This window comes from Chiroxiphia lanceolata, chromosome 6 (assembly GCF_009829145.1).
Source record: "Chiroxiphia lanceolata isolate bChiLan1 chromosome 6, bChiLan1.pri, whole genome shotgun sequence".
NCBI classification, from domain to species: Eukaryota; Metazoa; Chordata; class Aves; order Passeriformes; family Pipridae; genus Chiroxiphia; species Chiroxiphia lanceolata.
Window position 1 is genome coordinate 12,979,056 of NC_045642.1, and position 288,358 is coordinate 13,267,413.

The 288,358-nt window shown below is 37.9% G+C and overlaps 3 protein-coding genes across 6 annotated transcripts in view; 2 read left to right on the forward strand and 1 right to left on the reverse strand.

Annotated features, from left to right (window-relative positions):
- Positions 1-4,573, reverse strand: part of LOC116788047 (vitamin D 25-hydroxylase) — an 8,879-nt gene extending 4,306 nt beyond the window's left edge. Inside the window, exons 1-3 of the mRNA XM_032690356.1 lie at positions 4,325-4,573; positions 1,790-1,931; positions 867-1,499 (exon numbers count right to left, since the gene is read on the reverse strand). Coding sequence (XP_032546247.1) covers positions 867-1,499; positions 1,790-1,931; positions 4,325-4,573 — 1,024 coding nt within the window. The remainder of the gene's footprint in view (positions 1-866; positions 1,500-1,789; positions 1,932-4,324) is intronic.
- Positions 4,574-14,578: 10,005 nt separating this feature from the next.
- On the forward strand, positions 14,579-19,959 carry CALCB (calcitonin related polypeptide beta). 3 transcript variants are annotated; one of them, XM_032691054.1, is made up of 5 exons: positions 14,579-14,684; positions 15,692-15,787; positions 16,104-16,235; positions 18,986-19,173; positions 19,495-19,959. In XM_032691054.1, exons 2-4 carry the CDS (start codon positions 15,702-15,704, stop codon positions 19,146-19,148), a joined length of 381 nt encoding a protein of 126 aa, XP_032546945.1. In that variant the 5' UTR covers positions 14,579-14,684; positions 15,692-15,701; the 3' UTR covers positions 19,149-19,173; positions 19,495-19,959. The 3 variants fall into 3 exon arrangements, with proteins under 3 accessions (XP_032546945.1, XP_032546946.1, XP_032546944.1); XM_032691055.1 differs by having other exon boundaries at positions 18,989-19,173; XM_032691053.1 differs by lacking the exons at positions 18,986-19,173; positions 19,495-19,959 and adding an exon at positions 17,051-17,586.
- An 18,940-nt stretch (positions 19,960-38,899) lies between these two features.
- On the forward strand, positions 38,900-175,202 carry INSC (INSC spindle orientation adaptor protein). Of its 2 annotated transcripts, none has more exons than XM_032691019.1 (13): positions 38,900-39,093; positions 81,875-81,968; positions 112,916-113,261; positions 113,736-113,788; positions 115,186-115,309; positions 117,809-117,922; positions 123,108-123,233; positions 153,588-153,759; positions 155,939-156,117; positions 166,835-166,901; positions 169,744-169,899; positions 170,505-170,581; positions 172,517-175,202. In XM_032691019.1, the coding sequence occupies exons 2-13, from the start codon at positions 81,916-81,918 to the stop codon at positions 172,643-172,645; spliced, it is 1,596 nt and encodes a 531-aa protein (XP_032546910.1). In that variant the 5' UTR covers positions 38,900-39,093; positions 81,875-81,915; the 3' UTR covers positions 172,646-175,202. The 2 variants fall into 2 exon arrangements, with proteins under 2 accessions (XP_032546910.1, XP_032546911.1); XM_032691020.1 differs by lacking the exon at positions 38,900-39,093 and adding an exon at positions 45,536-45,598.
- The last annotated feature ends 113,156 nt before the right edge of the window (positions 175,203-288,358 follow it).

Genomic DNA, 288,358 nt, shown 5'->3' on the forward strand with positions numbered 1-288,358 from the left:
CAGAACTTGAGAGCTCAAAAGCCTTAGAGCTACAGGTAGTGCTACTGTCCCCACTCTGAAATGATGACAAAATTGATGTTAGAGCAATGATTTTTGGTCAAAGTATCAGCAGTAACTGTCCAAGTTATCTTGGCTGCTCTTCCTCCAAATATTGGAAGTCCCTAATTGAACCAAGCACTGCTAAGGTTTTGACAGGAAAAGTGGAGGCAGGGAAACTAGAGACATGACTGTTCAATTCTAAAATCCAAACTTCTGCACAAAATGTTTGGGCTGACAGTCAGACACCTATTGCTGTCTTACTTCAGAGTGAATGTAACACATCTTCTTTGTTTTTAAATGCCATTTCTGTTCTTTCAGAAGTATGACTATGAATGTCTATAACATGTAAATGTATTGTGAACTGAGCACTTAAGATAAAAAGAAATAGTACCTAAACTAACTACAACCTGATTTACATTTTTGCTGATGTTTGTATATTTTTAATTTAGTTTATTACTTTCATATTTAATTGCATTTTCTTATTATTTATTAACAGCATAGGTTAGTATATCTGCCAACAACAGACCATGCATCACAACACTAAATTTAAATATATTGGAAATACTTAAAAATATTAAAGCTTCATAAAAATGTATTCACAAAATAATATGTTAAAATTTTGCCATGACACTTGACTTTTGATATCCTCTTCATCTGCATATAAAACAAACTTTTCACCTCTGTCCATAGTATGTTTGGTAAATGACAGAATAATATACATAAACCTTCTTTTTGGTTATGACTATGGATCATGCATGACTTTGAAAAAGCATTTTAAATTTGCAATAGGAAAGGGTATCAGTTCCTCAAAATGTCGAATTTCTTACCTTGTATGTTTGGATAAAGAGCCATAAATAACACTGCCCATCTTAAAACATTTGTTGTGGTTTCAGTTCCAGCTATGATGAGTTCTCCAACAGAGAAAATTAAATTTTCTCTTGAGTATGTAGATTCTGGATCATTTTCATTGCAATCCATCTCATCTAAATATGCATCTACAAAATGTCGAGGTGATTGAGGCTTCCTATTTTCAGAGACACGTTCAATGAGATCATGAAGAAAGTCATAAACTTCAGCTGCATTTCTAAACAGCTGCTGGTGTTTCCCAAATGGCAAGATACCAATCCAAGGAAAAGCATTATATAAAAATACAGAAGCACTAGCAGCTAATTCAATGTTTTCACTAAAAATCTCAATCATGTGCTGAAATTCAGTATCTTCGTAAGTAAAACGTTCTCCAAAAATAATCAAATTAGTAATGTTTGAAACAGCATTTGTTATCAAGTGCTTAAGATCAAACGGTCTGCCTTTGTATGTATCAATGGCATCAAGAAAAAACACAGATTCTTCTGAAATTTTGTGTTCAAAGGACCTTTGACCATATCCAAAAGTTCGAAAGGTATTTACAGCTAATTTGCGATGTTCTGTCCATCCTCTGCCATATTTACTGTTCAGTAAGCCTGAAAAAATATTTTGACACGTATTTTATGCAACGCTTAATTTTTTTTCCCCCCATAAGATAATAAAATCATTTAACAAGACAAAAAGAGAGACAAAAAAATTTCAGACATCTTTCTATGGAACATAGTCCAAGACTGACAATCCTTTCCAAACAAGACTGTTTAAGAAGCATCAAGTATTTTATGACAGGAGACTAAGCAGAGAAAATGGCTAAAGCCAATGTTTCGTGTGATTATGTCCATCTATTGGACAAAAATTACATTGTTATACAGAAGACATTAGCACTCACCTCCCATGTTTGTCAGCTTCTTAAACAAGGGAAGAGATGGCCTATCTGCAAAGATTTCACTTTGATGAACGAGGCATTCTTTCACTGCATCATAGCCGTTCAGTACAACAGCAGATATACCTCCGAGGTCAAGACTGAAGATCTTTGGGGGGAAAAAAAAATAAAAATTGTAAACCGCTATTACAACCAAATCCTAAGAACAAATAATGAGAACAAGCAAAGAAAAGGTGAAACAACACTAAACGATGGAAAATACTTGAATAACTTTCAGTAGGGCATACAGGTAACCAGAGGTGGTACAGTTGTGGCATTACAGTAGAGTCTGTTGTGAGATAACTTGCTCTGTCAAAAGATAAAGCAAATTATCTCACACTGCATTCTGTGCTTTGCTGTGCACCAAAGCAACCAGCTCTCCGAAGTAGGGACTGGGATACTTTCACAGTCATCAAGAAAATGTGAATTTGGTACAACAATGCATATTTTTCAGAAAAAAAAGTACTTTCTCCTAGTATTAGTAGATATAAGTAGGTATTAGTAGAAGTATATATTTATCTAATAATATTATGTTATATACTTTATATATAAAACTTTTTAGTAAGCACTGGAAATAAAATACATGTATTGTCTACTTTCTTAATTTGCTGAGACTATTTCCACAGGAGGGAGAAAAGCTATATTATTGTATCTGCTTCTCTTCCCTGCCTGAGTCAAGGTAAATTCCAACAGCTTAATTCGGTTAAGGGCAGTAGGGCTGAAATTCCTATCACAGACTCCCAACATGTCACTTAATAATGGCAGACACAGAAGTGGTGTCAGTTGTGAGAACTACCAGGCTGCTCTCAGTCCTTTCTGCATCTGAACCCGGACACCAGTTTACTTTGCACAGGCTCCCAAAGAACCAGCAGTGAGAGCCATGAGGAGAGCCAACAACTGACAGCACAGGCCCATCTCCTGTTTCCACAAGTGGTTATCATTAGATGCTTTGGAAAAAGATGCAATACAGCCTGCAGAAGGTATAAACTTCTGCAGGATAAACAAAATTAAAATCTTAACCTAAGTTTTAAAAATTGTAACCGACGCTAAACTCAAGATTGAAATCTTATATCCCTTTCCATAATTTCCTTAGCGTTATAAATCTGTGTTTTTACCTATACAAATCTCTGTGTTTTTCTTCATCTCAAAGCTGTTGACCTCCACAATAAGAAATTATATTAGTCTAATTACACATTCTGTGACAACTGGGTTGTCACCAAAAGGGTTGTCAGGCACTGGAACAGGCTGCTCAGGAAAGTGGTGGAGTCACAATCCATAGAGGTATTTAAAAGCTGTGTAGATGTGGCACTTGGGGTCATAGTTTAGAGGTGGACTTCATGCAAGATTAATGAATCAATGATCATAAGGATCTTTTCCAACCTAAATGATTCTAGAGTCTGTGACTATTTTATTTTAGCAAACTTGACATTTTTACTGTTATAATGGCTCTTCTTTTCTATGTGCCAAGAACACATTCCCAATAGATTTCTGTATACCATTTGTGAGTTTTGTATACTTTGATATAGCTCATTTATCTTTATTCCTTTGTCATACATAATTTAAAAAAAAATTCTCTTATTGTATTTTTTCAGAGCACCCCAAATAGGCCATTTTCAAGTTCCTCAAAATTCTTCAGGATCTTTTCTGACAGTGACTAGAACTACATACAGCACTCCAGGCAAGTAGAAAGCTTACTTTATTTGATGACGCGTTTTCCTTCCTATTTCCATTCTGCTTGTCCTAATATTTTGCTTGAAACACATTTACTTTTTTTTTTCTTCCTACTGCCAAAACACATGCCTGCTTTTCCCCTCTAGATCTAGTCTGGAGTTAAATTTTATGATGCTTGTAAGAATACACTGCTGATGAAAAGAAAAACCTGATCTGTAAGAAAGTACAAAAAGAAAACAAATCCATTCTTACATAGTAACACTAAGGGACTGTAAGTATCCCAAATACACCACTGAAGGTACATTGAAAGTACACTGGAAGTACTTCGAAGAATGATGTTTTCAGTGAAAATGTTGCCTTATCCCAGTGCCTGCTCTTTCAGTGTTGAAATTTTGTTAATTTTAAGCCCAGGACTTGTGGATATGAAACAAGGGAGTTATTGCCATTTACAGGACACCAGTTTAAGCATTGCACCCCCCCCCAAAAAAAGAGAACTAAGAGCAGGAGCCTAAGGAGGGAGCTGCGGCGTGAGAGATAGGTGGAAATCCTTCCCGTTTGCCGCGGGCCTGTCCCCGCTCCCACGGGACGGGTCCCGATCCCGTTCCCGGCTCCCGTTGCCCGGCGGGGCGCTCCGCCCCCCGCGTCGCTGCCTCCGCCCCGGGGACACCGGCACCGGGAGTCGCTCGGGGCCGCTCCGGGACAGCTCCGGGGCACGTCCCTCCCGGCTGCTCCTCCCCGGGTTCCGCCGCCGGCAGCGAAGCCCGCCCCGCCCCATCCCGCCCCTCTCCCGCTCCGGGGGCCCCGAGGAGGAGGCGGCGGGAGCGGCGGTACCTGCCCGTGGATCTGGCTCTGCCGCCGCATGTAGACGTGCGGCTGCTCCGCGCCCAGCGCGGGGATGTTGCCGAGGAGCGGCAGCCCCGCGGGGCCGGGGGGGAAGCCGGGCGGCCGCCGCTGCTTCAGCAGCTGCCGCACCACCAGCGTGAGCAGCAGCGCCAGCGCCGCCGCCAGCGGCAGGAGCCAGGAGCCGCTGCCCGCTGCTGAGCCCGGGCGGTGCCCCGGGTCCGCCGCCGCCGCCCGCATCGGCCCGAGCCACCGCTTCCTCCTGCACCGCCCCCGGCCCCGCGCATTGGCCCGCGGGGGCTCCGCCCGCCACGTCAGGCGGGTTCTGCTTTTTTTTTTTTTTTTTTTGCTAACTTCTCCTTTTTCTTTTCTTTTTTTTTTTTTTTTTTTTTTTTTTTTTCCTGGAATAATAATATTCAGAGTTGGTCCCTTCGGGTTTATGGAGTGTTGAAACCCACCGCTGGCTGACTGTGCGCTCTACACGCTGACCCTCTTGGCAACCGAGAAAAGTAACCGGCAATTCCTCGCTCCTCGTTAAAGTCTCTGTGGAATCTAAAATCCCCAGTTTTGAGATGTCTTTTCCCAGAGCCCCTTCGGGTCTGTGGAGCCTTGAGACAATAAATTCCTCTGTAATTCCCACTGGCAGATCTTTACCTTGCAGATTTCTTACAGTAGGTGGGTGGGTGGCAACTCCACGTGTCGTGCCTGTGGTTCCCTTTGCTGTGCAGCCTGTCCGCGGGTCACTGGCCCAGCCGCCAGCGGTGCCGGAGAGCTGCAGCGGGAAAGGGGCTGGTGTGCCTGTGCTCACAGGCAGCTGAGCACGGAGGGGAATGTCCCCAGTCTGTGTGACCGAGCCGCAAGGAGATCACATACTTAACGCGTAAAGGGTTATTGTTATTCAGTGGGATGATCCCTCAGCAAAAGGGCACGAGTTGCAGAAGAGACCGAGATCTGCTACCACAGAGCTCAGAAGGCAATTCTGCTGTGCCATGTGGCATTCCTGCTAAAACACTTCCTAAACAAACCCAGATTTGTTTCCACTTGCACTGGTTTGGCTATTCCATTACTACCGTTTTACAAGCAATTTTAGGCATAGCAGAAGCATTCCTGGTCTGTTAAAATTTCTGTCACATTTTTCTAACTTGAGATGTCTTTTTTGTTGAATTCAGCTTAATATCTCTATATAGATTCTTAAGAACATTAATAAGATCTAAACTGATAAAGAATTTATCAGTTATGGAACCTGGCAGTGGTTACATCCTTTACGATCTAACCATCGAATGCCTAACTAACTCTCAGTGAGTTTCTGTGATAGGACATTCTGCTTCAAACGTTGTGGTACTGACCTGAGAGCACATGGAACAAAAGCAAATGTTGCACAGAAGGCAGGTGGCCAACAACTCAAATGCAGTAAAGGACGTTTCTTTGGGAGTACAGAGAGGAGGTAAGAGCTGTGTGTACAACAGGGGAACAGGGATGGAAGCTGGAAAGTGACAAAGTGTAGCTCTTTGGCTGGAAAACCATCTGCAAGGGATCTGTCAGGCTTCATGGCAATCAAAGTGGCCATCCGGGTGCTTGCTGGATACATCACGGAGCTATGGAGTGTAGAAAGAGAAGAGGATTCAGAGAATGTATTTGCTCACATTAGCCCAGGTTGGGCAGGTTGAGAAGGACGGACAGATGTCCCATGTTACAGTAACTTTTAATGAAGGCAAGTGCAATGATGCTGTCCTGGTTTTCCTCAGCTGGATTTGATGCCTGTGTGTTGTCATGCCCCGAAGGCTGGTTGGGCTGGTTGGCTGCACCAGGGTCTGTGCCAGTTTCCATGGGTCAATAGAGAAAGAAACTCTGATTTTCAGGTGAGAAAGACTAATTCACAACGTACAGACAATTATACAGAATTAGCTTGCAAGATGAAATTGCAGTTGATTATAGTGAGCGTAGAAACATTAATATGCCACATACATTGTGCAGTTTATATGGTGAAAGGTGTGGTGTACATGCATATGGTTGTTATGGCAGTCTCAGTTAGTAGGATGTAAACCATTATGTACCTAAACTTCCGTCTTTGCAAAAAAAGAGCTTGGTACTTTTGTCCCCTCATCCTCCCTTGATAAGATGACACTTGAATAGTTCTTAAAGTATCTGAGAAAACATAGAAAGAGGTACTATTGCTTTGGTTGATTTTTACTGCCTGTCTTCAATGTTCTGTTATTTCAGTGCGTAATACCCGATCTTTTAGATGATCGTGATTTCCACTGCATCTGTAGAAGAAAAGAAAGGAAAGGTGATTGGCAGTTTTGGCAGCAAGCATTTTGTAGGGGAAACCAGGAAAAAAGACCCAAGAAGGGGGGGGGGGGGGGAGATACAGAAGGAAAGTTGAAATATTTGACTAAAAAGGAAGGAATAGACTTGCGTGGGGGAAAAAAGGCAACAATATTTGGCAATTAAGCAGAGGAGAGAACAGTCAAAACTGACTTTACCATGGTTTTGAGCCTTGGTGACAGAGAAGAGACGGTGATGTTATCCAATGTAACAGAGGAAGGGAAAGTGAAGAGCATGACTGCAGAACAATAAAATCTATTTTGGTCAAGCCAAATGCTAAAAGGTGGTGAAGCAACCCAGACTAAAGATCCGAGAACCTCTAAAGGATGCATGATTAAATGGAGGTAAAAGGATCATCATGGACAAATATGACTGAAAGTTGTCAAAAGTAAGTGATAAATAAACCCTTGTGGACAGATGAAATCACTTAAGAATGCAGGTTTAGGGATGCAAGACTCCAGTGGCTGTCCAAGGGCAGGATTCCTTGCCAGTTTCTGATTGATCTTTTTTTTTTTTCTTTCATTCATTCATTCCTTCAGAAGTGTGTGGGCAGCTTGTGCTGAATTGCTTCTTTGGGAACGTTTTACTCATCTTAATCATGGATGATCAAATGAGCAAACTCATAGGATGAATAAAGGTTTTTTTATTTCAATTATAAAAATGATGGCTGAGTAAAGAAACCCATTAAAGCATGTATCTTTATTAAATTCTAAAACATTGTAGTCATCAAGTTTTACAATTACTTTGCATTGGAAATTCTGTAAGTAGAAGTTGGAGACAATTAAGTAACAGGAAATGATTGTGTTCCTGTCCTCTCAAGAAAAGCAGAAAACAATTGTTTGGCTTCTTACTCTTTGGCTACACATATATAGCTTTGACTTTTGAAGAAAAATACTGACAGGTGTGGCTGTTCTTTCAGTAACAATATGAAGATCCTGATGATTATTACACTTGGGAGAAAAATTAAGTGGTTTCCAAGTTCCATTAAATACCTCACAAACTTATATTTAGCTACAATTTGAAACAGTCTTCAGATATTTTTATTCTTCAGTGTTGACACTGTTGCTGCACTTCTAGAAAACAAGGTAAACCTTTATCAGGTAAAAGCGTTTCCATTCCTATATTAACGTCTCTTGTGCAGTGAAATCATGACAATCTTTATAAAATGTTATACAGGAAAACAACTTCTCTATAGCCATAACAGTAAAGATTTTACTCCTTTCTTTTGAGGGTAAGTACAAAGAGATCTGTACAAATGCATCTAAAACAGGCATGCTTCTCATGGAAGAAATTAATTTCGTAAGCCCCCATGACGAAGTCATGTGCAGATGTTATCTATTATGCTCACAAAGCTCTTTTTAACCCATGTCATCATGCTGAATGATCACCTTATATGTTACAATTACCTCCTGAGTTAAGCCTATAATGACGTTGGTGCTTTCCAGATTTGCTAAAACAGAAAAACACATCTAATGTTTTCCCTTGTGAATTTTTTCCTTCATCACAGTCCTACTATGCCTAAACATTTTATGTCTGTCAGGAAGGCTCATAAGGCTATGAGACTGGCTTAAAGACTGTAACTTCAAAAATAGTTTTGGCATGTTTTATTTTCTGGTTCTTTCACAGTATACTTAGGTCAATTCTATGCATAAATTTAGAAATTTTTCTTTTTAATTGATAGTTTCATGTAACTATTGGTTCCCAGAAACTCTGCTTTAAGTAGATTAGCAAATATTATGTTGTAATAACCTTTGTCTTCACGTGGTATTTACCAGCACTGAGAGAAATCTTTTTAAGTCCCAAATTTAGCTGAAGGCACAGGTCTTGCACAGGTTCCTTTTTTAAATTAAACAGCCAACTGAGGAACAAGTGCACCCAGTCCTGCTCACATGAAGGGCTGTACTGGAAACATCAGGATGTGTAGCTGAAGTACCTAACAGTGCCAGGACAACTGTGTGGTTCTGGAACAGACTGAGGAAAATATGTTTACACACATACACACACAATGGCTTCATCAGACCTCAGTACTGCAAGACAAAGAATGAAATGATGACACAAGATCTTCCACTCTTATATCCTGTAAAGAATAAACAGGGATTAACTTGAGGATTTAAGACGCAGTTTCTCACCATACTTTTGCTGACATGCTCTGATGATATATAAGATAGTAGTGTAGTTGTGCAAGCAATCAAATCAAAGTTTTATAACTCTACTATTGCTTAACAAGGTTAGGTTTCTGTTTTGAGGCTGTTTGTTCAACTCTGATTTTCCCTGCAGAGTGCATAAAACTGAAGTGGAAATAGGTGTTGATTTTGAAATATTTTTGGAGTGAGCTTTTCCTCTGTAGTTCCTCGATACTATCCCGGTAATGCTGCAAGTCTGACCCTGGCTGTGTTTGGTGAGCTGCTAGGGGTTCTCCTTGTCAGCCCACTGGAAGTGCAGCCTGGAACAGAACTGAGTCTGGCTGGAGCATGGATGAGTTTTGCCAGTTGTCAGAGGGTGGGAGCATCTTGCCAGGTGTCATGAGAGAGGGTTGGAGCCTCTGTGAACCTGCTCCAAAACTGAGCTGTGGCAACGCAGGACAGAGGATGACGCAGCCATAGCCAGCTTCCTTGTGGTCTGCCCCTTCTGCCTCACCAAGCAAACTTCAGCACAGGACAATGTGGCCCAGTCGGTTTTAAAAGATTTTTTTCATACTGGATTTTGAATATATAGAGGGAAATTGCTGCAAAACCTACAGAACTTTTTTTTTTTTTTGCAAGGTAGGAATGTTTCAATGAGATTAAACCAATGCCACAGTGATCTTCTGTTTAAAATGTCTTTCATAAATCAGTCTGGAAGCTTTTCTGAGGCATTTCTGAGGAAAATTTTCTTCTAGAGTGATTAATAGATTTTTCAGTAATTAGCTCAACAGCAGTTCCATGTTCTCAAAAGTAGGCACTGAAGCAGACCAAATTCAGATTTAATGTCCATTAAAATGGAAACACTTTAGTGTTGGGTTTTATATCAGTATTCTAGTTCTCAGGAAAGTACTTTTATAAAAAAGAATATTTCATTTTTGGGCCAAATTCAAACCTAACTACAAGATGGATAGGTAAAATATTATTTGTGTGGATAAGCTTGATGTGAGCTTATGCTAAATCTGAAGACAGCTTTTCAGAGACTATGAGAACAGAATTAAGCAAAGAATTCAAACGATTAGGGATGCAAGCTTTGCAAAAGCAACTGCCTACAAAAGTTTGGATGATCAGTAGTGTTATATTTCAGAATTTATGCCAGTCTCTAGTTGTTAAAATTACAGTATCACAGAATTTGGAGGTGAAAGATATGAAGAGAGCACACGTTGCCAATTATGGTCCTTCCCCAGAGCATCTCACCTGTATGTGTCTTTCCCAAGAGATGTTAGAGTAACATGCCATAAAACTCTCCACTGAAAGACATGCCATAACTACAATGCAGCCTATTCTTGCATGCCATTATTCTCAGTTGTAGAAAGTACTTTTAATATGTGGTATCTTCTTTGTTACCTTTTAAGACTATATATATATATATATAAATACAGAACCAGATTGTTATTGCTTCATGGCAAGTATTTATATTTTTGTTATTACATTTCTCTGTAGTCTTTCCTTCTGTTTCCCCAGTCTTTGAGTTTGTTTCTCTAAATCATGTTATAGGATCTCTGATAATTTTTAGTGGCATTTTTCTGGACTCTCTCCAAATTGCCCAAGACTTTTGAGGTATGGCATGCTGTCCCAATTGGAGTACACTAGCAGATCTAGATCTTATCAGCAACAAGAAGAGTGTCAGGATTACCCCCATGAGCCTTAAAAAAGATATTCCTTCTAACATACAGCTTGCATTTACAGCAGCACAATGTTGTTAACTCTGGCTTAGCTTATTTAATTTTCTGCAGAACAGGTTGCAACGAAGTGTTAGAATGGTAGCTGAGCAGGGCTCACTTTGCCCCATGGGGCTTATAGAGTCTTCTTAGGTGGCAGTGTTTGCTGACAGTTCATGGAGACAGAATCCTGAATTAGAAAGACCAGGCATCCACCAGAAACTCAAATAAATAACTCCCCAGCTTCTCTTTGTAAAGAAAGACCATGTGATTCTTAAAGATGGCTTTATCATGAATTATCCCTATCTACAAAAGCTTAATTAGGTGCTATGAAGCACTAACTTAGAGCAGAAACCTGAATCATGCTCACCTCCCTTGTGAAGAACTTACTGTGTCTGTGGATTGTGGCATCATCAGTCTACCCTCTCCTTTCTGTAAAGTCTGTTTTTCTCTGCTATGAACTATTATTGGGAATGGAGATTTTATCTCTGCAGCTCGCAGTCTTGTCTTTCTTGAAGAATTGTATTTTATTATTGAACAAAAATTGCAACATAATAGATAAATGTGTTATTTTTTTAACAGCATGTCAGCTGGTAATACTTAAAAACTTCACTGCAGTGTCTGTGGCTTGTTGACATAATGGCAATATTTACAGTAGATGAAATGGCCACATTTTCAAATGCATTGGTTGAATTATAGCAAAGAGTATAATATTGTAAGAAGTTGCATCTAGTGTAGAGAAAGTCACTTTAAAATAACCCAGGTTTTTCTTATTGTCTACAAATTTAAACAAATTTATTTGAAAAAGAAATTCCTTTTACTTGGAGCTGTGGGTTGCATTAGATAATCTGATTTCTTAAAATAATAAAAAAATCCAGTAATTCTGTAGCTTTTCATTTCATCTGTTTTGAACTTATACCCATTGATTATTTTACCTGACACATTATCAGGCACTGAAGAAAGCAGAACAAGTTCTTCGGAACAGATTGTTTCAGTAAATGTCTTGCTTTCCTAGTGCAATACTGCAAAATTACCCCTCTCTGCTAGTTTTTCCATGAATACTTAACCTCTAGTTTTGGATTTATCAAGCAACAGCAGACCATTATTCTGTGAAAATCCTGTATCTTTTTTACAGCTTCAAATACACAAACTCATCAACTCCCCTTCTTCTCCGTCTTACATATAAGAGAAGAGAGATTTGCAAAAAGCAAATCTATCTGGGGAGACCAGATGACATATAGCTGTGGGGGAAAAAAAGGATAAGCGTTCCAGCTGGGAGTCCCTCCATTAGCGCTGGCAAGGAGCAGCCAAAGTGCTTGCCAACATCCAAGTGCTACATCATCTATACGTGCACAAAAGTAGATCTATTGGCATTCGTACCTGTTGGTTTAAATTTACGTTTCTTCCTGTGAAAGCTTAAAGTAGAAATGTTGGCACCTGAAATCCTGTAATCACTTCACCCTACAGGCTCCAGCCTGGGACGGAGTTGCACTGGCAAAAGAAGGACTTCAACTGACTGGAATCAACCATAAAAAAAATTTAGCTTTTTCCTCCCTGAAGAAGGAAACTGAAATATGCTATTACACCAGAATGGTCTGGTTTGTTTTTTTTTTTTAACTTTAAAACGAGAATATTCTATATGGAGAAGGGGTACATAATTCCGCAAAGGAAATGTGAACGATTAACTGTTAACATGGGAAGAGAAAAGGAACAGTGGAATTGAGGAGAGAGAGAGACAATAACTGTCAGGCTGGAAGCCCAATCATTTAAATTCCTACACTTTATTTCTGCTGGTGTAACTATAAATCACATTAAAACGGCAAAAGAGATGCCGAGCCGTTTCTTTAGGTGCTGTTTAATGCTCGCAAATGCAACTTCAGAAAAAAATACTTTGAAATCAGAACGGGAGTCCTGAAATCGGAAGAGATTTAAAAATCAAATACTTAAACTCCTTCTCCCTGGGGATTCCCGTGATGAGCATACGTGCGAGGGAGCTGCCCTTTAAAACGAACTTTCAAATTTGGCTGTGCCGGGGGGAGGAGGAAGCCTTCCAGAGATCATCCCTCTGTGAGGGCTGCAGCTACGAAGACGTGTTAGGAAAAAAAAAAAAAACCAACAAACAACAAAAAACCCTAAACCAAAAACCAAGAAAAGTGGTTTGAGTTGTCGTCTGGAAAAAAAAAAAAAAACAGAACCAAGACCTCAAAAAACTAAAGGGCTTTGCAATCGTCGTTCTGCAAAACGAGGGCGTGGAAGCGGCGCAGCGCCCGCCGGTGGCCACCCCCGCGCTGGGAGGGGAGGGAGCAGGGGCGGCCAAGGGGGGCTGGCACCCCAAAGGCTGACAGCGAGGTAAAGAACAAACCCTCACCTCACGGACAGCGACCCGCCTGTGGTTTTCTGTATGTCAGTGTTTCTCTCTAAACTTCCCAGCTAAAATCGCATCAACAAAACATCACCCGCCCCGCGGCTCTCCCCAGATTTTTCCGGTGAAACACCCGGCTCCAGCCGCCGGGAGTGACCCGTGTCATCGGCTTCTGCAGGACCATAAACGAGGAGCCGCCGGGATGTCCCCAGCAAAGCTCCCCGTCCATTTTGACAGTGAAACGAGCGATCCAGCCGCGCTGGGCACCCGCCCCCGGCGCGGCCGCGCTCTGTGCGCGGGGCTTCGCTCGCCACCGTGTCACTGCGGGCGACAGCGGCACAGGCGTCACCCACCGAAGCCGCCGGCGGTGTCCACAGCCGCCGGGAGCCAGGAAGCACCAAGGCAATGCAGGGGACTGAGGGCAGGGGCGGGGACGGGCGTGGCCGCGCCGCGCCCCGGGTCCCAGGGACTGGCCGCGCCCCCCGCCCGCCTCCTCCGGCCGCGGTCCCTGTGCGCCCCCCGCCCGACCCATCGCCCGCTGCCGGCGACTGCCGGTGCCGTCGTCCTCTGCAAACGCCCAGCGACTTCGGGCGGGCAGGAAAGGCGCTCTCGGGGGACGGTGGGAGCACTCTCCGCGCCCAGGCGCTGCCGAGCATCCCTCCCGGCCCTTTTCTCCCCCTCCCAAACGGTGTTCTCCCACCCCCGTGCCGCGTCTCCCCGTGGCCGCCCCCGCCGGGCCGGTACTTGCTGCGCCTGGGCAAACACAGCACCCGGGCAAACATCCTGCGAAGGCAGGTGCAGTGCCGCCCGCCGTGACAGAGGGTCCTCGGCGGGTGATGCATGGGCAGCGCGCAGCTGCCCGGTAATCCCCGCCGGCGGGGATCAGCGCCGTGCAGCGCGGGGGCCATTATCCCTTGCCAGGTGCCTCTTCCGTGCACGGAAAGGCGCTGCACCTGTCCCTAAAGTTGTGTGATGGAGATGGTGACGACGATGATGATGGTTTCCTTTAGGACTGCGGAGTTACTAGGCGGACCCGTTCCGGGGTGGGGGGCGGTGTGTGCGCCCGGCAGGGCACGGCACGGAGCGCCGCTCGCTGCCGCCGCGGGGCTGCTCGCAGGTGCCAAGCGTCCGTCGCTCCGGTGAGGAGCGGCGGGCATCGGCCACCAGCACCCCCTCCTCTGCCGGGGCATCGAGGGTTCCCTGGGGTGCACGCTTCGTGCGGGGATCAGCGCTGGGGAGGCGGCGGCCGCGAGCACCGCGTACCCCAGTGCACATCTCGCCTGTCCCCGCCAGCGCGGGGCCCCCGCCCGCCCTTACGTCGCTGCTGTCGGGGCACCCGGGCTCCCCGCTGGAGCCGCGGCGGCTGCCCGGGGTGGGGGGAGCGGGAATTCCCGGGGAGGGAGCGGCCCCGCTCTGCAATGCGGTCCCGCTGCTGCAGAGGTCGCCACGCGTGAGCGCTCCCGCGGGGGAACGGCAGGAACGGTCCCCCCGGCGCTCTCTCCCTCCCTCTCTCGCTCCCTCCCTCCCTCCGCAGTGCCCGCCGGTGCCTCGCCCGCCCCGCGTCCGATTTTTGTGAATGGGACGCGCGGGGAGCGGGCCATGACGTCACCGCCGAGCCGGGCCCTGGCGCCCAATGGCGGAGCGGGGCCCGTCGCGCGGCCGCGGCGGTGATTGGCTGGCGGGCGCGCGCGGACGCCCACGCAGGCGGCGGCGGCGGCAGGTATAAAGGGGAGCCGGCGGCGGTGCGTGACAGCGCGGAGCAGCGGCGACACCCGCACCGGCAGCACCCTCCTCTTCCTCCTTCGCCTCCAGCCGCACCGCCGGTAAGCTCCGCGCCGGCTCCCGGTCCGGCTCCCTGCGCGGGGCGGGTCGCGGCAGCCCTGTTTCTCTCCCGGGGTGCGGGGCCGCGATGCCTCCGTTCATGTACTTGTGCCAAGGCAGGTGGGAGGCAGCTGTTCCGCGGTCTCTCACTTCCTTTTACCGCACCGACACGGCGTGGAGCGTACGGCCGGGACCGGCGCTCCCCGCAAAGCGGTGCGGCTGCCTGTCACAGAGCCGTAGGGAAGCGGGGCGTCCTTTGGAAGGTGTCTCGTCGTTCCCGTGAGCCCCGTCGAGTATTGGGAGCTGGCAGAAATGAAGATGATGTTCTAGTTAGGATGTGCTCCTTTGAGTCCAGGGAACCGCTACTGTGAGAAAGAGATGTACATCTCAAAGCAGCTGTATTCAATTACAGATTTTTTTTTTTTTACAGGTTTTGTTCTTATGACTGATTTTTAACTTATCCTTTTTCTGGTTTCAGAGTAGAAATATTTATTAAAATTAAACTACTTAGTTCTTATAGTGTAATCTGGAGTATTAGTGTGCTGTTTGCCAAGAAGCAAGTATCTTCAGGTAAAGTGCTAACAGGGGCACTTCATTCTTAAAAATGTTAAGCACTAAACATTTTTTTTTCCCTTGTGACTTGTATCCCATAGCTATCTGTTCATGTTGGACACACTGTCTATGACATTGTGTGCAGTAGTTGGAGGAATGTCTTTTCCATCAGTTTGGGGGGGAAGTGCATTAAGCTGAATGCAAACAGCTGTACAAAACTGCAGGTCTGAAAAACCACATTTTTCTGTCCTATAATAGTGCTAAGCTATCTTAAAATTTTGAGAAAACCAAAGCACAATAACAATAATCAAAATAAAAGGAAAGGTAACATAAAAAAAAATATAAGCTGTTAGTATTTGCGCTACTTGTGGCTAAGAATCAATGACCTCTTTAGTGGAACTTGCAGGATTGAGAGGGTTGGAAAACAGCCATTGCTTGATGTACCTCTTTGTTGTAGAGAGGAAATCATGGTTATGCTGAAGATTTCATCTTTCCTTGCTGTTTATGCCTTGGTTGTGTGCCAGATGGACAGCTTCCAGGCAGCCCCAGTCAGGTAAGAAGCTGGTCCTGTTGCTGAGTGCTATGTCTGAATGGTATGAAAACAATATTCTTTAGAGGTCTAGGAGGGAAAGAGACTATAGTGAATGAGAGAGGTGGCTGCTTTTTATGCTGTGTTTGACATTGTGGCTTTTTGATTACATCTATAAAATGCCTAACGCTGCGCGTGAGGGTGGCTTGCACATTCACATCGGTGAACGACATTGTCAATGACATGCAGCAAAACGCATGTCAGACCCCTCTCTCTCCTGCCTGTGGCTTTCTGCAGCAGCCTGGGTTTTATTCACCCTGTTGTGCTTGCCTCTGCTCAGACCTGGCTTGGAGTCCATAACGGATCGAGTGACGCTCAGTGATTACGAAGCTCGGAGGTTATTAAATGCGCTGGTGAAAGAGTTCATACAGATGACAGCAGAAGAGCTGGAGCAAGCCTCTGAGGGGAACAGGTAAGGACTGCAGTCCTGGGCAGAAGAAAGGCAATGGGGCAATATTATGTGTTTGAAATTTAGCAAAAGCCATCCTAGCAGATGCTTTGCAGGTTCAAGATTTTTTTGTTTTCTGGGGGTTATGGCTCACTGTGGTCAGCTAACTGGTAAAGGATGATACTGCAGAGACATCCTAATACCGGTGTTGGACAATGTCTTTTATCTAGTTAACCTACTTCTATCTGTCTTTTACATCTGAAAGTGGAGGGCGATTTGATCTTGAATGAGTAGGTTGTGTAAAAATATGGCATCAAAAGGTATGTCTTCTAGTGGAGAGTTAGGGGTGATTCAGTCACTCTTGGATTCTCTGTCATGAAGGTGCATGCTGTTGTAAGGCATGGAAAGTCCCTGGCAGAGGGGATGTGTTCCTCCTAATGCACGCAGCATCACTCTCCCTTAGACCAAAGGCATGCAAGAGCATTTGCATTATCCTAACAGGATTTGCATTGCAATGCATGGTGATGTATGAGAGACTGAGCAGCATGCTGGAAGATGTGGGAAGTTAAGCTTCCTGACCTCTGACTATGAGCATTCAAAAGGCTAATGAACTTGCTTGTCAACAAAGTTGGATTCATTGAAAAATAGTATTTTCCTTCTGACTGCTTTTGTATGAACTTGCCTTGCATGGAATGTGATGCAGAGGGTTTGGATTTATTTTGAATTAATTTTTAAGTTAACTAACTGTAGATTTTTTTTTCCTAGGGAAGAATGGCATGAATGTGCATGTTTGAGGTTACTCTTCCTTTGGCATGTCTTTATTTTTTTCCCCCCTGCAGCCTGGATAGACCCATTTCCAAACGCTGTGCCAGTCTGAGTACTTGTGTGCTGGGCAAACTGTCTCAAGAATTGCACAAATTGCAAACTTACCCTCGCACTGACGTCGGGGCTGGAACTCCTGGCAAGAAACGAAATGTGCTGAGTGACCTGGAACATGAACGCTATACAAACTATGGGGAACCCCTAGGAAACAACTAGACATGCTTATTTCTCCCCCTCTCCCTTTTTTTAACTTGATGCATGTGGATCTAACTTTGATTGCTAACTTTGCTATGTTCTTTTGATTCTGTTTTCGACAGAGAATGTTTGAGATGGACCTAATGTTAGGAAGACAGAGAATATAACATGCATACCAAGCTAGGGAATAAAATAAATAAAAATGATCAGCACTACCTTGACATTTCAAATGATTTTCTTAGACACTGATTAAAAAAATTTTAAACAAGGCTCTTCATTTCTGGCTGCTAAATGTAAAAGTAGATTCTTTCTTTCGTGCTTGCCCATGCACTTGTTCAATAAACCTATTTTTCTATAAGGATTAGATCTGCTTGGTTTAATAACTTGTTTTAGAATGTGAGATTTCTAGATAAGGCTAGAAAAATTTTGTAACTTGTCTTAATGTTCAAGAGAGGCAATGATAGTAATTTCTAGAAAAACTGAAAGAGAACTTAGAAGTCAAAGTTATACGTATACATTGATATGTAGTGCTGGAATCAGATGTGCATACAATCCTCTCGGTAAAGAACCTGAGAAGCAAAGAATTCAGGGAAGGCTCATGCATATTCATTCAAACAAACTAGAAATGTAATCCTGTTTAAAACTGGGTACCGAACACGTCCAGGTAAGAATTTTGTGTTCTTTTTCTTTTTTCTTATTTTACAATAGGTCTTTGCACTAGTATATTTAAGACTTGTGTACCTTTAAAATATTTATATTAATTCACCTACATTATATTATCTTGAATTAAGGATTGAATTAGTTCTGTTGCATTACTGCATCTATCTATCTTCTAATTCAAAAAATTGGCATTGGTGTTACAAACATTCTTCATTGTTAACATTAATAAACTGTCTTGTGATGGTTATCTGGCAAAAATCCCTCCTACTGCAAGAAAAAGTCAATGCTTTAGTAGAAAATTCTTCAAGCAAGGACTGTGTGAATGAATATACCTTATAGTTCCCATCTAGCAAAACTGTTAGCTGCAGGCTGAACTCTGAGCACAGAACTAATACTGTTGAGGTCTGTGGCCTATTCCCATGGTGAAGTGCTGTAGCAGACAAAGGTCTAATTGCAGGAAAGAGAGGTTTCCCTCATTCCCATTAAGTACCTGGAAGCAGTATTTTTATGTGGTTCAGCCTCTGAAAGCAGCTGGTCAGCTGCTGTGCACATACAGCCCTATGAGAGTCACTGACAAAGCTCCCGCAGTCATCAATGATGCTGGAATTCCATGTGCTTTCTGGGTGTTATGGAGCACAGGTGTTGAAGTGAGAAGTGAAAGATCAGTGTCTGCTTCTGCCCTGCAGCAGCACCACAACCAAAATGCAGATCTGAGCTTTTGGATGAAGCAGAAACTGGTTAAACACTCTAGACCTGGACCTCCGTGGCACCTCTCAGTGGTCATGCCTAGCTGGAGGCAGGCAATAGCTCAGGTGTTGCTGAAAATGTCGGCTGGCTTAGTCTCCAGTCCAACTGTCCAGGAAAGGCAGGGCTTGGCCACCTTTTGTAAAGTAAGCTTGACATTTAGAAAACTGTAAAGATGCATCTTTTAGCACTTGTAAGCTGTGCACACAGAAGGTGACAAATGCTCGCTGCACAGCAAGCCTGCTTTTTCTGCTACGGAAGAACCTTTCCTAGTCATAGCGTCCTTTACTGATGTTCTGTTGCGTGCAGGGTGTGTGCTGTGGGAACTAACTCTTCCTTTTCCTTCTGAAAAGCAGTGTAACAGCACAGAAGCGGGCGTGCAACACGGCGACCTGCGTGACCCACCGCCTGGCAGACTTCCTGAGCAGGTCAGGGGGAGTGGGCAAGAACAACTTCGTACCAACCAACGTGGGATCCAAGGCCTTTGGCAGGCGAAGAAGAAGCGTTCAGATATAAAAAGCTGTGTGATAATGTGAACATGGTAAATGCATTGCAATAGTCAGAATCCCACGGTGCAGGCAGCCTGTGCCATTACTGAAGTTTCAGTTTTGCTGCACGAGTAACAGACCTACAGTGGTAACCTCTGAGAAAGCAGGGCAAGTAACGGTATAAAGAAAAAATGTTACAAATAGAACAAAGGCATGTTTGGACTGTGAAGAAGAGCTTTTGTAGATGTCCTGCTTGGATAACTATCTTCACAGAACATTAACCAAACACAACAATGTGGTTGAAATTATTTGCTTATTTTACCAGTAACGTTTCATTATCAACATATCAGTAACTCTGGTTTTCTCTCTTTCAGATTGCAATGAGACTGAAAACTCGACTTTAATTTCTAATGGAAGCAGCTCTTCTCCATAAACCAAGACAGCCAAAAAGAAGATTAATTTTTCATCCTAATATTGAAAATGTTTTATTTAATACAAATGAAAACACTTCTGTTATGTATAGTACAAGAGAATCTAGTTATTAAAGTTAAATTATTGTATATTCTTTTTATATGCAACTCTATTTCAAATAAAATGTGACAGCATCTATTATTTATTTATCTTCCAGCTTATGTGATCCATGCTACTTATCCTGGCCCTACTGCCAAATCTCGGGGATTATACTAAACTGCTGCCTGGCAAGGCATGTGTATTATACAGTGTGCTGTGCCTTGATGTAAAACAACTAACCTGATTGTACAGTATGTTTAAAAAAAAAAATCACTTCAATATTGTATTATTTGTGAATTTACGCAAAATTAAAAAAGGTATTTTAGATACACTTGGATTGAGAAACTGATTTTTCATTTGGATCCACTTATGGAAACATTTGGCTCTAAGCCAACATCACTGCAAATCAGCTAGCCCATTGATCTGTTCCAGCATTATTAACTATACTACTAGAATTTAAGTCAAAAGTTCAGAACGGGAAGAATAGCTGCTTTTTATATATATTAAAAAGCCCCCGCAAACAATCAAAAGACACGACTCAGTAAGGCTTCTGCTATAAAAATAAAAAGAAGCCACAGTTACATTTAGTAAAACCATGGAGACAAATTTCATCATATGTGGTTTAAGACTAAATATTTTTATACAGGATGTAGTTCAGATGTAATGGCCTAAGATACTCTGGAGATTTTTGTGTAAGGTCAAAAAAGTGAATTAGAAAGGAAAAGAAGCTACGGAAATGTACATTTCTTTGAAGCAATGCTGAGACAGAGTCTATTTAGGGATCAGGGATAAATAATTAGAGTGAGTGGAGAAGAGGGTAGCTGGAAGCGTTCCATGGACTTCTAAGTAGTGCTGCCAACTTCCTTCTTAAAGCTGCTGCTGTTTCACTTTAGTAGCTGAGTCAGATATTTGTTTAGATTTGTTTCGTGCTTTACAGCCTGACCCTAAAATCTGCTTCATCAGTTCAGATGACTTCCAGAATGAGTAAAGGAAGGGACCACAGTGGATCATCTGGTCCAACCTGCCTGCTCAGGCAGGGTCGTCCTAGAGCACATTGTACAGGATTGCGGCCTGGTGGTTCTTGAATACATCCAGTGAGGAAGACGACTCCACCTTGCTGTGCAAAGTAGAGGTTAAGGCTCTCACAATATCTCTGTCTGTCTCTGCTGCAGGTGTAATAGCAAAAGAGAAGCTTGGTCAGCCCGATGTAGGCCTTCCAGTGACGACGTTTCTATACCGTGCTCATTCGTGGCTATGATTTTACTCCTCTGGGAACCCTTCAGCCCTGGTAAGTCAGAGTACAAAGTGGATCTTGTGGGAGACATAAGCTAGTTTATAGGGAAAAGTTCCAGTGCCTAAATGGGCAAAGAAGGGATGTTCAGGCTTGGCTTTCAAATTCGTTGTCCAGAGGTAGTCTAGTGCTTTTTTTTTTTTTTTTTTCATTTTTTCCTGAAGTATCTGAGTTTGGCCGTAACTGGGTGTCTTATACCTGCATGGTCAACCACCACACTATCTTTGTGCAAGGATCTGGTTGGGTTAGACCAAACTGCCAGTTTTGGAGCCTGTAAGTATTCTCTACCATGTTTCAGGTATTTTTCCCCATTTTTCTTTACATGAAGTGGGAGGTCATATGCTGGGGCCACCTGGCTACATCAGCAACACCAACATGTTTTCCTGTCACTGCAGATCCTCTGGGCACAGGTGGGCAGTGTGTGTCTTTTGTTCCCTATCACAGCACATAAGAGCTTAATCTTCTCCAAGATAAAACACTAAGCACAGTTATTGGGATGAATATATGTAATTTAGTGATTCATATTCAATAAGAAGCCAGGCAGCATTCCTAGACCCCTGCTGGCTTCAAAGTCTAAATGCAGTTTATTTTTTCCATTTACAGCCATTCTCTACTGAGAGACACCTGAGACTGCTTTGTGTAATTGAATGGCATCTGCAGTGTCCATCTAGTCTGAAAACTGTTAGTCCTTCTTTTCACTTTAATGAAGTTATATGTTTTTTCTGTCAGACAGAGGGATTTTCTCAGGCTAACATTGTACACCAAAACACAAAGCTTACATGTAAAACATTATAGTAACCTTAGTGCTGGTTTTTACATTGTCCTGGTTGTAGAAATATCAGATGGAACTTTTGATACATGTTTTTTGTTTAGATTGTTGTTTTCTTTTTCCTTAGGAAGAAATAGCTACTTTCCTGTCTCAAGATCTATTCCTGTTATATTTTCTGTCTCTTTTCTCATTAGAATGTCTGTACAGAAGTTCAGTACACCTACCTATACATACGCCTACAAAGGACAGAGTGCCAAATCACAATGGAAGCAAAGGTGAATATGAAAAAAATTGAGGACCCTTACATCCTTTTCCATGATGTGAAGGGATAGAAACCCTTCACCAGGAAACTGAGTTGCTCATTGCTGCTTTCAGAAGAAGCAGGTTGTTGTTGAAACGAGAGAAGTAGAGATGTAAAAACTAATTTTTTAAAAAATTTTTTTTATTATTTTTATTTTAAGGCAGAAGACATGGTAGAAGCAATTGCAGAGATGCTAGAGGGTTGTCAATCACTTCAACTGACTGCGAACAAGTGGAAGGAATTGTTTCCATTTTTAAAAAGTACTGTTCTGGGTAATATTACCCAAAATTATCAGCTCCTAAATAAACCCTAAACTTCTACCCCAGGAGAAAATCTAGTTTGGAATTAGCATTTAATAAGGGAAAGTATGGTTTCTAATGTCCTTATCTTTCCATTTCAATTACATTGCCACTCTAAGCATGCTTAAAGCAGGTGGAAAATACAGTGTTGGTGCAATATCTGTGAGTGGCATCAAACCCAAGTTACTTGGTATTCAGTCAGCAAAGACACTACAGATCGGTCACTCATGAGTGTTTGTATTCTTGTTTATGAGGCAGTATCATCATGACTATAGTTTTGTTCTGATGTCTTCAGATATTTGTCTGTGTGTTTTCTTCAACCACTAGGGTTTTTTTTTTTTTAATCCATGTGCAAATGAAGGTTTTGAGAGAGTACTTTTCAAGTAAACGGAAAAGCGGAAGAAATTTCCAAGAAATAAATATCTGAGGATAGTTTATTGTAGATTGTATTCATGTAGCTGTAGAGTTTTTTAATTTGCAGACTGTTTTCTAGTGTTTTGGTTTTCTGGTACAAATATGGGCACATGCACCACATAGGTCCAGGAAAGGTTATGAATTTTGCCCAGTTCTCTGCTCTGAGCTGATGGCAGGTAAAAAAGCACCATCTTGTGCCAAGTGACAGTGAGAGGAGGGCATCCAGGGATCGTTCAGATGCTTTTGCCTTGCTGGTGGGTGCAGCTTCCAGCTGGACATGAGCAGGGGCAGCCACTTGGGATGATGACACAAGGCAAACTCACCTGCTTGCCTGCTGTTGTCATGAGCCCCCAGATCTGCTGTGGAGGGCTGTGGCACCACATGGGGCATCAGGCAGCCATGGGCCAGCTGGTGCCATGCCAGGTGATGGATAACAGGAACTAATATCAACATGTGTCCCCATGGACCTTTGCAGCTGCCAAAACAGAGAGGCAGGAGCTGTTCAGCTGTGTGCTTCTTGTCAAAGGGCAGGTGGTCTTCTGCTCTTATATCTGAGTTTTTGATTCAGGATCATTCACCAGGACATCGCTGCACATATCACTAGAGCATCATTTTGAAATAACCCAACTGGACTTTCACTGTGTCTCTCTCCAATATTTAGATCATTTTTTTTCTCCTTCTGTTAGTGAAATTTAATTCATCTTCCTGAAAGCTTCCATTATCTGCAGTGTGAGAAAGGAGCAGAGCTAATGCTATTGCTTCTGACACTGAACACTGCCAAAAGCAACTTATAGCAGGCAGTAGTAAATTTTGGTATTGGTTATCTAATCCAGTATTGTCATGTCTAATTAGCAGATTGAACATCTCCACAAGGTGAATAGTTTAAAATGTGCTGGAGAATTTGGGTTTTTCTAGACTGAACTGTCTCAAAACAGGTGAACACTGGTTAGCAATAAACTGGATGTTTCCAGCCTGGCTTCACCCATGTTGAACACTGGCAGCTTGGTTCCAAGCTGGCCATGCTCAATGCTTCTGATAGTCAGTTGAATGCCCTGGCAGCTGGAAGTGGTCTGCACAGTGCAAACATTCTCTGCCTCTTTATTGTTCTAAAATGCACCCCATCCTTCCCCTGTTCTGTACAGAGTTATCCTCTACTTTTGCCTTCTAGTTTTAGAAGAAGGCAAACATTTCTGTTCTTTATCGCAGAAAATGTCCAAGGAGTATGGTAACTATTTTTTTTCCTGCAGAAAGTAAATAATTCCCACTTCTAAATTATTCCAAGCATTGCAATACTTTCTCCATGAGATTTCTGATCTCTATGAATTTTCCCATTTGATGGAGTAATCAGAATCATTGCAACATTTCTCTTTTCTTTCTATTCTTGGCTTTACCATAATTCTTATTTTCACCAATTACTCTTTTGGCTGGGGCTGAGCTGGGATCCCAGCTAAATTATTAGTGTCACCTCCACGAAAGCACACATTGCCTTTAAAAGTCTGAATGTATACCTCTGGGCAGGCTTTTTTCCACCCCTGTAATGTGTGAGAAAACACTCCCATTTGCTTTACACTCTTTTGCTGTCCACAAAAGAATGATTACACTCTTGCTTATTTGGCATTCTATTTACTTCTGTTGTTTTCTTCTCCTTTTCAATGGCTTTTTCTAACAACATCTTGTCACATCAGCACTTGATCCAATTTGACATTGCATTAATCTGTCCAGTGTCCACGAACTACAACATATATCCATTTGGCTTTCCAACTGCTCTTTGAGAGCCTTGAAGCCACACTTCTCAGAGGAGCCTACAGGGCAAGGAGTGTGGTCATCTGCAGGTGTTTGGTAGAGGCACAGGTGCAACAGGCTTGAGTAACCCCGGACGAGGTTGTCTTGAATAATTGCTTTCAAGATAGCCAGCAAACATGAACACTTGAGATGCCAGCAGCTATGCTTAAGAAAGGAAATTGCCTTGGGATGAAGCAAAGGAGAGGAAGCTATGAGGGCTTTAAATGCTGAACAGTTTGTGTAATTACAAAGTGTGGATGCAGAAGCAGTGCTGTTTGGGAGCTGCCTGCCAGACAGCTCAGGTGCTCCTCTGAGAGGCCACCTATCATATTAGAGCACAGAAGGTGGAGAGGACAGCCAGATTAGTGTTTTCAGTATGTTACTTTGTTTTCTTAATGTGGTGTTTTGTGTCCAGCCAAGCATTGCAGGTGTTCTCTTATCTCAAAGTCCTCTCTGTCAGCCAGCTCAGAAAGGCTGGATGTGCCTGGTTCTGGGGGCTGGAGGGTTGGTTTAGGGCAAGTTGCTCTAGGGCTGCCAGGTGCCCCAAAGGCAGGCTGTGCCCCAGCCCTTTCACAGGGCAGGAAGAGGGATTGATAACTTCTGCTTCCTCAGGCTGAAGCCCCTGCCTTGCCCAGTGGCCAAGGTGATCCTTTTGGCCCCCGAGAGAGAGGCATATAAAGGCTTCATCCTACTGCATGAGCTGCCTGGCATGATAATAGTCATAGCCTGAGAAGGAACGTAGCTCTGTGCTGCTTTGCTGCCTCTCACTGGCTCCCGTCCTCCCACAGCAGCTGTGACCCAGAGCACTGGGTATGCTGGAGGCTGCCTACTCCTCCTCTGCTAGGGCTGAAGGAGATAGCCCATGGACCCCAGCTGTCCCCTTCCTGGTAGGTTCCACTGACCTCTATTGCTGCACAGCCAACAAGTTTCCTGTATAGCTTTGCTGCAAGTCAGAAATTATAATCATAAGGAACAATTTTTTTTTTTGCTGTTTAGAAAACCAGAGGTTTTGCTCACTTTTTGTTTGTTTCCTCTCAGGCTGTTTCTGCTGGTATTGGGTTTGTGTGGCAAGGTTTTGGTAGCAGGGGTGGCTTCTGTGAGAGATTCCCCTGCAGTCCGTGGTGCAGACCAGGGTGAGGCAGCAGTGCTCCTGCAGCCCATGGAGGTCTGCACCCCTGTGGAAGGGATGCACAGTGGAGCAGTTTGTGAAGAAGTGCAGCCATGAGAAGGACTCATATTAGAGAAGTTTGTGGAGGACTGTGTCCCATGGGAGGGACCCCACTCCAGAGCAGAGGAAGAATTTGAGGAGTCCTGTACCTGCAGAGGAAGGAGCATCAGAAACCACCTATGATGAACTGACCACAGCCCCAGTTTTTGATCCCCTTGTGCTGCTGGTAGGGGAGGAGGTAGGGAAATTGGGAGTAAAGTTAAGCCCAGGAAGAAGAGAGAGGTGGGGGAAGGTGTTTTTAAGGTTTGGTTTTACTTCTTGTTATCTTACTCTGATTTGATAGGTAATAAATTAAACTAATTTTCACAAGTTGAGTCTGCTTTGCTTATATTGGTAACTGCTGAGTAACTTCTCCCCATCCTTATCTCGTCCCACAAGCCTTTTGTTTTATTTTCCCTCCCATGTTCAGTTCAGAATGGAGGGGAACAGAGAGGCTTTGGTGGGCACCTGGAGTCTAGCAAGGGTCAACCCACCATACTGAAGGAGCATCCTCATATGCCTATTTGGAGTCTTTATACTTTCTTTGCAGCTTTGCAAACACTTTGAAAGTCCAAATCTATTATGTCAGACATATTAATTTGCTTATTATTCTACTGACATGTTTGAAAGACTGTCATAGGTCTTCACTGTGTCTTATTGTGGAGGGAGCCAATTATTCTAATTAGCATATTTTCCTAAAAAGTTGCATAGATAGTTTATAATTCCATTTTTAGCTCATGATATAACCATGTTTTTGTATGGAACAACATCACAGTTACTATTAGTAGTGGGTAGCAATGGCTCATTATTGCAAATGAATTTGAAGCAAGTGGATTGGGGGAAGGATGACAATCCTTCTGGTGTGGTGACTTCCATGAAGACAGGCAGATTTTATCTGTGAAATAGGCTTAATAACTTTTAGGTACTTTTTAACGTCCATCCTCCCAGACAGGCTGAAGAAGACAATGCTGCCAGGAATGTTTTTGAGTGTGTGTACATTTTCCAAACAAGGTTTGCAGTACTCTCCTCATAGGCTGGAGCAGTCTTCTTTATCATTTTATGGTTAAAGATACTATCTAAGAGTTAAATTAGTTATGAAAATGAATATTGATTTGTGTTCTTAATGTAATAGAAGCAGAGAATTAAATAGAAAAAGGAAATAGATCTGACCTTTAAATGCTGGAATTGCAGAGTTTAAATGAAAACTGCCTTAGTTTTTTTTTTTTTAGCAGATTTACAGATAAACAGATGAGAGACCAAGCCATTTGAAACACTTGACGCATATTGACAATGGAGGCAAAGATTTTTTTCATAAACGTTATGCATTGGCTGTTACTACTTTAGGCTTATTCCTGGTAAGGTTACACATTTCAGTGTAGAAAAACTTTTGTTTGCATTATGTGAAGCTACCTTTTGCTTCTCTTTCCTAACTCAGGTTCTCAGAAGAGACAAAATGTTTTTATTGTACCCTTTTCTACTAGACAGTGGCAGAACTATGTGTTACCTTGCTCCTTATGTGTCAAAGCACTGGTTTTATAACTTAATATTTTAAAACCAGATGCATTTAGTATTTAACTTACTGATATGTCCTTGTGACTGAAGTTTTTGATAGGATTGGTGTCTCTATTCTGTTATTCCAGTGACTCTCTGAAAGATGATGGAATACCACCATATAACAGCAGTATCTCCAGCTGCAGCAATGGTAACTGAAAACCTTATCCCTGGGTCCTGCCTCTTGTTAGCACAGGTTGCCAAAGTCTTCCACTCACAGAAAGAACAGCCCAGGTATCCTCAGTCTCCATAAGACCTTTATCTCGCTGTAATCACCGATATTTCCTCTCAACAGAAGTTTTATTTCTTATTTGTGTATCCCTTGCAAAATTTCCAGAAGCTATGTTTTAGAGGCTGCCACTGGTGCCACCCTAATGGTGTGGTAGGTAGAATTTGAGGTAAAACCTCTACTCTTTCAAAAGTTTATAATTTAGCAGGTGAAATACACTTCTAGTTCGGTTGCTTGTGATAATATCATAGAGCCATAGAATGGTTTGTGTTGGAAGGGGACCTTGAAGATCATCTAGTTCCAACCCCTGCTATGGGCAGGAACACCTTCAACTAGACCAGGTTGCTCAGAGCTCCAGCCAATCTGGCCTTAACACTTCCAGGGATGGGGCATCCACAACTTCTCTGGACAACCTGTTCCTGTGCTTCACCACTCTCATAGTAAAGAGTTTTTTCCTAATATCTGATATAAACTTACTCTCTTTGATATAAATATAAAGTGTACCTATAAAGCCTATTTATACTGCCACAGAAGTATGAAGTGCCTTTAAGATAAAAAAGAATCTAGACTTAACATTTTCATGTGTTCAGTTCTGTCTGAGGTTAAAGTTATATCTGGCAAGAAGACAGGGAAAGGCTAAACTTTCTGTTTTAGCAAGTTTTCAGTGACTGCACAGAAATGAAAACTATATAAACCTGCTTAAGTTAAGGGATTGATTGGTAAATACATCTTCTAGAAGCTAGAGGGCACAGGAGCCACAGAAAGTCTCTGGTATAACTCAGTTACCAAGAGGTGTGAGTAAGTCAGAGTAACTTTTGAGTCTTTTCACATAAAATGGCACTTGCTACTCAAGTTCAAACTAATTTTGTTCTCTCTCTAAAGAGAAGTTACTGAAAATGAGAAATGTCTTTCTGGATTTTTATCATTTTTTCAGATGGTCTAAAGGAAAATCAATTATTTGTGTTGCTATTGGTCTAAATGAAGATGTTAAATATGCTTCCCATTTTTAATCCAGATTACTTCAGTAATAAATTTATATTCTGCAGGAACTCCTATTATTAACTGATAAATACTTAAATGGAAAAAGTCAAAGGTAAGTTCACAGGCATAGGAGCATTGCTCTCAAGCATAATAACCACAGACTTCAGATTTTCACTTGTCTAGCCCGTCTGGTCGAAGTATTTGATAACTTTTCTTCACCCCTACACAGTAGCTCTGTGATAATGAAGTCCTGCTGTGTTTTATGTTACAAGCCACATGTCTATTAGAGTGATACTTGTGTGAGAGAGACACTGGCAGATTTTTTGCGGTATACACCAATCCTTATTTTGTTTGCATTAGAGAATAAAATTCACAGGCCTTGCCCTAAAGATGTTAGAGGAACAGAGCACCCTGACCTGCTCTTGGAAGACCTCCCCAGATTCCAGTGTGTTTTTGTTTTCAATTCAAATTAAACCTGTGAGAGAAAAGAACTTTGCCACAGCATGTAAAGAAGATGCATGTGTTGATTAATTTCTCAGTTCAGTTGACTTTCTCATTAACAGAAAATCAGAGGTACTGTTTGTAGGACTCCAGCGACACAGAAAAAAATTCCCCCCAGCCTTTGTGAATTGCTATGTTTTCCACAGGTTTTATGCCTAAAGCCAGATGGGTGCTGAACCCCAGGATGATATTGCAGTAAACAAAAAAAAGGACTGATGGAGTAATGAGACTCCACTGAATTATTCATTGGGTCCTAAATGATGCAGAGAGAGTTATCATAGTGAACAGCCCTGAACACGAGACCAGTGCCAGGCACAGCCCTGCCTGTGCTGTGCACCTGACCTGTTTTTCCAGGTAGGCATCCACAAAAATGAATGCCTTGTATAAATGAGCTGGAACAACTGTGTTTGGTAGCTGTCCAAGGAAAAGAATAAGAATTCATCTAAGAATAATCAATCTAATTCCAAAAAAAGCCTAGTTAAGTGCATGCTCCAGTGCAATGGACATAAAATTAAAAGCACATTCAAGGACTTTGCTGCAAAGCAATGGACTTCTACACATCTTTAAAGAGAAACACATATTCAGGCTTGTTGGCTGAAATCTCATGATGGCTCATAGTAAATATCACAGATAACTGCAAGAACACAGAATATGTCAACACAGAGCAGATTACAAAAACCAGTGTGTACAAATAACACAATTTTAGCACATGAAGCATTTTCCCAGCTGGCTTTTGGAAGCTGAGGAACTGTACAGCCTCACCCAAAAGGTAGGTATCTTGAGGTATGGTACTCCCACTGCTGTCATGGTTTAATAATTATCAGTGATGTGTTAATGTCCTGAGCAGGGAAGTTAAAAGAGGGTGTCCAGCACAGAGAAGCTGTAGTAGAGAAAATTGTGATAGTAAGGTCAATTGTGTTTATAAAACGAACTGACCTTTCAAATAAAAAAGTATTTGGAAGTTTATTTTTGATAGTTCTGTGAAGGAGTTTCTTCTGAAGCCTGCCAGTAGTGGTGTGAATGAAGCATTGTTTCACTTTACAGCTCTGGAGGAAAGATCACATTGGGGGTGAGGGGAAGGTAGAAACCCCTCTGTAGAATGAATTTGGAATCCCACCCTCCCACCTTCCCAAAAGAAGGTTTTTTCTTCAAAACGCCATTACAAACTTTGGTGGAAGCATCAAAAGGTTCAAAATTACCATAGGATAGTCTGGTTGCTGGTATCCACTCATGGCAGAGAACCACTGACAGGGAGAATCGTGCTGTCACTTCAGATTTGTTCTGGGCTTGAACGTGGCAGTGATGACAGGTGCCATAAGAAAATAATGAGTGATACCATGAGGTTTGAGAAACATGCAGTGTCACGAGGGCTGAGGAGTTATAAAATACTGTTCATTGGGTGCCATCTGTGCTGCCTATTCAGCGAGGCAGAACCTTGTAAAAAAAAAAAAAAGAGTAAAAGCATAGAAATCAGGGCAGCATTTTGAACTGGGCAATAACAAATCAAGGGAAAGCTGGTATACTCAGGCTTTCCTCTATGTAACTTCGTAACATAATGTCTTATTAACACTGTATTATTATAACATCCAAGTATATACTAATATGCAGACTAATTTAACTCAGCTGATATCCCGTTTTGGATGTCTGGCTTCCTTCTGATGGTGACCACTGCTGAGCTGTCATAGTACTTGAAATTACCCGAGAACAAGGTACAGGTGTTCCTCCATAGAACAATTTTTTTAATCCTCTGATGATTTTAAAAAATATAATTTACAATTTATGACAACGTTTTTCTTTTTTTCATTAAAGGGAAAGTTCATTAAAGTTTATTAGGATGCCTTGTAATCCTAGAGTAAAATTTAACAAATTAATCTGATCCTTTGTCATAAGAAGCAAAAAGTTATTTGTTTTGCTACGGGATATCAAAGCATGTGGCTTTTTGAAAATGTGACTCTGCTTAAAGGCATTTTTTCCTCACAGTAATTTGTGGGAGACTGAGACATAGTTTGTCCTAACAGTGTAGGTTTCAATTTAATAGAATATTATCAACTTTGTGTGGTAGAAGACTGCTGTCTTTGCATTTCCTGTAGCAGATGTACATACCGCCTTTACTAGCTCCACTTGGTGAGATTGTGTTGTTAGGCAGAGGCATGGAGAAGTCTTAGTGTTGTTTCCCTGAAATTATATATATTTATGTGTTGCTACCGTCACAGGCCTTCCCCTTCCTGCCTGGTGACGAGCTATCTACAGTACCAGGCTTGGTACTTTGTTCTCTGAGCTTGACTGGTAAGAGAGCATAATTTATAGGTAGAAGAGAGAGCAATGGGAAACTGTTAATTTTAAAAAGTTATGTAATCTTGACTTCTCCTGCACAATGGGCTTTCAATTTCTGACTTGACTTTTTGTGATATCTTTGTCTATAGGGCTGAAATAGGATGATGCTCAGTTTCTGCTTCTCTGAACTTTTGACACTCTCACTGGCTATTTTCTGTGTGTTATTCCCTATCCAGTCCAGATGTTTCTGCACATGAGCCACCCAGCCATTCAGCTTGGTTTTTTTGGATGGCAAAGCCTTGATCTTGTCTTGTGATGGAGGACAACGTTACAATGTGGAGACTACACGTATTTTGTGGAAGGGCTCCAGCGGCTTCGGCATTCTTGCATGATTGGATGTGGTTAACAGAGCCATGATTTTCAACTGCTGCTTTAAACTGACCTTGGCTGAGGCTGTGTGATTTCTGTAGTGTTTCTCTGGACTAATTTGGGTGCTCTGTTTTGTGTTCCTGAGAGACTGTAATTTGAGCTTGGGGAAATCACATGTGAATGGTGTTTGGGATCACTGGGGCTCCTCTCAGCCTGTGCTTGACTGATGCTGCCTGCAGCCTGTGCTCCCGAGGGGCCTTGATATTTTAAGCCTAAATTCGGATCTGTTCCTCCCTTGAAACATATGTTGACTGGCAGTATTTTTAAAAAAAGATTACGTTAAAAACAGGTTAATCACTCCTCAGGCCAGATTTCTAAACTAGCTCTGCACCAAGCAGGTCTTACTGGAACAACAGAGCCCAGCTGAGCACTGTGTCCATAGACAAGACAAAATGGGAAGATTTTTCAGAAAACCTTACTTTGGGATATCTTGGCAAAACCCCGATTAAACTTCTTGTTTTGGGCCACAGTTCTTGTATGGGTGGGAAGAGCACGTGGAAACCTTGCCTTCTCTGCAGAGCTGTCAGCCTAGGTCAGGCTGTCAGAGAAATGAAAAATTGGGTTTCCTCTAACTTTCTCTATTACTTGTACAGCATTAAGTTGCTGGAATAAATCCAAGAGGAAGGCAGAAAAGGAGAAAGGAAGCTCATGTTTTCTAGTAAGAAGATTAAGAAAAAACTGGAGTGGCGATTGTGCAAGGACTTTGGTTGTGTCTTGCTGTAGGCACTGCCCAATTACTGTGGGGGGCAAGACAGAGCAAAGGCTAAGCAGGGACTGAGAATACACACAAGTGAGACTATGTAAGAAGTAAAATAGGAGGAGATAAACTGGAAAGGGCTAAAATTTAATTCCAAGAGGGAAAATTATTCTTCTTCTCCCTCTTTCAATTTTTGGGTGGCCAGTCCTGACTACAAGCTGTATGGAGGAAGAAATGTGCCCTAGTCTTAACAGAATTTGGGATGCTGTTTAATCTGCATTGGATTGCTGTGGTTTAACCTGATAGGCAGATAAACATTACACATCCACTTGTGCCATCTTCCCCTGATGCCAGTCAGATGAGGGAGAGAACTGGGAAGAAAGAATAAAATTCAAGAGTTGAGATAAAGACAGTTCAATAGGAGATAAATGAAAGGGAAAATAATAACAATCATAATGACGATAAAAGAATTAGAAAACGCAAAACAAGTGATGCTCAGTGCAATTGCTCACCACTCATCAACCAATGACCTGCCAATTCCTGTGCAGCAGCCCCTGACCAGCTTTCCCCCCAGTTTATATATTGACCATGCCATCATATGTTATAGAATATCCCTCTGGCCAGTTTGGACCAACTGTCCTGGCTGTGTCCCCTGCCAACTCCTTGTACACCCCCGCCTCTTTGCTGGTGTGGTGGGGTGAGAAGCTCAAAAGCCCCAGACTTACTCAAACACCATTTAGCAACAACTAAAACATCAGTGTTTTATCAACATTATTCTTATCCTATATCCAAAACAGCAGCACTGTACCAGCTACTAGGAAGAAAATTAACTCAATCCCAGCTGAAACCAGTACATGGATGAAACGAGGAAGAGAAAAAAAGGAAATCCAGGCTCAGTAGAAAGAATAGTTTTTGTTGAGTGAATGGAATTGCAGGATGCAACCACATCCAGTAGCCAGGGACAGAAAAGAATGTTGGTGGTACCCTTAGGAGTGTTAAGGAGCACTGGTGTCAATGACAGTGCTTATTAACCAGTCTGAGCCCTTACAATGAGAACAATTAATACCAGATTCCTAAGAAGGTGGTGGAATTTGCCAAGCATCCAAAAAACAACCAGACCATTTTCAGGTCCTGACTATTTCCTAAAGAACTGCTTGACCCCAGGGGCCTATAGCAGCCATGACAATCTTCCTTTGCAAAGCCTCTTAGAATAGTTCCATTCAAATGCAGACATAATTACACCTCTCCTCACAATATTATATTTCAAATATCCTCCCAGTAATCAGAATCACTGCAGTGTGTGAGTGAAGAGCTCCTTTATCCTTACAGCAGAAAGCATATGAACTGTTATGAGCTAAAGAAGGTTTATAATGGGAAAGGCTAATAGAAAAGGCTTTGAGGCATCATCACAGTCACGAAAAAGGCATGAGCAAATCTGAGTCTGAGAGCGAGCGACAATGCTGCCCCTTTACTAGAAAATGCCCCAATGGAGAGTGACTGAGAACAAGAATCCTCTGCCTCCCCCGCAGAAAATCACGGCCACAGAGAAGTTGTTGTATATTTCAGTTTGTTCCCATGGTTTTAATCTTCCAACTTGCTCTAATTATTCCTGTTCAAGGCTGATTTATGTTTGGTAACTTTACGTTAAAATAAGTTCCCTTTAACAGAGCAACACTCATGCTTGCAGGCAGGATGGGGGGAATATGACGTGTTTAGATGCAGTGGGAAGCAGTCTTTTGGCAAAAAAACCTCTCTGATACTGGCCGTGTGCCTGCAGATTTTTCCTTATTTGCAGTAGGCCCTCAGTTTTCTGTCTCCCCTTGATGAAGAGCAGCAGTGTTGACTTCATAAGGGATTCCTTACAGTTTGTTTCCCAGGGTTTTTTTTTTTGGTACTAATGCATAGTTTATTTAACAACTGCATGTTTTTTACATGAGCAGTACGTAAGACAATAGTAAACCCACAAGAAGTTTCAACCAGCTGTTCAGTGTTATGCTGCAGCACTCAGAGCTCTGCTTTCCAGAATGGAGCAGGAGTTCTCAGCATCCTCACTCTGGGACAGTCACTTCACAGGTGGGAGTGGGACACGTCTGACAGCTGTGTAACTAGGAAAGTCTGTAAAATCCCAGCATCTCATAGGAACAAAATTTCCCCAAGTTTTATCAAAATCAGCATCCTGGTGGTTTCCTAGTTAGGGGAATTTCCTACTAAGTGAGGAATTAGCTGCTTTCTTCTTTCAGGAACTGCTTGTCATGCGGAGATGAGCTCGAGGGGTCTGTTAGAAGGAAGCAGAGGAGCCACAATGGATGTAATACAGCACATGGCAAAGAACTGAGAGCAGAGAGTTTAATAAACAGCATGGAAATCTGTAGGGAAACAACCTTTGCTAGTTCTGCTCCCTGTAGAGGTGCAGACTTTGCAGTTTCTCTTTGATGGGTGTGTGTTCACAGCACAGAGGTGGGTCAGCTAGGAAGGTGACTATTTTTCCAAATAAAAAGCAACTGTTCCATGGTTTGATCATGGAACAGAAAGTGAGACCACAGAACAAAGAAATGATTGAGGAATAGGAGCCAGAAGTTATAGCCAACTGACTCTAGAGGTGACTGATGGGCCTGCTGTCACCTACACACAGAGATGCACAAGAAGGATGCAAATTGTGTTTAAAATGGAGGAAGAATTAGTAATGAGTGAGCTCTACACTTATGAGTAACCATTCACAGTAATATACACCATACACTGTAACCATACACAGAAACGAAGTGAGCTGGTTTGACTGAAAACCTGTTATTTGCTAGATTAGCAGTTTGCAGAGATATGGTTTAGCACTAAGTGAGGGTTTCTAAATAAAAAAAGAAAAATATTGTTCAATAGATATTGATTTGTCTGATTATATGCAGGGTCTATTTAAAGTGGAGACTCGTCTACTTTAAAAAAGAAAAAAAAATTGTAGTGAGTGTGTCCGAGTGCATTTACTGTTGGAAGCATTGGATTTCCATATATTGTTCAGTTGGTTTTGAAATGTATAAGAAGAAATGCATTTCTTCATATCAAATTGTCTTATCTTTGATAAAGTGTAGGTGATCCAACGTTATGTCTCTGGTGCTATCAAAGTAGCATTTGACATAATGAAGGACATTATATATGTCCCCTGGTCATTAATATTTCTGAGGAGAATAACAAGGACTTTTTCTGATAATTACTCTGTGGAAAGGGTCCTGGTTCTGCATGGCAAAATGGGTGAGTTGGAGCTGTAGCTCTGTGGAAGCCATCCAGGGGTGTTTTCCTGGTCCCACTGTCTCCATGAGTCGTGGGGACTGTGGGAATTTGGTTTCTTATGAACTCACTAATGGAGAGCGGCAAATGACAAATTCCCGCTGGAATTTTTTTCCCAGTTTTCATTAACCTCTGTATAGATATTATTTTAATTAAAATAATCTTGACAGCACCTATGAAAAAGTTGTGGGGGTTGTAACAGTAATTAAATGTGTTGTCAAAAATGATAAGCAGCCTGGTATCACAGGAAGGAAATTAACACTCTGACCAATAATGAAACAGTAATCTTAATCCAGAGGTTTTTTCCTCTCAGAAACTCTTTAAAATGGATGGATTTTAGAGACCAGGCAATTTTGGAACAAGACAGTTAAGCAATCAGTGCCATAAAACATCTCCATTTTAAAAGTCAATGTCATACTGGTGTAATAGTGGCTAATAGCCAGTCAGCAAGAAATGTGATGTTAATTAGACATTAATAGTGCAAAGTCTTGATGATTTTCCTGCATTTTGGATATCAGAATGATTGGGAATTGTGTTCAGCATTAGGTGCTGGTGGTAGTGGAGTTTAACAATGATCTGTATCAGTGCCAGCTGTTTCTTTGGGTTGTCCACTGCAGAGAGAAGGTGCAGAAATGCTGGTGGGCTGTTCACTGCTGTGGGAAAGAGGGTTTGAGAGCCTTGGTGTTTGGGTTATGTTACCACAAATCTTTTATTGCATGGGAGCTGTGCTGAGCACAAAATACACGAGTATTTTGGTAAATTACAAACTCCCTAAATTACAGTATTTTGCTCATCTTGAAAGCACTGTTTGTCCTTTAGATGAACTGGCATCAGATTTGGGCAGGCACAAGAAAAATCAAAACTTCTGTGCTGGTCCAGACTGGAAGGCACCATCCTCTCCCCCATCACACCAGGCTCAGAAGACGCAGGTGAAGCTGCCTTGGGTGCAAGGACTGGGTCGTTCTGCCCAGCCTGCTCACAGGGGTCTGGTGAGAAAGGCTGCCCAGAAAGGAGCAAGCTGTAAAAACAGCCACAGTGTTACTATGGGAGAGGGTATCAGGAGTCTGAGCTAAGGGTTGGATTCAAATGGCTCCTTGGTAAAAGAGAACTGGGAATAGTTCATCAGTAGGCACCAGAGCTGATATGGGCAGGCTTGTAGGACCCAGGAATGGATGAAGCTGTGCTTATTCAGAAAGTCTGAGGGAAAAATGAGCCTGAAGAAAGTTTGTGGTTTCCTGGGTACCCCTGCCTGAGGTAAAGTCTTCTCTATCTGTCACCAGTGAAAGATTTGCAGGTATCCTTGTATCTAAGGATTAAACAGAGAAATTCAACTCCTATGTCAGCAAGAAAAGGGCTGGCAAGTTTAACAAAGATAATCCTGCCTTATCCTAATCCTGTCTTCCCAAATGTAATCCAAGCAGTACTGCACCTTAGCAGTTAGGGCTCCTTTTGCCCTTCTGCTGCATCCCTGAGCTCCAGCTTGTGCTTCTTTCCTTCACATTTCCTTGTCCCACTCTTAGCAAACATGAGAATTAAAGAATGGAATGGTAGCATGTCATATTCCTGGTTAGAGAAACCTGCACAGTAATGTGCCTGAGATGTTTCAAAAGGGAAGTAAGTTCCTAGTTCTGCTAAAGCTTTAATAGCCTGTTGTCTTTTCTGGTAATGTGTGGGTACCCATCTACAATGTGCACCCACTACACAGAGGTTTTTTTAATCTCCCCTTTTCATCCCTAAAATTAAAACAAGTCTATTCATTCAGTAGAAAGCTATATCTCACGCGAGCTGTGATTTGAGGAAGAAGAAAATAAGTAGCAAGATGTTAATGGAAGAGCTAATTTCTTACTTGCTTTGCGATAATGTCCAGCAGTGTAAAAAGACTGGATCCTGTTATTCCAGGGACTAATTCAAAATGTAGTAAGTGATGTCCAAGGACATCCACACTGTAAGGGAACTTGAAACATCCGAGCAAAAAAGCAACATGTAAGTATGGAGAACAGGGGGACAGCAAGTGCTTCTTTTCTTCTCTGTTAAAATATGTACTGTTTGTTCCTCACAATCCTCTAACTTACTGCTGTGGCTCTCTCATGTCTTCTAGTGCATGTGGATGAAGGCTTTGACCTGAGGGATGGTGACAGCCAGGACCAGCTTACTTCGTGGACTAAGTCAGGAGGGAGCTTTCTGCACTTAAAAGTAGCATGGAAGGTAACCCAGCAGGCAGCAGTGGCTGGAGAAGCCCTAAGACAGGCAGGGCAGGGCATTCACTCAGTAAGCAGGACCCGCAGACTGGGACTCAGAGCTGTAAACAAGACTAAAAAGGGGTATCAGTGCATAATGGAAAAGGGCAGCGATGGAGGACATCAGAGGAGGATTGATGGGAGCAAAACACTAAGTGTGAAAGGGGCAATGGGTGAGGAATTTGGAGCAGAGAGAAGGCAGCAGGGACAAAAGTTCAGCCTCCTCGATGATGACAGTGTTTTGTGGAATTGAACTAAAAGCTTCCCTTGTGAGGAAAGTCTCGGGTCTGAATAGCTCAACGGATCAGTAATGATGTTCACTGAGTTCCAGTGTCACCTTCCAGACTGAACATACACAGGAAATGATCATACTTTCTCACTGATACAATAAAAATAAAAATTAAATCCAACAGAAGTGAAACATATAATTTCCAAAGTATTTTCCGACTTCACAAAGCCAGAAGTTTAAAAAGTTTATTTTGTAAGACAGCAATAGGCAACATGTGAAGTACTTCTAAGGTAACAGTTGTGTCGAGTAAAAACACTAATATACCAGACATAACACGGGTGGTAAACCAAATTTGTAGTACTCTGAATAATATCATTAAATTTTTTAACTGAAATTATTTCATGAAAAAAGATCAGCCTACATATGTTGAAAATTTGGTGTTATCCCACTACTCCTGACAACAATGCTGTTTTCAAAAAAAAGTTTTTACAATTTTCTTCCAGTAAACCACATCTGGATTTTTAACCTCGTTAAAAGTTTTCACTGTGCTTTTAGATCAGACTGTATTGTAATGGAATTGTTATTTATCTCCAGATTTATCCAGTTCCTCCTTTCTGGACTGTCTTACATTTATCAGGGTCTCTAATTACATTCCTCTAGTAGCTGACCACTACAAAAATTGAAATCCTCACCACAAATCTGTAAAAATGTTTCCACTTGCATTGGGAGACAAAAATAGAATAATTCCACGTCTTTTTGGACGGATGCCTAGCTGAAACTATGCAGGGTTTGACTGACAAGAGGATGTAGTCTTTGCTGAGAGCACTTTCTTTAAGGTTCTTTTTAGTCTTCAGGAACATTTGACTAGATGAATGAGGAGAGGATTTATGCTAGTTTCCTTTCATTTTTGTTAACTTTGCCTGCTTTTTTGTAACTTTTGTCTCCTGCAACGAAATCTTTTCAGCTCATCGGGCTTACTGAATATATAATCACAAGCTGGTAAGTAGTAACTTCAGGAGTTTTGGTTTGAAATGGCACTCTATTCTTTTGTGTACAGCTGTGCTAGAAGACTAAAACCCCTTTGTGCAGATAAGCAAAACCAGAATTATTTAAGTGCTCAGTATTTGCCAGGGTTATAACTGTAAAGTGTAGTCTTTCAGTAGTGAATAAATACAGTTAACATATAGCTCAGCCTGCAAATGCAGTGGAGAGACTTTGAGTAAGTTCAGAATTATTTTGCATCTGAGTGATCTCTCCTCACTGTGCTGCACAGCACTTTCTCCGTTTCCTGGGGAATGTGGACGGGAGCTTACAGTGCACAGCAGGTAATTGGCTGCTTCAGCTGGAAAAGCAGAAAAAGGATATTTGTTGGTATATACAGAAAGAAAATGAGGGCAAGTGGTAATTACTATTGGGTGATAATATTTGTCCATAGTCTTCTGAGCTATCTGTGAAATTAAATCTATACTGGTACTTTGTAAGGGTAGCGAGTGTGTTCAATGTGAAGTTTAAGCAGTTGAGCAACTTTTTCTGTCGATGTATTTTGGACTGGAACTTTCATATGCTTTGAATGTGAAAAAGGAGGTGGATATGTATGTTATAACACAGTTTTTCAGAATGATTCCTTCTGCTGCTCAAGGCTTGTGTTTCTGTATCTTAGCACATATTCTCATGTTGTTGCTTATTTTGAACCATATCTTCACTTTATGTGAATGGTCTTATCTGATGTCTATGGGAAGTGAACATACCTCAGCCTTTAGGAACTCATTTCTGTATTTCAAAAACTTGCATATGCCGAGACAAATATTTCCTCTTGGAAAGGGAAAGCTATTACTGGGTTAGATACTTTTTCTCAGTTGCACATGTGGCAGTTTCTACAGACAGACCAAAAAGAGCTGTAATGGTATATCTATGTTTTCTGTTTAAAGTGGTTTATATCCAGATGGGGTGTGGGAGTGTGTTGGCAGTGTAGTTTCAGTTGCACCAGGTTCCTCCTAAAATAGGGCCATTTTCATAAAAACTTTTTATTCTCTGCTTTTTCTATTCCTACTCTCTTTAACTAAATGAACCATATAGTTTAAAGTCAAAGCTGATAGATACTAGAATAACATCAAATCTGTTTTAATTTTCATAATATTGTGTAAAACCCCACCTATCTGAGGTTTGATAGTTCAAGGATCTTTGCATATAGGTAAATGTGCCTGATTAATTTTGCTGGAATTGATTGACACACGAATATAGTATTTACTTCAAAAGTCTTTTGCAGTTTCATGTTGCAGGACTCCAGTCCTTGGACAGTTTGATTTTGTTTGCTGAAAATCTCACAGAGAACCATGCACACGGTGTTGGAGGTTGAAATTGTGCTGCATCTGTAGAAAAAGACAAGTGAAATATTTTATGGATTTGGTAGGTCTGCATGGCTGTATGTTGAGAGGATACTTGGAAGACTGAAAAATATATAATACATTGTTAGCACTTTACAATCCTTAACAAACAAAGATTTGTTTCCTCCTCTTTGGTAAAGATGAAATCCAAATGTTTCTTTACTTCTTTTATACACCCTTGTACTCTTTGAGCTGGCTTTAAATTTTCATCAGTGTCATATGAGGTAAAATGTGTATTAAAATATTAAGGAAAATGGGGTTAAGACATGCTCTGTCTAATAAAAGATATTAGTATTTTTTGGCAGTCATCCTTTGGCCTATGTAATTTTTTTTCCAAAGGGCACTGACATTGCTCCTGGTTTCTTTACGACTATCATTCTGTGTGTCAATGTGCTTTTTACCCACTGACCTTTTTTATTTATTTTTTTCTGAATGCCAAATGCTTAATGTGTCATTTCTGGCAGAAATTTCTGGTGATCAAAGAGAAAATAAAATGGGCTTGAAGAAAGTTGCTGGAAAGGCACATACAGGATGGCACAGGCATGTAAAGCTCTTTTTTCCTCCTGCAGGAGTTGCATACCAGTCTTCATACCTACTTAATGAACACAGGAGGAAGCACATATTTTTCTTGGGCCTGGAAAGCAAATGTGGTCTCAGAGTGCAAGGTTTACTACCAGTATAATCAGCTAGAGTGGCATGAGAGACCGTGTGCCAACTTTCTTTTGCCTCCTGCATACCTGGCCCAATTAACTCCATTCTTCATTCTTCAGTCATCTCCCCAGGTAGCTAGCTGGTGTTAATGGGCTATAAAATGCATGGCACTGGTCCATATGGAACTGTTTTGGGGTATAGGGGGTGTCTCAGCCCTTCATGGGTGTCTTTGAGAGCATCAGAGGTAGAAGTGCTGCCTGAAAGGAAATTCAGAGGATGTGTACCTGTGCCCTCTCCCTGATTGCTGGAAGAGACACTTTGAATAATGCAGGTCACCAGATGAAAGCTAGATTAGTTTGGGAGAGTAAATTAATGGCACAGAAGACCCAATGGAGTGAATTTCTGTTAAGCACAAAGAGAAGAACTTCAGCTGGGATTAGATACTGTTGTTCTTATCTCTTAAACAAGATTTCTTCCCTTGCTTCTTCCTGCCTGCTTGCTTGTCTCTGTCTCTCCCTCCCAAGCAGGGATTAACCATAACTTTTCTAATTGGACTTCTAAACGGATTGTGCTTAGTTACAAGTCAAGTAGCTCAGTTCTTTCCCTGCTATCGCTCCTGTGTTTCCTGGACTCTATCCCTCTGTCTGCAGAGGTTGATGGAGTGGGAGGTAGCAGGGGACAGATGGTCTGGTGGAAAGACACTCATTCTGCAGACATCAAATTGCAAATAAAAAGCCCTAAGAAGGCCTGAATTTCTGCAGGTGAAGCTCTGCAGGGAGGGAAAGCACCTCGTGCTGTGAACCCAGCAGAAGGAAAGAGATCCACAACTTTTGGGTAGGTTCATACTTGAAAATGCATTGAAAACATTTTAGCAGGCTTGTGACCTTTAAAAGAGATTAGACCTAGTTATTAGTTCATTTCTACTTAAGCATGTTATTTGAGTGAGTGCTCTATATTAAGTGTGACTAGTATGCAAGTGGCTTTTTTTGGTATTTCATAGAAATTGTGCAGAGCTGAGGAATGTATTTGATTACCTATGCCTATTCCTTGGGGTCTTCCATGGATACATGCTCAAGCTCAGGACATTATCCAGAGCATCTGAATCAAAACTGTTGATTGAAATTGGAGTAGATCAGAAGAGAAGATCTGAGACTCTGCAAATTTCTCAGATCCTACCTTTCTTCTGTGCATATTTCTGAGTGTACCTCTGATATCCAGGGACTCCTGTATGGACCTTGTTAGCATAAGGAAGAGGTGTTGCCAAATGAAAACTAATAACCTGGCAAACCAACTCAAATCTGCTTGGAGTGATTTGAAGGAGCACTGAAAATTGGAAATTGGATTTCTGACTCATATTTTTCTGGGACGGTTATGACATATTGGGATAATACACCTGCTCTGTGTCACTCTTAGTCACCTAGCATATTTATAACATTTTGTGAATTTAAACCTGTCCAGATCTTCTGTCATACAGGAAAAACCTGTGGTACAGCCAGAAATGGTTGGGAAACATTTCCTTGGGAGCTCCTGTGGGGACGCATGGCCACCTGTGCCATGTCTGGTGGCCTAAATAGTTGTAATTTCCCCCCTGATTGTAGAGGAACCATTCAACAACACATTTCTCTTCTTACTCTTTGTGTTTAGGAGGAAAAGGGTTATGTACTGCTCTGTATGCCATGCCTAGATCTGAAAAGTGACCACAGCATTCAAGAAACCAAATCACTTGCTTGATGCATTTCAGGAGTCAGAAATTTCTTCCCAAACATGCTTATTTTTGTACCTTCATCTTCAGTTAGATCAAGTCACAACAGTCAGGTTTTGATGGTCCTGAACTCTCTCACATGGAGCTGCACATGATAATTTCTGATGTCAGAATGCCAACTCATCAAAATTGTAATAATTCAGAGTTATGGAGAAAACTTTTTGGTCAGACCTAACAGAGATCAGTGAAAAGCTACTTCTAGAGAAATTATGCTGGTTTTATATGCTCACAACCCAGACTCTGTCACTGTGTCACCCTGGCAGAGCCCTAATGTAGTCAGTAGAGCCATATTAATTTGACTCTAGCCAGGATAAGCCAGAGTAGTACTTAAAACTCATAGTTCTGAGTAAGTCATATCTACGTGAAAGGATAATTAAATCTGGGACCTTGAATCATACAAGTGTGCCTGGAGAGGGCTGAAATTACAACCAGAGGTGCTGGCACCTGCCAGATTTAATTTAGTGACCTCTCCCTGCAAATCCAAATGCAGCTCACCGAGTTCTAGAATTGTTAGGAAAACTCAAAACCAGATGGTGATGGGTTGCTTTCAGCCAGAAACAGCTTACTCTGATTCTTTTTGAGTTCTTGGTTAGGAAGGACTTGAAACTAGTGCAGGAAGTGAGTTGAAATATTCAGAGTAATAGTTTTCCAGAGGGAGCTGTGCTGACTGAGGTTAAACTTAGCACTTTCAGCTGCTCTTCTGTTCTCTCAAAGTGTGAAAGGAGAACAAACTGACTGGTTGCGGGGTCTCCCAAGGAATGGCTCACACCAGTCATTCAGTATTGGCCTAATTGAAGCATTTTCATGTGCACCAGCACTCACATCCTTGATTTGTCTACTGGGACACAGATATGCCACACTTCTCAGTGCAGTGGAGTCAGGGTTAGTAAAAGTGTGTTGCTTTATTTTCACTGTTGTAATTTCAGGAGAGTAAACACGAAAAGAAATAAAAGTCAGACCATCTGGGCAATATAGGCTCTATCTCCCATTAAGGATTTGCCACAAGAAGATGGTACACCTCGCCTGAGACAGGAATTCTGACTCTGGGCAGAATTTTCTCTCCAGAGAATTTTCTCTCCATTTCTCTCCAGAGCCATGCACCAGATACACCCTCTCTCAGCAGCTCTATGTCTCTCCTTGTGAGGATGTAATCTTCCTTCCCCAGATTTTGCTGCGGTGCCATGGCTGCCAAGGTCCCAGTGCTGCTGGGAGGTCATTTCCAGGGCTAGACACAGGGAGGCAAAAGCTGGAGTGCTAAACAAACCTTGGTGAAAACTGATCATCTCTTGGCTAAACTCTTAATTCCTTTGGCCTGCTGAAGGTCTGCTGAGGGAGCCAGAGAACTCATGCAGCTCTGCAGCCAGCTGTGTGTGCCTGATGCAGGAATTAAAACTCACCAAGACAGTACAGCTGTGTTTTTCATCTCCTTCACTTAAAAAAAATGTGTCATTCCATGTTAATTATCCTTTTCGTACATGTCAGAATTGATGTATGATTCATAAATAAGAATATTTTATGTGTTGCCTTTGACACTGCATAAGTCAGGCAGTGACATGGCACAGACCGTGTTTACAGAGCCCTTATTGCAGGTGAGACCTGCAGTGGGGTCCTGACTGCAGCATGCAGGGCTGGTGACAAGGTATAAAAACTTAAATTCAAAAAAGTGTCCTGGAAGCATTTCTCCAGAAACAGAACATATTGCAGGTGCTGTATTTCCAACCAGCGAGGCCCGCATTAGGAATAGCTTTTCTGTTAGCTAATTTTTGTCCTTAAGAGAAAGCTGCTTCCTTCCTCCCCTCATTTAATTCCTTTGCTGTTTTGACCTTCACCTGTGTGACTCGCTCCCTGAAATCCTCTCGGGAGGATCAGTGTCAGTTCTAATAAGCCAGCTGTCACTTTACACCAAACAGAAAGTAAGTGTTTCATTTGTTAAATGGGCCAGGAGAATACATCGGCTTTTTCTACCATCCTGGGTTTTCTTCTAGGGGAAAGTTACTTTTATGTGACTGAAAGTACATAAAGCGGATTTGAAGCTGCAGATTTAAGTGTCTTGAATGAAGACTGTTATGTAAGGCTTTTCTTTATTTATCAGTTGGACTGAAATGTGATCAGTGTTACAGCACAGGGTCTGGGAGCAATGAATTTCCTTGTGTTTCTAGTAAGAAGATAAGGGACACGCTGTTTAAGGAATGCACGGGGAATTTTTCTTTAGAAAGCTGCACAGGAAGGCACAGGAATAGTAAGATTATTGCACTGAGCTCTTGGCTGCTGATGCAGGATGCAACACTGCTTCTTGTTGGGAGTTTTGCCATCGCCCTGATTGTGGGAAGGATAGCTTTCCTCCGTCACAGCTTCTTTTGTGTTTGTTTATTGCTCCCCTTCTGCTGCTGTTTAGTGCTGACAAGCACAACCTGTGCTTCTCCACCAGCTTGCACAGGTGGGTTAGATTAGCTTGGAAAGTATTTGGGAGTGGCTGTTGAAGGGGAGCATCTACTTTTTTGTGCCTTTCACACAGAAGTTGGTGTTTGGGTTTTGCATTCAGCAGCTCGTGGAGCATAGTTTTTAAATGGTGTTTGACAAACGTGAAGACAGTGCACCTCACTAACTAATCGCTACAGTGGAGAGCAATTTGAGACAGGAAGAGAAGGTGGCAGCTCCAGTGCATGAAAGGAGGGCCATGGCTTTTTATCATGAACCAGGAGATTGTGTAAGTATGGCTATGGTTGTTTCTGTGGATTTGACTCTGTGGTGTGTTTTTTTAAGCTGAAAACAAGACTGTTTGTGGAGTAAGATGATGGTGAAACATCAACCTCTGGCTCTGCAGTTAAGCTCTGAAGCCAGACCATCTCCCCTTGTAAAGTAAGGCCTTTTGGTGATGCTCCTGAGGGCACTGGCTGCTCAGCTCTCAGGGCAGCTGAGCCTTCTTGCTCAGTATTGTTTGGAGGTATCTCCACAGCATTGTAGCTATATCCCGCAGACTCTCTCCTCCCTGTGGGCATTACCTCATGAGCTCTTCAAACTTCTCCTGTCACTGCTGTTCCATGGGAGCCTTTGCCAACAGAGACTAAGGGACAGCAAGCTGCTTAGTGCATGTTACAGGAGGCTGCCCAAGCTTTACCATGGAGATCATCCTTTCACCTTCTTGGCTGCAAAAGTAGGGAGGGCAGCTTGTATCTTCTGGGCATTTAGTTTGTCCTTGTTTCATGATCTGCATAGGCTGGGGGCTAAGGGTCAAAAATCTCTCTTTGGTAGCACCCTAATTTATGCTCTAAACTAAATGTTTGCAGTAACTGAAATAGATATTTATGAGAATGATTTCAAGATACTAAAATCTAGTTAAGTCTCCAGTATACCATCCATCAGGCTGAATGAGCTTTTAAACTGTGTATGTATGACAAATATACATCTTCTATTCAAGTATCTTTCCATGTGTTCTAGATTTAAAAATTTTAAATCTAGAACCCTGTGCTTGGTCTTGCTCAGCAATGAGCATCCCTAAATTGCAAAGAAGTGGTTCTGTCTTTGTTGGTTCAGATTTATGTTGGATAGGGTGTATTTGATATTTAGGAGTGTGATTCTCCCTCACACCCAACCCTCTTGGTCACTTCAAACAACTACAAAGGAGGGGGTGGCTATCTAATCTTTAGGAAAAAACAAAACAAAAAAGCACCACCAAAACTTCTGGCCATAGCAATATCACACCCTAAAAAAAGTACCCTCTGGCCATTAAGCTGCACACCTTTGAACAATTGACTTTCTCAACAATGGTTCAAGTTTGTGGCTTTTCAAGTAAATGAAACCTGAACCTATGGAATCATTGTCTGTTCAAGCCACTGCCCAGGTGGGAAGCGGTGCTGGGATGATGAGACAAAACTTTCTATAAGAAAGGAAAAACAGATAGCTTAATTTACAAGAGATCTAGGATTGGCTTTACTTTAAATATAAGTGTATATATAAGTGTATGATTATACAAATTTATATACAGAAGCAACAACAGGTAATTGGCCTGTAAAATGTGTAAGCAATAGACGTCTTTCAGCATGCACTACCTGCATTTAAACCTAGAAAAACAAAGAAGATTCTTTTATGGTTAAATCTCATCATGTGAGAGAAGTCAAGTAATTGGTAGACTTGGTGTAAATCCTTATTGTTAAATTTGGAAAATAGGCAACATGGAATTCAAAAGATAGTTCAGACTTTTTATTTTTGATAAAACTTGGTCTGTGCCACTCCCTATGGATGTGAACACAGCTACTAGTTAGGAAAATGCAATGTTCCCTTGTGTAGTTATAAGGCTGTGCAGACAGCTCTATCTATATGCTCTGAGAGCAGTGAAACCGGACAACTGAGAACTTGTTGATGTTGAAACAAATTGTGATTTGTGAACTCAAGCTCTTTTCTGAACTTGATATTTCTTCTGTGACAGTCTCTGTCCTAGAACAAGAAGCCACAGCATGATATAGCACATTTTATATACAGTGAGTGTGTCTGTTACAGAGTTTTGTCCTATATACAGGGGTTTTACTACTTACAGTCTGCATATATGAATTAATAAAATATAGGTTTTCTTCTTAACAACTTGTAATCCAGATATGGGTTTAGAGCCTTATCTTGGACATTACAAACACCTTGGACGAGCAGATGTAAAACATCAGCATGCTCAAATAATTTTACTTTAAATATTCTCAACTTTCTTGGCTCAAACACCACCTTACTCTCATCACTCACATTTGCCTTTCTACAGTCCAGTTGCGAGAGAACTTTCTTGGCCAGAGAACTGCCCTTCTCTGTTCCATGTGTTAAGGATTAGCTGGTTTAGTAACTTTACATTTCTCTTTCCTAGCTGTATTTCTCTGAAAAGTGCTGTTGGTAGGCACCCATAGCAATCACTGAGTACAGTGGTCCTGAGTGCCCTGCTGCAGAGGTACCACCTTGTGCAAAGAAGTAGAGCTGTTTCAAAATGAGTTACCTCAAGAAAACAAACAAAACCAAACCTCAACTGGCTGGAGAGTCAACACGAGGTGATTTGGTGAAGAAATGAAAATCATTGTTTTGTTTTTTTTTTAGTAAAAAGTGTGGGTTTGGAATTAATAATGTCTCTGAAGCTGGGATAAATCTTAAATATGCTTCCTCATAAAGTGTCCTCTAAGCTTTCATTGCTATTTTGTTGTCCTCTACAAATGGAGAAGCAATCAACTACCTATGAAATGGAGGGTTTGGAGAGAAAACTTCACACCTCCTGAACCTGTTTAACTTTGAAAGTTATACTGCTTCTGTGTGGTTGTGAGTATGTACTATATGTGTGAACCCACCTTTGCACTTACAAGCTGCAACTGAATTTTCATAAGTAAGAATGGACATCTGTGCTGATTCCCACTTAGAGGTTGGTTTCCTATACTTTGGAAGATAGGGAAATTTTTAATTTTATTTATTTTTTTTCTACTCAACTAGACATAGGTGTGCATGTTTTCTGTTGTTTTTTTTTTTTTTTTTTTTTTTTTTTTTTTTTTTTTAGGGGGGAGTGGAGTATTAAAAAAAAAGAAGCTTGGCTCATAATTACTGTGTGAGCAGAAAATGTGTTCCCAAGTTAGGATTAATACAGCCAACACCTGTGAGCTTTTTTTCAGTCAAAGAGCAGATGCTGTAAATTCCTTAGTAAGTAATTTGGAGTCAGTATTCTTCTCCTGAGTACATAGATCTGTCCTCTCCCCCACTTTCTTCCTCTAAGCCCCCAAGATCTACTTTCCTTTATGTCTTGAAAATGACCCCAAGGACCCACTGTCTGTCAATCTAAAAAAGTGTGCAAATCCCCATCAAGACTTTTAGAATAGTTGTGTTCAGTGAAGATTGTATCCTATTGGATCTGTTAGTCTCTAGCAGAAGTTGAGTTGGGGTTTATACAATTATTTCCATGATATCATGGAGGACCCAACGCGTGTTGCAGAAAGGTCAATGATGAAATAGGCCTGGGTGCTACACGCAGGTCCAAAATGATGTAACAGTAAATTGTAGTGCTGGTAAGTGTCTTGTTGGTGTTGAAGGGTGGCAATGTGGTAAAAATAGAGTCTTTGTTATGGTCTGAGTGCCATTGTTTTGTGCAGATGTGAAAGCAGAGAAAAGATGTGCTGTAAATGGCCAGGACTGCTATGAACCCCTTTTTCAACCTGTTAGAGTAGTTTGTTCACGATAAAGTATAATAATGGCAAAACATTTTGGTCCTAGTTATGAACATGCCGCTGCTGCATTTTGTTTTTAAACAAAAATAGGAGAAATATGAAAAACGAGGAGGACAGAGGTGTCTCTTTCAATTGGGCCATTTAAATTTCTAATGTTTCTGGATCCTCCATACTCTCTTCATGATGACCACTGGAAATCAAACTACCATCTTAATTTTAATGCTGTTCTGAACAAGGTAAGAATCCAGATGAGGTCCAAAGGTTGATAGAAATGTCCTGGTTGTCACATTGGAGACTATGATTGCAACACAATTCCTCTTCCAAACTAAAGCCAAAGATGGAAGGATGCTCTCTGAGAGCTAAGGATTGTGTGTTCTGTTACCGCACTAATAGACAAGAGTGAGGAATTTACTTTCTTTATGAAGTAACTTAATTTTCTTTAGGAACTTATTTTAAGACAGAAAAAGAAAAACAAAAGCTTCTTTCTAGAGGTGAAAGTAAGAATAGGACTTCAGAATCCTATAAATCACTTTCTAAAAATGATCCTGCTCATAGACTAGAGTTCTGTTCCATCTTTCACCAAAAATCTACATGCACAGAAAAGTGACCTTGTGATTACAGGATGTAATCCAGATAATATTGGTTGATTCAAGAATATTCTTTTTTCTTCTCACAGTTTCCTTGTTGTTTTCCATGGAAAAACATGGCATCTAAATGTGGTGCTTATAAAAATGTGCATTTTCCTAGAGTGGGGTTATTTCACAAGCACTCGGTGGCAGATTTTGGAGCTATTTCTGTGGAAAGGCTGACAATTGTGCCTCAAGAAGAGACAGGAGAACAGTTTGAGATTAATCAGGTTCCCTATACCTTGAGTTCCCCTTTGTGGTTTCTGCCTTTGTGATCCTAGTTGGCAGCTTTTGCACTTAATGGTACATTGTATGGGATAATTTTGGCTTTTCTCTTGAATCTTGTGTTTTTAGGACACAAGGTAGAGAGATTGATACAAATAATTCCTTTTCCTTATTTGTTTGTATTTTCATGGAATTTTAACTGTAGTTGTCAAAACCTGAGCACAACAAGCTACATCACAAAATAATAGAAATTAAAACATTTATTATAAACAAAACAAAACCAATGCTTAGTATTGTGAATCTCTGTACCATTTGTCAAAGGCAGACTGCAGTTTAACAGGCTTTCAAAGTAGAAATGTTAAATCAATCAGATCTATTTCTGAGGAAAATAAATGTAGCAATTCTTATCAGATGAATAAATTGTTCCTTTAGAATATTGTTTTGCACCATTATTGCTTCAAGTAGCATTTATGTAGTCTACTAATGAAAAGTCTGTGTAACAGCTAACACACCAGGTACAAAAAAGGCTTAAAATTCCCAATTTCTTTCAAAAGTGAATACAGTGTGTCAGAAAGGAGAGGAGAAGGGGAAAAAGAATAAGGAGCTAGAACTTTTTTCCTTTTTAAATAATAAGAACAGTGAGCTATCCTGGGGAGAAAAGTTCCTATGAAAGGATAATATATGAAGAGTTTTTCACACTACCTCAAATTTTCTTTGTTAAAAATATATTCAAGTTTTCTAGAGTTTTTTTAACTTAAAATACTTTTTTTTTCCTCTTACCCTTCCCCCAGCCTGGGTAACTCCAAAATAAGTTGAAGGAATGAGCACAGGGGTAATTGGTTTAAAGAAAATGAGATAGGGACTCAGAAAATTGAATAATATTGCTAAAGAGGGAAAAATCTGGTTGAAGGAGGCAACTGACCCATCACAGTGTTGCAAAATATTCTTTTAGCTTCCAGGTTGTATTAACTAAATTGCTTTATTAGCTATTACAGATACTAAATATAAGTAACTATAACTCTAGATTTTGGAGAAATAATGAAGTGTGACTTTATGTGCCAAGTCAATCTGTTCATTACTTGTTATGGATTTGATTCCATAAACAAAGTGCCCATCGGTGGAGATGAGATCATATCTGAAATGCCAGATGAGCTCTGTAACGGTTCCAGGTCTCTGTAAAGCAATGCCTGACTCTGCAGTGCCTGCCTCCCTTTGACCTGGCTAATGGCTGCTACATTTGGAAAGAATATTTCAAGTTGGTGCCTGTTCCTCTTCTTTTTTCCTCCCCTTTCTTTTCCGCCTTCTCAGAAGGACCAGGATCCTCATGGAGGGGAGACCCGTAGTTTGGCTGGCTCACCCTCTGATTTATTGCAGCTGAGATGCTTCACAGTTTCTGGAAAAAACAAAAAAGTGCATTTGTGTTAAAGACTTTTTATTTTTCTTTTGATTGCTGTGGAGTTTAACTGCCTCAAACTGGGGCCAGACTCTGTTTTCTGTCTCACAGTTAAGTAACTCTGGTATTTATGATAGCCTGCAATTACTGTACAAACTACAATTTTTCCATTTCAAAAGTTAGCATTTCTCCACTCTTGCAGTATCTCAGATACCATAATTATGTGCATCCTCAGGAGGAGGAAATGGCTGTGGCACATCACGTACTGTGGTGTGGTGAGGGTAGGGAAATGTGTTTTGGGGGTTTCTGTGATAAATGTTCTTATGAAGCCAAATTTTCATAAGTGTCTGACACAAAAATTTAGTTCATTGTGCATAATGTGATACCTTTCTCAGGAAGACTTTAGGTCTGCTAATCATTGTTAAGTGTTTTAAACATATGTGTAGCGAGGTAATTATGAGGTAAATTGGAGAAAAAAAAAAAATGAATACTCAAGGTCTCACTTAGTCTTGGGCCCACATGAGAACAGATTCCAGGAATCAAGAAGGACAAAAATGTTTTTCCAAGAAGGCAGTGGTCTCAAAGGTTGAAATTAAAACTGATGTGCAAGGAGACCACTTCCTACAGGAACTGCTAAAGCAGCAGATTGGCTGTGCCAAACCTGGGAAAACTGTGCTGTGTTGGATTTGTTTGTTCTGATTTGCTCTTTGGCTTCCTGGAATTTGTAGAGTTCAAGCTGAGATATGTGGTACCTAAAAGCAAAGCAAGAATAAATCCCTATCTTCCCTTTTTGTCAGGAGTTTGCTATTTATTTTTTCAGGCAGTGTACAATCTGCATATGACACAGTGCAAGTGGGAAGATGGGTTTCATCATTCTCTGATCTCTGATTAGCTGGGATCCTGATGGCTTCAGTGTCCTGGAAACCGAGGGATATTTGCACGTGGATTTGGATGTATAAGATCTGCTTCAAAAATAGATGCAATTTTAACAAAACCTTACACAAGAGGCATATAAATATTTTTGCCTTTTGCCAATGTATTAACTAGGGATTTTGAAAAGCTATGTCAATCTGTCTTTTGCCAAAAGCTGTTGGAGGAACTATGTTGCAGCCCTTTAAGTCTGACAACTTTCTACTCTTGTAGAGCTACTCTGTCAAGCTAAATTTTTTTAATAAGAGACTAACTTTTTACAGGGATGTTGATTAATTATTTATTATTCAAAGGTAGTACAAGATAACTGGTGGTTTATTTTTTTTATCAGTTAACAGAGATGTAACAATAACCATGCTCAAATGCTTTGATATTTTAATGTACTGGGATGGCCACATATTTCAAATTTTGTTTTTTATTCTTTCATGACAGAGCCTTTCATGACTTTGAGATGGTAAACACTTGCTTCATTCTGCAAAAAAGGGTAGAATCAGCTGAGTTTATTGTTGAACAATGCAGTCTTGATTTGAGGAAGAAGAGATTAAAAGTAACAAGGAAATATAGTCCTGAAGCTTGGCTGACACAACTGTTTGGCAGCCCATCTAGTATATGAAGGTTTGTCTCCTCCTCAGGGTTCTTTGGAGCTCAGGACAGGCCTGTCTTTTATTCAATCTGCTTGTCCTGCTCTGTTCTGTGGCTTTGCTCACACTTGTGTCTCACCTGGTGGAGGGGACACTGCAACCCCTTCCTGCTGCAGCACCACTACCAAGGACCTTCTCTCCCAAAGACCAGACACAGTGTTTTATGTGGCTTCTGCTGTAATAAATCAAATAAGGCAGCTACTCAAGTAGAGCTTGCAAGAGCTGACTTTTTTTGTCTTGGTGGTGGTTTGAACAGTATTAGTACTCTGTGTCCTTCTAGTATTAATAAGAGAAAAATGGGCTACAATTTAAAACTTATATTTTATAATGGCTTTAGTGCTGTCTTAAAAGAAGAGATTCAAAGGAATTGCTTTGCAAATTCATTTATACACTTAATGATATATATGTTTACATGAAAAGTAATGTGCAGTGGTTTCTCAATATATAGGCGACAAAGCTGGTGATGGGTATAGAGAGTAACTCCTGTGAGGAGTACCTGAGGGAACTGGGGGTGTTAAACCTGGAGAAAAGGAGGCTCAGGGGAGACCTTATTGCTCTCTTCAACTACCTGAAAGGAGGATGTAGCCAGGTGGGGATCATCCTCTTTTCCCAGGCAACATGTGACAAGAGAAGAGGAATTGACCCCAGGCTGTAACAGAGGAGGTTCAGGTTGCATATCAGGAAGAATTTCCTCATGTAAAGAGTGGAGCTTTTGGAATGGGTGGAGTCACCATCCCTGGAAGTGTTGAAGAAGTAACTGGCTGTGGCACTTAGTGCTCTGGTTTAGTTGACAAGATGGTGATTGGTGAAGGGTTGGACTTGATGATCCTGGAGGTCCTTTCCAAGCCTAATGATTCTGTGATACGTCTCTAGTCCCTTTAATCTCTTGGGTGTGTAAAAGCTGTCTTGGAAGCATTGGAAAGTTTTTGCTTTTGATAAACTTAGCACAAGTGTCTAGTGTATCACTTTTACACTAAGCTTGCTTATCTGAGAAGGGGAGTGTGGTACCAGGGAGGACAGTAACCTCCAAAGTGTTACTAATACAATCAGTTATTGCCCTTCTGTACAAGTACACAGTGTGTACAAAGCTCTCCTCTGCCTCTTATTCTCTGTTTATTTTTCTAAGCAAGAGGGGGAATTACCTATAACTAGCCAAAGAAGTAACTTTGTCCATTTTCATACCCCTTTGGAAAAAAAAAAGGCAGCCAGATGTGGCTCTGATTTAATGGTAGCAGGGTGCAGTTCCTCCTTGGACTGAGCACTGTTTTGTAATATTGACCTCAAATACTCTGCAAGTGGACAAAAACCGTGGCATGAATACATTAAAATATAAGCAAACAGTGAGTGAACTCTTGATAATGTTTATGGTTTGTCCAAAATAAAATATTCTTCTGAAATAACAAAAAGGATGCATCACAGAAAAGGACTTCAGTGAAATTGTTTGAATGCCGAGCAGCTGACCAAAGTTCAGTGCAAGTCAATTCTGTTGACAGTAATACATCACAATTCAGTGCTGATCAATATTGGGACATTGCAGTCCTTGCTTATGGCATGACAAAAAAGGCTATTGATAAAAGGAAGCTTCGGATATTGGTATAAAAACTTTTGCACCTCACCGTATGTAACTGTATCTTACACTTTTCTGCAATAGCACTTCAATAGTCCAGAATTTAAAGTGCCACTAGAAATTATAGGCAGTTGTATCATTAAATTAAGGTATGTTTTTTCAACACTGCAGTATCAAAATAATATTCTCTGGTCCAACAAAACTTTGGTGATGGAAAGAAGTGCTGGTGCTGACAAGAAGTCAGTAGGTTCACTTGATAAACAATGTTCACATCAGTATCAGATCATTGCATTTATTCTGGAAACCCCTTATCACTCCTTTGGGATGCAAATGTGGGATGAAGTTCTTTTTGAGTATTGCAGTGCCAGTTGCTCGTTTGAAGGATCTGTGACTGGTAGCGATATACAAAAGAAGACATTTTTTTGTTGGGTAGTTAAATGACACGAATTTACATCAGTCTGGGATATCATGGACAAATATACTCCTGCTGCTGTGCACTTGCAGTAAGTTTGAAGCTCCCAGGAAGTATCAGACTCCTTCATTTTAAGTACTGTGACTGTATCTTCACAGTATGTATGCTTCACTTCCACAGCACTGAATTTATGATAGAGCTATGCTCGGATTTCTAGCATTACTAATACATGGCACATGACTAACAATATTGGGATGTTTCATTTATTAATAGGCTTATTGTGTGTTGGGGGATCCCGGATTAGTGGAAGGATTCCTCAAAAGTCCTGTGTACAATGAATTCCTGCTTTCTACATGGGGAATTTAGTCCCACGTGGCTTTTCGATTGCTGTTAAGTCAAGGTCAAGACGAATGGGTGTGTGGTGGGTTTGGACTTGAACCCTGGAGTTTTTGGTGGTGTCACTCAGTGAAATGGTGTCACAGAGACATACATGTGCATGCAGGCAAGACTTATGTTTTATTTTATTTTTTTCTTTTTATGTTGTTTAAAGGGAAGGAGACAGTCTTACGTACTTCCATATTTTTCTTTTTCCTAGTAACCTGACTTTCAACTCGCACCACGAGTTTTCATTTTTGATGTTCAAAATACCCATTTGTGCAAGTAATTTCTGTATAGACTATTCCAGGAGACTAGAGGCTGACTGAGGAAAATGTGCAGATGCTTGTCAGCCACCACAGTCATCCCCACAGTATATTGACACAGTGTTCGTGTGCTAAAACAGTGTAGTAGTCTTTGCATTGTCCCTTATTACTGAAAAAGACAGTAAAGAATGAAGCAAACTTACATATAATCAAAAGCAGCCTCAGTTTGCTGTTCCTGTTTCTTATTTTTATTTTTCTAAATGATAAGCTGATTTTTAGCTGAGTTTGTGAATTTTGATATCATTGCCCCATGTTCAGCTTCTTATTATCAAGATCCTCTCCACTTGTACTATTTTTCCTACATGAATCAATGTAGTCATTTACAAGACTGTTGTTTGCCTACAACTACCTATTTTTGGTACTATTTCTTCATTGCAACACACTTCTAAAGACTTGATGGCTATGCATTGTGTTTCTAGTATAAAAGCTGGGAAAGTCTGTACAGCATATTGCTTTGTCTCTTACTTTATCACTGGGAATAGATTGCCAACTATCTCTGTACATCTAATTTGTCTAAAAAAAAAAAAGGCACTGGCCAAATTTTCCCATTTTAGAGTTATTCAATTTACCCTAATGGTCTTTAACTGAGAGTTATGTTCACACAATAGAGGATAAAATAGACTGAAAACTTTTTTCAGAGCTATTAAATTTTTGAACTCGATGAGTTCCCATCCAGTCCAGAAAATACAGGTTTCTGAATGTGTCCCATATGCATGTAAAATCTGGCAACTAGGAGCTAGATTTCTTGAGGCTGCTGGAAGATAAAGGAATAGCGGAAAGAGAAAAATGGAGAGGAATGTGATTATTTCTAATCTACAGTGATTGAAGGGCTAGATGCCAGTTGTGTCCAAGTGACATCATGTCAAAAGCATAACTGTGCTGAGGCAACTTGTAGGAAGCAGCCTTCTGCATCCACTCAGTAAGAGCACCTTGCTAGATGATATACTGATGTTATTTCCTTCTTCGAGCTTGAGGGGAAACAAAACCTTTCAAGTACTCTAGCTTTGCTCTAGGGTACTTTATTTTTAAAAGAAAATACCCTCAAAAAACCAACCCCCCCAAGCCTCAATGTACTTAAGGACATACTTTGTAACTAAGCATTGTTAAAGAGCCTGATGCCTATGCTCACTGTGAAGGTGAACATGAAAGGGCTGAGAAACCTGTATTGAAAACCATTGCACTGAGCTAGACATGAAGGGGGGTAATCCAAGGAAGCTTCAGAAAGTTCCATCTGAATATGGAGAAGAACTTCTTCACTGTGCAGGTGACTGCACACTGGAACAGATTGCTCAGTGAGGTTGTGGAATCTCCCTCATTGTAGGTATTAAAGAACTGTCCTGTGCCATGTGCTCTAGGATGACCCTGCTTGAGCAGGGAGGTTGGATCAAATGACCCACGATGGTCTCTTCCAATCTGACCCTTTCTGTGATTCATTTCGGTGTATCTAATTGACTAAATAGGCAGGACAGAAAGGCAAACAAATAGGAAAAATAGTTCTCTGCTCCTTAAAATTATTATTTATTTTTTTTTTTTTAGGACTTAGCATAAGCCTGTAGTCCAACAAAGCACAAGCTTGCTTAATTGACAAAGAACAAATCTTAATGAAATAATTTGACCTTAAGGATATGCTCTATCTCTTCCTGGCTAGACATATATTTTGCAGAATCAGAGTGAGTGAATCACTGGGCTGTGTAAGAAACAGGGACAGAATCAGACTGGTGCTCTAACCAGAAAACCATGTCTGTCCTGAAAAGTGTGTGACTTCCAAATGAACTAGTGAGGGTAGCTGCTGGTAGAACTTAAGGTAGATGTGTTGTGCTACCATCCCCTAAAAGGCATTTAAAAAAAAAGTTCCAAGTGTAAACAATTGCATGGGGGCCATGTTCTTTTCAGTGTTGTTCTTACTGGAAGTTTCTGTGCTAGAGTTCTTTAATTTCTTCAGGAGTTGTGTCAAAGGTTTAGAAACCACTGTTACTCTATGTATTTTAATAGCAGAACAGCAGCTGTGCTGAGACAAGCCTCAGGTGGCCCATGTACAAACCATGGAATGTTTGGAGAGGTTAAAGACAAGTGCCAAAGGACAGCAAAACTGATTTCAGTGAAGATTCACAAGCAGCTTAGCTGAGAAGTCATGAGGTTGCTGGCCCTAATGTAGGAAAGCACTTAAACAGGTGTATGGTTTTAAGCATGTGAGCTTTTTAATTTTGTTTCCTATGAACATCTTTAAGTACTTTGCTGGATTAGGATTCTGGCAGGACTGAAACCTGGATATCTTTGCACATTAAGCAGCATAGATTATAGCAGGAATGTCTTTGGATTTTCAGTTTTTCTGTAAATTCTGTACCAGAGTTATACTATTTCCCTTCCGGTTGTTCTTGCTTGCAGTACTCGAAAGAGTTCACTAGGTTTTACAACATTTAAGATTCTACATTTTCCTGCTATTAGATAAGCAAATGTGTTTAAAGAGTTTTGGGGAGAGAAGGAGTCCCAACCAACAAAACTCACGAAACTAAAACTGATGGAAAATACTCCTCTTACAGAGCTTTGAGGCTGTCCGTAGAAAGATTGCAGTCTTGTCAAACAAGTCATGGAAGAGTAGGAATTATTTGTGTTCTGAGCTGCAAAAAGAAAAAAAAGAGTAAGTTTGAGAGCTATATTTGCACTTAGCATGAAGGCAAAGATAAAGCACACCTAGGAACAGCTCAGCTGAGCTCAGTTTATCTGAGCTGTAAGAACTCACAGTTAACAGCAAACCATCATAAATGACGTATTAGTTCTTCTACAAAATAAGTGTGGTTGGGCTTGATTCCGCTTGTGTCTCATGACTGCATTACACACCTCTCTGTGTCTCTCCAGTGATGATACCTTTCTCTTTTGTGAAGTTTCTTCATGCTGTTTTTACATATTATTGAAGTAGGAATTGGGAGACTGGACGGCGAGCACTGGATGCAAAGAATTTTTCAAGGGGTGTTGGTTGTTTACCAAAACTAGCTGAATTAAATGGCTCATAATAATCAAATGACGTTTCAGCATAGAAAAATACAGCTGGCTGTATTTTTCTGGCTGATGAGAAGAAAGCTGAACCAAGGCTGGGAGAGCTGTCATGATTCAGGCAGCAGGACCTGGACTACTCTTGCCCAGTTTATGCTCTTATAACTTGCAGATTTCCTATTGTTCTTCTAAAACAGATTTTTACACATTGATTGAGGGTTTCCTTTGGCTTGAAGGGAGGGATAATACAGCAGTTTTTCAGTGCAGAGGGGGAGTGTTTTCCAGCTGTAGGTTCTCTGCCTGCCTGGCTAATGAGTCTGTCTGAGGTAGATGGACTTCAGCAGTTTCTAATACTGAAGACTGGGCCAACGAAGAAACCAAAGAGGATGTGATTTCAGAAAGAATTCTACTTAATTAAAAAAAAAAAAAGGTAGCCTGTTGCAAATAAATGCTGTTCTTTTGGAAATGAGCACCATTTCTGCTCTTTCTCCAGCTGGATAGATAAAAAATTAGAATTACAAAAGCATACCCAATAAGCTGGCTCTCAAAATATGATACTAGCTGCCTCAGTCACAGCACAGACCTTACTATTATTTTGAGGTTGCATAGGTTTTCCAAGGGCTGAATTGACCCATTCATTTCTCTTCTAAAAATTCCATTTTGGTAATGAAACATGATCTCAGCTTTCATTCCTAGTTCCAGTGGAAGTAAAAGGAATTGAGTCTACTTTTGCCCTTATGTCAATTGCTGGTGAAGGCTCCAGTTTAATAGTATCTGACACTCCAGCAGTATCCAAACTTTCAGGTTCCAATGTTCACAAAAACCATAAATAAGTAGAGTGGTGCCATGCATCATTCATCCCCTTCCTGGTGAGCCTATTAATTCAATGATGGTAAAGCATCTGGGAGCAGTTCTTTGACCTTAGCTCTGCTAGTTTGTCTTTGTTCAGGTTACTGAAGGGGGAGCACATGGAAGGTATAGCAATGTCTTGGGCAATATGTACGGGGTTTATTTATTTTTTTTTTTTGGGGGGGGAGAAGTGTCTTCACTCAATGCAGTATGAGATGCAAGGTGCCTATGCAGGGTTAAAGCATTTGGTACTCTCTGACTCTCCCCTCTGCAGGCTGGCAGTGTGTGGAAATGCACTTAACAGTCCCACAGATAGCTTGAAAAAGTGGCTTGTAGGATAAATGTCTGCTTGTTTATTAGGGTGGATTAAAAGACAGGAAAGTAAATGTCATGTCTAAGTACTAAGCTGTGCTGCTATGCTGTGTAAAACAAATTGAACTTTACATCTATATTGCATTAGTGTACCGCCTTCTTTGTTCTTGATTTATAGTTTTGAAAAATACTTTTAAGCCTTAATGTGAGCATTTCTGTAGTTGCACAATTAGAAGGAACAATTTATCCTTTAAAAAGGAAAGGATTTTTCTTATTCACTTTTTGGTTTGTCATTACTTTTTAAATTTCATGAACTTAAATGTGCTTGTAACTGTTACAAAATGATCTGAACACCACATTCAAAATCTCAGGCTTTTACTGCAAACAAACATTGCCTTCATTCACAGTGATAAGCATTTCTTCTTTGTTTTCTTTAAGTCAGACCATTAATTATGGTACAGTTAGTATGGTGTTTTACTAATCATGAAATATCAATTGATTTTAGTCAAATGTTTTGTGTGATGGAAGTTGTCTTACTACACAGCTCACAGTAAATTATTCCTAAAGGTTTTGGATTAAGTTGCAAAATTTTTGTAAGAGCAGCTAAATATTTTTCTGCTTTATGTGAAAAATCTTCAAATTATTTTGATTTTAAAATTATACTTCATATACCCTAGTTAATAGCAACAACAGAAAAAAATTTTTTGAACTAGCTTGTTATTGATAAGTTCTTAATATTTACAAAATTTAAATTATGTATCCTGCAGAGGCCTTTCTGAATCATAGTTTCATCTTGTGTGCTGATCCTACAGGAAAGCAGATTTTCACTTACTGGCCCTATGTTGCAAGATAAAAACAAGTGTATGGGGGAAAGGAAGTATAGGATTTACCACTGAGTTTTTCTGTGTGGGATGAGATGCTGCCCTGAGATGCTGCCTTTCCCCAGGGATAGTTTGCTGTGTTGCATATGCTGAGTTCTAGTTCATTTCCTCTTCGGGACAGAGAGGAAAAATTTCAGAGAAAGTACAAAGTCTGGAAGTCTACATTAAAAAACTTGGGCCATAGTATAGTGTTTTAAGATTCCAGCTCTCTGTGACAAGGGGAATGAGCTGTATTTTCAGCTGGCATAACCTGGCACTGCTCCATGATTGCCATCTCTCATTGGCGTCTGTGTTGTCCTCCAGTAAAACAGATGATGTTGATTCACTGTAGGTTATGTTCCTAGTGAACCTATATTGCAACACGATGTTTTGATTCAGAAAAGTGATTTTCCAGTTCATATGTCAGATGTATGCCTTTCGTTACCCTGGAATCCATATATTTGACCCAGAAAATGTGTTTCTTGAATTTAGAAAAGATGTATTTTTTTTTTTGTTCTTATACTTTCTGTATTTGAAAATGGAATCTCTTGAATCTGATCTGATTTCTTGAGAGTTATTGTCCTTCAACATCTGCTTCATGAGATCTACTGGTAGGTGGAGGAAAAAACATTTTTGAAGACTTGTTCACTAGGATAAAATGGTCTGTTGATCATTAGCTGTCTTCAGAAGACAGATGGAGAACCACTAACAGATTAAATAGGTGGAAAATATCTATGCAAGAACTTTGCTGCAATCAGAAACAAAGCTTTAGAAAAATATTCTGAGAAAGCCTTTAAGGGCTGGCTAGGTTATATATTTTCCCAGGCGCTGCAGCTGGGGAAAACCAGCCTGCTGAGACTTAAGCACATGAATAATTAAAACTTGGTCAACTCATTCTCAAAGATCAAGATCTGAGTAATTTGCAAATGTCAAGTTTCTTTATATAAGCAAACTACTCTGTCAAGCACACACTACATATAGGGTTTGAACATGCCTTTTCAGTCCAAGTGCAAGGGAGTTTAAAGTGTTTGATTGTACTAATACTGGACTGACCTTTTGGTATTTCATTTTTTCCACCTCCTGTTTGTTACAGGCCAGGTACGGTGCTTCAGGATTGATGCCTGATTGTGTTCTAAAAGCAATATTCATTACGAGTCACAAAAAATCCTTTTGATACTATGTGATGAAGCAGGTAGATGAAAGGGTTGATGACAATCCTTGCCACAGCAGTGACAGTCTGAAACATGTGCTCTTGTTTCTTGAACTTGTGTCTTTATCAGTACCAGTTTAACACAGTAAAATTTAAACAGAGTAGGCAAAAGGCAGCTCCTGGGAGTCTGTAGCCACTAATACCAGGTCAAGCTGATGACTGGGGTTATATTGTCTTTAAAAAACCTGGTATTTAATGCCAGTTTTTGTCTTGGAGCCTGAAGAGTTTATGTGTATTGGACTCTGGAACTCATGTTTCAAAACACAGCATTGAAATGACAAATTTACTCCTTGCCTGCTGGAACTGGCTTTTGTTTTGGTTTCTTTCTAAGCTATTTAGAACTGAAAGAAAATGAAGATAGAAGAATACCTAACCTGTGCTGGAAACTTAGGGGGTTTTTTGCTGCTTCTGTTAGCTAGACACCATGATGTACTACATCAAGGTGCAGATGTTCTAGGGATTGCACTTACATAAATGCTTGAAGTTTTCTGCCGACACTGTGATGGTTCATATTCAAAACAGTGCAGGCAAGCAAAGTCATGGTTATCTCTGGGACACTCTGTTTCCCAGGAAAGCAGAGCTAGATATCCCAAAGCAAATAATAGTAGTGAAGATGGTGATTTGGCTGCTTTAGTCCCTCTACATACAGTGCTTGCATGTTTACATGAAATCCCACCAGAAAGGTCTGAGTGGCTGCAATAGCTGTACTGAGAAAAGAAAGTGAGCTCGAAACACTCTATATGGTGATTTTTTGCATATTTGATCTGTCGTGTCTTAAGAAACATGCTTACCTTTGATTTTTCTAGATCTGATTTCTGACCCTTGCAGTTTCTCCTTACTCTCTCCCACATTCTACAACTATTCTACCAAATGAAAATAAAAAAGTATACTAACTATACTGAGGAAGTAGTTTCCTTGGAAATGGTGACCATATGAAAGCTATAAATGCTGATACCAAAACTATAGTTGTACGGATGTGGGCCCTGTAAAAAAGTAAAATGGGTTCCCTTTGCTAGCTAAAGGGAAAAATCTTGGCTTTTTGCCAAGGTGCAGCTGAATTAAGATTATTTTAGCTGTGTGATGTGTGAGAGCTTTTTGTCTCTTTCTGGTTTGTGTAAGGCCCTTGTAGGAATGTGTCTATGAACAAAAACCATTCTGATTTCACATTTTCATAGACTTGTAACTGAAAAGGTGAGTGCATACTTTGACAATTGAGCACGGGACAAAGCTTCCAGTGCTGCCTTCAGCTGTGAGTTGGTTCTGCTCAGCTCCCTGACACAGCTACTGTGGTGTCCAGGCAGATACAGGGAGATCCTACTCTTGCTGTTCTCATTGCAGTGCTGGTGAGGAGATTTGACAGCTGGAGCTGTCAAAGTCAGAGGAGCAATTGCTGACAGAAAAGTGGGAGGCAAAACTCAGGAGGCTGCAGTGTTGGTACACACAGAACTCTGTTCTCTCTGCTTTCTCCAAGTGTCCATGCAAACCACAGGAGACCCTCTTGCCAGGCCTGAGTTACAGTACTGATCTAATATGAACATGGTGTTGGTTCTCATCCTGAGAAAATGTAGATCTATGAACGTGAGATGGATAAAAGGTTGGAGCTGGATTTCTCTAGAAATGTTAGAATATGGCCATGGTGCCTGGCACTGCTAAACTCCAGTAAGTCAGTGAGCTGCAGAGCTTTACACCCTTCTCTCAAATAGAGATTTGCTGTTGAAATTCAGTTATCCTTCTTCCTTATAAGGTATAAACTTTGGTACTTTTATATACACTTTATTTTTTTTCACCCGGGACCTTCACTTCGATGTAAGTTGCAAAATCAGTCAATCGATATGTTTCCTTTAAAGGAAAAATCAGGAATGAATATTCAGCAGCTGTAAAAATGCTCTGGAGATTGATATCTAATAGAGATGAAATAAAAAGCAGAAGCTGATTAGAATTCCAGAAAATAAGATATTCATCTATTTATAGGAATTTGAGTCTTCATATGCCAGATTTTGTAATTTAATGCTGAGAACATCCTTGATTTTAAGCACTTCTGGATAAATCATTAAATGAAGGAAAAGTAAAAGCAATGTTAAAAGAGCCAAGTTACGTTGATTTACAAAAGAAAAATGTAGCCAATATGAATTGTCTGGTTGAAGGATGCATGAGTAAAATGGAACACTGTGCTGTGTCTGAGATGTGCTCTCATCATTGTTGAGGCATTGCCCCATGCCAGGGACTTACTGTCTCCAACACAGACTGATGTGCTAAGCTAGAAACATAGGGTGTAATAAGAATGTTTCATGGTGGACCTTGTTTGGTTCTTGCCTCTCCCATTCCTAGCTTCTAAGTTTATGACTTCGGAGAGCATTTGTAGGATTTGTGAAATGAAGATGACCTCTGGCCACTGAGAAAATGTAAAGAAAAAGCTGGACTTCCACTACTATGGAGATGTATTAAACAGCTCTGTATATAATTTTTTAAATCTAAACATGTACGAATTATGAAATTAAGGGCTGTTATAGGGTGACATACTCAACATCTCATGTGGAAATAGTGCCTGTTCATTTGTTTATCTAAGTATTGCTATAGCTAGAAAAGAATGTCAAGGGTTTTGAGGGGGGAAAAAAGCCTCAAAAAAAAAGCTAAGCAAAGCTTGGTGCTCTGTGAGCAGGGTTGGGCCAGCTAATCACGGTGCCATTTTCTAGCTGATGTGCACTCCTGACCTGTAATTTTTGTGAATTGTAATGTTGATGCAAATACAGTGCACCCGCATAAGGTGGAGGGAAATTGTACTGTATTTTGGTACAACTTCACTGTGGTCTGCCTCTTGGCAAGGGGTGTTCAGGTGCTTTGTAAATAATACTTGTAAAGCAGGTCCCTTTGTAGCAGCTCATGTCCTTGTGCACAATATGGACAGGACACAATATGGACTCCTGCTCCAGACAGAAGGGATTGTCAGTAAATGGGGATGAGGACACATCCCTCAACATTCCTGCCCGTACCATCTGAAAGGAGATGATGTCAAGTGACTCATCCTAGGTCAAGTCATTCCTTCCAAAAGTCGCTCCTATGTTTTCTTGGCAACAGTATGGCCACATTATCAGGCCAGCTTGGCTGTGCTGTCGCTGCTGGTGTGAGTGGCCCACAGAGCTGTGCTCCCACCAAGTGCCTGGACAACTAATGCACCCATTACAGCTTGGCCCAGGGAAAGGTAAATGAAGAGCTTAGGGAAAACTGAAGTGCAACATTGACTCCTTCTGCCTCCTCCACTTCAGTGCCTCCTAACTTTTTTTCTAATTCAAGACGCCTGTTCTGAAAAACTGCTCAGAAATATGTGTATTTTATACACTCACTATTCCTTATTCAATACTTATTCAATACTCAATATTCCTTATTCAATAACGTGGGGTAGTTATGATGTGTTGCAACTTTACTGGGAATGGACCTTGAATGTCTCAGTTCCTTTTACCTCTCCTGTTTGACCATCTGGAGGGATTTTGGGACTAGAAAAAATACAAAAGTTAATTATTTGATGTGGAGAAGTCTATTTTAGCCGATTATGTTATTAAAAATGTGGATCCAAATTTACATTATCTGTGGTTTTTGTCACTTGTGATTTTTTTTTTTAATAATTTAGGCTTATTGGGTGATTTCAAGTGCCAAGAAAAGTATTGTAATTATTCTTCACTCTTTACTAGATGAAGGATTAGCTTGCAATCTTGTTTAACTCAGTGCCTTTCAAGCAGGTAAAAAAATAATTGGAAATTAACTGTGGAATGTTTCAGAAGATCATCTCATGTTTAAAGGATATAAGTCCAAGCCAATTCCTTGTGCACCAGAAGGAATGTCAGCAGATATGAGCATGTTTAGTCTGCGAGCAGGAGGGTGGACAAGGAAGACATTGTATGAAGAGGTGTAGGTCAAGCAGAGATGACCACCAGGGACTCAAATATCAGAGTCCTGCTTTTTAAAGTCTAGAACTGTTATTACTATTACCTGTATTACTATAGCATCTAAAAAGTATTTCAAAGGGAGGAGGGTTTTGAGTTTCTGCAAATAATAATGGAGTAATATTTGGCATAGCTTAGAGTCACTGAAAATCTGGGCTAAAATTTGCTTAATATATTTGGTTTTGCTAGAGCTAGAAATTATAGATATTTCATAAGAGGATGAAGGTAGCTAGTAAAATAAGGAACAAATATTGAATTACAGAAAATAGGACCTGGAGCCATAGAAATGCAGACCTCCCTCAGGAATTCAGGAATTGTGGTTAGGAGGTGTTTTGAACAATCTGGCCAGCAATTTTGGCTGTAAGGCACCAACTGACAGTTAAATTTATCATAGTCTAGTTATGGTAAGCTGGTCTTTTGAGTAAATTCATCATTACAAGCAGCCAGCCTGGATTCCTTGCTCATGGAAGTGAGTGAATACATACTAAGAGTAAGAAGGGTTTCATTGTGCCAGCAGCTTTAGTGGAATTGAAAAAAATAAGAAAAAGAGTAGTTCATTCAAATACATCTTTTGAATACAGATGCTGGCTACAATTGTATTTTCTGTAGTGTGTTGCTTGCAGTCCCCCAGCAAACCTTCACTTGCTGGCATAGGCAAGTACAGCTCCCATTAAGCTCAGCAGGAGCTGTGCTTGCTGAACTTGGCCCTCTGCCTGTAGAAAATTAAATGTGTTGGCAGGTTAGCCAGAGGATAGTGTTCTTCTATTTGGGGTGCTCGGCACTTGTTCTGAGACATTCTGGGCTTGTGGAAGACAGAAATTCTCCAAAATCAGGGCTAGTGAGGAGGGGTCAGACAAATTGCCTCTTCCTTCTTTCCCTGGGTGTTAAATGCTGAGAGGCCTGAGAACTATGTGAAGCATTTTTACTGGCAGGCTCAGCATGCACAGTAGCCTTTCCTGCACTGTGGACTTCATGTTGCTGTCTATAATAGTGAGAACTTCTAATTTACTTTCTTTTATGAGTCGGGGGTTTTACAGGGGACAGCCAGGTCATGGCTTCATGCTTTTTCCTCCAGGTGTGGTGGTCAGACTAGAATGTGTAGAACAGGGATTGTAACACGTGCTCATGCACACCCTTCAGCACCTCGGAAAGAACAGAAGAATGTGTAAGGGGATCCTCAAAGACTATTTTTGTGTTGCTGCAGTGTGATCATTCTCCCTTCTTCTGGGCTGTATTTTAGCCCCAGCCTGCACTTCTCTAACTTGTTCTTTATTTGATTATTCTTCTGAATCCCCCTTTTCATTTGTGAGGGCAGCTGGGTTGTCCTATCCTGGGATTTCACGAATTAAAAATCTCGCCCTCTCCAAATGTCTTGGGACACTGAATCCTGTTTTGGAAAGTGAAGTAGGCACTTAGCAGTATAAATCTCATTACAGATAAATGAGATTCAGAATTGCTCATGCCTAACTTTTTATTTAAATGGAAATTTTGTATCCTTCTAGCATATGGTCCTGGGTATTTTTTTTTTTTTTTTTTTTAAAAAGGGCTCATTTTCTGTTACTTGAAATTGTGCCTAAAGTAAAGCAGTTGTATGAGATGCTGGTTACTAACATCTCTTGCATTGTATGATGACTTACTTTTGAAGTAGACAGAATTATATTATCTGGAGTTACAGCACTTCGGCATCTCTTAGAATGCTTACAATAAAAATCTGATGCTGACAAGCATTGTGGAGTATATTTATTCTCTTGCTGTGGATTAAACAATTGATTCCAAAAGATTAAAATGCCCCACCTACCTTCTTGCACACTTCTGTTTTGCCGTGTCAAACAATATAAAATGAATACTGCACTTCCCTCTATCTAATTGAATAATTTACTGTAAATAGCTGTCATTTACTTTAGAGCAGTAGGGGATCATTAGCCAAATGGATGTGAGTAAGTCATGCCTTTAATGCGTTAGAGGGGCCTAAAATGGAATCATCTAAATGGGACCATCAATACAGCATACTGAATTAAGTCAGAGGCACTTAAAGCTTTAAGTCCTCTTTCTTGTAAATTACATGCTTCCTCGGCAGAAAGATAATCAAGAACTTGCATAAAATATGGTATCTTTGTTTCAAAGCATTATTTTTAATGAATAAAATAGTACAATTTATATGACATGATTGGTAGGTATAACTGTGTTTTGGATTTCCCTCGTTTTAATTACATCCCTTCCTTAATGATTGAAGCCTTCTTGCTTGCAAGCAGCTACTCATGCTGAGTAATACTGGCTCAATTCTGTGAATGAGTAAGATGAGCAGGTAATAAATATGTTTTCTTGACTTTTATGGGTATATGACCTGACAATTATTTGAAGAAGCTGATATCTTGTATATGCAATTTTAGAAAGGTCCCAGTCAATCTTAACTCCTGAATGTACAATATGTTTTTGGCTTCTTTCACCGCTGAACTCAGTGGCAGGACTGTTGGGTGCTTTAATGCATTTGTTCTTCTCATTGACTCCTCCTGGCCCCATCTAGTTCTTCCATTGAGTTTTCTGTTCTCCTGGAAAAGGTTGGTCTTCCATTAAATTGGAAGCCAAACTTTCAAGGACATTCCAAGAGGAGAATGCACTACAAACAGTGATTGTCTTGAGGTGAGAGAGTTGATTTAAAAATTATTGCAATTAATTTTAACTTTGGTGATATGTACTATCTATAAGAATTTTCCTTTTGGAGTTTACTGAAGTCTCTTCTACCTCATTTTGTGGCTTCTGAGCCACAGTGACTTTGTGGGAACAAGTGATGTGTGTTTTACAAAAAACCAATTCCCATCTGATTTTGACTTCACAGTTTTAGTCTTCTAATTTTTTATGGGCTCTCAGATGTCAAGCTTCCTCACCTATTTTTTCATGTTTATTTCCCACTGAATTCCCCTCTTAGTCACCTCCTGTCAGTAGTTAACCACTTTGCATTTTTTCTAAAATCGATTTCTGTGCCTTAGACGTTCCACTCTCATGTGCATGTGGTCTTCAATTCCTAGAACTAAATTTGGGCTGATGTTGCAAAACCAACTTGAGGTTCAAGGCACACCTCCCTATCCCCATTGCAGATATAATCTGTAACTGCACTAAAGAGGTTTGAAGAATTTGGTACACCATCACTTCAGAATGTGGAGAGAGGTTAAATAAGTTCCTGTGCAGTTGTGAGAAAGATGGCTACAACCTTTGTTGTGAAAAGCAGGATGATGTCTGTATTTTCATTCCCTTGATGTAACCACTGCCCTGTGTTTCCTGTAAGTGATTTTTTTTTTTCCACCTCATCTTACTGAATTTTTTATTTTTTTAAAGGTAAATTCATCTTGCGCTTTGAAACTTTTCAGAATTTACTTATGAACTGCTTTCGCTTTTATTGGATGAGTCATGAGTAGAAAGCTCTGTCCTGCAGATCTACCATGAGTAATGCTTAACATTTTCTTGGGTTCTCTTTTAGAAGACTATTAAATTAAAAGAAGAATCTGTTTTTTGATATCTTAATGGAGAATTAGGTGGCTGGGTCTCAGAACTGATTTACATTTAGCACTGCAGTAATTTTAATTTTTTCCTTGCATGTATATGTTGCTGGTCACAGCACTCTAAATAAATAAAGACGCTTCAGTTTTGGGGACTACTGTACAAGTACTGATTCTGCTTTTGGGGACAGTTTTTTCATTGATGTCTGTATTGACAGAAGCTACCAGAGCTGGGCAATGTACACAAGCTTCAAATGCAACCTTCCAGTCATGGTAAAGAATATAGTTGATAAGCGCTTCCAGGATTCTGTTCCTTAGCCTGAGTACTGAAAGAGGTCACAGGGTATTTCCCTAAAACCTCTGTTCTGAGTCTTGTCCAGATAATGTGTACCTAAAGAAAAGCAATGTGCTACTGGAGGAAATTTTTTTGCCTGACTGCTCAGGTGGCAGATCCTTCCTCTTGGATGCCAAGGCACTGGCACATCAGTAGATAAGTATTGGCAATACCTAGCAAGTTATTTGACGTGCCCGACCCTTAAGTATTTACTGGTATAATGTAAGTGCAATTGGCACAGGCAGTTCTTTGGGTCCAGCTGATGTAAAGGTCGGATTGTTGATAGCATCTCTAAACTTAGGCACACTGAAAATAATGAAAGCCGTATTTTCAGGTAGAATGTACACTGTGTCAACCCCAGTGGTTAGGAACGTGTCTGTTTTCTTGCTGAGGCCAATTATTGCCTTCAGTTACGTTGGTGATGTTGGGAGATGACGGGTGTTAGGAAATAAGCAGTTTTCTGAGGCTGATCATGGAAAATGGAGATGTCTGAAACTCTTAAATGTGAAACTATCTCTAGAGGAGGCAGGTGGAAAGATGCTGGTAATTTAATAGCTAAATGAGATCTCTGGAGGGATTTGGAGTTTGCTTGGCTACTTCTCTAAATGGGAGATAGTCTCCACAGTCCACATATCACAGATGACAACTGAAACAAGTCTGAAGACTGAAGTTTTCAGGGCAATGGATCAGCAGTGTGACCTCTGTTAAGTTTTGGTGCATTTGCAGCTGAAATGGAAGTTCATGGAGAACTTTTACATTTCTTTGTTCTTAACCAATCTCAGGTGTCTGGAGTGTTAGTAGTGCAGAGACTTGCATTGGAAAGGAGTGAATAGACTGCTTTCCAAATGTGAATCTGATGTGTATCTGTCTGACCTGCAGGGAAACAAAGTTCTGTGACATAGTCATAAATAACTGCAAAGCTCAAGCCAAAGTTGAGCATAAAGTCCCCATTGGTCACTGTTATATTTTTCTATGGGGAGGAAAAATGAAGTCTGGAATCTGAGCACTCCTAAGCCTAATGATTAGGAATTCATTGAATTTGGCTGCTAGTAGCAAAATCTTGGCTCTGGGACCTTTATTTCCAGCTAATTCCAGTGTATGTGTCTCTACTTGTGCCATCACAAACTGTTACAACTGCATGATAATAAAGGGAAATATTCATCAAAACGTTAGCCCTCTTCTGCAGTGAGACCTGTACTGTTTAAAACATAATTTTTCTTTTCTTTCTACATCACTTTTTAGAAAATCATGAGGACAAACAATGCAACCATCCTGGAACAGGCTGTGTAGTAGTTCATTGTGTACTCAAAACCTATGTGACAGTTCCTTGCGTCATAGGTTACCGGACATCAGCTGAGGAGCACAGTCAGTTACTGTAGTTCAGCTGATAAATGAGAAGTTGTTGAACTCCTGTAATTTGTTACATATTGGGGAGTTACTGATGTGAAAGAAGACACAGGCCATAACCTGTACGCCTTCCAAATTTGGGGGTTTAGTAATTAAAAGTACTGCGACGCACAATCACTTTTTAAATGAAACTTCACAGGTCCCTACTGAGGTACCATATTTGTAGGAATGGCGCCATGTAATGCAGAGTTACAGTGTATATTAGTAAGTATTGTTATAAACTGATAGGATGTGCCTTTGACCCTACAGCATCGCTGGATTTTAAACAAAAAGCAAAATCCAGAAGGCCTAACAAAAAGCCCTCGTTGCTCTACACTAATATTTTTTGTCCTTGTACTCAGTGCAAGTGGCAAATACTAGGGCTTGCTTTCCCATCTTCACTAAATCCTTAGTCATGCAAGTTTTTCACTGATAGACATATTTCTGGAAAAGAGCATTCAGTTGTGTTCTGTCAGGACCATTAATGTTGCAAGCTCCCAGGTGTGGCACAGTTCTTCATATGTACATCCATCAACATCCAAACTTCACTTGCTAACAAAAAATACTCCTCTCCTTATGTTTCTTATTGTTTTGGTGCCTGTGCTCTCTTCATTGGCCCTTCTGCACTAAAACTTCAGCCTATGAATTTGGAAGGGGGGAAATGTTAAAAAACCAAATTAACAACATCATCAACAAAAAATACAAACCCCAAAAGTGCCAAAGAAAACTGTGTCCTGCAGAAGGCCAGGAGTTGGACTCAATGATCCTCATGGGTCCGTTCCAACTCAATATATTCTATCAACCACATTGCAGTCTACAGTCTCCTCACGAGGGGAAGCAGAGGGGCAGGCACTAATCTCTTCTCTCTGGTGAGCAGTGACAGAACCCAAGGGAAATCATGGAGCAGTGTCAGGGGAGGTTTAGGTTGGATATTTGGAGAAGGCTCTTCACCCAGAGGGTGGCTGGGCACTGGAACAGATGAACAGAATTCCTATGGAAGTGGTCACAGCACCAAACCTGCCAGAATTCAAGAAGTTCAAAGCTTTGGACAATGCTCTCAGGTACATGGTGTGATACTTGAGGCCGTCATGTGCAGGGCAAGGAGTTGGACTTTGATGATCTTTGGGGTCTCTTCCAATTCAGGATATTCTATCATTCTAACAAAAGCATTACATCAGGTAATACCACTTGAATTTTTTTTTGTTGGCCTTCTTGAGCTCTGTGAAGGCTTGGGAGTGCTCATGACAAAAGGAGTGAGTGCAGCATGTTTACTTGAAGTAGGCTTTGCATTTCCTGCTCCAACACACAGCTTTGATCTCTGGTTCCAATCTAATGTGTGCAGCCTTTAGCTGTGCTAGGAGTTTCTGAATGTGCTCTGCTCATGTTACACCTACCCCTGAGACACCAAATACGGGAATAATCCTACAGAGCAGTTTTGCCTCTAGCCCTGCTGGGGATTCCCTGTGTTATTGCCACAGCTTTTTGGCTCCTCCGCATTTTTTGTGCGAAGGACAGAGGAAGAAGAAAATGTCTGAGTGGATACTCTTTGGCAGTGGTTCAAAAATATAAATGCAGTATTTTCTCCTTATGAACAGGAAAAAGCCCACTGCTGCTTTATTACTTGTTCTTTATGTAGAATTATAATGACTAGACAGTATAGTTCTGCTGACAGGCTCTCTGGAATTGTTAATTGGAGCTTATTAAGGGAAAAAAGCAAGAAATAGAAACTATACTCAAACTTTGACATATGCTTAATGTTCTTACTTTTTATGTATAGATAATTTCACAGCATAGTCAGACTATTTCCCCCCCCCCCAGCTTTTAGGAAATTTGACTACTAGATTTGTTGTGTCTATCTAGAAGAGGCAGGCTTGAAGTTAGAGTCTGCAATCAGCATGAAGATAGCCTAGTGGAGGGGAATCATTGTTCAGAGAGTTGGAATCCTTGAAAGTATGTAACTGAGCCACATGTGTTCAACATGTTCCTTGGTGTGTGTTGGTTCATCTCATGTGCTTGCTGCCCAGTCGGATCTCCCGCTCTTGCCTTTCCTTGAGTAACCTTTTTAGCAGGCAATAACTTTGATCTCTCTTATCTACTTTCTTTCATTTTAACTTTTCTGTAGTTCTCTGTCTTTGTTTTTCTTTTCCCCACTGTGTAGAAGAAAGGTGAAAAAATTATGCTGAACTTCATTAATAGAAACAGCAAATTTATTAGTAATTTAAGAAGGGAGGTGATTAGATGACTAGAGGCAGCTACTCTTGGCCTTTTGTAATTGTGCTAAATTTTAGATAAATGTGTGTTTATCTGTACTGATCTAAAGCTGTTTTTAAGGTTTTCATTATTATGACAAAAAACCAGCAATTTGATATTAACTCTGTAAAATGATAAACTTAATCACTGCTGGGAAATATTGTGAAAATACCACCACTGTTTACCATGTAATGCCTTGTGATACCTCCAATAGAGACTTGGCTAGTGTGGGCTATGACCTGAGTTAATAATATTGTTTTGCTCATCTCCGTTGAAATGTCAGTTGTTTTTTTTTTTTTTCTTTAGAGGAATATCAATGCAAATAAAAATGTCTTTCAGACTGCCTGTCTGACTAACTGGAGTGGATATTAAGATGAAATCTTTTCATAACAGAAAATGGATTGTACACAGAGATGTGCAAATATATTATTGTCATATTTCCTTGCAGTGAATTCTTCGTGTAGGTCCTTATTCTTTTCCCTTTGAAGATGTTAAATACAGTGTCATCTTCTCTATTTACTTGTTTACAGTATTGAATGTTGGAATATTTTGTTCCAATTTCTACTTGCATCATGTTTAACTTTGGGTAAATTACTTAATTGTTTCTCTATTTCCTACCTCAATAGGAAAAGGATTTTTTTATGTTTCTTAATTCTAAGAACCTTTTGGAGTTTTTGCATGTTTGTCAGAGAAATAATGAATCTTGGTTGCAATGTCATTACAGTTGGAAGACTCGTGCTAATAACAGAAAATTGTGATATTCTGGAGGCATTTCTTATGAGCAGCATAGTCCATACTTGTACAATTGTACATTTATACAATTTAAGGTGAAAAAATCTCCCCCTGTTTTCCTTTATACCCTACACAATGGCTGGTTGAAATAGCAGCTCTTTTATTTCTGATTTCTCCAAATGGATACTGGGACACAAGATCCTGCCTGCTGTTGAGGAGACAAGATGAAATCCATGGTGTCAGGGGTAAATGAGACCAAAGCAGGGGAGTTTCACTTGAGTGAATTTACTGCCAATCAACACAAAACTTGGATCTCTAACACCAGACTGAGATCTCCAGCACAGGCAGGACACAGTCCTGTTGGAGTGAGTCCAGAGGAGGGCCACAAAGATGATTAGAGAGATGGAGCACCTCTCCCATGAGGAAAATCGGAGAGAATTGGGATTGTTCAGCCTGGAGAAGAGAAGGCTCTGGGGAGACCTTAGAACAGCCTTCCAGTACCTAAAGGGAGATATAGGAAAGCTGGAGAGGGACTTTTTACAAAGGCATGTAGTGATAGGACAAGGGATGATGGCTTTAAATTGAGAGCAAGTTTAGATTAGATATTAGGAAGAAATTCTTTACTGTGAGGGTGGTGAGGCACTAGAACAGGCTGCCCAGAGAAGTTGTGGATAAAGCCAGGTTGAACAGGGCTTTGAACAACCTGGTCTAGCAAAAGGTGTCCCTGCCCATGGCAGGGGAGAAGTGTTGGGGAGCCCAAATTCTGGCCTCAGCTGCCCTTACTTTCAGGGAGTTGTGGCAGGTTGAGGTGATACCAACAGTGGTTTCCTCTCAGACCCCCCCCATGGAGGCTACAGACCCCTCCTCAGGTCAGCCCTGGGGCTGCAGACCCCTCCCCTGCCCTGGTGTGGGGTCTGGGCTGGATTCTGCTGCTGGTCTTGTGCTCACCTCAGGGCTGCCTGGAACCATCAGGTGGGGACTCCCTTTGTAGGCAGGGTGGGGGCCCTCAGAGACATGTTCACGAGATGCTGATTTTACAGCTGGTGTGTCCTTGATTGCTGCATTGTGTCTAGTCTTGGGGACCTAGGGGGAGAAAGAAAGAGATGGAAGGATGTTTTTCAGCCTGATGGCAGCTGGGCATCTTGGAAGAGAAAGGTCTGGTGCCACATAGAAGCTACAGGTGCAGGAACTGCCATGGTTTAGAGCAATCCCCATTGAAGAGAGCTGGTCTGCAAACCAAATGGTGAAAGCCTTTTTTATCCATTTCTCTTTGGAAATATCTTTGAACCCAAGTGACCAGGAACAGGGATGCCTCTATTGTTTTTGAATTGAGACTGGTGTTGGTGCAGGTGATGTTGAAGTGGCTGTTTGGTTTAAGGAAATAGGAAAGCCCTATGCCATCTGTCAGAAAGCAAGGAAAGTGTAAATATCAGTGAGTTGTGCCCCTCAGAATTTTATGGTATCGACTTGCATTGCTGCTCCTCCGAGAACCAATAAACTCTTTCATATGGTGATTATTCTGCGTTGCATTAAAGATAAAATATAGCTCTAGAGTGCACGAACTTGACACCTATTATTCAGTTCCTGAACCTCAGAAGTAATTCTTTTCTAGTAGAACTGCCTCTAAAATGCTGATTTCTAGAAATGTGACCACTAGTCAGTTTGTTCCCATAATACTGCCATCTATAGAAATTGGGATGCCCCTTTCAGAAGGGGAGATTTTAGAGAATTTGATAAGATTAGAAAAAAAAAAAAGATGCCAGGTGATAATTCTGGTGGTCTGTTGCCTAATGTATTTTTGAGGGGGACTGGGAGAAAGGAAGTCATAGAATCTGTTATACCCTTTTCTATCTTCTTATATTAAATATTTTCATAACTTAGTCCATGATGATAAACTCCATCTTTCTAGAGATTTTGGATCTAAATGGGAAATTTGCTAAAGATGTATTGTAAGAAAACTCACGCCTTGGCAAAAGGACTTGTAAAGTGTATGTGATGGTAGATCTTCTCCATTCCTAATCTTGGAGAAAGCTAGATTACCTGGGTAAACAGGCATCTATGCTTTCCCTTATGATGCAACCAGAAGTTGCTGATTGCATTGCATATATTTTCCAAGTGTGTTTTCATGTGATCCGCTTACTAAAATAAAGATATGAAATGAGCAATCCAACACCTCTTGCTTTAAAAGCAGGTTTTGCCTTGTGGGGATCAAAAAGAAAAAATTGTAGATGTTCAAGGAGGGCTTTAAAAACAGGAAGTGGTTTAGGGAATTGAACTCTCTATGCAGAGGAATGGGACTGGCCTCAGATTTCATATTTTCTTTACTTTGACTCTCAAGAATCTACACAGAAATGTTCCTCATCTGTAACTTTCAGGATGACCTATTTGAACTAAAGATTTATCAGCTTCTCCCCCCCCGCTCCAACCCACTGGATATTTCCAAGGTATAGGTGAGTAGAATAAGGCTAAAATGAGAACTATCCAGAACACAAAAGAAGTAGCACAAACTCCAGTTTGCAGGAATAACTACACTTGATGGAGATAGATATATACCTCTCCCATACACATAATATATACTTTAAAAATATTTAATATAATAGAAACTTATGATTAATATATACTAAAGTATGAGATTTTTTTGACAAATAAAAATATAAGTGAATATAATGTAGTTCAATAAACACAGGTCAGTAAGTATGTATTACATACATATTTTTTATGTATATATTCAAGGACAGTTTAGATGAGGCTTTGAGCACCCTGAAGGCATGGAAAGTAATAATGAAAGGTAATAGAAGGTATGGTGGATGGTACCTACCTAATGGAAACTATCCCTACCCAAACCCGGGGGGCTGGAACTAGACTATCTTTAAGGTCCCTTCCAAAACAAACCATTCTATTATATATTAAGAGGTATTGCCCAAGATAGTCTTGTTTAAAATGAGATCCTCTCTCTGCAGAAGGCAGAGAGAAAAGATGGGAAGAAATACGCAATAAAAATCTCTGTAACTGAAAATAAATTTACCCTTCACATAGTACTTGAAGTGTAAGACATAAACTTTTCAGCAGTGCTTCTTCTATGATTATTGGTTCTGCAAGAGCAGCTACCATGAATGAATGCCATAGGTAGTGACTGTTCCCATCCCTCTCTCCCAGTTTTAATTTGGCATTCTAGGAGTGTGGCACATAGATCTGCGTATATGATCCCATGGTAATACAACACATTTTAATGCATCATTTAAAGGACTCTTCATTATTTTTGCTCCTGGTTTTATGGTTTCTTAGATTTGTGACACCCAGCTTAATTCTGAGTTGGCTTATACTATTGCAATTAATTAATTTCTATATAAGACTCTTGCAATGCAAAATGACATGGGATTCTGAGACCTGAAATGGCTAGTGTGGAAAAACTTCTGATGGTCTGGGTGTGTTGCTGAAGGACAGAATGTATGTATTTACTTTCTGACCTATCACATAAATGCTGTCAGAATTTTGCTCTTAATTTGATTTGTGGCATTCCATTAACAGTTTTTCTGTGTACAGGAGAATAATAACTAATGATTCCCAGACTCCCAGAATTGTAAAGTAAGGGCAGGCTCTGTTTGGCAGAACAGAAGTTGTACTTTAGTACAGACAGGAACTGTTCATATTAATCAAGTGATATCTTGTCTGAAATGACTTTTAGCTAATGACTCTCATTCTCAGGTTAACCATATTGGTTATAGGCAGCATGTTCATCTAATTCAAGTGATTATTAATAATCAAAGGGTAAGTGTGTGGATTTCTGTCATTTTCTGAAACAGAAATGATGCTCTTGATTGACCTTATTTTAAGACATTGTTAGTGTTGAAATTGTGATGTTAGGGGTTGGAAGGGGAGTGGGGAAAGTTCATGGATTTGCCTTTTGATTTCAGCCTTTACAAAGGTGGGCATGTGTGACATGAATGACCTCAAAAATGTGAATTTAATTGTATGAAGTTTCAGGGTTTAATTATTAAGGACATCATTTTGTGATAAAGAACTTTAGGGCCATCAGTAGTAGAAAAAAATGAGTCACACACATTTCACGTGTTATCACGATACTTTTGGTCATGGATGTTGTTTCCAACAGAAGCCTGACTGCTGAAATCCTCCTAATTTCTAGCTTAATAAAGATAAACTAACGTGTTAAATGAGGTAGAAGAAATTTAAATTGGGAGATTTTACAAGATTTTACAACTTGTTTACCTAGCAGGAGTAACATCTTTTGTAGGTTGTTAAAACGCCATGTGGCACTGTAGAAGCTGCTCTCCAATGGTAAACAAACTTGAGCAAGAGGAGGCTCCCAGCAGGGAGTTCTTGTAAGGCAGGAGGGGGTCTGTTGTTGTGGAACAAGTGGGTTAACAGGTTGCAGCTGCATCACTCTACTAATGAGGTGTTGCACAGCTTTCACAGATGCTGCCAAGCCTGGCATAAGTCAGGGTGAGATTCTTCCTTCTTTAACTTATGGGTGGGCTAGTTTGGCAGGTTTTTTAGGCTGGTTTTAGTTCTCTGTGTCAATTGCTGGCAAGGCTTGGTGTTTGTATATAAGCAAGTTCCCTCTTCCTGGTTATGTGGTGTTCGTTTATTTATTTATCAGTCATGAAGACCACATCCTCTGCTGACACTGCTTTTTCTGCCAATAGTACTTACATGCTGTTTCAGGTGTGATGTTTTGTCTTCTTATGAAGGCCAGTTCTCTGAAAGAAGCTTTTGGCTGACTATCTTAGATGGGATTGAAAGGATGTTTGTGATCTGCTTATCTACATCTATCCAATAAACACGAGGAAATAACATCTTAAAATCTGATCCAGTGTTAATACAAAAATGCAGGACATAGAGGCAGCTGCCTCGGATGCATCTAATTCCACACGCACACCCTGCTATCTGCCAGAAGAATTATAAGTCATTATTTACAATTGAAATACAAGTCTGTGTACAGACATATTTATGTAATATCCAGTGTAAGGTGTTAAAAAAAAGGCCTTATAATAGTCCAATAATACAATTTTATTATTTCAGTGTGTCGTTCAGGCTTGTACCAAAATCACCAATATTGCAAAATACAAGTAGTGTTATTTTTTCGTACAAGTTTACCTAGACAGCATCTCTGACCAGCTGTGGACGTATTCAGTGGCCACAGAACCCACTGGCAAAACCAGACTCTCCTGCAGAACTCTACTGTTGTTACCTGTTAGTATGCATATACTTAATAAATGTGAGTATGTGTATGTATACACACATGTAACGTCTACATGGTCAGCTGTGGGAGAGGACATTCCTTTTAGGAGTGCTGACTAGAGCTCAACACTGTGTTGTGGACTTGAGTAAAAGGCAGCATCAATTAAATAGAAGGATTCATCAGTCCTCTTATAGTCTTTACCAGGAAGTACAATTCTTGGTCTTACCCAGAAAGATGAATGAGAACACTGAAAACTGAACGTCTGCTATTGAGCACAATAATTGCCCAGCATGTGGTGGAGCCATTCCAAGCAGGACCAGGAGCCTGTACCATAACAGTCACTGGTTCTCCAACTTCTCTTGTAGTCTTGGGGGTATTGTGGGTCCTCTGGCAGACTGCCAAGTGCTTGGAGAGAGCATTTTCTCATGCTGCCAACATTAACTTGGGATTAAAGGTTTGAGCTAATATCTAATCATAGTCTTGAGCCAGACAGTCTGGTTAAGATATTGTTGTGTATTTTGTTATTGTTCCTGGGGCGTAAGTAACCTCTAAGTAGGAGTTGATCATGTTTTTAGAGGCTCTCAGACATAATATAAAAGTGTGTTTTGCAGGAAGAGAGCATATGAAAACTTGCATTTTTGTCAGGTTTCTAATTTATAGGGAACAATGACATGCAATAATCTAATTTATGTCTGTGTACATTATGTCACTGATCACAAGTAATGGAGTACAAGCAGGTGGCTTTGATTTGTATGTTAGAAATTGTTAGTAGGCTGAGCTAATGGTGAAGTAGCTTTAGCTTGCCGGAGGGAAGCTGTTGATTTAGTGTTGGTAGCATAAGAAGGTAAATCCCAGTCTGATGCTGAGTAGAAAGAGATGGCTAGTGTCCATGAAATCTGTACTTCCGTAGGTTGAAAGATTTATTTTCTTGGTCTTTTATATGATAAGATTCAGGAGGGGAAACTTCATCTTGGAAATTACGGTGTTATGCAGATGTGTTCAGCTTTGGTTAAGGGTATCGCCTCCAAAGGAAGACAGTGCTAATTGTGATATTTGGCTATTTACAGAAAATGTGATTATATCATTATTTGAATTTGGTAATATTAAATATCTTTGAAAAAGGGAAAAAAGTCTACCAGCAAAAATAAATGGAGATAGCTGATTTATTCCAGTTAGTGAAATCTTTCCATCATATGCTAAATGCTTTGAATAAAAAAGCCCAACAGTAAGCTTGTTTTTCAAATCTTGGTGTGCATGGGAGCAGAAGGATACATACTAACATTTGCATACTTGGGCACATGAATTTTCAGTCGCACTCTATCTAATACCTGCAATCCTTTTAAAGTGGAAAATTCAGTAACACTTAAACTGCCTATCTGGTTTTTTTTAGTGCTGGTTTTGGGATTTTTTTTATAGATTCTTCTCCCATGTTTCAGTCTTTTAGTCCATACACCTTATTTCCGGGAAAATCTGGTGTGTAGGCAGGAACACAGGCTACACCATTACCAAAGCAATCTGGTGCTAATAGTGGACAGAGTATGTGAACACATTATGTTGATTGTAATACTTTGAGGTACTCAGGACGATGTTTGTGAGATCTTGGGTAAAAAAAACAAGGACATGCATTAGTAATGAGATCAGTTTGCTAGGAAAGATTCTGAGGACCACTCTGTGGCAATTAAGAGCAATTTGGAGCGGCAAATGTCTTAAATGCTGGCTGACTCCACTTGCAGAATGTAGCCAATAACCAAATAGCAGAATTTCACAAGCAGCTACATCAAAAACATTCTGCCTTAGTTGGTGACACAAACAGCAGTAATTTCCTGTGTAAAGTATTTTCTTCAGGAGTGAGATTCATTGATCCTGTTTTTTTCTTCACGTCTAAGACACTGTGATTTCCCCACTGTTCCTGTCTCCTTGTCCAAATTAATTCATCTCCTCCTTGTTCTTCATGAGTCATAGATTAATCTTTTTCTTCAAATTTTTTGCATTACTTTCCTGTGGCCATGTGGGTGAGTGCAAATGACTTCACTTCTTTTGGTAGAATAAATCCTCTACAGCTTTTGTTGCAAATATGCATTGATCTGTAGTAGGTAGTGTAAGACGAGGCTAATTAAAAGAAGTGGGAAGGAGATAGCACCCCTTCCTTGTGTGAAAATGAGGAGTCTCTCTCCTCTTTTCTTGTATCTTTCCAGTACTGTTAGTGTTTGGATGCACCTCTTGGTAAGTGGGTATAAAGGGAAAACATGGAGGAGGAGTGTGTAGCCTTAAAAATGAATAAAAAAATGAAATTGTTTAACATGGATGGGATTAATACTTTGGTAGCTTAGACATCAAGGACCTTTCTGTAAATGTAGTACTAAATGATCCAAAAATCATATGAGCATACCCTCACTTGCAATCTTCCTCCCAGTAACATGAAGAATTACAATAATACTCATTAGATTTTTTTCTAGAGTTCAAGTTAGTACAAAATAAATGAGTCTAAATAATAACTCAATATTTACTCGTAAATGTTCAACCCAGATGGCTCTGACCTCTGCAGCAGTCCAGGAAGTTCAGGAAATGCAAACCCTATGTTGTTTATGCCATGAAATGTACTTAAGGCCCTTGGTTATCTGCTGGAGTTGTGAGGTAGTCTGTGGAAAAGAAGCTTTTTGAATTGTTTTTAATGAGTTATCTCCACAGATGATTAGGGCAATGCATGAAGAGGTCCGAGTTTCCCTAGCTTTACTAAATAACTGTTTTCTTTCTAGATCCCAGCCTATGGGGAAGTGCACATAAGAAGAGGATAAATATGGCTTTTAAGGGCGAGGATCACTTAGATTCCCTTTCATTACCAGTTCAGCGGTAAGTGGTGCATTCTATCATCCAGATTTGAGTGATTAAATGCCTCTGAGGCTGCAGCTGCACTTTCCTTTGAGGACCCAGGGATGTTTAAAATCTCATTTTTAAACTCAGTAGTAGGTAATGCTCCTACAAAATGTTGTGAATGAATGTGGAAATCTGAGATGTATTTCTTGAGGCATTTGCAAATTTGTGTACCTGAAGTCTGGTAAATCACGACAGTGAACATGTAGCCATCATTTTTAAAGGATGACCATGTTTGCAGTAGAGATGTAATTGTGTTTACTGGATCAATTCTTTGTCGTGATGGAAAACCCTGGAACTTGCTGCTCTCTGTGAATACTGCTGAAAACTGTAAATATGAATCTTTTTAACTTGGTTGACTTTCTTCTGGTGTAGATATGGAGGTATGGTAATGATATGAAGGCTATAATACAATCTCTCCAATCTGTGTTGCCTGTGCGGGAGTGGAGATACTGGTGATTCTGCTAATCAAAAGATTAAAAAAAATAAAATTTATCTGTTGGTTGGCATCTAGTAGCTGTATCTCAGTAGTATAGTTCTGTTTCTAGCATAATGGATGTTCCATGAGAATAGCCTACAATCTTCATATGTGGCATAACTGGGATGTTTTGGTTTTTATTTTGGCAAAGGGAAGGAAGGTGGGTCTGCTGAATGCAGGAATAAAATCAGAAATTAAAAGGTTTTGAATTTCAGTTTTTCTTCCAGTCTTCTTTCTTCAGGTCCCACTGTAATTGCATATCAGGAACCAGTTAATTATGATAAAGAATCTCAAAATGTGATGCTCTTCTTTGTCAGTAATTTGATATTTCTCTACCTGTCCCTACCTGAGTCTTCCAGCAGATACTTTGGTAATGCCATTAAGCTCACAATCACAGTAAGACCGTGTGAATATATTCTCTTCTACAACAAACACTATATGGAGGAACATAGTTTAGGGATACCAGATTCCAGGATAACTGTTACTGTTCATTAGATGTTAACTTAAACTTGCTTTGGAAATAAGTGAGTCCTAGAATCCTGAAGAGCCAAACACAGAGTGGACTACCATAAATAGCAATAAAGTGTCCTATTTTACTTATTAGTTCAGTTTTCTTCTGTGGGATGAAGCCATGGAGGATCATTTCAGATGCAGACAGTAGTGAAGTCAGGCCAATGACTTTGCTATGGAAATTCTCAGGCTAACCAAGTGGTCAGATAAGGTGCCAGACATCCAGGTTAATTTCTTGGTGATAACTAATGAGTTTCACAAGCTGAATCCTGGATCAAGTCAAAGAATCTATTACAGCCAACTGGGCCAGGGCAAGACTCTTATAGCAGCACAAAACTATCTGCATAGGCCCTATGGGTGGCCAAGGGCTGCTCCAGGCTGGTGGTGGCAAGATTGTTTGCCCACACGTAAATGGGGAAATTAGCTGGAGGCTCTCTATGCTAGTAAATGGAAATGTGGAGGAGGAATAATGCACTTAAATATAGCAGCAGCACAGAACTGAAAAGCACTGAATTTTGTAGGATAGAGACCTCTAGAAAAGGAAACTACCTGTGTGAAGTGTTCAGGGAAGAAAAGCTCTACCATGCTATGTGAACAAAGCCACACCATCTCACAAGGACTCTGCACTAAGATGTAGCTTAGCACAAGAAGTGACTTGGAGAAGTCCCATGTAGCAAGCATTATGTTCTGACAAACATCTTGACTCAGCAGGGCAATTCTCTGTAGCGAAATTCAAAGAGAAATAAATATTCTCCCCCACCCTCAATAAAATATGAAGATCTTATTTTTTGTGTCTCTTTTGAAAGAGAATCCTTTTTTTCTGCCAATGAGGATTATTTCAGATAAAACCCTTGTAACAAATGGGCAGACTGAAGTTGACAGTGGCCGGAGAGGTGAAGACACAGAGAAGGCCAGAACTGAAAAAAATCTGGTTTTACCCTAAGAATTCGGCAGAAAGAACACAGTATTGGGTAGATAATAAAGTTCAGGAGTTGTACAAAGTGTTTTTCTTGATTATTAAAAAACTCAACAAAACCCACTCCACATAACAGCTTTTCCAAAGAAATGGAATTTTTATGAGATTAAGTTTTTTACCTGGATTAGAGAAAGGAGTGATATGGCCCATGTTTAAAGGGGATTTAAAAAGATTTAGTTTTCAAAATAACAAAATTCAAGTATTTTTAATTCATTCTTGTTCCTATATCCAAGTCTAGGATGTATACCTGTCTCAGGATTCCAGTTCATGCTCCTGCTTTTTGAGAAAAGGAGCTTGAATTCACCTGAGAGTCTGTGCTGTTGTGTCCTGTCACAGCAAAAATTTAACACAAATTCAACTGAGGGTCAGTCCTGTGTAGCACTACAACTGTGTCTTGCCTCACATTTAGGTCAGAATATTTCAAAAGTAAAAACATCCTCAAGTAAGAATATCTGTATCCATAGGAAAAGTGTACCATACACATGGAAACAGACTCCAAGTGTTTCCACAGCAATCATTAAAGTCAGAAGTTATCGTGACTGTGTAAGGAATTTAAAACTGGGGCCTTAAACCAAGTTTCAGTGCTGCATGAACTGTTGTTTACACTCTTTCCTCAGATTTTACGGGAAATTACAGCTTGTATTGGAAAGTCTCTAGAGTACTGAGTCACTATGTTGATGGTTTTCTAACACACTGGCAGACCTACTTTCTGTAATTGATATCTAGACTCCTATAGATGCAGTATTTAAAAGTATCCTGAGGAAAAACACAAATTATTGTTACAGAAACTTTATTTTCTATTTCAAAGAGTTAGGAACTTACTGATGGCTTTGTCTCCTAGGAGGGAAAACAACTGGCAATAGGTCATTTTTATAAAGAACTGATCTAGTTACTCTCCAAAAGCTGTTAGTCTTATGTAAAGCATTTTACATGGTCATAAAAGTTATCTGTTTTCATCAGTGATAACCAGTTCACTACAGCATATGAAATGTGAATGTATTCCTTAGAGATGCACACATCCCCATTCTGAAGTAGCTATTTTTAGTACAGCTTTTGGAAAATGTCATTACCCTTTCCTCGTGTCTTTGTATTGGTATAGTTTTTCCATTTCTGGTGAGCTTTTACCTTGGCTTTTCTATCTGGAACAAAACCTGTTATGTCCCTGCCCCTCTTCCCATGTAACAAAAGTTCATTGAACTTTCTGTTTTCTGTAAATTAAAGTTGTAAACTACACAGGTTTTTTTCATTAAGGGTTTGTTATACTTTCCGTATTGGATGGTAAACTCACCACTTGGAGTGCTGAATCTAAAGTCATTCAATAAAAGAGAGAATACTCATAACCAAAAGTGAAACAGGATGCTGGTTTTGCTTCTCAAATTACGTGTTCTGTTCAGTGTTGCAACTGTGAGAAACAGTATAATTAGACATTTTTTGAAAATAATAAATGAGGGTCTTGTAGTGAAATTAGGTAAAAAAACCCATCACCAACCCCCTCCCCATTCCACAACCAAGTGAAACCAAAATGAAGTAAACAAAAACAAACTGAAGAAAGACATAATCTTGCTAAAAGAACTTGAAATATGGCCTACTCTTGAAGTGGGCAGAGAATTTGTCTTTCTAATCTCCAGAAATGCAACACTGCTGGTCTGTTTAATCCGTTGTCTAAACATGTTTATAGCTTCAAAAGTTAAAGATGTTTCTGGAGGTTATAACTTAAACTAACATACAAACAAAGGGCAATGTTAATCATTTAAATGGGATGTTTTGTTGTTGTTTATACAAGGTCAATACTTTGAGGACCAGGAAGATGTTTGTATTTGGTATTAATTGATGTTTTGACAGATGATATTTGTCAAAAGTTGAAAGTTGTGACTTGAAATAGAAGCAAGAGAAATTCAGGGGTTTTATACTGTAGGAATTGCATTTATTCTACTTGTTTCTCTGCCAAATCAGAATGACAAACTTGTAGAACTTCATGGAACATACGGACAGATGAGATGAAAAATATGGAAGTCTATAATTTATTTTTTTTTCATAATGGAAATTACTTTTCTCATCCAAAAACCCCCCAGCACTTGACAAAATAGTCCCAGTAATGAATATGTGGGTTTAAAAAAAAAAAAAAGGAAAAAGAAGGAAAAAACCCCAACTTTGTAAAGTAAGATAATTTCTACCTGTACAGGAACTGAACTGTTTCAGGGACCATTCACATCACATTTTACTTCTATTTCTGGAGCTTCATGTGGACTCTGTGCTGCTGGAAAGACACGTTTTGAAAAACATCGACTTTGAGGTATAAGACATATGAAGAGCCTTTCAATATATTTGATACATGTTCAGATGGGGCTGTCAGGAAAACAGTGGATCTGTTGGTTTCTATCCCTAGAGCGTCTAATATTTCTCAAATACTGGGTGATTTAATCCTAAGAATCAAAAGCAGGGAAGTTATGTTATTCTATCTAGAAAATGACTCTTGACCAGAACTGCACAAGTAAGGTAGGTCGGCTTTTTTTTCAACTAGCCAATGGTGTCTTGCCCCTTGTATTCTGTGGGCCATGGGAATCTGTAGTTTTTGATGCTATCTCTTTTTCTGGCCCTGAAATTTGGGCAGCAAGTCATTTCGTTGCATGTCAGTTCATTGCAACATTTCCTGTTTGGTTATCTACCTATTTTCTTAGATGTGAAACACTCAAGTGAATGATTTCTAGGGGTTTGTCTGGGGTTTGACTTCTGTGAGTTAACCTGAATAGGGATTATTCTCTTTTATTTCACTCTGGTCTATTCCATTTTTAACCTTCTTAGTTCTTACCTTTCTACTTTGAACCTGCATGACTTCTGTAATTTGTTACCATCTTTGTTCTCCCAAGATTTGCCTCGTTTTTTCTTTTTTTTTTTTCAATAGCACTTTTTTTTTAGTCTTCAACTCTAAGACTGTGCTTGGGTTATAATTAATCATAAAATCATGTTTAAGTACAAGTGTTTAAATGCTTTGTCTGATCAGTGATTGTATATGTCTTATATTTTTTAGACATCTTCTGTGTGAATTCTTTCTGTTTCATGGTCTCCTACAGTGTCTGCTGCTGATAATCAAGGGCTTGTTCTATATTTCTCTCTTCTCTATGCCTGTGAACTGAACTTCCTGTCTGACAAGCATTCCCTGCAAAATAGAAAACAACATTTTTGTTTCATTTTTGTATTGTAGAGGCTACTTACTGTGCATATATCTTGCCCTGCTTATTAGAAACCTACATTCCCTATGATCAGTTTTATTTGTATGATGTCAGGAGCTTGTTTGTTGTGACTCTTTGAAAGCATTCAGATAAAAACTGTAAGAAACTCTAGAGAAAAAAAAATGCATTGTTACCTGTAATACAAGAGCTAGAGCAGAAGATTTTCAGAATTTCAAGTTCAATGTGCTTACATGACTCTGAATCACTGCTCTATCAGTTTTTGAAAATTATTTGAAAATTGAATGCTTGCTAGGGAATTCAAAATTCAGTGACTGTAGGAATAAAGTACAGCAGAAAAAAGGAAGCTGCTTTGCTTTGCCAATAATGTAATAAAGTTATCTTCCGGTGACAAGAAATAAAATCAGTTATTGCAGAGCTTGAGGCACTAATGATGTCTCATTTAATGACATTGCATTCTTTTCCTTTCCTTCAGTTTACATTATAGCAATTCAGCAAATAATTTTACAGCGACAGAAAGGGAGCTCACCTTACTATGAAGTATTTCTGATTTATATTCTACATGTAACCAGGCTGAAAGCTGAGTAGTTTGTGGGAGTTTTGATGGTGGTAGTAAAACAAATTTGTGTATCCATATGGTCCTTCTGGGAAGGATTTTCAGACATTCTATCTGACTGAGGCCAAAGGGTGATGTTAGTAAACCAGGAACTATTGATTTGCTATAATTTGGTGGCATTCATGAGGAATATGAACTAAACAGCTTTTTTTTTTTCCCTTTGAATCCATGGGTAAAATGCCTCTGTTCCTATATTCAGGAGGTTAAAATGTAGATCAGCACTTAAGCTTGCAAAAAGCAAAAAAAATTGCATTTAATTTGAACTTTAGGCATTTTTGGAGTCTGCAAGCCTGCCAGAATGCAAGATATTTCCTAGCCTTTTCCTCATGATTGTTTTGTCACTATATCTTTATATTTAGTTGTATAACACACTGTAGGAACATATACTACTCCCCAGAGCTGTCCTGTAAAATATTGTATGTTGAACTGTAGAAGTCACAAAAGAATTTTGGCTTTTAACCTAGAGGAAATTTGAGTTTGTCCATTATAATAATTGTGAAGTTATGGTGACTTTAAAATGTGAGAAAATTGATGAATTTAAACAACCTGTTTAACTGGCCTCTCTAGATCTTTTTTCATTAAACTTGGTATTTCATATTTGTGGCTTGCTGTTACTTGGAAGCTACTTTTGAAAGATCAAGACCATTTTTCATCTCTAAAGACAATCAAGAGTTTATCCTGAATACCTCTTCATAGGGTCATTATCATGTTTCATAGCATGTGGCACATAAGCACTGTAAAAAGGTCAAGCAAGTGCTGGTATGGTCTTTTTCACGGAAGAAATTTGGCTGATTATTTTGAGAATGAATATTTTTGAAATGTGGGAGTCTATAGAAGAGACTCTTTTTCTGTGTCTTAGGGAAATAGCAGTCCCTATCTGCCCAATGAATATCTTGTGTGTGGGACTTACCATCCTTTTCAGAAAACACCCTCAAATAAGTGTATTGGAAAACAGTGACAGAACTTGCCTGAATGTTAGGTTACCTTATCTGCCAGACAGAGGTGATGCTTTCTGACTATCTTCACAAGTACTGCATGAAATTTTTATCCTTACATCAATGTAGTAATCCTGCCAACTTTACACCTTGCAACCAGCTTTTCTATTAATTGCTTTATGGCTTTGACTCCATGGTTTGTGCCTCTCTGCAAAATTTTACTGGTGCTAGCAAGACCTTTTCAACCCATTCAGATGTTGTTTGTGGTCTGTTATGTTTACTTGCATTCCTATCTTCATCGTGCTTGTTTTTCTGTAGCACATTTTAGAAGAGGTGTTGATCAGGTTTACACATCTGCTATCACTCCTGCTGGAGTGCTCTGTTTTCAGAAGACATCTTACTAGTTATTTATATGTTTAAGGTTTTTTTCTTGCACATGGGAATCTTCTGTCCTGTTTGTTAATCTAACAATGTGAATGATGCATTAATTGACACAAATGCTTTGATTTCTTTTAGTCTACCAAATGTTTTTAGTGCAACTTGATACTTGTCTGCTTTGTGAAGTCTTCTAACCAGGTAGATGGATTCTTGAAAGTTTGGGATATATTAACCGTACCGTGAGAAGCTCATGGAACTTTTTAAATTGTAAAGTAATTTTATTTTGTCATTGTCTACCTATTATGACAATGATTTATACTTTATATCTTTCTTAGCATTAACAATCTTTCCTTCTAGTTCACAGGTTGTGTCCCTCTGACCCCCCCCCCCCCAAAATAAAAAAGACGAAAAAACTGAAACAGTTATAGTTTTGGTATAATCTCAAGCAAAGTATCTAGGCATCTTGCATTTAGCACATCTCGCTTTTTTGCCATTCAGCCTTAGGAAAAAAACCTCCTAAACCCCTACCATAGAAGTAAAATAGCTCCTTTGGTTGAGTTGCTGTGCAGTAATGTTGTGTTGTTATGACACCATGTTTCAGCTGTGGCCAGCTGGTAGGAACCGTGTTCGTGACTTCTGTATTGTCCATGGGAGCTTCCTGGCATTAAACACTACTAAACCTGAACTACAAACACTTTGAATTCACTCCCTGTGAATTGTACAGGGAACTTTTTTGCTGCATTGCCTGCAGTTCTTGGTGTGCGTCTTAAAGAAGTTATTTGGATTCATTAACAAATCCTCTTCCTGCATGGAAGAGTTTGCAAGTTATATGGAGTCTTCAGGAAGGCAATGTTAAATAATTCTAGTGGTAAACAGTACATCTTACAAGGAAAGTGTAGTCTGCTTTGTCTAATTTTTGACCTGCTTACTTTCCAGGTCTTTTTGAACTTTGCAAGTTATAGTAAAGACTTTTCTGTCTTTCACAGAGTCATAGAATATGCTGAGTTGGAAGGGACCCACAACGATCATTGAGTTCAACCCTTAGCCTTGGGGTTTCCATATACAATATAGGGTTATTACTTATTTATTTTGTGAAACTACTGAGACATTTTGATTTTCTATGCAACTTTGTGCCTATCAAGCAATCTGAATTTAGTATTCTTGCTGGCAAGAATAAAGATCCAAAGTATCTTTCTTGTATAAAATGCAAGCTGCTTTGAAGAGTTCCATGCACATTCATGTTGACTGTGCTAACCAAGAGCGAAAAGGACCAAGAGATCCTCCTTAACAGGATACACATCTTCATGGAGCTTGAAAACAAAGATCAGACAAATGAAGGGATCTTAATGCTCAAGGAATCAAGTTCACTGAATTATTGCCTAATTGTGAGAAAAGAGTGTTACCATCTGACTTTAAAAGGGCAGTATTGTTTGTTGGAACTTTAATTTTGATTTAACATTACACATCATTCCTCCTGTTTCTCTGCTGGTTGATAATGCTGATTGATCTTCTTGCCTTAGGCAAACCACTTTCTCTTCCCCTGTTTTTGTGCTCCACCTCAGCTGGGGAAACACAAAGAAAGTCCTTACTAGCTTACCTTCAGAGGTTGCTATTTAAATGATACTTATACAGCACTATGTTATGAGCTCATATGCCTTGTTGTGCCTGATGTGTGTGCATCATTCTACTGCACTGTGCCAGGCTGGCAATGTTGAGTACTACCTAGCAGATGCTTTCAGTAAATTTTGGGTTATGTTTCTGTTCACAAAACCTAACTTGTTCCTTCCATGTGTTAACATTTTATTATCCTTTGCACAGTGCTGTTGCCTGGCAAGTGAGTTCATTAAACTCTCTTTACAAACATGGCTGTAACAGAGGATGATGAATGAGTACCAGTACCTTGTTATTTCTGAGGTGTTTTCCCACAATCCAATTAAATAAAAAGTAATCCCTTCATTAAAGATATTTTAATGATCTTACTATGATTTGTTTTCTCAGTTATTTAGCACGAATACTAAATACAGTATTTGTCATTTCAGTTCGCGTTTCCTGGGAATTTCTTCCTTATTTAATTGCCTGGTCTCTCTTAATCTGGTTTACTGCTGCCTGGGGATGGTGGGAGGATCTTGTAATCAGTTGTTCAGTAACCTGTAATGAGCAAACTTGAGAAAGCTAGCAGGACAGTGCTGCAACTTTGTAAATGTTTTTTTTGACAAATAGTATAGTGATCTTAAGAAATGTGCTGGTTGGTCTGACCCCATTTCTAGTCTCATTAAATTTGGTAGTGCCTGTTACTGGTTGGGTTTCTGAGCTCATATTAGGCCTGAGGGATTGGAGTGAAATGCATACAGGAGTTTAATATTAAGATGAAATGTGACTGTTAACAATTCCAAGTTTATTATTTTTGCCCCTTACAGTATTTCAGAGAATGTATTAAATTGTGTGTGTATATACCTGTATATATATGTACACACACTTTTATTTAGCAAAATATGCCTAAAGGCCAATATGCAATATTTTACTTGTTTTTAAAGAAAAAACTTTTTATTATGTTGCATGTGTAAACTATTCTTCAGGTACTTGAATTCTGTATTTTGCTATTTGTGGGTGCTTTATTGTTCAAGTTCTTTGAGGGGTACAATGGAAACACAGAAAACAACTACATCAAAAACATAATATTCTGACAAACCTAAGCAATGGAAATATTTTTCCAATACCTTAAATGTCAGCAAGACTGAGCTCAGGATAAAGATTAAACAGGAGCAAACCAGGGAAAACCAGAAAATTATTAAAAGACAAAGGAAAGAACTAGGCAATGGTATCCAAGCAGTTGAACTTATTTGACGGATGGCAAGATAGTTGAAAGCAATCTTTTAGGAAGTGTTGTAGAGCCAAAAATGTCTTGTTCAGTATCAGCTGTGCATACATCAATGCTTGATTTTGGAAATTACCTACTTGGCATTTCAAAATGAACTTTCTAGATCCAACTTGACAAATATGATGCAAGAAGTAAGTTACTTTGCTATGACAATGAAAAATTATTTTTCATTCTACTTATACAAAAAGTGCAAAATAATTTGGTTTATCTGTAATTTAAAAATGAATAAATTGAAAAGTAAAGAACATTCCATGATTGTGATTCTAGATTTTTTGCCTAGACAGGAAGCAAACATGCATGGTGAGATATTCTATTAAATTTTTCATTTTAAAAAATATTCTACTGAGTTCAGAGCACAAAGTGTACTGCCAACTGGGAGAATTAAATGTTAACTTTCCACCACATTTGTTGTCTCCCAGTAGAGTAACTGCACTGTCAATGGACACAGAGGGGTTTCTCTGAGAGTATTGTAAGCCTGTGGCCAGGAAGCCTCAGATATTCTCATCACAGATGTTTTCTACCTTCTTTGCTTTTGTAACATAGCTGAGAAGCTCTGAAAAACTATCCAGAATGTTACCCTCTTTTTGGTGTGAGTATCATTAGAATTAGATTTTTATTAGATGGGAATTAAATCGGATCATCTGCATCAAGGGGAAACAGTTTATATGTGACAAGGAAGATCTTTGTTCAGTATGTGAAATTACTGTCTCGATAACTACTACTTTTTCACATTTGATTTTTAAGATTTATTTAAATCGTAGAAATCAGGGAATAATTTGTTTTGAAAAGAATCTCTATCTTCATCCCCTGTTTCCTGCAGGCTATTCTTTTTTTCTTTTTTTTAAAGTGATATGTGTAAATTTGACACATGTATTATATAATATATGAAGATATATTTCATATATCTTCATATATTTATACAATGGTTTTCCAAAGTTTGGAAAAACAAAGTTTGTACTAACATCAAAATCAGTTTGACAACTTGCCTCTGGGATAGGTGTGTTGGTGGAGATGGTGGTGGTGGCAACATGGGATAAAATCAAAGGACAGGCAAAAATTGGAACTGGGAAAAAGTGAAATCAGCTAATGATACCTATTTAGATTGCTAACCTTGTTTGTCAGGACCCCAGAGTATGGGAAACATAATTGTCTGCAGGCTGACTTATAGTCCAGGCTTGAATTCTGGGCCATAATTTTCTATGCTTTGTGCCATTGATGCAAAAGAACCCTTCTGTTTTAAAAAAAGGATAATTTGCTGTGTTTTTTTTTTTTTTTTTAAATTGCAAGCCTCAAAAGTAATTCACTTATATCAAAATAGTAAAATTAAAATTCCAAGCATAAAATCTGACATGCTGGCCCATCTTCAAACCTTAAAGGAAGTAACCTTATGAATATTACAAGTCTCCAACCTGCAGCAGTTGAGTATTTTATTCACAGGTGTTTGAGTTGGGTTCTCAGTTTTGAGAATACCTTGAAATCCTCAGGTTTGCAGATTGAAATAAGAGTCTTTGTAAGTTGCTATTGTTTAACACTTTCTTTTAGTCCAGTGCACCCAGGGGGAACTCAGGAGGGAGAAATATGGCAATACCTCTTCATAACTTCTTAAAATTTTTTTTACAGAAAGTTAGCTCTATGGCTGAATCATTATTGAGAGAAGCTTTCCACCTCATTTAGAAGCAAACAAACTTTTCTCAAGCCTGTCTTCCTGTGGCACAGCCCTGATGTGCCAGGAAGCGATTAGATGGGAGCACTGCTGGTTTTGCTGTGTAGAGAGTCTAAGCCCTATTGCTCTTGGCTAAAATACCAGGAGCAACCTGAAAAGCAATCAACTGCTACTGCCAGGGGAAAGTAAGATATTTATTTCCCCAAGCATTTTGTTCTGCTCTGAAGGGCTGGAATTGTACTGAACGTTTCCTGTAGTTCAGCTGCTGGATGAGAGTTTGATTTCGGTAATTTTGAAAGTATGTCTTGGTAAAACACGAAGACAGTCCAACTTACTAAAGTGCTATACAGCTGCCCCATCCAAGCCAGCCTTGAACACTTCCAGGGATGGGGCGTCCACAGCTTTTCTGGGCAGCCTGTTCCAGTGCCTCATGACCCTCACAGTAAAGAAATTCTTCCTAATATCCAATTTAAACCCACTCTCTTTCAGTTTGAAGCTATTCTCCCTTTCCTGTCACTGCGTGCTCTTGTAAATAGTCTCTCTCCATCTGTCTTGTAGGCCAATTCAGGTACTCAAAGCCTGGAATTAGGTCACTTAGCTTTCTACACACTCATTGTAATGCAATTCTCTTTCTCCCTCTATTCAGCATTTCATTTGGACCCCCCTCAACGTGTGCTTGCATATGGACATATGTTCATGTTATAAAATGACACAGAGGCCTCATATGAAGACCAAGTGAAACCACCTTTTGCACTTTTCGTATGCCTCCACACTGATCACCTGTTTCATACTCTGAAAAAATACCTTGGGCAAATATGATCACCTCAGCATTAAATAAATCAGGAAAGAGAAAACGGATATGCTGAAACATGCATAATATTTCACAAATGTAGTACAGGAATCATACATGCTTCCTGCAGGTATATTAACCTTAGTTTTATTTGAACCTATATATAACCTCCAATCACTCTTGCACCCAGCATACAGCAGTGCTGCTTCCCAATTTAGGTCTTTAAGTAATCTATAACTAGAAGTGCTCTTAGTTATTTTTTATATCTCAAAGAGCGTCCATGGTGAAAACAGCCCATTATCATCAGAGGTCTGTATACATCTCTGCAGCTTGTTAGGACAAGTTTTTCTACTTCAAGAAGATAAATGTGGTACAGGTTAGCTTATTTATTACAGTAACATAAGAGAAGACAAGTTAGGACTTCAGACATCCTTTTATGTCAGAAATGGTCAAATCTTTTGCTAATAAGCAGCAAAGTGCTGCTGCTATTTGCCTTAAAACCATTCTCCAATATTTTTTTTCTGGGTGCTTTTAAGCTGTGGTGCTCAGAATGCTGTCGCTGTCACCCTCAGACACCTACGCACAGGGTAGCCAAGTGGTACACTGAGCCACATACTCATGAAGAAGTTGTGAAAGGGTATCCTATCCAATGGTGGTGTGACTTAAAGATTATTCAGCATGGCCTAGAAAACTCCTAGGAGAAACTCTTTTGCAGTTCTCAAGAAATATGAAGCTGGGAAGTTGAATGAATCTTACATGCGTGTGCAAGATGATTATTTCACAGTAGCTTAGGTCTGCAGATTAAATGAAGGGAAATAAGGTGTTGTAGGACTGTTTATCAAGTCTTTGCATTTGTTTTTCTCAAAGCTGAAGTTGTGCAACAACATGACAGGAATTCTGAGTACAGTGGGCTGAGATATGGTTCTTCTGTTTGAATATTTAGGATTTTACCTCTATGTGAAGATAATGTTCCTTGTTTGGTCCACTTAACTATCTGAGATCAACAGAGGAAGATCTTCTCCTCTCTGACAGCTTCTATTTCATAAGACCATCCCTCAAAGTATATAGGTATTGATAGGCAAATGGTTCCAGCAGAATCTAGTGCGTGAGACTAATGTTAGAAAAGCAAGTAGCTGGAAGATGGAATATGAGGTTAAAATGTGTTAAAAGAACAACTTAGTGGTCGGATTCAGCAGATATATGGCCAGTGATTAACCCCTCAGGTGCTGGGATTTTGACTAGCATGGGTTGCATATGTGTGCACTCTTGATTGTGACTACAGGTTAAGTCTGATACATAAAAACTGATCTGATAAAAAAAAAAAGGAGGGGAGGAGAGGATAGAGTAAGAGCGAAACAACAAAATTGCTCAGAAAATGGCCAACCACTGCTAGATCTGATGTGTTTTTGATATTTGATATGTAGTCTCATGGACGTAGTAGTTGTGTTTTTCTTTGTATGAAGTATCATGACATTTGGTTTAAACTGTGTGTGTATGGACACAAATAAGATAATGAATTAGTTGGCATATGCCCTGTTGTGATCTCACTCTTGCTATCACCAGCCATCCTTTAAGGCAGCTGTGAAGTACAGCAGAGTTCTAGTTCCAGTAAAGTTATGCTTGATGAGAAATCAAACCAAATATTTAATAGGTCAAGGGTGCTGTGAGACAAAGGTGATATTTCCTGATTAGAGGAAGAAGATACTGCCCCATGTATCTCCAGTCTCAGTGGGAGCAGTGACACTTTTATCCACGTTGCCCTTCAAAGCCTGAGTATCACACTTTGACTTGAATAGTGCAGTCTGGGATATCTCAGATCTTCAAAACTTCTGAGTTCAGGTCAGATGCCTGCAGGGTTGAGGGACTGCAAACAGCTAGGAAGGGAAGAGAATAGCAAAGACATAAGCACACAGTTTTTGTTGTCAGTACTCATCTGACAAAATACAGGCAGGAGACATTTAATCAGGTTTTCACTGATTCAGTTGTAGGAGTAAGTTTGCAGCATGTAGCATTGACTCCCCTCCACCCTGCCTTCTACATAGAGAATTGAATATAATTTGGAAGTGTGAAATTGTGGTGAATTGCTGTTGTTTTGCTTGCTTCTTCACAGTTTCCAATGCCTGTTTTTTTGACCATCCTTAAGTAGGTTCATTGGCATTTCTTTTCTGCTGGCTACTGGAAATGGGTTGTCTTTTGATGGCTTTTGTGCATAGCAGGAGTGAGAAGCAAGAAATCAGGGGCATTTTCTAGTTTGGTTTTGAGAACAGAGGTACTTGTCAGTGCCTTTTGAAGAGTGTACCTATTTAAATTATAAATTTCTGGAATATATTGAAGAGAAATGCTGGATCTTTCCCCAGATAGGAATTGTGTAATTGGATCTTGTCTCCTGATTTTGTGAGAAAGTTTCAGCTGCTTTACTCTTTGTTGGATAATCTCCAGTCTAAGAATGAATTCAGTTAAATGAAAATTCTGTAGGGGGAGGGACACTAGAGAGAGAAACTACATTTCTCTCCAAGTTAGAGATGGCCCAAAATACACAGTGTTGATCCTGTTTCAAATGTTTTAGATTTATTGTCTGGTTTTCAAGACTTTGTTTGAGTCCTTCCAGAAACAGGTGCCAGGTGAGGTGGAATTTGAATTGCACAACCTTTTGCTTGCAGCCAATGTGCCAAGTTAGTGCTGAAATTGCTGCCTTAATTTTGTATTAGTGGTAGCTACAGAAATGTACCTCCTGCTTGAGAACAGGTAGACTTAAAAGCTACTGAGCATGTTTTTTGAAAATTTTATGAATGATGAAAAACTTTTAGTAAAGCCAAATTGATTTATCTTTGCACTCCAGAAACAGTAGAACATAGAAGTCACGTAAAAAACTCTATCTACTTTATTTGCTTCTCTATGCCGTGAAGTCAGTTAACTTGTTTTCTGGTTACATGGTAGCAGCAGAAAAGGATTGTTAATCAGACACATGAAAAGTATACAGAGATTTTTTTCTTTCCTCTGAATTCCTTACTCTCATAGAGACTGACAAAGGGGAGGTAAAAGAGAATATTCATTGAATAAGTAATTTTTTCTTCACACAAGTGTTTCCTGTTTGTGAGGAAGTTCTGTTATCCCACAGTAACTTAGATGAAATAAATTTATTTAGTTGAAGTGGGTGATGATAACAAAGTTAATATGATGGAACAGTTTCTTGCTTCCATTTCTGATATATTTTCACATCCAATTTGCTTGCTGTACTATGAGATATCATAAAGGATTACAACAGGACAAAAACCTAGTTCCACTTATCCTTTAATTGTTTTTTTTAGTGCAAAATAATGTACTCACATAAAATATCCATTTATTTATATTTGATGCCAGAGGCTAATTCAATGAACCTGGGATGTATTATTGAAAAACAATGGTGTTCACCACACTTTTTTGCTCTGTTAGCTGTTTTTCAGGTTCTTTGATGGCCACTAAGAGTTTATTAATGTTAGTAAATAATTAAGAAGGGATAATTGACTAATTTTTGTGCAATGACACCAGAATGACGCTTTTTTTTTTTTTTTCTGAAAACATCATTGTTCTGTTTTTAATGCACTGCAGAATGTGAAGCCTGCACACCCTTATGAATCACGGATAACTCATTTGTGCCAGGGTTTCACTGACAGTGACCCAAACCCTCCTCTTGTTAAATGAAGAGGAATAAATAGATATGCTGTTTCATTCTACTAACTAAGAAGGGGGAAAAAGAAGCAATCTTTATTCTGTCTTTTCTTCTTGTCATCATTTGTAGTATCTTCTCAGCCCCTGTAAAAGCCATTTGGTTCTATCCTCCGGGCTAAGTAATTCTTTTCACTTGGTCCCTTGTGAAGATGGAGATTGACACCTGTGCAATGGGGCTCTTGTCAGCAAGATTTGCTGTCTCCCTTGCTCCTCTTTTACACCTGATATTATGAGTTGCTCTGAACAGCAGCAAGGTGAAAAGTCCTCGCTAATGAATTATTTCCAAGGAATGAGCAAGGGTGAGGATCTGCAGGACTCCTCACCCACTCATCCTTATTTTCATCGGGAAACCAGACTGTTGTCGTTTCTTCACCTCATTTGCTCTTTTGAAGAACCCTCCTGAACTCTTGTCTATTTCAGGTCTTGGAATCCATTTGCTTTGGATTTTATATTTTAATGAGACTGTTTTACTTCAGGCATTCTTCACACTTTAGCTGTTGTCCCTCATTCAAAAGCAACTCTATAGTAGTAAAAATAACCATTCATTTCCTTTCTCCTTTTCCTATTTGGTCTTCAAAACTCCTCTCAGGATTGTTTGAAAAACTTAGATTTTTGCTTTTCTCCACTACCTGTGTTACAGTAACATCTGGAAGTTCCAATCAAGATCAGAACACTGTGCAGTGCTTAGAGCAAAAAAATAAAATGTCATTTCACAGACTAAGAAGAGAGACAGAGTTAAGCAGGAGGTGATAAAACTTCTCTAAGTATCAGTAGGAAAGCAAAGAGTAGAGCCCAACTTTTTGAATTTCTATTTGAGTCTGTCCACAAGATCACTCTGCTTCTCTGAGTAACACTATTGTGGCTGTAGAGGCATGCAAACTCAAAGCAATTCAGAAAATAAAAGTCTGGCTGTGTACAGCCACCCGACACATATATAAGATGGGCAAAAAGAGAAAAAAAAGATTGTATCTCTCTTTCTGATGTGAAATAATGCACAAAACTTACAGCCTTAATCCAGAGTTATTCAGAAAACCTTGTGTGAAGAGCACATTACATTATGGAACCCGTGTGTTTAGTACAGACCCCTGGAAAGATGGTGTTTTTATGGGTGCCTCAATTGGTTTGGTGGTGGTTCTTGAACAATTCTGGCCATCTTGGTGCAGTACTCAGTGCTTATGCAGATTTCCCATCACATGTGTTGCATTTGTTCTTGAAAAATAAATTCTCTGAAGAATATTGCTTATGGAATGGAAAGAGGTAAAACTTTGAAATGATCCTATCCAGTTAGTGGTTGTTGAAACAGATGTACAACCTACACTCTGCATCTGAAGTGTTTCTGAGCATCCCATGGTGTACCCTCCAAAACCTGAAAGTTTGAAACATGCACTGTGCATTCAAGTATCCATTAATGCATCCAAGGAGTGAAGATCCTGAGAATTAGCTCAGCTGGTTAGAAAATAGTGTTAATAAAGCCAAGACTGTGAATTTGATCCCTGTATGGGCCGTTCACTTAAGAGCTGGACTTGATGATCCTTGTGAGTCCCTTCCCATTCAGAATATTCTGTTATTGTCTCTTTACTAAAAAGTAAAGAGAAAAATCTATTGATACCAGTGAAGAGAGTATTTCCTACAATTCCTTTCCAAAATTCTATGGTTTTGAGACTTAATATTCGGTTTAGGAATGGTTTGTAGTGGGGGTCCAAAAACTACACGATCCCAGTATGGGGTATAAACTGCAATAATTTATTGAACGTGAGAACACAATTTAAGGGTCTTGGGGGCAGGACATGTTAATGAGGAGGATGACCTATGTTAATTAGAGAGTTATACAAGTTTTACTGCAGTTTAGACAATAGGTTAATATTTCTCTCAACCAAGATTACATAGAGTGAAAGGGATTAAAGGTGTTTAGAAATGGTCTGATAAAATAATTTCAAAAGTCCTTTCTTGTTTCTGCTGGAGGCAGGCTTAATCCACAAGGCTGAACTTTTACAGGTCTTGTGAGAAGGGTCCAGCTCCTTCAGATCACAGGATTTATGTCAGCCCTTATTGCCCAAGGTTTATGGCTCTTTTCTACAGATATTATATTTTTGGGATCCTACAGTTTGTCATTTTCACTTAAGTCCAGTCATCACCATTAAATATATTTCTTTCTTGCCAGCACCGAATGACAGTGTAAGACTTCATTCTGAACAAGCAACTCTGCATTCCTTTTTGCTAAAAGAAACATTGCTAAACTGTTACTTCCCCGCTTTCCAGTAAAAATGTCTATAGCATCTCTCTGAATCATCTAAGTTTCTATAAATTTAGCATAGTAAAGCGTAAAAGTGGATTTAGTAAAGAGTAAAAAGCACATCCATAGCATTGTTTCAAAAATGTGTTCTCTATTTCCATGGCGTTTGTAGTTAGTTCAGTTTGTAACAATAATGCATGATGCAAGGAAAACGCAAGAGTTAAAAGATGAAAGTCATTTGGTTGTAAGCAAAAAAATTCTGAGAAGTTTATTACTTTACTTTAATCTGTCTTATTTCATTAATGGAAGCGTAGGATTTATAACAATAAGTAAAAAAGGAATTTTTTAATACGTTAAAGTCTTTGTTAGTGGAACAAAGTAATTTCGAAGGTAAGGGAACCAGTGTACTTGTAATTAGAAGTCTTCCTGCAGTTCTGTCCATGTGGATATAAATGCCCCCATGTAGCACAAAGGGCCTTGTCAGGGAATGCCACTCCTTTCCATGCTTTCCTCAGGACCACTGTGTCAGTCTCTTCTTCTTTGCTGTGCTGACAAATTGCTTTCTGCCAATGCTGCCTGCAGAGCTTGAACAGTACCGAGATGACCAAGGAAAGGAATTTCCACGTATGCTGTTGGATCTTTCCAGTCCTAATTCAAGCCTTTCCAGAGCCTTCTGTCAAGGCTTATCTTATTCTTAAAATTCTTTATCCTTGATTCTTTCCCTTGGAGAAATACACTCTAAACATCCTCTAAAGAATTACGAGTGTCACACACCCATGCCTGATCCAAGTCCACTGAAGCCAGAGGCGGAATTTACTTTCAATTTTAAGGAGTATTGGAACATAGTACATTTAGTTATTGTGTTTTAAATTGATGGTTCACAGTTACTGCTTATGCTGCAGTCCTGAGGTATCCAGGAATATCACCCAAAAGCCTATGACATATTACATTACATTTCTTATTCCATAGAAATATATTTTATAGTGAGGTGGCTCAGAATTCCCTTTTTCAATTGAAAAGCACTGCAATAATTTGTGAAAATGTTTTTTCTTTACATGTTTTATGACAAAACACACTGCAATCATGAGCAAAGTCTGATGGAAAAAGTGATAGCATAGCCCAAGTCCTTGTTTTGAAAAGAGGTTTGAAATGAAGATATAATGTGAGTTTGGCTTTTCGTATTGATTTATAATTTTTGAACCTGCTTTATTTGTGTTTAAACCTTCAGTTGATATCAGAGACTGGCTTTGTTAGGTTCAATACCTGCACAAATGGAAATGAAAGGCAGCCAGGAGCATCACTGGTCAAAACCATCTTGTTTTGACTCTGTCAGGTGCATGGAAAGAGAAAGAAATGTGTCTGAAGGAGAAACAAAACACAACTCAACTTACAAAAGGCAGGAAAATTATTCTGTTTAGGCTGCTGAACTTGCTAGAAAAGTTTCGTAGTGACTCTGAGTGTAAAGTAGCAAAATATAATGCTTATATCTAAGGGGTGAGAAGAGATGGAATAAGAGGCAATTGGAAATGAAAAGCAAGACATTCTAATAAAGAGTAGTTAAGGGTTTGGAATCAGGCAGGGAATGGGATGCCAAAAAATGAATTTGCCAAAGGTGCATAGCAGTGAATAATCTGCTAACATTCTCTAGGATATACAAAGTTACCTTAACATTTTCCCCCGAACAAAGGAAATTCAGGGGAGATTATACACATGGTAATTTACTAGTAAAAGCAGAAACCTAGTGATTAGAAAAAAGGTAAAATGTAGTTCACTTGAAGAGGAAAAAATAGGAGAAGGATCTATGTATGCTGGTTGATTGAGATGACTGCGACTGCATTTGCTGGTAAGATGCAGTGATGAAGGCAGGAACTTTGGTCTTAGTATGGATGAAGTGAGATATTTCTGGAGAGAAGGGTGTATTAATGTCACTGCAAATTACTGTTAGACTTCATTTGCTATCAGGCATGATATCAAGTCTTTCAGTAAAAAAATTAATTTTACAGGAACTATAGATCTATCAGACTCTTTAGACCGGGGGACAGGAAAGCGACAGTTTCCTAAACGGAACCTGAAAAATTTTGCTTGCTAAGTCTTGTAAAACAGAAGTGGAGAGCATGCTTTCTAGAAATGCATTTAAAAATTTCGTTTAAAAGGAAACGTTAAACCAAATAAGAATGAAATTACTTTTAAGAAATTTAAATTAGATATAAGAAACTTCCAACCATCAAAGCACCATGATTCTAGAATAGCAACTCAATAGAACAATTCTGAGCCCACAATAAGCTGTTTTTTGAGTTGAATTTTAAGCCATTTATGAACAAATTTTCTGACCTGATTGCTTCTGGTATCAGAAGAGTCAAATTAATGGTGTGAGATTTAATTTTCAGTTCCTCTGACTTCTACAGAAGTATAAAAACATGTGCATAAATATTGAATTTGTTTGATTGGAAACTGCATTCTTATTTGAATGAGACCACATAAAGTAGTTTTGCCAACTCATTCCAGTATCTGTGACACTGTATTTCTAGTTTTCATCTTTTTAACTTGTCTGTTGAAGGGTTAATGTTCTGATGTGAATCTTAGAGAAGCCCAACATCAGGCTATCCTTTTCACACCCCTTGTTTGACAGTTTTAGCTAGAGTTGCTGTATAATAGGTGTGAAAGAGGGTCTCCAAATTTCTGTAGTCTCCTGAGTGATACTGATCTCATAACTCCCTGTAGAATGGTTGTTGCTTCCTTCATTAAGTGATCCAGGCTTTACTTAATCAGTAGGGTTAGAACCTTAAATGAGTAAATAGTAGAAGGTGAAAGGCTAATGCTGCTGCTCGTAATGCATGTCATAACTCCTTTGGAAAGGGGACAGAGAGCTGTACTGTTTGTTATTAAACTACAAATTAAAGCAGATTTGGAGGAAGAAAAAAACAGTGTTCAATGAGGCCCTGGTGCTATTTTCATGGACCCTCATATTAGTCTCCAAATGAGTCCTTGCTTGTGATTGTGTCTGAGCATTTCCACTGTCTATGGCCCCAAATTATGTTCAGTGTTGTTTTTCTCCTTCTCACTCTCATTTCTAATTCTCCCTCCCTGCTAGGTGTTTACAAGGACTTCTCTCTCTTGCAGCATATTGTTCTTATAAGGCTATGAGAAATACTGTCCTCTTCAATTACAAGTGTAGCCTGAGCATCATGAAACAATGAACTAGGATGAACTCTCTGATTAATATCTTGAGCACATTCTCTCCTGTTGCTGGCCTTGTTGACTTTTCTTTTTCACAATGCAGGAAACATGTCTAGTTATTTATAGGAGTGAAAACTATGTGTGTACTCAGTAATTTCCAATTTAAATATATACTGCCGACAACATCCCTTCAAGATTATCGATATACTTCAGTCACCACGTCAGATTTAAACTTTTACAAGAATCTGTAGAAAGGTTCTGAGTAGATCTTTCATGGGATGTTCCATGAGGCAATGCTGTTCTTCTCACATTGGGCTAAATGAAGTCTAAAGACATGGATTCTGGATTCTGCCCTTGTACACAAAGTTAACAGTGCTTTTGTCTTTGCCTTGGAGAATAGTTCGTTATTGAAGGACCTAACAACAGATAGAGGGAATGCCTACTTCATTTGGCTCATGAAAGGGAATTTACCTGAGAAATGAAGGGAATCTGCTTACTAACTGCAGAACAAATCATCAAGCAACACACTGAACAAATGAAACAATATGTTTCATAAATCTCTGTCAGAAGAATTTTTTTTCCCCATCTATCATGTCCAAACTGTAGAGTGGCTAAAATTACCTGTTTATAAATCTGGTGGATTCCTTAAGTTGTATCAAAGCTCATTAAGTGTGATCTGAGTTCATAACAGTTTACTAAATCTGAATATACCAATATCACAGGGTTCAACAAACTAATTGGTTTTGAAAATTTTACTCAGTTTACTATCTTATAGCAAATGCACACTCCAAATGCAATAATATTCCCTGCAAGTAAGAATTAAGGATACAATACACATATAAATTCAACAGACATATTTTTGTTGATAATCATTGTAACTATATTAGCACACTGTTTGTTCAACTTTACCTGGAAAGTGACCAATTAACAACCGTATACTGTCATTAACTTGCTGATAGCAGGGCTTTTCAGCATTTTCCTCCTTTCTCTCAGGAAATCATATTCTCCTTTACTGTGGTCTTTCATTTCTGTGAACTCAGTGGTTTATGTACTTGTCAAGACAGCTACTGTTTTAGCAATTTAATGTACTAGGCACAAAAGAAAAATCCTCGAAACTACTTTGAACTGTCTCTGACTATCCCTTCAGTTGATGGAGCGTGGGTAGGACTTGGACCTACTCAAACTGTACCCATGTAAAAAAAATTACTATACGGTAGTTATAAGTTTATCCTAGACTTTACACAAACTAATCAACAAACTGAGTTAGTCTGTGATTTTTTTTTTTTTTTTTAACGTGACTTTATGTTCTCTAGTGTGCCAATAATTCTGGGCTGGTATAATATTTCCAGACATTTTTAGAGGGGCAACTTACAATGAGGATTTCTCAGAAAAACATGAAGATCTGAGAATGACATAGGTGCAGCAATTAACACTAAATTATTTACATGGCCTTTTAAACAGGTGTGATATAGTAAGTTCACACATCATACCTTACATATTACAAGTGTTTATAGTGTTTTTACTTTCCTTATAGATTTTTCTGCATTGGTGAATATATAAGATCTCACAAAATGCAGTAACCTGACCACAAATGTTTGGTTCTAAGTTGTTCATTTGATATCCCTGCAGTAGTTGGATGGATGCTTGACAAGGCACAAGATGTTTGTGGGTTTAACATATTTTCTCTATAGTAGCATTGATTTTTCTCTCCATCCTCCCAGAGTGCAGTGAATTTGGTGGTACTGAAGTTTCAGCAAAAGGCAAAGAGGGACCATTGTTGTCTTCAGGTCAGGTGAAGACATTCATAGATATCAGTTGCTAGAAAAGTAGCAATATTGAGGTGTCCCTAGTGGACAAAAAGCTTATTACCACTACTGTAATACATTTGCATTTCATTTGTGATCTTTGAGTAATTCTAGTTTTGTTACCAGTATTTATTTATTCTGCTTCCTGAGACCGGTGGTCATATCTCTATTACTTCTGCTGTGTTTCTTCGTAGTTTAAGCCTACTCCTAAAATAAATGGAAATGTTAAAAATGTTAAAATACCAGTGCTAGTTAACAAAGTTCTGCCTTCCACACTACGCTTTAGGACAGTTGGCTTAATACAGCACAAATTTCCCTAAGTTCTTCTGTTTTGAGAAATATTTCAGGGCTGTAGCTTGAATTATCTGTTACTGAATTTATTTGGGGAAGATGTTAGACTTTAGTAACTGTAACAGTTGAGTAATCATTAAGACAAATTAAAATACCGTTTTAAGATAGCTTGTTAACTCCTTTAAGGGCTAGAAACTAACTTGCTTTTATCACTGCGTTCTAAAGGCTTAAATAATTCATACTAAACTTACTTTTTGTCACAATGAAGTTGGGTTGCTAGTGTTCTACTGGAAAAGAAGTGGGTAAGATTAAGAGGAAAAAAAGAACACACTGCCACATCAGTTACAAAACTGAAGTATTCATGGGACATGTTACCTTAGGAATGATTTACAAAGCAAGTGCATTCACTTAAAAAATGAATCTGATTCTCAGCTACCTTACAGCTATTCTGTATGTTCTAAGCTAGCTCTATACAGTTTTGCTAAAATCAGTGCAAATACAGTATCATGTATCTGCAGGGCTCTTATGTGATTAATATTGTGCAAAGTAATAGAGGATAAATAAAAGCTGTCTCTATGGCTCTTCTCTACATCCTTCCACTGAGAGTTGAGTTCTGCTGTCCATTGTATTGATGTGGAAATTGGCCCTGGGTGTACTGCATACCTATGAATAATTTGAAAAGATGAATTAGAAAAAAATTAGAGATTATTTATGTTCAAAGAGGGGGCTAAATTCATTCAAGAAGTTGTTTGTTGCCAGTTAATTACCTACCAATAATTAGAATAATAAATTTGAGCACAGTTGTAAGACTTGGCATTGACTTTCACCATCAGCTTATCTGGAAGCTGTACTAAATGCTATCATTAGTATTGGTAATAAATCTGCCATATTAGGTAAAAATGGATAAAAAGGCTGAGAAACCTTGAAAATATAATTTGACTGAGCAGAAGTCTTTACACTTTATAAATATGAACACTGGAATTATTAATGTGAATTGATCAGCTCAGACTTCAACACAACGTTATAAAACAGGAAACTTTTGCACTTAGTGAAACTCAGTGCTAAATTGGAGGTATAACTCTTCTTCATTGTAACACTTGCAATTTAAAATAGAAGTGTTTGTGCTGCCAGTAAAATTGTGGTAAAGCACTTCCAGCTGGAAGTTTAAACAAATCATCTGGTTATTAACTCTTCACTTTCGTATTCATGTAACACCAATATGAGATAGATCAATCCTTTTGATGCTAATCCATCTTGTCTATCCTAAAGACCTTGATTTGATTTGTTAGTCAACAAACAACTTAAAAGATGACAGAAAATAGCAAAAAAAAAAAAAGTAAAAAAGAGAAAAATGCTAGTTACAGAACTCTGAATATGACTTATCTCTTTTTAGAAATTTAAAATAGGAATATTTTTTTTTTAGTAAGTATTTCTCCAGGATGAAATTTGTCTGAAATGTGTTATGTAGTGCTGAAACACTTGTATGAAACAAAATCTGATCATCTTTTGAAGCAACATACTTTTAACATTCTGTTGTTCTAAGTTGGCCTCAGCCAGTGGCACCAGATGATTTTGTCAAAATAACAGTTTTAAAAAGACTTTATTTTTTGTCAAGCACTAGAATTCAAAGTATTCAAATTTCTAGTTACTCAAGTTCAGTTGAGTGCTCTTGAAAACTTCATCAAATATTTTACAACCTCAATTAAAATAGAATGACTTGGAAGAAATGTTGGAGACTTTCTCCTGAATTTTTATTTTGCACTGAATTATTTTTACGACAGTTTTTACATTAAATGCTGCTTTTATAATGTAGAGTCTCGATAAATTGCTGTTTTGTCAATATGCCATGATGTACTAAATTCAGGAATTCTAAGTGGTGGGGAACTACTATCTATCTATGTATCTATATATCTTCCTTTCAAGAAGGAAATCCTAAAGGCACAGGATCAGGCTGTCCCCATGTGCCAAAAGATGAGCCAGTGGGGAATAAGACCAGCCTGGTTGAACAGGAAACCTTGGCTGGAATCAGGAAAAAAGGTGAGTTTATCACCTCTGGGAGAAGGGAGAGGGCAACTCGGGAGAACTACAAGGATGAAATGAGGTTATACAGGGAGAAAATTAGAAGGGCTAAAACCCAACCAGAACTTGATCTGGCTACTGCTGTAGAAAAAAACAATAAAAAAAAGTTCCTATAAGTACACTGGCAACAAAAGGAGGGCAAAGGAGAACTTCCACCCTTTATTGCATGGGGGGGGGGGGGAAATAATGACAAAGACTGAGGAAAGTGCTGAGGTAGCTAACACTTTCTTGCCTATGGACCAAATGGGATCCACCCAAGGGTACTGAGAGTACTGGTAGAAATGCTCAATGAGCCACCATTTACCAGCAGATTTGGCTATATGGAGAGGTCCCAGCTGACTGGATTTTAGCCAGTGTGACCCCCAAGTCCCAGAAGTGCTGGAAGGACGAATACAGGGAACTACAGACCTGTCAGCCTGACCTCAGTGCCCAGGAAAGTGATGGAGCAGATAATTTTCAGTGCCATCATGTGGCATGTACAGACTAAGGGGGGATCAGGCATGGGTTCATGAAAAGCAGGTCCTACTTGGCCAACCTGACCTCCTTCTATGACAAGGTGACTTGCTTAGTGGATGTGGGAAAGGCTTTAAATTTTGTCTGTCTGCCTGGACTTCAGTAAAACCTTTGACATTTTTTCCTGGTGTTCTCCTGGAGAAACTGGCTGCTCAGGGCTCAGATGGGTGCATTGTTCACTTGGTGAAAAACTGGCTGGCTGGTTGGGCTCAGAGAGTGGTGGTTAATGGAGTTATGTCCAGCTGGCAGCCAGTCACCAGTGGTGTTCCCCAGGGCTCAGTATTGAGGCCAGTCCTGCTTAAGATCTTTATCAATGATCTGAACAACGGGATTAAGGACACCCTCAGGTCAGTTTGCAGACCACACCAAACTGGGTGGGAGCGTTAATCTGCTGGAGGATAGGAAGGCTCTACAGAGGGATTTGGAAAGGCTGGATTAATGGGCTGAGACTGACTGCATGAGGTCAATGAGGCCAAGTGCTGAGTTCTGTCCTTGGACCACAACAGTCCCAGGCAGTGCCATGGGCTGGGGACAGAGTGTTTGGAAACTGGCCTGGCAGAAAAGGACCTGGGGGGTGCTGGTTGACAGCAGCTGAGCACAAGCCAGCGATGTGACCAAGTGGCCAAGAAGGCCAGTGGCATCCTGGCTTGGATCAGCAACAGTGTGGCCAGCAGGACCAGGGCAGTGATTGTCCCCCTGTACTTGGCACTGGTGAGGCTGAACCTTGAGTCCTGTGTTCAGTTCTGGGTCCCTCACTGCAAGAAAGACATTGAGATGCTGGAACATGTCCAGAGAAGGACAATGGAACTCATGAGGGGTTTGGAGCACAGGTCCTATGAGGAGCGACTGAGGGAGTTGGGGGTTTTTGAGCCTGGAGAAAAGGAGATTGAGGGGAGATCTTGTTCTCTGCAACTGCCTGAAAGGTGGTTGTAGCAAGGTGGGGGTCAGTCTCTTTTCCCAAGTAACTGCTGATAGAAAAAGAGAAAATGGCCTCAAGTGGCCCCAGGGGAGGTTTAAATTTGAAATTAAGGAAGATTTCTTCACTGAAAGGGTTATCAGGCATTAGAATGGAGTCTCTGGGGAAGTGGTGGAGTCATCATCCCTGGAGGTATTTAAAAGCTGTGTAGATGTAGCACTTAGTGACATGGTTTGGTAGTGGACCTGGCAGTGTTGGGTTAATGGTTGGACTTCATGATGTTAGAGGCTTTTTCCAGCCTAAATGTCAGGGTCTCTGCCAGTTGACCAGATAAAAGTTGCTCAGTTAAACAGAACTGTGGAGAATCACACCAGCAAGGTCTCTTATGCTTGAACCAATCCTGCTTAATGTATTGAATGACCTGAAAAATGGTTATAATAGCAAGACAACACAATAATGTAAAATGCTAAATGAAATTATATGTTAATGAACATAAAGTAGTGCATGTGAGAAGGGAAAGGGAACTGATGAACAATTTCATCGTATGTATAGAGTAGAAAACTCTATGTATTATCACTAATGGAAAAGATTCTGAAATCAAAATAAGTAGATTTTTGGTAAGGTAAAAAGGTAAAAATCAAAGAGCCCTCTGGAAAACACTTTGGTAAAAGGGAAATTTAATTTAAGAATCGTTGGAAAATAGGGGCAGTGCAGAAAATGTGTTTCAAATGTATAAATCTATAATTTGTCTGAATATTGTATATTTTGTCCTGTCCTTACAATCACATCTTAGGACACAAGGATACTGGAAATGACTTTTTGAAAAGGTGGGGTAAGTAAACGAATGATCAGAGGAGTGGAAAAATGTCTGTATGATGATAGACTAGACAGACTGAGTTTCTCTACCTTGGAAATAAAATAATCTAGAGAAGATAAGGTGGAGCAAATGAAATAATGAATTGCATGAAGAGAGTGAGTGCAGAACTGTCATTTCAGTATCTCTTAAAATATGAGAACTAAAGCGTTTGTGCTTATATGTCCAAGCAAGTTTAAAACAAAGAGCAAGAAACAATTTTTCATACAAAAAATAATCAAACAATGTGAGACACTGCCACTAGATGTTGCAAAGGCCAAAAGTTTAACTGAGTTCAGAAAGGGATTAATGGCTACTTTTGTTTCATGAATTGTAAAAACATCCTGCTCAGACACAACTTCTGGCTGAGGAAGTATCTAAACCACTAATTGCCAGAAGATGGGAAGGAGGGATTGCTAAACTTTTGCCACAGTTCTTATAATCTTTCCTTATGCATCTCCTAATGGGCGTGTTGGGACCAGGATAATGGGCTAGACAGATTGTGTTGTTTTGTTTCTTTTTTTTTGGTCTGACCTATTATGGTTCTTTTTATTTTGTAGGTGTAGATTTTTTTTTCAGTAATAGGGAGACAAAATGGAAATTTTTCAACTTGTTTTTTGAGTTCAGTAAATGCTGTCTGGAATAAGATTCTTAATAGCTAATTATGAATGATCACACTTTTTGCTTTTCTTATTTTAAAATATAAAAAATTAGTCCAAAAATTCATCTACTGCACATTTAGGAAGTTTTTCTCTAAATATAGGGAGATGTGGATGAAGGTGAATCATTTATATATGTCATTTGAGTGATAATGCTGTATGTCTAATTTAAAGACTAATGTGTCAGAAAAGCTGAGATAGTAAGCAGAGGGGGAGTTTTCTGTGGCCCTTCTCTGAAAGGATGTGAAGGGTGTTATTTTTGCTGTTGTTGTCAGTTAAGGAATACTAAGTTTCAGTGAAAGAATATCCTAAATTCTACAGTTGTACTTTCAACAATTAATAGGAACAGAAACCAACAAGGAGAGTTTCTTTAATATTTGTACTTCTTTTTTTTGCAGCTCTGTAATCTTTTTTTGTCCTCAGAGTGAATTTTGGCTTTTGGGACCAGAGGAAATATGAATGATTTTTTGTTGTTGGGTTTTTTTTCCCCTCACTAATCTTCTATTCTAGTTTTTTTAATGTGAATTTATAATATAGAAGTTTATTTCTATTTACTAAACAGAGGTTTAATCAATTATCATGGTGCACTTTAGAAATGAAAGATACATTACTCTGTGTCAAATGAGTTTATCCTGATCTGCACGCAAACTATGCACAACATTATAAATCATGGTCTCAAACTTCTAACGTTGTTGGTTTTGTTTATTAGGAAACCTTGCTTCAGATCCAAAAAGGCAATAAGAAAGCATGAAGAAAGTGGACCTCAATTGATCATGAAATGCAATTACACAGTATTCAAAGCTGAGTGAAATAAAGACGTTAAATAGCAGTAGCCCGAAAAGTTTAAAATTAAAAGTAGTTTCATCAAATGTGGTGAAAAGAGAGATTGGATCAATGAAACTGATCTCTTGTATCTTGTTTGCTGTCAATTTATATGAAATGATACTTGAGGTCCCCTCCTTTTCATATGTACGTAAACACATTTTGTTTATTTGTGGAATATTACTGGAGTGGTCTGGCAGGAGATTTATTGAGTTCAGTGTATAAATGGAAGCAAAAGAATGAAAAAGCCTTCCATCTGGTCATCCTTAGCCTAGCTAATGTAATTGCAGATTTTGTTCTAACAGTGAAGTTTAATATAACAACACAGAACTTTACTATTGTGTTGCTGAGTTGCAATGAATCAGTATCTGAATTAAATGAATGGGAACTATAATAAAAACATCTTTTTTGTCCTATCTGGTATAGTATTATTTAAAACTGCGGCTTGTATCCAGAAGGTAGACAGCAATCCACTACATTGTCAGAGTATCTGTAACATACCAATAGAAACTTGAAAAAAATTAAATTAATTTTCTGTTGCTTTTCCTGAATCTAATTTCTCCTTTACCTTTTATCTTCAACTCTTTGGAAACCCTTAGGATGGTTGGAGTGAGAATTAAGGTATTTTTATTTTTTTATAAGAAAAAAAAAATTAGGTACCTCCATCTCAAGGCTCTGGGGAACTTGTGATCCCTCACAAAGATGAGCTCAGAACAGCTTCTGCATTGGGTACAACGTTTTACTAGCTGGAGGGTGCAAAGGCACGAAATGCAGGATTGTTGCCCTTGTGTCAGGGAGTACTTATCAAGGAGTTTTTCCAACCTTACTGGTTCACATCATATTTGTTGTAGTGCAAAAATGTGGTTTGGAAGTTAGATGTGCAAATTATCAGAGCAGTGAGAAATAAGGGGGAAGGTACAGATCTGGTGAGGAAGTAGAATCCAGCTGAAATTTAAGGGATTACAATATGGCAGAAACAAATATTGCTGACAGTATTGTTCATTTGTCTTGGTTTGGCTGTGTAAGTTTGTGTGGAAGGGCTTTGGAGAGATGCTGCAAGGTAAAACTACGCTAAGCTCTTAATAGGCAATCCCATAAACAACAAGCAAACATACTCATAACTTTGTTCCATCTCCATGTTAAATGTACATCTGAATGTACAAAAAACTTTTTCCTTAAAAAAGCATGGTCTAAACTTCTGTTTACTACTGATTTTTCAGGAATAATTTTATAGCAGGGAATGTGATGTAAAGGTGATTAGAAAACCAGAACCTATATTTGGAATGAAAAGCTAAACATGTCGCTGTGTTACTACAAGCCAATTGTTGGTTCAATTTTTTTTGCCTTTTGTCAGTCAATTGTAACCTAGTAATGGATAGAGCTGTATAGTGTTGCTGGTGGTTATTCTAAGTTTTTTTTGCTTTACCTCATTCTTTCCTCTCTTTCTCTTCCTTCTAGCATGCATTTAATCCAGGTGGACTCTGTTCAGCGCTGGATGGAAGATTTGAAGTTGATGACAGACTGCGAATGTATGTGTATTCTCCAGTCCAAGCCCATCAGCATTGAGAAGGATGAACAAAATGAACTTATGCTTTCCTCACAGTACAGCACTTGTGATAACTTGCAGCTTCTACTAAAGAGAGCTTGGATCATAAGCACAGAATTGACAAGGATTGCTCAGAAGCTGGAGAAGAATAGGTGGCAGAGAGTCCACAGCATGACAGTAAGAGTCAACTGCCACGTGCGTTCAATGATAAATGAGTACAATACGTTCACCAGGAATCCTTCAGAAGAAATGCACCAGGTGTGATGCTTTACCTGATGTCATGTTTCTCTTATTTTTTGTTTGTTATTATTATTATTACTTGCTTTAAACAATCTGTAAGAAATCCTTATATACTGACACTGGTCCCGGGTTTAAGACTTTCTAATGTCTTTTCGGTGACGGACATTTTATTGAATTATTTTGGATGCTATTTTATAGGCTTGATTCTGAATGTTATTAATGACTAATTGTGTTGAAAAATGTTTTGCTTTTGAACACGACAGGACTAAAGTATTTTGATACCCCATCTGTGAGTTCCTTTGCATTTCCTACATAGAAAATACTACTTTTTTGTAAACTTCCGTTTTATCTCTACCTGTTTTATTCAGAAAAATAGATAAAGAAGTTTCATGTGAAGGTTTTTCAATTAACAAACAAGTATTATTAATTTTTGTAAAGAAATTATATATATGGATATTGCTCTAAAACCACTTTCTCTTTCTCTCTCTGCAGTTTGAAAAACTTTTAATAGACAAGTGTTCAGAATTTACAGCATTCACAGAAAGGTAACCTAAATTTTGTAATTGAAATATTAATTTTGCTGGTTTGTTATGTTGTGGAATTTCTAATGAGAAGCATAAATCCACTAACACCCTCAAGTTGTTTGAAATAGGCCCCTGTAGCTCTGCAAGACTTTCTACGTATTAGTTTGTGGTGGGTGAAGTGAGTTGCTTTTATCTAAACTGCATCCTTATGAAAGATGGGATCTGCTGCTGCACAAAAAGCCTGGCATCGATGTGAAGCTTCATGCAAGTGGATTTTTCAGGACTTACAGATGTAATCAAGGGAGAAAGTCTGACTCTAAGGATGTCAGTGACAAAGTGCCCTTTCAGTTCTGTGGAGCCAAGATTTCAGTTGGTGTGAAAACCTAGTATACACATATCCATGTATGTATTAGTAAATAAAACCAAAGTAAATACACAATCCTTTAAATTGTAGTTGTAGATTTACTCATCTCCCTGCACTCTGGAATGCTGAGAGTAGGAGATAAGAATCTCTTTTATATTCTGCTATGAGATACACTGATTTAATGAGAGCTCTGATCTCAAAGTGTCTGCCCCAAATCAGCCATTCCTCTCCTTGTCTTTTTGACAAAAGTTTGATATAGGTGGGTGACAGAGAGGTAAAGCTGAAAAGGTTACCCATGTGTAGGTAAAGAGACTGATCAGCCAAACTGTACCTTCCATTACAATGGCCTGTCTTGGCGGAATATGTTCTAGCAATTCACATGAATGTATTTCTGTGAGGAAATATTAGTTATTTCATTTGAATTGTATAAAGTTTTCCATCTTTATCTCATTTCTTCAATTATAACCAAACATCACTGGTTACAGGATAGTTATACTAATTCTGTAAAGCTGCTTTATGTAATCTTTCTGCATAGATGGACAAATTTTACTTTTGACTATGCTTTTTAACTCATCTGGACACACACTCATTTCTGCATCCTTATTCTGCTATCATTAAACTATGGCAAAAAAGGTAAAGAAATGAAAATTATGGAAAGCCCTTCTTTGATTACTAATGATGGATGGATGTGCACAGCTCCAGTTGAATGCAAACATCTGAGAGTGACTAGAACTGTCATCACAAGTGGAAAAGAGCAGAGTTACACTATATGAACAAACAGCATCTGCGGTAAAATTTGGCCTACAGTCTGTGAAGTTAATTGTGATTCCAAAATTATTCAGTAATGTCCACTATTGTTTTTTCATGGTATACTTACTATGTGCAGGCAGAGCTTTGATTAAAGTCTGGAATTAAGCTAACAGCACATAGACATTGTCCTTGTCAACAGCTGAATTCCCGTTATATCGCCATTGTTAACACAGGCCTCACCTCTGACAGTCAGGTCTGTTGCATCTTTTTTTCCTTCACCCCTTTCCTTTCTCCTTCTTTTCAGGTGCATACAGACTGAAGATGAAGAGATACTGAAGTCTATGAAATCTTGTATTAATGAAACACTCACCACCGTTGCCCAGTATTTTGGCCAGTTGATAGAGCTGGTTTTAACACATGAGGCACAGGTGAGTTTATAGTAAAAAAAAAAAAAAAAAGTATTCCAAAATGTTTGAATCTTGAGGGAGACCATGCATTGACGACCCAAGGTCAGGTTGGATGGGGCTCTGAGCAACCTCATCCCTAGTGAAAGGTGTCCCTGCTCATAGCATGGGGTTGAACTAGGTATTCTCTAAGGCCCCTTGAAACCCAAGCCATTCTATGATTAAGAGGAGGTTTAGAATTATAACTCCCAGTTTTCAACAAACCCATGATCAGTAATTCAAATATGTTGCAATGAGATTTAGGTGATTGTTTTCTCAAATTCTCCAATAAACTCAAATCCCAGACAAAATGATCTTGTGGAGCCAAAATTTCAGTTGGTGTGAAAACCTAGTATACACATATCCATGTATGTATTAGTAAATAAAACCAAAGTAAATACACAATCCTTTAAATTCTGTATGTAGATTTACTCATCTCCCTGCACTCTGGAATGCTGAGGGTAGGAGATAAGAATCTCTTTTATATTCTACTATGAGATACACTGATTTAATGAGAGCTCTGATCTCAAAGTGTCTGCCCCAAATCAGCGATTTGTTACTTTTCCTGATGTCTCTCCTTTCTTACAAGCTAACTTCTGGACAATGTCTTGTCAACAAGGTCTTTGGAAACTCCTTCTCTTCCTTTCATACAGACACTGCTTTCCTTTAGAAACCTTGGAAAAAAATTATCTCCCGCTCTCAGTAATTCTCATTAAAATCTGAACTTTTAAAAATATGTATATATAGCAAGTATATTATTGCAGCACACATTTTAAACAACGCATGTTTTAGACTCCAGGAAGTAGTGATAAAATATAGTGTTGTGTACAGGTTATACATTACCCAGAGAGGTTGTTGACTATTCTTTCCTGGAGATATTCAAGAGCTGCCTGAACACAATCCTAAGTATTGGTTAAATTCTAACATACCTTGATGCGCTAAGATACCAAAACAAGTGGTTCTTTCAGAAACATTCCTTCTAGTTTTAGAAGATGATTACTGGTAGGTGAGAATCTCCAAAATACATTTGCAGAATTGCAGTCCAATTAACAAGCTACTTGCTAATATGCTTTGGTTGAGAATTATGAGAACCATATGAAATGCCACATATGAGTTGAGGTGTGTAAATAACTTTGCATATTGCAAATTCAGTGAGTAAGTTGTTGTTTCAGTGCTTAGGCTTTTCAATCTGAAGAACAGTTATTCACTGCTGATATTTCTGCCTTTGGGCATCTGAGCATCTGCATGAAATCCTAGTCCCTTTTTCTTTTAAAGGAGTGGAATTACTACTCCACATCATCTAATTTGTATTTATGGGGCTGAAGGAGTTGGATTAGAACTCATTAATAAAAATAATTTTAAGAACAGTTTTCTGAACCATTCAACCAGCCTGTATGCCCACTTCTACCATAAAAACATATTCTTTCTGGGTATTTTGTTGCTCTGAATCAGATTAAGTGACTGTGTGAGAGGTCAGAACTTTCAGCTTGCATTGTGTAAAGAGCTTTCTTTTCTAATCAGTGTATCAGGATTTTATTCAGCAAAGGTTCATATCCAAGTGTGAACTGTTAAACTATATTTTTTATGGAACATTTTTCTAATGCTAAAGGTGAAAGAACAGAGCCTCTTAAAGGGAAGGTAATTGAATTTTGTATAAATAACAGTATAAAATGTGGTATACTTCCTTGCTCTTCTTTTAAAGTTGGATAAAAATGCTTACCTTCTTCCTCCCAGCAAATATAATTAGTTCTTCCTCTAATGATTCTATTTTGTTTCAGAAAGAGTAAAATGAAATAAACTTCATATTCTTCTGACAGCTGTTCTTCTCTATGGAGCTGCAGTGACACAAATGCAAAAGCAATATAATTATTTATGAAGATAAAAATATCTAATCCATTTCATACATTGAAGAAACCCCCCTATATTTCTTTGAGAACTCCCTGTATTGATCAATGCCATTTTCTGTGTAGTTTGAGAATAGTGATGAACCCAGAGGCTTAGAGAGTAGTGTAAGAAAAGTTATAGCAATATTCCTTATAAATAAGGTGGCAACCTTGTGATCAGCTTTTACACCAAGCTAAATTACTTGTCTTCTGAAAATTCTGGTTCAATCTCAGGCCAAACCTAATAATAATTTACTAAATATCTGAAGAGTTCTTTGCTGAATTCTCAGGCATGAGCCCATTTTCCTGTCCTGTAAATATTTATTTTTAAAATATCACTATTCTTGGTTACACCTATTCAAATGCAATGAGAAATGATTTACTGTTATCAGTTTGACTTGTCCAACTTTTCTTTCCTCTCTCTGGGTGAGAAGCAAGATGATTAAAGAACTAGGTTGTACACTCCATCTTGTCTTTAAATATAGAATAATAAAATAGAATCATAGAATCATCAAGCTTCGAAAAGACCTCCAAGACCAGTGATCTAACACAAATGCCTTTAATTGGAAGTAAGTCATGTTTATTATGTTATGTCACACAGAACCTGCTGAGACAAATAGAGCTGTCAGATAGAGTGCACGTCACCGAGTCGGCGATTAGCAGTTTGTTCAGCCTTACCCAGGAAGGTGCCCATCTCTGCCGCATCATAGCTAAGGTAAGGGCATATATGGAGTGATCCAAAGAGAACTGGTAGTACAAGCAAGTTATTTTACTAACCCCAGTAGTGGTTGCAAATTTTGAATTGCGCAGTGCAAGATGAAATTATGTATTTCAGGAGAATAATAGTCTAGGTTAAAGAACAACAAAGTTTACTCCGCGGAAGTATTTTTTTCTTCTTCTTTTGCTGCTTTTGCAAACCTTACTTTGCAGAGTATATCACCACAACCATTCTATAAGAGATTTTTTTTTTTTTTTATAAAGGGCCACAGCCTCCCACTCTTTAATGTAATAAAGCTTGGTAACTGTGCAAACATCTACAGCAGGATAGCAAGCTCCAAGAGACTTCTGAGCATTGCTTCAATTACAGTTTTCTCTGTATCACCTGTGGTATGCATCATTTGGGAACTTTTTTAATGTCTCTCCCAATGGAACTTTTTTGATATCTCTCCCTATAGTACTTTTGAAGTACCAGCCATGTAAGTAGAGAGAAACTTTACAACTGGCCATGCACATGGCTGACTATGCAGAGAAACAGCAAGACCTCTTCAGCTGTGTGTACAGAGGATGTTATCGAAGATGTAAATTTAGAAATATTTTGCATGCATTATTTTCCTTTAACGAAAGAATACCATTACAACTGCTTCTGTCAGTGTGTGTTCTTTTTACTGAATACTTGGTGCTAACTTTTGGTACAAATGAATCATTCTGCCAAAATCAATGATACTGGAAATCCCTGAAGAGTTTGCACCTTTGAGGACACTTGGATCTTGAAAAGTGAGAAAGGTAGGACATTGTGTGATGCTGAGGATAGGACAATCACAACCACAGGGTGTGTAGAAAAAAGAAAACCTCCCTCCTTAAGCTTCTGCTTATGTAGTGGTGTGCTAATACCTTGTCCTACTCAGAGATGACGTTGAACAGCAACATTTGATTAATTTGACTTCTGATGTGCCTTTAGATGGATATTTACACTATAAAAGGTACTACTCTGTTCTGAAGGCTGAGGATGAGGTAGGCTCAGAAATGTGTAGTGGATTCTGGCAACAGCCTGAGAGGTTTAATTTTTTCTAAATTGGTATTTGAGCTCCACTCAGTGGTACCCAAAAACAATGTTAAAATGTTGAGTACTGAGGAACTGCAGAACTGGTAAACTAATGAAAATTGATGTTGTGCTTTTTACAATTTTGTGACTTCCATAACAGTTTAATTTAGCAGAAGTGAAGTCTCACCTTCCATAAATTACTCAACTAATATATTGCTGAAACCTGGATGTGTCACAGGTTTATAGCTGAGGAAATGCATCCCCTTACGCAAAGAATCCTGAGTGGTGTTTGGTTGCCAAATTACAGCTGTGATTGAATCACCTGTCCTGTGCGTCTGTCTCCCCTGGGCACTGTGAAATGCATGTGTCCCGACTCACCATCATTCTTCGCCCTCTGTATTTTCAAATTCAACCACTTCAATAGTTAGCTGTAACAGTAAAAATGCAAGGTGATTTGAAAAAAAAAAAACTAAAAAAAAAATCTGAAACTGCTTTCACTCATTATGGGGGTGAGAAAGGATTAAAGTCATGCAAAGATCTCAAAACCTTCCACAGATACTGTAGTTTCCTCAAGAACTGTTGTATTATCCTTGGTAAAAACTAGCCAGAGAAGTGGAATATTTGTTCACCATGAAAGCAAAACTCAACAAATTTGTTCATGTAACCTTGAAGTCTTACTCTCCATGACAAAGTGTGATCTCATGGCACACTGTTGTAAGGTTTTTTTCCCTGCCCTCAACTATAAATTACAACTCTCAAGTACACCAAAATCTCTGACATGCAAAAAAAGCCCCATGACAGTATTGTAATGCTACGATACTACAGGGACTGATTTCTCTCTTTACATTTTGGTAGATGTTTCAATCTTCTCCCTCCTTCTCCCTCATACCCTGACAGTATTTTACAGAAATTAAAAAAGGCTTTGAAATGCTTCCCTCTATGCTGAAGCGTCACCTATAATTTTATTTCACCTGGAGGTATTTTTTGAAGCTTTTTTTCAGCATGTAACTTTGTAATCTGCCATGAAAGAATCGTGTTGCTGACTCACCCTGGCAGCCAGCTAGTAGTTCTCACTAGCTGTCAGAGGTATAAAGCCTAAGGTCTCTAACATAAATAAGTAGTAGCAAGGACATAATAAGAAAATTAGCATTACTTGGAGCAAACAGATTATAAATAGATTTGGCTTTTTAACAACCAGAAAGGAGAATTAGTAAAAAATCTGTTCCAGAGTTATAATAAATAAATGCTGGGATACATAGTTATAAAGAAAAAAGTCTTTTTTGAAAATCCATTTTACCAATGATAGGGTCCAATACCAACTGTAATGAACTAGGTGCTGCAATAATAGTCTTGTAAAAGAGAAAGAAGCAAAAATGAAGATAGTCATACTTGCCTATCACCCCTTTTGGAGAATGCTTGACTGATTTCCTTGTGGCTGCACAGCAGATCACTTGCTTTGAGAAGCTTCTAATGCATCTTACCTTACCTTTGTACTCCAGTTCCTTTTCTAGCAAGTATTTACTATGAAGGTCTCTTTGGAGATCATCTATCAGGAAAATTACGACTGTTTTCAAAGGCTTGATGAGAATTTATTGCATTTTGAGTCATTTTAGGCTGAAACTGCAAAATATTCCCTTAGAATTAGATGCCTTTTCCTTCCTCTCTTGATTCACTCAATTCACTATGCAAAGTGGGGCTTTTCATACACATGACCTCTTTCACATACTGCTGGTGATTGTATTCTGGGTGATTTTATCTATCCCCAAAGGATATCCCCAAAAACTGAATTCCTATTAATCCCATATACGAAAGGAGTAGGTCATCAGGTAGTAAATCAAGTGCCTCTCTCTTTTTCTCTGCTTCAGAGTATGTGAAGCCTGTCCCAAATGAAACATGAGTTTCATTGCTGCAAGAGCAGCATTCATGTGTTGTTTGGTCAAAAACTGGAAATGCCAAAAAGTCTGCAAAGGATAAATAAAAGCATACTTTATATATATTGGGAACTTTTGGAAAAGTGCAAGTTGATCTCCAAAGCAAGCAAAACTCAGTAATGTTAAGTTTCTTTGTTGGAATGGTACTGTTTACCCATTTGACCAATCTATGTATATCCCTGTCAGATGAAATAGTTTGACATCATTGCAAAAGATACAGGGAATGAAGCTTAAAAAAGTTGAATAAATTCTGAGAACTGCTCTCATCCTAGTGAGGGGATTGATTTTGACAGCCACAGAATCAGGCTCAGTATTTTCTACCTATCCTATATTTCATTTACAGATCTCTAGGTTCATTACTCATCATCAATATTTTACAGCTTGGTAATGGCACTCAAGGCACAAAATAAACAGTTTAGATCTCCTCCTGATAAATGCAGTGATAAATCACTTCCTGTCCATCAAAGGGAAAAGTAGGGCACCCATTTGTCACACAGAAGGCTTGAAGCAAATGTGCCAACATCACTTGAGCTTTACTAGTATTGTCCATAAACTTCTACTTATTATGACTGCAGCAAAGATTAAGATCATCTCTGATTCTGTTGAACTGTGGGAAATTTCAAATTGATAATGAAATTAAAAAAAAACACTCTAACAAAACCATTACCTTTGGCTTGGGGATGACACTGTAACAGCTTTTTTCCCCTATATTTTTGACAGATAATTTAGTTACTGCTTGGGTGAAATACCAGTATCTTTTTGTGGAAGAAAAAATATAACTGAACCTTTTTTCTAGTGTACTGCCTCTTTTTTAATTTAAAGACTCAGAAATATCTTTCTGCAATAGGCTATATATAACAGTGTTAGATATAAAATAACTCATACAGATACATGAGCACTTCTTACAATTCCAGAAATAAGTTTTACTTTTAGCAAACTTCAGTAAGCTTAGTGTTTTCACTGATGTCAAAGAAATTCCATATGCATATGTAAAGACATGATATAAAACTTCCATCTGAAAAATATATTGAAGTATTAATTTTCTCTAATTCTATATAAATTGGTATAAATTTTTTTTAGACTGAATAGAGGGCTTTGCTTGCTCTATTATTCTTTATTGTATTCAAGCAGAACTAGTACAAAAGTATAGAATTCTGAAAACGAGTGGAGTTTGAATTGTAGCCTGGAGGTTTTAAGTCAGTACAACTTTCAAATAACACAAATGGTTGAGGAACAAAAAAATGTTATTTCTATTAATCTAAAAAAAAAAATTAAAGAAAGGCTACAGAAAACAGACTTAAGAAGAAGGGTGTATTTTATAGTTGATCTATGATTTCAACTATTTTTTAATTTACTGCTGTGATCTGAATACTGTAGTCTGAGGTCTTTGTCTGTAATCAATATTTGAAATGCTTTTCTCTCCATTTTGTGTCTGCTCTTGCATAATATAAGACACCTGTAATCTACCTGATAGCAAAACATTTTGAAATGAAAAATAATTAAAAAAATCCCCACCACATGAAGTGCATATGTCGTTGGTACTTATTTATATCTTTCCATTTGTTATATGAACTTTGCTAACATAAGCTGTACTGGAAATGGTTAAGGATAACTAAAATATACCCATATAATAATATATTGTTGCATTTAAAGAAAAACGTTTAGTAATGCAAATTTTATCTATTAGAGGATGAAGATAGGAATTGTATCTGTATAAAACTTGACACATATTTCTACCTTATTTTCAGTAGCTCTTCAACCACATGACCTTCTTGTTCAAATTTTTAGCATTAAGTAAATACTGTGTGGAGTTCAGAAATACAGAGGAAAGGGAAATATATGCTAACAAAAATCTGCTTTGTACTAATAGAATATGGCTGAATTATCACTTAAATGTCACTCTAATTGCCACCTATTGATAATTCTTTGTAATTTTCACACGAATGTCAAGTTTAATTTAAATGGAGCTTGTAATTGGTAAAAGTCAATCACTTAAGCACACCTCCTACTGAGATTATATTACTTTTTCATCACTTAGTGTACAAGCATTAATCAACTTGAGTTCTCTGTGTGAGCTTAACATCACTTTGGTGTTGTTATAGTAATTTGGATAAATTACTAAAGGAATTGGCCCCCCAGCCTATTCTTGGTTAAATACTAGGGAAACATTCAGTGCTACTTTCCTGATTTTTGTTTTTCCCCTGCAGGAAGGAGGTGTAGTCACTCTCTTTAAGATCTGTCGCCAGGATTGTTTCAGATGTCTTTATCCCCAGACACTGAGAACCTTGGCATCAATTTGCTGCGTGGAGGAAGGGATGCACCAGCTGGAAAAGGTAGGCACTTCAGTATTCTTTACTGACTGCATCATAAAACAGAGAAGTGCTGTCTTTAATCTCTTCTAGGAATTGATAATATGGTGGAGTTTGATACTGATGATACTCCACATTATGCTCACCTCTTCTGTGCTGAAAACATCTTTGGCCTTTACAAAATTAGCTGCAGCAGTAGCATTATTCTATTATGCTTTCATAAATAAGGTTCCTAAGTGGGGATAATTTTTGTAAAATAGATAAACATGTTGGTGACTATGTCAAAAAAGCTAGAGAAATTACAATTTCTGGACTCTCTGGAGTGTTTTTTTAGAAACTCCACTATTTCAAATAATCCTTAAAAGAGAGAAAGCTTTATATCTCTTTAAATCCTTTCCTGATGCTCTGGTAGGGCAGCTGCTTGTGGTACTGAAGCAACTTGTGAGAGTTATAATTACACACAAAGAAGTGGGACAGATATAATTGTTAGCCAAACAAAAAAATGTATCTGCTAATCAGCAACAGGTCTCACGAAAGCCAATTTTAACTGGGATGACCAACATCAAAACATTATCCAGATAAAATTATATCAGCAGTTTAGGCTCCATTCCTTTCTCACTCTCACTACATACTGCTATGTTTTGGAAAATGAACACTTCTGGTCACTAAATCATGATCTCATCCTTTGTATTTCATAAAACAGTCATCTTCCACAGCTGAATAATAGCCTCTTCAAGTTAATGATAAATGATTTCAGTGCCTCTTTACATTGACGTATCTTGTAATTTACCACCCCAAATTCAAGCAAACTGTGACAGAACATCTGAAGCAAAAAGCAAGTCTCTGAGCTTACAGTAAATGAAGATGACTTAAATTTTTTTTGACATAATGCTGTTTCAGACTGACACCAGAATCAGTCTAAAAGGATCTTTCATTATGTCCACTATAATAGAGTTAGAAATAAAAAAGATTGATTTATCTCACCTGGTCCAATTCCTGGCAGCGTCAACATGTGTTTAATGTGGCCCATATCAAAGTTGATGAAACAGGAATACTAGAAAAAGTGATAACTTCCAAAATCTTTGTTTAATCTACTTTAATGTTGGTCACAAGTTAAATTTATCAGGGTAAGCTTTACCACAATCAGGATTGGATCAGGGTTTAAAGGATTTTTAACTGAAATCCCCACCTTCAAGGACCTTCAATTCTTAAATCACCTCTTGGCAAAACTTAAGGCTGCAACATGAGGGCCTGGACATTAATCCTATTCACCTGACTGAACAGACAGGTTTATGAAAGGAGGTTTGGTTATCACACTGTCAACTTCTTTGCCCAAAACTGTGTTACTGGAGATCTCTATGTTATGTGGGTCCAGTACACAGTACAGTATGTTATGTGGCCTGAGTTTCTGCTGGGTGAGAATGTGTGATTTCATATGTCAGAAGAAACAAAGACATTTTTTCTCTATGAGGAGGTTAATGTGCCTCCAAGCGATCATGGATGTTAACACAGGCCATGTCAACTGTTTGTCACCTGTAAATTATCTATCAGAAGGTGACAGCCCAGGTTTACCAGTTCAGAGAGCTGAGGAATGATAATAAGCAAGAAGGTTTTACTACTCTTTGTATTCTCTTTTCATCCTTTTTGTACATTTATTTAGATGCAACAAGGTATTCTGACACAGGAAATCGATGAAAAGTGCGTGTTTCGGATGACCAGTATTTTGATGGGAACAATACCCCAGGTTTTTATATTGTCTTACTTAAAAGAGAGAGGTTTATTTCTTCTAAAATTTGAAGTACTCTTTCAAAGAAAAAAAAAAAGATGGTTAACAGTATTAGTACTATCAGTTAACAGTATTGTCATTACAAAAGTTAGCATAGGACTTTTTATTTGTCAGAAAGAGTGGTTTATATTATCCAACTGAGTACTGGGTGCTAGGGAAGCATTTAATTTACTTTAATGTGAATATCATTATGCCACCTAGTGCATTAAAACATCAGTGCAATTTGAATTTGATTTTTAATGACAGACATTCCATACAAAAAAAAAAAAAAGGCTTGGACTCCAAAAGATTTAGATTAGGCAAATCAAGATAAAAAACCCCACCAAAACCACACAAACCCTCCCTCCTCTATTTTTCAATTAGAATTTACAGCTGTTAAAGTGCTTAGAAGACCACTTAAAAGAAAGCATCAAGAGTTATAATTTCTAATGAAACATTTATCTGAGAGGCGAACTAAAACAGGGTAGTATACTTTCTGGAGTAATTGCAGTGCTTAATTACTAAAGACATCAGGAATATTGTTTATTTATCCAGTGCTCTTTGATCTTGCCAATTCAGTGGCAAGAACATGTATAAGTGTAGGTGTTATTTAGAAAGTGAGCAAGGAAGTCTGCAGTTCACAGGAAGCAATCCAAGTAGAGAATATCTTAACTTTTTAACATCTATCTTTAAGACACTTGAGTATTTAGCTTTCTTTATATTTATATTTCTGTATACTTGGTGCAAATTCAATGTGAATGGGTTTGCTGGGTTTGCACCATTTGTCTTGAATAAGTTTTTGGATTATAATATGGAAATACTGTCCTCATATACTAATAAAGGAAAGTAGAAAATTACCTATTATAAACAAAAATATTTCTTTCAATTTAAAAAAAATAAAAATTACTCTTCCCATTCACATATATTTAAATATATCACACTTGAAAAAGCCAAAGCTGTTATTACTTTTTTATCATCTTGATAAACAAGCTGATCTTTGCTATAATTGCAGTGACAAGGTAGTTGTTGCAATGATTTTTTTTTTCCTCACTTAGGTGAATCTAATTGACTGTGTGTACAATAAAGCAGAATTAGTAGGTTAAAATGCTAGTTTAGAGTAGTTGTTATTTCACTTGCAAGTACTTTACTGAATTTTGAAAAAGTACTGTACTTTGTTGTATGTTGAACTATAGAGCTCCAGGAACTCAACAGTAACAAATTAGTCAGGCAATTAAAGTAGAAAAATAGTGAAGAAATAGCTCATTTCGTGACTGGGGACTGTGTAAATAAATGTTCTACGTAAGCTGTTCTTGATAAGTGGTAATTTTGGTGCTTCAAGCTGCTTGCAGATGTCTGGTTGTTTGGTACACTTTAATTTTGTAATCTCCTGTGACAGCAGCAGGTTTGAGATCATTGTTTGGTCTCTGCTGTCTGACCAGTCCCACTTCAGAGAGGAGTAGAGAGACCCTGGAAAAGCAATCAGAACATATTATTCCTATAGCTTCCCATTCCTGTACCCAAGAGGACCTTGTCAACTGTGTCTTGTGGCTTTTGAGCATGCAAAGTTTTCAGGGGAAAGCTCACTCCATCAGAAAAGATGTATGGGTATTCTTGGTTTAGGTGTTTCAGAGTTTAAGCAGAGACAATATGTAACACAGGCAGTTGGTAATATAGAAAATACATAAAATCTCCTTTCAGAAGAACTGAAAGGAGTTTGTGGGAGGTGAGCACAACTGAAACTGAGGGACGATATTAGTGCTGCACATGCAGGCACACATGTTGGTGTATCCTGCCCTGAGATTAAGGACAGAAATACAATGATATATTGGGAGATTGATTCTGAAGACAGACATTTGTTGAGGATTCTGGAGGGTAGAATATCAGAACCTTTATGAGTGTACTTTGAAAACTTAATTCACCTCAAGGGTTACAGACTGGAGGAGTCACAGAGTTGGGGTAGATTATCCTATTTTGTGAAACTTAGGGCTCAAAAAAGTAATATTGTGATCTTGATAACATAGATCCCGCAAATTGCCTTAGGAATAACTGTACCTTAAATACTGTTTTCATTATCAAGACAGACATAAAATCTAACAGATACTGTTTTCAACATGAAGCAACCTTGCCTGGAAATGGGGTTTCTGTCTGACTACAATCATACATCTTTAGCACACTTTTTTGCCTAAAGCATTTCTTCAGCCTTTTTCCTTCCTGCATGTGCTGAGATTCAGCCTCATTAAAGTCTAGTCTGTGGCAGTTTCTCTTCTTCAGGTCTCTCTGTACAAAGGCTGTCAGTGGTGGTGCTAAAAGGCATGGATTTCTACTTTTTACCCTACCTGAAGCTCAGCTGTGTGAGTTTTCACTGAGGCTTCTGCTACAATGAACTTCCAGCTTCAATAAAAGAACTACAGAGCTAGTTCAGAAATAAATAGCAAACAGACAGTGTAATGTACTGCAGGTTTTACTGTGCATGTGAAACGTTATTACATTAAAAATATTCAGCTCAGCTGAGACCTAGATCAAGGCTCAACTGCTACAGAAACGTAATGATTATACAAATAGTCATTCAAGCAGCTGCCTAAATATTAACAGTGTGCAGTGTATGTTTACTTACACTACTTAAACTACTCCAGAAAGTAAGACACCTGGAATCAACTCATTAAGAGGAGATAATCCAGAGACGCCAGTGACAACAGTTGTTACTTTCACTAGTAAACCCCTATTTTTAACAAATGACACAGCTTTTATCGATGTGCTTTAAGCAAAATTGCCTTGGAATTGATTATACATTGCTTTGAATGCTTAATTTAAAGCACATTATATCAGATTACCTCCAGGAAAAGAATCTGAAGAAGGGTGAAGCAAGTACAAAGTGTACAAATTTTGTGGCTGGGAAACTATGAATTTCACAGGGACTTCTTAAACATGAGTGACCTAAAAATTTATTATTCACTGTGAACCCAGCCTGCTTCTCAGCACAACCATGATGTTATACACAATAATAATTTCTGCATGATGGGAGTGTAGTCTGTCAAAACAAGCTTTTGTGGGGAATTAAATAAAATGTTTATTATAGAACCTGCAACCACAACTTTTTCCTAGCTTTTGAGTAAATGTGTGTTGATTACTTGATTCAGCTCTAACCACTTTGAGCTTTCAGTTTCAAACATTAGCTTCTATCAAAACCATGGAGTAACTTTGTTTCAGATGAAGTAATCTCAACTTTTAAAACCACTGAAGTTCACTTAACTGTTGGGTAAGACAGAAGTGATAATTAGGTATTAGGAAGAAATTCTTCACTGTGAGAGTGGTGAGACACTGGAACAGGTTTCCCAGAGAAGCTGGGGATGCCCCATTCCTGGAAGTGTTCAAGGCCAGGCTAGATGAGGCTTTGAGCAACGTGGTCGAGTGGAAGATTCCCTGCCTGTGGCAAAGGGGATTGGAACTAGATGATCTTTAAGATCTCTTCCAATTCAAACTATTCTATGATTCTATGAATTATGGAGAGGGCTCTGATTATGATAGCTTGAGTGGTATGAGGGTACAGTCACCACTTCAAAGGGTGAACACAAAAGTTAGCTGGTGACCAACAGGTTTCATTGTCACAGCACGTGAATGCTCCACAATCATGAATGTTTTATTCATAGTACCTGGTATATGATGGAAAAAAACTTTGTACCGTACAAGAGACTGAAATTTTTCCTGATCTGAGTGAACTGTACAGTTGTCTTCATATTTTATTATTCCAAATACAAAATACTGGGGAAAGGAAAACATTAATAATAGACTTCTAGAAAAGGTATTTGAGATTGTCAGCAACTAGGAAGGAGGAAACCCACAGGCTGCTAGATTTAAAAACATGTCTATAGGTTGTTTCCTTTTTTCAAGAGGTGCAATAGTGGTGTGTAGCTTTCTGAGAAGCAGTGAAATGCTGATTTCTATTGTGGCAAAGAGTGGCTTATTCATAAGACTTTCAGCAAGAGAAAATCTCAGAAAACACAGAGATCTGCCTTAGCCTGTTAGCCTTTCTCACTCCTCAGAGCTTTGTGTTAAAGTTTCTTTTTTTCCTATATGAAAAATTTTTATGACCAATTTTGTTAGTTTCAGAACAAGAGATTAGATGGGCTTATAAGATGATAAAAATTGCATAGTTATTTTATTCTAAAAAGAGTTGAATTCAAGAACTCAAATGATTCAGAATTTTTTTAAAAGAAAAATATTTTAAAAACTCTAAAGTTTTCAAAATTTAGTTTTAATTCATGGATAGACAAATTTCATGTTGTTTTGTTCCCTGGCTAAGACAGGACATGACTGGGCAATAACAGAAAAATACAGGGCTCTTAGAAGTCACTAGAAAGTGTTAAGTTGTTAAGGAGCCCTTCTCTTGTCTCTTTTCCATAAAAACAGGCAAAATGCAGTGTTATAACCTTTTCTTAGTTTTTCATTTGTCATGTTGGCAAACACATTCTCAATGATGTTTTATGAAGGGAAATATCATTCTTTCACATTCCCCAAAGTAGTTCTGGTTTGCAGGAAAAACCTGTGAAGCTTCATGGTTGGGAAGAGACCAGAAACTTACTTTCAGCGTGCTTAAAACCACAGAGCACTGGCTTGTGTGTTAAAAGCATGAAAAATGATTTAGGTGGGTAGGGTCCAAGTGATATGTTCCTCTTACACCCCTTTGCCTGGGGAGTCAGCTCTTCTTCTGGTTTGCATTATGCACTTCTTTCCATTCTAGAACATTGTTTTGGATCATTTTCCACGGCTGTTTGTAGCCAGGCTTTGAAATTGTGATTGTGAAGTTATGAACAGTAAGCAAGAATGGATAAAAAGATTTCTGAATTTTGAGAGAGAAGGATAACCTTTTAAAGACTCATTCTGGCAACTTTTGACATACAGTGCAGAGCACACTCTAACTTGGTGGCATTGACAGCTGGAGCTGGGAGCTGTGTCTCACTGCTGTCACTGGGTAATTGTGTAAGTCATATGAGAATTAAGAGCTACAGTGAGAAAGAACTATAAGTCAACCTTAAGGAATAGTGTGGGGAACAACATTTTTAAAGCTGCTTTTCACATAGCCTTTTTGATAACCAGGCATATCTATTTCAGTAGCTGAGTTTGTAGCACAATTACATAATGTGAAGTTCTAGGCTTGCAGCTCTTTAATTTACTGGACACTTTTTCTCAGTAAGGCTGTTTAATTAATTGGCAGTGAAAAATGTGCTGGGTTTGGCAAATTACATTTCTGTCAGAGCCCCTGCAAGATTCATTAAATCATATCTGAGAGTGCAGCAACTGCCCTTCCCTCAGTTACTGGCTTTGTATATATTAGGTGGTGTTTCAAGTTTTACCTCCTGACTGCACAGCTATGTACACATAATTAGTAAATGCAGCCTCTTTCAGCACAATCCCAGGCAAGAGTAGCAAGACTTCTTAAGTCATTGCAGAATCTGACATCTTAGATGCAACAGGCTGCAGTTTTAAGGCAACGTGCTTTGGAAGTCAAGGCAGTGACATATTTCTGAATACTGAAAAACAGTGTGAAAACATGTTTAAAAAAACCTTGACCACCACCCTCACCTCTCCCCTGAAAAATCTCATAACAACAACAACAAACAAAAGGGAAAAAAACTCTAAACCCAAAAGAGTAGCTAAATTCTTCAGTGTCGTTTGGTCTGTTGAAAACCTTCGACCAGTTACACATCAGACTAAAACTTGTTTGCTTTATGGTAGTACCTACTTTATCATGGAAAGAAGAAAGCAAGGGGTTTTTTTTTGTTATGCCTTATTCAGGAGACATGGTAATGAATAAAGACAGACATGTTAGTGCAAGATTATGGTACATTGCCAGTTCTCTATAGGAAAAAAGTATACTCAAACTGCTTTGGCTGAGGTCATGGCCATTATTTCAATTCTGTTAAAATGACTAACGAAATTACAGTTGTCGTGCTGTTGTAACCCTGATGGTCTAAAGAGATATGTATCAGCTGCTCTGCTAAAAGATGTTACTTCTCCTTAGAAACCTTCCTTCACTTAAATCGTATTATAGATTTTAGAAGAGGGAGAAAGGAGCCAGCAAGCATAGCACTGAAGGTAAACATTTTGGTAAGAAGACTTGGTTAAGGAGTTGGTGAATATTTGGCTTTGGAGAAGAAAGATTTCTATTGTCTATCAGTAGATCCTCACTTAGATATCTGGCCTTACCCAGATTCTGCAAATATATACTCATGCACTCAGCCTTAAGCATGTGAATAATTTAATTTAAAAACAAGAGAACTGCAACCTGTTAAAAATGTCAACAGATATGCACATCTGTTGGTCTGTTCATGGCTAAGGTTTCCTACTGCAGTAGGAAAGTTTGAATATTTGTTTGCTGACTACCGTACATATGTGGCACAAATCAAAACTTTCAGAGTCAAATCAAATAGGACCTTTTTAATCAACTTTGTCTGCCTTTTCAATAGAGTGAAACAGGCAGTCTATGAATTGACATACAAATCTATCTGTACACTGATAACAGAAGTGCTGCCTCCTAACCCAACAACGAACGCTTTAAGTCTTTTCCCTTTAGTGTGAGTCCTTCCACGTCACTCACAGATTTAGGCTTTGTGTTGTTTGCCCTGTGCTTCAGTGGCATATTGCTTAAATGTGAATCTGTGATAATGTGTCCACATGCAAAAATTTGAAAACAGCCAAACTGGCCCTGTGTGGTTTGGTTTTTTTTGTTTGTTAGTTAGTTTGTTTGGTTTTTGTTATTGTTTTTTTCATGTTTCAGCCAGACCTAATCAGGAGAAGGCATTGCAGTGGCATTCAGGTATCATCAGTGATGTGCTGGAAGTAAATCTTGCCACTCCTCTGTTGTACTTTTTTTGTGGCTCCAGAACAGTGTTCAGCAGAGTGAGAGCTGATAGGATTAGGTGTACTTTGGCACTTAGTTTCCATACAGGATGCAGTCACTGAAGGAGGAGCAACATCTCATCTATCCCTCAGCTCTGTCCTTTTATACACCTCAATTTTTTTAATTGTGATGCAGGAGAGACTCTACAATCTTTTTTCCTTCTTGTTTTGAAAAGACAAGTTTCATTGAAATAGATTTTGGAAGTTGAAAAGGAGAGTCCTCAGACTTTGCCAGGTTACTGAGGTGTGCACTTCAAAGTGCAAGATCAAACTGGACCGGTGCCTGTAGGTTGCCATTCCTTCCAACTTCATTTTGAAAACTTGAGCTGGTGCCAGGTTACCGTTCTGCACTTGTTTGGCTCCCATATAATTTACACATGGTTTTCACAGTCAGTTATGTTAGTATTTTATGCTACCTATTGATTTTGTATTTCGCTAAGTATTTTATTTAAAGCACTCCGAATAGCTTTAGATTTATGTTTCAAAAGTCAAGATGTTAAGAGAATTTTATAAATGAAGAATAATTTGGAAATCACCAGATGATGATTTTTCTACAATGACTTAAAATATAGCCTAAAGTGATGACAATGACCAGGGCAGTGAATGATCCATGAATGACGTCCGAAGGAACAGAAGCCAACGTATCAAATGACAGGTGGGTTTTCCCTGCCTAATAATAATAATGATAATAATAATAATAATGATCTATCAAGCAAATTTAATTTTAAGATGAAAGAAGCAGCTTACTCAGCTCCTAAACTGAAGGTAGAGATTAATGAGAATCAATTGAAGCATTTAAAAAGAGTGCAAGCGGAGAGCTATTTTGGACCACAAATATTCCTCTTGTCCCTCATAGAAGCAGAAAACTGGAAAGAGATGGCCTTACAGAAGGACCTAACAGATGAGCTAACAGAGTAGCTTTCATACTCCTTTTCTCTTCACTCAGCAGGAAGCTGTTGCATCTCATATCTGCATTTGTATCCATATGTAAGCACATGTGCTGAATGTGCTTACGCCGCTCTTATTAAATAGCTTAGCTGTAGCCACGATAAAGCGTGAGGAGAAATAGGGGTGAAAATGCTTGTAAAAGGAGATAAACACATTAGATAGCTCCCCTCTACAAAATTTCTACTAGATAAGTTATGCTAGCCTGACCAATCCATCCTGCTGCAGACTTAATGACTCAGTATTTTTAATGATTTTTCTGGCTCAATAGAAAATGAGTAAAGGTCCAAAGAGTTTACTGCTCAGAGCTTCCCTTTCTTGTCTGGCTGATCCTTGAGTTTGCCTAAAGCCCCACCAGTTTCTGAGACCTCTGCAGGATGAAGAGCTACATGCAGAGATCTGGTAACACAACAGGGATTTAAACACCTTTGGAGCTTGAGAATTCAGTACTAACATTATCTTCCCTTTTAAGGCTTCTGTCAGGTATATTTTCTTGCTTAAATTAACTATGACTCTCGGAGTTTTCTAGTGCTCTATACGGTTTCTTGTATATCTATTATTGCTTGTGCAACACTGACTTTCAAAAATGTTAGCACACGTTTAATTTTGAAGGACTGAATTCTCAGATACACATGACTAAAAAGAAAAATGAGAAAATAGTTTCTTCATTTATCTAACTGAAATGATGGAATTATTCACTAACATAAAACTACACTTACAGAAGTACTGAATGACAAAATTCAAATGTGAAGAATTATTTCTCCTGGTTCCATGTGATTTGTATTTCTTTTCTTTAGGGCATGCCAGCTGAAAAGAGAGTATTTTCCAATTGCTGGAGATTTTAGCTCATCCATAAATGACCCGATGTTAGTCATATCTGAGGATAACATGATGGAAACTGCTAGACAAACTGACTGGCTTATTCTGATCTGGAAATAAATATTGGTCATATATTGGGGTGACAGTCAGGACCTGAGAACACTGCAGAAAATTGGTTTTCATCACAAGAGCATCCATATTGAGTTAACTTCACATCTTGACCACTTCCTTGGGCTTACTTTTTGGCGGTAGATCAAACTAGCAAAACACATAAACCTCAGCTTATGCTCAGCTTAGACCTTGGCTTTTTTCCAAAACCACTTTTGTAGTTCTTGTACTCCCATGAGTGTTACTACCCTTCCTCCAGTTCAACACAGGGCTAACAAGCCCCTTGCATCACAGTACTTCCCAGTGTTCACACTTGCTTGGGCAGTGAGGCTCTAAGAGTCCTGCTGCGACACAATTCGGTGCACGTGTGAGCTGGGAATCTTTTTAGCTGCAGAGAACAGTAAGGAACCTTTGCAAATTGGGTGCCAGCAGGGCTCCCAAAATGCGAAAGGTCTGGATAGTGTCACTGAGAAGGAAATTCACAAATTTGTATTTTGCAAATTTTAATTATATACATATACATTTGTTTGTGGGTTTTGTTTGGTTTCACACAATGTTTGCCAAAATTGTGGTCAAAATACATGGTTCAAACCCTCTTTTCTCTTTCCTTCTCTCCAGTACCTATCACTGCAACAAAGTGAGAAAACAGTGTACAAAGCAGGAGAAAAAGTACATGTGGGAAAGTTTTTTTTATGATACCAGTTTTGACCAGTTCTAGCACTGACTGCTATTAAACTTTCTACCAGTAGATTTGGTTGGTTTAAATGAGTGCTTAGCAGTTTAACTTTACCCCTGAAACAGCATTATAGAAACAAAAAGCTCTCTCAGGGTTTTCCTGTTGGTAATATTCTGACTCTGCTGTATGGACCAAAAAATAGCTCTTACTGGAACTGAGTGTTTTCCCAGAGCTAGTTGTAAAAAAGAAGCAGAGGAAATCAAAGCCAGTGTAATCTACTTGACTAACTCAGTATCCTTTCCTTGTGATATACATTTTAAGTCAGAGCTGGAATTACTCAGGTAAAGCATCCTGCATGTGCTTCTAACAAATCCAAGGAAGTTAGTTGCTTAAGTTTTTTCTTAGCTCAGGTTTGTAATGAGCTAAGAGTTGCCATGTGGCTTAGCTGAAGCTCACACATGATATACATGAGTTTCCCTGGCTTTCTTAAAAAAAAGTGAAGGTTAAATAATAATTAATGGCAGATGATGTAGAGACATGCTTGTGTGTCAGTATAACAGGGTTTTTTGCTTAGACTTGTTTGCAGGAAACCACTTAAGTCTGGCACTCTGCCTGATTTATACTAAAACTTTCATGTTTCATAAAGAATCTTTGAAAACACTTAAAGAGCTGTTGGAAAAACAATCTCATCCGGTAAAGATAATAATCCTGTCAGCTAAACAATTAACAGCACTGCCTGTGTATTTACCTTACCTGTGCCTTACTTCTCTTGCCCATCGTTAAGTCCCCAGACAGTAGCTCTTTCACTGACTCTTCCTTCCCTTGCCAGTACTGTCCGGACCTTTTCCTTTTCTGAGGGCTTTCAGTTTGTTCTTTCACAGTCCCTGGGAACAGGCGAGCAAGCTTTTGTATGGATCAGGGCATAATGATATACAAAATCAGTCTAAATTTCCAGGGATACTCTGCTGCGTGTCATAGAGTAGCAGGCTTCCCCCTCCAACTTGTGTTTTGGTAGGCAGGGCTGATATAAACTTCAGCTGGACACTTGAGCTGGGGTTGAGTGTTATTCTTTAATTTGGAAGTAATCTTGAGTCCTTAAAATTTTCTCTTAGACCTTGTGCATAGCTGATTTATTTAACACTGCTAACTTTTAGACTTCAAAAGCTCAATCTGACCACTATCTTCAGCTGAGATGAAGAAGGAATCCCTATGGGATCCACATATTGAATTTAGAAGACAGAAGTCTTTCCAGTTTTTATACAAACTGATCTTTGTCACGTTGCTCTCAACAAGAAGGCATGGAAAAGGGTTCACAATAACTTGAATTAATCAAAGTCAAGTCCTGCCTGATCAACTTCACGGCCTTCTATGATGGGGTGACTCCCCTAGTGGACAGGGGAAGACTGACTGAAATCATCTATCTGGACTTTTGTAAGGTCTTTGACACTATCTTCTAATTCTGAGAATCCTGTCATAGTGGATGTGTGTGCACCTACTCATACTGTGTATATAACTGCCATAGGATCTTGTTTTGCTACCACCAAGTACTAGATTTTTATTTGAGATTAGCTGTTACTTTCAATCACAAGAAAATAATTATATACTTTTAAAATACTAAACAAAATTAGTGAAGTTCCAATATTTGTCTTTTTTCATACATGTTTTATAGTAACCACTTTTAGAGGTGTTATAGGTCTTATTTCTTAAGAAAGCTCATTGTGACGATATTTCTTGTGCAGATTCAGTTATCTACCATTTTGTCCCCTAAAACATGGGTAAGTATTAGCAATGTTTTGGAGTTTTTAAATGCTTTGTTTAGCTACAGTAATGACATCATAGAATTTGATGGCATATTTGATAGAAAAGGCCAACCTTTTCAGCGACAGACATTCTAGATCCCCTTTGAGTTTCAACAAGGCTTCACGGGAGGTACATAGGAGCAGACTTTGATTTCCTTTCCAAATCCAATTTTCTGAAGTATTCGTGCCACTAATGACTGATTTTTGTGAGCCAGCTAAGCCCACTTTCAAGCAAAGACAAACAGGAAGACACTAGGACTCTGGTAGAGACACAGAAGTGTGGCATTATGAAGACAGAACAGAAGGAAAGAAAAATACATTTAGACCAGCAAACTTTTGATTAGGTGTGAAGTGTTTGTTGGATAATGAATTGGCTGGATTGTTTTAACCAGTTAGTAATTGTCAAGCGCTCAATGTATGGAGATCAGTGACTAATGGTGTCCCTCAAGAGTCCATATTTGGACCAGTCCTGTTTAATATCTTCCTCAGTAACATGGACAGTGGGATCCAGTGCATTCTCAGCAAATTTGCAGATGACACAAAGCTGAGTTGGGCAGCTGGCATGAGGGATGGGATGCTATCCAGAGGGACCTGGAAGAGCTTGAGAAGTGGACCCATGTGAATCTCCTAAGGTCCAACAAAGTGAAATGCAAAGTTACACACCTTGTTCAGGGCAATCCCTTGGTGTCCAAACAGGCTGGGAGATGAGAGTGGTTCTACAGAGAAGAACTTGGGAGTGTTGGTGGATAAAAACCTGGACATTCACTGTGTGCTCGCAGGGCAGAAAGCCAATCATATCCCGGACTGCATCAAAAGAACTGTGGCAAAGAGATCAAGTTAGGTGATTCTCCCACTCTACCCCACTCGCATGAGACACCACCTGGAGTACTAAATCCAGCCCTAGAGTCCTCAGTATAGAAAAGACATGGACCTGCTTGAGTGGGCCCAGAGGATACCATGAAGATGATCAGGAAGCTGGAGCATCTGCCCTATGAGGACAGGCTGAGAGATTTGGTGATGTTCAGTCTGGAGAAGGCTTTCAACAATACTTAAAGGTATTTATAAGAAAAATGTGGGCATATGTTCTAATGGGCCCTGCAGCGATGGGACAGGGATAATGGGTTTAAACAGAAAGAGGGTAGATTTAGACTAAGTGTAAGGAAGAAATATTTCACAGTGAGGGTGGTAAAACGTGGGCACAGATTGCCCGGAGAGGTGGTACATGCCACATCCCTGGAAACATTGAAGGCTAAGTTAGATGAGGCTCTGAGCAACCTGCTCTAGTTGAAAATGTTGCAGCTCTTTGCCCCCATCTTTAGGCTAGATGACCTTTAAAGGTCCCTTCCAACCAAATCATTCTACTATTCTACAATTCTAACTCTTTATCTAATCTTGCTCAAGAAGAAAACAACTTCTTGTGCCAGCTGGACTCTACAAAAGCAGGATATCTACTGCCAAAAGACAGAGCTCATGATATAGCCTACTTGTTAACTTCAACAGATGTAAACAGTGACATCTTTGTAGAGTAGAAACTGTCTTACTAGTTTTATTAGTCCCTACACTGTTCTTCTGAGTTACAACCAACTGTCAGTATACTAGCCAAAGGCACTCCTTTGTCCCTCAGGACTTTACATCCTTTCCACCCACCTATGTAAGCATCTATATTTTGTAAGGAAATATGCATCTTTTGTGTATATCTTGAATTTTTAAAGAAGCTCCTTTCTAAGAAGAGGTTGTGACAACTTGATCTGGCTGAAGGCAATGCAGAGCTGGATGATCATGAAGCTGAGTCCTGTGCCACTGGTGATCTTGTCACATGAAAAGGTACAAAAGGAGCTGTGCAAGATCTGCATGTGAGGACATTAGGCATTATCACATGCATATAATGAAAGCATTTCCTGGTCACTCTTTTGTCTACAAATCTTCATCTATACTGACCAGAGTCCCTGATTAACCAAGGTTTATAAAATAAGGGAAAAAAAGAAAAGAAAAAAACCAAACCCTAACAATTAAATAAAATTGGAAAGCAGTGCTGAGGTTGAAGCCTTCTGGTAGCCTGAAGAATTCTGAAGGCAGAACAAGACCCCTTTGGAAAGTATTTCTAGTGGCTGTGAATGAGCAGATAGGAAAGACCATACATCTTCTAGATTCCTGGAAGCAGGACTGGGCTTTTCTCCTCCTGAGAAATTTTTAATTCAGCTGTTAATGGAAAGACAGGGATTTTCCAGTTTTGTGCCCAAATTGATTTATAAACCTGAACTTCTTTCCATCTGTGACGTTTCCTTCACATTCACATGCGTACATCTAATAGACAGACACCAATTTAAAGGAGCGGGCAAATAGTTCTTTTATCTTGTTGCTGTTTCTAATATGACTCAATAAGTAGGTGTAACAGGAGCAACTGTGTAGGTGATAGTCATTCCAGCAGAGTTTGCCGTGTCTGGCACACAGCATGCTGAGAGCAGCCTAGCAGGGCTGCTCTAGTGAAGTGAAATACTGCCCAATCTTCTTTTGCAAATACTTCTATTTCTTGCCCTGGATGGATTTCTTGAACTTACTAGTTTACCTTACCAAATGAATTGCTGTTTCTCCTTACCCACTAACAACCATGAGTTTCCCAGCAATGCAGGAATGGCCAGACTTCAGGACACTGGTTTTACCTGCTGCCTCCAGACCCGCACCTCAGATCTGTTTTGCTGCATGGCACCAGTGATTTAGCTTGCTTTGAGAAACTGTGGGTCAGATTAAGATTCAATCTATTTACTGTTTGCTTTTGTTGATTTTCCTGCTTTTTTTGTATAGTATCTTTCTCTCTCCCTGCTATATTTTCAGGCCCTAGAGGAACCTCTACTGCCAGGCAACTGCTTGCATGTTCTTTTTTGCCCGTCTCTGTGATAATACAACCAGTGTTGGCAGAGTCACATAAGCCTCTGTTTGCAGAAAAGCCTGTGTCAGAATATATCAGATTTTCAAGAAAATAGTTTGAATTTCTGCTAGAAAAGACTGAGATCTTTTCAAAACTCAATGACTATAGTAATTTCTGTACATATCAATGAATGCCACCATCTACCAGACAAGAGTGTTGAGAAGAGTGAGGGGAAAGAACAGAAGTTACAAAGGCAGACTCCATAAACGCTGAAACACTGCTTCTGTCATCTTCAGCAACTTGAAACAATTGTGACTATGTCACTTCTGCCAGTTGAGTAATATAACAAATTATTCCAGGATAGAAGGATGGCATGAAATCTCCTTATAATAGTCTCTTGCCTGGAAGAATTGTTCATGTTTAGCGTAAGCTCTCAAAATATTAAATTAGATAATATTTATTTATATAATTATATATGTTATTGATACATAATATATTATTAATAATATTAAGATATTAATATAATGTATGAATAATATTTTAATGCCTTTTTATATTTATATAAATAAGTAATAAGTAATATTAGTTAATATTCTGTTATTTATTTACTTACTTATTTGAGACCTGAGGAAAGGAAATAAAGCAAAATCTGAGAGCTGGGTTAATGTGAAACAGACAGGTGAAAGGTTATTACATTGTCTGGCCAGAATTTTCAAAAGTAATTCATAACATTAAGCTTCATTAATTTTGGATTCCAGGTTGAGTCACCAGAATAGTATTTAGCAAGTTGTGGATATCCATGGACCATCAAATGGAAATTACATCCATTCAATAAAATTAATACTTAATTGCCATTAAATTAAGTTGGCTGATAATGTATTTTCAGTGTTACTGCCACTCTTGTGCACACAGTTTAAGAACATTGAGTGTTCTTAAGGTCATCTATGGGTCTGTGGTAAGGTTTTACCCTTATGCTAGTTAAGCTGTCATCAAAGCATTTTAGATGGAGACATGGAACAATAGAATAGTTTGGGCTGGCAGGCACCTTTAAATATCATTTAGTCCAACCCCTCTGCAGTGAGCAGGGAATCTTCAACTAGAGCAGGTTGCTCAGAGCCATATGTTCCTTCAGAGATTAAAAAGTATGGATCAAAATAGGGGGCTAAATTTTATCAGTCATCATGGAGAATCAGATCCACACATGGGGCTAAAAGACTTATTGGAGTGCAAAATCAGGAAAAAATCGGAGCACTGTTGCATTTGAGCCTTTTAGCCATAGTGATCTAGGAAGAATTAAGTCCTCATGTTTCTGTTCTAAAAGGATTATCATGCGGCATCTTGAAGGCGCTAAAAACCAAGCGATAATTCCCTGCACGTGGTTTGAAAACTTCACGAGAGTGAAGTGCAAGCTGGAAGTTGGTTTTGTCATTTGACTTACTCGGCGTGAGCACACATTCTGCTGGGCAACAGTGGCACCCAGTGGAGGCTGGAATTACAGCAAACTTTGCATTGATGCTGGGTAAGGCTCGCGCGAATTTATCCCGTGCCGGCGAGGATTTGGGAAGACAGGGCTATGAGGACACCACTGAATTGTCCTCTTAAATCAAGGCAAGCCCTGTCAACCTGGCTTTTAATCTGAAAAGTTTAGGCTCTCTGTTCACAATGAACTCTGCATAGCGTGAGGACCATTTCCCTACAGGTAGCTACACAAATTTAAAACCCCCCACCTTAAACAACATCTAATGCAAGAGCATCCTGCAGAGTGGAGAAAAAAATGCCTTCTGCTCCTACTGCCCTGAAAGTACTGCTTGGATAGTGACAGTGTCAGCCTCAAAAGCTTGGAGAGAAAGTGAAGAGTAGGATGCATGGGGACAAGGAGGATCAGAAGGAAATCATAGCTCCTCATGCAGTTGCAGTCTGGCCTAAAATGCAATAATCTGAATAGGCTGTAAAGGTGCATGAGAGGAGTGAGAACAGAAGGAATACCAGATGTGTGTCAGGTAGGTGGGAAGGAAGTACTGAGGGAACATGTCTTCATGTTTTGGATTCAGGCAATGCTAAGAGTAACACTATCAAAAATAAATGGGCACTAACAATAAGTTGTAAGCAGATCAACCCTCTCATGATGTGGAGTCCTCAATAGGTGAAAGGACTACCAGATTTCCCTAAGGAATATATTATTTACTAGGAGGCTGGTCAACATGCTGCTCCAGGGGAAGTGGGGCTATCTATGTGTGTCATCTTCTGTTTATTTCTTTCTCAAACATCATGTATTGCAAATAGTTGTGATGAATAGGGATTTGGGAATAACTGAGTGGAACGAATTAGAATAACATTCCTGCATACAAGGTGCTCTTGAGCTCAGATTTCAGTTCCAACTGGTATGTATGCCTACTCAGTTTCTGATATTTTCACCAAAATGTGATGAGTGAGGAAAATTTTCATCCTTAATTAATTTAGAACTTTATGTTTTTGTTTTTGTTTTTTTATAAATTATTTTATCATTTCATTATAAGCAGTGGATGCTTGGCATTTTGGCCATGCTAGAGTTATTTAAGATCTGCAAAGAGAGGCTAGGTGAAGAAAAAACTGTTGAAGCAGCTTTTGTTTTGCAGTCAAGAAAGAGTTTAAGAGAGGCAGATGAGAAGTTGGACCTATTTATTTACACACTTTGGAATTGTTTTCATAGGTGCAAAAGTCATTAGGCAGAAAAGGCTTCTTATTAAGTGCCTGCTCTGTCACAGTTGCAATACAGTACTTAACAAGTGATCCCCTTAAGTCACTAGGACTTTCTGTTGATTAGGTTACTATTAGGTGTGAGATTCACTCTCACAATTGCTGGAGAAATTATAGCTTATTTTAGTTATAATAGGTGGAATCATTACAATGGAATTTAACCAAACGTGGCAGTAGGTAAGTAAATTTTTATTTTATAGCACAGGGCATGAGAGGGAAATTAAGACACTCAGGACTGAGAATGTGCCTCAAATGTGTAATGTGAACTTCGTGACTGATCCAAACATTGTGGTGTATTATTTTCTAGGTCGAGGAAGGAATTATAACCAAAGAGAAGGCAAAACAACTGTTAGAATAGGTTGCCATTTATTTTTAAGCTAGATACTTGATTTGTCCTGAGAAAAATAATTAAAAGGCATAAGTCACCTTTCTGTTACTGAAGATCACTCCCACCTCCTCCTGTATCCTGAAATAAGAACTGGGTTATAAGTCACGGTATCACACCTAAGAAATATTCATGGATGTAGCCACGTGTCTTCTGACTTCCTGCTCCTGTTGGTGGAATTTATTTTGTACGTTTAAAGGCTGTAAACAGTTCCTTTTCCTTTAATTTAATAGAGGATTTTTGATGATTTTTGAACCAGGGAACTGGAAGTGTTTGAGTTCCCCAGCCCATGGCACTTTGGTGTTGCTGTGTCAGATTAGGCTGACAAGCACACCCCACACATTTGTGGTATTGGCTTTGCCATCGTATTGCACAAAATATAAGTGTTTCTCTGAGTAAAAATTCTGTGTTTGCTGTTCTCCTTTGGTTCATCTTCCCTTCAAGCTCCTCTAAACGTGAAATAACACACTTGCATCTAATTTTTTGGCACATTTCTCTGCTAAAAGGATTTCTATCTTGTTTGAACCAGTAAAAATTGAGCACTTGCCAGAAAATGTATGAAGAAGGTAAGACACTTAGGACCTAGGGCATTGGAGAAGACATTAGGACAGAGAAGTCCAATTAATCAGATCAAGATTTCCAGACCAAAAAAAGGACAGGTAATTGAGACATACTCATGTAATTACAATTGATTTTTCTTGCAGAAAGAAAAACCCAAAAACCCCAAAAAACAACCCAAAGGGCAAAGAATGACAATTGCTGAAAGTAGTAATGGAAAAGGAAGTAATTTTATGTAGAGATGATGCTGGCTTTTTTCTTTCCTTTTCCCTCCTAGTTTTTAAAGAAAGCTATCAGTGCTGACTTCTGATCCTTCTAATCCTGAAAAAAAAAAAAAAAGAGTAAGCTTATATCAAGAAATAGTATTTCATAGTTCAAGTAAAAAGAAAATAACATAGAGATAGCACAGGATATAACAAGTCCTATTCAGTAACATGGATTAAGAATTAATTGAATAAAGAAAGATCAGTTGATTGAGCTCTTTAAAAACCAGGTGATTAGACTGATTCTTTTTTTTTTTTCTATTGAGCAGAGTCATTTGTGGCCAGCTATTTTGAATAGAAATGAATGCATTTTCCTTTGAAATCCTTAAGGCTTTGGAGTAGGTACTGTCTTGAATTTACCTCGACCATTCATTTTTGCAGGGTCTCCTGTATTTTACCTCAGGTTGTAGTTTTTCTTTGGTAAGACAACCAAGGATCTAAGCTGTACGTGTCAATAAAAGCCCAACCAGTATCTCTGCTAATGCTCTGTTACTAGTTTATAATGGCTAGCAATGGAGATGACAGACACCCAGCAGATTTGGGGAAAAGGAGTGGGAAGCACTAATTTTCTGTCAGGGCAAGGACCATCTAGAAGGAAGTTTAGATCTACTTTGCTTCAGAGGTATCTTTGCTCAGTGATGGGACTAATGAATCTATGGAGTTCATGGTAAATCATTTTCAGACCTGTGAATATGAATGGAAATCAACAGTTTAATTAGAACCAAACGTTTTTTTGTTTTTGTTTTTGTTTTTTTTTTTTAAAGTTCCCTGTATACATGATAAAAGAAGCTTTACAAAGCATTTTAAAAAGTGCTTCAGAAAAAGACTCAAAACCCCCCTATACATTACTCTGCTGAAGTCTGACTACTGTTTAAACATCTATTTGGAGTCTGAATGTTAAATGTGAAGTCTGTACTCCCTAAAACTGTCAATCAGTAATTGTAAATTCCCAGGTTGATAGAACAGTGCTAGAAAAGTAAGGTGGAAACTAATTTAAAATGTGTATATATTCAAGAGCAATATCATGTAGATATGAATGGTAACCTAGCTTTTTTTGTACCTGTAAAAACATGTTTAGTAAACATACTCATATTTAATAAAGCTCACAGTTGACCAAATTTCACATTGTTGTGACAAACTTTGTCTATAGACTTTAAGGAAGGACTGCTAGAAGGCATTGAGTGAAAGCATTTAATCAGAGTACTCCCACACTGTTGTTGCTTTCCTTGCTCTTGGCAATATGGAAGGTATTTTGATGTGAAACAATATGGAAATAAATACCATTGGCATTTGATTTTGGGTATTAGGAAAAAGCATAGTCACAGACAAAAACTCAATGATGTTAACTATTGTACATACCCACACAAAGTCATTTCAAGAGCTGACAATTCTACAAATATTTTGAAAAAAAAAGGCCACTTCTCCAGTGTAACAACTGTTATTTAGATTTTTATACAGAACTTTAGAGCAGACATTGTGAACAGAACATCTATGTGTCTAGGTAGTCTGAGACCTGTAGTCTTTGGGACAATATGGGATGTGGAACAGTTCTTAGCTCGACTTGGTCTTGATCATGTGCAAGGACTTTTATTGATGGCTCCTAATTTCATTGTGGAATGAGAAGACTTAAGTTTGTCATACTATTAACGTGCCTGAATTGCAAGGCACTTTTCACAGAGTTTGGGTGAAACTAAACCTGAGGTATGTTCTTTGTTCATGGAATGTATAGAGACAGAGACTCGGTTCAAGACAGTTTTGCATGATCTTTGCTCGAACATCTCTTCCTCTAAGTAAGTTATGTAGAGAGGAAAAGAAAATATGCAAGAGAGATTGGACAGAATTTTTTGTTTGGAGGCTACTAATCTAGTCATAAGCAATAATAAAATGCGTGGGTTATTTTTAGAAATTGATCTAATTCTAAAAGAATTACATTTTTTGTCCTCAAGTGTTTGGTAGTTCTGTTTTCAGAGTGACATGTATATACCCCAGTTTCCTGTCACACTCTTCTAATATATCTTCTAAATGTCCCATTATGCATCTCTGCTTCCCCCTAAAACAGAAGTCCTAGTGCTGGGAGCATCTTCTAGAGCCAGGGGAAGCACTGTACCTTTCTGTGGAGATCTGCATTCATTCTTCTTCTATTCATTATGGACTGGTAGATGGCAGAATACAGTTCAATTTTGTGAAATTTCTGATCCAGACTTGAGCCTTCCAAATTTGGAGGATTTGGTTGGTTTGGAATATGGAATGAGAGTTTTTCCTGTTTACATGAAGTGAACCTAAAACGTTATAGGGGAATTCTAATATTTAGTACTTGTTGGTTGTTAGGTTCCTTCTGTCATAACATCTCTTGTATTATTCCAAGAGTGAACAAGCTGACCCATACATTAGGGACATTATTAGAAAAAACAGGCAGTGATTAGATGACAGCATCAGAACAGTATTTGGGACTTTCCTAAACAACATATTTATTTTCCCAGATCTGCGCAGCTGAAATATGGCAAGTTGAGGTTTTATCTTTGCCATAACATAAGGTTTGCTCATTTTTCTATCAAAAATTACTGGAGAAGATCCTGGGCTATTGAAACCGGAATCTGCTCACTAGGTAAATTTACTTTTAGTCAGTTCCGACTTGTTTTTCTGATGTGAGATCAGTTTATGAAAATAAGCCTGACTTTTGCAAATACAATTTTGAATGCAAATTGGAACTACCCCTGTACCACAGCACTATGTTGTAGTTAGCTTTGCTCGTTGAAAAAATAACCTCTGCTGAAAATGTAACCCAGTTTGTGGGTTTGCTCCTTCTTCAATGCAATGTTCGAATCCTAGCTTAACTTTAAATATATACATTTATTATCGTTGATAAGGATGCTTATTTATGTTGAGACTTGTTAAGGCAGTGAATAATACTGAGTAGAAGAAAAATCTAAATTAACTTGTAAAAATATTTGATTTTCTCGGCATTTTAGGATTGTCCTTATTTCTTCTAATATAGAGTCAATGTAGTAACTGTATTTGACCATAGAACAGTACTGGAAGGTGTTAATGGAGAGAAAAATCTGAGATCACTTTACCTGATGGCTTATAGTAGACCTCTGACTGCTCAGAAAGATTGCATGCAAACAGCTGATCTTAAACTTGAATTTCTTAGGCTTAAAGCAATTTTGAAATTATTTTATTGCCGCTGAAGTCATAGAAATAAATCCATGTTTGTAGGACACCTGAGGAGACTTTCCTAACTGTCAGGAGAGGAATCTTAGGACCAAATAGCTTGAGTATTCTCTAGCGAGTAAAGTTCTATCAATTTTCACCAGATGAAAACTGCTACATTTTTACTTTTTTAAAATTCTTGTTTGAATAAGCGTAACAATTTCCTTTGTTAGTATTAAAACACAAATGGACTCTTACTGAGTTGCTCACTAGAAGTTTTATAGCTAAAGTGCTGTAAGTGTTTTCATTATGAATGATTATCATAAAACTGAATAACTTGCTTGTAAAAATTCTCTGCCAATAAAAATCTGGCACATCCAAGGTTGATTCTAGAGCTAATTTATTTAAATTAATTTATTAAAATAATTGAATGACTATTGTGAAGCAATGAAGGTAGCAAACAATTATATTAATGCTTGGTGCCTCATAGTACTTTTCTTAAAAGCAACAAAAAGTTTTGAGAAGAGAAACATGGGTGAAACACTGAGTCAGTTTTGGCAATTGTGTGAATTTAGGCATAAAACCATTTTTCTGAATAAGTTACTGTATGTATTTGATACATTATATTAGATAAATGTTCTACTGCTATATTGCATTTAGTTAGTGTACATATGATTCAAACGCTACAGAACCCTTGCATTTCAGAGACAGGATATTTCTTGGGCTAAACTGACTGACACCACTGAAGTGAGAAATATTTACAGGAAAATAGTTTGCATAAGGATGTTTTTCTTAAACGCATTTGCAGAATCTTGTATTTAAACTGACAGTAAATAAAAAAGAAGAGACATGCTCTGCTATGTCCATTGCTTGATCAACCCCTCTGCCTTTCTAATTTAACTCTACTTTCTGAGGTGGTGTTTCTATTGTCATACTTTGAGAATAGGACAGGGTTGTGTTTGTATTTAAGTTATAATGACCCGTTTAAGAATTTTAATTTGATGAGAGGAGAAGTTGTATGGGAAATTATAATAATAATAGTATCAGGGATTAGTATTAATTAACTGTTTAGCATAATCATGTTAAGGTTTCAAAGTATTGACTTAAACAAATCCAGAATTCTAGGAAGATTATCAGATACTTTTCCTGAGAGAAGAAAGACACTATGAAGAGTTAGATTATGTGATAATGAGTGGCTGTGACCCCCACACCGATAGAGACCCTTTCTCATTATTTTAATAGAATAAGAGGATCCTCTAAAAATGTAGTGTGCAGGGGATTTTTTTTCTCGTGAAGAGGTGCACTAGCAGACGCTTCTTGAAAATAAAATCCATGGTGTCATGCCAAAACCTAAATGATACAAAGTAATCAAACATGTTGAAAGAGTGTCCTTGTTTTTAAGTACCAGACACCAGGTGTTTATGAATATGCCCTCATGCAATGAAGTGTCTGTGACATTATTTATTTAAAAGCAGATGATTGGAGCATGGTTTTTTCAGTGAGCACATCTCATTTTCTGGAGTGCCGTGCTATGGATAGCCCTGGAGCCCCTGTTTGTTTATAGGAATAGTTAAGGTGGGTATTTTTCTTTTTTTCAGACTATGATCCCCCAGGGTAAATAAAAATGAGGGCCATATGAAAACCACTAATGTATGGTCTTTCTCTAATTCAGATTTCAGGTCCCAATATCTTGTTCAGCATTCTTGTACAACACTTGACAGTTCCTCTTATCTTGTTGACAAGTCCTTTTTTGGGTCTGTGTGTCTTCATTTTAATGGATTTCAGACCCCAAAATATAATATACAAAACCTTATTCATTATTTAAAAGAAACAAGTGTGTACTTTCTGGAATTTTTATTGCAGATACCAAGCAAACCCTACAAATAGGAATAGATTCCTGAAACTTAAAAACAAGCCATCATATCCAGCCCTCCAAAATGTTGGACAAAGAAATCTAAGAAATATTTGGTGTCATGTGTCACATAACTTGAATAATTTAATCCCTAACTTTCCCATATGTGAGAATAAATAGTTCTTCCTTATTCTTATAGAGTCCTGACATTACAGATAGCACAGTCATTACTGTGATTTTTTGACAGAGTAGGAGAAAGACGATGTAACAAATACCGAGTGCAGAGAGCATTGCAAATATATATATACATTTTTTCCAAGCCACCATGCTCATTTGTGACCAGTGATTTTCCTTCTGTTTTATCAAGGCATCCCAATTCTGTGAACATCAGTAGTGTGTTTGAGTAGAAGCATCTGTACTGTGGATGACTTCTATATAACTGCAAGTGAATTCCTTTGCAGTCTCTTCTGCTGTCCTTTGTAGCCACTCAGCAGTCATCCTGTAGAATTGGAGGCATACTGTATTGGAGGTATAGATAGGGAAAGCTGAATGGATTTTTGGGTGGTTCATCTATGTTTGTAGAGAGGAGTTTGAAACAATGTAAGCTGAGATTTATGGGAGTGGGAATATATGAGTTGCTAGGCTAATAGCAGTGCAGTTCCTGCTTTCTTTTATCAATGACAGAAATACTTTAAAAAACTGTCTTTACCCTTCATATCAGTCCTCAAAATTGGGGGAGTTCAAAGCCAACTATTCTCTTTTCCTTGAAGTAAAGACAAGTGAGAAGTCTGGATATGAATCTTACTGATTTTGTTCATCCTTTCTATACAATGACTTATTCTCTAGTACTTCTTTAACAGTTGTACTTTTTATCTGCAATAAGCTTAGAGCATCCATGAGTGCCAAAGAACATGCATTCTAAGGTGCATCACTGCTTTCCCTAGGTTACGTGGGGAGAAAAGGTTTGCATACAATTTATCCTTTCACTCCTAGTCAGCCAAGAGTAAGGAGCTTCTCATTTCATCTTGCTCTGCAGTTTGTTTCGCCACGCAACACGATTTCAAGGTTGCTACTTACATGCATTCTTCAAGCTGATAAGGCCAACTGTCTCTTTTTTTTATGCCACATAGCAATATTCCTCATACAATACAGATCAGCTTCACATTCCTCCTTGATGGCTAAATGTAAAGAAGAACAAATACATCTTCATTAGCTTGACCACTTTCTGAAGGAGGGAAGTTTAAAAGGGAAACCATAGTTGAAGTTGCTGTGAACCGAAGCACAACTCACAACCAGTTTAGATACAAAACTGGTATTGACAGAAGTTTTAAAGCTCCTGAGTTGGGAACCATTTCAGACCTCACATTATTCTAGTGTGTATACAATATGGCTTATAAATTAGGTGCCATGGCCACTGTTGTACAGCAGCAGTTATAAAATCATTGCAGTTTTGTTCACTGGTCACTGCTGCTGCCATGGAATTGCTGCAGTAACTTTGCTTGCTTGGAATCATATTTGTGGATGTTTTCATGGCATCACTTTGTTAACTTAGAATCTCATTTTCAAAACAGCTGACCAAATTTTCATTTGGTATAAATCAGCAAAGTTCTCAGTGGAACTAAGGCAGTTTTTATCTGCAGAGCACTTGGCAGTGTAGCTGCTCAAACATAAAAGATCATTATGAGCAAGGTCCTTTTCCCTTCCTTTCTCTGAATGCAGAAATTAAACAAGACTTGTAGATCTTCTACAGATGCAGAATAAGTTGCAGAAGTTCACATAGGATAAACTTAACCTTGATAATCAGGAATTCAATTACAAGTCATCAAAATAACAGTATATGTGTTCAGCTGGATGACATTTTCAATGGAGTTGCAGAATAGTGAAGTGACTTCATGGTTCATGTGATGATCTGCTTTGGAAACTACTGATGCTGCTTTCCAGAAGCACCTGATTGGAGGTTGACAGAGTTATCCAGGGATTTGACAGTGGGAAGTCAGCTGATAGCCTGTAAGACATTCCAGTCTGAGAAGATGACTTGAGAGATCAATTTAGAGAAGGCAAGAAAAAAATAAATTGAGGAAGTTTATCAATATGTAGAGATCATCTGTATGCTAAGTGGGCAAACTGGAATGGTAGAGAAAGTCATATAATGAGAAAAGACCTTTGACAGCATTTTATACAGAAGAGCACAGACATTACTAAAGATAAGACAATGGGTCTTGGTTCCCAGAGTGGCATGGAAAGCCTGCCTGGAACCTCCTTGTGGAAAGCACAGAGTTAAGATTGCTGTTGTGTGCAATATTTCAAATTATGAAGTTAATGCAGTTCATCCCAAGTTCTGTATTGGTATCTTTAACAGATACCTAGTTCTATTTAATATTTTCAGGAGAAAGGACAAGTATACTGAAGAAAGAAGAGTGTTGCCCCAGAACTCATTCATTCCTGTTGCAGAGAAAAGAAATTATCTCCTTTCAGAAGACTTGATCTATGCAGTAACATGGTCACACATCTATTTTGTCAGTTGCATTAAGTTTCTATAACAGGGCTGTGCTCATAAGGATGTGAGTTCCTGGCATTTTTCCACTTATCAATATTGAAATATTAGTGATCAAGCATTTACTGAACACCATTCCTCAAATGCAGGGTCTCCACAGCATCTTGTTGCATTCATGGATTTCATTTGTTTGCATTATCTGGCTAACTGGTTCTTTTGTATTGCCAAGGTGATGAACAGATTTGACATTTAGCTGATTACTTCACCAAAATTAAACAGAAAACATGGCAGCGATCCAAAGTTCCTTTCAGTGTGAAAGCTAATTATAAAAATGCTTTGAGCAGCAATTTCTTTTTGGATGTTAAAGTGCTTTTATTAGATTGTTCCCCTGTCATTTTAAAATTTATTGCTAGGCACTTATAAATGGGGTTGCCTGCTGAAGTAGAATTATTTTATTTTCTATATTTAAGATGGGAGGAAAAAAAGGGTATGGAGTAAATTTTAGGCTGAATTTGTTATTATTTTATATGATTCTGAATAGGGAGGAGAATAACTAGTGCTGGCTTTCATGGATCCAAAATGTGTAATTTATCTTAGTGCTGAATAAAAACATACCCACTTCTTCTTCACAATTCAGCAACTCCCAATTTCCAAAAACAATTACTTAGCAAATAAAGGAATCAAATATGTGATTTAAAAGTTGAGTACCACCCCTTATTGTTAGAAGCTTGTATTTTACAGTGTCGATTAAACAATCAGTGGTGATGGAAAAATCTAACCATGTGCTTGTACCTGGCTTTCCTAAGCCATTACTTGTTCTCAAATAGCATAAAAGTATTCTAAAGTCATTTTGTTGAGGTCACTGAATAAGAGTTAACCAAGTGAATTTTAACCAGTAAATTTAGAGCTGAAGAGTGCTGACCAGATCTCAGAAGAAGTTTCTTGTGAAATATTTTTTAAATGCCTTGGAATATGTTTAACTTTTTGTACTGACTGTTGCTATTAGTATCCTTCGAACCTCAGACAAGGTGTAATCTTGGGAGGTTTCAAGGTGACAAAACTGGGGGGGGGGGGTTGCATGTGATATTGTCTAGCACACTTTGAGAACTAAATCATACTGTGAGGACATATATTAATTCTTGACATTGAGATCTATTAATATACCTTGAAGCCAAGTGAATTATGTGAATCTTCTGTTTCAAGCTGTAGAATTCTGCCATAACCAGGAGGAAATATTTTGCTGTAGGTAGATTAATGTTGAAAGCTTGTCAGGGAAAAGTTTAATGTTGCAAATTTATTCCTCTTTTTGCCAGTACTTGAGTTTCTACACTAAATCCCATTTGTGATCTGAGGAAAAATAGGGATAAAATTTCTTTTGTATTTATCTGTGTTATTAGAATTTCAATGATACAGTCTATTGCCTATTAAAAAGTGCATCCCAGTGAATAATCTTCCAGAGAGTAATTTTTACTCCCATCAATCTGAGAGCTTTTCTTGTAAAATACAGTAACTGTCAGTGCTTATCAAATAATTTAATTCATGCCCATTGCAGGATAAGTAATTAAGATAACTCAACATTCTGCATTAATAAATAACAGAAATGAGAATAAGATATTTACTAAATACCCTTTCTGAAGATAATGGATAAGACTTATTATGGATTTTAAGAGGAACTGACAGAGAATGCAGAGAAGCAGTCTGAACAACGGACCTAAGAAAGAGTCTCAGTGAGGGTACGACATAAATATGGGTTTGTTTTTGTTTGACTGTTTGAAGTATATTTCAGTACTAAGCCTTCCTAACTCCTCTTTGCATCTATAAAATGTCCAGAGTCTAGAGAAGAGGAAGCTCAGAGCAGACCTTATCACTCTCTACAACTACCTGAAAGGAGGCTGTAACAAGGTGGAGTTGACCTTTTCTCACAGGCAATTAGTGAGGGGACAAGAGGAAATGGCCTCAAGTTGTGCCAGGGAAGGTTCAGGTTGGACATCAGGAAGAATTTCTTCGTGGAAAGGGTTGTCAAGCATTGGAATGGATGGCCCAGGGAAGTGGTGGAGTCACCATACGTGGAAGTGTTCAAGAGATGACTGGATGTAGCACTTAGTGCGTGGTCTAGTTGACAAGGTGGTGTTCAGTCAAAGGTTGAACTTGATGATCTAAATGATTCTATGGCTCTATGATCTAACTACTTGCTTGTCAACATGATAATTTATTCAGGGATATGTTAAACAGGGAGAAACATAGTGCTGTTAATTTGAAAGTTCACAGATCATGCTCTTGTCTGCAGAGACCATTCCCTTGCTGCATTTGGTTGCCATCAGATGATCCCATCAGCTGTGCTCTGTTGGTGTCTTTCATCGTGTCAGTGGGTCCCCTATAATCTAAAGCAAGGTGTACATATATGATCTATCTGCCTGAACTGTCTAAGAACACTTCAAACACTCTATATACATAAACCTACATAATTTCACTCATTTTTCTGTTTCCCGTCAAAGTAAAGAAGGAATATGTGGACCTAGCTTTAATGTAAGCGCTGTGCAAGCTCATCAGGGACAGTTTGGCCACAGTTGTCTTAATAGTATTTTTCTTGATCATGTGTTGGCTTTGTGACAAGTTCAGAGAAAAGTGGCAACAAAGAATTCTGTATAGAGCTTACTGCATGCACAGGCTCAAGTCTTGAAGGGAAACACACATTGAGACAAGAGCTCAAATGAGGTTGTGGTGTAGTAGCAGTAAGCATTTGCTTATCAGAGCTAGCTTATTTTTGGATGAATGTTTAACTTGAGATGTCTGTCTGAAAAAACTTTGTTTGACCAAAATCAGTTTAACAGAAACATTAAAGGAGAATGAAGTGCAAGACTCTTTGTTGGCCAACAAACTTGGATGCTGAACTCATTTGTTTTCGATAAACTGAAACTTCTTATAAATGCCACCAAGTTTTGGTTATTCTTGAAAATAAGGTGAGTAGTTTAGTCACAGCCAAGAAAAGAGAACTGGTAACCCATCTTTAATTGCAAAAGTATTTCCTAGAGTACTTCTAACCTATACCTATTGTTTTTCCATAGGTTGATGGGATACTGTGCCTGGCTGACATTCTCACTGATAACAGCCATTCTGAAGCTACTCATGCTGAAGCAGCAGCAGTAATTGCACAGATCACATCTCCACATCTCACATTCACTCAGCATCTCAGCAGCTTTCTGGAAAATATGGAAGAAATTGTGACCGCACTTGTCAGTAAGTTCTCTGTGGGACTTCCGAGTCCAGTTAAAATAACAGGTTGGGGTAGGACTCTTTCAATAGAAATATTCCCTAAATAAGGTTTACCATACTTCCCTTAACAGATAAAAGAACAACTTAAAATTTTGAATCTGAGCATTCTGCAACTATGTAATGTTTTTTACTCCAGCCCACATTTGAATAGAATTTATGCATATTTGTAAAAACAATATCTGTATGAAAATCTGCCATGAGAGCCATAGGAAAGACTCGGCAAAGCATCCTCTTGTCTGATGTTTGTTTGTAAAACAACAGTTTCTGAGAGCTGCTAGCATTTATGCCTGTTGTATTTTCTACACTTGCTAGAACTCAAACTCACCAGCACATCTATATTTGTATGATAATTCAGAGGAAAAGTAGATTGTTGTATAATCTATGGGCACTGTTACAAGAAAATAAACGATCTACCTTTCTTGTCTAGGCCTCTGATTCATGGTAAAATGAGATAAAGGTAACAGTAAGATTTTCTTTAACCTGGGTCAGTGAAGACATTTCAGAAAAACAAGATGATATTTCTCATTATTTTCTAAAGAGAGGAATATCTTATTTCTGGCACTCTGTTTCCTCCCTCTCAAATACCAGAAGCTTTTATTCAAGCATTCTCTTCTCTCTGATCTGGAAATTCAGTTTCCCAGAGCTCCATGTCAGAATGTACAGTTTGGGTCATCTAGTTTGATTTCTCATGTATAATAGATCAGTACATTTGGATATTTCTCCACTGAGCCCAGTGGTTACAGTTAAACTGCAGGACTTCAATTTTAATGAATGGTCTTGTGTTTGTTTTTTAATAGAACATAAAAAGAGTATAGTAGTACCAGTATTTGAGGATTCTGCAGTGGCTGGGAATTGTCTGAGATGTATTTAGGCATTCCTCAGTAGGCCCAAACAGAACTAGTGCTGTAAAAACCAAGGAAACAATTTATTCCTGATGTCCAGCAGCAAACTTATGCCCTAAACCTGCTCTGAATCCAGTGGGTGGAATTAACCTGTGCTGAGCTTGGTTCTGCTGTAGCTATACTGCTAGAGGGATCTGACTGATTTATTTAAGATGATTTTCCAGGTTGTTATAGTGTACCACAAACAGGGGATAATCTAAACAACCTGTCTAGAAGGTATTAGCTGGTAGATCATTTCTTCGCTGTTTAAGTTCTACAGGAATTTTAGTAGTATATATTCTGCCCAAGAAATGTGAGCATTAAAAATAGAACATGTATAACTTTGCAAGAGCCATTTCAGTAATCACACACCAGTTTCCTTGTAATATTTATAACTCAGTAATTGAATTACTGTAATATGTTTAATTTTTAAATCATGAAGAAATCCCATTACTAGGTGATTCACTTCTTAGTTAAAGCACATGTGTGCAAGGAATTAAAAGGTAACTGTTTCTTCAGCACTTACTGAAGCTGAAAAATATAACAGGATGATTTTTGATTATAGAGAAATAGAGATAGGCAACATGTATATGTACCTTGTTCTAAAGCAGAGGATATACAACAGAATTATTCTCTTATGGATCATTTACTGTTAGGCTTTTGCCTCCTGTTATTAATTTTATTTAGTTGTATCTAGGGTTTTTTTAACAACACCCAGTGAAATATTCCCTGTAGTCTGGTATACTAGGTAGACCGTATCATTCATTAGAGGTTGTAGTAAGGTGGTTGTTGGTCTCTTCTTCCAAGTAACAAGTGATACATCAAAAGGAAATGGCCTCAAGCTGTGCTAGGGGAGGTTTAGTTTGGATATTAGAAAAAATTACGTAGTGGAAACAGCTGTCAAGTGTTGGAACAGGCTGCCCAGGGAAGTGGTTGAGTTGCCATCCCTGGAGGTATTTAAAAGACGTGTAGATGTGGCACTTGGGGACATGGTTTAGTGGTGAGCTTGGCAGTGCTGGGTTTTTAGTGTTGGAGTTGATGATCTTAGAGGTCTTTTCCATCCTAAACAGTTCTATGATATTATATAATTGAAAAAACCTAAGATTTTGTCCTGTTTTGGTTTTCTTCCTTTTTTATCTTGTTTATATGAACTTGATCTTGGCTACTGAGATAACTATTGCAAATTGCAGATGCTTAAATATTGCTTTGAAACACCGCAATGAAAGAATGACTTTTATTCCACTTATTTTCTGCATCCCTAGAACTGTGCCAAGAAGCCTCGTCAGGTGAAGTTTTCTTGCTGGCTTCAGCAGCTCTTGCCAATATTACTTTCTTTGATACCATGGCTTGTGAAATATTGCTCCAGTTAAATGCAATGAAGATTCTTCTAGCAGCATGTTCAGACAAACGCATAGTGGATACTCCATATTCTCGAGATCAGGTGAGGAGTTTCTTGGCAAGCTGCTGTCTGAGCACATTCATGTAAAAATCAACAGGTTTCAGCACTGACTGTTTTGACACAGCCAAACTGAAGTTACTTTCATGTATTCCATTCTTGATTATTGTCAATGTATGACTCTGCTTCTGTTGTCTTTTTTTTTTTTTATGAGCATTATCAAATATGACAGCTTTAATGTGATTCTACAACAATGAAAAACAAAAAAGAAGGCACAGTTCCATACTTCTAAGATTCTAGAACATTTTTTTTTCATCATGAAGATGGCCAAACAGTGACAGAGAGGCCCAGAGAGGCTGTGGAATCTGTCTTTGGAGGTATTCAAAACCTGACTGGATGGAACTTTGAGGCAAGGAAGATATATATGGAGACTACAACCTAAATATAAAGTTGTCATTTTAAAGACGAATTAGCTCCAAAAGCTGAATAAGGATCTGATTCCCAGCCCATTGACGTCGGTGGGCTTTGGATCAAGTCCTAACTGCCTTGGTAGATGGTTTGCAAATTTTACTGGCAAATACTGCTAATGCACTTTTGCCTTTCCCTTTCTTCCTCACAATTTTTTTTTTTTTTAGTAAAGAGACACAGAAAATTAAAGGTCTGTGCTAATGCACAGATGAAGTCAGATGAATCCTTTTGCTCCTCTCAGGTACTGCCATGCAACGGGATGCTGTAGAGGCACTGTTTATTTGGCATCTCAGGGATTAATTTTGTCACAGCAGAGTAACATGTAAGAGGCTTGAGGGTTCCAGGAGTTTTTACTAAAGGGTGGAGGCTGCTAGTGAGCTTGCTTGAACTATTTCTGTTTATGAAACATTGTGAATATAACTAAATGTTCATAATTCAGGCCTCACAAATCCATCCCCTTCACACCTCTGAAGTAACTAAAAGATGACTTATGGTAGACTTGGGATCTGCATTGCCACAGAAAACTCTATTCACCCTTAAACAGGAGACAGGCCACGGAAATTGAGGCACAGGGAACCTTAGAAACTGATTATTGGTGTTCTAGATGGGTTACTAGGACTGCTTTAGCTTATATTATAGCACTCAGTAGTTTTCCAGCTCAGGAGTGCATATAAAAAGATGGAATTAGGCCATAATTACCATATTACTCTTTGGGCAAAGTCAAGCTGTGGTGTTGACAGGGCTGTGTACTATTATTACATATGTACAATTCTTCATGTTCTTTTTTTTTATTCCTCCTCTATGCTCTCATAGTTTTGATTTCTGTATTTATTTATGCCCTCATCTTAATTCTGCTGTCAACTGTGAGTTTGCAGCTTTCTCTGTGGTCTTTTTATGACGAACGCAGACATTGAAAGAAATATGTATGACTTTTTCAGTAACTGGCTAGTTCCAGGCCTTTTGCAGCTTGCAGGGCATCTCATTAGGTAGACAAACAGAGAACTGAATGGCCTCCTTCCAAGAACTGAGAAGATTTCATTCCCCATAACCCCTTGCCTTCCTTCTTGGACTGAAAAACTAGATCAGAAAGGGTGCTGTTCTCAGTGCAGCCAGTTTCTGAGCTGGCTCCTTGACTCCCACAGCAAGAGAGACTGTAAAATCCCACCTTCTTTTACTGTGCACCTGATGTCCAGGTGGAACCTGAGTGCTGCTTATCTTGTCTTTAAGAGCTGCCAGAGTTGCTCATCAAGCAGTTTTGGTAATGCAACAGCCTTAAGAGAAGTCTTCCTTCAAATTCCTAAATAAGTGTGTGTTTGCCTAAACTGCTCCCCTTGTTTCAGTGTTGTATTTCAGTGTTGTTGTGGCATGGATGTGGTGTCTGCCAATTTTGACAGTCTTATGGAATATTTTGCCTTTTAATTCACTCTGTGTGTAGTTGCAATCAGGAAAACACACTCAACTGGAGAGAAAAACAACACTACAGTACTATGTTTTAAAAGGGTATTAAAATTGCCATTTTGCTTTTTGACTTTAGTTCTGTTTAGGTGCACAGCATAACCAGTAACTTTTCTCAGTATATATATTGTTAAGTCCCAACCAGTAGACATTTGCCAAGGAAGAAGTACATTACAGATGAGTAGGCTTGGAAATTTTTTCAATTCAAGTTTTTACTTTGGAATATGCAATCAATGTCAAATATATTTTCATGGCCTAATGTCCATTCTGAACGATCAAGGCCAGTAAAATAGATTATTTAGAATTAAGCTGTACTAAATGTTGAAACAAATAAAATAAGTTTCATAACAAATACAACAAAATATTGTCTAATTACAATAGAATGTTATAAAAGAGCCCCTCAAACTTAAATGCCCTGTTTTTCATATAGAACTTTAATTTAAATAATGCATTTATCTTATAGAAAACTACCCAGTATTTCTTTATACATTACTACTTTAGCATTATTGCTGATTTAAGACAATTCTAATTTGCTGAAATAGACTGAAGCATGTTCACTGTAAGCCAAAAATGGGAGAAAGATGGCTGAGGTGCAGGAAAGGAACAGTGAACTCTGTTTTCCCTCCTGCCTTTTCATCTCATTTAAAGCTGCAGTACGTCCTTCTGTACAGCCTTTCTAAGGACAGCTAGAACTGACTAGTTTTCACCCTCCCTATGGTATAAATAAATAACAGTCTCAGGATTTGGATGTTGGATACATTGTCAGTTGCCTGCAGAAAGTATTTTCCTGCTCAAGCACCTTTAAAAGTGTTCTGCCTTTTGGCTTCTGGAAAGCTTTTGTGTGCAAATGATAAACTTTTCCCCTTTACTATTTGAAAATCAACCTCTTTCTTCTTTAATATTCCAAGCAGTGTCAGATTAGGTCAGGTAAGAAATCTAGAACTGAGTGCTGGATTTACTTATAAACAAGATTATCATTGTCTATTTTATAGAAGTATGTAACTACTTCTGTGACCAGCAGTATTACCTTGAGATTTCTCAGTTTTGTAACTAAATAAGTTGTATAAGAATCACTACAAAGCAGTTTTTTCCTGATCCTCTAGTCCGCAGTTTTGGGTCACAATGGAGATAAATCTACCATGTTCTTTTTCTTTCTGCAAATCCTTATTTTCTGAATAGTAAGGTTTTTTTCTTTGAAAGAGCATCAGAATATTCTTTCAGAAGAGTTCATGCCTAAATTCAGCGGTGTATTGTACACAGTCAGATGTCTTAATGGAGTTTAAGCATTGTCAGAAGAAGAGTTTAGCCAAAACCTTTATCATTCAGAGTCTTCTTGACTTTAGCCATTGTCTTAGACTCTACATAGAAAAATATGAAATATTTATGTTTGTGCACAGTATGTTTATGTATAATAAAATTTTTTTCTCTGCATTACCACTTGTCTTTTCAGTGTTGCTAGTATTCTCACCTTACCTGTGAAGTTGTGGAGGTATAGCCTAACACCTTCTCATCTTCTGTTATTCAGGCAGACAAAGAATTAATGTGCAGTGAACACATCCATGTTAAAATGGCTATTCCTAGGTCTAAAGTCAGTAAATCATGTTACAAAAAAGTTTGAGGTGGAGAAAGACTTTTAAGTTGGAAGGAGAAAGCAGAAATGATTGCTGCTTTTTTTTCTGCTAAATTCTTTCTTGTTTCCTTGGTATTTGGGAGATGGTGCAAGTTCTGAAGCTGAGACCTTCTGTCTCATTTAAGACTTAAAATCCTTAACACCATTCTTCCTCTAGGTTCCTCCTTCTTTTCTTTGTTCTTCCAGGTTTTTTTTCAGGGAATTTGTGATGGTTTTTATTGCCTTTCCCCCTTTTTTTCTCTTATGTGGAGATTGCAGTATCAAAAGGAGTACAGAGACAGATGTTACTTTAATATAAAGGAGTTTTGAATTTTTAAGTGTTGCCAAATGCACGGTGAAAGATTTTGGGGGCAGTGTTTTTAATGAGAAGAATATTAACAGATTTTATTTTTTTTTTTTTGAAAATCCATGTGTGGATGAAAGAAACTTGCAGTACTACTTCTCAATTTGAGTTTCTTGAATACTGGGGAAATTTTTACTCCTCACCAACTACTTTTTGTTTCTGCTTGTTGTCATGAAGACAGATGGTTATCTCTGTCTTTTCATAAACATGTGAACAACATAATAATATGAGTAACAGTATTGACTGACATTGTATGGTAAATGTTGTGGATTGTTATGTTTCAGGAGTCCAACATTGACTCTCTTAAACACTATAATTTTTGAGACAAAATGCCTGTTTAGTTACAATTCTACCTTTCACATTTAGATTCAATCCAGGATAAGACAATGTGCTCCAACTTTCAAAGCAAGAGGTTCAATTGGAAGAGTGAAATCTCAGCTCAGTTGAAGAATTCTGCAATTCTTTGCTAGCTTAGTGTGATGAGGTTTTCATTCTTTCATCCTAGTATTGCTATTGCTCTGATTTTGAAGAAGCAATTTAACCTCTCTGCATTTTTGTTTAATCCTCTGTAAAGTTGAATAGATGTTGCACTTTGTAAAGTCTCTCCAGGAGAAGACACATGTTATGTCAGCAGAATTCATTGTGGTTTCTGTTTTCTGCCCTTGCCTGTCAGGTTCACAGTACAACCAGGCTGGTGCTGGGCTGTTTACTGCAGAAACTATAAACAAGAGACTTTGCTGTAGGTTGTACCAGTCACAGAGTTGTAAGTTAGAGGTGGGTTTGTACACATTTTCCTGCAGTTTTTTGTCTTTTTGTCTTCATCCTTCAGGAATTGAGATATCAGATTTCAAACAGCCTCTGAGCTTGGCCGATGATTTTCTTTTTTTTTTTTTTTTCCCCAAAGCAGAATCACTGGTCCAGGTGACAGTTGTGATTTCAGTCTTGGTTCTGAGCAAGTGAGCTAGTAAACAGTGTTTCTACAGATTGCAGTTTCTGGGGTTTTTTTCTTCCTCAACTAGAAAATTATTACCTTCTAGGAGGGCATCAGAAATTACTTCCTGACCACTCTGCTTGAGTTAGTGGAGGTTGAACTGATCCTGAAATGGGAGTAACTAAGTTTCTTACCACATACTCAAACCCTGATTTCAGGGTTTGATTCCAGCTAGGCAAGCAAAGTTTTTTCCTACAAAGTTGCTTCTTCAGCTTATCTAGGTGTATTTAATTCCTAAACACAAAAATGGCTCTCAGAAGCAATGGGAATTATTTTCTATTTTAAGCAATATAATGCCCCAGAGAAAATTTCTGGGGATTTCTTAGTGAAGTTTTTTGTCTCAATAGATAGTATCTTGAAAGGTTTTTCCTACCTTGTCTTAATGTAACTCTTGTTCTTGACTCACTCTATATGTACTGTTTTGCTGTCTCTCTGTGGGGTGGATCTTGAATTGTGACAGTTTGATGGTTTTAACTTACATTCAGAAACAAAGACTCCATCCTGCTTCTGAGTAGTTGTTAAATGCCTCTTTGTTTCTGAAGACGGATATCTGGAGCTTTGCAGACACACTCTGATCTACCCTTATGTCATTTATTTGAATGAATTACAAAATGCTCTTATAATATGTACAAAAATTAATATTACTTAGTGATGAATCAGCCTTAAAAGAGTAATTAGCTAAGAGAATTAGCAATTCTATATTGATCTGCTTTGCCACTCAATTACATTACTTGCTAATTTTTATTTTGAGTGTGTGTCTTTCTTTTTATGTCAGGGCTGTTAATAAAAGCTGACTGAGCAGTGTGCCTTTATTATCAATAAAGGTATATTAACATCACATCTTCTACCTCTATAGACACCTCATCCTCCCACAAATGAAGTAAGGGACCCTCACCTGTGGAAGATATTGTCCCTTAACAGGCTTAAATTTATGCTTTCATCTTCCAAATCCTATTGCATCTTTCTGAGTAGTTGGTTTCACAATAATGGGAAACAATTTCACATCATCTTAAATCCCCCATTAAGGGAAAGTTATCAAAGTTAACAAAGTTATTGTTTCTTATGTTTTCTTTAGGTTTAAATCTCTTTGTTAACTAAAGCATTTGGGATTTACACTCTCAGTGTATGTATCTTACTTTATAGCAAAACATTTTCATCTAGTTTTCACTTTTGCAACAAACATTCAGTACCTTTGTACACTGGTTAATGAACATTAGTCACCATTAGTGACTAGCATTAGCCAGCAATAGTTACTAATATTCGTAATTACATATTTTAGTGAGAGAATTTCCAAGGTGACTGTTGTTTGAAAAAAACTATTTTAAGGTTCTCAATTAACCCTGGTTTCTCAAATTTAAATAACTTTTTACAAGTGAAATTTCTACAGCTCAGTGCAAAGCAGACTACAGAACTGTAAAGGAAGCTTCATCACTCATAAATTCAGTATGTGTGAAAAGTGGAGGGAGTGGAAGGAAACTCTGTGGAAATAAAAACAATTTTCAAATTATGAAAATAGATTTTGTTTACTAGAGTAACCAAGATCAGCACTGCCAATTTTATGATAATGGATGATATTGCCACTAGAGAGGTATCTTTGTTTACTATCTGTTTACTGATTTTACCTATAGAAATAGAGATTTTTCATTAGATTTCAGATTAATTTCCACAGCAAGATGATGCTGTACTGACATTTGAAATGTATGAAATAATTCTATTATTTTTTAGATTTATTTATTAAATAGGGAAATATTCCACAGACCTAAAGGAGCCTTTCCCCCTCAAATATCTCTGCATACTTAACTCACCAACAAACCATTTAAAGGTGAACTTTCAAAGCTTTTTAATTTTAGGTGTGGGGTTTTTTTAAACTCTAAAAGTTAACTGCTTGGTATCTTAGTCTTGTGAAAAATCTTACTAGTCTCAGTGGGACTCTCTGCATGTTAATATCTTGATAAGTTGGTGCCTTTTCAAAAAGTGCTAAAACATGAGCTGGTCTGAGAATTCTTTTCCTGGCGTTTTACGTTTTACTGTGTCTCATTACCGCGTGGTTTAGGTGTGTGGTGCACAGCACGTGATAAAAGGCAGGTGTTGAACACAGGATAAACCCTAGAGGGCTGTTCCTTTCCTCTGGTTGTTTTTAGTAGTGTAACTCATGTGACACTGACCTGAATCATTCAGCTTTCATCTGGTGGCAAACAAATGTAATGAGCCTTACAGGACCTGAAGGGAGCCTACAAGAATAATGGAGAGACTTTTTACAAGGGCATGTAGTGAGAGGACAAGGGGAAAAGGTTTTGAACTGAAAGACAGTAGGTTTAGATTAGATATTGGGAAAAAAATTCTTTACTGTGAGGGTGGTGAGGCACTGGAACAGGCTGCCCAGAGAAAGTGTGGATGCCCCAACCCTGGAAGTGTTCAAGACCAGATTGGATGGGGCTTTGAGCAATCTAGTCTAGTGGAAGGTATCCCTGCCTATGGCAAGGGGTTGGAACTAGGTATCTTTAAGGTCCCTTCCAACCCAGACCATTCCATGCTTCTGTGATGACTATTTGTTGATCAAGTCTATTTTTACGTGGTCTTCATGAGTTGCAGTAATTTTAGGGCTGCCAGTTCACAGAGAAAACTGGAACCACCACGTTTATCAGACTCCTACTCTAGAGACGTACCTGCAATTTCTGGGGGATCAGGATAACAGAGAATGGAGTGTGGACCAGCCAGGATCAATCTATTGGAGAGCACTGCTAGAATACAGATACTGGAAATGCAGGTATCAAGTTCTACCTCCAAAGCAGATCTGCCAAGGAAAGATATAGGTGCTGGGGCAGGGAATTAAGTTTGATGGGATCAGTTCTTCCAGCATATGGTTTCTGAGGCAGTCCGCTATAATCCTGCATTAGGTTTGGCAATAGAATCTGAGATCAGATGTTGTGTTAAAAAACTCCACATAGGATGAAGCAATTTCTTTTTTCTTCTTTTCTTCTCCTCTAGGAAATCTCTGGCAGTATTTGCTCAATAGCACATCTGCAAATACCACAGATCAAGATATCACTAGGGTACTGGAATTTGTGGGTGGCTTCAGCACATTCTTTCTGCATGATAGGATGGCTCTGGAAGATGATCAGGACTCACGTGTCCTGTCTTTGGGATATGTTCTTTTTTATGCTTTGAGCTGACCACAAGTTCATTGTATGGAATCCAGAAAAATTGCAAAAATCATAAATTGTGTCAGGTGCCAGTGCTTTGTAATCTTAGAGTGTAATCTTTTACAGGAACAACTACTCGAAGATTAATGAAATTGATATTAAATATTGCAGTTGAACAGAAGAGATTCCATGTTAAATATTTTCAAGTCTCTCAATTATTTGAAAATTATTCAGTTCTGAGAGAGGTTTTGGTATTTATTTCTCCCAGTAATTTTCAACTGCAAAATTAGGGTTAGGCAGTTGCTTTTATCTGTATCTGTTTGAGTGCTCCATGTTTCACAATAATGTCTGAACTGGTTTGCTGATTCAGCAGGACTTCATAGTTACTTTTGAGAAACTGCCTAAGGCTTTATGAAATTTGGAGCCAGATGATGGGAAAAGAGCATAAGATAAAGACTGTAGTGTAAGCCTACGTGTCATTAGACAAAAAAAAAAAATAAAAATAAAATTAACAGCAGGAGAGATGCTACTGGAAAACTTGTGCTTATAGTTTTTGATCAACTCTAAATCCAAAAGAGATGAGACTTCATTAATACCAGTGCTCAAAGAAGTGTTACTTTTCAAAGCAAATGGAGTCTGCATTTAAGTTTTTGTTTTACTCTAGAGAGTTCATATTTAGTAGGAAACTTCCTTGAACTTTGGTCTGTATTACAGAGGAGATTTTCATGTAAATTGAATGAATTTTAAAATCGGAAAGTATAGGAGAAATAAAGCATTTAAAGTCTACTCTTTATTCAGCTTGCCTGCTATATGTTTACGTTACGCTATTTCATGTTACATTGTTTACTTCACAGGAAAATGGAATTTTCTGGGGAAAAAAAATATCTATCTATATGGAGTGAGCTAATTTATGGATTAACTACTTTTTGAGTCCTGCTATGATTTTAAAAGATAATGTAGGTAGAACTTGATGGTTATTAATCATAAGAGTCTTTTATACACCCTTTAGGAGAAGGTTACATATAAACCCCCTAGGCTAGTTTATAAACATTGCAAAATGTAGGGGCCACATAATCAACCCAAAGGAAGTATAGATATAACCTCAAAAAATCTTTGGTGTCAAAAGTTGCACAGAAAATATTTTTATGTATGAAAATACTTATTAGACAAAATAACTTGAAGCAGTGGAATAATTGGCATGTATTCAAATTGTGGTTAATTGAATTCTTCATCTGTGGCTTAGAGAGCCACATGGGGCACAGATTCTGCACAGAGGAAGCAATTTTCATTAACAGGATATAATTTAGAATGAGAAAACATATACACTCTGCCTGAAACACAGTTAATAATTAATATGGAATAAATACATAGACATATACTGTTACCATATTTCTACCTGTCACTCTGTACAGTTTCGGCAACTCATTTGCATCCTAAGTAAGTATATTTATTCAGAGAGATGACACTGTAACACTACCTTCAAAAGTGGAAGACCTTTATGTCACAGCGTCGGAAATGAGTCATCCTTGTTTTTAAAATGGCAAAGTGAGATCAGAATGGTGATTTGATCTCATGCCTACTTGCATCTAAGAAGTTTGATTGTTTGTGAACTGACACTGTGCTGTTAAAAAGCTGATAAACATTTCCAAAATTGACTGGTGTTTCTGAGGCTGATCAGTTTTTCTGAACTGGATTAGAGAAAACTAAAACTTTTTAGGAAAGAATACTATTTCTATTTTGTGTTCTAGTGATCTATAGCATTTATTACTTGGTGTCTCAAATACGCTGCAAATATTGAGATGTAGGTATTGTTTGCATCTAAAAAGCAAGCTATTTGAAGCATAAAGTAAAAAAGAACATTTATCAGGATCCGTGAAGGGAATGGGTGACTGAAGGCCAATAGCACTGCATGGTCAATGACTTGCTGCATCACTTAAAGCAAGTTGAGTTAAACCTAATCTTGAAAACAGTTAAAACAATTTTGGATAAGAAATTCTGTTAATCAAGATCTTAAAGTGTGCTTCTGTTGGTACAAAGCCTGACTGTTGTCTTAGCTGAGGAAAGGTATAAACAGATTTTTAATCCAGCTCTTTTTGGGACAGTGCTTTGACATGCCCACAGCTCGTGGCTTCAATGAAACTGAAAAGTGTTCCTTAAATACTCACTTGACTCAAGGCTCAAAACTCCAAATCTCTTGTGAGGATTTCTCAGTATTTCAGCTGAACCCTGAACCAGAAAAGTGGCAATAACAGCACTAAGGAATGTGTGCTGGTTCTTTGCTTTCACTGTGAGCTCTGCCTGAGCTGAAATGGGACTATGGGACTGATTCCTGAGGGTAGGCAGCTCCTGGCTGAGCTAGGACTCTAGTTGGTGGGGTTTTTTTCTGTTAGTTGAGTTTTGTAAATTTTTATCCTCCTCTTTCTACCAATTTGACCACTGAACAAACCTGCTGCACAGATCTCTGTAAGATAGATTTTGTGCATGAGTATAAAACTGTGATAAGAGGAGACCTCACTTTTCTTGTTGTCTGGCTTTCAGTTAGCAGCCATATGTGAGATAAAGACCCCTGAGAAATCACAGAGGTGGGAATAGGCTGTCCAGCTGCAAGAATGCTTTTTAGTTTTATTGAGTTGGACATATTTCTGTCATACTAATTTTATAAGCCATAGTGTTATTTAATATTATTGAATTGTAGGGCTAGACTTCATACTTCCTTCTCTTTTTAACAACAGGTGGTAACAATATTGGCAAACATGTCTGTGTTGGACCAGTGTGCTTCAGAAATCATTCAAGGAAATGGTATGTATTTTAGCTGAATTTTATTTTTTATTAATTTCAGGAGAATGTGGATAGATGGGAAAGTTAAGTAAAGGAGAAAGGCTTCACTAATAAAACTTCATTTTGCATCTTATCTCTTGCACATTGCTGCAGGGTGCAAAATGAGTCCTGGGGATGGTTCTTTGTGAATGATATAAATAAAATATTATAACACTGTTTTAGAAAACTTTGCATTTATGACCACATTACTGTTGTTCTCTGTGTGTGGCTTACTCATAGATGCAAAGTAAAGTAGAAAAAAGTGTTTCAATAGCCTTTATTCTGGTAATTACACTGTATAAGGTGGCAATTATTACATGTTGAAAGACATCACCTGACACTGAGCCATGCATACCTGCATTTTGTGTCACTTTTTTTCACAAGCATTAAGAGGTATTATAAATTTTGAAGTTTCATGTTTTTATCACTATACAGCAGTTGCAGTTGCCAGGGTTTTTTTCCCCTTATATCTTTAAATATCATATTATGCAAAATTCATTATGTTTAAAAAACCCTGTGTGTTATAGACCCACCAGAAGTCTTAGAAGTTACTAAGTCTGTGAATAAGGATAAATGCCTTATTAATACATCTGCCAGCAAATTCATGGCCAAGCAATATAGTAAGACAGCTTTTTTTTTTGGGGGAGGGGGGGAGATATTACAGTGAAACTTCCCATATATTGCTTTTTCTGACCTAGGAATATCCCCTCCTTACTTTTAAAATTAACATTTACATAGGAATGGTTTTAGCTTGGATTCATTTGCATCTCAGACATGGTTGGTTGTAGGTGGGAGAAGGTATTTCAGAAATTATATCCATAGAAGCAGGCCCTCAAAGAGAACTGACCAATTTCAATGTAATATTGGATTTAGATGTTTCTTGCATTTTAATAGAAAATTTGGGCTCTATGCATACAAATATGACTGGCAAGGGTCAGGTACTATGCAATCCATGTGTGCCCAGAGGTAAGTGTGCATTTGATGTCCTTGCAGAGGTAGAGAGGTGTCACAGTTTCAGAAACAAATGACAACGTGGAGGTTGAATGAATCTGGATACTGAAGCAATTCAATCACAGATACATGCAATTTTACAAATAACGTGTAAAATTTCCATATCCCGTGTAGAAGACAATGCAGTGAAGGGGGGAGAAGCAAGGCAGGTTAGCATGATCATTTCTCACGTGACCTCCTTGTCTCATGGGGAGGATGGGGCAATCCCAGAGCGAGGTTGGTCAGGTCCATTTCGTGGTTCCTGCCATGCTCCTGGTCCAAGCTCGTTGTGTTCCTGGAACTTGGAGAGGCACTCCTGGACTTCTTGATGCAGACATATGTGGCTTCCCCTACCCAGAGTCTTTTCTAGAAACTCTTGGGAAGATCCTGACATTTCCCAGGACCCAGGTGTCTGTAATTATAGGTTTGAGTAGAAAAAACCATTTTGGCGATTTGTCTGTTTGACTTGGGCTGATCTTCTGTTGTCAATACTTACAGTCCAGATATGCCCTGGAAGTTTTCACACTCCTTTATGAGTAAGAGATTGGTTTTGTAGTTAGGCTGTCTATTTCCTTGAGCACATCAAAACCTCTTCTGTTATTTGGGACAGGTGTTTGATCGTATTTCATCTGCTTCTACTTCAGCAGAAACTTGACTGAAGTTCACGAAATTATACTAAGAGCTATGCCAACTAAGCCTAACTCATGCCAGATACTAGAGTGGGGGGACATGTACATGCAGATTGTCAAGGACAATGGGACAAAGTTTGTGTATACATTCCATAGTGGAAGTTCACAAGAAGAATTTTCCCACTGGCTTTTGAGAAGGGTTGGCACTCAGCTTGTGTGTACAGGCATCTTGTGTTGCCCAATGTTGTAATACTCAGATGCTGGTCAGAGGCCAGATTCACAAACCGAGCAGGGGTTTTGAATGCTAGAGAGTTTAGATACTTTCTTAAAGTATTCTCTGACTTTTTAAGTATGTCAGTTGATTATTATCTAGATGTATGATTCTGATGGTAATTCTCTGAATTATTTATGCAAACGTTATAACAGTTAAAATCCTCTGATGCTACCTGAAGTAATCTGAATGCCTAATAGCGTATGGAGTCTAATAGTACATAATTGTCTTTACACTTAAAATAATCTAGAAAATAGAAATCAGTACAGTCTCAAGTATTTTTGTGGAACTACAATAAGAATATCAACTCCTACAGGAAATAATAGGTTAATGAAGTCATTTTGACATGGAAAACATTGTCTCTTCTGAAGTAAAGAGTCAGTCACACAGTAAACTTCAAGAGACAGAATCTCATAGTTTCCTTCACTAAAGGATTCCCCATTCTAAAGTACACTCAAACAGTTTGAGAAGAAAACTTTTAAAGACTTATTTAAAAATACATAAACTGAAAAAAAAATTTAATTCAGAGTGAAACTTCATGTAGAGATCTGAAATACGTCACTACAGGTTTTAGATAGTGATTACCTTCAGGTCAGTTTGGAAGAGAAATAAAGAAATGCAATTAATTTGACTGAAATAAATTCATGAAAACTAAAATACCAACTTGTAGGGGAGTCAGAAGGTTGGAGAAGGGAAGAGATAGTGCATTTTCTAGTTCCAGAAATTCTGTAGCTTCCCATTGAAGACAAACTTATGCACAGATCAGATGTGCCTGAATGCTGATGTCCAAATTGCTGTCCACATTTATGCATCCTTCATGACTTATTTGGGCAAGTCTGTATTTATCTTGCTTCCTTTTTCCCTTTACTTTTTTTGCACCAAGTTTTTTTTTTTTTTGGAGAGAGGATAACAGTGGCTCTTTACCTTCTTCTAGGTATTCAACTTTTAATGGAAATGCTCTTTGAGAAATCATCTTCAGGAAGTTCAGCAGAAGTTGCTGCTTGCGAGCGAGTCCAACAGAAATCTGCAGTTACACTGGCACGACTCAGCCGGGATCCTGAAGTGGCAGATGCAGCTGTAAAACTCAGCTGTAAGGATGTATCTCTAGCTTAATATCAGACTGACAAAGAAGGAGGAACTGCCAGTAAACGAGAAACTCTTTTAATAGCCTCGCTTGGTATACTTTATGGAATATATTCCCTGTAGAGTCTGTCCAGAAATGACTGAGGAGGTTGAGCTAAATGAACCTCTGGCTCATTTCCCAGAGGAACCTGAGGTGCAGTATCCACTCAACGTGGAACTGTGTCTTACTGTGCCAACTGGCACTGCTGCCTCCTCCGTTCCTTTACGTAAACCCTTGTGCAGGATCTGTCAGTGGAATGAATCCAATGGGAGGGAGCAGGTTCTTTGAGTTGGAGTTTTTTAACGGTGTAGGGGAGGACTGATAGGGAAGAAATGGAGGTCGCAGTTTCTGCTCTGAATGAGCAATAGCAAATAAACCCAATTTATTTGTTTATGCTTTACAGCTATTAATTATGACTACTCTGATCTGCATAGCTCCATGAAAAGTCCCTTAAGTATTTGCGTATCATCTTTACATTAGAGATCATGTCTACTAAGAAAGATAAATATTACACATCTCAAAATAAGTTGTTTTTCTAAATTATTTCTCCTGACACTCTTTTGTGCATTCAGGTATTCCTCGCCTAATTAAACTTTGCAGATCACCAACCGAAAGAAATAACAGCGATTCTGTTCTAGTGGCATGTCTGGTATGTACATTTTAGTCTTTCTTTCAAGCTTATAATGGAAAATTAAGAAAAAAACCATCCCTTTAGATTTCAAAATGCATAAGTATTGCAGGAATGTTTTAAATTCACGTCAGGGTCTCCTGCTTTTCCCCTTAAGCATAATCCTGTACACTGTCAATTATTTATCCTCTGATTGAAGATTTAAGCACATAAGGAAAAATGGCTTCATCTTCACATTTTTGAGCACCAAAAATTTTCACTGGAACACTTCAGAATTTAAAGATTTGTTAATTTCTAAATTCCATTCTCTGATGATGCTCTTTACCGAAATTACCCTTGAGTCAAGGGATAGCAGCCCTTTATCTGCACACACATATATATATAGAAATATTTATGTAAAGTGTCCAAAAAGAGGAAAAGATATTACTTGCTTTTATTACAGTCTATTTTTTTTTTTCTATTTGAGTCTCCAAGAAAATATAGTGCCCAGCCAAGGACAGGGCAACAGAAGGTTAACAGTTTCTCTACTCAGGAGAAAGATCCCAGCTGCTGGCCCTGCACTGCGTGGACTGTGAGCTCCCAATGACTGTTGGAGATGAGTGATTTCACCCAGCATTTTATGAAAGTGCTCTGGGCACACGAGTGATCTAGGGTTAGGACATAGGTTTTGAGAAATGAAGACTGAAGAATGTTGTTTGACAATACTTTATAGTATTAATGTTATTTTAAGTGTGAAACTCGGTTACTGCAGCTTGTTCGTTTAAGCAGGACTCATTCAGGATGAAGAAAGTATGAATATGAGCACAAGAAATGCAGAGGTTATCCTTCCTACATGTTAGTCTTGTATGGCTAAAGCAGAGACCACAGGGAGATGGCAGCAAACCAGCTATGATTTTTTCTGTCTCATGGAAGTTGCTGCTGCACATTCCTTGAATTCATGTCTATTGCTTGAGACGTTACCTGCCTGTCTCAGCAACTCTGCTTCTCTGGATATTTTAGTAACTGCCTGAAGACATTTTCTAATAAACATGTGGCAAAAATATTGTCCTGGAGACGTAAGCTGCTTCAAGGTCTGATAGGTATTGTCCGTGAAGTGGAGGGCTTGTACTGTTTGGTATTTTTAGCGTGGTTGTTTATTTTTTATGTATTTTGAAGCGGGCAATAAACTCTTGTGTTAGTGCTTCACTGACAAACAACACAGAGAGGGTAAGCTGATCCCACTTTATCACACTTTAGCTATCACACTTTATCAACAGAAGACAATTTTTGATCTTGAGGAAAGCCAGTCTGCTTTCCAATTGCATGTCACATCAAGTTGCTAGAAGGTATGTAGTTGTTGTACATTTTTCTCCAGTGAGAAAACCAAATAACTGCTTAGAAGGGAAGAGTTTATGAAGACAATAGTAATGTCAATGCGATTTTTATGGTACAGCCTCATAATCAGAACAAATGTCAGTTTTATTTGTTCCTAAATTGTTTGAAATGTACTGCTTCTTTCTACACTAGTACCTAGAAGATTTCTATGGCAGGCATTGCATAAAACTTTGGTAGCAGATATTTTCTGAATCAGATGACTTATAGTTCTCATAAATAAGACAAAAGGTGAGAGGAGGGTCGAGATACAAAGAGGCAGCGTGAGATGTGCAGCAGATCAGAGATACCTTTACAGTCAAAGTCCTCTGATTCTCACCTCTGTCCTTTAACATCACGCTGTCCCTTCTACTCAGGTCTAAAAGTAATGTGCCCCAGAAGAATTGTTGTTTATTAGCTGCATTTGAGGGGAGATTCATCTGACAGGTGAAGACAGTAACAAGAGATTAGCCAGGTAGGAGAATTCAACCTGCACGGTTCAGTTCTGAGTCCTGGCTATTATTTTGAGATAGTTACAATGAATTTCTGCAATGAAGACTTTGTCAAACCTAACTGCATTACAACTGTGCTGTTTTGTTTTTCCAGGCAGCCTTACGAAGACTAGCAGTTATGAGTCCTGATGGACTTGAAGATTCAGATTTTCAGCAGCTAGTAAAGCCCAGACTTGTGGACTCTTTTCTGTTATGCACTAATATGGAAGAGAGCTTTGTATAAATGTGAGCCAAAAATGATAATCAGCATGATAAGTATACAGTAAGATAATACATATACAATTTTATTTTTTTTAATCCTGTTGTTATTTATGACTTATTTATTCTAAACCCATGAACATGCATTTTGTAGGAGAAAAGGAACAGAATGAACAGACTTGTTTCAGTGATTTGCAAAGACAATTTTTTATTTTATTTTCCTGCCAAGACACATCAACAGACCTTATCATTGCCATCTAACAAAATGTTGTTTTGTTTAATATAGTTAAATCAAGGTAATGAAGCCAAGAATTTGTTGCTATGATGTTAAATGCTTCTAATAATGTTTTATCTCTGATATTTTTCTATAGTTAGGACATTTTACTGTTTTTTTTAATAAACGCTTTAGCCTCATGCATTTGCTGTTTTAGAAGAAAAATAATCCTAAAAACTGCAAGTATGTACTTTGAAATGAAAGGGATGTTACAGTTGAAGTCCAGTTCTTTACTGTTGTTGTTTTCAATAGAATTATGAAATATGTAACTGAGAGAAAAACTTCCAGAAAATTTTCAAATACTGGCTTTGAATGATGTTAGAGGACATTCTTATGTTGTATAAAGATATGCTCCTCTAGAGGATACACACTTGCAGAAAACTATTTACATTTATTGAAATTTCTGGAAGAAATTGATAAAATTCTAGAAAAATCTCTGATGTATGTTTTATTTCATAATGTGAGGTTATCCCTCTAAGATTTAAAATCATTACATACTGAAAATTTTCTCTCTTTTCCAAGCCTTAAAAGAACTGGAGGTGCTTATGTCTAGACATGTTTTTAATATTCATGCTGCTACTACTTTTGTGAAAAGTTGTGCATGTATATGTTAAATAATGAGAACAGATAATTGTAACTTGAATTTCCATTTTTCTGTTTTTCTAACTAGTCCTCTATTTCTAAAATGAAATAGAACTTTGAGGATATTTTGGAATTGAGGAGATTTTGCCAATGGATAACAACTTAAAGAATAGACTTGATTTTAAAATTGATTTTTTTTTTCATGAACATTCTTCTAAGTTCTTGCTTTTTCTTTTTATTGAGAAACAATATATATTTAAAATTATTCGAAGAGCAATATCTTCAGAGTGTTTTTCCCCTTAACTTCTCACAAAGCACTCTGTAGATTATAAAATATATATAATTTTTTTCTTGATGGTTTGCAACTATTGCTTTGAATCATTTTGTGATCAGCGACTTTAGGGTAGTAGGACTTCTGCCAAAAAAGTAAGCACATTTCTTCCTTACTGTACTTAGTAGATATGTTAAGCAGCTTAATTAATTAATGTTTATTTAGTATTATGTGGCATTTAGATGAGAGGAACCAGGAAATTGAGAAGTTGTGACTGTCTTCCACATTTTCTGTGTCTGAAAAATCTGTCCTGGTTCGGTCGGTGATACGTGGTGGCTACTTTTCTCTTCCCTTGAGTACATGGGTTAAGAAGTCTCTGCCTTAACATTTCTTTCTTGTGAGCTCTTCATTTAATAAGCTCTGTCTTGACCGAATTTTAAAACGTTAGAAAACCTACAATGACCTCTGTCAAAAGCAACTACTCAAAGAGAAGTGTTGAATCAGATGTTTCACAGATGTAATTTTCTAGTAAGCGCAGAGATGAATTCTGCTTTGTTTTCTTACTTTGAGACAGCTCCTTAAGTTTCCAAGGTTGTTAAAGTGTATAGTACTGTACAGCTTTAAAAATATTATATTACCAATGGACTTTAACACTTTCCTCACTAAGCAGAAATAAACCATGGATGCTTTAAATGTTAAAATCAACATTCTTGTTATAAAAAGTGAACTCATAAATTACACTAAAAAAAACTTAAGGTCCTGTTGCACTGTTCTGATAGCCTGGCAATCCCTGACAGAATACAACACATCAGATTCTGTTGTGAATGAACCTCATTCTGTCAGCTGCAACTAACACTAAAGATATGAGCTTGTAGACAGAGTAGGGTTTATCCCATAACAGGTGAAGTTGAAATCTCATTTCAAAAAATTTCCACAAATGCAAAGTGAACTGAAGGAGCTATTAAGAAAATACCACTGTGACTCATAATGTTTTAATGCCGTTTCTAACAGGTCAATCAAATATTCAGTGAGCAGGTCAGTAGAAATTAATTTGCTCTCAAATACAGTAATGTGGATCCACATCAATTGAATTTATTACAGATACTCTCAATCTGTAACTATGTAGCCATAATTCTGGCCCATATTGTCCTTTTACATGTGTTCATATTATGAATATGGCTGTTTATATTATAAAACCAAAACACATTTAGGTGGATCTCTCATTTGTATTAGAAAATACATCTTGAAAGAGCCATTTTGGACCTTTTAATCACCTAGGTGTCCTCAAAACCCTTTTAGCTAGGTCTGATTTTTTCATCTAGCGTGGTGCACTTTGTTTTTATATATGGTAAAGTTTATGAGAAAATAGACATACCTCTACCTTACAGCTTAATTAACTCGGAAATAATAATTCAATGAAAATATTGAATTATTTTCTCATTGCTTCTGTATAAATACTGGATTAAAAATGTTTGCTTAGAAAGTGACTCTTCGGTTTTTAAACAAAAAAACCCCAACCAACCAACCAAACAATGAACTGTTTAAGCCAGAATAAACATTTTTTATTTCAATGTAGTATGAAACAAAATATTTCATATTAAAATTTACCCTAAAGTAAGTATTTTGGTGACTCAACCCTTGGACTCCCTGTGTATATACATATAGAGTTAGGAAGGAGAGAGTATGTGTAATACATTCCCAAATCAACTAATATATGTGGACTCACTGACCTACAGAGACTGCATGTAGGTTAGATATTAGCTTAATCACTCCAGCAACTGCATATTATGCTTGTTAGAAATGTTGTATCATTTAAATTCTTCTGAACTTTTTCGATTTTGTATGAGATTAGAAACCTTTCACAAATGTGCAGTGAATTGCAGGATTCTTTGTAATTTCGATTTACATTCCAGTGATTTTGGATAACGTCTTCAAATTTCAGCTGTTGTTTGAACTGTTTACAGATATTCAGGGCCCAGATGTTTCATTCATGGAATAAATTTTGGTTTTTTCTCAGTTTATTGTGTGTTTGGTATATGAATCTTTTGTGTGGAATGTTACTCGTCTGACCTGTTCTGTTTAAAATAATATGTGTATCTACAAGGGATTGGATAATGCCTTTGTAAATTGGATATCATATCTGTTTTTGGGGTTGCCTGTTTGTATCCAAAAGACAGGACTTCTGTAGCACTTAGTACAAAATGATTCTGGTATCTCATATGGCTTGTTCCAAATTTGTATGTTGACCATCTCCTTTTAAACAACAGCAATGAACAGTCAAAATAACATTGGCTTTTTTATTTTGAGGAATCTGCTTTGATTTTCAGTTTAAATTTATGTTAAAGTTAATGTATTTAAAGAAGCACTCTAGACACTGTAAATTATTCACTAGTGTTCTAATTTTTAAAGGGAGGGAGGGATGATAACATTAAAGAAAGGTCTAGAGTGAATTTGTTAATTGAAGTTGGAAGTGCATAGCTGATGGGAAGGTAGGTGAATAGTTTCAGCCTTTAAGAGGCTAGAGAACCAGGAACAAGCAAAACAGATCATCCATCTTAGATACTTGTATTATCTCTATTTTCTAGTCTGCTCTTGGGTCTGAGTTCCTGTTCTTCTAACTGTGACAAATTTCTTGAGAGTTCTATTTGTATAATTGATAGTTTTCTGAATAAAAGACAGTTACAGTCCAAGGTTTGGTCCTGCTAATTATTAAATTGATAAGGTTTTTGCTGAGAAACTAAGTAACAAAAATACTTTGTTAAATAAATCTAATAAAGATTACCTACAGCAAAAGGAACTGTTTATTGTTCCTACAATGGGGGGAAGAACCAACATATTCTCCAGAAAACCTGAGAGAAAACGTGTATAATAGCCTAACTCCAGGTTTTGGTACTTTTACGATCAGACCTGCTAACTGAGAGTGTATGAATTGATCAGTTCCCTGTCAGATAATCATTGAATAAAAGTAATAAAAGGAAAACCACTAGACTTAAAGAAAAAACACTAGAAAACCAAAGATTTTTCTCTTTAATATTCAACAGTCAGTCAGTGATTTTTTTGTTTTAGTAACTGAAGTGTGTCTAGAACACAGTGGAACCCATGGGAAACCAGTGGGAAAAAAAAATGAAGCAGATAATACTGCTAATTTGCTTTGAAGGCTTAAATAGTGTGAAGAAGGAGGTGTGTTTAATGTGGTACCTCTCCTATCACTGTGTGATCACCTGTGTTACAAATGTCTAATTGAAATCTGCACTGCTTATACATTCACTTTCTGGATTACCACTGTCTCTTAACTAGCTTTTGTTTATGCCTACCACAGTCTTCAGAATGTGACCTAATAATGCACATGATTTCAAAGTGATTTACTTAATCTGATTTATTTTTTTTTATACCACATATTGTAAAAATCTTTTTTTTTTTTAATAGTTCCGAAAGGATATACCTAACAAGATATGTCTGTTATGTGTGCTCATCAGGTAAGACAAGGATTATGATAAATCAGGAAGATACATCTAAAAAGATCCAGAAACAGCCACGTGTTTTCACTTGCATCAAAAGAATAGTTATGGAAGGGAGCAAAATAATCCAGGGAAGTCTTATTTGATGTTGCTTCTTCTGACTTCTGTAAGTCAGTTTGCCTGCACTGCGGTAAAGAAGACCCAGAGCTAGCTCCAAGGTTTCAAAGATCATGCTAGAATTAGAACTGGAGAGTTCTAACAAATAAAATAAAATAAATAAATAAAATAAAATAAATAAAATAAAATCTCAGAGTATGAAACTAAGGATAAACATCTTGTAAAATTTTGTGATCAACATGAATGTTTAAGGACTACGTTTTTTATGTTAAGCAATGTGCTTGCTCATAGATTCTTCCTTTCATTTCCAAAGCAAGATACACTGCCCTACGTCACAGCTCTTTCATTTTAAACTACTTACTTATTTAAAAGGCCATGCTTTCTTCAGAGCAGTGATTATTACAAATCAGTGATTTAAAGTTTAGTCCACCAGTAGAAGAATTGGTGCTTTATCTAGTGGGTAATTCTCAACTGTTTTGAAGTTCAATTTTGTAAGCATAGTCCAGACCAGTAATTTAGGTGGTTTCTGCAGACCACAGAAAGAAGTGGGCAATACTTTCTCTTAGAGAATGACTGCCATAGACAGGCAGTATAAATTATACCACGTAGCTTCCTTCTTTTCTCCAATGGCTATGGAAAAATTGCTGATGATTTGTTTGGAGGAAATGTCTAGACACCTCCGACTATTAATTCAGATCATGAACAGCAAGATGAATTCCAGGCTCAGTCTGGAGACAAAAGGAATAGTGAGATGAATTCCAGGGCCAGTCTGGAGACAAAAGGAAGACACTCCTTCAGCTGGGGTTTCACATACTGTTTACTTCTCAAGTACAATTTCCATCAAACAAGAAATTTTTACAAGATTGGACTATATGTCTCAAACAACAGAGACTATTTACTTATTTGGTGTGTACTAGACAATGACTCCTGTTTGCCAGTGTTTTAAAGCAAGAAATAGCTGAACCAGTTCATTGAGCTCAGAATATTATACCAACTATACATTTATTATTAGAGAAAAATCTCTTGCATTTGAAGAAAGGGAGAAAGAAAACAGGTCACAGGACACTAACTTGGAACTCCAAAGTGAGCTATCCTGGACAATAAGTGAAATATCATTGAGCTGATCAATAATATTGCACTTGCCAGGAAAGCTGCTGCACAACAGCAAACAAAAAAGAGTCCCCTCAAACTCAGCATGCCTTCTTTCCCAAAAAGTAATAAACTGAGCTCTAAGAAGAAGACAGGACCTGCCATTGCAAGTCATATCCTGGGACTTAGCAACACCACAGGTAACACAGTGATAAATGAGGACTATTTCCAGGTGATTCAAGCCATCCTATCAAACCCATGCTGGCATGTTGTAAGTATAAATGGAAGTTGCTTACCATCAAGACCATTGCTAAATCCTTGCATGGAAGTCTCTGCTGCTGTGCTTACTGTGGCTTAAGCACTGAGGTAGCAAACCATAGTAATCCTTTCTTGAATCAAGGATATGATTTTCATCAAAGTTGCAAATGATGATATATGTGTGGCGGTTCACAACTCTGTTCCTTTCGAACTTCCTCTGTGCCTTTCTGCCTGATGTCAGCTGATTAATGCTTCCCATTAGAGTGAATGACAGCTGAAGGATTTGCGTGACCCAATATGGCAACTGAAAATTCAAACCCAACATCTGTGAAACCCAAGACAGTGACTTGTTTTGTTTGCAGGTTCTGTCTCATTGCTCTGTTACATTTGCACCAAGGCAACCTCTTGGTTTAACATCTTGGCTGAAAGGTTATCTGTTTTCTCACTTGCACAGTTATCACCATCTGAGAAATATTTCTCCTCAAATACTTAGATCTTATTTATTTTTCCCTTTTGAAAGCACTTTACTTATAGTTACCGAAATACTGGGTACTGCACTCAAAAGGAGTTTCTGGATTCTACTGCAAAGACTGGATGAATGTGCATGAATTGTTTCTACTCTCATTTTTTGTTTCTTTCCTAAGTAGGAAAAAACTAGAGGAGTGAAATGTATGAATCTTTTTGTATGATACTAAGTTCTCTAAGATTGCTCCTTTCATTTGAGGTCACTTAGAGATAATATATATTAAAAAAATTATTAATAAAAAGACCAGCTCCTTTGGCAGTACCAACATGTTCTTTGTGTTTGTGATCCTAAGATATTCCTTGTGTGGAAATGTCTTTGCAGCTTGTTTTGCAGTTAGTAATCTGACATGGCTGTAATGGAGATGGTTGCCTTTTGTGTCCAAGCACATGTTCAGCTGCATCTTTCATTCAATAAGAACAGCTGATTTCAAACATTTTTTTCCTATTGATGCTTCTATTGTTTGCAAGCTCATCTGAGTGCCTCTTTCATGTGGTAATACTTTTGTTGCTTCTCATATTCAGTTCTTCATTTACCACTGATCACCTTTACTATTTGTCCACTTTTCTCATTATGTGTATCAATAAGGTATTGTAGCTATTTTACTTCTCATTTAAATGTTATAATTTAGCATGGGAAATAATTGAAAAGGCCGATGAAAATTAGATCACTAAAACGTGGTTTTGCTACAGAAGTGTTATTGAGAGAAGTATTTTGAAATAGTTCTCAGATACTTTTGAGGTCGTACATCTTTCACTAAAGAAGTATGAATATATTTTTATTTAAAAAATTATCTTAAATAGGTTTTTTTAGAAATATTTCTATTAAAATAAAGGCAAATAGACTCTCACTGCTATTTTATAAAGCTAACTAGAAAAGAAAAACTATTTAGTTTAAAGAGAAGTCACCATAAAAATCAGTTAAAAATTCTTTAACCATTACTTTGCTTTCTACAGTCTTGCTGCATATGAATAAATACACCAGGTCCCTGGAGACTTTCAATAGACAAATTATATATCTTATTAATATTCTGGGGCTACTTTTTCTAATATAGAACTATTTCCAGGTCTTAGCTGGAATCAGTAGAATAAAACATGGTTGCTGTTAAGTAAAAATTTTAGGATTATGAAGCATTTCTTTTAATAAGGTTCAGTTTGGCATTTCTGCAGGCCCAGCAACTGCACTAGTGGAAAAAGCTCTCAGCTGCAAACTGTTCCAAAACAACCCTTCACTGTCCAGTGATTCTCAGAAGTTCTATGTACTCTACCTTAGCATAAGGTTGTACCAAACAGGTTCTCATATTTTGTTTTCTTTCAGGACATTTCACATAGGTTTTGTGTTCTTTTTTACCTTGAGTCCAGACATTACAGTGTCAGCAGACAGAAAAAAAAAAAAAACTTCTTTCACCCAGGGGCTACTTTTTCAGTCACGGGGAAGTGACCAAACATCATATGGTTTTACTTGCAGCACTCTTGTGTGCAAACTGAAGGTCTGTTTCCTGTGGGAGGCCAAGGGGCAGGAAATGTATGAAATGCAAGCAAAACTGAAGGTCTTGCTGAAAGTGCTTCCTCCTGTTGAAGATTCAACAAAGTCTTTGTCGTTTGGAAAGTGCTCCATGGTCCCTAACGAGTTCAGGTGTCTACTGCCTTTGTTCAGTATCCTTTGGACTTGTTCACTTTTTAAAAAATCTTTGAGTGGTAACTTCTCTCTTTTCACATCAGGACAGCTGAGACCTGCAGCCCTGTGGATAATTCTGATTTGGTCTGCATACCTCTTTTTTTCTGCTTTATTTGTAACACTTGCCTGCTGAAGAATCATCTTCCTTACTATCTATTTACTCATTACAGACTTTTCTGACATCTAAAAAACTGCAATCAAACTTACCACTTAACTAATATGTTTCTTCTGTGTAAAGACAGCATTGTTTTTTTAACGTTAAGGCGTTTTCTGGAATACTTAACTTAATAACCATTTTTTTTCAGGGACAGTTACATACTGTCTCCTCCAGTACATACTTTTGGTCAATAAATTGCTTTAAACAGTTCAATCAAAAAATCTCTTTTCAATTTTAACTTTTATTCATAGAAGTAGACAATTTTAAATGCTTAACATGAAGGTTTATTTAAAAAAAAAGGCAAGGAATCAGGCAATCTTCTAAAGGGAGTCAATCCTCCTGTAGCAGTCCAAGGTTTTAACACAGACTGCATTTTTCCTTTTCCTTGAGAAGAAGTACAATGTTGCTATTGTTCAGTTTCATGTTAGTTCTGGCTACTATTCTACAAATCCCGTGGACAATACAGTAATTTAGAGGCCCCTTTACAGCTGGGTGGGAAAGGAATTGAAACAATAATGTTTTAGATATTCTTAAAAAGTGCCTGATAGTTTTTTAACTTGTTCTAATGACCTGATCCCATATATAAGGACATATATAAAAGTCCTGTGGATGCATTTGAATCTTATCTCACTTCCTAAAACACTTAAGAACCAATTTTCCTTACATCTGTAATGTCTTTAATCAGTTTGGCTGTTTCAATCTGGGTGAAATCTGTAGAAGAATAAATAATCTACAGACCTTCAAATGAACTTTTCTGAAGTCTTTAAACCACTCTTGAACTTATCAGAAATATATGGTCATTATGCACTGCTATGCATCTTAATTGTCTTCCAAGTCTTAAGGGGTGAATGTAGCCAGAAACTCAATTTCTCCTGGGACCACCTGGTCATGCGAAAAAAAAAAAAAATCACAAAAAAACCCATTTTGTTGTCCTGGAAATCATTGATGATTTTTTTTTCTAATATTCTTTAGAAAATATAGAATTTGTCCCAAAAGCAAAGGAATATTAAAAGCTCTTTAGAAAATGAAATTTAGACAGCAGAAATTTTCTGTAAGAGAGTGAGTTTTTCTTAGGTTGGTTTTACATATTATAATGTCCTGTGTATCTGAGCTGCTTTTAAAAGAGCAGCATAAATATTTTTTTGTTTTATTCTATGATGTAGACAAATATAAAGGGATGAAAATGTATTAATTGTCAGATGTGTCAATATCAATTTCATCTGATATTAATTTAAAAATAAATTCTTCCATGGAGACTTCGTGTGTAAAGTGGCAGGGAAAGTACCAGGAATATCTGCCTGGATGTAGCTGACCAAAAGTATGAGCCCTCTTCCATAATGTCAGAACAGTAGGCCTCATGGACATTTTGTTCCCAATGGGAGTGGAGAAAAATATAGCCATGAAAATCAGATGAGTTGAAGCAAGAGATCTCATTTTTCATGAGAGGGGAGGAAGACAGCAAGCAAAAGCTGAAAAGAATTAAACCCAAATGTTTAGGAAGGAGACATGGCTGGGGCTTGAGAAATAAAAGCAAATGAATGTTGTAGGGAAGGGATATGAACACTGCAGCTAGAAAACCAACTGTAGTCACAATCAGGACTATACTTATAATAAAAGTATAATTTAAAACTTTGATATTTATGAAGGGAAAAAATTAATACAATACTAGATACTGTTTTGTATTAGCAACAACATCACAACTGGCAGGTGATCTGCACTTGATTTGGTTTACAACAGTGGCATGAGCTCTGTAAGGTCATTAATTCATTGACACAGATTAGAAAAGTGGATATATTCTTTTCCTGTCAAAATACAATGTAACACAAAGCAAAAGGAGTCTCTCTGCTTTCTCAACTCATGATGTAGTGCAAACTGAGTTTTCAAAAGCTTCTTTTAGATGTACTTAAGGACTTGCTGGGGGAGAAGTGGTGACATCTACTGGAATTTTTAAACACTTCATTATATGTTTCCAAGGCTGCTAGCAAGACATATTTGGTTTAGGTCTAAAGCTGGATGAATAATGCAGAAACAATTTCTACTTATATTTGTGCAAATTTGGAAGCAAATCTTCAGCCATCTTGGGGTTGCTTTTGGTGTCATTTCCTGCACACACTCACAGAGTTATTAAACTTTAATCTCATAACTGTTGGCAGAAAATAAATGTTAAGTTCACACAGGAATACTATGAAAAGTGAATTTCTAATGTGTTCTCTGTAAGCCTGCCTACCACAAAGCTGATTCCATGAGTTATGTTCATTAGACTGGAGGATGGAAACAATATTAAGTGATTTATGTGACTAACTGCAATTGAACAGTGAGTTTGTGCTTGGAATAGTAACCCCTTATGTTAAAAGAAATTAAAAAAGGATTCAATGAGGAAGGAATATGTGAAGCAAATTGCAACCCTTTCCCCACATTTCATGGTAAGAAGGAAGGAAACTCATCCATCATTAAATGTATTCATTAAAAATTATTCACTCAGATCCATTTAAAATATGTTCTAACTTTAATCTCTTGATTTCTTAGGGCTAGATTGTGATGTGTCCTGCATGCCCAATAAGAGTGTGAAGGCTTTTCTTGCATCCTGATTTAGGCTACTTGGACCTTGGGACTGGGCCTGCAGGAGCAGCATGGTTATGGATGTGCTTCCTTACTCCCTTCAGAGGAAGCGTGTGGAGAGGAGAGAAAGGTGAATGAGTGAAGCAATCCCTCTTGATACAGAAATCATGGGTTATGGGGATTGGATGGGGGTCAGGGTTTCCCAAAATTTTACTACTATGAACAATTGAATAAATAACTCCTACTGGGCTAAGAAAGATGTAGACAGTAAGTTGGCCTTTGAGATGTACCCTGAAGATGTGCTTTCCAGTGTTATCTGTGCGCCATTGCAATTTGCCTATCCCATCCCCTTCAGTCTGTGCTTTATTTTAATACTTAAAGTCCAAGGACCTTATGATTTTACAAAGTTTATGACCTGATTATACAATGCGATTGTGTCATACATTAAAAGTTGTAGAAAGTGAGGAGTTTTGTTAAAAAAATTGTCTAATCTGTGAGAAACTTTCTGTAAGGCTTTCCACCAAGCTGTCCTTAAGGATTTTCTCCTGATATGACAAAAGGGAACCATCTGCTGTTATTAATCAAAATGCACGTTTACCATTAGTCTTACTGCTGATTCTGAAAGTTTCAGATGTGTGGAGATTTTACACTGATTTTTGCATCTGTGAGCATATGATCTGCTGTAATATCCTATTCTTTCAGCCTTCAGTTGGGTCCTGGGAATTACAGTATATCCCAGTCACAACAGTTTTTCTAGTAATGGGAGTTATTTTGCTTCAGCAGTGTGCTCTGGTTATGAGACTGCCTGGCTAAAGAGAGCAAAAGTGTGACAGTCTAACTTACCTAGTACAAAATATGAACTGTTTGGCTGTCAGAATTATGGTGAGAAATGCTGATATAATGATTTTCTGACTTTAGTAATAAGTTTTAATACTCCAGTTTTGTTAGTATGTGTTGCCTTTCACACACTGTGTCCTTTATTTGCTAAACTGACAAGTTTCTATCAATCTTATTTAGCTGGACTGCTACTCACAATTTTTCTAAATTTATCCCAAATAACACATTTTTAATTGAACAGACATTCCCTGAGTCTATATGCCTATGAACATACATTTGAAACCATTTTCAGGTTTTCAGGGCTTAAACCTACTCTTACTGCAGACCCTCCAATATCCAAGATCTGTACACAAAGTCTTAGTATATTTTTGGTTAGTTCTTTTCACAATTACGCTTTGGTGGATCAGGTCAGGGTGCTCAGTTTGCTGGGAAAACATACCTGTATGTAAGAAATGCAAGAAATTGCCTTTACAGGGGTGCTGGCACAAGTTCAGAGTATTTTAGTACTACATCCACTTACATAAGTTGAAGATCTGCCTGATGATATTAAAGCTAAAATACTCTTGTGTTAAACTAGTAAAACAATAAATGACTGAGGGTGCAAATACTAAAATCTTCCCCAGACAATAGCACATGATATCCAATTAATAGTTATGGTAAATCTGTCTGAAATGTATTCTATATTACTTGTGGTAAGATTTGCTTTCAATCAGAGATTACAGAGAACATTTAAATTAGCAATGAGCATTACCCTGAATAACAAGCTCATTATTTACTACATTTACATTTTGTTGAGCTTATTAGCAGCACTGCCTGGTTAGATTTTGTGGTTCCTTTTCTATCCTTTCTGCAAAAAAGCCCAACTATGGAACATTTCTGAAAGCAACAATTGTGATTTTATAATGAACCACAAGAGGGGGGAGAATGAACATAAATGAAAGAACTTGATTTTAATGAACAACTGTTACATTTAGGACAATGCTGTATCAATGCTGAATGTAGGAATCTTGGCCAGGTGTTGTCTGTGGAATGAAGAGTTTGAACTAATGATGAAATGTTTTCTTAAGATTCATCTTTTCAGGCCTGCTGATCTATTGCTGAGCTTCACTTGAAGTTGTGGACAAACCACACTTCGAAAGCTAAAAAATACCATGCTGAGCGTGCTCATCCCTTCATTGCCTTGATCAAACAGAAACAAATGCTAATGAAATGATAAAAATAGAGATCTCTGTGACCTGAATAATCAGCTTTCTAGCCTTCTATCCTGCCTTTTAATTTTTTCCCCCCATTTACACAAAGGAGTTCTCTAACTCCAGTAATCAAGGAATTCCTCCCTAGTGCAGAGATGAGTTTTTGGTGTTAATATGAAAAATAAATCATCTCGCTGTTGTGACCATGGACTGACACAGGATTGGTGAATTTCCAAATGTTTTCAGCCTGCTTTTCAAAGAAGGCTCATAGTCCCCTGCTCCTCATGTGCAGAAGCATCTGTAGTGATGACAAAGCTAGGGACTTCTAGAGATGGTACTCTGGGACTGCTGAGAACACATGGCCCTGGATGAACTCTTAGGAGAGGATGCACAAGCAGCTTTGGCAAGGAATCACTTTCCTAACCCCAGGACTATGATGGTAGTTCCTACAGCCAGCTGGAGGGCAAGGAGGGAAAACAGATTTCAAGAAGCCACCCACTCCACCCTCCACTTTCTTTTATTTCAAAGTGGATAGAAGAGGAAAGCAGCTTTCCCAATATTTAGTCCTCTGTATCCCATGTTCCATGTTCTTTCTGCCTAGGTTATCAGTCTTTTGGGAGAGGAAAAGGAAAGAGTCTTCCCCTCAGACTCAGAAAGAAGCAAAGCAACAATTATAACTGTAATATAAGGATAGTATTGCAGCAGGTGTTTGCAGCATGGTAAGAAACCAGTCAAATAGCCAGCAAACCTCTGCTTATCTCTGCCAGTATTTGCAAGTAGCCCAGTAGACCATAACTCTCAGAGAACACTCTTATTAGGTAAAATGATAATGTTCTTAATTTCATGTTCAAAAGCTGAATGGTGGTAAAGGAGGCTTGCAAAAAGAAATGAAGATAGTTATACTAGAAGAAGACAGAATGTTGATTACCAGCAGTGAGGTATCCAGATATGACTAATGGCACAGTTATTGTATGCATAAGCCCTAATGGTGTTTAAGTAGTTGCTAGAATGAATGTAATTAATGTAATTTATCTGTCAGCATCCAAACACTATAATACTCAAAATAGGATGGGAAGTCCCTTGCCTAGTATATAACCCTATGAATATTTTTCAGTGTCTCTTTTCACAAGTACAAAAAAGCAGTACTATGGGATTTTTTTTTTGTTTTGTTTTTGGGGTCTTTGGGGGTTATTTTTAATAACTTTCCTCATGTTTCAAGGAGCATCATCTACATAGTTCTATTGATTTAAACTGATTTTTTTTGATTGATTTCATGGATTTTGGGGGGATCTTTCAAGATGTTCTAGTCTGGCTTGCCACTTGAAGACAATAAGTGACTTTGAATCTATCCTACAGGTTCTGAATGTATGTTTTTTTTAGAGAGAGATCCTCTTTGTTTGAACTACTGCAGGGTTGACAGTAAATTAATTATTTCTTAAATTGTTTCAGTAATTGATGATGATCTATGCTTAGAAAAGAAGACCAGTGTACTTCTAATGTAAGTTTCTTTCAGCTGGAAGCTGAAGTTAATCTTCACCTATGGGATCTTGTCATGCTACATCAAAAAAACCTGTGTTAATGGAGAACTTTCCTTTCCCTACCAAAGTATGACTGGGATGTAATCAAAATTTTTGAATTCCACAGATAAGGCTTCTGATGTTTCTCGCTGTATATCTGTTGCTCTTGGTTTCACATTTTTATAACTTTCCATTTCTATATCTTCACTTTGTCTTTTTTGAGGGTTTTTTTGTTGTTGTTTTTTGAGGTTTTTTTGAGATCTAAAGACCTCACTAATGTCATGTCTGAGGACAAAACCACCTTGGAGTTCTTGCTTCATATTTTCTTACTTACACAAGGAGGCAGGGGCATCAATCCTTTTGAGAGATATTCCCATATATGGTATTATTCCTCCTAATGTGTATAGTACCTCTACCACTACACTCTACCCCCTAGTTGCACTAATGTGCAAATGCTCCTATCTCCTAGCTAAATCAAAAAGTAGATTCATTACTCTTTTACAAAGAAAAAATGATTAATGTATTAGGGTTAATAGCAAAATTTTATCGATGTGCAGAACTTATCAGCTTACTTTTCAGGCAAGTTATTCAAATACATTGACAGTCTGTCCAAGCTACAGCTCCCCTCTGACCTGAGACCTGACATTGTAGGACTGACAAGACACCATTGCCTTTCAGTCTGGACCCAGATCAATTACCTTCTTGTGAAGCCACCACCAAGAAAGCTGGGCTGTATATCAAAGTTCAACATAAATATTATCTCTCAAAGCCATCAGATTAATTATTGTTCATTAATCATTTCTTGTTCAAGATGGAGAACCCTTCCAAATCAAGGCATAGAGAACTTGGAATTGCTGTTTAGAGCAGTAGATGTGTATTTTGATGAGGGTTTATGGATTTCCCAAATGTTCGTTACTTACACGCTAAATAATTTTTGATTGGTAATATCTCCCTCCCATACCCAACAGCACAGCTGAGATATGCCATTGCACTTCCACTGTAAATAGGGGAGGTACACAAATTTATATGAGTGCTTCCTCTTTATTCCCTCTGACTTGCATGACCCATTTGAACAAACTGTCATGTTTAGGATAGCTTAAAATAGCATAGAAATATTTCTCTTAAGACATATCACTACAAATGGAAGGATTTTCTTTTTTTTTTTCCTTTTATTTCTTTGTCCTTTTTGGCTAGCAAAATGTACAATGAGAAGCATAGTTAATAGTGAAGCTCCTTGTAATGGAACAAACAAACTGTTACTTTTAACTGTTTTGCAAAAAAATGGAACACTAAAATTTAGCTCTAATTCTGAAAGAGTAAATTACTAACAGTTTTTAAACAATCTACTGTATTGAAAAAATGTATCCTTGTGCCTAAGTGCTTCTGAGTTCCTTCAGGTATCTCACAATCTTTGAATTGCTTCTTATTGCTATCTTGATCTAAGAAGCTTGATTTAACATAGTGGTCAAATTCTTCTGTGCATTATTTTCCATGCCTACCATCTATACAACGATAAACCTGAGGTGTTTGAGTTTTTACCTCCAATAATCACAACTAGAAAACCACAAATAGACTTTTCATTTCTCCCTTGCAGGTGCTATAAAAGCTAAGGTAAACCATCCTGCCAAATCACTTTTATAGGGACCTCACTTTCCTGTTCACTAGTTTTACTCCAACTAATTAAAAGCAGCGCTCCTGCCCTTCACTGTAATTTCCAAGGTATTCACGGGGTGCACATGCTCCATCCAAAATCCTGAGTGAGAATGAACGGCTCCTGTACTTGGGGATTTGAGTTGCAGTGTCCACAGAGACCCCTCCTCTAAATGATGGAAGGCTTACAACGCTGAAATGAGCAGCTCACATAAAATTTAATACAGTGATGAAGATGAGCGTACTCAGCCATCATTATTTTATTTTTTTTTTTTTTGTTTCAAATAGAATTGATCATTTTGATGACTCTGTAAGGAAAAGGTGAGCTGAATATTTAAGTCTGTGGGTGGGTTGTTGTTTTGGTTTGTTTCCTTTTTTTATTATTTTATTTTAAATTTGTTGGTTGGTTGGTTGGTTGGTTTTTTGGTTTTGGTTTGGTTTTTTTTTTTTTAAGAACATATTCCTACCTGTAAAATGCCTTTAAGCATTCTGCATTCTCGTTGCTTTCCAAGTAAGTTTTCTGGGCTTTCTAATGTGGTCCTCTGAGTGCTGGAAAGTAACAGAAACAAGAATGCATTTAATACCTGGCCTGGTGTCTTGGCAGCAAAGCTTTGCACTCCAGTGTGGGGAGTAGCAGGTTCAAGACCAACCCCAGGAGTCTTACTACTTGGACTGGCAGAGGGCTGGTGTAATGCACAGACAGTGAGCTCATTCTGCAGGTGGAGTGTTCAGCTGCATTGATCTTATGGCAAACCCTGCCTGCTAAGGTCTTGGAGAAACACTGGCTCTGATCTAAAAGGAAATTGTGCTGCCTTTCTCTGTCTTTCCACTAGTTTAGCTTGCAAGCTCTAATAACATTAAAACATGCTTTAAGCAAGAAGGCTGACGCAGCTACAGAGACAAAAAGTAATTTCCTAGAAATAGTAAATACAATAAGCAAAACTCTAATCTCTCGATTAGGTAATTGTATTTTCAAGGGGTCAGTCAGCCTCCCTGGCCAGGTTGAGGTCAATTCTAAAATATGTGCATTATATACATTAGGCATCTGTTAATGAAGCATAAATTTCATCAGCAGGTTCAGTGCCAAAATCAACTCATTTTGGTACATGGTTTGCATCTACGGTGGTGTCTTATGGGTTTGTTCCATAGCTGAAACAGCAACTTTGTGTAGACGCCATGAATGGCATATAATAAGGAAAAAATTGAACACCACAAGCATCATAGACGAGCATAAATCTTCTGAATTTTGATTAAATGAAATTCAGAATTCAGTGGGTTCCAAGATAACAATAAAAAAAGGGTAAGGAAGAGACCATGTTACCAGAACCAAGAATGTCTGTTCAGTGTAGTAAATATTTCCTTTGACAAAAGATGAAATAAAAGCAGCTAATTACTAAACAAATCCTCCATTTTAAGCTCCATTTCCTAAAAGGAACCAAGTGGGGGCTTCACCTTAAAAATTCATTAGTATTTTACTCAGATCCATCACAGGGGCCCTAGTAAAGCAGCAGCAAAATACCACCCCTCAAAAATTGAGCAACAAGCCCTTAAGAGTCTTACTTCTCCTGTCAGCCTAGAGGGTCAAATGTGGGGGTTTTTTTTGCCAATAACGGTGTGCCTGGAAATGAGATCAGGTTGAATAACCCTAATGCCAATAATGATAGTATGATAGTACTGTTCCTTTGCAAGCACATAAGTAAAATTACTTGTTTGCTTTGAAATAAAGTAAGGCTTGTGTTTCCTCTCAACATCTAGGCTGGAATATTGCTTTGTTTTATTTAACTGACACAGGGTCTAAGGACAGCGAGGATTTTGGCTATTTTTTATTGTTCATTAAAGTGACAGAAGTGTTTCAGAGCAGGAGCCAATGTGAAAAAGAATATGAAATAAAATAAATTCTTCAGATTTCAGAAATGCTCCCCTTTCATTCATTAAGTTTCCATAGCTGAGCACAGGATTGTTGTGTGCTTTGGCAGTGGAAAATAACATTTCAGAAGGAGAAAACTTTACCAGTAGAACATGTTGGAGCAACACTACAGACTCCAAGTTGTGTTAAGCCAACAGTAAATTTGACGGAAGAAATATATCAGTCTCTTTGAACAAATAATCTGATATATATATATATATAGATCCATGTGAGCTGTTCTCTTAGTTTCGATTCAGTACGTTTCATGTAAAGTGAAGATGAGATTTTAGTAGTCAATAGCATGAGCAAGTTATTGGGAAAAAGAATGCACCAGGACAAGAATTGTCTCACAAGACGTTGAATCCCAATGAGAACTGAGGACTGGCAAGTGTGCAAGAGGAAAAGATAATCTCTTAATTCTTCATTCCACTTCCAGTTGAGGAGAGGATGGGTAAGTAAAGACAGGTTAGTTCTTCTTATTCCTGTGTATCCAAACTTCGGCAGAAAGGAGCTGAATAATAGAAATACGGAGAAGGGAAGGATATTTATAAACTGATAGTTATTTGCTAAAAGAAATTAAAAACACAAAATCTTTTCTCTATGTCTACACCCGGATGTGAAACACAGTCAGGCCCACAGAGGCACTTCCATCTACTGCAGTGGGCTTTGGAACTGTCCAGTAATTACCCCATTGGAATGATGTTAAAGTACCTTCAGAGAGGCTGACTGTTTCCCTTCTGCTGCAGGTAATAGTGTTGCAGTCTAATAGTTAAGAGGCTTTTTTATGCACACTGCTTGAAAAGAAGCAGATCCTGATTGCTTCTGCAAAAGAAAGCAGAGAGCAAGACACCCTTAGGTTTTTAATGCTGCTGGTTTCTAGGTTAAACAGGAATGATTCTCATTTTGAAAATCTCTGTACCGTTGAAATTAGTGCAAACAGTATCATGAATTTCTTGGGGGGAAAAAAAAATCAATGACATATTTCCCCCTTTATCCATCTAGCTCTGGGGAATGTAATGCTGCTGAATATGCTGGCTTTTGTAAGGGATGTAAAGCAGAGTCTGTGATCATTTGTGGTCATTAAGGATAACTTTTTTTTTCTTGTTTCATGAATAGAGGTGTTAGTGAAGGTGTTCTGGCCTAATTCCAGGTCCAGTAATTGGAATTTTTTTTTTTTAACGTACACACATTCCTTCAGCAGTTTAATTTAGCTATATATGTTGGGCTCAGTTCAGTGTTACCATATTGGCCCCCCTTTTGTCAGTTAGACTGATGCAAACAGACACTAAGAAAACTGTAAGCTCTCTTTTCCCTCCCACATGGCCCTTTATCCAAAGAATATAATTACTGCTTAACACAGTTTCACCAGGTGTGTTTTCAGTGGTATATTTGTACCACTTCAGCAGCAATGGATGGTAGGGGGACATTTCTAGGTGGTATTATTCAGTAGGAACTCAGAAAGTGAATAGATTAGCTATTAGAGACTGGAAATCAGTGGCTGAGTCATTCTTCTGACACAATGAGTTTTGTCCCTGTAGTGGCACACAGGAGCACTCTCGAGTCAGCTTGTGACAGGAGGTATAACTCACTGTGTACTGCACAGTTGGATTTGTAGTGATGGATGGTATCAGCAAGAGATAAAGATAATTCTGTCTCTCTGTGTAACCATAAAAATTCTTCCAAAATTCATCAGAGAGGGGATGAGTAAGCTGAAGACAGAAGTAAAGTATTAGACGGAAGAAACGAAAGAAACACGAGGCACATGAAACACATAAAAATAATACATCTTTTGCTCTGACAGATATGAGGACATAATGAAAAACAAGGTTGCTGTCTTTCTGCTGCTGTGCCTAACTGAAGTTACAAAGGATGATGGAAGGTCAGATACAGTGCAAACCTCTCATTTTTCATCTAGACTTTGAATAGTTTCCAATGTGCTATGTGTTACAAGCTTTAGACCTTCACCCTATGTTACATGGGAGCTCTTCAGCCACTCTAGAATGCTTAAACAGCCTGGGGGGGGGGCTGAGGTTTGATGAACTACTAGAAATACGGGGTTTCGGTCCTCCACAGAGATAGCAGAACTAATATACAGTGACACAACCAAGCTCAGAGATTTCCTCTCAGTCATTCCTTGTCCCCTGTAACTCCATGCACATCACAGTTTTAAATACACAGGTAAACCCTTGCTTCTCTGCACCAGGAAAAGTCCATTGCTCATGGAAGCGTAACCAGGAATTGCCATGTGGTTAATTTCCTCAGTCCTTCTTGAAGGCTATGATTAAACAAGGGAGACAAAGGCCCCCAAATTAGAGCATGGTCCAAACTCCAGAGCTAAATGAAATGAAAACTTTATGTTGGGTCCACTCTCACACCCTAGGTGACAGAGAGTACCTCTGTCCCCAGGCTGTGACCATCACCAGGACTGGAGATCATGAATAGGCAGTACAGAGAACAGGTACCCAGGATAGGCAAAACCACAGTACTTAAAAAAAGAATATATAGGCTTAATACATATTACTCTTTTCAAGAATATAAGTGTGCTTGCTCCAAGAGAAGTTCATCATAGGCTATCAAGGGTTAAAAAGCATTTCAAAGTCAGCTTGTATTGGACTATTTTGTTTGGCCACTATCTGACATGGGTTGTACTGAGCACGTTTTGCCACCTGGCCAATTTTTTTCCTGCCAAGCTGTTCGCTTAGGCTTGTGGTGTGAAAAATAGATGTTTAATAGTCAATGAAGTACTATAGTGGGTAATAGTTTATAAATTTCCATGACTTATTATGCTGAGCCTAAGTGACTGTTTATTAAGTGTATTTAAAGCCCCCCGTCTCATTAACTTACAGTACTGGTGATTCCCTCCTCCAACCACTGCTGTTTTTAATGGAAAATATTCACACATGTCTTTTGCCTAGGGCATGTGAAACAACTGTGGAAAAGAGGCTACCTGGATAAAGACAGGACATCATCCTTGGCTAGGTACAATGTGTTTAAAATTTTGGAAGTAAAGTGAATCTGAAATATGAGATATATAAGTTGTGGACCAAAAGAAATCTATAGATATCCTTTGTAAAAATACAGCTGCCAATATCCTACCATGTTCTGCCTTAGGTTCACAGTGAAGGACATGGTCAGCTTTATCAGTAAAGCATGTCTCATGTAAAAAAATATTAAACCAGCAACTTAATTATGAAATACTGCCTTTATTTGCTTAATGAATTCCATGGTACTTCAGGGAAATATTACATACTAAGGTTAAATAAATTCTCTGTTAACCAAAAACAGTCCCAGTCCTAACTTTAGGGATCTAATATTAGCTGTGCAATGGGAAAGTGAGTTTCTATAGCAGGAAGAGACTGCTAGTTATAAAAGAACATGTTTTTTCCCCTATAATAACCTCTAGAATGAAAAAGGTCATTGGTTGCTCTTGAAAAATTATATGAAAGCTATCAAAAGAATCCCGCTGACATCAACCAGATAAGTGTAATTTTGTTGTATATAATATTTTAGTAAGGCTATGTAAGTAAAACTCTGGATTAATTCCTGAGGTAATTCCATAGAAGATACTAGGAACATAATATAGTTAACTTTAGTCCTGTAAACCTAGCATGGCTTCATTCTGTTTACATCAGTTTCCTGAAGGTCACTTGTAAGTTGAAGATAAACATGAGATAATGACAATATGAAAACAGAAAAACTGGCAAGTATTATGATAATGCGAAGAGGTGGCTCTAAGAAAAGTAAAGGAAGTTGTACATAAAATTGCCTCTGGTAGAAAGTACCTGAGAACACAGTTTTTCCTAACTGAGATGTTAAACTGACACAGATGTTACAGAGCAGCTCCTTCCGTACAATCTCAGACGCCACGAGTGGAAACAACCACAAACATCACCTCAACCTGCAACTGTGACGAGTGGAGCAAGAGCAGGGCCACCTGTACTGCGGGGAGTGAGCAGCTCTCTTTTGGCCTGCTCCCAGGTGCTTCCAAACAGCAGATATAAAATGCATGCCCCCAGTGTTGAAGGAGTTAATGTGACATTGCAAAATGAGCTTTGCTATTTGCTGTTTTGTTTGGCCAATAGCTGACACAAGCACATTTTGCCACCTGGCTAATTTTGTGCTGCCAAGTTATTCATTCAGGCCAGTGGTGTGAAAAAGGAGGCATTTAATAGTCAACAGAGCACTATATAGGGTAATAGTTTATGATTTTCCATGACTACTTAGATGCTGTTCAAATTATTCTTGATTGAGCAAATTATTCTTTTTTAAAATCATCCCATTCATTTATTTACTAATGACTCTATCCCTTCTCTCCCGTACACTATTTTTTTAAAAAATGGAAACAATCAGCCATTTCCATGTTTGTGGGGATTTAGCCAAAGGAAAACTATGAGTGTCAGATCACAACTTTGAAAGACCTTTTGCCGAGATATTAGAGGTTGAATAAAATTCCGTTCTGAGCTTCCCAGGGAGCTCTGCACAGTGGTGAGGTGAACTGTAGAGAAACCCTGACATTTTGGTTCAGCAGATAAAAATATTAACCCTCCCTGCCCCCAGATATTTTATTTTTTTCAGCAGGTGGTTGGTTGGTTGGTTGGTTTTCAAGCTAAACCACAGCCTGATGGGCTCATTCCAGAGGGAATGCCTCAGGTTCGGTGTCAGAGACTGTCCATGCCAGGGCCTGAGGGGAGGTTGTTCTTTCCCTCAGTTGCCCCCACTCACAGGGGGTGATAGGGGAACCTGGGCTGCTCCACAGACAAGAGCAGCCCCCTGGATCCTAGCAGGATAGGTCTGTGCCCACAGGGGTAACCAGAGTCAACCAGAGCCCCACAAGCAGGTGGGTCCTCAGGGATGAGGCTGTTGCTCTTCCCCTGGCAGGGTCACTGAGAGCACGGCAGCCAAAGCCCGGTGCAGGGCAGCAATGGAAGTGGTGCTGTGGGGCCTTTGGTGCCATTCTGGGACCTTGTCACCTCGTGGTGCCAGCCAGGGGAACCAAAGTGTGCTGGCATGCCAAGGCCCCACACTGCAGGCAGTGACTGTCTCTCTCCTGATCTTTCTCTCTTCTTCTCTGTTTTTGTTCTAGTTACCTAGTTGGAAGCCCTTCAACCCTTTGCTGACAGGGAATTCTTGGCAAGGCTATCCAAGATTAACGTTGAAACATCAAACCCTTCCTCAGATCAGCCGACCTGTTAACTTAGCCTGCAAGGTACTGGTGCAGGTGCTTAGACTCATGCCAGAGACAGCATTCTTCAGGGCAGGTTGCTTTCATTCTTGTTTGCTTTTATGTGTACTTCCTAAGTTGGTGGAAGCAAACAGGGGAGGCAATCCATTGCCCGTCACAGCAAATACATTAGTGCTGTATGCAAATTGGCTTCCATACTTTTGCTTACCTATGTCAAACCAAAGGAGGAAGGGTTACCAAGCCATCTTGCTCTACAGATGGTAGTTTATTAAGCTATAATGTCAGAAGTTGTCAAAGCAAATAATACTTGCTTTTGTCAGTTTATCTGGTGTCATATAGTTTAGAAAAACATTGGTGTTAATATTCATTGTATGGCTTAATTGGTTTGATACAGTGCAGCACCACAAGTGTAGCGAGATGCTTGTTATGTAGGTCTTCGTGTTGTTTCAAAGTCTTTATTATTATGACAGCAAAGTCTTGTTCATTAAAGTTTCACAATCCATTTTCATTAGGATGAAACTGATTCTGTAAATGAACAGTTGCTCTGAAAAATCAAACCCTTGCAGCTATCACAGGGGAGGTACAAAGTCTGTATTAATTATCAGGAATATGGTGTCGATCGAAGATGTTAATTGCCCTGATGGTTAGTTATTTGGGGAATTGCCATGCATTTCATGCAGGGATAATAAAAATGAATTTTTAAACAAAGAGATCTTAAAATAATATATAATCTGTAGAGAATACCAACATCAAAGGCTTATCTCAAAGCTTTGAATTTTATCTTTGTGGTCCAAAATGTTAAAGATGAACTGAGCAATATTTCAGCTGGTTCAAGTTTGTGAGAGGAAAACAAAACAAGAGTTAATTAACTGTTATTACAAACCTTTTCAACTTTAATTTGACTTTCAAATATTAGCATTTATCTATGAACTATGCTTCTGGGTTTGACAAATTAGCTTTCACAGAACAAGTTTAATTAGGCTTCATTGTGCTTTTATGTCACTTTGCACAGTTCCAGACAATGAATGGATTAACTTACTAAAAGTCATATGTTTAAAAGAATTTGTTGAATGCTAAAAAGGTTGACAAAGTTGCAAAGCTTACCAGGCTAATGCAGAAAGATGCATCCTGTTTAGCATGATAACACGCATTCTTTGCAGACAACAGCTGGTGCTGACACACACAACCCTGCCTGGCTGCTCTCAGCACCCACAGGCTATGTCACCACCCCCTTCCCATCCTGTACCACCCTGAGAAAGTCTGGGGTGTGTGTGTTTACTACCAAAGCTCAGGAAGGAGAGAGAGCTACAGGTGCATACCACGACTGGTTCTCTAGCTGGAATAAAATAATCTCAGTGCAAGCTTGTGTTTCTGTTTTAATTTTAATTTGGGGGTTTTGGGGGGTTTCTGGTTTTTTTTGTTGTTGTTGTTGGTTTTTCGTTTATTTGTTTGTTTGTTTGTTTTTGTTTTGTTTTCACCAGTGGCATTAGGGCTGCCTCATATTTATGCCATATTTATGAGAGATCAAATTAAAGAAAAAAAGGAAAAGTTGCTATGAGATTCTGAAATAGTATAGCAAGCTAATTTGACTCAACAGAGTCCCAAGTGAGAGTAATGAGTGTTGTAGAAAAGTATGAATAAATCTGGAGTAGAGAAATGTGTTGTTGCTCTCCTTCACAAAGGGTTAAGTCACTTTAGATTTCACTAAAAGCAGATTTTGCATTACAGGAGGTACTATCTGTGTATAGGAGAGCTTGTTTTGTAGATGGGTGTTTCTGATTCTCTCTGGTTTTGGTCCTTCTCTCTAGCCAAATAGGTGCTTCTCTGCCCTTCCAGGGATATTGCAGTGCTAAACCTCTTTTGTCTGGACAAGGTAGCTGATGCTCAGAACAGTCTGGAGATCTTGAAAAGATCTAAGAAGTGATTTAGTGAAAATTATACTTGGTAACAGAAAGTCATGGCGGTTTGTGCCATGGAGGGAAAGAGAAACAGAATTTTTCTAGGGATAGAGAAGTGCATCTAACCAAAGAACATGTTTGTGATGCACATAGGGAGGCAGAAGTAAATGCTTTTAGAACTGGAAACGCTGAAGCAGCAGCAGGTTTATGGATGCTTACCCATTCCAAACCCCATAGCCATTTCCTCATGGCCAGTATAATTTAGGTTAATATCAGGACTGTGCTAACTCATGGTTGACTGACTGCCTGAAGAGTTGTTCCAGGAATGATACTGCACCAGGGTTGTCCAGTCAGGACATTTACACTCCAATCATACACTGCAGTCCATAGTCAAGAAAAGCCCATGCCACATATATTGATTTAGTGGTTGAATGCCAGTTAAGTATTTTCCCCATGCAGGAACATTGCCTGGGGGGCCCTGCTGGTGTCCTGGCTAAATGCTGAGGATGTGTCCTCTTATCTTTGGATAAGAGTGTTGTTGGACACTGTGGGCTTCTTCAGGGTGTACACTATGTTTGATAGACAAGAAAAAAAGGTCATATGTGAGAAAATTACAAAAAAAGGAGTTTAGGAGTATAAGGAAGACAAAGTAGGGAAGAAATGTCATGAACAGAACCAGAGGCAACAAGGAAGCCATTATTATGCAGCACTGAGAAATAAACTAGAGACATTACAGAGTAGAAATAAAAGACATCCAAAAAACACTTTGCAGTGAAGTGATAGCAAACTCAAACAAAACCAAATAAATAAGCACAAAGATCAGGCTGTCGCTTAAACCTTCCTAGGCAGCAAGATGAAATGTCCTGTAGTGATCATTTTGTGAAGGGTCCTTTAAATCTAGGAGAGAGAGGTAGCTTTAACCCTATCAGCACATTATAAGCTGATATATATATATATATATATCAGCACATGTAGCTTTCCTCCCTCCCTTGTAGCTGGCAAGCAACAGTTACTCAGTTTTTCTGTATGCCCATTATTGAAATTTTCCAGTAACTTGCACATTCATACCAATATATAAAACAGAAGTCTGGATGAAACCAAGTGAGGAAGACAGTGAAGGGAACACACAATATGCTTTTATACTTAAGATTCCCATTCCCCTTATCAGGATTTATAATGCTAAAGAAGGATGGGTCCACATTAAACAGCTTTAACATTATCTTATATTTTCCTAAATTTGTACTAAATATAAATATAAAATCTATTAGTTTATGTGTATAAGGACTGGTTGGAAAGTGGAAAAACATTCCATTTTATAGAATACCATAAAATTTTTGACATAATTTCTGTTTTATAAAGTCGAAACATGTATAATGTTTGCAAAACACATTCACTGTTTTACAAATCAATTTTTTTCCCTGTCACTCATATTTTTCTCTTTGGTACTGAGTCACTTAAAATCCACACTGTCTACACATGGTTTACTTCCAACTTTCCTCCTGTTTCAATCTCTCTTCTCTGCTTCATCAGCATTGGGAAAGTTACAATAAATAATAAAAAAACCCCCACCTTTCTTAAGCCAAAGAAATAAAAAAAAAATCAGTTCCAGAGTACAAATTTACATGAAAATAAACACCTTGTTCTACTAAGGAGCTTTGACATATATACTCATATATAATATCTTGGTCTAAAAAAAATTTTTAGTACTCTGTTTATTACTTGTCCTGATTGATTCCGGTGAGACATTTCTGAATACAAGTAGTTTAAAATATTAAGTAGGTGCTTCAGGATTTGGTGTGCTTGCATTAAAGTCTCCAGTGCTGTAAAAGGTTATACGTTTGCTTGAAATGTGTGCACTGTAAGTACATCTTTTGAAGTCAATGGGACAAATCCTCAGTTGATATTGATTGCTATTCCTCCACTGATTTCAGTGAAGTGATAACATTTATTGTAGCTGAAGACCTATCCCATAGGGACTGAATGCTATTGTTAAGTTGCACATTTAGGAGCTTTTTTCCACATCTACCCCAAGTCTATTTCCTCTCTGTCCCCAGAACTTTCAAGCAGCCTTTTATAGTATTTCACTTCACAGCAGTGATGACAGGAGTTTCATTTCAGTGACAGAAGAGAATCCTATACTTCTGTGGAGCATAAAATGTTATAAACAAAAGGCAAGTGATAAATCAGACCCACAAACTCTGCTTTATTTATTAGTTTCAGTATATAGTGTGCTGCTTGTACTGGTATGGAGTTCTTTCAGGTATGGCTTTCATGTGTGAAAAGATTGTACTTCCTTATGTCATTTTCACTCTCATGAATTGTATATGGATTCTGTGAAAATGTGGTCATTGGGGTTTTTTTCCTGTTGAAAGATGAATCAAGTAGGATTTTCATTCATGGTGTCATGTCTGACAAAGAGCTTACAGGACAATATACATTCTTAGTTTATGGCTACGCAGCCCTCTTTTCTCTCAAGTGTTAAGCTGATTTTAGAGTACGTTGATCAGAACTGCTCTCTGAGACTTGTATTTTCTCTTGTAAATTCTTGTATGCTCATGCAGTGCCAAGTGGAGGCTGGCTGTGTGTTGGGCCACTGACAATAGTCAGTGGTTTTCATGGCTTATCATTTTAAGTGTCCCTATTTGTCCCCTGGATTCAGTGCCTATGGTGGCATCAAAATGAATGTTTAGGTTGATTTTCAGAGCCTTGTAATTAGACCCTAGAAATACTTTGGTAGGGAAACTAAAAGAAAAACATGAAGCTGTTTTTCCAAATGAGATCTTCAGAAGGTAAGATGGAGCATAAGGGTTGGTACAGAGGCGAGTTGCTGAGTTTCTTAAAAGCCAAGTCTCTGTGTTAATAAAAAAACAAAAATATGAATTTAGACACTTCCGTACTGAAAATCTGACAGATGAACTTTAGGGCAACAAACTTCAGCTGTGTATGAGACAATTGGAAAAAGAGAGTATCATAAGACTTAGCCAAATCATTTTGACATGGCAGTCCTTCCATAAGCACAACACAAATGTAAGGCTCAGACCAAGTCTTTTACTGCTGAATCAGGGAATATAAGTATTTTCACACTTCTTCTCTGGAAAGAAGCAAAATGACCTTGGGTAATTAGAAACAGTAGCCTTACTTGTAGATTCAGCAATGTATGATCTCTACAGTCACCTTTTTATCCAAAGCATGGTTCCCAGAACCCAGAAGACATGGCACAGGGCCAAAATGCCTAACCTACCCTTACTCAGGGGAGGAATTATGGTCCTCTTGCTGAGGGAGGAATGTACGCCTTTGCTTCTGAGGTAGCAGCAACTGTGAGTGTACTCATTCCTGCAGAGGGGATCTTCTCTGGTTTTGTTTTTCTGGAAACTTCTCTTGTCAGCTTCAAATTCCGAGCCTAGTTGTGTCCATTTACCTTCATCCAGAAACTGATCTGTTGGATGAAAATGGGAACAATAAAAGGGGATAAAATACAGATCCTCAGACTTTAGGGAGAGGAAGATGAAGTTTGGGATGTATTTACTTTATGGGAAAAATCTGTCATGAGCAAACTATGCACTTTGCTCACTGGTAACCTATTGTTACTTGCAGATTTGCAGGTAGATTGTCAGCCATTTGCTGAGTTGTTTTGTGCAATCTCTAAATCATTGCAGGCCATCTATTTGAAAAGTGTTAGTGGAGGAAGCATAATGTGCTTTCATGGTAATGTAAAATGCATTAGAAATGAATTGCATGATGCTTACCTCTCAAATTACAGAAAAGACAATGACACCCATATGTGCAAATGCAAATTGTATATAAAAATATCACAGATGAATCCCTGAGCTGTAACACTTGTTGTTCATTTCTATAAATATTAACATATCAGGATTTATTTGACATACCACTAAGATAAGTGCTAGAACTGACAATAATAATGTATAATTTATGTCCTCCATATTACCTTAACATCACTGTGCTTACATTATTGCATAAATTAATTTAATGTTTCTGACATGCAGCAGATTATTCAAGCATTTATTCTTTTGTCTTCTACTGGTTTCTGTTGCTGTTTTCCAAATTACAGAATATTATTATACTCTAATGTTTATTTATGGTAATACAATTCATAAAGTCACTTTAAAGTTCTGAAAGCTTTTATTTAGCACTCAGATAAACATGTGTTGTTATATGATGTGGAAAGAGCATTAAAGCTTTTGTATTTTAAATAACTTTATGCTTGAGATGCAAATTGACAATAGCTGAGAAATGCAAAGCTCAGGAGAAGTTGAATATGCAACCTATACAGTTAGGGCACTCAGGAAATATATGGTTGGTACTGGGGGTGACTGTGTGTGAGAATCTCTCCCAAATGCATGTAACAATTCCTAGCTTTAGCAAAATATCTGTTGGCATTTGCTGGTCTGAAAGAGAGTCCTGTCCTTACCTGGCTAGATGACAAGTTGTACCTAAACCAAGTGTGCATTTTCACATGGCCAACAAATGCAAGGTGATGTGCTTATTGCATCCCACTGGTTACACTGGTATTTTGTTTGGACCTGAGGCAAGAATTCACTTTTTGTTTCATATAAAAAATTCCCCCAGAAAAGGCAGAATATCCTCTCTGGACAAACAGTATATTTTCTTTTAGTTGGAAATAAATTTATAAGAATTGATAATTCAATGCCTAATTTTTTTCGCATTTAATAAAAATGAAACTAGTTCCCTTTAAAAAAAGCAAACAAGCAAACTACAAAACACTAGCATCTGTATCATTTCCTCTTGTCTCAAAGTGTTTCAGCAATGCATAATTTGAGGCATTTGAAACTCTCAATAATTGTTAGTTAGTAGCATTGTGTATCTTCACTAATCTGGAGGAAAAGAAAGTGTGATAAACCAAGCTGTTCACCATTCAGCCCAGGCCAGTAGCCTGGAGAGCTCTGGATGGAGGATTCCAAGCTGAACCTCTTTGACTCAGTGTCCTAGGCAAGTATACCCTTTTACTGAGACTAAAGGGAACACAGAATTATATTTGGCTGTAAGAGCTCCAGGGTGTGAAGGTCAGAATATACACAGTACAGAGTGGGTTTGCTGGTACATTATTTGGATTTGCTTCCCTTGGTTTTCAGGTCTTCATGGCTGCATAATCACCACGTGTTAGTATTTTAAAAACCATATATATTAAAAAATAATCAATTAAATGGGGGAACTGGCTTTGTTCGAGCTTCATTTTGTATGTACTCAGAAAAAAACTGTAGAAGAAAATAGACTTTACCATTTTAAAGGCCAAAATCACCTGTAGAGTGTGGTGGTCTTATGTGCTTGCTTTAAAATCTAAAACCACTATAAGCCTCATTGATAACCAATTGGCTATTGGTGTGTTTAGCAAATTGGTTAATATCCTCCAAAAATTAATAAAAATTATTCAATTCCAATACTAATAACAAATAACTGGAAATATCATAGGTTTGCTTCTTGTGCTCATTTGTTGCTTTTGTTGGATATTATATAACTGTGGAGCTTCTCTGACAAAATGCTGCAGAAAGGTAGAGCTGAGGTCAATGTTATGAGTCAGCAATTTGGGAAGGTAGATGTAATAGCTGAATATAGTAACAAACAAAAATCAAAAAATACAATCACTGGAAAGACCACTGAAGATTTGGCCATATGAAATTCCATTGTAGCAACCAATTTGCAGGCATCTGATCTTCAGGTAGAATCCACAACCCTAAATTACACCTCCGGATAATGACTAAGGAAAATCACTTTCCTCGAAAAGACAATATTCAAAATAATTGTCATCTATGCAGGAAGCTACTAAACCCTAGGCCATGGAAAGGTGTTTTCTAAGATCCTGCAGCTCTGACATGTAAGGTCCTAGGAGATGGGTAGAGGCTTCCATCCATCAGGGATCCCGTTGCAGAATGGTACATTCAGCTGCCTTTCAGGGTAAGTATAGCTTTACTGAAGGCTAGCTCTCCTGCCAGTTCACATCCAGTTGATGTGTAAACACATTGCTCATCTCCTTGGAGATTATCATAGTTATGATATAAAAATGGCATGGTTGAGGCAAGCACTATTCCTCATTTCTATACCCTTATGCCAAAAAGATGCAAGGCGCTGTGCATCAGGGTTGAATTCCGTATCTTCTGATGGGACATTTCTTGGGTTTAATTTCCTCTCTTAAGGAATGATTTCTATATCACCTACAGGGATGTATCTGGGATAGGAGGAACAAAAAAGTTTTTTCTGAATTGCCATTTACTAATTATTTGATACATATAATCTATTTTCAATCCCACTCAAGACTTTAATTCTTTCTCAATACAACTTGTTGCATCATTCATTTGAGGACATCAGTAATCAAGGCATTAATTTACTGTGCTGAGGGACTTTAACAAAGCAACCTCTTGTGCATATTGCAGACTACCTCTGAAACTGCGAGTACAGAGCCTCCTTGGAAGCTCTGGCTATGCTGCTCTTGATGATGCCTGACACAGAACAAAGTGTGCTGCTGGAATTTAATTGCTGCTGCTGTGTTTTTATGTGAAACTGAACCCAAAAGCAGGCATCCTCAAACGATGCTGGGAATTATAATTTCACAGTGCTCTAATCTCAAAAATTCAACTTAAATGACAGATACAGATGGGTCAGTTTAAATTACAACAAAGAACACAACAGTCTTTTAGAAGTAATGTATTTTGTGGTGTTTAAATCAGCTGTATAAAGAAGCATTCAAAACAACCCTTTCAATGAAAAATATTCAATATTTATCAGTGTCATTGTTTTCCTGCTGCTAAATGCTTGAAATGCTGAAGGTCTTCTCTGTTTAGTTAGTATTCATTTTTACTAGAGTATGCTCTTAGCAGTGGTAGAAAACAGATTTCTACTCTTTGACTTATTTTGATATAAATTAATCCTGTATTTTATGATTGGTCTTTCTCCCTTACCAGAAGGAATAGTACCATGGTGCTTTAATTTTTTTTTTTAGCTGATGGTTAAGGACAGGATTTATTAAGTTCTGCAGATATTATGTGGAGCAACATCTTCAGATTTTTTACTGACAAAAAGGCATGGGTGGGCAATCGTATTCTGCATCATCTAACTATGAAGTTGCACTCTGACTAGAGCAGAATACTGATTGAAATGTGCAGGGGCAGCATTACTGCCTGAATCTGGTGCAGCAGCAGAAATTGTTTTCCCACAGAAAAAGAAGAGATCCCAGTTTGAAAGAGAACTACAGACTGAGGCAATAATGCTTGAGAAAGACAAAAGCGACAAGGGAGTGTAGGTGGTAGTCAATCAACACTTTCAAGCACAGCTCAGCAGCATATCAGAAATTGCATGCTGCAGAAGTCCTTCAGCATGAGAAATGGGCAGCTGTGCAAAGATCATAACTAGGTGATGGAACTGCAGCTGATAGCAATTACTAATATAGGTATCAGCTGCAAACCACAGCTGAGTCCAGAAGAAAAAAGCCTTAGTAGAGAGTAAGGGGAATGGGGAGAAAGTGATACCCTCAGACTGCCAGAGAGGAAGGAAGTAGTAGGACAATTCAACTTTCCTTTTAAGTTTAGCTTAGTGTTCTTTAGTACCCCTACAGCAAGCAGTCAGGACAAGAAGAAAAAGAAAAGGAGTGAGCTTCAAGACCCTGGAAGCGGTACTGGAGGAGCCAGGTAACTTTTTTGTTTGCTTAGTTGTTTTCTTGTTAGATGGTCATGGTTGACATGTCAGAGAGACCAAGGTGGACACACGTTTACAACCCACTGTAATGTTGAGATCGAGAGCGTGCCTTCGCTTGAAAGTCAGCGATGGTAGAGCTGTAAAAGTCTGTAATGCCAGTGATCCCTAGTCTGGACGCAGCTGTACTGGCAAAACTTAACTCCCAAGAGAGAAATTAGCTATGCTGGCAAAAGTTCAATTTTGCCAGTAAAACCACATCTAGGCTAGGGCCTTCTGCCAGCACAGCTGTGTTGGTTGCAAATCCCATGTCTTACACCCCTGACTTTCTGCTAGCGAAAGTTTAGTGTAAGATTTGTCTCAGAAAGAAAAATAATAGGGAGATTCACTTGTATTGATTCAAAGCTACTTGTTTTAATATAGAAAGTAAGGCAAAATCTCCATAATGTTATAGTTTATTCAGTCTCTATTTAGAGCTTTTCTCACTTGCATTTCTAAATGTTGATTTTTCAATTTGTGTTCAGCACTTTAATACCAAATCATCAAAATGCAATCTGGTAACCTGAACCACATTACAGCTTCAATGCAGCACTGCCTCATTTTGTGCTAAACCACAGTTCCTTTGATAAAAAACATGATAAAGAGCTACATTGTACAAAACACAGTGCAGCCAGCTGCAATATTCTAGGGCTATCCAGTAGTAAATGGCATAAAGTACAGAATGTGTGAAGGCTAATGCTCTCATTCATTCTTGGAGGATACATATATTTTTAAAGTAAAAATCAGATGAAGAAAGCTATGTAAAATCTGCCTACCATCAGCTGAAAGCATCTAGGAAAAGGAGAGTTTTTATCACTTATCTGCCAAACGAGAACACAGTGCAATATATATTTATTTCAGAGCTCTAAACCAGATTAAGAGTGAACTAAAGCTCTAGATTCTTTCTCCTCCATGCTCCAAAAAATGGGGTTGAGCATTATTTTCGTAGGTCAAATCATACTTATTTTACCACTTCTATTGAGAAAAAAGGGTCATAGAATCATAGGATATGCTGAGTTGGAAGGCACTCATGAAGATCATCAAGTCCAGCTCCTGGTCCTAGACAGATCTCCAAGAGTCACACCATGTGCATGAGAGTGTTGTCACTTGTCACTATACTTTATATAAAAGATTTACATAAAATTTATACAAAATTTATATGAAAATAAATCTTCAGAAAATGTGTATTCATAAAGAAACTAGAAGGTGTGGGCTCTTTCCAAGAGGTCTGTGTAATGAATGAGGCTGATGCATAGAATGTATCTGCCCAGCTTGCTTTTTGGTGAATATGATGCAATTCTCTTTTCAAATGGGGAAAAAACCAATGAAGTAGCTTTGGAAGTGTACAGACATGCATGAGTACAACCAGAACAGATTATTCCTGGCTCTGAGTTCTAATGTTGCAGAGCTACACTGATACTGAGAACAACATGAAAGGTAAAGCAAATAGTTCCTGGAGCACAAGGCCAATTTGGACTGGTTTTCAGTAGAACTACATAAAATGCTTGATGGCAAAATCTGACATTTTCCCATGACTTGGAAGGATCTCCTGTCTTTACCCTAGTGATGTCATCCTGTTTTTTCAAAAGAAGAAAATTATTTTGGCCTTCCCAGTGTAAACCTTTCTAGGGACCAGTAAGAGCACAAGCCTGGCCTTGAGCTCTTCCTTTATTGACAGCCTGTTTTCACTCAACATATCTTTGATGCTAGTTCTACTTGCAAATGTGCTGATGTGGGAAGCTTTGCTGAAAAACAGATAAACAAATGTGATTGCATCAGCCTTGTTTTCTGAGGAATCTAGGAATAAAACCTATTTGCATATATGTATAATGAAGAGTGTTTTGGGTGACCCCTTCTTAAAAAAGAGTGCTCGGTAGGTAAATATCCTTTCCAAAATGCTACCTGAGTCTAATATGACGGTTATAGGAAACTCTCTCTTGCCAGGAATATCCTGAAGTAGTGCCAGAGGCTTGCTGGCTTTGAGACATGTTAGGAGTTATTCATAACTCAGTGTGGGTACCTACTAGCACTGGAATGTGCAAAGTGATTTTTTGAAACCCACACAGAATCTTCAGAAGATGGTCATATTTGATGTCGGCTTTTTCATGCTATAGAGACTGTGCATAAGAAATCACAGCATGCATAAATAGTGCCAAGACTTGAAATTCCAGACTTTTCCCTAGGAGACAGTTCCACAAATTTTTTTTTTTTTCCTTTTTTCCCATCTTCTTTTTATTTTGTGGTCATGCTGTAGCCAGAAGATGAGTAGGAAGTACAATATTGTATTTTTGACATGGTGAAAATTACACGTGTGTTGCTGGAGTTCTGAGTGAACATCTGTGATATTTAACTATGGTGGCAAAACCAAAGCATTAGATTTTTCTGGCACAGTCACAACTTGTCAGAAAGAAAGCTTAAACTCAAATTTGTTTAACTAGTTTATGGTTTGTTTTCTTAGAACTATAACACAGACTAGCCTAAGACTGACTGTGCTGAAAAAAAGTGCGTCTTCTGAATTTCCATTAAAGATATGGTACTGTGGTTGTTCCATGGAATTTTAGTGATGACTTGTTTTCAGTAAAAATGAGCAGTTTTGTGAGTAGATGCAAAACTGAAATTGATCTGTTTAAAATTACTTTTTATTCTTGTTGTCATATATTAAATTTTCTTAGTGCTAACAAAGGGAATAGGACCTAAAGGAAAGTGACAAGTAATAGTTTGAATGGTTTGGCTAAAATCTATGCAGCACATTCAAAAACACTACAAGAGATTTGACTTGTGTCTATGTGACAAATTATACAGCAGAATACTTAGATGTCACACACTATGTGATACAGACTATCATGATGCTTGTTTGAGATCAGGAAGAATTTCCCATATGGCTGATGATTGGCCAGCATTGATTACCGAAAAGGATGGCAGCTGTTAGGGTGAGGTCTCTGATGTGCCATGAGCAGGGCATAAAAATCTTGGCAGAGCAAAGATGAGAAGAGTGTGCTGTCAAATATTCCTGCCACAGAGTCTTGGATTACTAGTTAGAAAAACATGTATTTTTTTTTTTTTTTAAATTAAGTTGATGTGCTTTTTCATCTAAAAAATCTTCAAATAGTTAAATTGATTCTGAGAAGCTGAACTTTTGAGTCTCTTCTAAAACATAAGTTCCTTTTGATTTAACTTCCTGAAGATGGTTGTAATCTGACACTTTTTCTAAGTCTCAGGGCAACAGATATCTAAATGCATTACTTTCCATGGTGATAATCTCCTCAGAAAAGCCTGAGTTTGTAGGGGACCTTCTAAGTCACAGAATGCTTCCAGCCTCTGATAGCATTAAATAAATTAGAAATTTGTCTGCTCTTCTCACTACAGAGATACATCCCATATGTTTGTTATGCTTATTGTCAGTAGAAAGAGAGGTCACACAGCTATTCCTTCCTGTACTGTTTTCTCTCAATGTGCAAGAGATATGCCAAAGAAATTTGGGGTCTTGCATTCCAGCAGCAAGGAACTTGTGTGCTCTGTGACAGAGAAGGGGTTGCTTGTTTGCTTTTTCTTGTTACTTGTGGAAGGTCCATTGAACAGCCTCTAGGCTAGGAAATAAATAAATAATATTTTGGCATCTTTCCAGATTACCCAGAAAATGTGAATTTTACAGGAGATCATTGGGATAAACAACTTCTTTTCTGCAATAACTCCTTTTCTGTGGTTTGGTGCGTGTCTATAGACATGATGGAGCAATTTTGAGCAATTTGAGCTGGCATTTTGAGGTCAAACAGGTGGGTATTCCTTACTTGGGTCAGTGTGTGCGTTTCATGTTGTAACTTTTCATTTGAATTACAGGTTATCACCAATAGCTGCTATAATGAACAGATCAGCTGCCTTGCCTCTTTTTTTTTTTTTCTTATCTGAATAAATATGATCCTGACCTATCGAAATTCCCCGACTATCAGATCAGGATAACTGACAGATTCCATTCTTCACAGATTCATGCTATGGAGGTAGGTGGTAGTTCTGGCTGTTGAGTACAGAATAACGGAATAGGTGAGTAGAGGAGAGGGAAGCTTAGGAAAGAGAGTTGTTTCTCATGGTGCAGCATGCAGTGATCCTGTAAGAGACTCACTCTCCGAGGACAGAAAGAGATGAATTAGGACATTGCTGTCTGCACTTTCTGACCAGTGCTGCAGGAAAACACCTTTGCTGATGTATGAGGGAGCAGTTTGGGTGTGGCACTTGGGCTGCCACTGATCCTTTTAACACTGTTTTCACTTTAATGAGGGCGGGTCTTTCACCCGGCCCCTGCCCAGACCTGTGCTGGTTCTGTGCAGTGGCACTGAACTCTGCCAGGCTGCTGTATGAGCTGAGCGCAGTCGAGGAGGCCACGATCTACAGTCTCTCACCCCTTTGGCAAGCATGAGTGCAAATAGAGCTTTCTTGCTCTAGTGGCTGTGAAAAGCAAACACAAACTGAACACACTCTGCAGATCGATTCTGAATTGCGGAGGGAATGCTTTCAAAAAACATCTTCTTTGTTGCCAGTTTCTTTCGTTTTTTTTTTTTTACTTTTCCTATGCCATGACTTCCAGCCCCTCTGGCTTGAGAGGCAAAGGCATTATTTCCAAACCTTTAGGGTCTGAAATCAATAATTGGGGAAGATTGTCTGCTTTGTTTTCAAGCAGCACAAAAGGACAAAAGCCACCCTGTCTGGATACAGAGAGAGAGAGCATAGATGGTTTTGTTTTTGTAGGCTCTAGTGCACAGAGTACTCGTAGTGAGAAGAGGGGATATTAGAAGTGAGAATGGTAAACAGTTGTAATCTGCATTTGGTCAGTGATCTTTTGGGGCACCAAAGAGATGACCTAAGCCTGAAGGCTGTTCTCACTTCAGTGGGAGCAGAATTTGGGGATCATGGCGGGGAATTGTTTTTTCCTTTTCTCTTTTCTTCTTGCGGCTGTCCTACATGGAAAAATTCTTAGTTTTAATAAACACACTGCAAGACTCCTAATGAGCAGGGGATTTGGGGATCCTTTTTGTTGGCTGTAAGACTTCTGGTTAAAGAACACAATTGGAGTGCATTTCGGCTCCATGTCTGGGAAATCTGTTGGTGAATCAAAGCAGCAGCTTTGATTTGCTCTCCTCCTGATAGGAAGGATCTGGCCTGCAGGAGCAATGGGCTTGCTGATGCCTTTACAATGCATAGGATATCCCAATGCTGGAAATATCCTCCACCTGGTGCAGAGGGGATCAGAGTGCATCCAGAGGGGTGTCTTTTGCTTTTTGTGATCTACATGTGTGACAAAAATGGTTATCAGACCGAAAACCCTTTAGGACTGTAGGATGAGGTGCTCCCAGAAGGAAGACTCAGTTATGAGGGAATTGCTCTAAAGACAGAGAAGTGGAGGAAATAAGGTGGACCTCCATTGAGACAGCATGTGTCAAGAAGGAAGGTGGACAACGCAGAGTATACAGAGTGTTAGGAGAAGAGTAGTTCATGAGAAGAGAGAAAGGTGAACCAAGGGAAGAGCAAAAAAAAACGGAACTTGGCTATAATGGACTGTGAAATGTAAAGGCAAAGAGAAATGAGTCAGTCTCAAATACAAACTATGTTTTGTTAGTCAGATGGAGCTGCCAGATGAACTCATTTCCCCCAAGTTACCAGGATAATCTCTTATTCTATTGCATCTCATCCACTAGTTTAGCTGTCATGAGTTACAGCCCTTTACAAAATGGGCATGTATGACAAGCAGAGCTGACCTGTAAAATAAGAGCTTTCTTAAATGGATATGAGTAAATTAGTTGGCTCCACAGACAAGCTTGCAGTTTCCTTCAATAAAGTTTTGTATTAGACTTTATAAAAGAGATAGAGGGAGGCCTTGCAGCAATTGCATAATTTTAAATATTAAGGGTGTAAATTCGATAAAGCCTCAAACCATGCACAAGGCTTAATTTTTCTGTATTTTTGGTTTATGAAGTTCAACTTTGTTTCTGATGTCTTAAAGTTGAGTTTGCTTTCTAGTATATTTTTTCATGTCCTACCAGTTTAGTTTCCTGGATTATAAGCAGGGAACACATAGAGATATGGTTGCATCCTGTTGCATGTGTTTCTTAGAAACTTTGCCACTTTAGGGATGTTCTTGTTTCCTTGTAATGATTTGTCAGTATGTACTTGAGAGAGAAGAATGTGCAGTCTCTGTTAATTTTATTAAGGGTAGTTCTCAAAATGAAGGATGGTGTTTGGGACTGACACTTCTGGCAGGAATTGGTTCACAAACCTGAGCATTGGTCCAATATTGCAACTCAATAGTAAGAGCTGCTTGTATGAAGCATGCTGGGGCAAATGAATGGTGTGTTTAGTTCAGCGTATTTTATTGACAATTGCCAGAAGCAGAGAGATTTCAGAGAATAGTCCTGCTTCTGTGACTCCACTGTAGTAGGAAATGTCCTGCAGAACCACTCTGAAAATGGACTTTGCTATAAACAGAATTCAGACCAAAAAATATTTTACTGCCTGAGGGAGCATAAGTGTTCTTACTGACACAAAAAATGAAGTCTCTGTTTTGGCTTGTGTCATGTTGAGCTGTTTGATTAATTCAGTTACTACTAACAATTGTGTATGTTATATGTACACACATTCACAGGATGCTTAAATAAATTACTTGCATAATTTTGCAAAATGGAAATGAATAATTGTTGTCAAGTAGGTCCTTGCAAACAGTAAATTACCCAAGAAACTCTCAAGGACAGCAGGGAAACAGGAAGGAAATGAGAGAGGGAGAAAAATTGAACAGCAGAGAAAGCAGGCTATATAGAGGAAGTGGAGATGCAAGAACGCTGAACAGCTGGGAAAAAACCATATGCGTTGGCCGTGAGTACATTCAGGCTGAAAATCAGGAGCAAAACTATCAGAGCAGTGAGAGACTAGAACTGCCTTCCATGAGGCCCTGTGGACCCAAGTTACATTTTCCAGGATGGAGGTTTAACTACTCTGGAAGGCCTTATATAAAGCGTACATCTTTGAGACCAGCAGCTGATAGTCCAAGTAGAACTCTTGGATTCCATGTGTCTGCAGAGGTTTATTCCTGTGGTTATACTGTGTATAGCTTGGACCTAAACGGGAATGACCAAAACATTATACTTATTTTCCCCACGTTAAACTGTAATCTGACTATGAACGGTAGACAGGTAAGGGTCAGACTGAATGTTGCACAAAAAGCCCTTAACATAGCCATTTGTTTCCAAAATGCGCTATAAATGTCATAGCAATCATTGTTAGGCTGCAGCTCATCTTGCATTCAGAAAGTGGAATCTCCTTTAGGAAATATTCCCAGGTTTTTGTCATTAGCAGTTGCTATTTTATATGCAGTCACATAGTAATACTAGACACTAAATTGTAGTAGTCAAGCAGGTTTAATTAGTTTTTTTTAAAACAACTTTTCATGTGAGACCCAGTCCTCACCTCTACTGGGAATCCACAGAGATACACAGGCAGAATCTTTATGAAAGTTATTATAGTTCAACCTACAAAGTTGGTGACATTCCATTTTGAGTCTCTGTGTAGATCCACACAGGAAAATTAAACTGATTTTTCTTTTCTTTTTTTTTTTTTTTTTTTAATAGCAGAAGAGTTGTGCACAAACCAGTCTATTCCTAAATCCAGCTCTTCAAACCAGTATTCTATGCACTGTAAATCAGGAAACTCATGAAAAATGAAAAACTGTGTTATCGTATTAGAGAATTTGCTCTCTTTGGCAATACATATGTAATGCCAGTTCCCATAATCGAGTAGACTTTTCCCTGTACTTTCAGAAGCCTGCAGGCTAAATGGAAGTGAATGCCGTGGGCATTATGGTCTTGATTATATGGTGTATCCATTTTCATATCCTGGATGTCTGACCATAGCCTCTGGGCATCTGTAACAGAGGAGCAGCTCTACTAACTCATGCATTTGTTACTCATATCTTACAGCTGCACTTTATATTGGTCTGGAGCACTTCTGCTGTTAAACCTGCTGTAAGAACTGTTTTGAGTAAGCCACCCTGAATGGCTAATTCTGTTTGGCTTTTAGGTTTCACAGGTACAGCTCCTCATTAGATCCAACTATTCTTCCCTGAGACTGCAGTGCTTTCCAAGTTCTATTTTCATTCTCTTTTTTTTCTCTTGTTTCTCTAATAATCAGTATCCCCATGGGCACCTAAATCTTACACAGCTTGAATCACGGAGAACAATGTTTTGATATTAGGTTTCTATAATGAGAATGTGAGGTGTCATGCAGAAGAACAATAAAATATGTTTTTATAGAGATGGAATTGGAGGGTAAGGGATAAGGGAAAGTGTAGAGAATTTGTATTTTACTTAGTCTTCTGCAAGATGGTGTCTTGCTTTTCATTCTAAACTCAATTATTCTATTGTTGGGAGGAAAAAAAAAAGAACTAATTTTTTTCTTTCTATTAAGTGCACTAGTTTCAGTTTCTGGAATTTGACTTCTTACTCAGTATTTCAATTTACCCACATGAATGTATATTACAGAGGTCAAGAGGAAACAATTTTCCTCTGCTTTTTGGGAAAAAATTTTGGTGGTGCTAGGGGGAGCTAACCAAAGAAATTGCAGAAACTCAAAGTAAGAAAGCTGAACATTGTTTGTAATTTTGTGAGGTGGTCTGATTTCCATCTTGAAAGTCCTAATTACTGTCTTCTACTGCCCCTCACCTCTGAAATAATTCTGGTGCTTCTCAATAAAATGTTTTTCTCCACAGCATAGTGCAGCCTAGTTATTGAAAGTCTTCCTAATGTACATACAGCAAAAAGCTCTCTTGGATCATGATTGTTGAAATTTTCATTAAGGGTCCTGTTCCCAGAAATCTGTGTCTTTATCTTCTGGGTACAAGATAATATTCAACAACAGCATTTCTGGGGATGGGTTGGTACTGGTGTGGAGTTTTTGTTGTTTTTAAATTGTGGGATATCTTTTAATCCTAAGCAGAAGTAATTTTAAATAAATGCATTTCTGTGTGGTGGACCTGAGTCTATTCATCTACCTGGCTTGCTTATTTAGTTTGTTCTGCTGTTGTCCTGCATGGAAGCAGGATATGGTACCTACAGCTGCAGAAGTTGAAGGTCCAGTCCTCTTAGCTGATTGGCAGAAGAGTAGCTTTCTCCAAATGGACTTCTGCAGTGGTGGTGCTGCTTGGTGTGTGCATCCCCAGGGAATTTGATTCTTTTTAAAAAGACTTTCTGACAGTCTGAAATTTGTGCTCCTGACAGTCCTGCTTAGTGTCTTGCAACTTGCTTAACCAGTTCAAGTAGGGAACCAGACTATAGCAGAGGATGAGGCACAAGACATGCTTTCTCTATCCCTGGAGAAAATGTTCTGTCTGTGTGACTAACCTACCTACCTGATTTTCCTACAAGCCTGTGGAGGCTTGAGAAACTCATGAAAAATCACAAGTGAAAAGGCTGAGACTAGACCGTTTGGGTAGTTGGTTAGAGCCCAGTGCTAACAAGCCAAGGTTGTGGGTTTGATCCCCTATGGGCCATTCACTTAAGAGTTGGACTCGATGATCCTTGTGGGTCCCTTCCAACTCAGAATATCATGTGAAATCAGCAGAGAAATCATTAGGATGAGAGATGTAAAGTTGTTGCGGTGAAAGCCCTACAAGTATCCCATGACAATACCAGAAATTTTGTGTATGAGTTGGAGCAGTTACATTGACATGATATTACACAGAAGAGGCATTCTTTGTTTTGAAGCATTCTTTGTTTCAAAGGCAGAAAAAAGCCTAAAGAAAATATTCTGCTACTCTCATTTCACAGAAAGGAGCAAGTAAAATATGAAAGTTTAGCTCAAAATGCCCAGGAAGCATGTGATAAAGTAGGAGAGATGAAGCTTTTGTGTCCCAGTCAGTGTTCTCAAGAAGGACCAGCTTTTTAAGAGGCACATGTCCCGAATACTCTGTTATTAATAGTGATTTTACATAACAGCCTGTAGCCCCATTTCAATATTACAGAATAGGACTCACTCTTTGTGAAATGACCTGGATTTATATCAGCAGTAGTAAGATACTGTGGCAGAGAAGGGCTGTGAAGAGGGGGGAGGGAGTATGAAACTAAAAATAAGAAATATGTACAGTACATAATCTCTAACAATGTTATCTGAAAGACAGTAAAAATAGACTCAATTAGATATTGTCAGAGCTTTTTTCTCCGTGCAGCTGCCTAGCCAAATATGCCAATTTTCAACAATATAAAAGTTCTAACACAATGCATGATACGTTGTGCTGAATTCATAACACTTTGCTACCTTAAACATCATTGTAAAGAAGGAAAATAATGTAAGAGAAGCTTTGTCATTTTTGTTGCTGTTCCTTTGTTTCCGTGACATGTTTGGAATTGCATGCCTGCGAGAATTTTGTGATCTAAATTTAATGATCCTAAAAGGGATTTAGTAAGATATTGTTCTTTTCTCCTACAGACATCCCTAGACTGAGTGCTACATGAAAAGTGTGACTCAATTATACAAAAAAATTAATTTATCTTTAAAAATAAAAGCCTTTCATGCAGTATTTCCACAGGGATGTAGCTTAGGTAGAGCTTTCCTAGCTCTGCTTTGCAACAGCATAATTCCTATAGAATAAGGATTTGCATGCAGTCTATAGAATATCGAATGTGCACACATGTACTCCCACTTTTCATGACTAAAGACTTACGCTGACAGTTGGTATATTTGGCTTTGATTTGGCAGTGGAATCTGCAGAGTTGTCAATTTACAGAATTACTAGAGTGGACAGTTGATCACAATGCAGATATTAAAACTATAAAATCTGAATCTTCATCATTAGACTGAAATATAGGTCCAGGCCTAATATAGATCTTTAGTTACCTTTTTTTTCTTTTTTTTTTTTTTTTTTCTTGTTTTTTTCTTTTTTTTTTTTTTTTAGGAATATTACATTTGAGATGGATAGAAACTTGCAAAATTATTGAGGATTAAGTTGGAGTTAAAAGTCGTTTCTATTGAACAAATAAAATAACCATTGGTTTGGGCATGCTGTTCTACTTTAAGATATCTTTTGTGGATATAATATGCTTTGTCATGTCTCTATGCTTGACCATCATACTTGAACTACAGATTGAGAAAAACTCTATGAATGAAGAGAATCTGATCCATTTTTGAAAGGAAATAAGGCTGATGACTGAGAAAACATTAGTTATTTGGCTATATAATAACTTATAAACCTATTATTTCCTTTTATGTTCCAGTTCAGTGAAATGCACACTTCTGGCAAATTGTATGGAAGTATTTAATTAATTCCATGTTGGATAAAATTTAACCAGGGTTATTTTGCGATGTCCTTAACCCTTAGCCCTGGGAATTGGGAAAGATATTCTGTGTGGTCAAAGCATGAGCAAAGAGGATTGCTGTGATTACTTAATCAAATATGGTAGGTGATAGCAGTTAGTTTCTGGGAGGTTAGACTAGAGTCTCTTCCTCCTAATGAGGAATTCCTGTATGGATCCAATTTTCCTGTTCCTAAAATGTAGAGTATCAGACTGAAGTGGAGTTTGCATTTCTGTAGATACAGCATCCAGTACATGGATGTACTGGATTCGATCTGTTTTTCCTTTCTAAAGTGAACTTTAAAAAACTACTGCTTTCAGACACTGGTCCCATCCCTGGAGATATTTAAAAGACATATAGATGTGGCCTTAGGGACGTGGTTTAATGATGGCTTTGGTAGTGCTGTGTTAGTGGTTTGACTTGATGATCTTAAAGGTCTTTTCCAACCAAACATTCCGTGAAATTTGGAAGAAACATTGGAACAGAAAGTTTTGAATTTATATATCACTGGAACATCATTCTTACTTATATAGAAGTTTCATCTTTAGTTGTGGCATGTTGATCTGAATTAAGCTGGGTTCTACATGGAAAGATCATGAAGAGATTATGCCAACTGAAGAGAGACTAATGTACACTACTGAATGATTAGCAGGAAAGAGCATGACAATATTTATTAGGGAAGCACTAGACAGTGCAGGCAATAAAAATGATGCTGGAAATTGAGAACTACCCTATGCCAAGGCAGTGCTTTCATATTCACCTTCGTATTTCCTATGTGAATAAAACACCAGTCTGTACTAGTAAAAATAGTGGAACAGGTGAAGGGGCAAAACACCACAAACAAATTAAAATCTAAACCAAACAACAAAAAACCCACCCCAAAACCAGCAACAACAAAAAAGCACCCCAAAACAGTAACATCAAACCCCAAAATTTGGGCTGGACATTTACCTGAAAGACTGGCCAAACTAGAGATATTGCAGTCACCACCAATATCACTGGACAAAAGACACAGTGTCTTTCTAATAACTCTTTAATAGAAACCAGAAATTATGGAAAACATGTATTTTCTGAGTGTTGTAGAAACACATGCCACACAGAACATTCATGCTACAGGCATTAGAAAATTAACTCCCCCCCAGCCACACATAGTACAGCATGTATCTGACTGGGGAAGAAGCATTTTATGCTATGTCATGGTGGAAAAACATGAAAAGTTAAGGAGCAAAATTATTTTATTTTTTAAGATGTAGAGGGGTCCCTTAAACTCAGTCACTTGCTGTATAAGCTTTCTGAGTTCATTCTTCTACCATTCCCCACCGTGTCATGATTGCTTTGATTCCAACTGAGCTGAAATTATGCCTCTATCTTCCACCAAAGCTTGTTTTCACAAAGTCTGTGATTACAATTAAATTTAAACCACATATATTTGTATGCGTATGATAGGAAAACATTTCTTTGGCATCAATCTATGTATAAAGGGCAAAAAGAGTGTAAAAACCTACCCAACCAAAAATCCCAAAGAACTTCATGAATGTTTTGCAATGCATTCATTCAAGTTTTTCAGCCAATGTGGAGTTTGTCCAGCTGTACTCATGGTCTGACAAACACCAGTAGAGATTGAGTTGTGTCTGCTCATCGGACCCTGTAAGTTTGATTCACAGCACTTCGCTGGACTGAAAGCCTCTGCTCTAGCATGGCTGGGTGGCCATGGCATACACCCAGAGCTGCTTACATCTGCTGAGGAACTTGTCTGGTATGGCAGGTCAGGTTTTGGTATAGTTTTGATAATTCTTTGCTAATGCTGAGCAGTCCAGTGGCAGGCTTTGTGACAGTGCTCTTCGAAGAGTAAAACAGCGACACAAGGTATGTGCTACTGAATTATGTAAATACATTTAGCCACTTCTAATTTGGGAGTATGCAGTTTATTTAGGGATACAAGGCCTGATATCTTGGAGTTCAAAAGAAGTAATCACACTCGCCAAATTTGCCTTGGCAATTGATTCATCTGCTTTATGAATGTTATTGTTGGGTTGAATGGGAGCAAGAGGGAATGGTACTACATTGCATCAAATTTTGCTGAAGTTCACTAAGGTGCTTCTTACTGCTTCTCACAGCATTGCTGTGGACTTTTAGGCAGCTAAGGATTTCTGTTCCAGAGAGGTTTGACTTCGAGTAGTGAATCAGTCCCTCATCGTAATTACAAAAGTGTCTGTTGTTAGAGCTCTTCAAGATCCTTTCAGATGAAAGATGCTAATAGATGTAGATAATGTGTACATGCAAGAATGTCGTCATTAATAAATATTAAAGAAAAGAAAAGCTGTCTGTGAATGATGTAAAATAGCACCATGAGTATTTAATCTGCTTTTTAAATTGAATTTTCAGCTTAAAGAGGAAACTTTTCTTCTTGTTTGAAAATTAAAATAGAAAAATGAATATTGAAATGTATTGGCTTGGGATTTTCAACGCAGTTTAAATAACTAATTAAGAAAAAGTTGCAGGGAGGAAAAACATTAAAATAGCAATAATTTATTGTTAATAAGTGTAAAACAGATTATTTAATTACCACGTTTTTAAAAATACAGGGTAAATAAAATGCCTTAATTGTCATTCATAGAGATTTGGAATTGAAGTGTAGGGATTAAAGCCTTTTATCAGTAGATGTAGACAAAGACTTAATGAATAACGAACACAGAAATTAACTGAAATGTCAGAGCTACATAATTTTTTCTTGATTTCCCACATCCACGGACTTTTCCTTCTTTGGTTTTGCTTTTTAGAATAAGCTGTTAGCCAGGTGAGGTTCATTTTATCTTCTGTATCACAATTTATTTCTATAAAGCTTTAAAGCTGCTTTTAAATATACCTCCTTGCCTTTAGAATAACAGCTACCTGGTTGACCTCTTGTGACTGCACAAGGGCTTGAGGTAGATGCTAGTCTATGTAATTTTTTTACACTTAATTTTCAGTTGCCTGGGTTTCCATGGAAATCTTTGTATGCAACGCTGCCAAAATCACCTAACACCAATCAAGCTTGGCAAGGCTACACACCCTGGCTGGAGTAATATTTATATTACTACATAAATTTGGATCCAAGAGCTCCCTATTTATTGTGCAGCTTTTTTCAGAGGGGTTTTGAGGAGCCATCCTGCTGCCTGCCAGTGCATGAACTCGATTCTCTGAACCAGGGTGTCTCTTGGAGAGCTCTGTATGGTAGTGAAGATTTCTCCCTTTTAATGTCACAAATTTCACGCAGAAATAGAGCACAGTGGAGCCATATTTGCTGTGTTATGTCAAGTGGGGGTAAGGTTTCCTTTTCTGTGAAAGCACGTGCTTTTTGTTGACTTGCTCTAAAACATCTAAATGACATGCACTCTGTGTAATTCACTTTGTGTTTATTCAAAACTGGTGTCTGACCCTGAAGTGCTGTATTTGTCCCGGTTGTTATAAGGTTGTATGCTCATTGTGCATAAATGAGTAATTGTCCTTTAGAGGCCTGTGCTTTAGTTCAGTCTGTTAGGGCTGCTGAGCCAACAAGCACAGAAAGAGCTGTACTTTGGCATCATCCCAAAAAGTTAGAGGTCGTGAGCCAAAAACCCCAGGAAAGCTTTTCAGCTTTCCCGTCAGCCTGGTGTGCTGGAGTTCAGAGCTGCTGATCTCACCTGGAAAGGACAGCAGCAGGAAGGTGGGGGAGGAGCAACTCTTTCCATGGAAAGAGTGTACAAGCTCTCCAAGTCTTCCAGCAGTGGGGGAAACTGTCCTACTAGCAAGCAGGAAAACAAGTAATCTCTTGCCTAGAGTTTCATGAGAAATATTTGTTCTACTCTGGACTTTTTCTATTACACATCTGAATTTCCTGCTGCTTTAAGGGGGGAAAGATATGTGAAGAAATCTCTGTCTGTAAGCCAGAATAATTTTGTCACATCTTCCTCTCACTTTAGCACTCCAGATAGTCTTCTAAGTGGGGAAAAATAATTTGGGAGTCCCTGGCAGTTTTGTTATTTTGTAAGGAAATATTAAAGATGGGAGGATTGGCCCGATGGTAGCTGAAAGCCCTCGGGCTCTACCAGGATTTAATTCCTTGTGAACTCTGACCTGGAATGAATACAACATATGTGCTACTGTTCCTCTATAATTTAGCATCCCTTTTTCCTGTGTGGGTATTTCTCCCCCCACATTGGTTTCTGTTAAACCTGACTGAGTGGTTTACCCCTTATAACAAGTATCCCTGCAAGGGAGAGACTCTCACTGTTTTTACAGGCCTCTTTAGACTCCTGCTAAAAAGTACTGGAGATTTGCCTTTGCCTGCGTTAATAATGTTGCTGGTTTTGGATCCAAAGGCCTCCAGTTCAAATCCCCCCAGTAGAGTTAGATTCCTCACAAAGTAGAAAGGCGCTCCTCGGATTAAAGGAGTTGATTGAATGCTGCTGTGTAGACCACAAATGCGCTACAAGGGTACTCCGTTCTTAGCAGGAATCGCGGTGTGCTGCTGGGGGACTTCTCAGGCACTGTTACTTAGAAATTACATGGTGCTACAACCAGTCTGGGACTTGTGGATTTGCATTCACTCTGCAGCTTCATTAAAAATTTAACTGGGACATATTTAGACTACTCAAGCTGTTTCTATAGAGTTGATTATTTTGTCTTGTCCTTAGAAAACAGCTTATCCTTGTGAAAATAACATATAAATTGTACTATTATATTTAGTGGTGCAAGCTTTGCTGTTGCTGTTAGTTTTCTTTTCCTTTGACGCCATGGAATTTCTGACAAATAATGTCTTCTGAGTTAAATCTACCATAGTAAGAACATATTCTGTGCCTTTTCCATTTTTCTCAGTAAATGCAATGAACCTCCATCGTTAGCGTGGTTATTGCCTAGAGAATAAAGAAAAGGGAGAAAGGATGTTCAGTGAGCAAGACACAAGATGCTTCAGACATGCCATCTCATCCAGAGGAAATATTAAATCTCTGTGCACCTCTATTCTATCTATAAAATGTATATAGTAATATCTGCTCGCTTTTGTAACACTGTTGTGTCTTAATTTGTTGAAGAAATTTGATTCTCTCCTAAGGCAACTTTTATAGAAATACAAGTGCTACTCTCATGAGCACAGGTGTTTTGTGGTTTTCTGAAATATGCGCAAAATCATTCTCCTCATAGGGAGCTGTGATCCAGAATCTATGATTTAGTCGTTAGTGCTGAACTGAAGAAAAAAAAAATTGTGTAAATATTTCTTTTCCTGGCACTCAACAGTCCAGAATAATCTCTCTAAGCACAGGCTGTTTTGTCTCTGTTAGACTGTCACTGATGAGCCTGAAATTTTGAGGATTTTCATAATTAAAAGAGTTTGTAATTGTTGCAAGAATATCTACACATACACGTATATTAGTCATCATTTCATCTTCTCCCCCTTAAACGTGGGAATATCCAGTCTTATAAACTACAGATGCCTAGACAGTTCTTGCAGAAGTGCATGGAAGTAATGAAAGTGTACAGCAAGTCATGACAACTTTAAGTGGAATTAGATAACACAGGAGCAAGTAAACTTTACACATTATTCCATTCACTTCATTTTACATTTGAAAATACAGCTTATCTAAAATTAGATGAAGCTGCCACAGCATTTTAGTCCATGATGGCATTCGAGATATAATTTCTCCTCTGAAAGCACTGTCATTTTTGTGGAATTCTGCAGGTGCTGTATGTTTGTGAGATCCAGGAGGTCTTAAATTTTGTTACAGATGTTTTTTACACTGGGTTTCATGCAAAGCCTGTAGTAAGCGATCTGTCAATTAAAGAATATGCCTCAGCAGTTCATCCTTTTCAAGTTTCCTTTTTATATGTTTAAACACAAAAAGGACAAGTCTAAATGCTGGTTATTTTCTTCTATGTTTTTCTGGGAGCAGCAGGAAATTATTTTCACACTTGATAAAGCTCAGCCTCCATAAGTAAGGCAATGAAGAGCAAACTACACACCAGAGTGTAAGGCAGTTTAGAGTTAAACTTGCAATACCAAGTAGGTTTTAGCAGCTTCTCTGAGGAAAAAAAAACTGAATTGTTTCCAAGGATTTTTGAACCAGCTTTTTGGGCTTCTTATATTGCCTTTACATTTTGTTGTAATTCATATGCTGGAAATCTAATTTGGAGTTGCACAAATGCTCTGACTGAGTAAAATGTCTGGGGATTAAGTTGTGACTTTACCTCTTCATTGGGAATGGCCAACTTTCCTGATGCTGCAAACTATAATATTAGTTATCCTCTTTGAGGAATGGAGGAGCCGTGGGAATTGTTTAGTGCCTTACATTTGATTGAGGAGTGGGTGTATGGTTTTTTTTTTTTTTGTTTTTTTTTTTGTGTTATGTTTTTTTCTGTGTTTTTGTTTGTTTGTTTGTTTTAAATTCTCTATAATGTGTACCATGGAACAAGTAAGTCCTGAATAACATTTACTCTGTCTAAGAAATCACTAAAAACTTATTTTCTCTCTGCTTTGAAGCCACCTATTTTTCTGTCCCTAGTTGCTGGAATTGATTAACTTTTACCCTTTACTCTGTAGTTACACACTGTACGTGAGCTTTCCTGTCACAGGAGGCCTAGCAATAATTCTCATCTGGTTATGAGCTTTGATATGATACGACCTGTGATTATTTAACAGGTTTTTTTAAAAAAACAAATACTGCATTCCCTTACTGACTAATTTGCTTTTCTATGGATTTTGGACAGCACTAAACTCCTCACAAGAATCACACTCGTTGAGCCGATTTGAAACGTGATTAAGAGCAGCCAGTTAGTTTCTGAATAAATGCCTGTTGATTATTTTTGAGAAAACACTCGCTACTTCTTTTAATATGTTTAGGTGTTGCTAATTTTTCTCCATGCATCTGGAAGAGCTCCCATCTGCATTTCTGATGGCTGCCATAGGGTGGTGCCAGGCTATCAGTATATACAGTAGGAGACAATGGTTTGGGTTTGAACAGATCAAAACCAAACGAGCTTTAAAATCTGATCTCGAACAATTTACAGTGCAAATAAATGAAGCGGCCAGTGCAAATAGTTACTCTGTTTTCTTTTTTTTTTTTTTTTTTTTTTTTACACTTAACATAAAGGAAAGGTCTGTCTGATATATACTTCATTCTGTGTGGCTGTTTGTGTGTGTGTATGTACAGGCATGCACGTATATGTGCACGCATGGGTGTAAAGTTTGACCTGAAATGTGTTTTGCCCTAAGGGTACTGATGTCTTGTTCTTGATCACATTGTACTAATGTGGCTTAGTTAATAGTCCTCTTAGCGTCTCTGTTAATATTCAAGCTTTTGTTGCCTATGTGTGTATTTATTACAAACCTGCTAAGTGTTAAAGCTGACTGGGGACAAATGATAGATTTCCAACTTTTGAGAAACAATATCTATCCTAATGCATGTTTAAGGAAGACTAATTTACTACCTTAAACTCAGCTCACAATTGAGTGCCCAATGAGAGCAAGGAAATATTAATATTTTAAGTCATGTTTTAAATATCCTGTATATTTGGTTCAAAAATATATATTATATTAATTATACAGATGTACTAATTTATTCTTTGAGCTATCTTACTCATTTTCCAAAGTTTATAATAACTGAGGAGAAAAAATTAGGCCTGTGGTTAATGAGGGATACAAATGTTTATTGAATGTCACATTTGAACAGCTATTGTCTGTGTCAGATAAAATTATAATAGTTGAAAAGAAAAAATATTATTGGCAATGCATTACATGAATCAGGATGGTCTAAAATGCTTGATTTCACATTTCTCTTTATATTCACATTTAATAAAGATTTTTATGTTCATAAAAGCGTATCTTTAGTGGGGGAAACATTAGCATTCACAATTCATTTGCTCTTGAACACCTTTTGTTAATATATGAATGAAATGCAGCATAGGGGCTGGCAACTGAACAAGCTAAAATTAAAAATGATTGAACTTATATGCATTTGTAGAGCTTTGGAGTTGCATGGAGAAAAACAGTAATTCTTCTGACAAATTTTAGATGGTGCTGTATTCTTTGCCACATAGTTGTAACTTAAAAAAAAAAAACAAAAAACAAAAACGAACACCCCCGAAAAACCAACCCAAATCAAATCCACACCAAACAACAAAATATCCCCAAATCTCATCCCACAATTCTTTTTCTTTCTAATTTAAAAAGAAAACTAACTTAAGCATAGCGTACTGAGTTGAATAATTTCAAATTCATACAAATAACTTTGGAGAATTGGTGTAAATAACCAAACCAGCCTAACATTAACCCTTTGTGATTCAGACTTCTTATCATACTAATTTTCCCCTCAGTGAATAGGAGTAAGACCCACTTGTATCTAAGATGCTGCACAGAGTGGCATTTTGAGGCTAAAAGCCTCTAAAATATTTGTAATAATTTAGATACTGATTATCCTGTCTAGACCTTTTACTCTTCACTAGACTTTCGTTTAAATGTTGGACCCTTTTTTTCTGATCGTAAATCAGTGGCAAATGTGCGGATTTGGACTCTCTGAAGTTTTACTTTGACAATGTTTTCTTAAAGCATTCCAAAACACTGAAATCCTGGAATGACAGGGGGGAAAAAAAAAAAATCAAGTCAAAGGTAAAAGCAAAAATTATTTATGGAGCGTTTTGTCTCTAGTCCTAAAACTGAGAGTACTAGTGGCAGCAGTGATGAGCTTAGCTGCTTCTTGTGCCTAATGCTTGTCGTGAAGTCAAATTTGATTGACACTTCATCATAAATTTCTATTCCTCATAACAAATATTTCTTTTCCTCTATTTGTAAGAGCCTTTTAAAGATGCTTCCTTAAAACAATGTAACAGTCATTTGCAGCTTTTATGGCATCTAAATCTATGCCGTTATGCTGGCTTGGTTCTACTGACATTTTAACATTGTTAATAATCACTGGCCATTTGTGTGTGCTGTGTAAAGGCATAATGTGCTTTTATATAAAACACTGTTATGAGGGCTCATTATCTTGTGAGGCAGCAGTTATAATGAAAATTAAACAATTTTGAACTTGCTTTGCCAAGTGTTTTTTAAATAAATTTAACCAGGCTGATTCACAGCTCCTACCTGGTTCTGCGGGGTTATATATCAAAGCTGTTGGAGAGTTGCATGCATAAATTCCTTCATGCAGTTGTAAGAGCTGTGTGCAATCCGCTTCTCCAAGCTCTGCTAAAACTGATCAGGAAATGCTTGTTTCACAGGCAAGATCCTGGTAGGGCATGAAATAAGTGTAAACCTTTGAAACAAGTCTCTGTGGTATCAATAGTTAAATGGACTTTACAAATGACCATTTACTCACAGTTAGCCACAGAAGTACTGGGGCTGCAATCTGTAAACTACTCCTGCTGTTTAAAGCTGGGTGGTTAAGAATTACCAAAATAATTGCATTTTTCAAGCTAAGAAAGGGTTGAGAACCTAAGTATGGGCTATTCAGTGTTTTGTTTATAGACTGCAAAGTTTTACTAAATATTATACGTAATGACATTTTTTCACAACTTCTTCAGTGTTTCTACATAAAATTATTTGAATAGGAAGTAGTTTAATAGTAAAGTGAATGACTGATGAGACATCCATGGTTTTAGCTTCCCCACGGTGTCTGCATTTTAGCAGAGTTGATCTAGCTGAGGATCTGGACATTTGAAATTCACTTTTAAAATTACTGTTGTTGAGCACCCTTTCAAAGCTGAGCTAACCAGGGCAGTTTGTGTAATTTCTGACATGTTTCCCTTCTGTTATGCATTCAACTAGATAGCCCTTATAGGACTTGTATTCAGCTGCTCCTCTGTCTTTTATTTTAACACAGCACTTAGAGACAGATTGTTCCAGTACAACAGTAGTAAGAGAAAGCAAATTTCCATTTTCTTTTTTTTTTCTTTATTGCACATATTTTAATTTGAAAGCTACCATGGCATGAAACAATAATTCGGAGAGACTCTGTTTCAAATTACCTTTCTTCATTAAAAAATAAAATAAAATAACCAGGAGGTCTAGCACATTATGTCACTAAGTCACACAGTAAGAGGGACCATCAAAGAATGGCGGGAATTATCACAGCAGCTTGCTCCTTGTTAGAAGCATTTACCTCATGACCCTTTCATTTGCCTACTGCCACTTTAGTTTAAGAGTGACAACACTGTATAGCACTCTGCACTTTCCGCCTCCCCCCCCCCTCGCCCTTTCCCTTAGCACCAGATGCCTTTGTAAAGCAGCCTGGTGAAGGAGTGAACAAAACCTTGTGGGATAAGTCTGACACTGGAAGTTAATGATTATCAGTCGAAACAAAACACTTGTTTACATGTTGTAGTCATTAGAGGTTCCAGTCAGTCATACCTCGGCTGGGATTCCTGCCAAATGTTTTGAGGGTTCTTTCACAAGCTGTGCAGTTTTGTAAATACAAAAGCACTCTTATTAAGCCTTTTTAGTATTAGACTGTGCAATTAAGATTACGGGTAATTAGATTCCTTTATTTGGAGTAGAATGGTCCAAGATACACACACAACTTTCTTAGCCACAGGATACCATCGTATCTCTATTTGGGTGTTCCATTACAGCTCAATGACTAAGAGAAACTCTCTTGTCTTGTGCACATTTTTTCTTTATTAAAAATTGCACTCAAAACTTAGGGTGGTATGGATTTTTCCTCACCTTATTGTCAGCACCTCCTTCACAGCTATAAAACTTTCTTTTTTGATTAGCATGTCTCAATTTGCTGGAAACATTTTGCTTGCATCTCTTTTAGTATTGCTGGCTTTTCATTTCAGCCTTATTACAGCTAGGACTAAGGAGGTGATTTGGCTATGAAGGAATTTAGGAAAATTTCCAGTAAGCTAAAGATGATTTTAAGTTAACTGCAGGATAACAGAGTTGTAGAAATGAATGTTTCTTTTAACACCTGTGAATTAGTCCATACCTGAATAAATAAATGATCCCTTTGGTATTTGAAGTTGGTATAAAACAGCTCAAATTTCACGACTTTCTTGTAAACACTTTAATCACGCAAAAATGCATCTAATAGAAATAATCGTGTGAGCCGGTGAACCTGTTCACGTGCTCTTCTGCTTAGGGAGTATTCTCTGCATTGAGTATGATGGTAAATTATTTAAGGTTTGGGAGGCCATTTTTTCGTAACTGTGAATTGTAAGACAACTGAATCATCCATACATATTTTATCTCTATTTTTTTCCTTTGCCAGGGAAGATATCCGTTTTAGTTGCTCCAGTGCAGGACTGCTCGCTTTGACATTTCCCGGTTGTCTGTAGTGCTAGGCAATAATTAAATATCAGGTGCATAAGCTGCTCTTTAATTTGACATGTGTGCTCCAGGCAATAAACACATGCAGTGCAACGTGGGAGTGTAATTGCTAAGGAATAAAATCTTGTACCAAGTGAGATCATTGTATCAGGTACTGTGTGACAGCTCATTTGATCATTATGCCCAGGCTAAAGAGGTTGCCTAATTAGTTTCCATTAAAACTCACCCTTTAATCAGGAATTATTCTTGCATAAAGAATGTCACTTGGTCCAGATGAATGAACAATGGTTCCCCCTTGAGATTCAACTATCTGTTACACTTGGGATGCCATATGTCTTTTCAAACAATTCAGCTACAACAGTACTTTGTGAGTTTGGATCTCACAGCACTATACCGTATTTGCATTCCTAGATACTAGCTAGTATTCTGTGGAAAATCAAATGGCATTCTGTATATACTTCATCAAGTCAGAGAAGCTATGTTCATGCAGAAGTGTGTTGTAAACACACAATGACTAATGGCCTCTCTTAACTAATGTGTCTAGTTGTTGTATATATTTCATTAGTGACATGCATAGCGTATGTGCTATTACCTGGAGCTAGACTTTGGTTTCTCACCTAGAAACGTCAAGGTTCATCTAAATTTAATATTTTGAAGGGAAATAACTCCCTAGGTTTTTTCTTCTTGTGACAATAGCTTTGTCAGTTGAAGATGATCACAGGAGTAGCTGTGCTTTTTCTTTTCTCTCCCCCCCAAAAAATCTTCATGTTGAATGCCTTCCCCCTGCTCCCACAAGACAGGTGCAGATTACTAGGTTCATGCACATCACAGATGTAGAGCTTAGTTGTTGGGTATGTTTGAATCTGAACCATTTCTGCAAGTTCCAAGCTGCCCAACAGAGTTGACTCATCTGCCACATAGTAACTGCAGTGAGTGGCTCATCTGAGCTGACCAGAAACTGCTCTCCAGGAGAGGTTTCCCTCCCTGGCAGTACAGACTGGTAGGCCAGGTGGAGAGAAAGAGATTTTTAAGTCAAAGCTCAGCACTTGCAGTCAGTGGCTTCAGTCAGCTCCCTTGATATATCTGCTTGTACAGATGTGAACTTGTTTAGTAATGTTTGCAAAATGCCATGGGCTGGACTGGCAATTTGAAGTCTAGTGATAGAAAGAGCTACTAGGTGCTCTTCCTTTCCCCGAAGGTGTCCTGGGGCAGTGTCTAAGCTTCCCTTCTGTAGTAGAAGGATGACCCTACAACATGTCCATGTCTGCACTGACTGTCTCTGCCAAGTGTGGTGTCCAACTACTTTTAATCAATGGTTTATGAGGCATCCAGATAAATAGGTCTCAAAAATACTTCCAAATTTTTATTATTTTTTAGCTCAGACTGTAGCAGACACCTGTTGTGTTTGGAGGAATTTAAAAATGTTTTGTGGGCTTTGTGTACCCCGTGGCAATGCCTTTGATAGAAACAACAGCAACCTAAGGTTTTGTGAAAGATTGCCACAAACATTAAACGTGCTCCAGGTTCACTCTTGGCTCTGGTAAGTCTGAGTGCTCTAACCTTCATACTTAAACACAAGGCATATGAGCTTTCACACTGCAAGTGTATTCAAGGTAACAGAAAAACATGAGTGCAAAGTGGAATTCAAATCCTTAATGCTTCTCGTTGCTATTGCTCTCAGTGCCCCCATTCTCCATACCCAATATACGATGTGTCATACCCACAGTGAGTGAAGCAGACAGGAAAGTGGCTAAAGCACATGATTAACATCTAGAATCTGAAGAGAAATGGTTTGATGTTCTAATGTGACTCTCTGAATAGCAGAGGCTTTAAATTTATTGGTTTTCATAACTTGAGCTACGTGTTTAGGAAAATTAGTATTCAATGTTGTCTAAGAGCTGTCCACCTTTACCTAATACTTTCTTTGTGGCTGTGGTCAGTCTCCAATACATCAGAGGAAGATGGAGAAAAAGCAATAAATGATTCTGTGAGCACAGAATTCTGATTTCCTCTGGCTTCCTTCTGGTTAATCCATACTATTTTGGCGTTCTCACATATATTTTACACCCCCTTGTAGTATTTTCAGCAAACATTCTTCTCTTTCATGTTCTCAATGCCATTCCTGATTTCTTTCCATGTCCCCAACTTGTATTTTTCCAGGCTTCCGGAGAAATATGTTGTATCCGATTCAGTTACAGACATCGATTGGTGTCAGTTACTGTCTCTTGACTACAAGTCAAAGAGGATTTGTTGCATCTTAGTTACTTCAAACCCAACAAATGCCTAGAGGGGCTCCATGATGATGATTTATGCAAATACTTTAGTGAAGCTCCTAGATGGTATCTAGACTTCTCTGGTGGTATGCAGTGATAAAGATCAATTATCACTAGAATGATCTGAATTATCTGGCCATAATATCTTTATTTTTAAGGAGGTTATTGATAGCTCCAAAGCAAGGAGATATGTCTAGTAATCATAAATGAGGTGCCTTCTCCTTTTCTGCAGGCCTCTCTCTTGGAAGCCCGTGTGTTGAAGAACACACAGAGTCTTTGCAGATTATTGATCTCAGGGCAATCCTTTGGCAATAAAGACTAACATAACTCTTAAATGAAAGCAATTGGAAATGTAGTAGCATAATGGGGAAGTGCAAATGCTGAATTAATAATGGGTAAATTTAATAGCATTAGTAACAATAGTGGTACTATTTGGTACAAAGGGCAACCTACCCAAGAGGTGAGTTTTGTTCTGTCTTGAATCAGGTTAACCTCTTTAACCAGTCAGCTTTTATGCTAATCTTTGTGGTTTTTTTTTTTAAGTTTTCTTTTTTTTTTTTTTGTACCATTTTTGAGAAGTATTGGTAAAGATTTTCCTTTTTTTATATACGTAATCTCTTCTGTTTTCCCTACAGGACTGAACGTTATTCTACAGGTTATTTATGATTTATGGTTAAAAAAAAAAAAGAGTAACTTAAAGTTACAGTTTAAAAAGAGTGGTTTTGCAATCTTTATTCTCGCATAGTGATAGGGGACATGGGAACATCTAAAATCCCTGACTGTGTGTTGCGTGCAGGAGCTCTAGCATGTTCCCTCCCTCTTCCCCCTGTTTCCTCTGAAAAAAAAAAATTTCCAAGTTTTCAAAATTTCCTTCTGCAACTATATTTTTCACTGCAATTGTGGCTTTGCCTGGATTTTAGTCCTACATCGTAGGTCTGTGTTCTTTCTGCCTGCTTCTTTCTCTGTGTTCTTATCAAAGTTGGATAGACAGAACACACAGAGTTATCCCATAAGAGTGTATCTGACTGATTTATAATATTGAGACTATTATTCAATTTTTGAACTTTCTGAAGATAACAAGATGTTTCTTTTTTAAATACAATGCTGTAAATCAATACGAGTTCATTTTAGACTTGACCCAGTTTTACTTAAAGGTTTATGAACTTAGCAAACTTGGCTCAAATACTGATGAAAAGCTGTACTGAGATGCATCACATTATGATTAAAATCTTGATGAAGCCCTACTCTAAGTATATCTAATTATCTTCAGTAGCAAGCTTAAACCAGAAATGACCTAAGAAAAATACTTCTACTATAAACAAATACAGGGGCTAAAACCAGTTTTGGTTGACCATTCAGGGCTCCTTTTACTTTCTCTGAACCTCTTTGCCAAGATCTAAATTTTACATCTTTTCCGCAAAACACATTTTCCCTCTACAAATACATATGTTTATCTTTGTATTATAAAGTGGGAACTATTTTTATTGCTCTTGTTATTAATCCAAGTAATCTTTTGTGTTTCTATAAGAACTTCACTAGAGTGGAATCAAAACATTGTTTAGTATAGAATTAACCTTTCCCATACGCAAAAAGCAAACTAAACTGCATTCAATATAAATAGAGTAAAAAACCATCAGCATTACTCTATGTAATATCCTGATACTTTACAGCCCTTTTGGACCAGAACATATCAGCCATACTTCAGAAGCCTTCATAAACTTGTATAAATGTTTTCTTTTGCAACAATTTTTCAAAGTTTCCAGTAACAATTATTCATTGGTCTCTTGTGAGTTGTAATGCATGGATTGAATATTATCAAGGAAAATAAACTGGTTTTGTTTTATTTCTCTGAAGTGCTTTCTAAAAGAATTCTGTTCAAAATGTACCCATTGGATCATGTTCTGCCCTTGGCTATGGTATCTGATAAAACGCCACTGACTTTATTACTGTCCACTTTGGCGTATTTCCAGGTGCTCCAGGCTGCCAGTGTAACTAAGGAGGGCAAAAGAAAAAACCAACCGTGGCATGTCTTGCTTCGGAGAGAGCTGCATTATTTATCCTCAGTGAGGCAAGTACAGTAATTCACACATTACACACACTAAGACAGAATGAATCCTAAAGTCCTGTAGTAGAAGTTCCCCCTTGCAGAGCTCCCCTGCGAGGTACTTCCCGGAACAGTCAGCTGCAAGCCCTTGTGCGTGGGGAACAGTGCTCAGATTCAGCTTGTGGCTTCCCAGGAGTGTGAAAAAATATTACTGTGCAGGTCAAGGATCAGGGTGAGTCCTGCTATGAGAAAGAGAGGGACTGGGCAAGGACACTGAGGTGTTGGACTCGCTGATTCTGTATGGATGGAAAGGATGAGGGCAGCAAACAGTCTTGTAGTGAGGAGGACTATGTGCCCTAACCCACCCCAGTATCCCTGCTGGGGCTCTTGTAGAACTGAAATAGGTTCAGGGACAACAGCCATTTTTGATGTGCAAACTGACTACCAGCCTAGGAAATGGCCAAAATTCCTTATGCTCTCTTATATCTGGCCATAATTGCTCTCCTCCTCTAAGGAATCTTGACTGGGGAAAAAACCCAAAACAACAAGAAATATGGATCTAGAAATGTTTCTCCATTATTTCCAGGTTTAGTCTGGAAGGCCTAAGTCTAATCTACATGAGAATAAAGAAATGAAGATGTTTTGCAAAAAATGTGAAATGGCATATCATTTGCTAAATACTATCCCTGTGCGGCTGCTCTATCATGAAACAAAAACAATTTTGCTTTGGAATAACTGCTGTGGGAAAGAATTTATTTCAATTGGAATATATTCTGGAAATTTTATCAGTGTATTTACTTAATGCTTTCCATCTTTTCTCTCCAACGATGAAGTTTTGTGTTTTTATTACTTTTGAAATTAATGCTGCTCTCAAAATATGTCATTCGGGAAGAAATAGCAAATATACTGAATTTCAAGATAAAAGTGTTAGAACCGGGACCAATCAATGTGTTTTTTTTTTTTGAAATATACAGAACTTAGAGTAGGAAGGATAGACAGATCATCCTTAAACATCAGATTAGTACAGCTAGAATTATGTCAGAAACTCTCATTTTAACAAGATGATGTATCAACTTTTGAATTTGCTCTAAAAATATAGAAACTTTATACATGCTATTCCTTCATTTTACAAATATTGTTCTCTAACTTTTCAAAAAGCCAATTTTCAGGGGAGGTTACATCCTAAGTTCAAAGAACAGTGTGCATTTACAGCTGACTAAATTTTGAAAGCTTTTGCTGTTCATTCTTTCCCATAGAACATTGAACACATAATATTCACAGCCCTCATGATAATAGGTTTGTTGGGACAGGGAAGGCATCTTTCTTTCTTGTTCCATCTGAGTTAATATGTTTGGTTTAGCCACTTGAGAAATAAAGTTGGCATCTACAACCTCTTGTTTAAAAGGTGTCTAGATCCCATCCTCTGTGGTCTGTCAAGAGTGGTTATGGAGGGGTCTCTTTCGAGCTTTGAGGAAAAAGAATTTTATTCATGTCTTAAACTTAGTTTAAAACCAAGTATCATATATTACTGTTATTTTTTTCTGTGTCTTGTAAAGATACCAACTGCTAAAATAGGACAGATGTACATGTTCAGTTGGATTGAGAAGTGAAGCAGAAGCACACAGATTTCACAAAGGGGACATGGAAGATCTCTAATGCTTTTCCTTACAGGAAAAAAGGCACTAGTGTGGGTCTTAGAAAGTGGAGTATAAGCTTTTGATGGCAAATGACTGGAAACATATTTTTCATTTGGCCAAAAACAGTGTAATAACTAATATCTGAAGGGAATAAAAGAAGGATCAATACGTGCAAGTACTTTTGTTATTTAAGCAGTTGGTAAAGTGGTATAGTTCTTTTAAGCCACAAGAAGACACAACCATTATTTTACCTGGAAAATAACATAAATAAGAATTTATATATTTATGCACCCTTAAAGAAAAACACAAATTTATGCACTTCACAATTTTAATGCTTATGTATGTTGGCAAATTCTAAGAACTTGTTTGACATGCATGCAGTTTGCATGTTATAGCTACAGGATGCTTGGCTGGAAAGTTGAACCAAGAATAGTATCTAGGCCGACTACAGTCACAGTGCAAGAAAGAGTTGCGTGGGTAGGCAAATGGCCCTACTGCTACTCCACGGCTCTAACGTGGCCCCAAAAGGCTCCAGCTGGCTGATGTTGCTGGAGAAGTCAAGAACATGATGTGCTCTGTGGTTATTGCTGGCAGGGGGCAGCTGCACCCACTCCTGGCAGCAGATCTGGTACAAGGATAGGCTCTCCCGTGGGATCTCCAAGGCTTCTGGCCTCTTGTCATTGCTCCCCTGCCTTGACAGGAGTAGTTTTGCCTCTTCTTTCTCTGTTTGGCAACTCTGTTTCTGTCCACTTACTTGAAAGAATTCCAAATTACATATGCAATATAATGTTCTAAGTTTTAATTATGTTTTATTGAAATATGAACTGCCTGGATGAGCTCTAATGTGAGTGGGAAACTGGTAACACCAACAGGCTGAAAGGATTACTGGTTCAGGGTGGCATTCTTCAAGAGTCAATGCTATGGTCAAGGTGGTTTAATGTCTTTGTTACTGAGCAGAATGTGGGATGGAGTGTACCCGCACTGAGTTCACAGGTGACAATGTATTGAAAAGTCCAGCAATACAGAGCTGCCTTGGCTTGCTGGAGGACTGGAGTAACAGGAATTTCATGAAGTTCAAAATAGCCTGAAAACAAAATTCCTAGATTCCTAGGATTGGAGGCTGGCAGGGATACACTTCTTTGGGAAACCACTTGGAGCCTTGGCCAATGACAAATCAAATTGGGGTCAGTTGTGTGTACTTTTGTCAAGAAAGGTCAGCAACATTAGTGTTGGCAAGAGAGCAGAGAGCAGGCTGAAGGAGGTGAGTGCTCCCCTCTGGTGAAAGGGAGATGGTATTTTAAGTGCTGTCTCCAGTGTAGGGCTTGCTGGTAGACAGTAGCAGAGAGGCTTTTGCAGCAGGTGTCTGACAAAATCACTGTGGAGGCTGAAGCACATGAAGTACAAGGAGTGTCTTGAGAGTTGGTTCAATCTGAGGAAGAGAAGATGAATCATACTGCTGTCTTCAACTCTTTAATAAGCTATAAAGAAGACAGACTCTTCTTTAATGTGCCCAGCAAAATAAAACTATTAGCATTGTTTATCAGTGAGTTGTGAGTGCCTTTTCTAAACTCTTTGTCCGTATTAACATCAGGCTTGAATGTAAGGATTTTTAAATGATGCATTAGTGTTAAACATGTAAGACAAAAACTACTGATATAAAAACTTACATTACTTCAGTGCTAGAGGTATAATAATTTAAGTCATGTCTGTACAGATTGTAACTCTCGTCACAAGTCAAACCGTGTTTTTAGGTACTGTTACATGAGTTACTTAAATTCAAGTTGATGTGCTTTGGTTTTAATCACGTTGGCTGGTCAGAAACTTTGATAGCAGCTACAACTCAGCTAAAATCAGATTCTTGGTCGAAACCTTGTTTATAGTGGTTCCATTGAGCACTTTCCACTAGCCAATGCATGAAGAAAAGGATGTAAATCCCATACTGAATGAGACTTAACTCCTCCAAAAGAAGAAAGAAACGTCTCAGAAATGGCCGAATTGTGGTGTAGGCCATAAGTACTAGTGCATTATGTATGGGGCTTTCAGAAGATGTTGTACTTGAAGGCAGACCATTATCTTTGAATGGGGCAGGGTAGCATGTCTTCTTCTTATGTCTAATAGAGGATGAAAGTAGTCGTGTCCTCTCCCTTCCTTACACTGTCTAGATTCAGGTAGTGGTGAGGAAGTTGAATTTTCCAAAGCCTTCTCCCATGAACATGTTCTTCTCATTTCTGTCTTATCTTTATTTTGTCTCTTCATCCAGAGCTCTGCTATTTCTTTGCTGCCTTCCTGTGTTTAGAGAAATGGAAGCAAACGAGCAATAAAGGGAAGGATAGATATTGTTCTTGATGGTCTGCTCTAAATCCTGAGCTCTGCTTCAGGAAAGCTTGCCATTGCATACTGCTGTGTTAACATCTGATCTGGAGCCTGGCCTGGGAGGATCAGCAGCCTGACTCTGTGCACATTGTTCTCACCTCCTTTGATAGTAAGACAGGGATGAACAAATGAGGGAACGAAGGATCAGAGAAGCTACCACATCTCAGTGGCTCTTCGCTGTGGGAAGGCAGTATTAGAATGGGTAAGCAGAACTTATGCAGAGATCATGTCATTCCCCAAGGCTGCAAGAGTCAAAAATCAGAATAGTAGCAAAGCAAGGTCATCAGAGGAACTGATTGCAGAGCCCCAGGGTCTGTAACTTTCTTTGTGTATTTCTTTGCTAAAAAATTCTGTTAGGAAGCTTATTAGAAGAAAGAAACCTTCAAATGTCATCGATGACAATAGCTGGCAGCTACAGAGAAACTTAAATTTTAGTATTTCAGGAGTCATGCAAATAGCTATTTCAGTGAAAGAAGAGGGAATTAGTTCAGGTTTTACAAAGAATCTCCTGAAGTGAAGATCACTAATGAGTCATTTGTAATTGTTGTCAGATCACTGGCCAGCAGAGGAATTTGCAGTCAGGCATTGATATTGCTGCCTATTAACAGCTATCTAATTAGTAAGAGAAGTTCTGGGCTTTACGTGTGTCATCTCTCCATATGAAGAAGTTTTCTGGAATTATCAGGTGCATACTCATTATTGTCAAACAGTTCATGTGTCTTTGAACCTAAATATTTTCTGAGCTTTTTCAAAAACTGATTTAAAAGACACTTATGTTTTTCTCTGTACCTCTGTTAAAATTGACTGGAATTGTGGCAGTCCTTTATCTGGAACTGTGAAGATATAGGTCAGATTACAACTAATAAGACATGAGAGAGGGACCTAAAGTGCAAGGTAACAAGCATGCTGAAATTGTAAGTGACTCATGGAATTGCAGTTTTCAATTATTCTTTTTAAAAAAAGAAAATAACCTTGCTACCTACCCTTTAAAATATCTTTGTTCCTGACTGCTGCTCTTCTGTAATGAAATAGCTGTTTATAAACAGTTTGAAATGCTTTTCATTCGACTTCCAGCTGGAGTCAAATGCACAGTTTGCAGACTTTTACAAGCAAGCCTAGAGAATGGTTGAACAGCAGTCAAAATATTCAGCTAAGACATGTAACTTTAATCTTCAGCAAGTTAATTTTTCTTGACTGAATAACAATAGACCTCTCAGCCAGCATCGAGTGCTGACTTTAATGGGTGGTGTGCACATGTGCCTGTCATCAAACCTGGCCCAAGAAACCCGAGGTGGTTAACTTGCCGTTTAGAAAGATAAACAGTCTATTCAATTTAGAATAGAATAATAGTAATTTAACGTACTTGAGCCAAAGTAATTACCTTTTGCTGTTTCCACAGCATGAAATTACAGTCTACAATAATTTTGAAATATTGACTCTTTCAGGCATCTGATGTTAGGAGTGTTTCTTGAATACATTGTGCTGGAAGAAAGTGAAGTTTTTTGCATTCCGATGAAGAGTAATTTGACTTCTTTTTAAATACGGTATCTACTGTGTCATTTGGGGCTGTCTAGCAGCTGCAGAGGAGTTGCCACTGAAATTCCTCATATCTGCACCTCAGGTGCCATCAATTTCTCTTTATGTTTTACAAATTTCTAATATGTAAAGTGTGCATATTCCTGAAAAAGTCTTTTTCCTGGTTTTCTTTGAGTTTTCTCTTATTCTTGCATCTTATTGAAAGAAATCAGTTTTGCATGGAGAGCACCATTAATAATGAAATGCAGTCCGTGAGCTTTTTAAAAGTCTATTTCTTCCTTATAAATAAATGGTAATTTGTTTTAAAGCATCATTGCACACAGTGTTCAGCTGGCTCTCATGCATTCGATTATTTTAAATAAATGTACCATAAATGGAACAAGTTCTTTCTAATTTGCAATGATATGCAACATTTTTCAAAAAAAAAAAAGAGAGAAAAAAGAAAAACTGTAAAATTTGTTCTTAACTACATCTCATTAATGTGAAGCTGTTCAATGACCTGTAAAGATTAAAGAATTAGTGAATTGGTAAAATTATCAGAATGAAAAATCTGTATAATTTTGATTTCAATTTAAAAATCTGCTAAACAGTCTGGGGGCTTTAGAAAAGTATATTACTTTTTAATATCAGTTCCACAAATGTCCTAGTATCAGTGTTACAAATGGAGTGAAATAAAGGCAACAAATAGTATGTTTAAATGTATAGTGTTACACATTCTGTTAAAGCTGTTTTTTTTTTTTCTTTCATTAAAACAACTGAAGACATTTAATTAAGTGACCACTCTGCTAAGTGGAGCAAAAATTAATATACATAAATGAATTTATGTGTGGGCAATGATGCATAATTAAGAATATGCTTCAATAAGGAGTTGAGGAGAAAGAAAACAGTTTAACAAGAATCTTTGAGACTATTTCCTCCTGAATTTTTAAAGTCAGACAGGCATAGGATTTACTTATTGGCAGCATTTCAACGAAAATATGTGACAAAAATGTCTTAAAAATACTGGAGCCATAGTATTATGGGACAATGATTTATTGAAAGCTAGTCTTGACCAGAAAAATTGTCTTACTGTCTTGTAACTGTTGCATCTTGCTCAGCTTGATAAAAATGCTCCCTTTAGGCATATCTCGTCTCTGACAGACTTTTATTCAAAACTCACTGAAGTTCTCCTTATGGCAAGATATGTCAAAATTCGAGTGATAGAAAACATTATATGAAAACTAAAAGATGATGTGGAATATAAGTGCAAATTGAAGGAATATACCTTTGACATGGGATGATTGTACTGATCATGTTATCTTAGTTATAGGCTAAGTTATAGGCTGTTTGGGATAGAAACTCATCTTTATGTTGCTTAGTAGCTGGAAGAAGTTGGAAAGAAGAGGAGTGAATTTCCTTTCTTAAGTGAAAAATGGAGTAATTTTAGTTTTAGATCCTTGAATGTTTCATGGCAATCTATATAGTTATCCTTTGTGGAGGGATAAGTTGTGGTTGGGTTTTTTTATGATGCAGTAGTCAAAAGACGTGCTTTGAACCACCATCATTTCATTCAGATGGGGTTTCAGGCAAATTCTCCATATTTTCCCTGTCTGGTGAGCAAATGCCAGAATGGTGAACATAAAGCTTTTTTGTGTTGCCAGTCTTGCACTGGAGTATATAAGGTATGTAGTAATGGAAAATCAGGCCTGTTTTGCCTTTTCTAACAAATACAAGAAAGTCCATTTGGATTTTGGTTTTGTGACTGTTTCTGTAAGACTTGTGACGGTTGCCTTAACAAAGCCCCGTGCTTTGTGTGTTACAGATTTCTGACATTTCATGTGGTCAGTCACAGCTGACTCCAGCCCTGTTTACTGTTCTCAAAGAGAAACAAAGTAGGAGGAAAACTGCAGCATCCGCCTACACACCTCTTGTCTGATGCTGCAAAGCGAAGGAGAGAGCAGCACAGAAAGCCCTCCCCGCATGACTTGCCTCTCCCACTCCAAGAAATCAGCAGCTGCCATTCTGGTGATGTTCAGGTTCAGCTGAACTCCCACCCCACTGAAAAAAAATAAACTCCTTGACCCACCATAGTATTTTATTGGCGAGTTTAGTTCAGTAATGAGAGGGGACTTTGGGGAGTACAAAAGCTGGAGTCCCTAAGGCCACGTATAAAGAACAGAAAAGCAACGGTTCTTTACTATTTTTTACTAATAAACACATGTAACAGTAACTGCCATTACTTAATTACTGCAAAGCAGTTTTAAACAACTGGCTTAACACTGTATTAACACAACATAAAAACAACCGCACCAGGAGTATCACTCGTCATTATTGGGCATGGCCCTATTGAAGCCAATGGCATGAATTTAATAGGTACAGGGTTTGGCCCTTTAGGCCCCCGTTAGTCTAGGAATTCATTGCCTCATATTCAGGTTTTCCACTGCCTTACAGCTCCAACAATCTTATTTTCATGAACCTTCACAGTGTTTCTATTCCTAAATAAGCATGTGCAAGTTTTTTTCACGATACCTATGGAATAAGAGCTGAATTTCTTTAACCGGGGCGTTTGTCTACTTCACTCTGAGAGTGGGTAACTATAGAACAACCTCTGCCTTCAATGTGTAGAGCTATTCCCAGAGGGCAGATTACATCTCATTGCTTAGATTTTCAGAGGCACTTAATCACAGTCCTGTGATTGCCGCTAGCTGTACCTTTTCTGTGAGGTTCTGTGTAGTTCCAGGTCAGTTTAGTTTCTCTGTACCTGTGATATTTTTCCATCTATTTTCTTGTTCTACTAGCTCAGTTCTGGAAGCATGCTGTGGCTTCCATGAGTGTCTCTATCAAGATGTTTGGTTCTTATGAAAGCAAAGGAGATGAACTGAGCAGATGAGAAGAGATGACCCCTCTGTTTCATCAGCGACATTTTTTATCCTCTGTGGTGTTAAGAACCGCGAAATGGGGAGTCCACGAAAGAAAGAGCAAATGCTTAGAAGGTATTCCTTTCCAATGGTAGATGTTGCTTTCAGGGTTGTAGGGGTGAGACGGGGGGTGAAGAAGAGAAGAAGGGTTGGTAATAAGTGGCAGAAGGAGAGAGGTGCTTTGAGGCAATATAAAACTGAGTAGCAAGCTATTTGTTCAGTGTGCGGCGTTTCCATCATTAGAGATTAAAATAATAACAAATTCCCCCACTGGCTGTCAAAAGCTCATGCATCTTGCCCTGGTAAAAATTTCTGTATAATCTTTCATCCTGCAATGTTGCCAGCATTCTTCTTTTTTTCATCTACTTTCAGAATATTTTGATACAAAGCTGGACAAAGGACTTTTCTAATTACTGGAAGTTTTGTAAGTGTTGTGCAGGGATCTACTACATGAACTGATGATTTTTTTTTTTTTTTAAAAGTGCACTGATACTAAAGGCAAAAAAGTACTTATGAGTTAAGTCAGTTCAGGATATGAGAAGGTAGAGAAAAATGAAGTGCCACAAGGATCAGTTTTAGGACTAATTCAATTTAATATATATCTTAGTGATCAAGAGGAAAAAACACTTGGCAAAAGCATTTAAGATGCCAAAATAAAAAGGGTGGTCAAAATAAAGAAAGAAGGCAATTTAGTTAAGAATTATGTGGATAAATTAAATTAATTCTATTTATGTAGCTATAATTCTGGATATTGGAGCTGTATAAAACTAGGGACAAATATATTTTAAAAATATAGTACTGAGAAGTTATATCATTGTGTTGTGTTTTAAGGATAGAAAATACTGTAGATGAGAAGTATTTGGGAACATGTTAAATATTTCTAACAGCATAATACTTGGAAACAGGAAACATACTCCCTGGGCTTTTTGTGCTGCTTGATTTACAGATGAAAATTGTCTCTCTCCAGGTGCGAGCACTTCCTATTTACTTGTTTTGTGATAGCAGCTTGAACCTGCATGCTGCCATTCTTCCTAAACCCGTGCAAAAGAAAGTATCCAAGGATCACAAGAGCTAAACTATTTGCTTTTTACTTCTTTTAATAATTTTAGGAAATAATTTTTCTATTTTCTAATGTATTTAGAAGACTCCAGCCTTGTGCTCGTCATCTCTGACCATACTTGCAAATTTCCCCATAGTCTTTATGGAAGGACAGAGAACAACTAAAACACTGTTTTACAGTGTTTCTGTCAGTCTAGTTGGGGCACATGGAATTCTGGACATAGTTATTGATGAGGAATATCAGCTTCTGAATTCAGCTAATGTTCCTCCTTTTTCATGAGCAAGATTGTCATTAGGAAGTGGTCTCCTTTGAGTCCCTTTCACAGACAATATCCCTACATATAGAGGGTCAGATTCTTTTCTGACATAACACTGAAGATTTTATCCACTGACTAAAGAGAACCAAAAGGTTCTTTTTACATTGGCCCAGTAAGAAGTGCAGGTGAGAATGAATGGAGTTATAAATACCATTCATGGCAAGTACCAGCTAATAAGACCCACTTTCAGATGAGACACCAGAGATTCTGTGCTCCTCTTGAATTGAGCTGAGAGTTTGATGGTAATGGGGAAGAGAGAAAGCACTGACAGCTCTCCAGGCTAATGAAGGCATCACTGCAATCATGAGATCAGTTGGTGTCCAGCTGGGAGTGAGCTGATACAGTCAGTATGGCTTTTGTTTAACTCCACTTTCTGCTGCAGTGAAGTCTGGTCAGAGGGGAACCTTGACTGCATCTGAAGTACTTGTGGGAGGTACACTGTGGTCCACCACCTGGCTCATGCAACAAATTACATTACTGGGGAAAGCAGGTTCTTAACAGAATGGGAAGGAGGAAGGTCAGAAAACATTTCTTGATCTGGGTATTCAGATGCATTTTTCAGCTCAAATAGCAGCTATGCTTTAGCTTTGACCACATCAGGTCAGTTGTTTTAGTTACCCTGGAAATGACTGCACAAGCCCTCTTTGAAAAATGTAATCTGATCTTTTTGTACAATGTTATGTACGTAGATGTCAAGGGAAAACCCCTATGACAATGTTCGTGGTTTTAATAAGGCAATTTTTTTTCTTTTTTTAAGCAGAATCACTTGGTGACTTGACTTCTTTGGGGATCAGGCCACTTTACCTGTTTTCAGGGTATCTACCAGTTTTCCAGTGCTTTTGTTTGCATTAGCAGATGAAGAGATAGAATTTGTGTAGATACCACTCTATTTGCTTTACACATGGTCCTTTGAACTTAAGTTTCTCTCTTGCTTTCTGGATGTAAAGTATTATAAAAGACTGAAAAAAATAGGGTGGTGGGGTTTTTTTTCTGTTTTTTTGTTTTGCTTTGGTTATTTTTTTGTTGTTGTTTTTGGGAGTTTTGTTTTTGTTTTTTTTTTTTCTTTGTTTTGGTTTGGTTGGTTTTTTTTTTTTTGGTTGGTTGTTTTTTTTGTTTTGTTTTGTTTTTGGGTTTTTGTTTGGGTTTTTTGTTTGGGGTTTTTTTTGTTCTTAGAATTTCATTGAAATTTCCCAGAAGTTTTTCTGGTCTGAATATGGCAGGGGAAGAAAAGGGAATTTGTATTTCCCCAGAAAGGAAAAATTCTGTGAAGAGAATTTGTTGGAATCTCATGGGAAGTAATTTGAAAAAATCACTTCTTACCTAATTAATTCCACCTAAGCTGCTTTTCAACATGAGGTTTGCTGCAGGAAGGTAAACTTTTCATCTGTCATTAAGATTTGCCATTGTATTACTCTGTTGAAATGTTCACATCAGATTTCCGTAATGAATATTTAGAGATCCAAAAATCTGTAAGTCATTTTGTATTGAAAATACAGTATCAGTATTCCAAAGCTGGTGAAGAGAAAACTCTCCTAATTATGAGAAATATTTGTGAATTTTAGATTTGCAACCTAATTTTGCGTATTTGCCATAACTCTCCATTAAAACAAAGCATCTGGAGGAGACTGAGGTTTGATTGCTGGCCTTTTGAATGCTTCCTGTTCCCCCTTCCCCTTCCCACACACATTTCAACCCTACCTTTGGGAATGTAACTGCTCCTAAAGGTGAAAATTAAGCAAAAAGAGAGAAGATTAGCTGTTCATCAGTAGTATTCCAAACTGTACAAACCAAAATGAAATTGTATGCAAAAGGTGGGTCATTCTCTTTCTTCTTTCTCCTCACGGAAAGAAAATTTTGCTTTCTACTCTTCAATCTTTCACTTGCATAAAAAGTGCAAAACTTGCATGAAAAGTGCTCACCTATTACTAAAGTGAAAATAGTCTATTTAATCCCCAAATAATCCAAATTTTAGCTAATGGGCCAATATAATGTATTTGGTGTAAACATATGAGGTGTGAGGGAATGATTTGTTTTAGTTCTGTACGAGAGTAGAAGGAAATTGTTTGGGGGAAGTCAGAACCGACAGGAAAAAACTCACTTTTTCTTTTGATTCCAGCTCCTGCTTTGCCTCAAATCTATCTGTTCCTCTTGCAGTCACTTCCTCTGCAAGGGTGGAAATATGAGTGAGATCACAACCAATGCCAAACACAATTTTTAATTTGCTAATATTTTCCCGCAACACCTCACCATTTCTATTTCTTCATAACACCCCTACTGTGGGAAATAAGGTCACACAACACACTAGTACTTATTTCACAATACCTCCTGATGAGGAACATTTTACTATTCTCACATCTCTACCCCTTTTTCTCCGCCTCTCCCTGCCCTCCTCCCTCCTACTTGGCCTCTGCTAATAGCTGATCTAAATTTCCCAGATTAATCCAATGTGCAAGAAACAGTGATACAAACTCGAAAATTAAATATACACAAAAGCAGAAAGGCTACAGAATGGAAGATACACGTCCTACTTGACTTGCTGTGGGACAGACAGACTTATAAACAGATACACAGCTTTGCCCATAGCCACTGTATTCCACAAACCCTTTGAAATATTTCGGTTTCATGTCTGTGATAATTAAAGAGCAATGACCTTCTCATTAGCGCCAAGAGGGCTGATGATGATTGTTCCCCATTTTTCTTAATGGATGCAAGCTACACGCATGATCTTAGAATATCAAAGCAATTCTCCAAGATATTTATTAGAGTCCAAAATTATGAAAACACATAGCAAACCTTTAGTTTGAATTACAAGTGTTAATATATGCAGAACCAAATGAATAGCTCATCTTTCTTCCTCTCTTGTATCTTAAATTTTTCATTACAAATTTCCAGGGCTTCAAAGTAGTATCTCACAGTCGGGTCCCCTTTTTTCTCTCTTGCATGACAAAGAGCTGTCAAAAATTGTTCCTGTGTTGTTAGTATTTTTCTCTTTTTCTCTCATCTAAGTGTCAAACAACTTAGCTTAAATAAAGCACAGCATTCTTCATCTGGTGCTTCTCAAAAGAAAAACAACACCACAGAAGGCGTCTAAAAAGGCCCTAATTAATGTTTCTCATTGATTTTGTTTTAGTGTGATGTATTTTATGAAAAAAATATGAATCCAGAAGGCACTCTCATTAAAATCATTAGTGGCTCAATGTTAGCTGAAAAACAGCTCATTCTTTGGTGCACTTGTAGTGCTTAAAAGCACGTTCACACACACAGTTTCTTATTTAACATCACAAGCTGGTGTTAGATGAAAACTAGCATTAGTTTTGTCAGGTACCGTTGAACTATGATGAGCACAATGTACTAAAGCTGTATTAAGGTGAATAATAAGAATGTACTGTCACCAGAGTCTCTAAGCCCTCTTTCGTGCCCAAGACGAAACTTTCTGTAATTGATTTCTGTGTTATCCGTTTGAGAAACAGTAACAGCCAGATGAAAAGGAAGTAATAATCTGTGACCTGCTACAGAAGTAAGACCTAGAGTTGTTCTGGTTTTTAGGCAAATTCCTGGAAGCCGATTATCAAGATGAACAGCGATGTGCTGCTATTTGCAGAGCAGTGTTTACAGTTCTGTAGTGGTGCAGCCACACAGTGACTGTATCCATGTGCCCTCTCCAGCAGTACTTAAAATTAAATACTCTCTGGTAGTAGTTAAAACTAGAAGACGAAATTCCACGTGTACCTACCTTTCAGAAGACCAAAATAGCTAAAAAAAAAAATAATAAAAAATTAAAAGAAATAATTAAGTGGGTAAGAAGATATTTTCAGTTTTAAAAGGAGCCCTAAACAGCTTTTTTTTTTTCTCTATAATCTTCTGTAATCATTGTTATCAATGCAGGACAAAATGGGCTTTCCAGAGCAATATGGAGAATTCTTTTTAAAGCACTGTATGATGGGAAATCATTTTCAGGGCTGTGCTGCTTTGTACTGAAACATGACTTTTGCCGGCAGAATTATTTCCAACATAAGAAAGCAAGTTTAATGATTTAAATCTGCTCTGTTCAAGTAAAACTGACCATCTTCATAAATCATGTGTTGTTTATCTGAGAATACTTCAGTGAGTCGGACAAATTCTGTGAAGTTCCAGTAGAATAATGCAGTAGAATAGGCTCAGAACTGAGAACTGTTGCTGTTGCCAGACTGATACAAGGCATTGGAAACTGCCTTGGGGTTTTTCAGATTTAGGATGTACAGAGCCACAAGTTTAGCAGAAACACATTTTGGCATCAAACATATGCATCTCATTTTAAAAAAATAATGAAACAATAAGTAATGTTATTTTTTCTACTGTCTCCTTTGAATTTTTATAAGAGTCATTATGAGCTGCAATAGTGCAGCTTGTAATAACATTTTTGTGTTATGGAACCATACTGACAAATAGGACTAGAGAGAAGCAGTGTATAAGGGGAATAGAAATTTCTGGATTAACAGTATAGCTGTTTCAGCTCTTTAAGCTTTGTAACACGTAGTGCAATGACAGAATTTTCATTAATTTGTGTCTTGGATTTTAATATGCCATTCATTATAAAACTTCACTGAAACTGAATTGCTGATGGATATGTACTAATATATGGCACACTCTGCCAGAGAAGTTGCATTTTTAGTAGAAGAGGTAACATTTATTCTGGTCTGATCACTGTTAATGAGGCTGTCAACAATATTTTTGTAGAAAAATAATTACTCTGGAAGTAAGGCCATTTAGATCTAGATATGAGTAGTAAACCTGTATCAATTTAGGATTCAGACTATGTTAATGTTTAATATTTTTTCTTTATACAGAACACAATAGTGAGGTCATCTGTAATAAAGATGATAATATTGAACCTTGGTAGTTTTCCTTCCTGTATCTACAGGACATTATGGCTGAAATATGGTTGAGAGAGCCTTAAAATGTTGTTTTATGGCAACCTCTATGCAGTGCTATAAAGCACTTTCTGTTAATGATAAATAAACTATGGAAGATCTATGTCTTAGCAAAAGGCTGTGTCCTTCCCCTTGTGAGCAGCCTGACTTTAGCAATGTTTAACTTATCACAGTTATGTGAGCTCCAATTTAATCCTGTTTCAAGGAGATGTAATTCCAGTAGCATTGGTGGATGTATGGACAGGCACAGTGCTACTGAGTTTGGCCTAAGAAACAAGTGCATGTTAAAGATGCCATGATAGTTCTATGACTTTTAAGTGGCCTACTATGTCATGAATTGCCTCTTTAAAAATATATATAAAATTGTCCAGGTTGTCTGCAAACAATTACTTTAAATGGGTCTTTCTAGAGCTGTGAAGCTCTCATTGGTACATTCCTTAAGAGGTCATGAATAAGAAGCGTGATTGACTTTCATTATTTTCTGAAACATTGATTGAATTTATTAATGTTAATGAAGTTGTAGAATATAATAGACATGTTACTGTATTGCAAAAGATCAGGCCAGGTTTTGTGTTACATCCTCTGCTATTGTAGTGATGGGAGCAAGCTCAGAAACAGACTGAACTACAGTTCATAACTTATTTTTGATCACATATTGCAAAGCAGCTGTAATTTTCTTAAATTAGAGGAACTTAGGTCTTTTGTAAATTAGAATTTTAAGTTTACAAAGTCTTCCTTTTTTTTTTCCCTTTTTTTTCTTCATTTTCCCTTTTGAGGATGATTAGCAATGATGTCTAGGTCCATGCAATCCCTGTATCTGTTCAGTGGCAATGGTGATCTTCCTGATATCTACTTTAGGATGGAGAAATATTCCTTTGACCTTAATGTCACAGGACTGAAGAATACTGTTCTTACTTCACAGTTTGATTACTCTCAATAAATGCTATTTACTACACATTTATTTGCAGCTGAGCCTATGGTTAGGTCCTTGTGCACTTAGACTATTTCACAATACAAACTTATCTTTAACTTTAAAAATTTACAATTTAAAATTTGCAATTTGCAAGTAGATAAGGTAGCATAGAGAAGAAGAGAAAAAGAGAGAGAAAGAGGGGTTAAAGACATTGCTTAGAGATCACACAGGCAATCCAAGGAGAGTTGGGGCTCCTTCCAGTAGCCCTGTTATAACTATTATACCATGTTTTTGCTAAGATATGAAGTATTACATCTATTCCTAATATTTGCTACAGAAATAGAATGCTACTTGGTTGCACAAGCTGCTTCTTGCTAAAGAAAAAGCTTCGGGGACATGGATTGTGACTGATAATTGTCTCAGGTATTTTGGATGAGCCAAGAATCCATTGCCTCTGGGAAGGTGAAAACTTTTAACATTAAGAAGTCCCTGGCTCATGTGAGTACAACCCAGTATATTTGTTTCCCTCCTGCACATTATGTCTGCACGTTATATGTGGTTCCTGTCAAAGTACTGCGTACTTGGACAGAACCAGAACATGTTTTTTATCTCTTTTGACTTAGAGAGCTTTACTCTGATGCACAATCATTAGGCATTCTTCAATAACTGATAGACAATGCTTTGGCAGCTCTACTTTGCTACAGCTGCATAAGAAAGCTGACTGATGGACAGAGAGGAATCAGAATGATGGAGCTGGCCTCCAGATATAAACTTAATCAGTGCTGGGAAGTTTCTTGTACATGAGCTTTACATGCAGGATCACCTCTACGAATAGTATCTTGCACTGGTTGCACTAAAAGTTATTGCCTCTTTTTGCATGCACTGGACTTTAGGAAAACATTTTCCTCACCCTAATAAACCAATTCTCATTGCAACCAGCCCATAACTAAAACAGTTGAGTGACAGTGTGTCCACTGAAGGTGGAAGGGAGCACACAGCCATAGTGCTGTTTCTGGATTATTTCAAACCTTAATTAGAAGAAAAGATTTGCCATATTAAGAAGTTGCTTTGTGCCTTAAATAACAAGTGACTTGAATTCCCCCTAGAATAGAGTTTACAATTTTTTTCTTAATTCTAGTTGTTTTATTTTGTCAGTCATCTGACACTGAAAAGAATTTCTTATAAAGCATCTCTCTCAGATGATAATTTGAATTTATATGATTTCTATTATTAATTTTAACTATTAAAAAATAGAATTCTTTACAAATCAACATTTTATTCACTTTTGTAAAGCCCCTTCTCTCTTTAAACACAGCAGTATATTTGATATTTTTTTGTATTCAAAGCATTCTCTCAAATTCACATTTTCATTTCCTTTTTTGTTGCATTTGCAGCCCTGAATATGTGTCCTGTGTTGTGCAATTCTTTAGTAAGTGCATCAACAGTGAACAGTAAGTAAAGAGAATGTATTAAGCAACATTCTTCAAACCCGTGGTTTTAATTAGCTAAGGACAGGATTTAGCAAGTCACAGCTTTATTTAAACAGTCTTGACATAGCTCAAGACAGCAACAGCAATTTAACACTTAAGGCCATATTAACAAACACAGATGGTTTCAGATCTCTCTTTGGAGTGATACTGTTGCTTAGATGATGCAGAGCAGTTGGAAACTTTTTGAAATAGCTGCTGGTTGCAAGTTGCAAGATTTAGCTGTGAGTTACGTCCACTATATTCTATCCATGCAAATGCCTTGATTCGTTTATATATCACTGTAAGAGACTTGACACATCAATGATTATTTTGTGTTCAGATCTTTTACTGCAGGCCTGATTTGTCTTTATGTAGCCGTTTATACTGCCTATAACAACTGCACTATAATATTCTTTTTTCTTTTTTTTTTTTTTTGCACTCAGTGAAAATATCTGAAACTTGAACATTTTTGCCTTTAAATTTCAGAATGGGATTTTTTTTTTTGTTACTTTAAATCTATGGGCCAAGAAGTACATTTTTAAGCATCGTGTGTCTGTGAACAAACATACAGCTCCCATTAACGTTAATTGGAGTTGCATATTCTACTTTTCCCCTCAAATGGTTGAATACTTATGCCTAGCTGTTTAAAACAGAGCAGAAACATGCCATTGAAGCTACAGTCTAGTGCCAGAATTTCTGGCACAGAATAAAACTTAAATGTTTGAAGTGGTTTTAACACAGGCTTACGTTTAGCTTAACCTTATAGATTTCTCTTTTTTCTGTGTTTGTGCTGCTTTACTTGTATTAATTTGTGATGTTATTCACTGCTTAAATATTGCTAGCTTGGCTTACCTGCCTGTGAAGAGGACATTCAGTGAACTGGGCTTTGCTCTAAGTATTTAGCTTTATTTACTGTATATTAACTCTTGTTTTAGTTAACCCCTGATGAAGTGTGGAGCTAAAAAACCACTCTTGACACTGTTTCTGTAAGATTCTTAAGGAGATGTGACTGTATGCTAACTTGAGAATAGCTTAATTAAATATTCTTAATTAAATGGGAAACTCATTATTGTCCATAGCGGTCCTCTATATCCCAGATATCACCAGAAACCCTTAAAGCTGTGTATATTTAGAAATATAGCTGTGGAGTCCCCATTGTACCTATATAATGACACCATTGAATAAAGATGAAGAGATAATATCATAAGCAGTTTTCATTGAGTAAAAATCGGAAGTGAAATATTTGAGTAAGAGCAGGTATAACAGTATCCCAAAGCAAAATTTTAATGGGGGTTATTATGAATCTAGTTTTGAAAAAACAAAAGTCTAGTAATTAGTAACTGCATAAGCATTTAGGATCCACTTTATCATAGATATTAAAATAATTACAGAAATCGGTGGAATGTCGTGGCTAAGAAAATTCAATTCATGCAATGAATTGCTTTTCTGAAAATCCAGGGGAAACATATATATATAAAAAATGAAAGTCCTTAGCCCAGGATTAGTGGTTAGCTAGGTTTTATTTTCATTCTGTAGAAAATTCCAATGACTTGCATTCTTTTGTCTGCAGCCTATTAATGCATTGCCTGCTAACAGACAGTTCCTGCTGCCCGCCTTGCCTTGGCTTTCCTTCAGGGCATACCAGTAACACTCTGGTTTTGCAGGGCTGTGGAAAGGCAGAAAAACAATGAAGCAAAGGCTGCGTGGCTGTCCTTAGCAGTCAGCCACTCTGGGCAGTTGCCCGTGTAGAGACGACTCTATTATGGCAAATGAACACAAGAAAATGTTTTAAACATGTAAAAAAAAAATATTTATGAAATAGCAGTTTTAAGTATGTGAAAAAATTATTTTATAAAATGTTTACCTTGAAGCCTTATTTCTTTTTGAAGTCCAGGTATGTGCAAACATGGATTCTTCTACATTGTCTGTAGAAGAAAGACAGTGTTAAGTATTGATTTTTTTTTTTTCCCCTTAAATGCTGTTCAGGTCAGCAGTTTTTAATTTTTCCTCTTTCAAGACTGTTTGCAAACCTAATACCCTTTTCTTCTTACCAAGAGAATCACGAAACTGGAAGTTTGTGAGTGTTGTCAGACTTTTGAATTAACAATAGAAGTTGGAAAACCAGGCATAGAATGGCCTTTCAGTATGTGACATAATGTAGAAAATGTATAGATTCAAGGAAGAAAAAACTGTGAGAGAGACAATTAACAAACTGCTGCTTAGTATTTGGGCCATTAATTACAGCAACAACTTGAGATATATGTCATATTCTCTCTTCTGTTTTCTTATCAATATTATGTCTCCTTAGCACCATAATGCAGTCAATCACATAAAAAAAAAAAGATTTTGTTTTCTTTTGCCAGTACTGTCTTACTGCCAATGACATTGTTTCCCCTCTAGCAGTTTCTAAAATTAGAGATTAACATTGAATGAAAAAATATCCAAATTTATTTATATTGCAAAATAAACTTGTGTTTATACTATGCCCCAGCACCAGGGGTAGGTGTAAGCATAGCTCCTTTCCTCCAAAACTCTCAGACCTCACTGGGGAGAAAGCTGCTCTGTCTCAGGAGCTCATCTAGCAGAGTTGACCTTCCCCTGTTTTCACACATCTGTGTGTTCAAAACAGACCAAGGGTTGAAAGCCTTTTTTTTTCCCCAGAAAAATCTCATTTGTATTTTCATTTTTTAATAAAAAGAAGTCAGAAGGCTGATTAACACCACCATCTGGTGACATATGCCCAGCACTCATGTGGTTTGATGGTCCACCATAGCCAGAAAACACCTTCTATAGTTAGTTTTTCACATACAACTACACTCCAACACTGTGAGACTCAGGAAAGAGGAATAATCTGTAGTCTAAATCCACAAAATTTTTGACTATAGGTGTTGTTCATTAGAACTTTAGTCCTGTCAGGGGAAAAGAATACGTTTCTAAAAATCACTCTAATTTGGCCTTTTATTGTGTGCCCATGAGATGCTTTTCAAATTTGCATGGTTACTTTTGGCAAGTAAACTGAGGTTTCTTAGGTACCTGAGCAGTGTGTTTTCACTTCTTAAACTTGAAAGAATTTCAAATATTATTTTATACTTTGAATTTTTCTAGCCTTAGTAACATATGTCTATGTATCAATATGCACATATACACAAATATATGGCTAAAATTCCCCAAATACTAATCTCCTTTAACTTTGCTTTGAAATTACGTCTGAAAACACATTCAGATCTGTAGTTGGTTTTATTCATGTTGAGAAGTTAATACCTGTCTCTTTTCAGATTCTCTTGTTTCCATAGTTCTTTTCTTATCTTGGCACTAAACCAAATATGTTGCAAATGCAAATATCTACAAGCAAAGAACCAATTTGCTCAAGGATACATCATGATCAGCAAATACAAAAAGAGGAATTTATGGGGAATAATGTGCACCTGGGGAGAGAGTGGGATGAGTCTAGGAAATGGAAGGGATAAGGAAGACATGAACTACCAGCTGGAGCCTATGAAAGAGAAGATTGCCTAAAAACCCTCTGAAAGCTCCTACATCACAAACAGGAGGAAAAGATTCTCCTGTTGGCATTGTGGTGTTCTGTCAAGTGAACAGTGAATGAATGCTTTGGCTTAGATCTTGGACTCCAACTGATGTTTACTCTGCAGATAGCAATCTGGTTGGTCTTCTAAAATAGTTCATTCAGATTGCAAATATGCAGATTGCACCAGCCCAGAAGAACATACGGGACTAAGATGTTGAAGAAATTATGAAATGCCTATGTAACACTTTTTTTTTTTTTTTCATAATTTACTCTCTGCTAAAGTTTTAATTACTGCTTGGGATCTGACACACAATATCAACCTGATTTTTCCCTTGTCCTTGCTCATTTCCCATCTGTATAAGCCACTGTTTATTTTCATTTAGAGTCCTCCATGAGAGAGGCCATTTGTCCTGTCTTCCCTGTCGTGTTCCCTCTTTTCCATTTACTGTGGTTTTTTTTTGAAAAGTACAGTTTGCTTTCTGGTAGTATTTAGAGACCTTAGCTGACTGTACTGTGGGTCTGTGTACCTACATAGAAACAAACAAACAAGAAACAAGCTTTATCTTGGAGACAAAATGATTGAAGGTGAATTTATTATCCACTTTACTACTATGTAAATGGAAAAGAGAGACCTGTCTGTTTTAGTTGCATGTCGAAAACCAGGCATAAGGAATTACTTTGCTTTTCTTTGCCACAGTTAGGGACCTATACTATTGCTATGCATCATATAGATTGTGTAAGTGCCACTGCTGAAGTACATTTCACCACCACTCCCAACTTGATGGCCTTTTTAGTGCATGTTGAGTTGTTGTTTTTCTTTGGCTTCTTGTGGTCTTTTTTCTTGAAGAAAATAAATGTACCTATTGGCATTGGGTTTAGGCTTTACTTGAGTTTTCCCTTTAATATGAAACATTTGTCTTCCTATGTTCACTGACTGTAATGGTTATACACATAATCATTGTGTGCAAGCTAGACTCAAGTGCTGCCAATGCAAAAACTGGTTAGTCTGAGATAGTATGCAACAAAATGCACCGTAATAGGTAGTCAGGTAAGGCGGGGAGTGGTCTGCTTGTAGTTTTGTGTTACCTATAGTATCACATGCTTTGAGGTAAATGGGATGGTGCTTTGTGCCTGCTGAAATTCAGAAATCATGGTTATAAGAGTCTAAGAGGAAAATTAAGAAACACAAAGTGTAGAAGCAGTTGTGAAGACTAGCTCGTAATGGATTACTTAAAGAAATCATTTTTGTCACTCTGGGGGATGCAACTACTTTGTCCTTAAATTAATAAGTGCAGGGAGACTGTATTTTCTTCCACAAAACTTACATTTTTCTGGTTTTTGTTTGTTATTCTCTGCCATTAAATTCTCCTGGAGAGAGCTGCTAAAGTCGGGTCAGGCATTTACTAGACCTCATATTAGTATCTGAAATGCTTTTTTTCTCTTCCCATGCTTGTACTGCTGTTGTCCCTGTGATCACACCTGCCTTTTCTTATCACAGTTTAACCTGCCTTTTGCTGAAAGGGAACTGAATTATAAGAGCTTTCTATACACAGTTGCAACAAGACCCAACAGGTAAGGCAGATGCTCCTCAGGCTAATTTAAGTACCCTATTTCCAAGAATTTGCATAATTATTCTGCATGGGTATTAGCTGTTGAATGGCGGCATTCTGCCTGATTTGGTTAAAGGCAGTTGTGAAGGAAAAGGGTAGGTGGTGCTTTAGCTCTGGCTTTAAGATGTGAGCATTGCCAATATGGCAATATAAATGCCTGCATGTTGATTTAATGGTTTGCTTCCTTTCAAATCCAGCCCACATGTGCCCAACTCTGTTTTGAAATTGTAATATGAAAGTGACTGTCTAAATGGTTCTTAAAGTTTCTCCCAAGTTGTGACAAAGTCACAAACTGAGGTATTATTCTCTACTTGGCACTTCTTTCATGTCAACAGTAATCATTTTTAAAAGTTAGATGTACTCTGCCTTTTATTTTTCATTATGCACTCTCTCTGCTTCTGATTGAGGCTGGCAAAACTTCTGACAGGACTGCCATAACGTAATAGAACCCAAAAGATGAAAATCAGAATGACACTATTCAGTTACAAAATAATTCCTACTGTGATTATTCCAGCCTAAAAAAATCTGCCTGTTAGCAAAGTTTTCTGAGTCAGACTGTATCTTTCCTCAGTCTTTGCAGTACCAGAGCTCAACAATGGTAAAATGAAAAATACATGACATGTGGTGTGACAATTTGGGCTGTAGGAACTAAGGACAGTGCACAGAGTTACTTTAAAACCAGAGGCCCCGCTAATGAGTAGGAACTAATGCTCTCAAAGTCTGGGGAAGTTGGACCCAGCAAGACCATTACTTTATTTCACATAAGCAACACAAGACAGTTCAATAACTTCTCACTGCAGCTTCTCCCTGAAAGTTTACAAGTTTGTAATTTGCTTGGGACTGAATCTGAACCAGTTCCTGTGCTGCAGGACCGAGACATGGCATGTACAGATCTACTGAGTAAGGAGTACAGAAATTGGTCCCATAGAAATACTTGACACTTGAGAAAACGGAAAAAAACCCCAGTGATTACTTGTGGAAACATAGCCTAGTACTGCTGGAGAACTTGTTGGATGCATAAGCTGTTGCTCACTTGTATACCACGTTGTAAAATCAAGATGAAACAAAATATCTATAGTTATTGTAGGAAGAATTGGGAAATCATCAAAGCATAATTAGTGGCAAGAAAGAGTTTATACTCATTATTAGCTAAAACAAAATAGATAAGTAGTTATCGATTAAAGGGTTGCAAACTTAACAGCAATTTATAAATCCAGGACTCAAAAGATAATGTTTGTTTTACTATTTTTAATTATTTAACATGCAGTGACATTTTTGTTTTGCCAACAGCAGCACAATAGGTCCCTAATGAGCTGCACTGAGTTACTAATAATTAAACCATCAGACAGAAGTGAGGGGTGCATCGTGTTATTAGATTAACATTCCTAAATAGTTCTTTTTTTTCCTGAAGAAAACTGAGAGTCTTCTACCCGGTCCCAAACCAACTACATATCATCCTACTTGAAATAGCAAAGTTTATTCATGCTGACACAGACTCCTTGAAAAAATTATAACTCTGCCCTGAATTATTCATAGGACTTGACAAATGTTTGGTATCAGTACTTCAAACTCTAACCCGTACACAAATAGAAATTGATTGTTTGCTGAGGGTGTTGGTCAAGCATTTTCCTTGCTCTACTTAACTTCTTACTCTGTGATTATTTGATCATTTAAAGAAAAAAAGGGCTTGGAGTGCAATAAAAAGTTGGTTTATATGGTTTCTTGAAGGGCAGTATTGGAGACCAGTGGACTTGTTGAGGGATTTTGTTCTCTGGGGAGCAGAATACAGTAGCTTGTGTAAAGAACAGGTTGGTAATTAAAAAAACCACTAGTCTAATACCTTCAAGGAAAATCTGTTATTTTTTTTTCTAGAATAAAAATTCAGTTCTACTTGCATAGTAGCTTCAAAAGATATGGAAGAAACAAACAGGGTGTTGAAAGGGGAAACAAGAATAATTTGGGTTATGGAACAAGAATAATATGAAAAGAGATGGAAAATACTAAGCCTTTTTATTCAGAACAGAATGAAGAAAAAAGAGATGTGATAAAGGGATGAGAAGAAAATGATTCTTATAGATAAGGTAGATCAAGAGCACTATTCACTCTTCCTCTTAATGCTAAAACAAGAAAATATACAACAGAATAAAAAGGAGGCTAACTCAAAACTGATAAGAAATACTTTCACTTGGTCCCCCTGGCAGGATTCCTTGATAATAGGTGCCACTGAATTACAGAATTTAGCAAGATTCTTTTTTAAAAATCAACTGCTAACATTAAGAAATATTCAAACATGTTAATATCACCTCAAAAGTTCCCATTTTCATTCAGAGTTTGTCTAGGTGTGGGCAAAACCTTGATTTTAGTCAGATTATTCAATAACCACGCTTTACTGGAAAGGCCTGTGTCAGAGGCTGGTTAGAACACTGCTTTTCTTGCATCCACTGTGAGATGTTTCTGAGGTCTTCTGCCTTCTCCATCAAGTTGGAAAATTCAGATGAGCCTGAACTGAACAGTTAGCTATGTGCTGTTTATCCCCAAAAGCTGTAACATGGAAGTGTCTAACAAATGCACTGCCCTTGTTTGTGTCCGTAAGTACTAGTTGTAAATGGATAGAATGTAGCATAAAACTCTGGCGATGATGTTAGCAATTATGTTTTCTAGATGAACTCTTACATTGTTGAGAAACTTTCAGAGCTAAGAAAAGAGGGCCTCATTTGTATTTTAAATTAATCCAGATTCAGTAAATGGTTTTGAGAAGCTAGCGTAGCAGGCAAAATGTGACTAGAAGGAAAGAATCTACATAGAGCTGTGAGGAGAAATAAAATATACCTTGGTCCAGGCCTGGTTTTCTGGCTTCACTGAGTTTTGCAAGACAGTAGCATTGACCATTTGTCTTTTTTTTGTCAAATGCTAAGGTAGGCAATGAAGGGTAATTTTTTTAGCACTACTGTCAGAATTTGGCACGGATGCTTTCTATGAAAAGGTAATATGCATGTATTTGTGGTCTTAATAAGGATAACACTGGTAAATAAGTATTTTATGTATGGACTTTTCTTCCATGTGGTGTTTTTGAGGCTGACACACTGCATTATTGAGAGCACAACACACTGCCTTAGTTTCAGCCAGGATAGAGTTAATTTTCTACTTTGCAGCTGGTATGGTGCTGTGTTATGGGTTTAGTATGAAAATGACACACACTGTTGCTTTAGTTGGTGCCAGGTAGTGCTTTCTCTAAGCCAAGGACTTCTCAATTTCTCATGCTCTGCCAATGAGCAGGTGGGAAGAAACTGGGAAGAAGGATGGCCAGGAGAGCTGACCCAAAGTGACCACAGAGATATTCCATACATTGCCACACCATAGAAGGTCATGCACAATAAATAACCTGGGGTAGCTGGACAGGAGGCATCAGTCACTGTTCGGGTATGGATGGGATGAGCATCAGTTGACAGGTGGTGAGCAATTGCATTGGGCATCACTTGTCTTTTTTGGGTTTTATTCCTCTTTATCTTTTTCCTTTTGTTGTTGTTGTTGTACTGTTCTTAACTCAAGCCACAGGTTTCACCTCCTTTCATCCTCCTCCCCATCCCACCTTAGGGGAAAAATGGAAAGAGGAGTGAGCAAGTGGCTGCATGGTGCTTAATTGCCAGCTAGGATTAAACCACAACAAAACCTCAGGTCAGGTCAGACTCTAACACCATAGTGGTGCTAAATGGGTATGACTAAAATAATCCTGGGATGGTTCAAAAAATATCCTATTAAATAGATGTATAAATAAATCCTTAGGCTTATTGTATATCTGATTGATGCCTCTCTAGTCTTTATTCTTAGAGTAAATGTATATCCAATCTACTGCAGACCAAGTCATCCACTGATTAGCACTGGATATGACTTTGGATCAGTATTTTGAGTGTTTGCACCCTTTTGAGGGAAAAGAATCTTAAATGTTCCATTAATGCTAAAACATCTATGGTGGTTATTTTGAAAAATTGAGTATTTCTAGTTGGTACCTTCGTTTTTAGGGCTATGAGCCTGTCATCAAACATGGAAGCTTTCTGTTTTCCATTACCCCCATTACCTATGCATTTTAACATGCCTAGGTCTGGATGTGAAACATCTCACCACTTTGAGGCTCTTAAGGCTATATATTGATCCATGCAACAACATCTTTCTTTCCGGTGTTTGGCAGCAGTCAGGTCATGTTCTGAAGAGGCTCCGAGTAGTGGTGCTTCTCATCTATGTGAGAACTAATGAAAACTTCCTATAATGTTTTGCAGGTAAAAAATTTTTGTGTTCCATACGCATACCTGGGTAGACTTTGACTTCCTCCCATCTACATTACTTTTGAATATTTGCTTTAAGTAGCCTGAAATCATCCATAGATGTTCAGTTTAATGCTGTTTTACTTTGAATCCATGATTTTTCTTAATTCTAGCGTTACTGGGAAGCCTTAGTACTGGAGGGGCTCTGTCAATGTGCATGCCCTGGCAAACAGGCTGAGAAGCTGCCTGCATAACAATCTTGTTACTGTAAATATGCACAGACTGCATTTGCATCAAAGACAAAGCAGCCAAAGGCATCATACACTATATTTTATACTACAAAAATCCATACTGTATTAGAAGAAGCATGAAAATCAAAGTGATTTTTGCAACAGTAGTAGATGATAACAATGTTGTTTTGAAATTTTCATTATGAAGGGTTTTCAAAAGTGATTACTAGGGCTTAATTTTGTTCCCAATAAAGTGGATATTGCCAAGTTGCAGTTTGCCTGGACTAGGAGATTGAGAAAACTCACCCTAAAAATTATCTTTAAATGGTCCTTCAGGCTTGGTCCAAATCACAGAGTAGCAATTACCTTGTCCTTGAGCGGCCTGCAGTGGCCTGCACCAGATGTTTCACAAGAACTGACATAATTTTACATTAGGGAGAGTCAGGCTAAACCACTTCCAGTTTTATGTCTGGTTTTCTCAAGCAGTCATATTCCTTCCAAAATGTTTGCTTTTATTCATGAATGTTCTGGATATCCTTGAAAGTGTTATTGGTAATTCCACCATTTTGGTGTTTCTGTTGGCAGGCAGGCTGAGAGCAAGTTTGTCCTGGCCACGCTGCTGTAAATCTGACCATTATACATGCAGAAGTTTGTAGGTACTGTATGAGAAACACATTGTATAAGAAGTACTTTCTTTTGCAGATTTTTTACTTTGTTTATGACATGCAGAATAATGAGGGGTATTACTTCACACTGCCATCATCTAAGTGCTAGGCACAAAATGAAGAGTATTTCCATGACTACCTGCATGTGACTGCTGCCAGTCTCCTACCAGCAGCATGGGGCTGGGACAACTAAGAGACCTCCTAGATCATGGAATTATAGATTGGGCTGGGTTGGAAGGGACCTTAAAGTTCATCTTGTTCCAACTCCTCTGCCATGGGCAGGGACATCTCCCACTCAGTCAGGTTGCTCAGAGCCCCATTCAACCTGGCCTTGAACACTTCCAGGGATGGGGCATCCACAACTTCTCTGGGCAGGCTGTGCCAGTGTCTCACCACCCTCCGAGTGAAGAATTTCTTCCTAATATCTCAGATCATATGCTTCATAAACTAACTTAGACTGAATTTTTGAGGAGTTATTTTTTTTAATGTTCATGTGACTCATTTTTCCCTATTTATAAATTATGTTGGTTCTGAAAATCTGGAGAATCTGAAGAAAAGCAGTGCATGGGAGAACTTCAACCCACTTTTGCAAATTCATGAAACTCAGCTAGTACGTGGGTTATTCAAACTGAATTTCAAAATATAATCTTTGAAATTTGCTCATCTGTCAAGAATATGCTATTTCATTTAAACTATAAAAAGACTAAATAGATTCTATAATTTAGTAAATATTTTGTCTTCTGACAGGTCTTCTTTTTCTTCTACTATTTATATTTTAAGATTCCTTTTTCCCTCCATGATGTGATGTTCTGATGAGACTTACAGGTGGCAAAAGAATTAATTTGGGAAAAGAGTTAAAAAGATTTTCTTATGATAATAAGTTCCTAATTCCTTTTCTCTTTCTTTCTTTCTTTCTTTCTTCTTTTTTTCCCTTGTGTCGTGTAGATATTTCTTTTCATTTAGGAACTAATCTGAATATTTGGTAGTGACTGGTTGGATTGGGGCTCTTGGATTTGGACCCCTTCTGAATATGAATGCAAAGCTGGAAAAAGTCATATTGAATCTTTTTTTGTGCGATGCATTAGAAGGTTCAGAAAAAGTTCATTTTATTTTTACCTTGAAGAATTGTGATTAGCCAGAAACGATGCTTTCAGAACCTGCAAACAGTCCATTTATTTGCCAGCATCAGAATGAGGCTCAGAGTTCCAGTGAAAACATCTTTTTGTCTGCTAATGTAATGGGTGCTTATTTTCTGCATCTTCATGTTCCTTGGAAAAGCATCAGGGTTTCATTGTAAATCCATTATGTCTCCCTTGGTCAGAAATTATAAATGACAACTAGTCCCAAGGTAAAGAAAAGAAAGTATTATTTTGTAGAGTAAAAAGGGGTTAAATCACTTTTTATCATGACTGTCCTCCTGGTTATGACATATTCAATGTATTATTTAGTTTAAGTGCATGATTAAGATAGAACTGGGGTACTTCTGGGGAGCATTTTCACAGACATTATACTCACAGTACCTCATTCTGTGGTACAGAAGAAAGAAAAATGACATGTCCCTTTGTGAACCTATCCTTTTAAAATTAGGTTATAGATTATACAGTGGTGTGAGATCCTCTAAGAATTTCTGGGTCAGAGGTACTTTGTTTTCTTTCTTTTATACAGCAAAACTCTTGTATCTTTATTAAAAATTTATTTGCTGTCAATAATTAAATGCTTATTATTTGATCTTTAATGGGGTCATGATTCCCATATTCCCATATTAATGAAATAATGCAAAAGTAAAAAATGCCTTTCAGTTGGAAAAAGTACTTATTATTCTTTCTTTGTTCTGAGTAAAATAGTTTATCTTAAATTAAAAATTAAAAAAATGATTTTTCTTTAATCTTAGAATTAAATTAGCGCTAATTAGTTCTATTTTCTCTACAACATTCAAATGCTAAAGTCTTAGTCATTTCTTCAGAGCATTAATAGTGCCCTTTGGCTGTAATCAAGATTATCTTCAATTAAAAGCAATACAGTTAACTGAGTTACATTAACAGTTATTGTTCGCAAATCACAGGGTTAAGAACACAAACCCTGTGTGTTTTCAGCATGGGTACATTACAAGGGTGTGTGATGATGCATGTAGGACCTGTTATTCACATGTGAAAACTGAAAAGCACTAACCCATAGTGTTCACTGATGAAGCCCTTCATATGTGTAATGCACTTCAAACAAAGCCTTTCTGAAAGGCAGTGATGCAGATGGAATTCAAAGATCTTGCAGCAAGATAAAACATTTTTTGGATTTGGTAAATTTTTGAGTGGTCTCTCCCTGCCCCCTGTACACTCCCAGCACTTTTTACTGTAAACTCTGCAAAATATGGGGCATTTTCAATGAGTGAGTTCTGCTTGATAGTCACAGCTGTTATTGTCTTCTGTGAAGAGTTAAAGAGCACTTGCCACTCTGCAATAATTAATTATATTTTATTAATTTTTTTTTCATTTAGTTCAAAAAATTTGTTATATACAGCAGTAGTGGATTTCAGCTGAAAATAGAAGTATTTTGTTCAAATTTCTTAATGTAGCCAATGTGAATAAATTCTGGTCCCATAGAAACAGAAGAAAAATGTTTTTATCCCTGCTTGTAGAACAGTTCTTTCTGGCTTCGAAAACTAAGCACAGAATATGGGAAAATTTCGTGAACATTGCTGTGTTTACAAACAAAAAGTATAAACATCTTGAGCAAACAAAACTGAAGAGGGGAACTGGGATGCTTGTTAGCAGATCACCACTCCAATAGCAAAAATAAACTGTGGCTCTGTCTCAGTAAAAATTAATAACAGTTGGTGAGACAAAAAAAGCCAAGAGTTGCAAAAATGTTCTTCTGGCATTTCTATGTGCACCTGCCAACATCACTTCTGTAGGGAATTCCAGCCAGAACAGAAAGCTCTGGGCACTTCTGGTGGGTCCCAGTACTTGGGAGTTTACATCAGTTTTGTCTACATTTTTATACTTTAGATGATTTACCAAATTATAATCTCTGTTTATTATCTATCTATCTATCTATCTATCTATCTATCTATCTATCTATCTATCTGTCTATTTTAGATTCACACTTTGCTAATCTGCAGAGCATGACGGTGGTTTTTCTATGTTGCTGCCCTTCAGGAGCTAATGAGGTAAATGTCAGATGGGCAGATACTGTGAGTAAAACGAATTTAAACAGGTTTCTAAAATTTTAAAATCTCTTTTCTCAAAGCATAAGCGCAAGAAAAGATTTTCTTTGAACTAACATTTGTGTTCTGTGGAGCAAATACCCTTTTTATGTTTCAAAATGCTGGCGCAGTCATCGTATTTTGACACTGAGGTAATAAATCAAAAGGGATGGACAAAGATATGAAACCGTACCCTTCAGAAAGAGCATTGTGTCTGTACATGCAAAAATAATTGCTTTCTTGGAATGTGACAAAAGAAAATTGAATATAAAATAGGGTGTTAACAGACAACAAATCTAGTTTTTAGAGTATTCTTTTTCTACCTCAGTCAGGAGGATTTCCTGAGGAGCCGTATATCTTTGGTACAAAATGTGGTTAGGTATGCAGGTAGACTTTAATGCTTTCTGCCTTGAAGGAAAATTAAAATGTGATAAACTTTTCCAGGAAGTTACAACATTTGTCCCAGAATGTGACTTTTAATAAAACCAAGAGAAAAACCATAGAGGCCAAAACACGAAGTCCCAATGACTTGTTACGTTCTTCTGTGACTTAGATGAGACTGAAAAATCATCTGGAAAACTTCTACAGTGTTTTGATTGTCGAACTCTTGCATAGAATTTGGAATACAGGAGTTAAATACCTTAATTTTACCCAATGGCCAGTCTGTTACTTACCTCTTTCTTAGGCCTCTTCTCTTTTGTTTGTACGGTAGGCAGAGATTTTAGCAGCCAGATTTCATGACTCTCCTCTGAACTTAGAGGAAATGAAGAAATATGGACAGATTTTGTGCAAATTTTGGGAATTTATATGAACTTATATATGTTTCTGCAGAAGAGTGTGTCTGTGTATTTGCAGGGTGAAGAGAAAGGGATATTTTCTGGGTCTGATTTTTTTTAAATGGGGGAAACTGAATTCCTCTCCTGAATTAAGCAACATCTTAATCTTAGGAAATAAATTTTATTAAGCTTGAGGAAAATATGTAAAAGAAATTATTTCTTCAACTGGGCATGCCCCTTAGCAAAATATATAAAACTTGATTCAGTCTTACGTCTGTCTGTTTTATCAAGTTATATCTCTTTGTAGCTTCATTGCAGCTAGTGGTCTCAGTTTGCTGGTTTAGCTTACAGGAGCTGTTCTCGTGCTTCCATCTGATTTTTAGATCAGGTCACAAGTTGTCGAAATCATATTAACAGTTTTATAATGGATTGCAAGCCTTGATAGGAAGTCAGTCCATGATTTCAAAGACTGATATCTAGCTTTACATGACATATTTCCTAGGAGAAAAGTTCTGCCCCCAATTCTGTTGTTGGATTTTATTACTCTGCAGAAAGTATTTTGAAGGATGTGTAAAGAGGATATGTAAAGAGAGAATGGGGTGTAGAGGTGTTTTAGGCTGTGGAGTGCCTGTTTCTGTATTGTTCATATTTCACAGTCAGATCAGCTGTTGCAGGAGTGTGGTAGGTTGTATTTTGACCCCAGCCACTGAGAATTTGTCACAGTGCAGTTAAGACTGGGCTGTGTTATAATAGACATTCTGCTATATATTCCAGGCTTCTTGTTCTTTTTTTTTTTTTTCTTTCCAGCAAGACCTACATTTGTACTTATTTACATGTGGATGTGTGAAGGACAGATACAAAATGCTTCCTACCTGCATAGAGCAGTGATGTGCACTCAAGCATACCTGGTGTACAGGCGTATGCTCATGTATCTCAGTGACCCTCAGGTGGTTTCTCTCTGATATGGGAAAGGGAATATGGTGCTTCTTAGTCCTATCTAATTTTATGAATTATTGTGATGGGTAGAAGAAAGAATTACCACTTACTATCTTTCTTCAGTTACCAGGCAATACAACACTAGGTAAGGAAAATAACCTTTAGTATTTCAGCTGATTTCAGTTGACATTGGATCTATCTAAATTAATTTCCAGTATTTCTCCAAATCTTGATGGGAAACTGTTTAAAATGGGATTCAGTTTTGATTATATGCTTCCTCCCACATTTTTTTTTTAATATCTCTCTGCACAACCAACAGGTCAGATACACATTTTGTATGAATATTTTATTTCCCAATTTTCTTTATTAGCAAGAAGGAGGTATTAAAATGAATATAAATGTCAACCTGAAAGCTGTGACACTGTAAGTGTAGTCAGACTGACTAGCTGATCTGAGTCATTATATGTAAAAAAAATAGACAGAGTAAGCCAGCCAAAAAAAGCCTTTTTCCCCTAATCAAGTTGTGACAAGAATAAGGAAAAAGTGTTTTGTGTCACAAACCTACAGGAGCTGAAAATATAAAATTCAAAGTTCATTCTCTACAAAGAAATGAGGAAAAGAACCAAAGAGCTCCATCAACCCCCGAAGCTCTACTTTCAATTAATAGAGCTGTACATTAACTCCTCTGATGTTATTACATTATGAAATTCACAGTAAATTAAAGCAAAACCTGCACTTCATTGAATTTTTAGTCTAATTTGAAATCAGAAATGGATTAGAAATGTTTATGTATATGCAGAGAAGGTAGTTTACTTTAATAGCTCACAAAGAACGGTCCTGAAAACCTGGTCTTGTCACCAAGTGCGGGCTGATGGGGAGGTTCACCTGGGACTCAGGCTTTGGCAAAGGCAGCTTAGAAAACTCAGTGCAGTATAGCAGCATTCTCCATTTTTACTTTAAGTGAAGGATCCCTCCCTAGTAGGTTCCTAATATTTTTTTGATGTTTCAGGGTGTATTTTAAGTGTGAGTGAAACAATCATTTCCCGGGTATAGTTACTGATGTGCAAGAAGTTGTCTGAAAATGTTTCAGGAATTTGATTGACAAAATGAAATATGGTCCTGACGTCAATTTACTGAGATTACTTTTTAATGAATACGCCTTTAAAAGCATATGCAAAATTAAGATCAGTCACAAAAAATGCATTTGGATGTGACATTTAAAGAATGATATACATAATGTATTGGAAATTAACTTTTATAATCTGCAGAAAATGATTCTTGTTGCTGGCTCTCTCAATTTGTGAAAGCTTTGGTAATGAAATTATTAATTACGAGTAAAGGAAAACTGAATTATATATTTTTTATTAATATTGCCTGTGTGCCAGATAATGACCTCTTAAAATATTAGTGTACGTGATTAGTGAGTTCTTTTACAGTCAAATCCTGCAAATCTCTCTGAAGTTAAGGATTGGGTGTGTCTTGCAAAAATAGATTTGTCCAGAATTTCCCCCTGCGCTCTTACTCATAAAGATCATGCTGGTTTTGCACTCTGTTTTCTCTGTTTAGATTAATGGAATTCCTAATGAAGGCAATGAAAAAGTTCACAGTGGCTGTAATGACAGAGTAAAAAGTCCTTTGACTGTAATTTTGCAGTCAAAAATATATGCAAAAATTTTGCACACATATATATGTAGCTTCATTAAGGACATATTAATTTATACTAGATTTACCGGTTTCGAGTGATAAAACACATTCCTGTATAAGAATTTAAAGCTTAAATAAGTGGCTGAAAGAACTGGTTTTATTTTCAACTGTTGTTGAAAAACAGAGGAATGTTGGCAGTAGAATTTCAGTGTCTAAACAGTTGTCAGGACCATGCTGAATTTCTCCCCATAACTGTCAGGTGAAGGAAAAGAGAAAATTAGCTTAGTTTATAGAAAGAGAATGTCTTCATTCAGAGAAAAAACAAAACACTGTACAGATACATAAGCAGGTAAATAAGTTTTCCGAAAGGAAGAAATGCAGCTGGAGATTTTAAAGAACTGTTAACTTTCACTGGTAAATGTTTAGTTAAGTACAGATGACTCTGCTGCAGATCGTGGTCTTAGACAAAGTGATCTACTGAGGTCCTTTTCATCCCTGCAGTTGTCTGACTTGATGGTTTTGAGAATTTATCAACGAAAAGGTTCTGTTCTTGTTCCGCTAATGAGGTTTGTGATTTTATGGGAGAAATCTTCCCCCTTTCCTTTCTCCCCTATTTATATTTCAGAAGTGATGGCACCAGTTTCACAGCTTTCTTTTGATGATGATTTGTCCTTTAAAGAAACATCACAATATGTGTTTGACTTTCTGATATTCCATGAGTCAGCTGTGCTCAGGAAGTCACTGTTGTCCACACAGTCATACTCTGCTAGCAATGATTGTCTGTATCTTGTCTACTACCTCTACTTTAATTGCATTTAAATGGAACAAATGCCAAAAATGCCTTGTGCTTCATGAGAGAAGACATGAACTGCATATAGTTTAGTCTTCTCATTGACTGATGAGAGGAGTAGGTGGAGGTGTGGTGGCTTCTAGGAGAGTTGTATTGTGACCTGTTTCTCTCCAGGAAAAAAAATGAGGTGATTATGTGGAAAAAAAAAAAGAGAGGGAGTAAGCCAGCCAAAAAAAGCCTTTTTTCCCTAATCAAGTTGTGACAAGAATAAGGAGAAAGTGTTTTGTGTCACAAACCTACAGGAGCTGAAAATATAAAATTCAGAGTGACCCGACTCTTAGCTGAAAAACTGATCCTTTTGTAAGCTTGTTCTTCTTTCCACAAAGAAAGAATGGTAGAATGATGGAAAAGTTCTCTAGACCACATCTTGCTCTTCTCCATCACAACAAACATGAGGTTTGTTTCCAAACGTGCTGGTTTTCCCTGGAGATTTGATAAGTGTCACAACTTATCATAAATTACATTAATAGCATCTTTGAGGCAATGGGTGACGCAGTAAAAATAGTTGTATAATTTAGTTGTGCTTCTCTTTAGATTTTTTGCAGTCAGAAAAAGAATACCCATGTTAACAGAAGTGCTCTGCATAGCTTAATAGAAGTGACTTGATCTGAGTGCTTTTGAGAGCTCTGTGTCTGCTATAGCCACGTTGAATGAAAGGAAAAGGTCTAATTTTGTATGTGAAGGTAGAATGCTTTCCAAAGGAAAATAAACTAGGGGGTGGGTGAGAAAGTAACCTTAACTTAAAGCAACTCATGCATTATTAATCTAATTTTCTATAAAGTTGGAACAAAAAGCATGTTGAGACATTACTCTGTGTTTCCTTGTTAGACTGCGTTCATAATGCCCTCTCCCATTTTATTAATATATTCTTCAGCCTAAATAAGATATTCCTGAAGCCTCAGGATTTTCATGCTTTCAAAGATCTCTGTTTTATTTCTAAATATTATAGATTTTGAAGCACAAGAGGCTTTAATTTTGGTACCTTAAAGGATGTTCACCCTTTTAGGTAACCCCCAAGTTGGCTTTCATATTTGCTTATTACCCGAAATTCTTCACAAGAAGCTTCAGCCTGTTTTACAATTAAAGGCTTTGATCATATTTACTGTAGCTACGTAAAATATTTCTGCATGAATGTTACATGAGTTCAATTTCCGTATTAGGCTAGGAGTTTACCTAGTATCCAGCATTTCTTTGTATAGTAATTCTGGTCTATTTTGGATGTATTGAAGATGACCAGGACTATCTTCTCTTAAAGTAATAAAATTATTTCTTATTGCTTCGTTCAGATTAGACTTGAGCTTTCCTGAAAATTTCGGTTTTCATGGTTTTGTAGTTGCTTGATTCCACTGACATTAATAACAAATCTCAGGTTTGATTATGTGGTATTTTTAATGGCATTTCAGGTTTGGCACATAGGCACATGCACCCTATCAGGAAGTTGCCCATCTACCCCCAAAGAAGAGTAGAGCTAAGAAAGTATTTCAGTATTTGCAGAATGGAATATTTTGGTATGCTTTTGCTTTGCTACTTATAATTTTGATGTTTAAATACAGAAAATTGGAGAATAGAACTTTCATTATTTTGGTACTAATAGCAAAACCTTCATAGAAACTATTTCTACCAAAAATTAAAAAAAAAGGTAGCAATTTATGGGAAGTGTCACATTTATTTTTTATCTTGAGAAAACAAACATATTTAGGAAAACACTGGAAAATACTTTCTGGCTCTATTATTTTTCAGTGGAACACTGACAACTTCCAACCATGGAGGATCAATCTCATTCCTTGTATTTAGGACCTGTAGTTTGAGGATTATCCAGCTGCAAATTTCCCTTCTGTTCAAGCTTCAAAGAATGTTCCTTTCTGTGTGGAGTTGGTTCCCTACTTCTCTTGGACCTGGTTGACAATAACAATTGTCCAGAAACCTTGTAGGAAGCAAAGTCTCAATATGCCCCTTTAACCTTTTCTGATTATTTCTAGTTGTTCTGTTATAGGAATTGACGTGTATTCCTTGGGATACTATCCTCTTGTGAACATTGCCTTCCTTCCCTGTGCCTCCTCATGTTTAATACTTTGTTGTTCACCAAAGCATACAACTCTTCTGCTGGAAGAACTGTTGTGGTTCAACTCAGAAGCCTGCTAAGCAACACACAACCGTTTGCTCATTCCCCACTCACCCAGTGGGATGGGAGAAGGAACTGGGTGGAAAAAAAGTAAAATTCATGGTTTAAGATAAAGACAATTTAATAGGAGAGAGAAAAGGAAGGAAAAGGAATTAAAATAATAATAGCGATTAAATAATTAGAATGAAATAATTAGAATAAAAGCCAAGCGATGCACTGTGCAATTGCTCACCATCTGCCACAGATGCCCTGCCAGTCTCTGAGCAGTGGTCCCTGGCCATCTTTCCCCCTGGTTTATGCACTGACCATGACAGCATGGAGTATCCCTTTGGCTAGGTTGGGTAGGCTGTGCTCGCTGTACTCCCTCCCAGCTCCTCGTGTCCCCCAGCCTCCACACTGGCAGGGCAGTATGAGAAGCTGAAAAGTCTTAGGGTAAACTCTGCTGATCAACAACTAAAATATCAGCGTATTAACATTGTTCTTGTACTAAAATCCAAAACGTGGCACTGTACCAGCTACTGGGAAGAAAAGTAACTCTATCCTGGATGAAACCAGGACACAGTACTGAGATTTTAACATTTACTTTTGAATTTCAAAAATGCAATAGATTTTCAACACTAATTAATTAGTTATCAAAATATATAATCTTGCTATTTATCTTATTTTTCGTATATTTTTCTGACACCTGTTCTTTCACTCACTTCACCAGCTCATTCTTTATATGACTTAAGGAGTGAAAAAGTCTAGTCTTAAATTTTCTCATCCTCATTGCTAGGACTGATATTCTCATTTGGTTTTTTACCAATTACTTTTGTTAAGTGTAGCTTTCCACAGAGCATTCCCCCTCATCTCCTGTGCTGTAACTTGTAAAAATATTCAATCTTTCAATTTGGAATTCTTCCAGAAGCAGATGACATTGGTCTTCTGTATTATACAATTCTTGCTCACATTACTGGTCATATTTCTCCTATGAAAACTCTTCTGATTAATTCTTCTCATTAGTCAACTTGGTAAACAAATTACTGCAGGAAGCTTAAAAGCTTGGGTTGAAAGCCAGAACAGAAGCAAAAGATATCTTGTTTGCAAGTCACTATTTTCCCTTGGAAATATCTCCTCTTCTATCAGGTTGTCATTTGAGGCTGCTAGAAGTTTTTATAACTCAGGGTTAATTGCCTCTGGCACAATAATCTCAGATTTCTCTGGAGAATTACTGATAGCACACATTTTCCTTCTGAAATAAAATTATTTGCTGTCATGAGAAATGTCTCAACTTTTTAATATTTCTTTAAAAAAAAATAGAATAAATGGGATTAGGACCAACATTCCTCTGCCTCCTAGTTCTGTTTTTTCATCTCTCCTGTGGATATTGTTCTCTGTGTCTAGGTAAACCTTCTCCAGATTAATATGCCAGCGGAAACTGTATCATACATTAGTCCAATAAATACAACTAGCTGCTTTCTTGGGTGACTAGTCTTCAGCTTGTATGTGTATGTGAACATTGCTTGGCAAAAAGTGTTTTTAATTCATCTGTTTACACAGTTCAGACATAGATCATCTTTCTAAATACATAATCAGGAATACTTTTTGGTTATATGTCTGTATCCTACAGTGTCTTTCTCCTAGTGTGTTAGGTCACTGAAAGCCTCTTGGAAGTAGGTTGCTGAAAATCCATAGTCCCATGTACAGGCTTGTAAATCTTTCCAAATAGGTAATGTATTTAAAATATATTACTGTAATATGACACTTAAGGATAACCTACCAGTGTAACTAATTTTTGTTTCTGGAAATACCCTTCTGGAAAGGAACACTCCAAATGGTGATATTTTTGTCAGTCACTGACTCTTTAATCAGTTGTGATGTAATTCCGAAATTCCTACTTCTGTGCTCATCCATGGAAAGCAAAAATGAGAATATCATAGTCCCAGGGCTGGCAGCTGTAAGGGTGATGCGTGTTTTGATTGACCATGGTTTCTGCCAAAGCCCTGTGTTCACAATTCCAGAGCATGTGGAGGGCAGGATAGAGTTGTCACTGACTTCCCCATCATATTTGCAATTAGTAAACATGCTTCTTGAGCGTTCCAATGATTTAGGAATGCGAAAATATATTTTGCCTTTGAACAAAAGCCACTGAAGATTTTCTGAAAAATGCTTGATTGGAAGTGTGACAAATTGAAGACTTTTGGAATTTTTCCAAAGAGATTTTTCAGATGTTGGGCAGATGTTATTGTTTGCTGACCTAGGACTTTGCAGAATGACAGAAAATAATTTGATGCACTAACAAAACATTGATTACACACACTAAATAGCCCTGGTAGAGTATTTCCCTTATGGCTTGCACTTCCAGGGTTATGGTTAAACGAGCACCCCATGTCATCAAACATACAGAAGGTGCCTTTGCCACTCTGAGGGGATGATCCCAGCATTTAAATAATGATTTACTGATGCTTTTATTAGAACAATTATTGGTTATTTCAGACTTGAAATGGGCAGATTAAGCTCTGTGAACCTCACAGCTGAAACCTCACAACACTGGCAATTTTCAGTGATTAAAGTAATTTACTTTATCTATAAAATGTAAAGATATTTCATAATAGCCATACAGCAAGAACAGGGAGGTGTAGTTTTCCTGGAGATAATCAGACCTCTGGGGATAAAGGGTCCTGGCTGCACCTCATGCATTGTAAGACCCAGAGGGCTTTATTATCTGATGATTACCACACCCCCATTTCCATGTCTTTTTGCTTAATTAATCACAGTAACATTATTGCCCAACTTCAGACAACAAAAATAATGAGAGAGGCTTTAAAAGATTCAAAGACTAGAGGAAAAACAAGAGATCCCATAGGAAAGTACCCATAGTGAAACTGAGGTTTACAAATCACTGAAATCTATTAAAAATGATGCTTACATTTTGTAAAGTGCCTTCTTTAATATAAATATAATTATGTTTTAAATATTGTAAATGTGTATATACAATATAAAACATATACTTGTTTTGATCAGAGGAGATGAAGTTTTATTTTTAGGACACAAAACCTTTAAAATATTCCAGCCATAACATTGAAGGTTATTTTCTTGGGAAAGCTTGCCATATCCACTGTGTTGTTTCTTATTTGGTCCAAGTACAGTTTCATGTAGATTCTTATGTCTTTGCTGCCTTTCTAAATTATCAACTAATCATGCAGTTTACAGGCATAAATCCAGAGTAAAGTCTTCCGGTATTACTTGTCAGAAGTGACTTTTGAAGAAGCTTATATGATTGAACTTCCAGTATATTCTAATCATCTCTCCTATTAGTTTATCCTTCTCTGCCACACTTGACCATTGTTCTTACTGTACCTCAGTATAATTTTCTGTAAAATTGGTGCCTGATTTTTAAAAAGTTGTGTGAAACATAATTAGTTTACATGCTGATGTCCTTCCTTACATTTGTAACATTAGCTTGGACTGTAGGCAGAAGTCTTTTACTGTAGGTCAAGATACAGTAGCTTCCAGAGAAGGTTTTATCAAAAGCTGCATACCACTGATTTACTCCTGATTTTACATTTGAAAAACTCGTTGCTTTTCATAGGACTCATTAAATATTTCTAATATTTTGAGTGAAAGGGGAACAACCTTTTAAGAGCCGCAAACTAGTCATTTTGAAGTCATAAAAGATACAAGTCAAGCAAACAAGGTTGTCTTGAGCTTTGAGATTTCCAGATTTTCTTGTCTATTAGTCAAAATATACCAGGTCTGCACAGCACAGCTACTACAGCTGTACACTTTCTCAAATGGAAGCTGAATCAGGTGGAGGATTATGCTTTCAACCCTTTTTCAGAATTGTAGTCTTCAATGTCTGAGACATAGGTAGTCTAAATTGGAAGACAAAATGAGTTTTCAAATAGTGTTTTCACCTTTTCATTCACATATAAGCATGCTTAGGAGCATTTGTCTGGGTGGTCAACTCCTGGGGATAACCTTGAGTCTGCGTAGGACATGTGTTGACCTGCCTCATTTGGATAGCCAGCCAACTAAGATTTGGTGGTCAAGAGGAAGGCTAGACAATTTATGATAACCATCCTTGTACTCCACTAATTTTAAGTGGAGGAAGAGCCTTCTGTTTTGTAATTCACTGTGATAATAGTAACTGCTTTCATCTCTTGGTGGGGTTAAAACTGACCTGCAATCCCATCAATGGAAGAATGCATAGGGGTATTAGAACATCTTTGTGTGTGTACTACAGAAATACCCTTTTCTTTAAAAGTCTCTCATATAGTGTATTTAAAACTTCTGACTGATGTGCTTGAATTGTGCTCATTAATTAATCATCTTTGAGAGAAATAAAAGCCATACTTTTAGGGCAGATTTTAGTATGTGCATCTGTAAGGTCTATGATTCCTCTGGTGATAGATAGTTTCCTGATTTAAAAACCTTTTTTTTTTTTTTCTATTGCCAAGGGTCTCAGCAGTAGACACAGCAGATAGATAACATGGTAGGTGTTTCATACCTAGTTCAACTTGAGATCACCCTTAGTCTTCACTGTTCATTATTTGATAGACATTAAGGAAAATATCCATCCAGGAAAGATCTTGCTGTGAAACCTGGTCTTTCACATGATAACACTTTCCCCGGGCAATGTATTTGTGATTGTCTTAGCTTTGTAATCGAAAATGGTTTTCTTGCTTTTTCCGGTACTGTTATGCTGGAGAGCAACATGAACCAGGTAAGTCAAAGTAAATGTCTAGCCATGAAAATCAGAGGGTAGTCTATCAAATCCTCTAATATTTACATAGACTGTGTTCCATTTTATCACTTTATCTGAAATCTAGATTTTAATGGACATCTAGAATGAAAGATCAATGAAGAAATGAATCAACTCAGATGAACACTTCACACCTGTTTGAATTAATAAATAAGGAAAACCTCTAAACTGCATATGAATAATGTTATCAGAAGCTTTAAGGTGTACTGTAGAAAGCATGACAGTGTTTGTAAGCCACTCACATTAGGTATCTAATGGATTCCAGTGGATAATACTGTTTCAGTTGTTGAAATAGAACAATAATAGAGAAAAAAAAAACCAAGAAAACAGCAATAACAACCAATCAAAAAAATCAAAAGGAAGAGATTACAGTCACTTTTGAGAAGTACATATCTAGTATTTTCATTGTTAAGTTCTTATACCATCCCCATCCATGTAACTTTCAAATGACTATGATTTCTGACTTAATACTTTCTAGTGACTTTAATGTTGTTATTTTGCAATTTATTATCATTCAACTTCAGAACAAAACAATTTTCTTTCATTTCCATTACTTCTGCTCGAAATGTGTTCATTCTAAAATGTGACTTTAGAAATTTAAAATATTTGTGTAGATTTTTATTGTGGAATACGCTCCACCTCTCCAAACTAAGTTTGCAGATTTTCTATAGGAAATAGTAAGTATATTGTTACAATGATTTTGCCCAAAACATAATTTTTGCATGAAAACAATTCCAACTAAACCTTTTTAAACATCCCTGACTCATGGACTAAGATCTATAGTAAATTTCCCAGGAGACCACTGATTTCTCAATCTTGCCATGTGCTGGTTGATGGTTCAGACAGAAACTATGTGGGTAGTTTTGTGTCCCTCCCTCTACAGATGTCTTTATGTCTCAAAGACTTTTCCAGGAAGCTCAAAGCACAGCTGGTGCAAATTCTTTTCTCTATCAGGGACTTTCACTGACAAGATGTACTGAAGAAAGCATCTGAAAAAAGATTTGGGGTCCTAGGGAGAACATTTACAATGTTTTCTGTTTTCAGACAGGAAAGCTGTTGATTTTGTGCTGTCAGCCAGTATAATGATCTGATAATCACATAATGCATTTTTAGATTTTCATATGGGTTTTTTTCTCAAGTGATTGCTGAGCTGGTATTGAAAGTATTAGGCATTTTGTAAAAGTTCGTCTGTATGGTCTCAAATGTTTGCTTTCCTATCCCCAAACTGCCATGTATATCATACTCCTTCAAAACCACAGCTGAAAGTGTACCACTGCTAAAGGTGCACGTAGTCTTTCCCAATGCCTAGACATTACCTTGGGAATTTATTCTTGCAAGGAAAATGGTTCATCCTGGCATTTGGCTACACATTGAAGAAGATTCAATTTGTTTTTCCTAACATAAGTTCTCCAGCATACACAACAGACTGGCCCAGAAGTCAGTAATCTGGTAGTGCTGCTGTGCTACCTACCTCTGCTGCCTGTAGTTCAGTGTTTTATGGCTTAATCAAGGCATGATAATAGACCAAAATAATTTATGTGGCAGGAAACGGGTTCAAAAGTGGAAAAATTGGTGGAATTTGGGGGGCAAATGGGAAGAAAGTATTTCCCCCCCCTAAATTTACAGATGTGGAACCTTTGTAAATGAAGCTCTTTCAGAAATGTTATTTGGATATAAACTATGCATAGAACTCAAGTGTCTTGACCCTCTTCTTTTATTTTTTCTTTGAACATATTTAGCAGACCCAAATATCCACTTTCAATTTGATTATTTAAAACCTAATGTCACAAAGCAGAGTAATGGATAGAAATTCATACAATCACTGTTGCTGCATCCTTTTTACAAAAGACAGAACCATGAAAGATATGCAAATTGTCCTTAATTATACTTTTAGATGGTTACTTAAATACCTGTCTTTTTCACACTACAGGCACAAAGTTGGTATACCTCAGATATGCTAATAAAAACAAATGTCTGTGGTTTCTGGCAAAATAAAAGCTCCAGTAGTTTGCTATGTGTGCTGTATACAACTCTTAGGCAATGTCACGATGCCTACAGAGACGAGCTTGGATAAAGCTGCTGCAGTATAAAGATTAAGGCTATTTTATATTCTTTGATTTTTATTTAAATTCTCCCTGCATTTAAATTACCATATTACTAATTTTAGCTGATATATTAATACAAGTGTCTCAGCTATTTATACATACAATATAAAACCCAAGTGAAATACCAAACAGGGTGTATGATGCTGTAACTCTGTAACATGTACTGTCTCTTCTATTCAGTAGGTTTGTTCGTAGGAATCAATAGGGTTTGCAGAGTATTTACATTAAGAACTGACTTTAGACATACCTTTACAGAATCTCCTTAATTAAAGGTGATGGCTAATGAGAGCCTAAAATTCTCTCCCCTTTACTTTCAGAGGTTGTCACTTTAATCCAAAGTGACTACTGCCCTTTACACATCCCTACTTTTAATAGCATTACTGAGAAAACAGTTCAAACTCTGTCCATATTAATGGTGATGGAATCTGACCCTCTGTAAATGAGAAATGAATTTTCATAAAAATTAACAGATGCCAAGGATGTGAGGATTACTGCCTTTTTTTACTAGCTGTTCTTGCTAAAGTGTATGGCAAAATCATGTCTCTGATTTCAGGGTATTCCACCACCAATGGGTCAGGTACTTGTAACAAGCAGTGGATTACTGAGTTCAGGATAGTAGAGCGAGTCTGAGCCTGTACTCCTTGTACACTCCGAAGGTCTGAAAAGTTCAGATTTGAGCTGTCAGCTTTGGTCTAACTTGTAAATGAGCTTCCAGCATGTATAACTTACTTCCAGCATATCTATATTCTGTCTCTACTTTTATTATTATTCTTCTGAAAGTACTTTATTACATAATTTTCTTCCTAATCAGACACTCATTTTATATATTTCATGTGTGTTGTTCAAATTTCCACCTTCCTCAAATAATCACAGATCATATTAATTGTCCTTGGTAACCTAACACTCTTTTTCTTAATTATCTTATCATTAAACCTGGTGATCTGAGAGAAGGTTGACCACCAGGTTATAAACCTTTCTTGTCTACTGAAGAATAATCCAGCAGTCAAGGCTATCTTTATACTTTTAAGTATTTTAGTAATATTTTTCTCAGTCTACTCAACTCTTAGATGAACATTATATCTTTTACCTCCCAGACCTGATTACCTTGGGTAAAAAAATGAAATGAATAGGGATAGTATGTAAAACTGAGCTTTTTTTTTTTCTTACTGTCTTGATACACCTCTGAGTTATTCTACTACTGGTATGTAAATACTTAGTGCTGTTTGACGATATGTCTATTATCATTTACTACAGTTTTCATATAGATATTTTTTTATTAGTTTAAAGAGGGAGATCAGTGAGTGCCAGACAATTATTGAGGCTTGGTTACTTTGGAAGGGTTCCCACAGGTTTTGTAAGAATGAGTGGCTGTTTTTTGATAATTGTCAGAAGTGGGATTCCTGTTTAGATTCTCCTATATAGCACAAAGTCCTTTCCTAGTCCTCCCATTGAGAACTGTGTATAGCTCTGGGGGTTTTCCTCCTTGTTTATGCTGGAAAGTAAGGAAAATATCTAAAGAGGCTAAGGTAAAATTTGTAGTGAATAGTTTCTTCAGGAGGCCAGAAGAGAAAGTTTGCTACCAGCAGAGAGAGACTTTCCACCCACCACAATTAGTACCTCATTTTGTAAAAGAAGGAAAAGGGAAACTAGTTTTCAGAGGGTGAACGTGTTTTGGTACTTCTAGGCAGAATATCTGATGTCTTCTTCATTATTTCCATCTTATAAGTTAGAACTACTCGCACAAGTTAAGGTCATGTTACTCATAGAGATGAAACTGTGGTCTTGCTCTGCTCTTTTCACTACAGCCCATTTTAGCAGCCCTGCTCATATCCTAAAAAAACCAAGGAATGCATTTTCTGTAGTAAGCACAAACAAGATCACATGATGGATGCACTGGTTACTGTGGTGTCGAAATTTGAGTGTAGATCCTTGGAACCACAACTTCCTCTCCCTGGCATGTCTGGTTTTGGGTGATGCTAAAAGTTATCTGACCCTTGAGAACTCTGAACAGATAGCTCGGTTTGTAAAGGTGTTTTTTCAAGCAAAGTTACAATACCCTTAGGCATGTCCTAGGTGTTAGTAGTATAAAAAAAAATGAAATCCATAAAACTCTGGGAAGTCTGAGTGCAGTAGAGAAGACAATTGGGCAGGTAAGGCATTCTCTGGTAAAAGCCTAGAATGCCAAACTGCAATAGTTAGCTGGGTCTCTGTGGGCCATCAAGAACACATAAAGACTGCCAACATCTCTTACAATTCTTTTCACAGATCCTATTACAATTCACAGTAAAGTGATCCTCTACCTTCTTTCCTGAGGGGTCCAATTAAGGTAAGGATTTATTCAACAGTCATACAGACCTGGGGCTTGCACAGTGCAAATGTGAGAGGAACATGATGCTTCTTCCCTTTTATCTCAAGAGCACTCCCTGTGCAAGATCCTGTGCTAGCAGTTAATCTGAAAAAAGGATTTTCTAGTTGGGAATTCTCCCATTCACTGGTTTATAACTTGTTATGTTTCACATAATTATATAGAGAGGGAAGTGAACTTGTTTCTTTCATCTCCTAATGTCTATCCAGACAAGATCTATCCTCAGATAGGGATTTGAACCAGGATACTTTGCATGTCAGATGAATGTTCCCAATGCTGATCCATAAGGAGGATGTCCCTTTTACTATCTCCTAAGAATAATTTATCCAGCTTTTCTTTCTGTATGCTGATGAAACCACTTTTAGGCTGTGGATTTCATGAGATGTCAAAGAATAGATAAGTATTTGACCTTGCATTGGCCCTAAAGTAACCTTACATATATATATATATATATATATATATATATATATATATATATACACACTTCTTATGTTTACCTCCAGATATCATTTCTTTCTGAAGCAGTTTTTGGTCATGATTTGCTCCATAGTTTTCTTGGGGAACTGCTGAGCTTTCTGAGGAGTTCCAGACTTCATAATCTATGAGAAATACGTAGAAACTACAAGTGAACTATTTGAATAACACTGTCTATTTTGCACTTCTGAATAAGTCTCTTGTCATTGTTGTTTGCAAATGTTTCACAGCTCTTTTCAGTCATTTTTAAAGTTATATGCATGTGAAACGTGATATCCTTGCATTGATTTCACAATGATTATTGCTAGACCATTATTATTTGTAAATTGGTTAATCAGTGAATCTCAAAAAGGCAACAGAATACACCTGGCTGAGCTACAGAAACAGAAGAACAACTTGCTGTGGGCAGTCCCTTGGCCTGTAGGGTATGTAAAATAGCAATGAACCTAAGCAGAGGTGGAGGTAGGTGTTCATATCAGAGCTGTTAACACAATTTCCTGAGCTAAGCAAAAACAAGGTACAGAATTCTGGTCATCCATTTGTAGCAGTGCAGAAGGCCCAGAGTTTGTCCTCAATTAGATATCATCAAGACTTCATAAACGTTAGAGGATATATATTACAGAGGTGGAGGCTTGCTGGTAATGCAACACCATTTTGTTTTATTAATAGTAGAATAGTAATGGAAGAGTGAGTAACGTCATGGTATAAAAAACCAGAGAGCATACCAGGATGGATAAACAAAACAGAATTGTTGTGATAAAAAGAATTTATTTCTCCCAATGAATATTCAACTAAAACGTAGAGTTTGCAGTTTTGGTTTATTTCCATCAGTTAAATGCAGATTTATATAACTCGTCTTACAACCCTTCAGTGTTTATATTCTTGGTTTTACATTGTTACATTTAAAGAATGAAGAGAAAACTTTGCAATTTGCAATTAATGACATTTGGTTTTATTAAAAATAAGTAGAGAGCCATATCAATAAAGAATAGACACTAAGATTATGAAGAAAATCATTTGTCAAAATCCTTGCCTGTAAGTAGGCTCTGCTTGGAGGTTTTATTGGCCATATTATCCTGGTTATTTAGGGAGAGACATATGATATGCTCAAGGTAAATAGCTTGAAAGCATTTCCACCTGCAACTGAATCTGTTTATGTGTCCATGTATTTGGGGCCTGCCTTGGGCTTTCTGGGCTTGTTGAAGAGCCTGAGGCAGTGTCTTACACAGCACAATGTTACTGAACCAACTTATTAGTTGCTGCTGCAAGAACATTAGGATAAACATATACTAGTGAGGTAACTCTAATAAGGTAGCTGTCTGTACCATTAATTTACTGAATACCAAGTTGTTCAGCTATTTTGAAAGACTTGAGTGTTTTTATACATTTTTTTTTATTTCTGGAAATGAAAATCTATGAAAAATAAGGCGTTGTAGAATGCAAATACATAAAACCTATTGGACAGAAGTGACTGATCCAGGCAGCAGATAATCTGTGTACTTTGTACCTACATGTGGGCATCTGTAAATCAGAGGAGGTTGGCTGGGCATAGAGGGATGTCATAATACAACTGCAGAGAGGTTGTGGGACATTAGATTTCATGAAATCAATTTTACACTGGAGTTTTAAGTCACAATAAACTTCCTTACTCTGCTCTGTAAACATGACTTGACACCATCATGACATTATGAATTGTTAATAAAAGTCCATGCCTGCTTTGCCAGCAGGTAGTATACCAAAGTAAAATTACCATTAAATCTGTGTTTTGGATAGGCTTCCAATTGTAATTCAAGTAAAGGTGTATTAAATAAAAAAGATGTAGCTTATCTCTTGCATCTGGTTATATGTGTTGATCGTACCACTGAATTAAAAAAAGTCCCATCTCTTATAACCAGAGTTAATCTTTAAAGTTCATCCTTTTGCTGATATGTAAATTCATCTAACAAATATCCTCATGCTTTCCACGCTCACTTTTTTGTTTCCTGGAACAGCCTTTCTGTCTCTACTTTAGGCATTCTGGGGAAACTTCCCCTCTGATGGTGTGACCATAATAAATGAAATGCAACAGAGTCCTTTTCTAAGCCTACAGTTCCTGAGTGTTATGATAAAGCATATGCTAATAGAGCCTGTGAGCTTATTGGAAGTTCTTAAAAAATGCCATCTGCTACAATTTTTGCAGCTAAAAGTTATATTTAATCAGAGGTAAATTTTTATATGCTCAGTCTAGTACATGGAAATGTATTCCTGGAATTAAAGTTTACCTAAACTATGAAAAACACTTTTTGCATGTAGTTACTTTTGAAGGTCTAACCTAAGATTTCAAAGATGAGACCGATACTAGAAAGGAAACTGATCTACATATGCAAGTCTGCTGTTAAAGTACTCTGTGGTTCATAAAAATGCCTCCTTTTCACTTGAATGCTTGGAAACAATCTTTGAGTATGAAAACTAAATGAACTGAAGAGCAACCCTATATTTTGCATCTGACTACTCAGTGAATCTATATTCCTCATCTGTAACAGACAGTGTTAACACTTAAAATCAGCACAGCTGCTGAAACCCACCTCCACAAAAATTATTTAAAGGTTTAAAGTAATAGTACACGATAAAAAGCATCACAGTTTCACCATAATCCAAATCAGGCTTTATGTATTAATTTTCTTATGTTTAGATAAAATCTGTCAATAGATCTTTTAGATGCTTCCGGGGAGACCAAAACAATTAGTTTAATTTGTCAGTAAAACCCAGCAATAAACCAGCTTTGCAGCTAATTTACTGAAAGAGAGAGACTTATCCATTCTTTCTTTTTAACAAACTTTGACCACACTCAGTCTGGGGAGCTCCATACAAAAGATATACAGGCCTGGAAAAAAATAACTGATTAAATTTTAACCAGCTGCTGGGCAGATAGTTTGCCTGAGGCACTTTTGTCAGTTTCAAAGGGTCCTTTTATTAATTTTGCATTTTGTATTTTGTTAGTGGAAAGAGCTGGCTCTGTTGGGACTGCCAAAAGCTATAGGCAGCGAATCTTACAGCAGCAAAGAGGAAGCTGTAGAGCATGCCAAGTAGATTTAGCACACTGAGCACTCTAAATTACATTTGTTTTATCAGTTCTAAAAATATATTAACTTCAGGTGTAAGTTCTTTGAATAAAGCCTTAAAGCTAGTACTTTCAGTTCCTCTTCTGTTTATATAAGGCTTTTACTTTGTCTATAAAAATAAACCACTGTATCTTTTGCCAGATAACTACCCATGTAATTTAAATCTGTTCTTCCTATGATTGTTGCTGCATTCATTGTTGGTCTGTTTTTCTTACTAACATTGAACTTACGTTCTTCCTGAAAAAAAAGTATTGCAAGTTTTACCTAGATCCTCCTCACTTTCCAAGACATTCAGGTACAGCTTTTATAGCAAAATTATTGATGTCTAAGTGAAATCAATATTTAAATAAACATGTTCTGCTTTCATTTGAATGGAGCCCGACATCCACATCAGCATGCGGAAAATGCTGCATGTAGCATATTGCTCAGACAATTTGTGAACAGAAGTTAGAACTCAGGGGTTAAATGGAAAACACAAACCTCTCTTGTGATGCTGGGAATTTCACAAGTTCCACTCAGGCAACTTCAAACAGCATTAAGCACAAAGGAAAAAAAGTATACCCTCAGGCTAGAATTTGCAGAAGACTTACCTGTAGTAGAATGGAGCTAAAATTAAGCCCAAAGACAAAGCATTTGGGCTTACATTTAGAAAATTGCACGGTAAAGTATATGTTTTTAGAATGTATATCATACTGTTTTTCTAGTTTCATCTCATCTTTTAAGATAGCCTTTTTTGCCCAAAAAAAATTCTTTATCCAAAATCAATATATGATAGTGTTACTACTGCATTATTTAATGTCTTCTACAACTATTTTTGTGTGTAATCCTGTGATGGCAAACCTCATTGGTATCACTTACACATAAAGGATCATGTTCTTGCCCTTACTGAAGTTAACAGTGAACCTGATAATAGCAAAATTAACTTCATGGGAGAAAACTGAGCTCAAAGTAATTTAAAAAAAATTATTTATATCCATGTCTTTTGTCAACAAAATATTTTCTCAGGTTTTTTGTAGTATTTTAAGAAAATTGTGGTTTATACTCTGATTTACCTCCTAAGTTTGACTAATATGTGTAAGTACAAAAAAAAAATCCAAAAAAACCCCCAAATCAATGTAAAAACTAAAACCAACCTGGAAATCGTTAAATTAAATCTGGAAATCTTTAAATTGTGCCAGTTCCTCAGTTTGTAGTTAAATGAAGTTTTATTGGGAAAAATACCAAGTAAGAAGGAAAAAAGATTATCTGGGACAGCTGAGACTGTCCACTCAGCTGTGCTGTGTGAGAACATTAAAATTACTTGAAACTTGTCTTTCAGGGTTCATCTGAAGGTCCAGCTGTGGGCATAAATAAATGCTTAGCTTATGGGATATAATATTTCTGTGAAGGTCTAAACTGTTGCTCAAGAATTTTATGGAAGTCGGGGTAGATAACTGAGCATTTACATTATGTTCATGACATAGAACAATGCTACAGCTTGAAGTACTGGCTGGAAACACCCAGGTGGGCTTGGATTCTGGATGGCCACTACATTAATGGAGTGCCCTGCTACTCCTAGACCTTCATAGCAGAGACTCTCTGAGACTCTGTCATGTAGATAGCAGCTAACTCTCCTATAAAATTAGTCAGCAGAGTGGCTACAAGCCATACAAACTTGCTGTCTTTTCAGAATAGGTTCTTTGACATTATCATAATCCAATATTTTAACAGAAAATTTTATCAGTCTGATCATCTGAAAAGAAACCCAAGTGGAAGCCAATTCTTTCTTTCATAACTGCATGTACTCTGCATTGCTTACAACAAGTGACAGTTGCTGATGAGAAGAGTTAATTCTGCAGTCCCTATGGAGCATTGGGAATGCCAAGGAACACAGCATGTTGGCTTTTGAGTCAGCAGAGATTTATATACTGTGCTTTATGCTTTAACTAAGTAATGCATACATCTTGCAGGTTCAGTATCAAAATTTCTGCCACAGTGTAAACCCAGTGGACTCTTTCAGTTCCACTGAGGTTGTACCATTTAAAATCATGAGAGGATCATTCCCATTTGTAACTGAGCAAGTAAGTTTGTAGAATTCCAGACTGTGGCAATGCTGGAAAACAAGTGGGGTTTTCATGTTCTGTGTCCTTCTTTCTTGATTGTAAAGAAGTAGTTGTTTAATATTAGAATATAATTTGCCATTTCAGTTGAGCAAAATGATTTATTTCTGAGTTGATTATTATATTTTGAGGCAATGTTAATACTATGAAAAAATTCTGCAAATTTTCAGCCATATGCTGAAAACATGTTCTTTAGTATTGGATGACAGATCGTGGTCAAACTAATATCAATTAAAATTTATCACAAGTGGTCAGTCTCATAAACTTGGAGCCAGTATTACTGAAAGTGATTAGTGAGTTTGGACCCCTTGTTTTGTATATTCTCAGTTTACATGAGACTGATGTATGATGTACTCTATGAAAGCAATAGAACATATATTCAAATATTCTCATAAAACTGATGTTACCACTCTGATGTTATCTCAAAGGATGCTGTTGTTGCAGGTTGTTTCCACTCTACATTGCTTTGAGCTGCCCATATTACTTCACATTGACTGTCATAACTATCACACTTACATTGAAAAGAACCTACCTAAGTTACTCTGCATAAAACAATATTTCATAAGCAGAAAGCAGTAGTAGGAACAAGTAGCATGTGATTTTCAGAACAAAAATGGAGACTAATATGATGCTCTACCACTTGTGGCCCGTGTATTTCTTATCTCAGAAATTATTCTGAGTTTTCCTACCCTTCAAAACATTAGTTGGGCCAAGAGTTCAATATTCTCTCATTTTGTTCTCATTAAATGATGAGATGCATTGTCTTACCGCTGTGAAGTCAGATCTTGGCATGATTCTTTCAATTTACCTCTCTGTTGGGTTATTAGTGAAGTTTTTTTCCTCCCTTAAGTTTCCTTTCATGTATGGTGACATGCAGGTACACAAGCATTCAAGACTCCTAAAATTTTTCTGTGATGTCCCATTTAAATTAGGTAAAATCACTCTAATGATTAAGGGAAGGGAACACAAAAGCAGCATGAGCTTCCCTGAAATGAATTCTTCTTTAGGTTTCAACGAATACCTCCTGAAAAGTTGTTACAGTGTTTTATCTGACTCTACATGCAGAATAACATGGTTCATGGATATTTTATCACAGAAGAAATGTATGCCTCCTATTGTGCCTCAAGAATAAGCAGAAGATTATACCTACTCTACTTTTCTTTTTACCCCTCTTCTGGACGCGAACCACGCTGTAGTGCTCAAAAATGCTTTCACTGCACCAGTGTGCTGCTGAGGAAAGGTAGTTTTATGTCTTTGATTATATCATCTTACAGTGTGTTAGTTGACATGAGGGAACCCATAGTTTCAGGTGAGACAAAAGGTAAGATTTTACTAATTTTGCATTATTCCCCTCTGTGTGGTCAACATGGAGGGTTATGCAATAGCCAAATGACCCACTGTATTAATACTCTCCAGTGGCAGAACACTACAATCCTTTCACATCATTTTTCAGTTGTTCCTGATAAAGGTCCCAACCCCCCTGTGTTATGTTGTATAGCCTCTTTGGTCACACAGTGGATCCAGTCATCTAAAAGACTAATGAAGTACAGGAAGATTTTTCAGTGTTAAAGGTGTATTCTGAGTGGTTTGGCTGGTTGTGATATCCTTATATTTCATGCTGAATATTTAGTCTAAATAATGCTAAATTGAAAGTGCAAGGTTAAACTTTTAGAAAAGAAATAATTTCCTTGCTCATACACTAGTCAAATCATTCCCTCTCTAATCCTGAGTACTGGATTTACTTTGAACTAGAGATGGAGAATTCATTACAGAAAATTTCAAACCAGCTAGCAAATTGTGGGTTTGAAAATATCTCTAAAGTAAACTGATGAACAAGATCATCAGAAGGTAAGAGATATGTAAGAGATATGATTTCTTTATGGTTGGCTGCAGAACATAAGAACATATTCACGTAGCTCTGTCTTAGAAAACAGAAAACCTCAATCAAAAAAATTTGATAAACAGTTGTGGGAGAGTGGTAGCTGAACATCTTATTTTACCTCTATTTTATAGTCTCTGTGTCAAAACATAAATTTCAGGTGTACAGTGGTTAATTTAGCAGAAAGATTTTCTTTCATGTAACGGTGAAACCATAGAAACTGTAGGGTTAATTTTAGTGGCACCAAGCAAAACATGATTACTCTTTACAGCTAGGTTTTACTTTTCTTTATTCTAATACAGGATCAGGCCCTGGGTTTTATATTATAACTTGCAGTACTTTTTCTATTGAGTGCATATGGATAGTTTGGTTTTAAATAAATGCAGTTAGACATCCAACGAACAACGTGAGTTACCTGATTTAATATATTTAACATACAGCAGAAAGAGTGAAAAGTAATGTCAGTGGCTTCATTCTGCAGCCAGGCACAGGGTGAGTTTCATATAACTATTACCCTTACATTAAAGTCTATGGTCTACCTACTCTTTCATTACATCTACCTTTTCAATATTTAGAGAATTTGTATTAATTATAGTAACTGACATCTATAATATGGCTTTCAGGCATTCACTTCAAATTCACTTCTGTCTCACAAAGTAATTGCAACAACTCAGCCAAGTTCTACACGTGTTTATAGTCTGTCTAGTTCTTATGAATCAAATGAACCTTTTATATGTGTTGTGTAGGTATGTTTATAAGAGAAGTAAAGATCCAGGGTCTTCAGATGAAGAAATTTAGAAACCATTCTTTAATAAGTATTTTGTTGTAAAATGGGTTGTTTTTCTTTGATACTACTGGCCAATCAGAGCTACTCAGTGTGAAATTTAACATAAGTATAGTATTTGTGGCACTTAAATTTTCAGTGCACCTTGAGAATTTGTTTCAAGTTCTTTCTTTTTGTATTTAACAGTACCAGTTTAAATTTTTTCTTGGATAAGGTTTTTCTTTGCAGCTCAGCTTTCCAGTGTTGACTGATTTTGTCAGTCTACATGACCATAGACTCATCACAGAACCATAGAATGGTTAGGACTGGAAAGGACTTCAAAAATCATCTAGTTCCATTCCCCCTGCTATGGGCAGAGACACCTTCCACTAGACCTTAAACATCTCCAGGGATGAGGCATCTGAAACTTCTCTGGGTAACCTGTTCCAGTGCCTCACTATTCTCATCGTAAAGATCTTTGTGTGCTTTGAACTGCTGCTTATTCGTGGGCTTTAATTTTGCAGCTGTTTTTAGCTTTGTTTTCTATTCTTTTTGGTGATTAGTTCTTTTTTTGTTGTGAAAGAAAGAAAAGGAAGTGACCACAATAAAACTTTCCAGATAAAGGTTCAAAACACAACACTGAAGGCTGTTCCTTGCTTGACCTTCTGAGATAAGATTTTTGTTTTGTTTTGTTTTTTAAATAAGAAATTGTGGTAAAGAGGAAAATACTGGAAATTACGTCTCACTTTGTAAATTGTAGTCACATTGCCTACTGGTGTATTATTACTGTTTCTCTATTTTCCTTAGGGGTATACTAAGGAATTTATGTTTAAAAAAATAGCCCACAAGCTGTCAGAATTATAATAAAAGCATAAGAGCAGACATTATCCACTCCAGACATGTTGCTAGTGCAATGTTACTTTGATTTTTTTAAAAGATTGCCTTCCTAATTGCTGCATTGGTGCTACTTCGGTCATAATATTGACAACAAGAGTTGAAGTGCAGACAGAAACGTTGCTTTAAGAACTGAACTTTTGTTGCTGTAGATTTTTCTTTCTGTATAAAATCTTTAGTTTGTGGGTAATATAACATTCTGTCAGTGCCAGAGGTTTGCTTTTCTAAGACAGCAAGAATAAAATCAGACTATGAGAGGTTAAGAAGGCAGTTTGAATCAGACGAATGAAGTATATGTAGAAAAAATATTGGGAAGAGGAGACCAAACTCGGGGAAACAAAAAGGCTAAGGCTAGGTGAGAAAAAGCCAAGATGTAAAATGATGTTGTTAAGGTAATGGTGAAACAGGAACCATAGAGATAAAATTAAATATGCATCAATTAACAAATTAACCCGATTTGCATTGGACATTTGGGGTCCAATCCATATGTAATAAAAAAATGATGTATTTTAATTAATATTTGGCAGGGTGATACAACATGTATGGTTCCCAATGTGTTATGGCAAAAGATTCTGAAAAGCATATTAATCCTGCATTTTTGTTTGTTTATGTGTTTAGGGTTC

What these genes read in the sequence shown, in the direction of transcription:
- CALCB (XM_032691053.1), top strand. Translation starts at nt 15,702, where the DNA reads ATGGTTATGCTGAAGATTTCATCTTTCCTTGCTGTTTATGCCTTGGTT. An exon ending in TTCCAGGCAGCCCCAGTCAG is followed by an intron (nt 15,788 to 16,103) that starts GTAAGAAGCTGG and finishes GCCTCTGCTCAG; the next exon opens with ACCTGGCTTGGAGTCCATAA. An exon ending in CAAGCCTCTGAGGGGAACAG is followed by an intron (nt 16,236 to 17,050) that starts GTAAGGACTGCA and finishes TCCCCCCTGCAG; the next exon opens with CCTGGATAGACCCATTTCCA.
- INSC (XM_032691019.1), top strand. Translation starts at nt 81,916, where the DNA reads ATGGCTTTTAAGGGCGAGGATCACTTAGATTCCCTTTCATTACCAGTT. An exon ending in CTTTCATTACCAGTTCAGCG is followed by an intron (nt 81,969 to 112,915) that starts GTAAGTGGTGCA and finishes TCTTCCTTCTAG; the next exon opens with CATGCATTTAATCCAGGTGG. An exon ending in TTTTAACACATGAGGCACAG is followed by an intron (nt 115,310 to 117,808) that starts GTGAGTTTATAG and finishes TATGTCACACAG; the next exon opens with AACCTGCTGAGACAAATAGA.